General features: G+C 41.0%; 3 protein-coding genes and 1 long non-coding RNA gene across 11 annotated transcripts; 1 reads left to right on the forward strand and 3 right to left on the reverse strand.

Moving 5' to 3' along the window:
• Nucleotides 1–26,728: 26,728 nt before the first annotated feature.
• Nucleotides 26,729–47,876, reverse strand: LOC125454460 (uncharacterized). Its single transcript, XR_007247998.1, has 2 exons — nt 47,419–47,876; nt 26,729–27,398 (listed from the first exon to the last, which is right to left on the reverse strand). It is a non-coding gene; the product is annotated as an uncharacterized LOC125454460 (long non-coding RNA).
• On the forward strand, nt 47,551–81,468 carry nemp2 (nuclear envelope integral membrane protein 2). 4 transcript variants are annotated; one of them, XM_059647161.1, is made up of 9 exons: nt 47,551–47,758; nt 49,406–49,509; nt 54,647–54,884; nt 60,094–60,166; nt 60,708–60,798; nt 65,383–65,485; nt 66,437–66,662; nt 73,239–73,409; nt 79,296–81,468. In XM_059647161.1, the coding sequence occupies exons 1-9, from the start codon at nt 47,665–47,667 to the stop codon at nt 79,399–79,401; spliced, it is 1,206 nt and encodes a 401-aa protein (XP_059503144.1). In that variant the 5' UTR covers nt 47,551–47,664; the 3' UTR covers nt 79,402–81,468. The 4 variants fall into 4 exon arrangements, with proteins under 4 accessions (XP_059503144.1, XP_059503143.1, XP_059503146.1 ...); XM_059647160.1 differs by having other exon boundaries at nt 78,046–79,410; XM_059647163.1 differs by having other exon boundaries at nt 47,646–48,970; nt 78,046–79,410.
• A 13-nt stretch (nt 81,469–81,481) lies between these two features.
• Nucleotides 81,482–142,527, reverse strand: mfsd6b (major facilitator superfamily domain containing 6b). Of its 3 annotated transcripts, none has more exons than XM_048534747.2 (7): nt 142,260–142,527; nt 96,492–98,052; nt 91,893–91,990; nt 87,957–88,118; nt 86,249–86,347; nt 84,353–84,630; nt 81,482–83,718 (listed from the first exon to the last, which is right to left on the reverse strand). In XM_048534747.2, exons 2-7 carry the CDS (start codon nt 98,015–98,017, stop codon nt 83,431–83,433), a joined length of 2,451 nt encoding a protein of 816 aa, XP_048390704.1. In that variant the 5' UTR covers nt 98,018–98,052; nt 142,260–142,527; the 3' UTR covers nt 81,482–83,430. The 3 variants fall into 3 exon arrangements, with proteins under 3 accessions (XP_048390704.1, XP_048390703.1, XP_048390705.1); XM_048534746.2 differs by having other exon boundaries at nt 142,198–142,526; XM_048534748.2 differs by having other exon boundaries at nt 142,445–142,495.
• A 19,165-nt stretch (nt 142,528–161,692) lies between these two features.
• On the reverse strand, nt 161,693–233,445 carry LOC125454481 (inositol polyphosphate 1-phosphatase). Of its 3 annotated transcripts, none has more exons than XM_048535306.1 (6): nt 233,175–233,445; nt 212,046–212,278; nt 210,518–210,578; nt 193,223–193,423; nt 173,002–173,176; nt 161,693–166,800 (listed from the first exon to the last, which is right to left on the reverse strand). In XM_048535306.1, exons 2-6 carry the CDS (start codon nt 212,247–212,249, stop codon nt 166,245–166,247), a joined length of 1,197 nt encoding a protein of 398 aa, XP_048391263.1. In that variant the 5' UTR covers nt 212,250–212,278; nt 233,175–233,445; the 3' UTR covers nt 161,693–166,244. The 3 variants fall into 3 exon arrangements, with proteins under 3 accessions (XP_048391263.1, XP_059503148.1, XP_048391264.1); XM_059647165.1 differs by lacking the exon at nt 233,175–233,445 and adding an exon at nt 213,405–213,435; XM_048535307.1 differs by lacking the exon at nt 193,223–193,423.
• Nucleotides 233,446–241,012: the final 7,567 nt, after the last annotated feature.

Below are 241,012 nucleotides of genomic sequence, written 5' to 3' on the forward strand. Positions count from 1 at the left end.
ACACCACATGTTCTGCCTCAGGAGCCTGCAGCCTGATGGCATAAACATGGAATTCACCAGTTTTAAAATCTCTCCACCTCTCCCACTTATCTGCCCCTCCCATCCCACTAACCAATCCCCACCCCTCCCTACCTGCACTCACCAATCACCCTTCCACCTACCTTCCTGAGCCCCACCCTTCCTCTCTTTATTTATTTCCCAGCCCCCTTCCCCCTCCCCATTTCTGAAGAAGGGTTCCAACATGAAATGTCAACTTTCCTGCTCCTCTGATTGTGCCTGGCCTGCTGTGTTCCTCCAGCTTCATACTGTGCTGTCTCTGACTCCAGCATTTTGCAGTACTTGCTATCTCTCAGTGCCCTGTTCCTGCTTTCGCCCATACTCTTTAGCCCTAAAAACTGTACATATCCTTTTGTTAAAGAGATTTGATAGATTAATAAATAGACAAAACCGTGGAAACTGGTTTTTAGTGTAGGCAGATGAGAGGTAATATACTTTGGACCTAACAATGAGATAACAAAATACTTCATAACTTACAAAAATTAAAGGAAGTGAAGGTTCAAAAAGACATTGGGGATCCAGGTACGCAATCATTCAAATACCATGAATGAGTATAGAAAATGATCAAAAAGCTATTGGGATGGCAGCTTTTTCATCTACAGGACTGGAATGCTGATACGTGTTAAGTTTCAATTATTCAAAGACCCATGATTTGACCACAAATGGAATTCTCTGATCAGTTCTGGACACCACTCATTAGGAGGGGTATGTTGACTTTAGATGGAGTGCAGTGTAGATTTACCTGAATAATACTTGAACTCAAATGGTTAAATTACGAGGACAAATTACCTTGAATAGTATTGTATTCCTTGCGATTTAGCAGAGTAAGATCTGATTTGATCCAAGTTTTCAAGATATTAATGAGAGCAGATAAGAGAGATAGAAATTAACTATCTCTGTGAGTTGTGAGGTCTAGAATGAGGGAAGGTAGTCTAAAAGTCAGAAATATTTCTATGAGCAAAGTGTTAATGGAAGTTAGTCATTCCCTTCCACAAACAGCACATATTGCTTGCTCATTTTTTAATTGTAGTTTGAATGTTATCGCTTTTCTTGTACTGAAAGCAAGAAAAAATATAGGGCAAAGGCTCCAAATGTGAGTTGGATGACAATTTCATTGTACAGCGGGTGGTGCAGTTCTGAGGTTAGAATGACCTGCTCCGATGTAATCCTGTATTAACTTTGCTTCTCCTAATTGTAATTGTCCCAGAGGCATTCTGGAGGTTATTGGATTCAAAATAATGTACCTGACTGATTATCTGAGAAAACCTATATTTAATAGTGGTATATCACAGTTCACTCAGGGCATCCAAATTGTTGTGGGAGCATGCACTTTTTCACACAGGTTGTAGCCTGCAGCGTGGATAGTGAGAGTAGGGGCTTAAATGATCTTTTCATCACATGACTGAACAAGAATCTCTCATTCTTATGCCTGCAACTGGTATACGTTGGAAAGATTTGAAGAGCTACTCAATCTCCTTGGTCGTTTTTAAATATACTTTCCTATACTATTAAGCCTAGAGGTGGGACTCACAAAGACACTACCCACTGTGCCATAGGACCTCCCTAGTCATGTATAAGCATATCAATTAATTTCAACAGTGGTTGAAATTTTCCCTTTTTCAAAGAGTGCAGTCGAGAATGCTAGGTGTTGACTAACTTGTCGGCCCAGTGCCAAGAAAGGTTGCTGAACTGCAGGTTAATCAACTTAAAAGCTTACTGACGAGCTTCTGGGCTTACTGGGTGCCTCAATAATGGCATCTCAGCTCACCCATAGCTGCCAGTTGTGTGAATTCTAAAGACCATTTGTCAAGATGTACTCTCAACGGGATCAGATGGTGAAAAGGTAGCTTTCTGTCTTCTGCTTTGTGCAGGATGTGGTTGGCAGGGAGTTGGAATTGAGAGGGAAAGCAGACAAGAGCAGTGCAGTAGCTTTCAGACGTCAAGGTTGGGGTAAATGGAGGCTCCTCAACTATATAAGCAGGTTGCCCCGGTTGTTTGAAGCAATCACTTTTCACATCCTCCAGTAAGCCAAGTGATGACAGAGGCAGCACAATGATGCCCTTCAGTGGTTGTTATTTGAACACATATGGCCTTAATTGCTGGCAAATTGAGAAAATCCCCATTGGACATTCTCAACCCACTCTTAATTGGTGTGAGGGCAAGAATGAGGAAAGAATCTCATTCCAGGGTCAACTCATCCAATTATTTCGCCTTCTCATCATCTTTTTCACTAACTCCAGGGAGAAGAAAATTGTCCCCAGTACTATATAATTAATGCTCAAACCTTTGATAATAGCACAATAAATAGTTGAAGATGTTTTTGCACTTTTTTAAGAATTAGAAAAGAATTTTATGCTATATGAATGTATAATCATTTGCTTTTCAACACACAATCAGATATAAGATACAGGACACAATACCTTTCAGTTGGTTATTGGCATGAAACAGAAATAAGGAGTTTATAAAGGCCAGGCATTACGTAATCTCTGATTATCCATCAGTAAATTAAAATGGTTAGGAAACAGTATTATATGTTTTAAGATTCCACCAGATTCCATCTCAAATGGTCGTAATTTTTTAAAATACATTGGTTCCATTCTTTATGGCACCTGTTGAAAGTCCATTGCCTGCTTCATAGAATCACAGAATGTGGAAACAGGCCTTTGACCCAACAAGTCCACACCGACCCAAACCCATCCCCCTGTAACCCACCTAATCTAGGTTGCCGAACTGCAGGTTAATCAACTTAAAAGCTGACTGACGAGCTTCTGGGCTTACTGGATGCCTCTATAATGGCATCTCAGCTCACCCATCCCTGAATGCTGTGGGCAATTTAGCATGGCCAATCCACCTAGCCTGCACGTCTTTGGACTGTGGGAGGAAACCCACGCAGACACGGGGAGAATGTGCAAACTCCACACAGACAGTTGCCCGAGGGCGGAATTCACCCTGGGTCCCTGGTGCTGTGAGGCAGCAGTGCTCACCACTGTGCCACCGTGCTGCCTCTACATTCAGCTGAAAAGGTCCCAGCAGAGATTGTTAATAGGATTGCTGTTTTAAGTTATTTGCTGAAAAAGTCTTTCAGGTTCCAAAGAGTTTCAAGCAGTAAAATGGTAAAACCAAAATAAACATGCTTTAATTTCAATCCTTGCATAAGTTTATAGTTTGTACTCATGAATTTGGATGGCACGGTGGCTCAGTGGTTAGCACTGCAGCCTCACAGCGCCAGTGACCTGGGTTTGTTTCCGCCTGCAGGTGACTGTCTGTGTGGAGTTTGCACATTCTCCCTGCGTCTGCATGGGTTTCTTCCGGGTGCTCCGGTTTCCTCGCACATACAAAGATGAGCTGGCCGATCCATCTAGCCATGTTAAATTGCCCATAGTGTTCAGGGATGTGTGGGTTATAGGGAGAATGGTCTGGATGGGATGTTTTGGGGGTCAGTGTGGACTTGTTGGGCTGAAGGGCCTGCTTCCACACTGTAGGGATTCTCTGAAAAATATTAATCTATGAATTTTAAGTATTCACAAGAAATATTTAAAAACTCTATTCAGTTCAATGATGTGAGGTAAAACTAGGAAGGGCGGTTTTATTGTCAATCCCTAAAGACTATGAGGACAAAGAGGCCACAAAATTGAATAGAGCCTAAAATAGGCTCAGCAATAATGATTAAGCCAAACCTGTTCCTTCTGACGTAAGCACCACAGAAATTCATAATACTTGTCTATTCAAACAATTATAGCTTGCAGGCAATACTAAGCACCAGTCATGCGGCTGCAAGCTTGAATAAAGTTAAATTGTGAGAAGCCAGCACATGTATCAGTTAGTGTGCATATCTAGAGCTGGCCCACAATTCTTAAAGAGGAGGCACATGTTGTCTGATGCTGGAAACCATTGAAAAGTGAATTTGACGTGGAAAAGGCAAAAGATTTTCCGATTGTGCTTTGAATGCCTTGGAGCAGGTGGAGAGCAGGAGAGATGTTACCTATTACAGTGGGCCAGTCTTTTTCTCCTTTATTCATTCACAGGGTGAGGGTATTGCTGGGTAGGCCAGCAATTGTTGCCCATGCCTAACTGTCCAGTTAAGAGTCAACCACATTGCTGTAGATCTGAAGTCACGTGTAGGCCAGACCAGGTAAGAATAGCAGTTTCCTTCCCTAAAGGATATTAGTGAACCTGACAGTCAACAATGGATTCATGGTCATCACTAGATTCTTAATTCTAGATATTTATTGAATTCAAATACCACCATCAGCAGTGGTTATCTGTGTCTCTGGATGAACAGTCCAGCGAGTAAACCACTGGGCCATTGACTCCCCATAGTGGGCCCTCTGAGAAGCTTTCAAAGGTCAATGGGACCAGATTGCCAAGAAAGTCAGTGATAAAAGTCTAGCTCCAAAGATCTGGATCCAGAGCCTCAAAAAGATCAATGGCCTCATACACAGTCAATATCAGTGAATGCACCTTCAATACATAATCTGTCAAATGTACTATGAGACTCACACATTGTTCCAAGAATCACACTCCATTCATTCATCAGCCAACAATTTCTACAAAACACAACTCAAACATCTAGCATTCCGAACTTCAATTCAATGTCAAACAACAACACTTTTGAAGACTTCACAACTGCAGATCACAGCATACAAAAATTGTGAGCTATTCAGGGAGGTGTTGGCCTAGTGGTATTATCGCTGGACTGTTAATCCAGAGATCCAGATAATGTTCTTGAGACCTGGGTTCGAATCCCACCATGGCAGATGGTGGAATTTGAATTCTTAAAATATCTGGAATTAAGAATCTAATGATGACTACAAATCCATTGTTGATTGTTGGAAAAACCAATCTGGTCTGGCCTACATGTGACTCCAGGCCCAACAATGTGCTTGACTCTTAACCGTGCTTTAAGGAATTGGGCAATAAATGCTGCCTAGCTAGTGATGCCCTCATCCATGAATGATTGAAGAAGGAAAGAAAGTTCAACCATGTCATAGTATTATAGAATTCCTATAGTGTGAAAGCAGGCTATTTGGTCCATCAAGTCCACACCAACCCTCTGAAGAGTGCCCCACCCAGACCCACCCCTTACCCTATCACTGCATTTCCCACCCTCAACACTATGAGCAATTTAGCAATAGCCAATCCACTTAACCTGCACATGTGGGAGGTGACCCGAGTACCCGGAGGAAACCCACGCAGATATGGGCAGAATGTGCAAACTCCACATTGACAGTAATCCAAGGCTTGAATTGAACTCAGGTCCCTGCCACTATGAGGCAGCAGTGCTAAACACTGAGCCACCGTGCCATCCTGAACACATTATCCAAACACCTTGCACCAAACTCATTTACATGCTTCTCTCTCTGTGCAGGACCAGGTGGCACAGAATTAGAACCTTTTAAGCACAGGGGATAGACATGTGTTTAGCCTCTTCATGGTGTTCTTGCCATCATTGCTGCTGCTATGACTGAAGCTGTTGTCAACGGTCAGGCTGAAATAACAACGATGACTGAATGCTGATATCTAATCCTCCTTTTCACCTCCCACTTCTTCCTCACTCCACGATCTCTTCTAATTTAGAAGCTGCAGATGGTGTAAACATGCACATCTTGCTTTTCTTTACTCCTGCAACCGTAATCCAAGCCTTTCCCCTTTCAAATACCCAAGAACTGAAAGCTGGTCAGGCAATGAATGAAGATGAAGCCAATGATGATGAAGAAGCACTCTCACTGGCATTCAGACTTGGATACCGGCTCAGATTGTGACAATTTGTGTACTTTGCAGGCTAGTCTAAAGGTAGGATCAGAACGTGTGAAGCATTGCACATAGGCGGGTTGCAGCCAGAGGAGTGACAAAATTAGCGTAGATGCTAGCTTGCAAAAGTACAAGTTGCACTGAAATTCTACAGACGACAGGTTGACCAACAGAAGTATGAAAATATACGCTGAAATGCTCGGTGCATTGGTAGCACCACAAGTGAGACACCAAAGATACATATGGAGATGAGAAAAGTGACAGTACACAGCTGAATTTTGTGACCAAATGTTAACCATATGAAAGTTAGCATGACTTTGGATGGCAGTTCCCTTTTTCTTTCCCCTATATGTTATCTGGTGTCACAGTGTGCAGCAGCATTCTCACCAGATATTTTTTTTCGTGCTGCTCCTCTTCCCATTTTGTTCCTTGTTTTCTGACATTTCTGTTGGTCAAATCTACAGTTCCTCACAAACTGCGCAGGATTACAATTATCAGGAAATTAACATTATCACAAATTGTCAGATTTATTCAATCCAATTCTACAACTTGCTTTGGTGGGATTTAAACTCAATATCTCTATATTGCCAGTCAATGCCATAACCATTACGCAGCTGTACCCACATGTATCATGAAGGTACCCATCAACTGTCTTTATGGTGCAGAGGATTTCAGATCAGATACTCATTTCAGTGCACATGTAGAAACTGATGTTATGTTTTTGGATGATGTCACTGAAGTGCATTACATTGATAAGAAATAGGACATTACAAAGAATAAATGTTTCAGGGTGGAAAGGATAATAGCATGTTGCTTATTTTTTTAGGAAATATGAAACACTGAAACAGATCCTTGTTTTGATACCCAACAACTGTAATAGACTTTCAATAAAGTATTCAAAAGCTGGATTTAAATTTCAATCATTGGAGGTTAATGACAATGTTACTCTTAGAAGAAGCTAAATTCATATGGGTACCATGGAAGATAGATTTCAGTTATGTGAAACAATTAGTAATGTAGTCATGGGAACAGGAGACGATTAAGGGAGGATTGATTAACGGGGTGTCCATTATCATTAAAATATTTGATCGAGTGAAAATGGAGAAGTTGGTTTTGAATAGCCACAGCCAGTGTGTCAATTTAATTGGAAAGAGAACTACAAGTGAAACTGACGACTTAGGAATTAGAGTAGAATGTGAAGATGAAAGCTTGCACAGTGAGGTGCTGAGATCTTCCGAAAAGGGAAGTGGAAGCAGATTAAGAAATAAGTTTGAAAATACATGAAGTTGAAATTTTGCAATGCTTAAGGAAAATAGGACAGTGGCCTCAGTGGATAACATTTTGATGAGTTAGCAAAGGAAGATAGCTTGAATAGCCTCCCTCTATCTCATGAAAGCATCTATCCCTTGTGCTTCTGTTGACTTGACTCAATAGACTTATTGTTTTAGCTGTGGAATTACTGCTTAAAGTTCACTTTGATGAAGTAAACTTAGTGTGCTGATCTCATGACTATTCATGGAGCAGTGGAGTATGACCTCAGTTAATCAAATTAAAAATTCAGTATTTTAATACAAACCTAATCAGAAAGGCTGCATTTTATTCTTAATAATCTTTGCATGAGTGCTAAGCAAATTATTATATTTGTAAAACATTTTTGATTGAGTGAAACTCACATTGTTCTTTTTTGTAAAGTAATTCAGTAATAATTTATTTTGATTCAAACTTGAAACCTGTGCCATATGTAAAGCTACATTTCAGATTGTGTATGCAATGCAAAATAATTAACAGGTAGTAGTGTTTTAATTAGCGACTGCTTGGTCATGATGGAATGTGACTCACCCAATGCAACCAAAAATTTTAACCCCCTCCTACCTACCTGTTATTCTAATATACCCATATTAATATGATGTAATATTAAAGAAATGTTGCTAATTCTAAAGTGAAGTCAATGAAGTATAAATGAAGTTTTCTGATGAAGGGCCTTAGCCCGAAATGTCAGCTTTCCTGCTCCTGAGATGCTGCTTGACCTGCTGTGTTCATCCAGCTCCACACCATGTTGTCTCTATTTTCTGAAATGAACATGTGTTTATAATAATACATTCTTTTTTTTAGTTAGACAATTGAATGCAATTATCACTCCTAAAATGTTTTCAATCACACTTTGAGGTTTCATACTATTTGCATGATGTTTTATAGTTAGGTCCCACCAAGTATTAGACTTTGCCATTTGCCGATTCTCACAACAGGCCAACAGTAGATGCCATCTCCCTAGCCCTGCAATCATCCTTGGAACATCTGGATAACAAAGATACCTATATCAGGCTCCTACTTATTGATTAATCTCCACGTTCAAGACCATAATTCCAACCAAACTATCTCCAAACTCTGAGACCTAGATCTCTACTGCCCCCTCTGCAACTGGATCCTTGACTTTCTGACACACAGAGTGCAATCAGTGAGCACAGGTAACAACATCTCCTCTATAATAATCCTCAAAACTGACACCCTGCAAAGCTGTGCACTCAACCCCTTAGTATACATAATGACTGTGTGGCCAAATTTCATCCTAACTCATCTATAAGTTCACTGATGACACCACAATTGTAGGCCAGGCTTCAAATAATGATGAGACAGAATACAGGAAAGAGTTAGTGCGCTTGGTGGCATGGTGTAAAGATAATAATCTCTCCCTCAACATCAGCAAAATGCAACAGCTGGACATTGACTTCAGGAAACAAGGTGGTGGCATCCCATCATCTACATCAATGGTGTTGAGGTGGAGACGGTAAAGAATGTCAAGTTCCTAGTTATGATCACCAACAATTTGTCCTGGCCTACCCATGTTGACTCTGCAGTCAAGAAAGCACAGCAATGCCTTTACTTTCTCAGGAGGCTAAGGAAATTCAGCATTACCATAAAGACTCTTATCAATGTTTATAGACGTACCATAGAAAGCATTCTATTTAGATGCATCACAGTTTGTTTCTGCTCTGCCCAGGACCATAAGAAACTTCAAAGAGTTGTGAATACAGCCCAGTCCATCATGTAAGCCAACCTTCCATCGATTGACTCCATCTCTACTTCTTGCTTCCTTGGGGAAGCAGCCAACATAATCAAGGTCCCCTCTCATCCAGGTTATAATCTCTTCCAACCTCCTCTGTTGGGCAGAAGATACAAAAACGTAAACACATGTACCTACATATTCAAAAGCAGCTTGTTTCCTGCTGCTATTAGACTTCTGAATTGACGACTCAAATTTTAAATTCAGTGTTGATTTTGCTCTTTGTGCACCTTCTTTGCAGTCATAACAGTATATACTTCACTCTGTTCTATTACCCTAATGTAGTTTGTATGGTATGATCTGCCTGTACCGCACATAAAACAAAACTTTTCCCTGTACTTACATACATGTGACAATGATAAAATCAAATCAAATCAAATTAAACCTTAATATTTCTTATTGGTTTTAATTTCAGTTCAGCAGTTCTTTTCATTATTCTTACTGTGACTGACACAGGCCAATTTGCTGCTGAAGTGTTTCTTTTTCCCTCTGCCAATGCTAAATTGCAATTATAGTATAACTTAGATCCCGGTACAAATACTATGAAATTATGCAAACTTTCCAGTGTAAGAATAGTTGAGATGACATACATCACTATCTTCCAAGCTACATCTAGTTCACACAAAAACCTCCTTTCAAGTGTCATGTGAACTATGGTACAAATTGGAGTTCATAGACATGCGAAAGTACTACTGTCATGGTTGGCTCAGGACAGGCCATACAAGATTTAGTAATGAACGATGCGTCTCACGTAGTTAACCTAAGCGATTATTTAAATATGATTGAATTCAATGTCAGTTTTGAGCAGGAGTAATGTAAGACAGTTACTAACAGCTGAATTTTACCATGTAGCTTCAGGATCACAACTTCAGGGTCACATGTGAATGCCAAGCCCACACTTGGCAACATTGGGACCAGCTCAACAATATTCCTGGGCTTGGTGTTCAAATAATGATGAGCAGGTGGGATACAGATGCAGCTTGCTCAAAACAGAGATACTGTTGGAGGGGGACAATTTATTTTAATAATTTTGAAGATTGAGTGGGAAACTTCCTTGAGAAGGATAGGAACCCACATGGATACAGCATTTGAGCCATGCTGTACTCTATCTTCCTCAATGACCCTCCATTGGATATGTGGTCTCAGACTCTGACGGCCTCCAGTGCTGGTACCTTTGACTTCCCCGACTGGCAAGGATCCAATCTTACAGTGGCATCATTCCCTCATAGGAGAAGTCATTTAAATTGGCCACCAGTCTGTATATGGTAGACAAATGTTTGGCCCCCAGCCCATAATTGGGGAGTGGACTAAAATTCAGAGGAATTGACCAGTGGTGTTCTATAAAGATCACTGCTGGTTCTCAACCGCTTACTACATTTATTAACACCATAGATGGCCAAAAGGATGTTTGCCAATGACACAAGTGATGGCAAAATAAATAATGTAAATGGGAGCATTAAAAAAAGCAATAAATTAAGATTATGGAACAATTTCAATCATCAAAACAGAGGAGGACTACAAAGATTACATAAGGACATTTTAAAATTGTAGAAGGAACAAATAATTGGCAAACAAGGTTTAAAGCTGATAAATACGTTAGCAAGAACAAAGAGATCACCTATTACTTTAAATTTCCATAATTAGGTGGTATAGAGGAATAGATTACTGATATCAAGGCATCACTTGACTGGGTATGGTGTCAAGGAACCCCAGCAAAACTCATGTCAAACTCACGCCATGGAAAAACTCTCTGCTGGTTGGAACCATATCTAACACAAAGGAAGATGGTTGTTATTGTTGGTGGTCAATCATGTCCGTCTCAGGACATCAATGTTGGAGTTTCTTGGGATAGTATCTTCAGCCCAGCAACCTTAAGCTTCTCTCTCGTCACCAACCTTCCCTCCATGATAAAGTCAGAAGTGAGTATCTTTGATGATGAATTTCACAGTGTTCAACACAATTTGCCACTTCTCAAATATTGAAGCAATCCTGGTCCATAAGTAGCATGACCTGCACAACATTCAGGCTCACAAGTGGCAAGTAACATTTGTGTTACACAAATGCCAGATAATGACTACCTCAAACAAGAGACAAATTTATCATCTCCCCTTGACAGTCAATGGTATTACCTTTGTTGAATCACAAGTCAGAAGTATGTTTGAATTCTCTCCACTTTCTTGGATGGGTGTAGCTCCAAAATGCTCAAGAAGCCAATATCATCCATTGCAAAACAGTCTGCTTGATTGGCACCCTGCCCTTCACTTTTAACATTTACTCCCTTCACCATGACACACAGCGGCAGCAGTGCGTACCATTTATAAGATACACAGCAACAATTCATCCAGGTTCTTTCAACAGCACCTCCCAAACTCAGGTTCTGCGGAAGGATTGCCAGTTGGATCAAAATTAGAAAACAGGACGTCAAGAGTATCAAACATTGCACAATTATATGCAGATTGGCATAGAGATACACAGATCAGGGGCATTAACATATGCTAAAGGACTGGTGTGAGATAAATGAGTTCATTCTCATGGGCATCAAACATCAAACAGGAACGGGAAGAAAGTTAGAACAATAGCCTGAATTGGATCAATATCCAAAGGACAAATAGGATGTAGAAAAATCTTTGAATCTTAGAAATCTAAGATGGAGGGAGTCATCTAAATAGTTGAGTCTGGCTGTGTTTTAGAGTTAACATGTTTTGTTATTAATGGATGGGTCAGTCTCTGGATGTGCTAGATGTGTCAGTGGGTGCTGCATAGTGCTTAGCCTTTTTCAAAATTTATTCATAGAATGTGCATATTGTTGACTTGACAACCAATTGATCCCATCCCTAATTGCCCCGGCACATGTAATAACAAGCTTCCTTCTTGAAATTTTGCAGTCCATGTGGTGTAGGAATGTCCATTGTGCTTTAGGCAGCAAGTTCCTGGATTTGACCCATTGTCAGTCAAGGAATGGTGCTTCAAGTCAGAAAGCTTTGTGGATTGGAGTGGAACCTGAAAGTTGTGGTGGACCTATACATCTGCAGCCCTTGTCTTTCAAGGTGGTAGTGGCTGGGGATTTGATTGGTGCTACCTAAGAAGCCATCATAAATTGTTGCAGTGCATCTTGTAGATGGTACATTTAAATTGGCCACCAGTCTGTATATGGTGGCTGTTGCCACTGCGTGCTGCTGGTGAAGATAATAAATGTTAAAAATGTTCAATGGCGTGCCAACCAAGTGGGCTGCTTTGTCCAAGGAAGGGTTAAGCTTCTTGAGTGTTATTGCAGCTGCACTCATCCAGATATATGGAGAGTATTCATCACACTCTCTACTTTGTAGATTGTAGGCAGACATTGAGGAGTCAGGAGGTGAGTTACTCACCAGAGAATTCCCAGCCTCTAGCCTGCTTTTGTAGCCATTTTATTTATATGGATGCTCCAGTTGAGTTTCCGGTCAATGGTAACCCTCAAGACATTGATATTAGAGATTCAGCTCTGATAATGCCATTAGAGTTAATTGTCAGAGGCAATGAGTGATTCTCTCTCGTGGATATGGTCATTCCTTGTCAATGGTGTGTCGTGAATGTTACTTGCCACTTATGAGCCCACGTCTAAGTTCTGTCCTGGTCTTGCTGCATTTGGACATGCACTGCTTCAGTACCTGATCAACCACAAATGATGCTGAACATTATGCCATCGTCATTATGCCATCATTAACAATAAAACTAAAGGTTATTATACAAATGAAATGAAGATAAAATAGAATAAACCAAGCTATTGACATACAATATAATTTTAAAGATTTTAAAACATGTGGTAAAATACAACATTCTATGGATTCTAACAGTGCCCTTTATAGTACTGAAAAACGACAGACAACTTTCTTCTCTATCACATCTGTAGAGTTTGACTTAATAGTAGCTTTCCACTCGTGACCTTCAGAATTTAATAAACTCTTCCTTGAGTATTTACACAGTCAAATATCACATGGTAGCAGGTTATAGTCAAACATGCTTATTTTAAAACACAAGCTTTCAGAGCCTTACTCCTCCTTCAGGTATTACTGAGAGAGATAGTATCAGGCACTGAATTTATAAGTAAAAGATCAAAGGTTCACACCATTGATGAGGATATACTAACAAATCTAAGATACAGTTAAATCTTTAATTAATTAGCAGGTTTTAATTGATTAGTATGTTCATATAAATCCCTGAATTCCTTTCAAGTCTCTGCCCTATGATAACTAAAGGTTTTATCAGTGTAAAGAAAAGGTGACATTTTAGGTCAGACAATTGTATGTTAGGTGGGAGGCCTTGTTTAGAAATGGTTTGTGTTTGGTCATGGCAACTGCTGCAAGACAGGTGAGATCGCTGACATGGATACTACTATCATACACAGGAACAGCACCCACCACATATGTGACAGATACTCCTGTGATTTGGCCAACATTGTCTATCTCATACGCTGCAGGCAAGGATGCCCCAAGGCATGGTACATTAGCAAAACCATGCAGACACTACGACAATGGATGAATGGACAACACACAACAATCGCCAGGGAGGGATGTTCCTTCCCAGTGGGGATACACTTCAGCAGTCAAGGACATTTGGCCTCATATCTTCGGATAAACATCGTCCAAGGCGGCCTTCAAAATACACAACAACATAGAGTTGCCGGCAGAGGGTGATACCCAAATTCTATACACATGAGGATGGCCTCAACCAGGATCTTGGATTCATATCACACCACAGGTGACCCCACAACATACACACACACACACACACACACACACATGCACATGTGAATCTATGGTTGAATTTTTATTTGGAAATACATTCTATTTTGTTCAAAATGCACACAATGAATAGACAGTCAGTCAAGGTGACGTTTTATAAATCTTACTTAAGAAATAAAACCAGTCTGACTCCAAAGCAAAATACAAACAAATGCTAAACAAGACCTCACACCTAACATGCATTGTCTGACTTAAAATGTCATCTCTTCTTTATGCTGATAACACCTTTAGTTCTCAGAAGACAGTGACTTGAAAGGAATTCAGAAACTTACATATACATATTAATCAATTAAAACCTTCCAACTGATTAAAGATTTAACAGAATCTTAGGTTTGTTTAGTACATGGTCATCAGTTGTGTGATCCTTTGATCTTTTACTTATGAATTCTGTGCCTGATTCTATCTCTTTCACTGACACCTGAAGAAGGAGTAAGGCTCTGAAAGCTTGTGTTTTCAAATAAATCTATTGGAGTACAATCTAGTGTCTGGTGATTTCTGACCTTGTCCATCCCAGTCCAGTGCCAGCACCTCCAGATTGTCAGTATTTACACAACAGAGCTTATACTTTCTCAGCTTTATATAACCCTCTTCAGGGTTCTAACCAAACTGTTTTGGTAAGGAGCTTTCAAACCAAACTCTTTATATTGGGCCAATCTATTTCCAAACATTTCTAAACTACTGCCTTTCTTTGCAAGAATCTAATCTCAATCAAGATTTCTGTGAACTGAACCCAAAGGCTTTGTAAGCTATGAGTGTTTCCCCTAAGCAAACAAAAACAATTCCAAATCCTTCTAACTGAAACAGTCTGATGCACTTCACCATTTCCTCATAAAATGTTAATAAATGCCTGTTAGCATTCTAAAATCTACATCTCACATGCTGTCCTTTCAAAAAAATTCCAAAGCTCCAGAAAGCCTTACAAGTTAATCATTATACACAAGACTCAAACCCACATTCCACTAGTTCAAAATCTAAACACAAAAAAAATTATAAATCAAAAATCTTACATCACATTTGTCAAATTGAAATTAGCCTCCCTTCAGAATCGTGGACCTTTATGCAAGTATGCCTGAATTATCACAGTACATTAACTTCACTGAGACTGGAAGTGAAATGACCAATATTCATTTCCCTGCAGTAGCTCCAGTGGCATTTTACTCTCAGTTTAATTATTAACAACAACCTATAATGTACAAAAGCAAAGAGACGTGGACAATTCTAAAACCGCATAGTCGTTGAAGAGCAAAAATGTCATGTTTGACAAACATTTATATTCTGTGAATTATTTAATTACTGCATAACTGCAATGTGACTGAAATAAGTAAAGCAGTACCATACAACTAATTAACCATATTTCAAAACAAGTTGAACTGGTTTGCATTCAATTGCATTAATCCTATGGGTATAACTAGGCTCTGTTACATTACTACAGGGTTTTTCTCATTGGTAGCAACATTGATCTGTTAACTTGCTCCTACTTACTGAGGAGATTAGTTTGATTTGTTTCGGTAGCAATCTGATTTGTGCTTGTAAGTTATAGTTTACTTACTATTATATCAGAATGATACAGGGATCATTGTCAGCAAATGACAATTAAATTATTCATAAGTACTGTAGTCAGTACCTGAAAATTACTCCCCTACCCTCGGCTTCAATAGGAAATATCACCTCAACTCCACCCACTCCCACTAGCTGGTGACTTTGTTACTGAGTTCGTAGTTCAAAGGAGGGAATGTGACAACACCCTAGAAAATAGCTAACAGCTGTCGTTCAGTTTTTTATTAGTGATGTTTATTTGAAAGAAACATTGTGAATCATTCAATTTTCATTGAATACCCAAGATTAAATTGATCTATTGCAAAGTGGAAATCATTACATTGTGTCAAAAATGAAGACTGATACTTTCCAAACTATAATTGGAATCAAAATGATGCTTACGTACAACAAGCAGACTGATCAATGTGAGAAATTGTTTCATCTGCATCTTAGATTATTGTAATATAAAATAGTAATTAAAGTAAGTTAGCTGACAGAAAAAAAACCTGCTGTAAAACCTGCATCTGGTTAGATATTCATTGTCGCAATGACTAATAGTTTACACCATGGATTAATTTAGTACTGTAAGAGGCAACTTCTTCAAGGTCATTGTATGATTTTTAAATTCCTTGGCTGGTCCAAAATGTGAATCACCTCATTATCTGTCATTCTTTTTGTGCATGAATTAGGAGGGTGTTATTGAGTGACAACAATGGCGAAGAGAATTTTTGTTTGCTAACTATACAGAAATTGTCTACTGGCCCTTTAGAAATTGATTTAGGATTTAGCAACAAGAACCGCGAGAAAAATATTCTGAATGTATTTTAATGTCAATATGATTGTACTCATTTCAAAAAAATTCTCAAGATGTGGATAGCATTGATAAAATTAACAGATAATTACCTGAAAGATGATGGTTGGTCACCTATTAAACTGCTATTATGATTTGATAAATTTGAGTATTTTCTTTCAGATCGCAACAGAAGCTCAAACTGTGGAGTCTATTTCAATCAAATCAAAGACAGACAAAAGGCTTCTTCCTTTGATACTTGTGCATCGGCTGGGTTTTGTGACAACATCGTTTCAAAATCATTTTTACTGAAATCAACTTTCTTTCCAGGCATTTTTTAAACTTGAATGTAAATTCTCAAATATCATGGTGAGTTTGAATGTATTTATTTACTGGATTATTAGTCAATTTCTTTGGATTACTAGTTCTGAGACATTAGGACTACATTCTACCCTGCTGTTTGATTAGCTCGCCCATTTATTGTCTCAAAGAAAAGTACATTGGCTTTAGATTGCAGTGATAAATAAACCAGATTACATATAGAAAATGAAGTGGCAATACAAAACCACAACTATACATCTTACCCTGTGATGTACCACTAATACATGTCATTTTGTTTTAACACAGCTGGAAGTGCACAGTAAGTACAAGAACTTGCATTTGTACAAGGCCATTAATAGTACTTCACAAGAGTATTATCAAACTAAATTAGCCACCTAATGAAATACTGGTGCAGATGACTGAAAGCTTGGTCAAAGAGGTATGTTTTAAGGGATATCTTAAAGGAGGAACAAGAGGTAGATAGACAGAGACATTTATTGGACCTATGCAGATGTAGGTTTAACTGACAGTACAGCCAGTAATATCAGAATATGCAAGAACCCTTTGATTGGAAGAGATATTATTGATAAAAATAATCTATTCTGTGGAAAGATGTGAGATGGTAATATTCAGATCATCAGGTATGTTGAATATTTTCCCAGAGCAAGAAAAAATTGTTACTAAGATAATAAAATGTGAAGCTGGATGAACACAGCAGGCCGAGCAGCATCTCAGGAGCACAAAAGCTGATGTTTCGGGCCTAGACCCTTCATCAGAGAGGGGGATGGGGTGAGGGTTCTGGAATAAATAGGGAGAGAGGGGGAGGCGGACCGAAGATGGAGAGAAAAGAAGATAGGTGGAGAGGAGAGTATAGGTGGGGAGGTAGGGAGGGGATAGGTCAGCCCAGGGAAGATGGACAGGTCAAGGAGATGGGATAAGGTTAGTAGGTAGGAAATGGAGGTGTGGCTTGGGGTGGGAGGAAGGGATGGGTGAGAGGAAGAACAGGTTAGGGAGGCAGAGACAGGCTGGGCTGGTTTTGGGATTCAGTGGGGGGAGGGGATGAGCTGGGCTGGTTGTGTGACTAACCTCATCCCACCTCCTTGACCTGTCCGTCTTCCCTGGAATGACCTATCCCCTCCCTACCTCCCCACCTATGCTCTCCTCTCCACCTATCTTCTTTTCTCTCCATCTTCGGTCCGCCTCCCCCTCTCTCCCTATTTATTCCAGAACCCTCACTCCATCCCCCTCTCTGATGAAGGGTCTAGGCCCAAAACGTCAGCTTTTGTGCTCCTGAGATGCTGCTTGGCCTGCTGTGTTCATCCAGCTTTACACTTTATTATCTTGGATTCTCCTGCATCTGCAGCTCCCATTATCTCTGAAAATATTGTTACTGTTAGTTTCAGAAAGTTGAGGTAATGTAAATTACTAAATTATTCAAAATTGATCCTTCAGACATATAAATTCACATCAGCAAGACAAACGGTACTTTGGATATGGCTCTGAAATGGAAACATTGAATATAAATAGAAGAATTTGCCATAAAATTTGAGAAGACAACTAACCTATGAGCTTATTGGGCAATTTTCAGACCAAAAGGCTGAAGAATTGCTAGATTTTCTTAAAACTTGACTTGAACTTGAGTTAGGAGTATGACATTTTATATAAAGGTTATGTCTTAAATGGAAAAAGAAAGAACTGTAAATCAGAAATAAAAACATAAATTTCTAGAAAAGTTCAGCAGGACTGGCAGCATTGCTGGAGAGAGGTCAGAGTTAAAATTTAGGGTTGAGTGACCCTTCATCAGAGCTGTTGTTTGTTTGTGTGTATTATGTTTAAAACTGTCTGTTTTAATTGTGGGTAAAATCAGGTATCTGATCTCCCAACCATCAAAAGCAGAAATTGCTGGAGAAACTCAGCAGGCCTGGCAGCATCTGTGAGGACAAAATAGTTTTAAGTCCAGTGGGTCTTTTTCAAAATTGTGATATTCTACTAGTTCTGCCTGATGACAAGCCTTTGTGGCCCGATTCCTATGGGTACTGCACTCCATGTCAATTCCCATCGAAATCCAAGAGCCAGTTTTCATACATGAACATCACAAATGAAGAAGCAGCTGGCTTTGCTGTATAGAAACTTGCAAGCAGTCAGATTCAGGGATGCTGGAGAGACTGAGAGTCCTTGTAAGAGAGCGAACCTTGCCTTCTTGGAATCCACCACATCCACTGATTCTCCCTTATCTATAGTATTAACTACCTTCTCAAAAACTCTAGTACTTCAGTAAAGCATGAGTCCCTTTCATTAATTCATCTGACCGTTTAAAACCTGTGAATACTTTCCAAATGTTCTGGGTTGTCACATCTTTTCATGACAAATGCTAGCGTTTTCCCCATTACCAAGCTATAATTTTCGTTTATCCCTCTCTCCTTTTTAAATAGTGGGGTTATATTTCCATCATCCAGTATGCAGAAACTACTTTAGAGTCTAAAAGAATTTGGAAGATGACTACCAATGCATCCAATAATTCCAGGGTCTTTTCCTTTAGTATTCTAGATGCAGAAAAACCATGCTCTTGGAATTTGTAAGCCTTTAACTCTATTAATTTTCTGCACCCATTTTTTGTACTAACATAGATTTTCTTCAATTCCTGCCTTTCATTAGACCTCGGTTCGATAGCATTTCTGAGAAATTATTTGTGTCCTCACTTGTGAAGATAAATCCAAAATAAGTCTTCAATTGATCTGCCATTTCTTTGTTTTCCATTTATAATTTCCCTGTTACTGAAGTATTTATACTCCACAAGCAGTAGAGCAGCTGAGAAACCTGTGCATTCTAACCTTAGACTTTCAAACCATTAACTGCATATTTTAATAGTTCTTTGCCTAACAGTTGGATAGTACTTGAGTCATGGGGCAGCACAGTGGCTCAGTGGTTAGCACTGCTGCCTCACAGTGCCAAATACCTGGGTTTGAATCCACCCTCAGGCGACTGTCTGTGTAAGGTTTGTACATTCTCCCTGTGTCTGTGTGGGTTTCCTCCAAATGCTCCAGTTTTCTCCCACAATCCAAAGGTGTACTTATTAGGTGGATTGGCTGTGCTAAATTGCCCAGTATCCAGGGGTGTGTAAATTAGGTGGTTTAGACATGAGAAATGCAGGATTACAGGGAAAGGTTGGGAGATGGGTCTGGGTGGGATGCACTTTAGAGCAGTGGTATGGACTTGTTGGGCTGAGTGGCCTGTTTCCACACTGTAGGGATTCTATGATTCTGTGAAGAGACACAGAAACAGCAGATGTTGAAAACAGTAACAGAAAGGATGTTCTTTGTTAGCCATCAGGTGGGAGCTCATTCTATGGTTCAAGAGACAGGACTTTTGCACATTGAGGGACACTGGAAGGTTCACCCTGGCCAGGAGAGGAAATGATTGGAATGAATGATGGGAACTTGACTGTTAGCAGTTTGTAGATTATCAAATTAGAAGTGGAAATGAAAGTGCGTGTTATGGGAAGCCTGCTGGAAGCTGATTATTGTGATGACTAGAATTCAGTGGATAGCAAGAGATAAACTACAAACATGAAAGTAAGTAAGTGGGGGTAACTGTTCTGCAGTTAGTTGTCATGTATGATTGGCAAAGCTCATTGGAAATCAAGCACCTGCTATTCCTGCATAAATTCCCCAATTTTCCATTCTGCTTAGACTCAGGCAATCAGAAAGCACAAACCAGGTTTCTGTACTTAACAAGAGTTACTATTTATTATAAATAAATTCCAGCAATGGAAAAACAACTAACAAATGTTGTCAAGTAGCCACTACTAAAAACTCTAATCCCCTTATAAAATATTCTCTGCGTGCACTAACAGACATAGATAGATAAAAGGAAGTAGTGTTTGGGTGGAGTGGAAAACTCTGGGGAAGCAGTTCAATGGCCTGATCCACAAGGATCGCTGAGATGATTATTTTTCTTGCCAGCCCTTGCTGGCTTCAAACCTCTCTTCTAATTCATTTCACCTCCTCACAGAAGGCACAGGAGATTGTCTCACAAATGATAAAGTCTTTGACTTACTGGTTAAAACTAACAGCTTACAGCAACTGATGAAAAACTAATTGGCTTTCTTCAGGTTTCAGATATTTCCTACTATGGAGAGACACACTACCTCCCATTATAGAGATCTCTGAAGGCTTCTGCCAGTATCTTTTGCACCCACAAGCTGTTCAGCTACCCAGGAAATAATCATATAATGTTGGAAGGCTGATAGTTTGTCCAATAACCATTACAAAAATCAACCACTTATGTGTTGCTGACTGGATCTTACTTTGTACACATCCTTGGTACCAGCCAGTCTGCAGCAAGCTTCTCCACTGGTTGATTAAAGCAACAATGTAAACGTCACTTACAATCTGTTTTGACAATTTTGCTTTTAAGAAGTGTAGCAAACATTCCCATATCCTTGGTTTTAAAGTCATCCTTTTTCTATTTAATTCCATAGTCAAAAATATGGAAAAATAAAAATATCCTGTCCTTTCATGGTACAAGGTGTATAACATATGATATATCATGGGTGTATAGATATAATGTTGATTTAAAATGTATTGTTATAATAACAATCTTAAAACATGAAATCTTTTTGTGTGATCCTTTGAATTCAGTAACTGAGAATTCAAATTTATTTTTAAAAAGCTATTGATCTCTACTGGGATCATAACACTTGCTGTTCATCCATGATCTGAGGTGGTACAGCAGGCTCAATTAGCTGAATGGCCTATTCCAGTTCCTATTCCACTGTTTTACAAATATGTTTATGTCACACAGAAAAACGTTATTGCACATGGGCTTTGAAATGAGATAATTTCATACAGCTTTTCCCCAATATATTTTCAGTAGATAATTACGAAAATAAATGATTGACACCAAGATTTTGCAATTGTCACCATTGCTGACCTTTATTAATCTTATTGGGATTATTAGTAAATCTAATTAATGAACTGAAGCCGCAAACATACGCTTTAAATATGTGACAGCAACAAGCAGAATCCAATTTTCCCATTCTGCACCATAGGCCTGTGGCTTCTCAGAATTAAATTGAAGAGATTCCAAGAAGGATGTTTACAGTCAAAAGAGATTTTGTTCCTTCAGTCTGGGAATATTTGACTACAGGCTCAAGAGAGAAATTCCAAAGTCAAATCCAATACACCATCCAGTTCCTGTACCAGATTTATTTTTACTTCATACTGAAAGTTTGAAAACAATTATTTTAATAAGAAATGAAAAGTGAAACAAAATGAGTATCAATTTTTTCTAAGAATTATACTATGTTTCATTTTTAGTTGGTTATATCTATCAAAAGGGAGGTAGGGAAAGAAATTATTCAATAGTTGTATGGTCATGTCCTAAATGCATGGGAAAGGACTGTATTTATTTCATAAAATATCGTGAACAGAACAATTTGCAGCTGAGCTACTTTATATGGCCATGAGTAGGCCCATCAAGCCCGCTCTGCCAGTTAATATGACCATGGCTAATCAAACATTTCAATACTTTTACCCGAACTATCCCATTAGCCTGTTACATCATTCAAAATGTATCAACCTCTAACTGTATTCTAAGACTGAGCTCCTACAATTTCAAAGATTCAGTGTTCTCTTAATAAAAACAATTCTCATCATCTTGATCCTAAATGGCATCTTCCTTATTTTTAAATTGATCCCCCGGTTCTAAAATCCCCAACTAAGATAAATACTTTGCTTGCATCTACACAAATAAAAGCAAAATTTCGTGGATGCTGGAAATCAAGAACAAAATAGTTTGGGGTTTTTCCTCTCAAAACAGAGAAGGCAGAGTTGAAGCCTGATTGAGGTGTACAGAGTTATGAGCAGCTTATATAGGGTAGATAGAGAGAAACTTTTCCCCTTCATAAAGGGATAGTAAACTAGGGTTACAGTTTTAAGCTATGGAACAGGAGGTTTGGAGGGGATTTGAGGAAAATGTTCTCACCCAAAGGATTGTGAGTATTTGGAACTGTGACAATGCTATGGCTTTAAGAGGTGTATTTTGTCCTTTTCTTGTGATCAAGAAAGGTTGAGACAGAGACACGAAGCAAGATGCTTCAAGTCAATGAAGTAAACAGTTTATGAGGTGTTGGGTTTTTATTTTAAGTTGTAACAATAGAAGCAGTCTGAATGGGTGGGGTCAAACTCCCACAGGATATTAGTTTAGCTATCAGTAGCTGTTGGGGTATGGAAGCTGCTATCTCTCCCTGCTATAACAAAACACTTTGAGTTCTCTCTTTCTCTGAGCTTTTCTCTTGATATTTTTTCTTCCTAGACTGGAGAATTGCATGCGAGACAATCTAGTTTACTTAATTTGTGTCTGATGAGTGTGTGTTTATGGAATATTACTGTATTGGAACAGTTGTTGTTTGCTATTTACAGCATCTATCATTTTGTTAAGTTCTCCAATAGAATTGTTATTCCAATCCTTCTTTCTTTTGTTTGTATTCTAACTATAGTATATGTATCTAGAGTGTTTTGTTTCAAGCCTGGTAGTTTGACCAATCGAATTGCATCCAGAATGCCATGCCTGGCACTCACCTTTAAAATACAAAAAAGCTAGGGTCCAAACTATTTCCTTGACATGTTTTGAGGAGGTTCGGTCTACTCCACAACAGAACACATTGCCTAAATGGGAAGTTGAGGCAGGAACCACCAAGATATTTAAAAAGTATTTTAATAAAGGCTTAAAATACCATGGCATTCAAAGCTACAGGCCAATAGGGTTAGAGCAGATAGATGTTTAATGACCAACACAGACATGATGAGCTGAAAAGCCATTTTCCATGCTATTAAAAGCTCAGTGACTCTGTAAAGAGAAAATGTTTGAGGAACTCAGTGTTTTTCAACTTCTAAGATTTCTTTCACACCTTCACATATCCATTTTGAATCTTTATCTCTCCTTTATCATCATTATCTCTGTCTTCGTTCTGGGCACCCACACAGTTGGTTCTACTTGCTCCCCCTCCCACATTTCGCCAGCATAAAACCTACTATTTTTCAGTACTGATGAAGACTCATAGCAGGCTCAAACTGTTAACTCTGCTTCTCTCTCTCCTGATGCTGCCAGACCTGTTGAATTTCTTCAGCACTTTCTGTTTTAATTATCTGCAGGTAACCTGAATATCCATTTAAAGTATTTTGTAGGTTTCAATGAATTCACTTCTTATTCTTCTAAACATTAAAGAATACAGGCACCAGTTGCTTAATTTCTATTGGTAGGTCAGTCCTGCCATCCTAGGAACAAGTCAGGTGACCCTCATTACACTCCCTCAACAACAATAACATCTTTCTTAAGATAAGGAAACCAAAGCAGCGCCTACTACTCCAGGTGCAGTACATCATTCATTGACTCTCATTCTGAAAGAAAATGTTCATTTGTTTAGTGATGCTTTTTGTATGGTTTGGATCCACCTGGTCTACCCAAAAGACAAAGTATTTGCAGCTCAGAATGCACTTGGGTGCCATTCTCTCAGGATTCTGCAAATAGCCATTAGACAGCATGGAGGTTCCATTTTCCTTCATGGATCATTACTCAGTCCTTCGACACACAAGTTTTCTGACACCAGGGAGCGTGCAACATAGAAAGTCAGAACTGCAACAACTACATTGTGTCACAGTATGGTTCAAAGAAATTTCACTATATTCATGTGGTGTCTTCTACTGCAGGGTATGCTCAAATATGTAACTTAATTTGCCACTTGTATACTCCTGCTGCTATGGTGTCAAATGGGATTTAAAATCCAGAAAACAAGCAAATCCATTCCTTCTCATTCAGATTTGTTCAAATCTGGGAAATAAATAGCCAAGACTAAAGATGACATTAATATTTCAACTGTTTCTGAAAAATAACATTGGATTGCTGATGATGTGCAGTATATAGAATTATTTCTTGGGAAACTGCAAAGTGGTGGGTAACTTCAACTGGAACTGCTGAAAGGTTCAGATTAATCGTTGGGATAAGAACTATGTAAACAAGTTTGCCTTCCTTTCCCAATAAAGGATTCGGAATCCCAGAAGTTTGTGAAACAATCAGATGTCACTGCCTCACCTCTGTTTAAATGCGTCTTTAACAATCCAAATAATGATGGACTGGAGTCGAGAAGTCAACAAACACATTACATCGGCACAGAAGCTGTGTCCAATTGCCACATGTATTCCCTGTAAAAAGCACACATAGTGTCATTTAGCATGGAAACAGACCCTTTGGTCTAACTCATCCATGCCAACCAGATATCCTGAACTGATCTACTCCTATTTGCCAGCCTTTGGCCCATATCCATCTAAACCGTTCCTATTCATACACCCATCCAGATGCCTTTTAAACGTTGTAATTGTACCCACCTCCACCACCTCCTCTGGCAGCTCATTCCATACACTCATCACCCACTACTTAAAAATAATTGCCCCTGGGGTCCCTTTAAAATTTTTATCCTCTCACCTTAAACCTATGCCCTTTAGGACTCCCCTACCTTGGGGAGAGACCTTTGCTATTCACCCTATTCATGCCCCTCATGATTTTATAAATCTCTGTAAGGTCACCCCCCAGCCTCCAACGGTCCAGGGAAAGAAAGGTCCCAGCCTATTCAGTCTCTCTCTCCAGCTCAAACTCTCCATGTAGCATTGCATCCTTTAAATAGACAGCGGCAGTCACGTCCCTCTTTTGTCTCTGTTGCTGGATCACAGAAAACGTTGCTAAACACATGTGGTGCAATACTGCTTTAGTAATCTGTTCAAAACCAGTTTCCCCAGACAGGTGCAGGAAGCTGCGGGGGTGGGTGGGTGTGCAGAGAGGGCATTATCCGCCTCTGAGTTTCTTGCGTGCGTTTGATGAGGAAAGAGAGCCACCTCCACAATTTGATGGTTTCACAACTCCGCGCCCGAAATTTTCAAGGTTACAGGTGTTCCAATCAGTTTCTACAACAAAGGGATCAACCAAATAATAAAATACACTACAAAGGGATTTTAGGTCGAGGCCAACATTGTGTTTGGATCCCATGATAATATATTGTTAAGAATAAGTATTTAGTTAGTGGCAATCTTAGAGAGCGCGGAGCTAACGAAAATGTCTGTGTTGAAGAAATGCACACCACTTTTGTTTTAGGAATTTCTTTGCTACGCAGATTGGCATGTTGTAAATAGCTCAAATTACCGATCGAAGGAAATGGATCGTTCAGAGATTGGAAATTAAACTAGTGAGTCGAAGGGTTTCAGTGCTGAACTCTCCAAAAGATCGATGAATAATTGTTCAAAATAAACTAGGTGTGGAGGGTGCTTCACTTTATCTACAACACCCTCTGAATGGAATTACCCTAGAGCAGTTTTCAATCAATTAATTTGTTAAGGACTAACAACAGTCACTAGAATGTAAGACGTCTTGAGGTGCCTCGCAGAGGCATTTTAGAACATGGCATTGGGGCATAAAGGCAGATATCAGGACAAATGAACGAAAAAAAGCTTTGTCAAAAATTTCGATTTTAAGCAATGTGATAGGCGATAGAGTATGGAGTGGTGTAGCAGCAACCAAACCAGAGTTCAGGGTTCCCCTGTGTCATTATACTTGACTAATAAAGTATTGGCGTTCTACAGATTTAATTTCCACTCAGACAGAGGGGGAAAGGGCAACTCGAAACGAGCCACCAGGCGAGAGACTACTGTCTGCGCTATAATGATGTGCGGCATCTTCTGAAACCAACAAGTTGAGATCCTTGACATAACGATTATCCTTCCAGTCCGATGATGTGAGGTCTTGGAAACTCATGTTTAATCAGAATTCAGAACAAGACCTGGTCAATATTTGTTTGTGGTTAGACATCACAAAGATCTGTGGGTCAAAATCCTGGCACTCCGTCCAATACAGCACTGTAGGCGTACCCTTCGCCGCAGGGACCGTGGCGGTTTAAGAAGGTGGATCATCATCACCCTCTTAAGGGTAATTAGGGACGGGAATCAATGCTGGCTCAGCCAGCGACGCCCACGTCCCCTGAATGAGTCAAAAGACAATAACCCCATTTTTAAAGAATGTTTTCAGTTCTGATTAATTCACCGTCAGTTTGATGTTGTTTACCTACGTATGGTACAATAGTCATCATTTTTTCTGTTAGAATTTGCCGACGTGTAACTGTGAAAGTAATGAGAAATAGATGCATTATTTATTTTAACTTGGAACCTCCAGTAGATTTCATATTTATCTCAAACACGAAGGCGTAAGTGGGGATCTATTCTTTCAAAGGGATAGGTGGAAGATCAGCTGAAAGGCACCGCAGACTCGAGGGGCCGAATGACCTTCTGATCCTGTATAAGTTATTTCAATGAAATTACCTTGGCAATCTATGTTGGTAAGGGAGGTAGCCGCACCCATGCTTTATCATTATTAAATCATTACCCAACCTTGTTAGATCATGTTTATTTTGTGACTGACAAGTATTGTACATGACCATGTTCGGAAAGCCGGTTTAAAGTTCACAGCGGGTTACAGGATTGATTGGAAAATAGATATACAATATATTAACATAATTATTGATACAGATGATGTGAGTTTAGTAACAACACCTGGCTCTGTAAGACTGAAGCATTGAACATACGCTAGAAGGACAAAGCGGTCTCCCACTGGACTCTGGAGATGCAGTTGTATCAGCCCTTGGCAGTACACGACGTTTTAGTATTGTCCGATGCGAACATATTCACAATCATGATGACACTGAGATAATTGATAGCACATCTCAGATTATTATCATCTGTTAGTCTTGATGCATGCTATCTATCCAACGCTACAAAACATTACTAAATCAGATGAATCTGATAGATAATAGTCCTTCAAATGTTTTTTGATTTGTATTTGGAATGATGCTTCGCCATATCCGTCTTCGGAACTCTGACAGCAAAAAAAAAGTCAATTTCCGCAATGTTTCCCACCAGTTTCCCGTTTTGATTTGAGGCGCAATAATCTTAAACCTGACTTTCAGAAGAAAGCGGAGTGCTTCCGAGCTGGTCCGGCTTCCTTTGACGTTCCACGCCAGCCTCAGAATCCAAAACCAACCCCCTTCCCATTTCAGTAAGCTCTGGGGAACAAGCAGAGAGAAAGAGACAGGATTAGGCGCAGCCAGAAATATCACTGCCACTTCAGCCTTATTAAACCGACGCTGCAGTCAACCAGACTCCTCCGCACCACCACCCCATCCCCTCCCTTCTAACGTGGACTTTCGGTTAGCGAATTCAGGAAAGAAAGCTGGAATCGCGTTCCGGCTGACTAGCTTGACAAGTTTTCCCTCTGGCTTTGTCCAAGTTATCATGTGTTCACAGGGGGACTGGAATCTCAATCAAGAACGTGGAGGTGAGTGTGTATCATGGGGCATTTTCCCCACACAGGAAAAATAAAAGGCTGTTTGTTTTTCAAACAAGAAAATTGCAACAACAACAAAAAAAAGATCACTTCATGCTCATCCTGGCTTTTTTCTCTCTGTGCACTTCGCTTAGGCAATGGGTCACACTGGATATTTATCCATGAGACATGCAGATGGTGAAACACAAATGAACGTTATTTTTCACGTCCGTAAAGATTCTGAAATCCAGTTGTACGCTGAACCTATTCAATTGTGCAGCTAGCTGGGAACCCTTCGCGCATCCTCATTAAATAGGAATAATTTACATTCGCGTAAATACTTCAAGCCCATGGGGCTCCTGAAGAAAGTGGGAGGTTTTCATGTATGAATTTGTAAGCACATAGCCCGATAGCAAGATATTGGGAGAAGGTCAATCCTGTAAATGCCTCATTTAAAACTGAGACAGTTGTTTATTGTTTCTTATATATAAAAAAGAACAGCTGTTCTATATAAACAACATGTTACAGTTTTTGGAGATAATAGTCATACAGCATGGGAACAGACCCTTCAGTCCAAATAGTACACACCAACCATGTTCCCAAACTAAACTAGATCCCCCTGCCTACACTTGGCCCATATCCCTCCAAACTTTTCCTATTCATGAACTTAGACAAATTTCTTTTAAAACTTTGTAAATGTACCTGCATCGACCACTTTCTCTGGCAGTTCATTCCACACACAAATTCCTCTCTGTAAAAAGTTGCCGCTCATGTCCTTTTTGAATCTTTCTCCTCTCACCTCAAAAATATGCTCCCATGTTTTGAACTCCTCCACCCTATGAAAAAGACCCTTGCTATTCATGTAATCTATGGCCCTCATGATTTTAAACACCTCAATAAAGTCACACTTCAACCTCCTATGCTCCAGTGAAAAAAACTCTTTCCACACTATGCTTCTATTTCAAAACCTCCATTCCCAGCAAAATCCTGGTAAATCTTTTCTGAAACCTCCTGTTTAATATTCTTCCTTTAACAGGGCAACCAGAATTGCACACTACTCCAGAAGGAGCCTCACCAACATCCCATACAATCCCAACTTCTATACTCAAACATCTCAGCAATGACAGCAAGCATGCTAAATGCCATGTGGTGCAAATTTCAAAAGATTATATACCTGAACCTACAGTCTCTGTTCGACAACACTATCCAGGGCCCTACCATTAATTGTACAAGTCCTGGCCTTATTTGATTTGCCAAAATGCCATGGCTCACATTTTTCCAAATTAACTTCCATCTGCCACTCATCAGCTCATTGACCCAATTGATTAAGATCAATTCGCAATCTTAGGTAACCTTCTTCACTATCACTATGCCATCAATTTTGGTGTCATCTGCAAACCATGCCTCCAATACTCTCATCTAAATCATTTACATCAGTTAACCTAGTACCAATCCCTATGAAACACCACTGGTCTCAGGCCTCCAGGCTGAAAAGCAAGCCTCCACCACCACCCTCTGACTCCGACCATTCAGCCAATTTTGTATCCAATTGGCAAGCTCACTCTGAATCCCATGGTGATGTAATTTTACTAATTAGTCTACCATTTGGAACCTTATCAAAGACTTTTCTAAAGTCAATGTAGACAATGTCTACCCCTCTGCCCTCAATCTTTTTGGTTACTTCACTAAAAAGTTCAAGCAAGTTTGAGACACAATCTTCCTCACACAAAACCATGCTGACTAACTCTAACCAATCTTGCTTCTCCAAATACATGTAAAACCTTTCTTTCAAAATCACCTCACAGGTTTAGAGGTCCTAGACCTCCTTACAGCCTTTCTTAAATAAAAGGTATAACATTAACTAACCTCCAGTATTTCACCTGTGTTAATATCTGATACAAATATTTGTGCTAGGGGCTCTGAAATGTCCTCCCTAACTTCCCACAATGTCCGGAGATACACTAAGAATCATTGAATCCGTACAGTGTGGAAGCAAACTATTTGGCTCATCGAATCCACACCAACCCTCCAAACAGCATCTAACATAGACCCACCCACTGCACCCTATCCCTGTGACCCTGCACTTACCATGGTCAATCCACATAGCCTGCACATTTTTGGTCTATGGGAGGAAACTGGAACACCTGGAGGAAACCCAGAAACTCATGCAGACATGGGGAGGATATGCAAACTCCACACAGACAGTCACCAAGGGTGGAATCAAATCTGGGCCTTTTGTGCCGTGAGGAAGCAGTGCTAACCACTGAGCCACCATTATGCCATACTTGATCAGGTCCTGGAGATTTATCTGAAACCTCCAGCACTTCCTCTTCTGTAATGTGAACGGTTTTCAAAACATCAGTATTTAGTGTGTTGTCTAGCCTCTATTTCTTTCTCAACATTAAAAACTAACAATAAGTGTTACAGCCAAATCGGGAGGATGAATACATTCCTCTCTTTTCACTCCTGAGGCTGGTATAAGAGCTTAAATGATATGAATTGCTCATGTCTCCTTTAAAATAGTGAACCCTTTCAACTCCATATTTAAAGCTATGTGGAAATATACAAACCATGTGTAAGTCTACGAAAAACCAAACCAGAGAGTTCTTGAGTTAGCAAGTGAATAGTTTGTTTTGTTACCATTAAAAAAATCACTTAGTTAAAAGTAAAAATATTACTTAAAAAGATAAATTTCATAATAAACATGCACTTGAGTGCAAGCAAACAGAACAAAAAGGTACCTGGTGGGAGAGGTGGAATTTCAAAAAGGAAGTTAAAGACAATAAAAAAGAATTATGTTTTTTGATGTTGGTCTTGAAGTTCCAGTGGGATTGTAGTCAAGGGTCTCTTTCAAATTACAATCAGTCCTTTTCCAGCATGGGTGCTGTGGTACTTGAATATTTCTTTCATTTTTAATTTCTCTATCTCTGATGTACCCCACCTCATCCAAGCTTGAAAAAAAATGTGCTGAGAATGAGCTGCTGTACTATTATTCCATCCTGCAGGCTTTTTTGAAGGTACTGCATTTCTGTAACAAACAGCTGTTCATGTTAGTTCTTCAAAGTACAGTTTCAATTATGTGACAATGGACAACTGGTACATAATGTACAGGCAATCCATGTCAATGAAGAAGTTCTAACCTCCCACTACCAAAGCTATCGGGATGCAACTGAAATAGATAGAACATAGAACATAGGGCCTGTACTGTTCTTCGGCCCACGATGTTGTGCCGAACTTTTACCCAAAATCTAAGGTCTATCTAACCTCCACCCCTACTTTGTACTATCATCTATATGCCTATCTAATAGCTGCTTAAATGCTGCTATTGAGGCTGACTCCACTACCCTCTCTGGCAATGCATTCCATGCCCCCAACACTCTCTGAGTAAAGAACCTACCTCTGACGTCTCCCCTATAATCTACCTCCATTTAAAACTATGCCCCCTCATAATAGCTACCTCCACCCTAGGAAAAAGTCTCTGGCTGTCCACTCTATCTATACGTCTGATCATTCTGTACATCTCTACCAAGTCACCTCTCATCCTTCATCGTTCTAAAGAGAAAAGTCCTAGCTCTCTCACTCTTTCCTTGTAAGACCTTCCAACCGTTCCAGGCAACATCCTGGTAAATCTCCTCTGCACCTTTTCCAACACTTGCACATCTTTCCTGTAATGAGGTAACCAGAACTGGACACAATACTCCAGATGTGGCCAGACCAGGGTTTTGTATAGCTGGAGCATAACTTCACGGCTCTTGAACTCAATTCCTCTATTAATGAAAGCTAACGCACCAAATGCCTTTTTACCAACTCAATCCACCTCAGTGGCAGCTTTCAGGGAATTGTGGACATGAACCCCAAAATCTCTCTGTTCCTCCACACTGCCAAGAATCTTTCTGTTAACTATGTATTCTGCTTTCAAGTTTGTCCTTCCAAAATGAATCAACTCATACTTTTCAGGGTTAAACTCCATCTGCCACTTCTCAGCCCAACTGTGCAGATAGAGAGTTCCTTAGAGCCCTCTTTGCATAATTAGTTTGTTGCATGTCCTTTGTTTCTGGTCAATCCTGCAAATGAGAGGTCTGTTATTATTGTCAGTTTCAACTATCTTATTGCAAATTAATTCCTTGGCAATATTGTTTATGCATTCATTTTTGTAATTCCTGGTCAAATTTTGCTATTTTGAAGTCAGGTGACTTCTTCAGAACACCTTGAATCATTGAAGGTTGTTTTCTTTCAAACAGAGGTCCCAGATATGAATCAATGGGATTAAATCTTAATAGTCCATACCATTAACTTCATGACAAGAACCAACGTAGTATAGTTATTATAGTTGAGTAACAGTCATTATGTCATCAAAATAGTACAATCGTTGTATATAGTCAACATGGTATGACTGTTAAGCATAACCAACATGATACAGTTGCCATATATCCTGACATCTTTCACCATGCCCAATTAATTGGACATTTTTCTTTACTCTTCAAGTCATACTATTTTTGCGGCACATTGCTGGGAATGCAAGTCACTGTTGAGGTCAACCGAGTAGCTAGAATCACCTGAACTTTGGGTCTAATTGTTTATCTCATTCCACATTAAGCCATGTAAGCTGCTGCCATCTACAATTCCCCCCAACCCACGATTCTTTTCCCACATTTCCATTAGCTCTGCAACCTGCCCGATTACTTTCTACCTTACAGTGAATTCTGACCCCTGATGCCAGCCAGTGATGCCTCCTTCCAGATCCCCACAGATTCTCTTCATTTGATGTGCACTGATGATCTTTCTGATTACTATGGCCCGGTTATATGTATTATATATGTACATCGCCTTTAAGGATTCAATGTGCTCCTTGTATTGCAACTCTACCCAGCAGTAACTCTACTTCTCAGTGCTGAAGAAAAGTAATACTCGAAATGCTGACTTTTCATTTTCTCCAGATGTTGTCTGGCTTGCTGGGTTTTTCCAGCCTCCTGTTGGTGAACTGCAACATCTGCTTCATATGTGGTTCACTGTTTTAAGTAAACTAACTCACAGACTTAATCAATCCCTGTTGAGGCAACTGATTATTAGCCCCTGACTTATCTCCTTTTCCCACAGCCCCCATTAATGACTTCAGCAATTGACGTAACATTTTCTTCATCGATTCTCTTCTGTGATCTGCTCAGGGTAATCAGTGAGTTTCTGCAATTCACTGATTTATTGATGATGAGGCCCAATGCCCAATTTTGCAAGCGCCTCAGGCTCATCTATTCAGCTACAGGGATAGCTTTCCTTTGGGGCTCAGTCAAACTTCTAAGCACTGATGATTGAAAGTTTACAATTAACCAGCACTTTGGTTTCTTTAAATTGGTTACTGAACACTAGGACTAAACAGTATGGAAAGAAATTTTATAATATGCCACATTAGAAACTTATAACTATGAATATGGAGCATGGAGTTGAGGAGTATGGCTCTATGAATGGAGACATTTTTAGAAGGCTGTCACAAAATTTGCCACAATTTGTCATATATCCTACAATTCCAATATTATTTGCTCTCATCTGTAAATTTGTAAACTTAACTGGAAAAGCTGGAGACACGGAGCCAATGTAAAATCGCATTACTATATATTCTACCAACTTACTTTCCAAAAGGTGGCTAGCATGTGAGTTCTGCCAGTATTTCACTCTCCAAATTTGTCCTGTTCAGTCTTTAACTCGTTGAAGAAATATGTATCCCCTTTTCTTCACCTAATTATGAAATTTGGCATTTGTTGTTTTCTCCAACACTGTCCAGCACCAATTCCTACTGAATCATTCAGAATAATTTCTCTGAATCAACCTCACCACACTTTAAACCTGTTATGAAGTTCTCAGTTCTCTTTCATTCCTAAATATCCATAGGCTCTGTTTCACCTGAGCTTGCTGAACAAACTTTGAACCAATATCACCACTTTCTTTTCTCATGCTTGCAAAAGAATAGTCACTGTCTAAGTTGTATCATCAGCATTTCTTTTGTTCTGTGTTGACTCACCAGCTATCAAGCAGTCCTGTTGGTCCCACCTGCATAAATTCAAGTTAGCTGCTTTCAGCAAGTCTTCCCAGTATATTTCACAAACCACAGATAAAAAGGGCACTTCGAATATCAAAATGCTCATCGACTAAGTATTTTAATTCATTCCAGGGAAGGTATGTGGGACATCAAGTATTGGACAAAATGAAAAAGCATAAATAATATGATTAAACCAATGATGGTGAGTTTTTTTCAAATGTTTCAAATACAACATCCACATGACAATTGCTATGCACATACAACATAAATTGAACTTGTACGAATATTCGTACAAACACATAGGGGTTGGTTGTAGTTATCTTTCCAAAAACATACATTGCATTTTCTTCTTTCTCAATCTCAGTACTACTGTACAAAGTTAGGAGTGTTCTGAAGTCATGAAGAAAAACAGCACAGAAGAGGGCATTTGGCCAACTGAGTTCATGCCAGCTCTCCTTAGACTAATTCTGTCAGTCCCACATATCTACTCTATTCCTATAGCCCAGAAAGTTTATTCACTGAAGTGCTCTCCAATTTCCTTTAAAATAGTTGACCAAATTTGTGTCCGTAACTCTGTTAAGCAGAAAGTTTCAGGTAACTTCAGCTCCTTATGTAAACAATTTCTTCCTCATACCTCCCCTGTGCAAATATCATCTCACTTCATTTTTCTGTATTTTTGATTGTGGACTAAATTGGGAAAAGGATTGTTTTGAAACCCAAGGAGTGTGGATGGGATTACTACACTTTTAAAAAGCAGATTACTGATACTTGTTGTAAGTACTGTATACAATGCTGTATTTTTAGAATCCAGACAGTGTGGAAACAGGTCCTTTGGCCCAACAAGTCCACACGGAACCTCAGTGCATCCCACCCAGACCCATCCCCCTATAACCCACCTAAGCTACACATCGCTGAACACCATGGCCAATCCACCTAACCAACACATCTTTGGACTGTGGGAGGAAACCGGAGCACCCGGAGGAAACCCACGCAGACACAGGGAGAATGTGTAAACTCCACACAGACAGAGACTCGAGGCTAGAATCGAACCTGGGTCCCTGGTGCTGAGGCAGCAATGCTAACCATTGTGCCACCATGCCGCTTAATCAAGCAGTGGGAGGAAATTACTTCAGACAACTGAAACTAGAGAATGTGTAGAAAAAAATTAGATTCAAACAGCAACGATTAGCTGATTGACAATTTGTCATCACTGCATTGACCAATGACAAAGGCCTTTTGTCTACAACAATGATTTGATTGATTCCAGGTAGCTGATCAGCTTTTCGGTGTGAATGAGATGGCCAGAAACCTCCAGGCCTCCAGAAAGGAGGCTGCCAACTTTGTCCCTGGAATGAAAGAAGCTCCTAGAGCCTGAAGATAGTCAGTTTATTTTCCGTTTTCAGTTGCTGCTTTTAGCCATTAATTCAGAGACTTTATAAGTTGTGAGCCCATTGCTCTGTGCCTCCTGGAAGAACTGAAAGTACCTGGAAAGAGAGACAGGTCACTAAATAGCAAGCTCTGACAAACTGAAAAGATCATTTTAGTGAACCCTGAGAGCAGCAATTAACTGTTTCACAGTTCCTCACACCACCAAATTATTATTTTGTTCTGTGTTGGTCTGTACGTAGGGGAAGTTTTAAAAAGAGGGTTAGAGTTTTCACTAGTAGAGTTATACATTGACAATCCATATTTGTTTCCCTGAAGTTAGAATCAATTGTTTGTAATAATAATTCCTGTTAAGTGCAGAAACCTGGTCCATGCTTTTTGTCAACCTTGGCCAAGAAAAGTAAATTTGGGGATTTTGTGTACTTTTATGAAATTATTTACTTTTGTGATGTTGCTGCAATAGCAGGGCTAGAATACCAGTATGTTTCCCCAATGAGGTGTAATCCTGGTGTTTTTTGCCCATGATCTTATGTCTTTGTCCCCTGATCGTTGTACATCAGGTAATGCTAACAACCTCTCTTTTGTCTTTCTTATGTAAATCTGCTATAATCTTGTGCACCTCTAAATCACGCGTGACTTCTCATACTTCATGGAAAATAACCCTATTTTCTCCAGCCAAATACAGCAGCTAATATCAAACCTTTCAGGTAAATCTCCTTTGCACCCTCTCAAGGACATGTGTATTCTTTCAAAATCACAGGAAGTCGAATCAGTAGCAGCACTAGAGTTGTGTTTTTAACCAGAGCTTTGTTAAAAAAAAAGCTATTAGAAAGATCTTCTTTTAGCTGAAAATTGTAAATTAAAACCATTTTTAAGTCTCAATTTCATGTCAACATTGGATGTTTTTAAACAGGGTTCCCTTTCTCCTGGAGATAATAGGAACTGCAGATGCTGGAGAATCTGAGAATACAAGGTGTAGAGCTGGATGATCACAGCAGGCCAAGCAGCAACAGAGGAGCAGGAAAACTCATGTTTTGGGCCTATATCCTTCTTCAGAAATAGGGGAGGGGAAGGGGGTTCTGAAATAAATAAGGAGAGGGGGGAGGCGGATAGAAGATGGATAGAGGAGAACATAGGTGGAGAGGAGACAGACAGATCAAAGAGGCGGGGATGGAGCCAGTGAAGGTGAGTGTAGGTATGGAGTTAGCGAGGGGATAGGTCAGCCCAGGGAGGACAGACAGGTCAAGGGTGCGGGAAGAGGCTAGGAGGTAGGAGATGGGGATAGTTGGGAGGAAAGAGGTTAGGGAGGCAGGGACAAGCTGTGCTGGTTTTGGGATGCAGTGGTGGGGGGTTAGATTTTGAAGCTGGTGAAGTGCACATTGATACCATTGGGCTGCAGGGTTCCCAAGTGGAATATGAGGTGCTGTTCCTGCAACCTTCAGGTGGCATCGTTGTGGCACTGCAGAAGGCCGAGGCTGGAAATGTCGTCTGAGGAATGGGAAGGGAGTTGAAATGGTTTGCGACTGGGAGGTGCAGTTGTTTAGTGCGAACCGAGCATAGGCGTTCTGCAAAGCGGTCCCCAATCCTCCGCCTGGTTTCCCCGATGTAGAGGAGGCCACAATGGGGACAGCAGATGCAGTATACCACATTAGCAGATGTGGAAAATCTTCTTGGGGCCCAGGATGGGCGTGAGGGATAGAGGTGTAGGGGCAGATGTAGCACTTCCTGCAGTTGCAGGGAAAAGTGCCGGGTGTGGTGGAACTGGGGGGGGAGTGTGGAGTGGAAAGGGAGTCCCGGAGAGAGTGGTCCCTCCGGAAAGCAGATAAGGATGGGAAGGGAAAAATGTCTTTGGTGGTGGGGTCGGATTGCAGATGGCGGGTGTGTCAGGGGATGATGCATTGGATCCGGAGGTTGGTGGGGTGGTACGTGAGGACGAGGCAGATTGTGTTTTGCTTGTTATTGCGGGGAGGGGGTATGAGGGATGAGTTGCGGGAAATGTGGGAGACACGGTTGAGGGGGTTCTCAACCCCTGCCAGTGGCGGGGGGGGGGGGGGGGGGGGGGGGGGGGGGGGGGCGCAGTTGCGGTCCTTGAAACAGGAGTACATCTGAGATGTTCGGGAGTGGAATGCCTCATCCTGGGAGCAGATATGGTGGCGGTAAAGGAATTGGGAATAGGGGATGGCATTTTTGCAGGAAGGTGGGTGGGAGGAGGTATATTCTAGGTTGCTGTGGGAGTCGGTGGGCTTGAAATGGATATCAGTCTCCAGGTGGTTGCCAGAGATGGAAACAGAGAGGTATCAGAGATGGTCCAGGTGAACTTAAGGTTGGGGTGGAAGGTGTTGGTGAAGTGGACGAACTGAACCCTTTCTACTAGGCTACTTTAGTGACGTTGATTGCAAAGAACAATGCTTAAAGTACAGAACGACAGTATTTTGGCCAAGCTTTGCTGGACTGATTGAGAGAATTCCAAACAAGACACAGGATCTCACCATCAGATATGCTATCCTAGCAAACATGCTAAAGGAAGTGGAACTATTTTACAATTGATCTGTAATTGGTTGTCAACAGAGTCAGAAGGTGGTGATACAAGGAATGGGATTTTACCAATTAGCTCAGATGTTGCTTGTTTGTGTTCTTCTTCATGTAATGCCTCCATTAATAATCTGAAAATAGGAGTCTAGTACAGTGGCTACATTTTCAGGCAAGAAAAGAATACAAGAAATTTGAGCACAGAAAGGTCATTCAGAATTTTGTGTCTGCCTTGTCATTCAATAAAATCATGGTTGATCTTCTACCTCAGCTACATCTTACTGCACAAATGCCCGAATCCCTCGATTCCCTCAATATTCAAAATCTGTTGGCATCTGACTTGAATATATCCAGTCACTGAGCATTCACAGCTCTCGGTAGTAGAAAATTGCTAATGTTCATAAACCTCTGAATGAAGAGATTCTCACTGCAATTCTAAAATGGCCATTACTTGATACTGAGCCTATGACCTCTCGTTTAAGAATCCCCACTGAGGGGGAAACATTCTCCTGGTATTTACATAGTGCCAATCTCATTAAGAACATTATATGTTCCAATGAAATCAACTTTTATTCTTATAATTTTAGGAAATAAGAGTGAAATTTACTCGATCATCATGGGATAATTTCCCCATCCATTTTCTGTGTCAAATGACCCTGAATTCCTTCTAAAACATGTACATTGTTTCTTAGGAAAATAGACCAAAACTGTTCCCATTATTCCAGGTGGGGTCTCATGAAGGCCTTATGCAGTTATGATCAGAGTGCTTTAATCTTACACTCAAATTCTTTTATTGCAACAGCTGGCATACTATTTGTTTTCCTAATTGTTTGCAGTACCTGAATGTTAATTTTTCTGTGATTTGTATACAATGACATTCAGATCCTTCCGAATACTAATGTTTCTCAGTTGTGCACCATTTTAAAATATTCTGATTTTCTATTTTTTCCTATCAAAATGAATAATTCACATTATATTCCATGTGCAACATGTTTGCCCACTCTTAACCCATTAAAATCCTCAGGGCTATTTTTCTTTCTAACTATGTGATAAAGTTGGATGCAAAACGCTCTCTCCTCTCAGTTACATAACTAACATAAATTCTAAACTGTAAATAGCTGATGCTCAAGCATTAATCTTTATGGTACCCTACAAGTTACAGCCTGCCAACCTGAAAATTATCTGTTGATTCTTACTGTCTGTTCTATGTCCATTAATTAATCTTTAGCCCATACTAACAAACCTACTTACATCAGCTCTATGTTTGTGTAAATTGTACAAAACTAGTAGAAATGGTGGCTTGGAAAGCTGTACAGTATAAGCTACAGAGAATTTTAAACTATTCTTTAGAATTGTAAAATGCTTCACATATTGCAGACGAAAAGAAAACCAGTAAAGAACTATTAAGTGGTTAAAAGAAGAATATGAAAAATAAAACAAGTCTGGGATTCTGGAAATAAATTGATGCTATTATAAGAATGCTCTGTGGCAGCACGTAAAGCAAAACAGATTTTAGGAATTCATTTTAAAAATTCAATGTTGAGACAAGATGGAAAGATTGCCCTGTCACTTTGTAAATCACTGGTATGACCACATTTAGAACATTTTACATCATTCTCATTGCCTCATTATAAAAAGGATATTACAGCAATTAAATGATAAGAGAAGAAAGAAACAACAATGATTGAGGGGTTGAAAAGATTGGATATGTGGAACAATTCTGTAAACTGGACATGATTTCATTGGAAAAGAGGAGGTTGAGTAGTTGTCCGGTGGAAATTTTTAAGATTCTAAAGATTCCAGATGATCTTGACCACAAAATATTATTTTAAATTTGTATATGTGTGTGTTGAGGTGGTTAAGTTTAAAGCAAATCTATGGCATGCTTGGCCTTGATATTGACCCCTCAGGGATGGGTGAGAGTTAATTGAGAGAGGAATGTTGGTTAATGTGGCAGATTCAAAACTAAAAATTGGGAGATATACCACCAACTTACTGCACTTGCTCCTGTCACCAATGTTATGGCATTGGGTTGCATGCCATGCATATATGCCATTATAATGGGGCAAACCACTTTGTTCTAATGTATAAATTTGGTTCCCAGAGTGTGATAGATTAAGGCTTTCCAGCACTGGAGCTTTCTCTTGTCTCTTGTCTAACATTGTTGTAAACCAACTGAAACAACCTAACTGTTATAGTTGAATAACAATTTCATTATTTTTATATCATGTGATTATACGGACAAGAGAAAGCAAAACGTATTAGTCTTTCTTCACTTGGCTGTTCCTCCGTGTCAGACACACAGATCACAAAAAATCTTTAAGGTTTTTAAACCAGCAAGAAAAAACTGATCTTTTAGAACAATCATACAAGTTCAAAATAGGTTCATCTTGTACAGGGGGAGTACATGCAATAAAAACTACTCCCACTGGAATTGCTTTTTCCTTTAAGTTAAAACACCCACACCAACCCGCACAGCATGTCAATAATGAGGCCACACAATTTTAAATACCAGAGCAATGGTTGAGTCACGGATAAACTATACCAATTCTTCACATCAGAGGTAACATGTCCTACATTAGAAAGTTAAGTTGTTTGGCCTTAATTTAATCCTTAATACATACATCCACAATGATTTGGCTGTATTGGCCTTCTACATCAGAGTGCAAAATAATCAATAGCTTTTCATCATGACTCATCCTCCTTACATGTGGGTAAACTGGAATTGAATAAATAGTTGCTGGGGAAATGCAGGGTTATGTGGAAGAGCAGAGAGAAGAGACTAATTGGATAGCTCTGGCCTCCTTCTGTGCTGCATCATTCAATGCAGCATCCAAAATGTGAGTAGGCTACAGCAGTTTGGTCTATTGCCATTTCTCTCAATCCAAATTCTTTACCTCTTGGGGAAAAAAATGACAAATGTTTTGTTCTGTGCAACCTAAGACTGAGATAATAAACTAAAGAATTGCGGATACTGGAGATCTGAAACAACAAAAACAGAAATTGCAGGAAATTAGAAGAATTAAGAATCTTTACTGAAATCTGCAGGGCTGCATTTACTGGAAGCAACTGTAATCTCAGCCATTGGCTGGAGAGACAGCAAGAGCCCCATCTCAGGAATATATTAATTGTTTACTTAAGAACCTCAACTGGCAATGGGACAAGAAGACTGTCTATAAGCCTTGTCATCACAGACTTAATTGGAGTGGAGGTTGGGAGTCACCCGCCAACCTCCCACATAATTAAATATACTCCCTGCCACCGACTCACCACAAGGAATGGCATTATATTCCATTCAATGTCTAAATCAGGAAGTGTAAGTTAGACTATCTAAATTAGTGTTAAAATCCCACTCAGAAAGCCAAACAAAACATAGGAAAATGATGGAGTTAACAGAGGGAGAGTTAAAAGAGTCAGAAAGAATAAAAAATCTTTAACAATAACTAAAATACTCAAGAATGGGATTGCACATTTGTAAAAGTATTTTCTTTCAAAGGCAGAAAGACTGTTCATTAGTAACTAAAACCTGTTATGTTTGGAACTCCTCCTGTACTGGGCACTCTTGGCAAACGAAATAGATCATAACAATTCAAGAAAGTCCCTCACCACTATCTTCACAAGGCAATTGTGAATGAGCAACAAATACAGGTCTTGCCAACAATTTTCAAATTCCACGAATGCGTGAAAAAAATCCCCAAATTTCCTTAAAATTGTATGGTTGAAGGAAAAACATCTTAGGATCTTTATCAAATAAAAAAAAATTATATTCTTAGGACTTCCAGTAACCTCATGAGGTGTCTCACCTAAACTTGTACCTGATTGCCATCATCCAATAAACTACCCCTTGTTTAAACAAGAGGCACTTCTCATCAAGACTTGTTGATGGTTTTCTCCTACTGTCGTAAGCCAATACCCTTAGACTTAGTGAAGTGAAGGAGATGGTTGCAGCAGGCGACTGTTAAAACACTGCAAATTGCTGTCTTGCATCTTAATAACAGTGAACATTTGTTATTCCTAACGCTAAATCTGAGCTATTATATGTATGGACATGGGAACCAATAATGAGAAAAAGATGACACAAATAGTGTGGCAACACATATTGACTAGGAGTGGAGTGACATTGATGTGGTTTAGAAAGCTTTTTTTACATATAATTATATATTTATAAAAGTCCATTTAACTTACTTATTTATGTTTTTATCCACATACATTTCCATCAAAGGTTTTGAGTCGGAGTAGCTAAGGCTGGGAGACAACATTCTACAATTGTCTTGCTGTGTCAGTGCATTATACAGACACAGACATCTACATGATGTGTAGTTGAACATTAATTAGATGTGTAGATGAATGAGCTGATTGAAACATTGTGAAGCAGTTGCTGATCCATGCCTGTCAAACCTTGCACCACAGATCAAATCTATAATCCTATGAGATCCCCCCTTTTCAGTCCAAAGTCAGGGAAGGATTTACAAATGTTGGTGCTAAACTGAGTTTAGGATGATTAAGAAGTACTTTTTCCAACTTCTTTGATTAATTCAGGTTGATCTGCACAGCCAGTTTTGAAGCTTGAAGTCCATGTAGAAATCTGCTTTGACTGAAGCTCCCAGTATAGAGCTGACTGTTTTACACAGAATTCAAGTCTAATGAAATAGGAAGAACGATGCAATGATGTTTTTCAGTTATTACATGACAGGTGCTGCATGACCAGACATTGTGTGGTTAAATGTCATATGATTAAATCTTGCAGAATGCCTCCAATCAGAATTGACAACACTATTATCAACAAAATGAACAGCCGACCTTCTGCACAGTTTGAAGGCAACAACTTCAATTTGAACAGGCCAAAGCTTCCAACTGGGCAATCAAATTAAAAACAAAAAGATGTAAATAATGGAAATATGAACGCAAGAAACCCACAGAACAACCAGCATCTGTGGAAAGAACATATGGTGTGTGTTTGGGCTGTTCCCTTCTTCAGCATACCAGAAACGTTTCAGTGTGGAAATGCAGAAGGCTTCTCCAACAACTAGTAATGGCAAATAGCCATACAAACATAACAAATAGGTACAGTAGCAAACCAGTACATCCCTTGAGTCAGTGCTCCCATTCAATAAGATTGTGGAGGATCAGATTGTGCCTTAATTTTTCTGCCTGCCCAAATAAGCATTAATTTCCTTGAGAGTTGAACATTTGTCTAACTCAGTCTGAATATATTCAATGACCCAGCAGCCAATGCTAAATTAGTGACCTGACTTCTGAGCTAGGAGGTTTGGGCTCAATTCCAACCTGCTGCAGAGGTTGTGGAATCAAGGGTTATGGGGTTAAGGCAGGAACAGGATACTGATTGTGGATGATCAGCCATGATCATAATGAATGGTGGTGCTAGCTCGAAGGGCCGCATAGCCTACTCCAGCGTCTACTGTTGTCACAGCATATCCGAACAGATATCTGATTAAAAAATAAATAGTGTGGGGTGGGGAAGAAAATGATATAGACGAATGACTCCCCGAGATAAGAAATTCCTCCTTAAATATGTGTCTTAAATGTTTTTAAAATTGTGGTCCCTGGTTCTAGAATCCCTATAACTGAAAACATTGTCCTTGCCCCATGCGGGCACAGTTATTCAGTATCTTGTCTTGTACAAGAAGGTCACCTTACATTCCAAACTCCAACAAATCTGTTCCATCCTTTCTCTCAAGGCAATCTCCCTGCCCCAAAATCTACTTAGGTGAAAATTCTCTGAACTGCTTGCAAAGCAAATATGTTCCTCTTTAAGGCAAGTGACCAAAATTGCCCACATTACCTGGGTCTGATGCACCAGTGCCCAGGACAGTTCTAGCAAGAATACTTCGGCTCTAGAGGAGGTTACTGGACTTGAAATATGAACGGGGAGGTGACAGACTTGTGGTTATTGTCACTAGACTATTAATCAGAAACTCAGCTCATGTTCTAGGGATGCAGGTTTGAATCCCGTCATGGCAGACGGTGGAACTTGAATTCAATAAACAAAATAGGTCTGGAATTAGGAAAAAAAAATCTACAGATGACTGTGAAACAATTGACAAAAAAAACCCACCTGGCTTATTCAGAGAAGGAAACCAGCCATCGTCACCTTGTCTGGTCTACAGGTGACTCCACACCCACAGCAGTGTGGTTGATGCTCAACTGCCCTCCTCACTAACATCTGGGGGCTAGTGCCAAAATTGGGAGAGCTGTCTCACAGACTAGACAAGCAACAGCCTGACACAGTCATACCTCCAGAAGCATCCTTTACAAAAAAATGTCCCAGATAACACTATCACCATCCTCAGATATGTCCTGTCCCACAGATAGGTCAAGCCCAGCAGTGGTGGTGGAACAGTAGTATACAGATAGGAGGGAGTTGCCCTGGGAATCCTCAACATTGACTTTGGACCCCATGAAGTCTCACAGCTTCAGGCTAAGTATAGGCAAGGAAACTTCCTTGATTACCATGTACCATCCTTCCCCAGCTCATGAATCAGTGCTCGTTCATGTTGAACAACATCTGAAGGAAGAACTGATGGTGGCAAGAGCATAAAATGTACTAGTAATGGATTTCAAATGTCCACAACAAAGAGTGGCTTAGCAGCAGCACAACTGATCGAGCTGGCTGGCTCCTGTAGATTATAGCTGCCAAATTGGGCCTGCAGCACGTGGTGAGGGAACCAACAAAAGGGAAAAACATACTTAACGTCATCGTCACCAATTTGTCTGTTGCAGAGCTATCTGTCTATGACAGTCGATCATTAACAGTGACCACTGCACAGTTGTTTAGAGCTGAAGGCCTGCCTTTACATCAAGAATATCTCCATCCAGTGTGGCACTATCACTCTGTTAATTGGGATGTATTTCAAACAAATTTAGCAACTCATGACTGAGTACCATCTGGCAGTGTGGGCCATCAACAGCAGCAGAATTGTACACCAGAACAATCTGCAACCTCATGGATCAGCATATCCCCTCTTAACAATAACCATCAAGCTAAGGGATCACCCTGATTCAATAGAGAGTGTATAAGGGCATGCAAGGAGCAGCAGTTGGCATACTAAAGATGAACCTGGTGGAACTACCAAACAGGACCACTTGCATGCCAAACAGCATAAGCAGCAAGTGACAGACAGAGCTAAGTGATCTTACAAGCAACAGATCACGTCCAAGCTCTGCAGTCCTGCCACATCCAGTTGTGAATGGTAGTGGGCAACTAAACAACTCAGTGGAGGAAGATGCTCCACAAATATCCCCACCCTCAATAATGGAAGAGCCCAACACATCAATGCAAAAGATAAGGCTGAAGCTTTTTCAGCCATGTTCAGCCAGACATACCAAGTGGATGATTGATCCCGACCTCCTCCAGTGATCCCCAATAGCATAGAGATCAGACTACAGCCAATTTGATTCAAGCCACATGGTATCAAAAACAATTGGAGGCAGTGGATAATGCAAAGGCTACGGGCACTGATAACATTCTGGCAATAATACTGCAAGTTTGTGGTCCAGAACTTGCTGTTCTTCAAGCTAAGCTTTTCCAGTACAAGTACACCACTGGCACCTAACCAACAATTTGGAAAATTGTCCAGATATGTCCTGTATAAATAATTCAGGGAAAATCCAACCAAGCCAATTACTGCCTCATTAGTCAACTCTCAATCATTCATAAAGTGACGGAAGGTGTCATCAATCCTATCAAGCAGTACTCGCTCAGCAATAACCTGCTCAGTGACACCCAGTTTGGGTTCCTCAAGGGCCACTCAGCTCCAGACCTCATTACAGCCTTGATTCAAACATTGACAAAAGAGCTGAATTTCAGAGCAGAGGTGAGAGTGACAGCAATTGACATCAAGACTGCATTCAGCTGAATGTGGCATCGAGGAGCCCTAGTAAAACTAGAATCAATGGCAAACTCTTCTGCAGGTTAGTGTCATACCTGGCACAGGGAAAGATGGTTATGGTTGTTGGATGCCAGTTATTTCAGTTTCAGGACATCTCTGCAGAAATTACTGCAGTATAGTGTCCTCAGCCTAACCAGCTCTTTGAGCTGCTTCATTAGTGAACTTGCCTCTTTCACAAGGTCAGAAATGGAGATGTTTGCTGTTTGCACAATGTTTAGCACCATTCACAACTCTTCAGTTCTGCAGCAGTCCATGTTCAAATGCAACAAGATCTGGACAGTATCCAGGCTTCGACTGACACATGGCAAGTAACATTTGCTCCATGTAAATAGTAGGCAAAGACCATCTCCAATAAGAGACAATATAACTACCACCCCATGACATTTAAAGGTGCTATGATACCTGACCCCACCACTATCAACATCCTTGGGATTACCATTGACAAGAAACTGAACCAGATTCACCACATAAACAGTTGGTACAGGATCAGGTCAAAGCCTAGGAAATACTGTGAAGACCAACTCATCTCCTGACTCCTCAAAGTTGATCCACCACGTACAATGCACAAGTCAGGAGTGTGCGTGAATACTCCCTACTTTCCTGGATGGGTGTATCTCCAACAACATTCAAGAAGCTTGACACCATCCAGAACAAAGCAGCCCACTTGATTGGGACCACATCCACAAATATCCATTCTGTCTAAACCGATGCTCAGTAGCAGCAGTGTGTAAGATCTACACAATGTGTGCATGGTGATGGGGATAAGGTGGAGGGAAAGTGAGTCTGGGTGGGATGCTCTTTGGAGACTTGATGGTCCGAACAGCCTACTTCTGCACTGTAGGATTCTATGACTCTACGAAGACGCACTGCAGAAATTTTCCAAAATCTTTAAAGATGGCAACTTCCAAGCCTGTCTAACCACTTCCATCTAGAAGGACAAGGATAGCAGATACATCACCTGTGAGCTCCCCTCCAAGCCACTCATCACCTTGACTTGGAAATATAATCGCTATTTCTTCACTATTGCTGGGTCAAAATCCTGGAATGGACTTCTGCAGTTCAAGAAGGAAGCTCACCACCTACCCTCACAAGGGCAACTAGGCACATGCAATAAATGGTGACCGGCCAGCGACACTCAGATGTTGTGAACAAATTTTTTAAAATCTGTTTTCTCTCCACAGATGCCACCAGACCTGCTGAGTTATTCAGGCAACTTCGGTGTTTGTTCATAGCAAGTGTTCCCTAATACTATACTCCATTATCTATGCAATAAAGGCAAATATTCTGTTTGCCTTTGTAAGTGTTTGCTCTATCTACATGCTGAAATTTAATGAAAATGTACACACCGGGTCCCCCTGTACTGCAGAATTCTGTGGCTCCTCCCCATTCAAATGCATTTCTGCTTTATCTCTTATTCCAGACTGGAATAACCTCACTACATCCAACATTGTACACCACCTGCCTTTGAGTGTGCCCACTCACTCACACTCAACACGCCATTGATCCCTTCACCCATGTCATTAATCTAGCCATGAATCGTTGATTCCCCAACACTCATTCCTGTGACATTTCGCTAGTTTGCCAATCAAAATAATAAAATAATTACACCCATGAGTGATTGCCTTGCTTTTCAATGACCAATGGGTTGAAGTTCAACTGCATTCCCCCACACCCCCAAACCAACAACAATTTGCCCCTGCAATTTACCGACTGAAGTTTCGGGTTGCCAACTTTAGATTTTTTTTTATATTCCGGTATGTTGAATGATGTGAAAATACGGATTTCCGCTCACTCTGTGCGGGCAAAACTTGATTCCCACGCCCCCCCCCCAAAAAAAAATTGGGTCATTTTAATGATTAATAAAGCTGTAAAGGCGTTTAAAAATGAAATTTTGAATGATTTACCTGCTAGCTTGAACAAGCTGCCTCCTGACGACTAACCTTGAACTCCAAGAAACTCTTTTAAGATTTCCCTGCAATGAGGGGATTGTCCAACAAAACAGACGCAAAACCTCAGCCAGTCACCAGTGGAGCAGATTTGTCCAAAGACAAGGCGCATGCGGCTCCAGAGAGGCGCCGAGAAAACGAAAGTGTATGTGTGAGCGGGAAGAGAGGAGTTGCCGTGACTGGGAATAGCGACGGGGAGGCGTAATGTGGCTGTGGCAGCGGAGGCTCGGCAGCGTCCTGGGTGCCTGGCTCTGCGCGTCTGTCGCTCTGGTGAACGGAGCAGCGGCAGTGCCCCAAGGTATCGCAGCGCGGCTTAAACTTTCAGTCTAAAACTGGCGAATCCTGGCCGAGCTGCAGCACTCTCGCCAGGAGGAGCTGCAAACTTGGGCGGTAGGGGACGGTCCGCAGCCACCCTCGTTGCGGACTGGCGTATTCCCATGGTACACAGGTTTGAGAAGAGCAACGATTTGTCTCCTTCACCACCCTGTCCATATGCAACATTTATTTCATGGCCGTAGAAATTCATTTTGGCCATGACCGGATGTATTTTGTTATCTCAATATGACCGCGTCCCGGCTCTATCTTCAGATAATTGCTTAAAAAGCCAATTTGTAAACCAAAGAGATAACAAGGTGTAGAGCTGGATGAACACAGCAGGCCAAGCAGCATCGGAGGAGCGGGAAAGCTGACGTTTCGGGCCTAGACCCTTCTTCAGAAATCCGCCATGTACAAGGCAGAAGTCAGGAGCGTGCTCGAATACTCTCCATTTTCCTGGATGGGTGTATCTCCAACAACATTCAAGAAGCTTAATACCGTCCAGAACAAAGCAGCCCACTTGATTGGGACCATATCCACTGCCTCAACACCGATACTCAGTAGCAGCAGTGTATGTGAACTACGCAATGTACGCATGGTTACGGGGATAGGGTGGCCCATTCTGGCGGATTCCAATGACTTAAATACTATGCTTACTATCCACCCCATACCCCTTGCGTAACTTACAATCTAGATACTTTTCAGTGGCTTAGGAATGAAGTACACAGGAACGTTTCAATATATGTTAACTTGGGGATGTGGGACACTGAATGAAAATTAGAGTGAAAAGCCGAAAGTACCTTTCAGGAGTTTCAACACCATTTTCTTGCCAAAACCATGGGGCTGGCTATTCAGCAATTTGGAATGCATGATGCAGTACAATAGGCAAGTGTCAATAGCAAAGGTAAATTAGAGGCATCATTACTTAACAGAAAGATACAGGATATTTCTAGCATGTAGTTGAGGGTCAAAGAAATGGTTTCATTGAGTGGTGTAGAAGAGTATGTCAGGAACGGTACTAAGTATAACTGAAAAATGAAGTGCCACTCACGTGAAAATATAACTGGTTTCCACGCATGCCAGTGGAAGCAGAAAGCTACGTTGGAAATTCAACAGCCCTGATGAAAACAAAACTCACATCAAAGTTCAAAGCACTGCATCCCCCAGCAAGGGAGGCCCACAACTGCGAAATGATGTAAGTAGGCCTGCAAGGTATAAAATACAACACAAGAATGCAATAGAAATCGAAAGAACTGCGGGTGCTGTTCTGAAGAAGGGTCGCCAGATGGAAATATTAACTGACTTCTTCACAGATACAGCCAGACCTGCTGACCTTTTCCAGCAACTTTTGTTTTTGACAACAATGCAATAATAGTTAAGTGACAGTATTTAGAAATCTGTTGGAGCTTAGAATTTTTAAACTTTAATTATATATTTAATGCAGAGTAAATGATCTGACCTGCTTCAGATTTAATCAGGGAAAATATCTTCAGTCATATTATTATTTAATATTATAGGCATTTTATGTTATAAGAAATATTGTGTTGCAGCATTTCAACCGTAAAGTTTCAAAAAGGAATGATAAAATAATGTGAAATTGTTGCTGCACTGTGTATTTTTTTAATTGCAGAAATGATAAATGAAGATGAAGTATACTATGAAAGTGGAGAGAAGGATTTTTGTTATGCATTTTCCCAAAAGCCTAACTTCATGGATTCTTGGTCAACAGTCAAGGTAACATGCAGTATGTGGTGCTCATAAGCCTTGAATTTGAAAATAACTGAGTATTTGCCTCATCCTGAGGTAAGGAAAAAGGCATAGCCAATGTTAATATGAATTTAAAAATAATAACAATGTACAAGGGCACAACAGAAAAATAGACCAATTTTAGGAGACAGTGACTATTTCTAAAGTGAAATTCTGAAGTATTAATCGTAGAATCCCGACAGTGTGGAAACAGGCCCTTCGGCACAACAAGTCCACACTGACCCTCAGAGCATCCCATCTAGACCCATCCCCGATAACCCACTTAATCTACACATCCCTGAACACTATGGGCAATTTAGAATGGCCAATCCACTTAGCCCGCACATCTTTCGACTGTGGGAGGAAACCGGAGTACCCGAAGGAAACCCATGCAGACATGGGGAGAAGATGCAGACTCCACACAGACAGTCACCCAAGGGTGGAATCGAATCTGGGTCCTTGGCACTGTGAGGCAGCAGTGCTTACCACCTAGCCACCAGTACTAAGGATCTTTCCCACTTCTCTTCAAGGTAAGAGCAGCAGTTATTTCCCAACTCTAAATGTAGTTACAAAGGTAGTAGGTATCAACCTTTTTGAAACAAAATTGAGTTGTTGTTTTGGCCATTTCAAATGGTGGTTAATTGACCACATTGATGTGGATCTGGCATAACAAATAGGTCAGATCAAAGTAATAAAAGATTTTTTTAAAAAACCATTCCCAAAGGGCATTAAAATTCTTTCATGGGATGTGAGTGGTGATAGTATGGCCAGCATTAGTTGTACATTCCTAATTTGCCTTGTGAAAGTCGTGGTAAGCCGTCTTTTTGAAATGCTGCTGTCCGTCTACTCCAGATACATCCTTGATTCTAGTGTCAACATCTAGGTTGCTGAGAACCAGATAGGATTTTCTATCCATCCACCTGCTGACGCTTATGTCTATCTCAGATGTCTTTTATTCAGTGGTTATTGCTGAAATTCTCTGACCAGTGTGCTAAGATTTCAACTCGTATTTCTGAATATATAAATCCAGAATCCAGCCCTCTGGGTTATCCATTCAGTACCAAAACCATTAAGCCACCATACCCCACTGATAGATAATTATACTGCAGCTCATAATTGTTCTTTATAAGAACTTCTGTGTGCTGCAAAAAGTTTCATTTTTTTATGTTTTCAAATACTTGTTCAATGACATAATACATAACTTTTTTCTTATTAATGGCTGGTAAAATACTCCAAACTGCAATGGCCCATATAAAATCTCCAATCTCCTTCATTCTTTTAGTGATAATCCTTCACTTTTTTATTACCAGTTAATCAAATAGTAGAGTCCTTCGCAGTTTGCTTACTCCAAATCTTTCTTAATCTGTGAAAATTACAAATTAGTCAAGGGGTTTCCCATTCACTAAATGACCCTGAAGAGCCTGTGTTTTCTGAGCATGACAAGTTATAACAAGTTAAACAATATTTAGTACAAATATTTCATTTATACTATATTATTTCTGAAGGCAGTTGCAACACCCAACATATCATTCCTGAGTGTGATTGACTTACAGTAATCTCGTACAAGACCTGAATGCTTCAACACCCTTTAAGATGACCCGGCAACCAAAAGAACTTTGACTTGGCGTTTTTGTTTTGCAGTTTACTATGGGGAGGCAATGGCCTAGTAGCATTATCATTGGACTGCTAAGCTGGAGACGCAGGTAATGTTCTGGGGATCCCAGTTCAAATCCCACCGTAGAAGATGGTGGAATTTGAATTCACTAAACGTTTGGAATTAAGAACCTAAGGATGACTATGAATCCACTGCTGATTGACTAATATCCTTTAGGGAAGGAAACTACCATCCTTACCTGGTCTGGCCCACCAGGCCCACAGCAATGTGGTTGGCTCTAACTGCCCTCTTGGCAGATAAGAATGGGCAATAAATGCTGGCCGAGCCAGTGATGCTCTCATCCTGTGAATGAATAAAAAGAAAAAAAAACAAATGTTTCAGTATAGTATAGTTATAGATATGGAATCAAAAAGATCATTTATGGTTGAAAGATAACTGGTTTCTTCAGTCAAAAAGTTATGAACTTAGCACCTTTTTTATCTTTTCCAATGTGGTAACTTACGGCAGCAAATTATTTTAATAACAATGTACTCCAACGCTATGATATATGTATTTGTGTATAAAAGATTCTGTTTAGGCATCCCCTTGAATTTGAGAATAACTTGCTTCCACTCCAGTTCAATAGATTTATCAGTCATCTCAGAATCTAATGCCCAAACTGCAGACTCTGCCATGTGTAGGGTAGTTGGTGCTTGAAGGGTCACGTCTATTGGAGGTTTGTGTGACTCCTCCAGCAGCTTAACTTCACCTCTGCATGTTCCTGATGAACTCTTGATATGTTTGCTACATCCTCTATTTTAATTGGTCATGGGCCAGAGTCTTCCATTCGTTGTTAGATATTTTGGTCTCACAGGAATACTTAAAAGATCTGACATTTCTACAGAGGATTTTAAGTCAATGAGTGTTTATTATCTGAAATGCAATGCTAAGAGGTTGGTGGAGGCAGGTTCAATGAATGCATTCAAGGGGGGATTTAGTTATTATTTTTAAAGGATGAATTTGCAAGGTTGCAGGGAGAAAAAGGAAGCATGGCATGTGGTGAATTGTTTTAAGTCAGTGAGCCAGCACAGACATAACAGCTTGACTGCAACTCTAACGTTGTAATCATTCTGTGCAATGACACTTTTAATAATCTCCTGGAAAATTGGCTTAGCCTGACAATTTTTATAACTATGTTAAATAATCACATTGTTTGTAAACTCATGCTCATCAAATGTAGCAACATTTCTTTTTAGTCCTTTATTTGTTACCTAATTATTTCACGTACATTAACTACAAATATTGGTGAAATAGCACCAAATCTATAAAAATAGGTACACTTTAGAGTTGTTGATTGTGCCGTGTTATGAGCTGTATCACTTACACATTAGTAATAAATGTAGATAGTAGCAAAATGAAGGTTTGATGGGGTGACAAAACCCTTGAACCATTCAATTTGTTTCTAAATCAGAAGAGAAAAGTATCACAACAAGACTTATTTGTTGCCATGGTTGACCACAGTTGAACTCTTTAAAATTCTGACAATACATTATGTTGCAGTGGGCCGTTGAGTGCTTTTTATGAAAATTCCTAATTTAGGTATGCAAGTGTATTCCTGTGAATACAGCAGAATGATTAAACAATGCTGTTTTTGTGAGCTTAATTCTGTTAACAAATGTGAAACAAGTGAAGAGGGTCATCAGGAGAGTGCATGTATCCATCCCTCTGTCCTGCACTATCTTTAATGTGCATATGCTTATAGCCTGTCTTTAGAACTCTAAAACATCCCAATAGAATTTACAATCAGGTGTTCTTCAATACGCCAGATATTATTGTAAATTATGGCAGTGATTGAGTCTCTATGGACTATGGCCATCCTCCAACCAACAAACTACTCTGAAATAAAACAAAGAAATGTGGATCCTGGTGATCTGAAACAATGACAGAAACTGCAGGAGAATCTCAGCAGCTCTGGCAGCAGTTGAAAGAAACACAAATTAATGTTTTAAGTTCAGTGACCCTTTGTCAGAACTGCCAACTCCCCTGATTCCCATTCACTCCAGTTTTGTTAAGGCTATTTGATGCCACACTCGGTCAAATGCAGCCTTAATATCACGGAAAATTACTGTCTTCTCTGGAATTCAGCTTGTTTGTTGATATTTGATTCAAGGCTATAATGAGGTAAGGGCCTGACACGCCCTGGCAGATCGGTCAGCAGGTTATTGCTAAGCAAGTGCTGCTTGATAACACTGTTCCATCACTTTATTGATGATTGAAGTAGACTATGGGGTGGGTTTGTCCTTGTTTTTTCCAAATAGGACATGTCTGGGTAGTTTCTGCATTGCAAGTAGATGTTTTATGGTCATTGGTGTAGCTTCCTGGAACAGTTTGGCTAGGGACTTTGCAAGTTCTGGAACACAAGTCTTTAGTACTATTGCTGGAATGTTGTCAGGGCCCGCAGCATTTGCAGCCTGCAATGCCTCCAACCGTTTCTTGATATGATTTGAAGTGAATCAAATTGACTGAAGATTGACATCTGAGATGCTGGGAGCATTGGAGGAAACCAGCATTGGCATCAACTGGGCACATCCAGCTGAAGATTCTTGCGAATGCTTCAGCTTTATCTTTGTATAGTGTGCAAGTACAGTAAATAATTAGGAGAACTAATAGAATATAATCTATCTGAAGAGGAATTGATTTCAAAACTATGGAGGTTATGCATGTGTTATACAGGACACTAATGAGACCATATCTAGAGTACTGTGCACAAAACTGGTCACCTCATTTAAGGAAGGATGTAAATGTGTTCGAGGCAGTTCTCAGAAGGTTTACTAGACTCCTACCTGGAATAGATGGTTTATCAATCTTATGAGGTAAGTTCGACAGGCTAGACTTGTATCCACTGGAGTTTAGAAGAGTAAGAGATGACTTGGTTGAAACATGTAAATTCCTGAACAGTCCTGATAGTGTAGATGTGGACAGGATATTTCCTCTTGTGATATAACTTCGAAATAGCAATCATTGTTTAAAAATCAGTGTTTGTCTCTTTAAAACAGAAATAAGGCAAAAATGTTTTCTTAGAATGTCATGAGTCTTTGGAACTCCCTCCTTGAAAAGGCCATGGAAACAGAGTTCTTAAAAATATTTAAGGCAGCGGTAGATGGCTTCTTATTAAGCAAAAGGTTGAAAGATTATCAAGGTGGGAAGGTACGTGAATTTGAGATTACAACTAGAACAGGAATGGTCTTCTCAATTGACAGAACAGCTTTGATGGGCTGAATGGTCTACTGCAGTTCTTAGTTTGTATGTTTGTATGTAATCAATGAGAACTGAAATCAAGGCTGGAAGTAGCTAATTGCTGGGGTTTTTTGTTTGCGTATCTTGGAAAACACAACTTACCCTCTATTTGATTATTTTAATTCTGCATTGTGTTACAACAACTACTCTAGATTCGGAGAGTTTGTTCTGCCTATTGGTGAAGTTTCAACAAAAGCATGATCTAATCTTAAAACTAATATTTTTTCTTCATAGGTGAATGTAAAGAGTTCCGACTTAATGGAGCTTACCTATCCTTCAGAAGAAAGTTATTCTCATGAACCAGACACACTGAAAGACTACATTAAACATTATTACTATCAAGTTATATCATCTTCAAATTCACCAGCTACTGAATTCGTCATAAATATTGAATGCTGTGATTGTAAAACCTGTTTCAAAGTAAAGCCAAAGTTGCCTGTTACAATATACACCGTTACAGTAAAAAGGCAGCGTAAGTTTTAATATTGTTTGCTACTTTATCATTCTACTTTTGATATTGCTATGTATGACTGCCATAACAGAATTTTGATTGAAGCTATTTCCATGATTTAAGATTAGCTTATCATTTTTGCTGATTTGTTGAGTTTGATTTTGGCTACGATGATGAACATTTTTACTATTAACTCTACTTGTTGCTATTCCAGTGAGAGTTCCTTGTCTCCATGCTACTTGAATCAATTATAAAAATAAATGAATTGGGAAAGGTGATTCCCCATACAAGGCACAATTGTTCATACATTTTCCAATATTTTTAAATCACCCCCACCCTCCCCACAATACTGTGACGATCCTTATAATCAAATATACAAAAATAAAGTGAAAGAATGAGTGATATTACTTGACGTACCAGTGCCCATATTGTGCAAAATAGAGCAAAGACTGGTTATGTTTGTATTGTGCTTTTAAGGAAGTAAAGCATTCTAAGATGCTCTAAACGAGCGTTCTGTGACAAAATATGACATTCAGCCACATGAGACATTAGATCAGTTGATTACATCTTGGTCAGTCTTTCAATTCTGTTTGGAAATAGAAACAATGCCAGAGGGCTGATGGGGTGCTGATGTTCTGCCAATATTATAAATAGTGGAGACAGCAAAAGTCAGGGAACATAGCGCGAATCAGCCTGGTATCAATTGTGGGCAATTTTTTTTTGGAAGAATTATCTGGACAAAATTAACTTCTGTTTGGACAAGTGAGGCTTAATCAAGGTGACCCAGCATGGACTTATTAAAGGTAAATTATGCTTGATAAAATTGTTTGAATTATTTAAATTATTTGAGCTGACTGATCAAGATCATGTACTAGGTAGGTGGACTTTAGAAAGATTTTTGACAAAGTGCCACACAAGATGCTCATTAAGAGGAATAGACGCCTTTGGGATGAAGTTAAAGAATTCAAATAAATACAGAATTGGCTGAGTGACAAAAAAAAACAGTGGTGAGGGATGAATATTTTTGACGCTGAGAAATGTTTTGTAGTCATGTTCTCTAAGGGTCAGTTTTGGTTATATCACAATTTTCAACTTGTATGAACAGACGAGACCTGGATGCAGGTTGCAGCATTATAAAGTTTGCGGATGGTATAAAACTTGATAAAGTAGATGATTGTGAAGAGTTTAGTTATATGAAGATAGGCTAGCAGATGATGTTCAATAAGGAGTATTGTGAAATGATGCACCTGGGGAGGAATGAATATGGAAAAATAATGTACTAGAAATAGCAAAATAGTGAAAGTGTGGATGAGCAAAGACACCTGGCATTCGCAAATCTTTAAAGATAGAAAGGTGATTTGATAAGGTGTTTTTAATGTGTTAGTTACTTGAGCTTACAAACGGAAATATAAAATAAAACAAGGTCATGGTAAACTTTATGTATAAATTATTGTTTGGGCTTTGACTACAATGTAATGGACCATTTACCCTTCAAGAAATATGTAATCACCTCAGAAAGGCTTCGGATGTTTATCAGAATCATTTTAAGGATTAGTAACAATCAGTATAAGAAGAAATGGGAAGAATTGTCTAACAAGTGACCTAATGAAGTTGTCAAGATGATAAGATGTTTTCGTAAGAAATTTGGGGGATAAATGTTCCCTCATGAGTGGACATTAATTCGAAGTTATGGATTCAAAATGCCTGGGTAAAGATTTGGGGGAAATGAAGAAGATATTTTTTCACTGTTATCAGTATCTGGATCAGTCCATGTGAGCCGATTTCAAAAATAATTTTAGAAATGATTTAGACAAGTACTTGTGGAAAATGCAGGATTGCAGACCAAAAGAGGGGATATGGGGCTAAGCATATTTCCAACTTCTCATTCTGTTGTTTGATCTTCTCCTGGTACACCTCCGCCAAATATTTTCAAAAGTATTTGCATCTTTCCTGAGGTGCAAATTGCCTACAACATACTAAGCAATGATGGATAAAATCCTGGCTTGGCTTTGCTTTTACTTTATACTCCTTTATAAGCGCAAGTCACTAATATTCATTTCAAAGCCACCCTTAGCAGCTCAGCATTGATATGAGAGGCCAGATTGTCTCCTGTGCTCTCAGTTCATATGACTGTGTGCATAGTGTGGTTTACACAAAACTGCAAATTCACACTGAGAATATCTGTGAATTAATAAACACATCTGTGAGAATTTTAGGAACTGTGAGGAAATATATTTTTAAACAGGCAATATTACTGAGTAGCACCAATGTTGGATTTAAACCATGACTGCTTAGCAAACGGTATACCATGTGGAAGAAAAAGAGAATGCAAGCAACAGTCAGTAGGTTGGGCCAAATCTGTGAGGAATGAAACAACTGGTGAAAGGTCATTGATTTGCGGAAGCTGTCTGACCTGCTGTTCTTCCAGTGCTTTCCAGGGTTTTGTTTTCCAATTTTTAGCCCCTACAATTTTGTGTTTTGGCACTATCTCTGGACTGGCTCAAAAAAGATAAACTGGGCTAGGTTTAAGGGCTCCCGGCCAGTGTGTTGCAAGGCAGCTGCCTCTAAAATGCAGCGTTTGACCTTCCTACCAGTTTCCCATCTTCCTGAGCATGTCTCCCATTTCACAGAGGATGGAGTGATATCAGCAGTCATTAAGCCCAGTTGTTGGCCATTTGTGTTCCTCATTGTGCTATTTTGCCTACATCTGGCAAAGTATTCCCTAGGTCAGTAGCCAGCATCTTTTATAATATGGAATAAAGCCAGCCATGGCGGGGATTCATGTGGAGAGCAACCTTTTTGGGGTCCTCTGTGGCGATCAGAGACATCTCCACAGTCTTGTCACCCCATTCGTCTTTTTCCCTTTTAATGGTCCCACGTGGACCCTAGAATTTACCTTTAAGTCACGCTGAATAACATCTGCTTAATGAGTAGCCCAGTGTTCCACAAAAGCAGCCCCCACCACTCAAACCTGACACTGCTGGGGCAACAGAGCAGCCAGCCAATCAGATTGACCAGCAGGTCTCTAACACAGGACTTCCCTGAAGGATATGGAAATTCTTTTATTTCTCAATTTCAAAACTATATTCATAAAAAAAATCTTTGTATACATAGTCGCCAAAGCGGCTTGGTTCTGTGCAATGGCATATGAAGAAACAAACAAACGTTGGAGTATGACTGTATCCAAACAAACAAACCAAAGGCATTTCCTACTTGTTCTGGACTGTATTTACTTTTATTGAGGCATCGGGAGGATCAGATAACTGAATGGATTCCCATTGAATTTGGCAGGTAGACCTTAGTGGTTTTTCCTCACTTCACCTTGACCGGCTACTGCCCCAAGCTTTAGTGCGTCCTTTGGCATGTAGTCCCGGACCTTGGAATGTGCCCATCTGCAACACACCAAAGAGTGTCTTTCACCAAATTGATGATCTTCTAGGCGTAGTTGATGTTTGTCTGGGTGTGCGTCCCAGGAACAGCCTGTAGAGCACAGAGTCCTGCATCATCTCTGCAAGAGCTATTCCATCTCTTTGCAGACTTGCTTTGCAAAGGCACATTCCAGAAGAAAAGGTGTGACATTCTGTACACCCCAGCCCTGCCTTCACTGCAACCATTTCCAGGGCAATGTGCGGTGTTACAGAGAGCCCAGACATACATGAAGGGTCTCACTGGTAATGCTGTTCTCACCACCAGCTATATGATGTTTTGATGCTTGTCAGAAAGTTCTGGTGTTGAGGCATTCTGCCAAATGACTTTGACAGTCTGAACCCAACAGGATCCGTACTCTCCCTTTCCTGCAGGGTCTCGCAGATATTGCGTGCTGACTGCTTCTTGATGGACTTGTGGTCAAAGCTGTTTTTCTTTACAAGTTTCTCCGTGAAGAACAGGGTGATAAGGAATGGTCCAACTATTTGGAACATTCCATGGGGCAATGACGCTAGTCCCATCCTTCACAGTACGGGGGACAAGTAGAACCTTAGTACGTGGTGTCACTTAGTGTTTGCGTACAGAGGGTCTACTCGCAACGTGATGCAGCCACACACAAAGATGGCCATCGGGATAAGGGAGTTCTGAGGTAGAACCACTGGACCTGAAACGTTAACTCTGCTTTTATCTTCACAGATGCTGCCAGACCTACTGAGCTTTTCAGCAATTTCTGATATTGCAGGATAAGGGCAACATTAGGTACATACATCTTCTCCCCTCTCCTCTTCCCCCCTCCACCATCCCAACTTGTGTACATGGTGTTCCTGCACATCAGGTCCATCATACCCTCCAGATGAAGTGACAGATGACATGGGTGAGTGCAGTGGTGCAGATTCTGGGAATGGGTCAGACCTGCGCCACGTACAACAATAGGTAGAGTGCCTCCTGCCTGATAACCAGGTTTTTACCCACAATAGAGTGGGAGCAGTGCACCCAAAAGCCCAATTTCTGTCTCACCTTGGCTCCTCCCAGCCTCATTGATCCATATTCCCCACAGCTTCAGGTAATCTGTCCTGATGGTGAATGAGTTAGACGATTGGTTGGCCCAGTTCCCAAAGAACGTGGCCTCACTCTTGCATCGATTTACCTTGGCTCCCAACGCCTATTCAAGCTGTTTGCAGATAGTCAAGAATTTGAAAAACCAAGAAAAATGTGTTGACATCATCCATGTACTGGCAAGCATTGACCTGCAGGTCTCCACTGCCTGGAATAGTCACCACTCTCGGGCTTGCCTCTTTCCTTTTGGATCCAGCCAAATGTTCTATGCAAGACACAAACAAGGCAGGGGAGAGAGAAGTGGGTGGGCATCCTGACCCTTGCATAGTTATCGCTGGTCCCAGTGTAAAATGCCAGCTTTTCAGTGGGTAAGCTCATGGAGAGACTGGAATACAGCAACCTGTAAAATCTCGAGTTCATTGTTTACTTTCAATTCTTTCCATTTATATTTTGGTGTGCATTGTACAAATAACAGCACTGGGCTACTGCTTCAGTTGCAGAGTACGTACCTGTGTTTGTTCATTTGTCTGTCTCGTCAATCCCCACACAGCTATTTCAATTTTTTCTTCATACTCTTCTGTAAAGAACTCGGGCATTCCTCTTCAGGAACACCAGCACAATGCAGCTTTAAAGAAAAGAAAACTATATCCCCACAAAGAGGGTGTTGGAGGCAAATGCACTGATGTTTGGATAACCAACTGTGAAAACCGAAGCAATTTAAATCTGATGTAACCTGTCTCTCTTGCAGAATTCGAACCAAAGCTGATTTTTTGGTTTGTGGCTGGAATAATTCTGTTCGTTTATGCAACATCCATTAGCAGGTATTTGCATTTAATCTTCTTGTAATACAAAAGTGTCCACAGTTCAGTGGATTCATTACCTTTAGTTACCCTAACGCAAGTGCTATCCTTATTTTCAACCAGATAACACTAAACCAAAAATGATTGATTTCCAATGTCCATAGTCGTTCTGTAAATCATAAAAAAAATTGAAACAGTAATTGGGAAGAAAGATATATTTTGAAGAATTAAATTTGCCACATTGCACACTTCCTGTATAAATATAAAATGATGTGCATTTCCATGACTGAAAATATTTAGTTACCTTGCGTTCTGAAATATTGAAGTAAATACTTATGTGGTAAGGTGGGGCTAAAGAAAGGAGTTTCCTATGACACACATTTTTGATTAAGGTGCTCAGACATGTTATGACACACTTCTGAAGCAGCTGGGACCTCAGGCCTAGAGATAGGGTCACTGCCACTTTACCAGAAGAGCCCGAATTTGCTGTGACATGAGTTGTTTTACAAATTGTTGAAACTATATATCATTATTTTTAAGTGATCTCTCTTTCATCTTGCAGGAATGAATTATTTAATTATTGTGCAGGATTTACTCTGGGAATCTTTGCACCAGTAGTTCTCCTCCTCCTCATCTGTAAAAGAATAATTCAAGTAAGAAACTCTTAAACTCATAACATCTGCCTAATCTGTTGCCCTTTCACATACCCAGTTTTCTCAGCAGCACAGATGATCTTGTCCATACGAACATATGAAATAGAAGCAGGATTGGAACATTTGTACCCTCAAGCCTATGCAGCCATTCAGTAAGATCATGGCTAATCTGTTTGTTTGTGTTTTGAATTCCACCATCCAATCTACCTCCAACAGCCATTGGTTTACCTGCCTCACAAGCCTGCTGTGTTCATCCATCTCTACACCTTGTTATCTAAGAATTTAGCCATCTTTGTTTTAAAAAATATTCAAAGACCCCCGACTCACCACCTTCAGAGGCAGAGTTCTGAAGTTGCATACAACCTTTTGAGTGAAAAAAATCTTTTCATTTTTGCCTTAAAGAGCAACCTCTAATTTTAAAACAGTGCCCCCTAGTTTTGAACTGACTTACAGGAGGAAGCATCCTTTCCTTGTCCACCTTGCCAAGGCTGTTCAGGATCTCCTGTACTTCAGTTAAGTCGCCCTTCACTCTTCTAAACTCCACTGTAAATGGGTGCAGCCTGTCTGACCTCTCATCAGTAGTCAACCCATTCATTCCAGGTACCAACCTGGTAAGCCTCCTAGCTGCATCCAATGCATTTCCATTCCTTTTGTTAATAAAGAGACCAAAGCTCCAAACAGTATTCAACATGCAGTCTCACCAGTGCCCTATTTAACTGTAGGATAGCATCCTTGCTTCAGTGTTCAATTCCTCTTGTAACAAAGGTTAGCATCTCATTACACTTTTTGATTACTCGCTGTACCTGCATTGTAAGTTTTGTGATTTGCACTAGAACACCTCATTACCTCCACATCATGGGATTCTACAACTACTCTCCCTTTAAATAATACTCTGCTCAACCTAGCTATATCTGACTGCAACTTCCTTAGGTCTTCGCAGTGTACTTTCCTATCAATCTCCGATGTTGTCTGCAAATAGAGGGATCAACTTCAAGAGCCTTGAAGTTTTGCTCCAGCTATATAAAAGCCTGGTTCAGCCACATCTGGAGTATTGTGTCCAGTTCTGGTTACCTCATTCCAGGAAAGATATGGAGGTGTTGGGAAAGTTGTAGAGGAGATTTACCAGGAAGTTGTCTGGAATGGAGGGAAGGTCTTTGGAGGAAAGGTTGAGAGAGCTAGGGCTTTTCTCTTTAGAACGATGAAGGATGAGAGGTGACTTTTTAGAGGTGTACAGAATGATCAGAGGTTTAGATAGAGTGGACAGCCAGAGACTGTTTCCTAGGGTGGAGGTAGCTATTACAAGAGGACATAGTTTTAAAGTGAATAGAGGTAGATTATAGGGGAGATGTCAGAGGTAGGTTCTGTACTGAGTCTTCGGGGTGTGGAATGCATTACTGGAGAGGATAGTGGCGTCGGCCTCATTGGGGGCATTTAAGCGGCTCTTAGATTGGCATATGGATGATAGAATAAGGTAGGAGTGGAGATTAGATAGACCTTAGGTTTTGGGTAAAAGTTCTGCACAACATCATGGGCCAAAGGGCCTGTACTGTGCTGTACTGTTCTATGTTCTACATAAATTTTAGCTACCATGCCTTCACTCCACTCATCTAAATCCTTGATGTAAATCACAAGGCACCAGCTCAGACCCCTAACTTTCTGTTTGTTTTTCCAGCCAGCCAATCTTCCATCTGTGCTAATATGTGCTCCCATGCCATGGCCTTTTATTTTCTACAATAAGCTTTAATGCGGCACCTTATTAAAAGCCACTGGATTTTGTATATTATAAGTATAGTAGTGTATACTTGTATAGCACATCTACTTACTCCCTTTATCCACGGTGTGTACTTCTCCTTCAAAAAAAACTCCAATAAATTGGTTAAAAATGATTTTACTTGAATGAAACCATGCACAGTCTTTCTGATTACCTTGAGTTTTTCTAAGCGCTAGGCTATATTCTCTTTAATGATCAATTCTAACAATTTTTCCGTGATAGACATAAAGCTAACGAGCCCAAAGTTTCAGACTTTTTGCCTCCCTTCCATCTTGAATGGAGGGGTTATATTTGTTGCTTTCCAGTCTGATGGAACCTTTTTTTGAATTGATGGGAATTTAGAAAATTAGCACCAATTCATCTATTAGCTCATTAACCACCTCCTTTAAGATCCCAAGAGGAGGCCCCTCAACTTAGAGACATGTCAGTCAGAAGTTCAGTCCGTTTGCAAGTACCACATCCCTCATGATTGTAAGAGTCAACACAATGTGGAGCTGGAGGAACACAGCAGGTCAAGCAGCATCCGAGGAGCAGGAAAGTTGACGTGTCGGGTCAGGATCCTTCATCACAGCTGGTTATTCTGAGAGTTCTCAGGAAGGGTCCTGACCCAAAACGTCAACTTTCCTGCTCCTCTGATGCTGCCTGACCTGCTGTGTTCCTCCAGCTCCACACTGTATTGACTCTGACTCCAGCACCTGCAGTTCCTGCTATCTCCACATGATTGTAATTTCACTGAGTTCCTCTCTCCCCTGCACGTCCTAATTAACAGATATTACTGGAATGTTTTTGTATGTTTTTATGGTGAAGACTGAACAAAGTATTTGTTCATCTGACATCTCATAGACCACACTGCATGTTGTGGCCCTGCCATCCTTTCGTTGACTGAAGGACATGGTGACTCATCAGAAACATGGACCATTCAGTCTCGTGAGCCTTTTTGGTATTCAGTTAGATCACAGCTCTTTTTACCTGCCTTTGCTTTGGAAACCGGAACACGCTTGACTCCCAAAAATCTATTTGTTTTTGTTTTTGATTTGCAATTGACCTACCATTAACAGCCTTTTAATGGAAAAGAGCGTCAAATTTTTACTAGTCTGTTATGTAGAGAGCTTAAAAAAGATGTGATAGGTCTCCTTTTGTTCCATAACGTTCTATAATTCTATGAAGATGTTTGCTAATTTCACCCTCACATTGACCATCTTTGATTTTAAGGTTATGCCTCTAGTGAATACATATGCTGCTTATTTTAAATTTAATATAAGGAAGTATGATTGTTTGCCAGAACCGTATAAGTGAAGTATATGTTGTGTAGCCATGAATTATGATGCATGTCCTCACATGTGAGGAACTAAAACACATGCTATATAACTGCTACCAAAATATATGCATCTTAGTGATAAAGAGCACGAGGGAGGTAGAAACAAAAGATATTTCTTATCCAGTTTTGTGACGTTGTAGCATTTTCAGTGGATTAGAATGCTCTCTAAATGGCCCAATTCTGTTGTTTCTGTACTTAGGTGATGACCTAATGTTCCAGTTAGGCGGAACTAGTGTTTTTCAGTTCAAGTTTTAAGTTAACTTTTATCTAAATTGTTCCTGATAGTACTTTGCATTTCCTCTGTCTCTAACAGAGGGTTTGAGCTATTTGGATAGTCTGAATAGGCTGGGGCTTGTCTCCCTGTATCATTGGAGGGTGAGGGGTGACCTCTATAAAGGTTTGTAAAATATGAGAGGCACAGGTAAGGTGAATAGCTAAGGTCTTTCTCCCTTGGGAGGGTACTCCAAAACTAGGGGGTTTAAGGTGTGAGGGGAATGATTTAGAAGGGACCTGAGGGGTAACTTTTTTACATAAAGGATGGGGCATGTATGCCAGAGGACGTCATGGAGATGGGTACAACTACAATATTTAATTACAGTATGTGTACATGAATAAAAAAAATTTAGAGGGATATGGGCTAAATGCTGGCAGTTGGGACTAGATCAGTTTAGGATATCTGGTCAGCACAGATGAGTTGGACCAAAAGGTCTGTTTCCATGCCATATAACTTAAACTCTTTCATAGTGGTGACTCTACCTGAAACCAGGAAAAACAAATTCAAATGAATTTAGACCAACTTAAGTAAAAAGGAAACACATTGCGCACTGTACCAATTAGTTTTGTCACTCAACTGGAAAGCATCTTCATCTTGGGGTTTTGACTTTTAATGTTTTGTATGCAAATATTTTCCTGTCAATCATAGTAACATTGGTGTTATTTTCTTGTAATGTTTTCTGCTTGATCAATCTGCAATTAAAATGTTATCAAGCAATGGGGAGGAAAGAAGTACTCAGCTGGTTGAAGGAGATCAGCCACAGATTTCACCTATACTTACTTATTTTTACAAATAGGAGCTGATAATCCTGCACTACTTCGCCACTTTTTGGTAAAAAATATTGGTGTATTTAAGCAGAATTTACTTAATAAACATAAGATTTTAAACACACACTCATATCTGTAGTTCAGATTTGGATAGCAGTTCCTCATTTTATGTAGTTTTAATATGTATATATTACTAGTTTCTCCCATAGTATTCTTTTTGCGCAATATGTTTAGAATTTTAAAATATTTACCATTTTGTTTTTTTTTGAAGGAAACTCGTTAAGTTTTGTGAGAATCTGATTGGTGTTAAGCTTAAAGTGCATAGTTTAATGTTTCGAGAAATTGATTTAGTCTCTGCTGTGTATTATGATGGAAAAATGTGTAAATAAGCCTAAAGTTGTTAAATCAGTTATTGTTTTCCATTTAATATTATTTATGCAATTTCATTTTATAGAGAAGAATTTCCTTGTTGCTGCTGATTGCAAGTTTTTCAACCTCTGCATTTCTGATTTATTTGTGTCTTAAAAATCAATCTCAATACAGGAAGTATTTATATGGTAAGCAGAATTGTAATATAATTGTTTAATTAATTGTACAGAATTTGAGTATTACGGAAAAGTAATTTTGTCAAACTTTTTGTCTTGCATTTGTCAGGACAGTTCTCAAGAATACCAATAAAGGAGAAAGCCAACAATTATGCTCTGAGAATGCTGATTGATTGGCAAGGTGGACCATTTTAGAGATGTTACCATGAGAATGCAGCAGTGAATGTTGATTGACTGTTAACTGCCAGGCTTTATTTAGATTTCAAACCTGGCATGTTGACTTTAGTCAGGGCATTGCCCTAAAATTTGAACCAGAATGTGGCTACTGCCGATGTTTTTATGTAAAAACAAGTGCAGCATGTGCGTACATTCTTTCTGTTTGCAAGAAACAAAGCCCTATGCATTAATAAATGTAGCTTCCAGTGCTGACAGCAGCATCCTGTTATTGGTGAACCCCACTCATGTTGCTACTGCATATTAGCAGTGTGAAACAGGGAGCTTTCACCTGTAAATTTTGTATTTACACAAAAGATAGTTGGTAATCAAACATTTTGTATTACTTATTTGTTTGGTACTATAGAAATTGAAAACAAAACACCACAGGGACCTATGTTTTGCAAAAGAAAGGGCCGTATTCTGTTATTGTATTTTCACTGAAGTAAATAAAGAGACCAGTATATCTTTGGTGCATTCTTCATGACAACATCTTAACTAACCAGGATCCTTTTCTAATGCAATGTAAATTGCTGCTAACTTTCAAATTTGATATTTTCTCTCTGCTGATGAGAATGCCAGATGAAAATCATCAGTAGCAAGTTTTTTTTTCAGCAAAATTTTTCTCTTAATTCCTTTGTTCTGCTAACTTTTTAATGGGTCTGTATCAATTAATCAGTCTAAAAATGTTTAGCTGGTCATCCAGTTCTAATTTTTTTTTTTCTGTTTCTTCTAACCTGCCCTTTACAGCTTACTTTTTTGTGGTTAGTTGCCTTAGTTATGTTATTTGTAAAAGGCACAGGCCATTATCAGATGAACACAGTATAAAACTGCTCACCTGGACCCTACAGTTTGTAGCATCAGTGTTGATATACTGTGGTGTTGCATTCAGTCAGTGTGCCTATACTGTCATCATAATTCTGTTCTGTGGAAGCAACCTTCACCACCCAATTAATTTGATCCGCTACATTTACAGGTTAGTATTTACTTTAATGTCTTGCATTCAGTTGTTTGATATTACTGCGTGTGTGAAAATGTGCAAATAATTCAATGGGTAAAAATATCAACTGATTTCTACTGAGTATTGTATTTTGACATAGATGCTCACATAATTTTGTGTTAATTCAATTATCGCTTGCATTCAAGAGATGCTTTCATATTATTCGCTTAAAGTAAAATAATGATTTCCCTTCTATGACTTTGTTCTCTCTCTATTCCCTGGAAGTGACACACTCAGAATTAAATGATTGCACAGATGTAGGTTCTATTCAGAATGTTGTGCAAGTGTGAACCTTACACTGAGTGACTTGCAGTTTGATCAGGCCTAATGCTATCCATTTTTAAGATTTTTATCAGTTACTTTTGCTGCAATCCTCTATGTTAATATATCCTTATAAACTTCAGATGCATCTGGCAATAACATGAATTTCAGACAATTTCTACTGCATGGACAAAGCTTCGTGCAGTCACAGTTGAGTAGGTATAAATAAAGTTTTCCTGTAGATGGTGCTGCGATGCAATTAAAGCTGAAGTGAACAAAGTATTACCAGTAAAACACAGTATTTAATGTGTATAATATTTCATAACAAAAAAACCTGCTCTGGGCCATCCAAAGAATGAATCGTGAAGTACAATCTGCATATTGAGATTTGAATCGATATTAGTGTCAAGGATTGGCTTATTGAAGAAAGGGAGTGTACTTATGACTCATGCAGTAGAAACTGGTATAGTAGGCACTGCAGGCAGGAACATTATATGCTTTCTGCGATGAATCAGATAATCTTTATTTGCTTTTATTATTTGAAGGTGTCGCTGTTTTGAACCCACCCACTTTGTCGACATCTCCACCCATTGCCCATTAAGAAAGTTTATTAATTGACACGTTCTCTAGCTGAATGGATTAAATGTGCGCTCTTTAAATGGTCAGTTTGGTGTATCCATTGATGCTTTTGACTCACTTCAGCTGAATTTGAATAGGTGACTTTTTCAGCTCATTTTGTTCCAAGGGATATTTTCCACTCACCCATTTGAAAAAGTAAAAGGGTGTTCATTCCTAATTTCTGTCGAAGATGCATGCTGCTTGACCATGCAGCAATTAAGTACCATGCGCTAAAATAAACAGGTTACTGTCAACTCCATGAAAGGTCAACCCCCCTCCCCTCACCCCACCCCGCCGTGGTACAAAGATAATTTACAGGGAATGTTGGTTAGCAACTTTCAATGTTTTGTTGGGAAGCTTTAAGAACAAAGCTCAGAACAAAAAATAAATTTGCTTCTTGTATATAGATTGGGTATTTGTTGACATCCAGCTGTAACTATGCTGGTGATTTTATCTCTTCTCCCTCCTCACCAAAAAAACCCAGCCTTTTTTTCCCTGCTTAATACCAATTACATATTATGACCACAATTATAACAATGATTACTCTTACCACCACAGGGTGATTCTGTGATCTGAAGCCAAACTTGGAGGGTGGAAATATTGATAGTGTCGTGTTTCCCTGCCTCAATGTGCAAAACAACACTGTTGAAAAGTGTTTCACACAGAAGTCAGGCTGGGAGTAACATCCTTGATATCAGGCTTTAGTGCCTAGTTGAGAAACTGACAGTGTTGCCAGTGTGCTGATCTGTTTGTATTTCTGCTGTGCTTCCTATCATTATACTTTTCAACATGATACATGAACGAAAAAATGCTGGAAATATTCAGCAGGTCAGGCATCATCTGTGGAGGGGGAACAGTTAGATCTTAAGGTTGCTTAAAATTCTAATAACATGTCTGCGATCATCTTGGAAGAGGGCTGAGGATACGGCAAAGCATTTTGAGGAAGGTGGAGTGTTAATCAGGGAGATTGAAAATGACTAAGAAGAGGTCACGGATCTTTGAGGGAGGTCATGTCTGAGCTTTGGCAAGACCAAGTGGAAGTGGACAAACAGAAGTGGGTTTTGCAGTCCTAGAGCTTAATGACTCTTAAGAGCTGATTTGCCCATGGGCGCAAGGTTTTTCTTTTAATTGAAGATCAGATCATTGTTGGAGGACACATCTTTGCCAGGTTATGCCCTCTGTTGAAGTTTAGGAAGCAAAATGAGTGTGCTGCGCTATTGTTCCTGAAGTCTTGGGTGGAGGAGCAATGATACAGAGGACAGATCGGGCTAGTTACACTTAAACAGTGGGACCAGCTTCTGATTGTGGTCAGGAGAGAGCAAGTGAGGGACCAGTGTGGCACAGATTGATGGCACTCCCCAGAGTCTGTTCTTGATTTAAATGCCTGAAGATGTTGGAAGGGCAGAATCAGTGATGACTGAGCATGTCGAGAGAGGCAGCTACTGGCCTGTATGTTATTTTTTAGTCTTACATAGGATGTGGAAGTCTCTAAGAAGGCCAGCATTTGTTGCTGATCCCCAATTGCCCTTGATCCTAGTTGCTTCCAGGCCACAACAATTCAGTATCAACTATGTGCCTGTATGTCTGGTCTTGTATGTAGGCCAGACCAAGTGAAGATGGCAGATTTCCTCCCCAAAAGAACAACAGTAAACCTGATGGGTTTTAGTGGCAGTCAACAATGATTTCATGTTTGCCATGACTGATGTAGCTTTCATTTCAGATTTACTAGGTTAATTTTAAAATCTTCCAGTTGCGGTGGTCGAATTTGAACTTGAGTCCCCGCAAGAGTAGCCTGGCTTTTGGGATTAGCCCAATGGCATTACCAATATGCTACTACCTCCCCCAGAAAGATTTGCAATCCCTTGGAATAGGTGTGGGTTGCAGGAGAGTGTGCAGTATCAATGGCTTTAAAAAAATCACTGCAACCTTAAATTTCTCCACCAGTGGCTTCTTCCAGGGCTCCAGTGTGGAATCTCATAGAGAGTCACACATCACTGCAGCAAAGATGTGAGAAATTACCTCCTAAGAAGGCTAGAGAGTTTGTGAAATTCAGAATGGATATGGAGAACCAGGCCAAAAGATATGTACTGGAGAAGTAGTATTAGACAGACTAATGGTGCTAAAGGCAGAGAAGTTCCCAAGCCCTGGTGCTTTGCATCCTAGGATCCTAAAAGAGGTAGCGACAGAGATAGTGGATGTATTGGTTGTAATTTTCCAAAAATCATTGGATTCTGGAGAAGTACCCAAGAGAAGGCTGGAAAACTGCTAATATGACACTCTGATTCAAAAAGCAAAGGAGGCAAAAAGTGAATAACAGTAGACTGATTTATCGAACATCTATTCTTGAAAAAGTTTTAAAATCAGCTATTCAGGAAATAATAGCAGAATATTTGGAAAACGGGTGTAATCAAGCAGAGTCAACATGGCATTTCGAAAGGGCCTGAAGTGTCTGCCTAATTTATTAAAGATTTTTGAGTAAGTCTCAACCAGAGTGGATCGAGGGGAACTAGTAGATGAGTTGTATTTGGACTTCCAGAAGGTGCTTGAGAAGGTATTTAAAAAAAAGGTTAAGTCATAATTACAGGAGCCCATGACATTAGAGGCAGTGTATTGGTATGGATATAGAATTGGCTTAACAATACGAAAATGGAAGTGAATACAAAGAAACCTCTATTTCAGGATCCTGACCTGTGACCACTGAGATGCCACGGGGATCAGTGCTGTGTCTATAACTGTTTAAAATATGTATTAATGACTTGGAGGAAGAAAGTGAATGTATTGCACCCAATTTATAGGTGACACAAAAGTAGGTAGATTGTGAGAGGAATACAGATTGTTTACAGAGAGATATTGATAGGTTAAGTAAGTAGGCAAAAATTTGGCAAATGGAATATAATCTGTGAAAGTGTGAAGTCCTTCATTCAGGAAGGGAGAGCAGAAAAACAGTATTACTTAAATTGAGAAAAACTGCAGAAAGCTGCAGCATAAAGGGACTTAGGGGTGATTGTAGATAAAACAGCTAGCACACAGGTACAGCACGTAATCAGTAAGGCTAATGGGACATTAACACTCATTTCAAGAAAGTCAGATATAAGAGAGAGAAGTCTCACTGCAACTGTACAAGGAGCTGGTGAGACAATCTGGAGGACTATGAGCAGTTTTAGTCTCCTTATTTAAGGGAAGATATCATTTCATTGGAGGCAGTTCAGAGAAGATTCACTAGGATGATCCCTGGTATGGAAGGGTTATCTTATGAGCAAAGGTTAAACAGAATGGAGCTCTGCTCAAACTCTGCTCACACAGGAGTTTAGAAGAAAAAGAGCTGATCTCATTGAAACAAGATAATAAAGTGTGAGGCTGGATGAACACAGCAGGTCCAGCAGCATCTCAGGAGCACAAAAGCTGACGTTTCGGGCCTAGACCCTTCATCAGAGAGGGGGATGGGGTGAGGGTTCTGGAATAAATAGGGAGCGAGGGGGAGGCGGACCGAAGATGGAGAGAAAAGAAGATAGGTGGAGAGGAGAGTATAGGTGAGGAGGTAGGGAGGGGATAGGTCAGTCCAGGGAAGACGGACAGGTCAAGGAGGTGGGATGAGGTTAGTAGGTAGGAGATGGAGGTGCGGCTTGGGGTGGGAGGAAGGGATGGGTGAGAGGAAGAACAGGTTAGGGAGGCAGAGACAGGTTGGACTGGTTTTGGGATGCAGTGGGTGGAGGGGAAGAGCTGGGCTGGTTGTGTGGTGCAGTGGGGGGAGGGGACGAACTGGGCTGGTTTTGGGATGCGGTGGGGGAAGGGGAGATTTTTCCATCCCCACCCCTGTCTGCTTTCCGGAGAGACCACTCTCTCCGTGACTCCCTTGTTCGCTCCACACTGCCCTGCAACCCCACCACACCCGGCATCTTCCCCTGCAACCGCAGGAAATGCTACACCTGCCCCCACACCTCCTCCCTCACCCCTATCCCAGGCCCCAAGATGACTTTCCACATCAAGCAGAGGTTCACCTGCACATCTCCCAATGTGGTATACTGCATCCACTGTACTTCCTCTACATTGGGGAAACCAAGCGGAGGCTTGGGGGCCGCTTTGCAGAACACCTCCGCTCGGTTCGCAATAAACAACTGCACCTCCCAGTCACAAACCATTTCCACTCCCCCTCCCATTCTTTAGATGACATGTCCATCATGGGCCTCCTGCAGTGCCACAATGATGCCACCTGAAGGTTGCAGGAACAGCAACTCATATTCCGCTTGGGAACCCTGCAGCCCAATGGTATCAATGTGGACTTCATCAGCTTCAAAATCTCTCCTTCCCCCACCGCATCCCAAAACCAGCCCAGTTCATCCCCTCCTCCCACTGCACCACACAACCAGCCCAGCTCTTCCCCTCCACCCACTGCATCCCAAAACCAGTCCAACCTGTCTCTGCCTCCCTAACCTGTTCTTCCCCTCATCCATCCCTTCCTCCCACCCCAAGCCGCACCTCCATCTCCTACCTACTAACCTCATCCCACCTCCTTGATCTGTCCATCTTCCCTGGACTGACCTATCCCCTCCCTACCTCCCCACCTGTACTCTCCTCTCCACCTATCATCTTTTCTCTCCATCTTCGGTCTGCCTCCCCCTCGCTCCCTATTTATTCCAGAACCCTCACCCCATCCCCCTCTCTGATGAAGGGTCTAGGCCCGAAACGTCAGCTTTTGTGCTCCTGAGATGCTGCTGGGCCTGCTGTGTTCATCCAGCCTCACATTTTATTATCTTGGATTCTCCAGCATCTGCAGTTCCCATTATCACTCATTGAACCGTATGGGATTATCAGGGGCTTGACAGGGTAAATGCTGAGAGCATGTTTCCCTTCATGGGAGAGTAGGACCAGAGGGCATAGTCTCAATAAGGGATTGCTAGTTCACACTGAGATGAGGAGGAAATTCTTTGCTGAGCATTGAGAGTATTTAGCCCTCGTTGCCACCGAGAGCTGTGGGAAATTCTCCTTGTGTGTATTTAAGGCTGAGATAGACAGATTCTTGGTCAGTAGGGGAGTCAAAGGTTATGGACAAAAGCCAAGAAAGTGGACATGAGGAATGTCAAATTTGCCATGATCCTAGTAAATGGCAGAGTAGGCTTGAGGGCTGAATGGCTTACTCCTGTTCCTTTCTCTTATGGTCTTTTGGGCTTTGTGGACAATATGAGCTTCCTGTATGTATGGTGATCAAAGCTCGCTGGGTGAAGATGTAACCTTTATCCAATGTAAAAGTCTGTACTCTATCGATGTGCATTTTTTGTATGACCACAGGAGACATAACCTCCAGATGTGCATTTCTCTCTAATGGAAATGTACATTGAGCATACATTATTCAGCATCCCCAGGAGCCTGTGCCCTCTCTGTCTCAGGCCACATCAATGACTTCTGGGTGATACAGGCCACCTTTCATGAGTAAATTGATGACATTGGTTAGGACCCTTTGAATTCTATCTGAGGCATGCTGTAATGAATCCCAGAGTTTCACAGGGGCTACTTTAGAGCAGGCCATCATTGTTAGAAATGAAGTTGGGCTTTCTAAATTGCCTCCAAGGAGCTCTCTAATGTCTGTGTCAAATGTTTTCCCGATCATACTTGCATGTTTTGTGTTGCACAGTTTAGTTGAAGCAGAAAGAGAGCTTCTCGCTTTTATAATTGCAGAAAAATTAAACGATTATTCAAGAAGCAACAAGCTCGCTTCCTCACTGAAGAAGAGTACAAGGAACAAAGTGAAGTGGCAACTATAAAGGCACTTGAGGAACTCCGTAGATACTGCAAGAGTCAGGATTTTCCTACATGGGAAATTGTTTCTAAAGTCAGTTCACCAAAAAGGTAGGTAGTGTCGTACCATTGTCCCTGTACCAAGAGATTTCTTGCTTTAGTTATGCATTTTTACGTACGGCCAGTTGGGCATTCACTTGCGTACAAGAATGTAAGAAGTATGAGCCGGAGTTGAACATTTATCCCTTTAAGCCTGCCCTCCCATCTATGTGTACAATCAGCAAATTTGCATGGATGACACTCTGACCTCATTCTAATTCATTAATATAGATAATAAAAAAATGAAGCACTGTACTCGTTATATCTTTCCAGCCTGAAAAAATCCAGTTAATCCTGACACTGTCTTCTGTGAGTTAACCAATCCTCAATCCATGTGGCAACCTTGCGCTGAATCCCAAGAGCTCATATCTTGTGCAATCACCCTTTCCAAAACACCTTTTTAAATGCCTTCTAGAAATTCAATTAGACTACACCTTCTGGTTTCCTTTCATCAATTCTGCCTGTCATTTCCTCAAAGGACTCTAGACAACTGCCTGTCAGTCACAATATACCTGTTGACTTTTGCTTCGTGCCACTGAATTCAATTTTGATTTAATCTGCAATTTTGTCTGTATCCCATCAGTTTGTAATGTTGGGCCTTCTCAAAAGCTTTGATTAAAGCCTGTGTACATTGTATCAAGGAGCAGTTTTCCCTCCACTTTGCTAAGTCGAATCTCAGCTCAGTAAATAAAAACCAAAAGAACTGCGGATGCTGTAAATCAGAGACAAAAAACGAAGTTGCTGGTAAAGCTCAACAGCTCTGGCAGCATCTGTGAAGAGACATTGGAGTTAATGTTTTGGGTCTGGTTCTTAGGAAGGGTCACCAGACCTGAAATGTTACCTCTGATTTCTCTTTGCAGATGCTGTCAGACTTGCTGAACTCTTACAGCAATTTTGGTTTTTGTCTTGGCTCAGTAAAGTTTGTCATTTTGCAATTTAGAACTATTACTCTTGGTCAAAATTTTATTTCTTCCCATAACTACACTAAACCTAATATCACCACTGGTGAAATCCTTCCCCACTGATACTGCTTCCACCTGCCTCCATCATTCCCTAAAACTAAGTGCAAAACTGACCTTTTTCTTGTCTACTGCGTCCAGTTCTGGGCGCCCTATTATAGGAAAGATGTGGATGCTTTGGAGAGGGTTCAGAGGAGGTTTACCAGGATGCTGCCTGGACTGGAGGGCTTATCTTATGAAGAGAGGTTGACTGAGCTCGGTCTCTTTTCATTGGAGAAAAGGAGGAGGAGAGGGGACCTAATTGAGGTATACAAGATAATGAGAGGCATAGATAGAGTCGATAGCCAGAGACTATTTCCCAGGGCAGAAATGGCTAGCACGAGGGGTCATAGTTTTAAGCTGGTTGGTGGAAAGTATAGAGGGGATGTCAGAGGCAGGTTCTTTACGCAGAGAGTTGTGAGAGCATGGAATGCGTTGCCAGCAGCAGTTGTGGAAGCAAGGTCATTGGGGTCATTTAAGAGACTGCTGGACATGCATATGGTCACAGAAATTTGAGGGTGCATCCATGAGGATCAATGGTCGGCACAACATTGTGGGCTGAAGGGCCTGTTCTGTGCTGTACTGTTCTATGTTCTATGTTCTATGTTCTATGAGATAACACGGTGTAGAGCTGCATGAACGCAGCAGGCCAAGCAGCATCAGAGGAGCAGGAAAGCTGACGTTTCGGGTCGAGACTCTTCTTCAGAAGATTCAGAACACTCTGAGGAAGGGTCGCCAGACCCAAAACGTTAACTCTGTTTCTTCCTTCACAGATGCTGCCAGACTTGCTGAACTTTTCCAGCAACTTTGTTTTTGTTGTAATTGGGAATGTTTAGCTGCCGTTCCTTAAGCCACATTTTACTTTTTTATTATTCATTAATGGGATGAGGAAATCACTGGCTAGGCAGCATTTATTGCCCAAAGGGCTGTTCATAGTCAGCCACATTGCTGTGGGTCTGGAGTCACATGTAGGCCAGACCGGGTAAGGGTGGCAGTTTCCTTCCTTAAAGGACATCAGTGAACCAGATGGGTTTTTCCTGAAAATCAATTCATGATCATCATTAAATTCTTCAGATTTTTTTTATTGAATTGACATTCCACCAGCTGTCATGGTAGGATTCGAATCCAGTCCAGTGATTATCATCACCTCTCCCTAAATTGGCCTGAATACCCTGCACCATCTCTCTAGCTATGCATTCAGCTGTTCTCGATAGAGTGTGAAATTGGAAATTATGCAGAGATTATGTTGTCTGTAGTATCTATTGAGGACAGGATAGAGCGTAATTGTAATACCCCATGCCTATCAATAAGCTGTCAACTTTAATTGAGACTGACGTGCCTGGAACATGGCTGCTACCCAGAAGGGTGCGTGGTGCAGTTGTAACGGTTGGCAGTGCTATCTCACAGTACCAGGAACCTGGGTTTGATTTTACCCTGAGGTGACTGTGTGGAGTTTGCACATTCTCCCCGTGTCTATGTGGGTTTCCTCCAAGTACTCCAGTTTCCTCCCACAATCCAAAAATGTGCGGGTTAGGTGGATTAGCCATACTAAATTTGCTGTAGTGTCCAGGGATGTGTAGGCTAGGTGGATTGGCCATGGGATATGCAGGATTAGAGGGCTAGGGCCGGGAGCTAGGTCTGGGTGGGATGCTCTTCAGAAGGGTCGGTGTAGACGCGATGGGCCGAATGGCCTGCTTACACACTGTAGGGATTCCATGGGAAAAGATGCAGCATAGATGCATTCAGCAAAAGTGAGGACAAAATAAGTGAGATCAAAAGTAATGTGATATGAATGGTGAGCAAGTGCTGTGTTGTATTCTTTTTCTTTTGCATGTTTATTAAGTTGAAATCCTGCCTGCTCCAACAAATGTTAAAAATCCCATATAAAAACAGAAATTGCTGGAGAAACTCAGCAGGTCTGGCAGCATCTGTGTAGAGAGAGAGAGAGAGACAAAGTTAATATTTAAAGGCCTGTGATCCTTGTGCTGAATTCCTCCAACGCTTTCTGTTTTTGCTTCAGATTTCCAGCATCTGCAGTTCTCTTATTTTGATTTTTAAAATTCCGTAGCATTTTATTAAAGGGAAACATTGCATTATCCCATTCAGCATTTATCCCTCGATCAAGTACAAAAATTGGCCAGTCCTGTAATTGCGAATTAGACTGCTACATTTATCTAGAAATCAATGTCTACATTTCAAAACCAACTGTTTATCTGTGAAGTATTGTGGGTTGACATTGACAAAAGGGCAATTTATCATACTAATTCAGATTATTTATTTTAATATTGCTCCTGGAACAAAGATTAGAAACCTAGAAATGTAACTTTCTGCAACTAGTACTTTTAGACCAGTAAACCTTTCTCTTCAGATTACTTATTGTGAGTGCTGATGTATTAATAGTAATATTTGCCAGGTCAGAACAAGCTGATATTTGCTGAGGTATGTGTGTTTACTCTGCCTTACTCCAATCACTGACATCACTGCATGTCATAAATTTGAATGCAAATCACTGTTCATTCTAATACATATCAATTTATTGGGAGCCTTTGAAGACAATTATCTGACATGCCATGTTATTTTTGTGTGAACGGAACACATTTCCTATGTGAAACCATTTGAAAATGGAGAACTGTTTCGTGGATGATACCAAAATTAGTACTAAATGCTAAATGTTGATGTATAATGTGCATAATACTGCATGCTATTCTTGTTCATGTAATTTCAAACTGCCTTTCTCATGCATCTCACTTGCAAAATCAATCAGTTTGGAGATTCCAATTCCACCACAAAACTCGCCACAGCAATCACTGGTAATGATTGCAGTCATCTTCTTTGCTACTTATCCCTAAATAATGCTGAATTTACTGTTTCACTATAAAATGAAAGCTGAGTTCTTATTCAGTCATCTGATTCAAAAATGTAGCAATTTGTTGTTACATCTGAGCAATGAAGTTTGCGTCACATGTAGGCAGCGTGGTTTAGAAGACATTTAGCATGCTTTCCTTCATTGCTCAAACCTTTGGTTATAGAAGTTGGGACATCATATTGAGGTTGTACGTAATGTTGTTGAAGCCTCTTCTGAAGTACTGTGTGCAGTTCTGGTCATGTGCTCTAAGAAGGATGTTATTAAATTGGACAGGGTTTGGAAAAGATTTGCCAGGATGTTACTGGGAATGGAGGTTTTGAGTTAGAAGGAGAGGCTGGATAGGCTTGGATTTCTTCCAATGGAACGTAGGAGGTCGAGGAGTTTATATATATAGGTTTATAACATCACCAAGGTTATTGATATGGTGAATGGTGGGGATGTTTTCCCTTGGGTGGGGGATTTCAAGAGTAGGGGCCTTATTTTTAAAGTGAGAGGAGAAGATTTTAAAAAGTCATGAGGGGCAAGTTTTTTTCCAGAGAAGTGGTTCATGTGTGGAGTGAACTTCCAGAGGAAGTGGCCGATATAGGTACAATAACAACATTTAAAAGGCATTTAGGTAAGTATACGAAGAGGAAACGTTCGGAGCGATATGGGCCGGGCACAGTTGGGCAGAACAAGTTTGGTTTGGGATTATGGTCAGCATGGACTATTTGGACTGAAGGGTCTGTTTCCCTGCTGAATGACTGTATGGACATTCTTGTTCAGCTTTCCATTTAATTTGCAGACTTGCAGACTTCATCCTAGGAGCTTATCATATTACATCAGAGGAAATGCAGAACCATGAGCAACACTACGGAATTGGAGGTTCATTTTTGGAAGCCCAACTCTTTGTCGGGGAAGAAAATAATCTTTCAGCCTCTGAGAACGGGGAACTGGCCACTGCAGATGGACGTGAAGTTGCTGTGATAATGAATTGATCTTGCTTCACTGACATCTAATTAATATTTTCGACTGTTATTATGAATAGAAACTGGATAATATCACAAAATTGAAAGCTTGCAATGTCTGAGTACTATCATTACTGACTCTGATAACGCTGACAATCGAATGCACAGAGACCAAGGAACCTGTGATTGTGCTACTTAAATGATTACAGAGAGCACATTGAGTTTGTATTTTTTAAGGAAAAGTTTACACTGAATAGGTATAGTTCAGCTTGAGTAGTCTTTGACTACACCAATGGACCATATCATTATTGAAAGACTTTTGGTTGAAGTTGAGGCAATGAGGCCCATCTATACCTCAAGCACCAAAATGACAACATCTGAACTGGATGGCTTCAGAGGAAGAGATTGTGGTCTTTCGACAGTGACTGCTAGATTCCTTCCCCGAGTGAGAATTTCTGTCTTTGAAAATGGAAGATAAAGAAACAAGGAAAGCCAGGCATCTAATGTTCTTATTATTAACATTCAGGCAGTTAATTGTAGGGCTGCATAGATGGCTTGGTTATAATCAGCAGTTCAGACCATCTTGCCCTCAATTTAGGTAACAAGCAGCTCCACATGATAAATATAGAAAACAAGTTCTGTGGAACCGGTGCAAACTGGAGGTTAGGTTAATTGTGATATGTGTTGTATTCTGCTTAAATCATTGTATTACAAATGTAGTTTCCTTGTCCAGGATAAACATTTTTTTTAAATTGTGGAAGCAAAGGTGATTAGATGAATATGTGAGATAATTATTGTGTTTAAACATGCAATATTAATCATGCAACTGACTTCAGTATGCAAATTTTAACAAAACGGATTTCAGTTGAGCTGTATTGTGTAATTTCGTTTGATACTACATCCAACTCAGGTTTAAAAAAGGGCTGCTTTTATCTGAAGATTTACATGAAAGTTAATTTGAAATGGGATTTATTCTAAGTCACAATGATCATTTTATTCCGTGCCAAGTAACAAATGGTATTGAATGACCTGTGAAAAATTGAATTAGCATTATTTTATGTAAATGTACTTGCTTCTATGTCGACAGGCAGAATTTGCTTTCAAGTTTTATTCATTGCCGGGGACAAGCACTTTGCCTGATGATGACTGGAAGCCTGCAGTGGAGTATCGTGGATACAAAAGCCATTTTGTGATTGTGCAGATTCAAGCATGTTTAATTTTTTTGGTGTGAGGCACAGAAACAAACAAAAAATTAAGATTTTTTTCCAGTATGGAATTCTTCATTCAGAAGAATGCATGTAGAAAAAAGACTGGAATCTCACAGGGGTTCTTGAGCAAATAATGCTCAACATATCTTTTTAACTCTGTTATGAGGCTGTCTTTCAAATTACAGTCAGTTTGATGTAGGTGTTCTGCTGATAATTTGCTCAAAATGTCCTGTTTGGGAAGCTCACCTGTTTTCACCTCCGAATTTTTGTTATGCAAAATAGTAACACAAGATCCCATTCCTGACCATTTTATGTAAATATTAATATCTTTTACATGACATTATTCTTTTCGTGAGAGTTCATTATTCTTGGGGAGAAAAAGAAACTATTTACTTGTTGAGCTTATTCAAGCATATTTTAACTTTATAAAAGCTGAAGGGCCTGTTTCCACACTGTAGGGAATCTAATCTAATCTAACCAAAAGAACTGCGGATGCTGTAAATCAGGAACAAAAACAAAGTTGCTGGAAAAGCCCAGCAGGTCTGGCAGCATCTGTGGAGGAGAAAACAGAGTTAACGTTTCGGGTCTGGTGACCCTTCCTCAGAACTTCATATTTTGTTCCATATTTTAACTTTAGATTTTCATCTATAGAATCTGTATTTCCTGTAGATTTTGTTAAAAGTGATGTCTAAGTTGGAATTTAACTCCCAAGTGATATTTTATTATTTACAAGTAAATAGGACTACATTTCATCCGGCCTGTTGCTGAATATAAAGCACTACTAACATCTCTTGTGAAAAGAATTTATCATTAATTGTGCAACACACTTCATTAGTGTCTGACTTTCGAGAATGTAGAGGAATGATTATATGGGTTATATGTATGTGAAGGTGTTGAGAATGACATTTAAAGGGGAAAAAATAATTAATGATAAATCTTGCTCTCAAGGTTAATATCATCTGGATTCCATTCATAAGTTTATTATTGCTATTAATTAAAGTATGACCTACTGGTGAATATTGTTCTGAGACTAGCCCATGGTTTGTGTTTGTCCAAACTTGCTAAACCAAAGTTGCAGCACCAGCGGTTAAGTTCAGGGCAGAGCATAAGGAACTGGTATTCTTCTAAAGAAGTGAGGTAAGAGCTCCCTCATCTGGAGGCGCTCAAAATGGACTCCTGTACTATTGTTAGAGCATTTCCCATTTATGTCAATGGACTGGACAACTCAAGGGTTTTATAGAACAGTACGGCACAGTACAGGCCCTTCAGCCCACGATGTTGTGCCGACCTATTATCCTACTAAGATCAATCTTCTCTTTCACATCCTACATTTTACTATCCTCCGTGTGCCTATCCAAGAGTTGCTTAAAAATCTCTAAAGTATCTGACTCCACTACTACTGCCAGCAACACATTCCACACGCCCACCACTCTGTGTGAGTGGGCCTCTGACATCTCCCTTATATCTTCCTCCAATCACCTTAAAATTATGCACCCTCGTAATTGTCACTTCTGTCCTTGGAAAAAGTCTCTGACTATTCACTCTCTCTAGGCCTCTCAACGTCTTGTAAACCTCCATCAAGTCACCTCTCATGCTTCTTTGTGCCAACGAAAAAATCCCTAGCTCCCTCAATCTTTCCTCATTAGGCTAGCCCTCCAGTCCAGGCAGCATCCTGGTAAATCTCCACTGCACCCTCTCTAAAGCTTCCACCTCTTTCCTACAATGAGGTGACCCAAACTGAACACAAAATTCCAAGTGTGGTCTAACCAGAATTTTATAGAGCTGCAGCATAACCTCACGACTCTTATTAATGCAATGTTAATGCTTTTATTTTGAGTTAATACCCCATCATCATCTTGTTTGTCTTGGTGTAATTGTCTATACCAGGATGTATCCAATCTAAGATAAGTACATGATTGGGACTGGGTTTTTAACTTTTCATCAAGACTGGTGCTTTAATATTGAAAGATATTTTACAGTAGTTTGTCTTCTAACTCTATATCTATTATTTTCTTTAAAATTGCAATTAATTTAAATTGCTTGGTAAAATGTGATCACAAAGCTGTTTTTATGTAGCATTTTATTAATAAATTCAAATTTAATATAAGCAGTTCTTTCAGCACTAAGATAATGTACAATTCAGTAACATAATTTACATCTCCACATTGTTTAGAAACAATCTAAAAGTTTCACCAGCCAAGAGCCCACACAAAATCAATATATTTTATACATAGTGCTATTTGTAATACATTGAAGGCACTAACAATTGTACAGACAACACAACAAAGCACCCTACATTTGAGCAAAAATAGGTCCATCCTCAGTTTTGAAAATTGATAATGACAATTCGCTATGCTTTTAGGCCTTTAATACCTAGGAGGCAATTCAGACGAACCTGGATAAAATAGTAAAGCTTAAAAATAAACCTTATTTCTTTTGAAATGCCTGTGGGTTTCCCACAACTGCCACCAATGGCATGATGAGAGGTTTCATGGGGTGTCTTCTTGCCAAGTGTCAGGAAATGAATAAGAGATGCCAAACTTTCCTTGTAGTCCAATTCCTTTTTTTTTTCAATTTTGACCCCAATTCCGCATGCCTACCCCTGCCAATACCATACTGTTTGGCCTTGTTGATCAATTTAATAGTATGTCTCTAATTTTTCATCTTTAAAACAAGGATTAGTTGTATAATTCAAAGTAGAAATTTTCAGGAGAGGTCCTGCATTTCAAATTCTGTATTTAATTTACTCAGGCTGACTCAGTAGTGTAACACTGTAAACAGCTGACTGTGTTTAGCTGATTCAAAAGCTTGGTATGCATAGATATATCCCAGTTGGGTTTTTACAGAATACACAAAATAGCCTGACCTTCAGTTGAGTTTTACTGTAAAGGTGTGCATCAAGACAATTTGGTGACAGATTTAAAGTTTACATTTAAGCAAAGATGATGTGAAGATTTGGAAGCATGGTATCTGAGTTTGTGTGAGAACAGATAACCTGTAGACATTTTACAACTGGATAACTTTTTCCTTTTGCCCTTGTCCAAACATAAGTGAATGAGAAGTGCTAAATAACTTGTTAATTACTCTACTTTGAGTTTTGGGTTAATAGTTTAGTTTCAGCCAGTTTGCTTCAATAATTTAAATTAAACTAAAAATATTCTACCTTTATTGACAATCTTCAGAAGTAGAAATATCTCCATTAAAATACACTACAAGCTTTAACTGCCTGCACAACATTTACAGAGGAACTTGGAGATGAAATTTAAATGTATTAAATTACAAATTTTAAATGAAAGTTGGGCTGGTTCTCGAATCCTGGTATAAATAGTGGCTACATGTTGAATTTAAGAAAACTATTAACATACAGGTGAGCTTTGCTATTCAGTTCTTTCCTCCCTCAGACCACGTATCCGACTACAACAACATCTTGTCGAAAGAAGATGGCTTCTACAATGAACTCTCTGGTGATCTCTTACTCAAAAGATGCCTCAAGCTAATTTTAACACAGACTAACTGACAGACATCAGTGGCTATTCTGCTTGATAATCCCAATTCAACATAACAATACAGATTCTGAACTGACTACACCATGATAAAACCACTTGCACTCAGACGTTCAACGTTTCCTTAATTGCTTTTTAGTGTACTGCAATTGCACCTCCGTTTGACAGTATAATCCCAATAGTTCAGCAATTCAGCTACTTTTTAAACCGTTTCAATGCATGGTTTTAAGAATTCATGTGAATGTTTTGAGCGGACAATGTAATGACCTTCATGTACAAACAGGCACTTAAATTCTGCTATTGATGCTCTAAATACACTGAAATGTGCTGTAGAACCTTATAATTTCTGAAATTTACAAGATTAGCCATCAGGGTCTTAATGATGATCTGGAAATATTGCAGACCTATTCTTCAGAAACTTTCCTGTGCTTTCTTTTTTAAAACATTCATCACGGAAAATTATGAATCCATTTTTTCAATGCAAGTGCTTTGCAATCTTTAAATTTGACCATCATGAGGCACCTTTTTGACATTTTGGAACAGTGCTTGTTTGCTGAGGCAATTCTGGTTCAAGGTTCTGCTTCCCATTTCCTGGCAGTGGCATTAAATTCCAAGGCAAATCTGACTGGTTCAGTCCATTCTCAGTGCCTTGTGTGGAGCTGATGCTGATCTTATCAGGTTCAGAGATAGTTACTGGGACTTCTACCTTTTCCTGCTTCTTGGAAGTGGGTGATGGTTTAGGATTTGAAGGGCGCCCAACCGGCCAGGTGTCTGCAGCTAGTGGACAATCATTTTCTTCCTAAAGTGAACATAAAAATGAATTCAAACTCTGGCTGATCATTGCTAGATCCAGACAAATGATGAGGGTTTATCTGGAAAGATTATTTCCAAAATTAATGTTACTAGTTATTATTACTTTAAAAATACTGGAGCGAGAATAAGTTGAGTGGAGAGAGAACAGTTTTCAGAGTCCAACACTCATAAATGTCGAGGGGGAAGCCACAGTATGCAAGTTGTGAGAACAGTAGAAGTCATCCACAGGTTAAAGTGAAGGGTGGGAGTAAAGACAGCCAGCCTGAGATCAGTGCAGGAACCCCATGTTAAAACATGACATGAATGAAATCAACAGGAATCAGAGTTTGTGAGTGAGGCCAAGAATAGTGCCAAAGATTCACAGTTAAAAGCTGCTGGGTAAAAGTCAGAGGAGGTACATAGGATGCAGTTTAAGATAGCTTTGGCATTATATTTTGAAGACCGGCATAATTAAGCTATTACTACTAACTAAATTTCAATGTTTTCTGACTAAAATTTTTATCTTTGCAGAGTATTTATTAATAGTTAATACAACTCAGCATTGCACAAGTGTAAACTAGAAAATTGTAAGATTATAGTATGGCCAGAGTGAGATTTGTTAAATGAAATTGTCAATTAACCTGTAGCACTTGATGCTCAATAGTTGCATTTGTCTTCGCTAACTTTACCATCTCCATAACCTGATAAAAGGCAAACGCGATTGTGACCCATGGCGATGAACTGATGGCCCAGGCAGGTTTTGTAACATCTCCCTGCTCCTCTTGGTATTTTGTCTTTTTTAGAGGACGTTTGGTTTCAAGGTGGGGCATCATACTATCCGAGTGGTGTTGTACAAGATCAATGGTTGCTATGGGAACAGGACTTGATGGAACTGGAATCCGTTCTGCAAGCATCTTCTCTAAACAGTCAAAAGGAGACAAAATAAAAATGTTACATTTGAACTTTTCATTCAATAAATTGAGGATTGGGAAGAAATTTAAACTTTCCACTTATAAGCAACATTGTACTGAAGCAAGTACATCAACTGTGAAGCAAGATACATTAATTAAGATAAAGAATTCAGAATGAATTTTGTTAACAGCTAGAATGGTTAAAGCAGATCCAAATTATGCGATGATTTGTTGTGTTGTGAAATAGAGAAATACATGGGCACAGAGCTAAGAGCTAATTCAAGTGGGAGGAAACATAAAAGAAAAAAAAACATAAACATTGAAGTTGGTTAAACATAAATACTGGCACATATTGATTGTACCAAAGAGCCTGTGTTGTGCTGTAAACTCTGTAATTTGCAGTAGTTGAACTCTGTTCAAAAATCTTTACTCCTTGTCATACATTCAGGTTAACCACTCTGATGAAGTGGATGACAAAGTACAAACGTATTGGCTGACGTGCAGAAAAACACTCCCTTGGTCATTTGCAGCCTAGCACATTCTGCAGTTAGATTAACCACAGTTACACTTTTGAAAACATCACTGACCAACTCGTTACCTTAATGAAAACAGAAAGTGCTAGAAATAGAAAAAACAGCCGTGAAGAGAGAAATAGCTAATGTTTCAGGTTGATGAATTAACTCTGCTTCTCTCTTCCACAGATGTTGCCCAATCTGCTGCTGAGCACTTCTGTTCTTATTTCAATGTTGCAGTATTTTGCTTTTACCCCAATTAGTTCACTGTAATGCTTCCCTTCCAATCTTAGACTTTTAAGTATTGTAAATGTACTTCTGAACATGAAATAGACCTTAATAGTAATGGACAGCATTTTTCAGGTTATTTAGTATTCTGTATGGCTTATGTCTTAAAACTCTAGTTCAGCAACAAAATGCAACTTGACATTTTTGGAAGTGGGCTGCAGTGGTGACAACTATGGGTCATTCCCAACTCTGTAGAAATTACACTCATTGGGACAAGACATGAAAATTTTGTTCAGGAGCTGTAATTGATCTCATTCTGTTCTTTTTCAGGACACGTGTCAGAATTTCCTGAAAAATTTCTTCCATTACACACTGCAAAACCTCAATGAAATTCTTTAAAGTGCTAGTATGAGTTCCTTTAAGGCCAATTTCTGGACTCAAACCCTTGTTAAAGTGATAAATAGCAGAGAAGTTGCTTAGTTTATTCTAAAAAACATTTAGCACATTTGGACATCTGCCTTACAAGGATGGCTTGGCTGAGGCAGATACCATTGATATACCTGTCCAGGTACTGGCACTCAAAGCATTCTTCCCTTGAAGGGACTATTGGCTTGGTATGAGATTGGGTTTCACTCTACTGCACGCATGCTAGATGTTTGGGGCTTAGGAATTTGCAGGTCATTACTTTTACCTGAATTCCTCGAGAAAGTAGTGGATTGAGAAGGAAGTAAACTATTTCCTGTAGCAACTGTTAGCTATCACCTGGAGCTGTTGCCAGAAGGGAATTAAAGACTGTATGTGTTTTGAATGTATTATCTAATAGTATTTCAATTTAATGCTAATCAGGATTGTCAGAATTCTTGTGACGCACAATGTTGATAAATACCTTCATCTTCATCAGGCACTGCTAGCCATTGGATCAAGGCAAACAGTAGGAGAATCACGAGAGAGGCCATACCAATTCCACGGAATGTTTGTGCAGCACCTGAAATCCATATCAGATGATATTGCTGTAGTCACATACAATTCATTTATGCATCTATTCCATTTATATCAGCAACTTATGAGATGATGTAAGGCTGTCACAGCTAAAGACAATATCATTCTCCCGTGACATCTGTGTATGTGCATGCTCCTGTGGGGCTTGTCTCATGACCTGGAATACTCTGTCGGAAAGGTTAGTGGGAGCAGAGTTAATGTAACTCAAAAAAAGGAATTGGATGTATACTTAATAACAAAAAAGAACACAGGGCTATAAGGGAAGAAGCACAAAAGTGGATCTAAATGATCGGAACATAAAAATAGGAACAGGCCAATTAGCTCCCCCCACCCCCCCCCCCCGGACTGTTCTGCATTTCAGTGGAATTATGGCAAATAGAACCTTCTGTTTAATAACTTTGGTATGGGTAAGTGGCTTTCTGTACCATTGTCTAACTTATTAATAAGTAGTAAGTGGTTGAAGCCCCAGTTCGATTCTTTGCATAATGACATGGTTGCATCCTGTCAGTGAGGATATCTATCTGTTACCACATGTCCCCCCCGCCACCACCCTGAACACACCATGTCTCCTGCCAGCCAGCCAAGTTCCCAACAAGGTTTGATTCCATGGGCAGCAATTTTAGACAGGCTGACCTTTATAAAGGACTTTATCACATAACTTCTCAAAGACCAAGTGAATTCATATCTCCCTATGCAATACTTTAGTCATGTTCAAAAAAATGCAATCAGGTTCAAAATAAGTGGCAAACCCTTTGAAAATCTACCAGTGACTAACCACAATGTGATGGGTCAAAAGGTTCTGTGAAACCAATGTCTCCAGCTCTGTGGGCACTACGCATCACACCTTAAAACTAACTGGGCTGGTAGTTTCCAACTGAGCACCAACTGGGTACGTACAATGTCTGGGGCTTTGTTTGTGCACCTATTCATTGATCAGTTAGTTTATCTAGTGATCCTGTTCATTTTTACTTCCCTTTTTTTAAAAATAGATTCTGGTCAGGCAGTGTGGGATATTCACAGTTTAGCAGCCCCAGGTTGCCTGTTAATCTTTTTCTGCTCAGCTGAACAACTGCTAATGTGGTCCGCCAATATGTTCACGAAGAGGAAGTGAAAAGATGCATTCCTTTAACAATTGAAACATTAATAATCAAGCCAGATTGTTCTGCTAACAATTTTATCCTACAACATCAACATGTAAATTCTCTGAAAGGCAAGCCAATTTCATTAAGAAAACAGGAGAATTCTTAAAGATCAGAAAAGACAATTTAGCAGCACTTGATGTTCAGTGAAGCATAAAATAAATGAAAAAAAAACTTGTTTTATTCAAGGTGACTTGACAATACATTGAATATTATATTTACTGACTGTTCAATTTGTGAATGTAGCTTTAAAATTTCTATTAAAAATAACTGACATGCCTACCTCTAAGTTATCTGAAGCACATCAAATGCTTTTATCTTCAACATAACTTGAAGCAAGATAATGAGGACAAAAAGTTGCTACTGTTACTATGTAAATAATGAGCTACCCACTCCCAATGATCAATAATGCCAAGACAGGAAAAATAGAAAAAAGTCCATCATGTCAATACTTACCAAAGGCATTTACCATTACTCCCCCTACCATGGCACCACAGCCTCGGCCCAAACCCAAATGCAGTCCTTGTAAAATTCCCTGGGTAGAAGTCCTTAATGCGGGAGGTACAGCTGCACTGAGATAGGAGATGCATGCAGCCCATACAGATGCATGGGTAACACCTGCATATAAGAAAATTCTTTTCAAGATTTGATTTATTTACATATTGGAATATATAGTTTTAATGTTCAGACATGCATTGCTTTACATATTTGAACGAAAAGGCCTACTTTTCTAAGGCAGCAAGAAAACCAAAACAATCAGATTTATGGTTTCAATTCAATGAACGGCATCTCTTTTTTTCTAATGCTTGCAATTTGTCGAAGGTATTTTCTTGACAAGATACAGCAGAGAAGGAACACTGCCTGTTGTGCCTGTGCCAGATCTTTGAAAGATCTAGTTAAATAGCCTAAAGCTCCACAGCCACATACTATTTTCACCTTCAAGCATAATAGTTTCCCCTTTGGACATTATTACTTAAACTGTGGTGTGGAGGAGCTGGTGTTAGTCTGGGGTAGACAATGTCAAAAATCACATGACACCAGGTGCAGCAAACAGGTTTGTTTGACATCACAAGTGTTTTGGAGGGCAGCCTCTTCGTCAGGTGCAGTGAGAGGAGAGCACGCAGACACAGAGTTTATAGGCAGAGAGAGATGAAGGGCAGAGAGATGAAAGGATCATACAACTTGTGTGAGTGGAGTGAACAAACCTAAAATGGCTGACTGGCTTCCTCCTGTTGAATCTTTAATCATTTATACATACCTGCATTCTAGAAATTGCAGAAGCAGGATATGGAGAACTCTGTTATAAAAGGAGATGCGCGTTTCGATTGATTAAGATGCAAATTCCAGAATCTGTTTCATGTCACTGCCCCGAGATTATTAATCAGTGTCTGCCTAACTTTCCAAACTTCAAACAGGCAGAGCGAATATACAAACGGTAACATCTCCATTCAGACAGTGAACTGTAGTTGTGAGGCCTTGTTCAGAATCTGTCTCAGAGTTTTGATCTGGAATCAGGCTGGTTTTATTCTGAAAGTGTTATCCTTGGCTGCAGTGTATGCAATAGACAACACTGGCCACGTCACATGAGTACCTGCTGTGTATGTGGCAGGTGGTGTTCCCACATGTGACGGTAGCATTCATGTCATGATCCAACATGCCTTGCAGAGATTGCCATGGTAGGGTTGTGTGGTGTTGTGGCCAAAATTGTCCTGCAGCTGCTGGTGTAGAGTGCTGAAACATCCGTTGTAACGAGGAATGTTCCTGGTTCAACTGGTCTGTGGGTGCTGAGTTTCTGTGCCAAATCTGTGGTGTTGCGATAGAAGCAGAAGGCAGCAGAGGTTCCCCATGCAAGAACTTCTGAAGATACACAAAGCCAACACACTTGGACATCCCACTGTATCAGGCAACGGGACCCTGTGTGAGAAGCTCTCTGGCTATGTCAAGGGCATCTTGAAACCCATCGTACAAGGAGCACACAGCTTCAGTTGCAACACAACATCCCCCGCAACGATAGCACTGCTGCAACAGCCTCAGTACTCAACACCAACAACTGCCAATTTCCGGACACCAGCCTACATCTGCTGCATCCTCGACCATGACATCTTCACCTTCAACAACCAGCTCTTCATCCAGAAGAACCATGGGAATGATACTTGCACCCAAATACGCCAACGTTTTCATACATAAGCTTCAGCAAGACTTTGTGGCGCAGGACCTCCAGCCAACACTATACACCAAATACGGAGACGATATTTTCTCCCTTTGGAGTCATGGTGAGGAATCACAGAAACACCTACATAGTGATATCAACAAGTTTTATCCCACGTTCAGACTTACCATGGACTACTCTTCAGAATCAGTCTCATTCTAGGACACGCTTACCTCCATCAAGGACAGACATATCATTTCCTCACTCTACCACAAAACCCACAGATAAACTCACCATGCTGCACTTCTCTAGCTTCCACCCACTATATATTAAAAAGAGCAGCCCCGACAGCTAAGCCCTGTGCTCAGATAAGGAGGAATGTGACAGATGCCCTCATAGGCATAGGATACAATGCTCATCAATTGCCAGTTCTGACGTGCCACAGTGAAAAACGCAACGACCTCCTCAGATACAAGATACGACCGATAGAGTACCCTTCGTTGTCCAGTAATTCCCTGGAGCATAGAAATTATGCCATTTTCTTTGCAGCCTTCAACATGTCATCAATGACATTGAGCATCTTGCCAAGATCTTCCCCAAGCCTCCACTTCTCACCTTCAAACAACCACCAAACCTTAAATGGACAATCGTTCGCAGCAAACTACCCAGCCTCCAGGACAACACGACTCTGCCATGGCAAACCATGCAAGGCATGTCAGATAATCAACATGGACACTACCATCACACGTGCGAACACAATTCACCACATTCACGGCACGTACTTGTGTGATTTGGCCAGTGTTGTCTATGTCATATGCTGCAGGCAAGGATGCATGGTATATTGGTGAGACCATGCATACGCTATGACAACAGATGAATGGACACCGCGCAACACCCACCAGACAGGAGTGTTCCCTCTCAGTGCGGGAGCACTTCAGCAGCCAAGGGCATTCGGCTTCCAATCTGCGTGATCCACGGCAGACTTTGAGATACACAACAATGCAGAATCACCGAGCAGAGACTGATAGCCAAATTCTACACCCATGAGGCTGGTCTCAACTGGGATCTTGGATTCATGTTGCGCTACAGGTTGACCCACCACACTTCTGTATCCGTAAAATCTTCCTCACTGTCCTGTTTTGACAGCTTCACTTGGATAAATTGTTATAATCTCTCTACCTTAATTAGTTTGTACAGCTTTAGATTACTTATCACTGTCTCTCACTCACACACACATTCTTTCTCTCTCTCTCGCACACACAGACACACACAAACAAACATGCTCTCTCTCACACACACACACACACACACACACACACACGCCTATGGGATGAACCATTTCATCTGAGATATTTGTTTATTTGCGGATAAGTACTATTTTGTTCAAGGAACACACAATTTGTGGTCACAGACAGTAAGTGTGGCACTTTATAAATTCCTGCTTTACGAATAAAACCAATTGGATTCCAGATCAAAACTCTGAGACAGATTCTGAACAAGGCCTCACAACTACAATTCAGTGTCCGAATGGAGGTGTTACTGTTTGTATATTCCTATCGCCCTGCCTGTTTGAAAGTTAGGCAGACACTGATTAATAATCTCGGGGCAGTGACATGAAACAGATTCTGGAATTTGCATCTTAATCAATCGAAACGCGCATCTCCTTTTATAACAGAGTTCTCCATATCCTGCTTCTGCAATTTCTAGAATGCAGGAATGTATAAATGATTAAAGATTCAACAGGAGGAAGCCAGTCAGCCATTTTAGGTTTGTTCACCCCACTCACACAAGTTGTATGATCCTTTCATCTCTCTGCCCTTCATCTCTCTCTGCCTATAAACTCTGTGTCTGCGTGCTCTCCTCTCACTGCACCTGACGAAGAGGCTGCCCTCCAAAACACTTGTGATTTCAGGCAATCCTGTTTGACGGGAACCTGGTGTTGTGTGATTTTTGGCATTACTTAGTCTACTTCTGCCACCCTTTCTGGCAGTGAACTCAAGGTCATAGCAACATGCTCTGTAAACATGAGATAGTCAGTCAGTAGCAGGAAAGAAAGGAGGATTTCTTGGCCTGCAGAAGTGAAAATGTTGGTCCTACTTACCTACTTCTGCTCCTCTAATGGTAGCAAGCGGAGGAACCATTTTACTCAACAGCTTTTGGGTTGATATTTCAGGGAAGAACATTATAATTATTTCCTTTTGCCATGTGTGAAGGTTTCGAAATTTTCTTGACATTGTTCTTACCTTGTAACACCTCCATGGGGAGCACATACCATGCATTTTCCAAATAAGATATATACAAGAAACGAGCCGTGTTACAGGCCAGGCCAACGTACAATACCCTGGAACAGAAGTAGAAGCAGTTAACAACAAAGCATTGGCTTCGCTGGAAATAATCCAAGTATGTTAACCCCAATTTCTGAAATCTGAAACACTGCTGAGAGAGGTGAAATGTGTACATGAGAAATCTTTTTTGGTGCATCTGTCCTCTGAGTGCCGGAGGTGACAAAGTAAGCAACAGCTACCAGCAGATAGATTTTATCCACCAAACTGAATCTGATCACAGGTGGATGGATCTATTAGCTGACCCATCCAGGTACCAATGGCATAATAGATAATCAATGCAAGAACAAGTTACCTCTTATAATAATAGTCTACACAAAGGGATCACATGGAGCAGTGGTGTAAACATTGCCTTTAGATTTATTTCAAGCTCAGTTTCTTGTGGTTACAAGCCTCCAGTATAAATTACATTGACCAGGCCCATTTCAGTTGCTTGTCAAAAATAGGCCCAAAACACAAAACCATCTGTAAAAATGGCACAAACTGGAAATGCCAATCACAGAGAATACAAGGTAGTAGGTGTGGGAAAGGAACTGCTACACTTATGCAGGAGAGGTACAATACCGATGTTGAAGCATAATGGAGGAAACTTTATTCATTATCCTGTACTTGGTGCTGACACTGAACGGCTGAAATGTAGCATTCCACTCCCCAATGTTAACATTCCTTGTTGAGTAAGAATATGGAGCAGAATGGGACAATGGTGTAAAATGGGCAGGATCAAATCAGCTGTCCATTAAATGCAGCACCCTATACTGAATTCCACTGACTCGAATGTGTATCTGTGAAAGTGGTATTGAGTCAGATGCATCAGAGGAATTACATAGATTTGACGTTAAAAATAGGCAGTTCTGTACCACTGGGAGAGTTAAGGTCTAAGAAACAGATAGCCCACCCCAGACGTGTCTCCAACCTATTCATTTGTCTGTCGTTACCTGAGACTGGTACGTGAATGGGTTCCCAATCCACTCTGTTTAAAGTATGATAATGAAGCTGCTAACCTTATTGTCATTTATATAGTTGGCTGTAACTGCACTTAGCTGGGTTTTCCAACCATTGGGCTATCTTCGGCAAGAGTTAGATGGTGGAGTCAGGAGATAAATGCCTTTGCACTTTCCTCCTGGATCCAAACAACTACCTGAGACATATCTAAAAGCACACACTACACCAACATTCTCTGCAGCCTTCACCTACTGGTCCTAGGCCTGGCACATAACATTTGACCTCTCTTCACCACAGGTCTCGAATATACACCACGCCCATGCACCTCCCACACAGACGTCTAATCTTCTCCAAAGCAATTAATGCTCTGCACGACTCCTCCAAGATATCTGATCTCTGACAGGCGAGTGCAATCCTTCAAACACAAAGTCTCTGGCTTTACCACCCTCAGCGCTTCCAGGATCAAGAGCCCACACACTCACTCTGTCCACCACCTGGGTCCAACTCCTGCCTTGACCGAATCCCCAAATAAAATCCTCCCTATCTAACTGTGCGCCTCTCCCTCCAATGGAATTTCCTTCCTTGGCCCTCGCTCTAAATAGTAACTCATTTGGTCTGTGGAAAGCACTCCTGCTTTTCCTGGACAAGACAATAAATGCCTTTGACTAATTCTCGCAGGGTAGGGAGCCTCTAGAGGGACCTTTAAAGCGTCCTATCCTCTTCCATCAGCTGGAATTCCTGACACCAGGGAAATCAAGCTGATTGTGGTTTGAATTAGACTTATTCTTAAAATGAGACCAGACAATTTCGTATGTTTATTTAAATGACCCAATCACGACCTGACTAGAGATTGTTCACCAAATCCTTTACCTGACTTCATGAAAACAGGAAGTGAGCAATTCAAGTGTTTTGCTTTTTAGTGACTCTGCACCCCCCAACCCACCAACCCCCACCACCACAATCCCACACAAACCAAACCCTTCCATTTTTGACTGTTAAAATTACATTTTTCAACAGATATTAAAGAATCTCTCCAATGAATCAGAGAAGTGCATTTTAGAGTGGGCTACTGCAAGCTGAACAAAAATTTACAGACCAACCGTTCTGTGGTGTAAATTCTGTGAGATTTGTTCATTCTGTCACAATGGTAAATCAGATGTTAAAAAACATTCAAATGTTTTCAGGGTAGATAAACAAACACTGGCCTAGATTTTCATGAGGTTGTGAAGACTTTGCAGTTTATCCAAAATGGTGCTGGGAACCCAGATCCAAAAATCCTACTGCTATTACTGACTGCAACTGCTCCTTTCAAACTGCAATCTGTATCACTTAAAAGGTGAAGGGTCTTAGATGAGTGGGAACCCAACATCTACAAACCACACAACACCTTGACTTCAGAACATATTGCCGGTTCAAGGCAGCAACTCACCATCCCCTTCTCCAAGGCAATTAGGATGGACAGTAAACTCCAGTTTAGCCAGCAATTCCCATATTCCAAAAACAATATGTTTTTAAATCCCGTTTTCACCATTAGGGGAATAAAAAGCAGGACATGGCTGATACATAAGGGAAACCCAAATCCCAAAAGGCCATTGCTGAGTTCAAGCAGAACCCAATGTTGCTGAACTGAAGGTCTTACCAAACAGTAAATGAGTTACAGTTTTTTGGGGTAGAATATAAATGTTTGAAAAGGGTGGAGAAGATTTGTGGAGCTGTCAAGCTAAGAAGTTATTTAAATCCATGTCCTTTTATTTTCGAAGGGAAGAAAACAGTCTGTCTCTGTTTGTAAGTTGAAATAAATCTGTCCTTGACATTTCAAAAGCTATTTGGAACTGCACCTTAAGTATAATCCTAATAGCATTGTTTTTGCTTGACTCCTTTTCACAATCTAGCATTGACACAGTGGTTAGAAGATTAGGTCACAGTTAGAATAATAGATCCAAGAATTCATTAAAGGATTAGTTGGCTTTGATGTTGATACATGTGGATGATACAGATAATTTTTGTTTTTGGAAAGGATTAAGTATTTGAGAAGTTTTAAATGTATTTGGCTTTTATGAATGAGAGTGATTTGAAATAGCGGAGTCATACAATCATAAAGTGAGAAACAGGCCCTTCGGTCCAACCTGTCCATGCCAAACATAATCTCAAACTAATCTAGTCCCACCTCCCTGCACCTGGCCTACGTCCCTCCAAACCTGTTCTATTCATGTATTTAACCAAATATCTTTTAAACATTGTACCTGTGCCCGCATCCACCACTTCCTCAGGAAGTTCATTCCACACATGAACCACCCTACTGAGTAAACAAAAAGCCCCTCATGTTTTTTAAATCTCTCTCCTCTCACCTTAAAAATATCCCCCCTTGTCTTGAAATCCCTGATCCTAGGGAAAAGACACTGACCATTAATCCTCCCTATTCCCCTTATGATTTTATAAACTTCTATAAGGTCACCTCGCAACCTCCTACACTCCAGTGAAAAAGTCCCGGCCCAGCCAGCCTTTCTTTATAGCTCAAACATTTCATACCCAGCAACATCCTGGTAAATCTCTTCTGAACCCTCTCTAGCCTAATGATGTCCTTATAGCAGAGTGACCAGAACTGGACACAGTACTCCAGAAGATGCCTCACCAATGTCCTATACAATCTCATTATGACATCCCAACTCCTACACTCAAGGGAGTGAGCAACAAAGCCAAGTATGCTAAATGCTTTTTTAACTACCCTGTATGTGACACAAAGTTTAAAGAATTATGTACCTGAACGCCTCGTCCCTCGGTTCTAAAATGCTTACCCCAGGCCCTGCCATTAAACGTGTAGGTCCTGCCCGGCTGTAATAGATATTCAGAATTTCATTTTGTTTCATCTTTGCATGGCTCCTGACATCTGCCCAGAGTGGATATTGAGTGAAATGACATGAAAAATATCACAGCAAAGGACAGTGAATAAGGCCTGGTTTGGTATGAGTTGGCATTAACTTGGCATAGGCTGTACAAAGAACCATTGGGATGACTGGAGTGCATGGTTAAGTACGTTGGCATGGATTAAGTATGAATGAGTGTGAGAGGTGAAGGCTAAAATCAAACAAACACAACTGGATCCAAATTCTAGCAAACTGACACAGACATTTTAACCACCCTGCCTTGGCTCTTAGCAGTCCCTGTGGGTGCCTCCAGTCTAGATCCAGGTGCAGTGAGTCCAACTGTATCTGACATCTATCCCCACTCTAGAACGATGATGCTACCCCTCATGAAACCTTTTTAAGACAGGCGCAGCAAGCCTGAAAATTTCCCACCACTGCACATTACCTTGGAGTGAAAATTCAGGACATGTTAATACTTTGTTTATGAATTTGTTTATAATTAGTATTTTGATTGAAAAACCACACTGCTTTTGGGTTTCAGTTTAGCCCCAGACAAATGAAGCCCTCGAGCATAAATTTCCTTCAGTACAAAACTACTGTCTTTAAACAGACTGAGTCTTGTCACCTCGTTTATAAGTCTTGTTTATAACTGTGTACTGTATCAGGCAAGGGGAAACTGAATATAGCAGCTTACCTAATGTGACCGACCAGTTCAATGAACTTGTGACTGAAGAAGTAAGCAGTCAGTTCTGATACATGACTGAGGACTGAGCAGATTCCAAAAAGTGTAGTTGTCCCATTCAAGTCTTCCAGATGCCAGTAGAGGAATGTAAACACAAAGCCATAACCAAAGCCCATGAACGAGGCCACAAATAGTACAGAACCATATTGCACACTGCAAATTATTCTCAGGAGCTGCCTAAATTCAAATGTTTTCGTTCCTGTACTCTTGGATTCTTCAGCATTATTTGTGACTCCAGAATCTTCCACTGAAGGATTATGAGCCACTCGTTGAATTTCAATAAATTCTTTACTTTTATTTTCGTCAGGTTTTAAGTGACTGTAGTCAAATCTGAATTGGGTTGACACAATTAGTGTTATGGACATTAAAACTCCAAAAACAATAAAGGTTATCCTGTAATTCTTGTAATCAGGTATCTGACAGCCCTGACCCTGAACAGAAACCTCAATGTGCGTGTGGTCAATTGAGATGCCAACTGCCAGCATGGTAATGCCCCATCCTAAGGAACCCCACATTCGCTGCAATCCATAGCGATCTCTGTGTTTACCAAGGTACTGCAGGGTAACAGTGTCTACGATAGTGACTGCTGGTGCACTGAAAAATTCTCCAACGATAACCACCAACAATATTAGTAAGAAAATATTTTCAACTTCTGCCGAGTCATAAGTGATCAATTTGGTGGGCTGGAGAGTTTTGGCGGATGTACTGCTGGCCGTGGTGAAATATGACATCCTGTTGGCATTTATGGTTGCTGTTGAATTCTCAGCACTTGGAACAGCTCTTTTCTGTAAAACATGACCTTCTTCTGAACTGACCGAGGTAAATGAAGCGCTAAGATTACCCATGTATCCAAAAGGTTGGCTTGTGAAAGTCTCCCTCTGCACCCGACTTTTATTCGACTCGGTTGAGTCAAAGTGGTTTGTAGATGCAGTCGTGGGTAATGCTGAAAGAGTAGAGAAATTTGAAGCTGATGTGGTAGGCACTGGATTCTTTGACTCACACTTCATGGAGGCAGGTTTCACAAAACCAATTCCCAGGTTGAAGGCAATCCAACACATGACTGAAAAGAGAAGGACAATTTTGCCTTTTCTAAATCGATCTGCTATGACTCCCCAGAACGGTGCACTGCAGAATTCAATAAAATACATTATTCCCATGAGAAGTCCACCTTGGCTGGCCAAGATACCAAGCTGTTTATAATATACAGGTAACAATGGGTACAATGATCCATACCCAGAGTAACAGAAGAAGTAAAACACTTTGGAAATAAGAAGGTCATTACTTATTTTTATACAGCGTCTCTCTAACCAATCCTGTTCCTCTGTTTCTGTTGCTTCTGTTTCCAAATGGGTAGGATTAGTTGGTGGGTCATTCCTTGCTTCTGTTGACACAGTGTTGAAAGGTTCAGAAAGAATATACTTTCTTTTCTGGTCCTCTTCATCATCAGAAAGGATAGCAACTTTGTCATCACTCGCCATAGTTAACTGAAGTGTGTTCAGATTCCTTCACTAGTCTACAAATGAAAAGGAGACATTTAGAAAATTCTTTACATGAATTTAAAACTAAAGCCTTAAATTCAACATAGTATTGCTAATAGATTTCAGGAAAAACTGCCTTATTTTTAATTGTCAGTGTCAAGTTGGATGGTTAAAAAAGACAAAGTTCAACAAATTATACACCTACTCCATTTATTGAACGGAAGTCATTTATCTGTGTCTTTAATTTCTAAACCAAAAACATGTTTTTGAAATGTCCCCTGACAAAGCTGAGGACGTGGAATCTGTCTGGAATGCATACCCGAACTTCCAACAATTACCGGCAGTTAGGAATCTGATTATAATCAATTATACCAGTACAGCAAGCATAAACAAGATCACAAATTTTTCTATTGGTTTTAGAGCTCAAACACAGTGCTTGCAAACAATGTGCTCTTTTGTGTTCATGTGCCACCCATTCATCTCAGTACACAGAATCGTTAACAATGTCATGTGATCAACTGAAGGGGCTGATTTGTCATTGGCCTGTGCAGAAAGCTTTGGGTTGCTGCGCAGCTTCAACAGAAGATTTCTTGTAACCATCCATCAGAAATAGAAATATTAAATATTTCATCTTGAGATGGAGCGCTAGATGAAAATCCAATTTTCAAAATAAATATGACATTATCTGCTTCTTAATAATTAATGATAGTCTAATGAAATTGCAGAATACAATCATGCAGCATGTGTTTTGAAAAAAAAATTGGTTTGTCCTTATGTCATTAATTACTGAGAAACCAGGCATTCTCTTTTATTATCTTTTAAGTTGCAATTTCAATCCTGGTTGAGAAACTGAAAAATAACAAGTGAGTTTCACGTGGGTTTAGCTTGCAAATGAAACGATCAGCTAGGTCATACAAATCAGTGAGGTCTTAAGCCCGACCACCAGTCTGTCCTGAGTGAACTGAACTTGTCAGTGAAGCTACAACTGGCCTAATCACTTTGGATAAGGCCTGGGAATTAAGCTTTGCTTTCTTGTAACATATTCACCCATTCACATACACAGAATGTGAGGTCAGAATCAGGGTGGGACCTGTTGTTTCCCATGGTAAAACAGCCTGCTCAAATACACCAATTGAGTTACAGATGATGAATAACCACTGCGTTAAGCAACAAGTGTGCAATGCCCATTTAGTTTTACACTGGGACAGGGTGACGTAAGATGAAGAGGATCGAAGATGTTGGAGAAAGATGTCTACAAAATAAACAATTCTAAGTGAAAAGCGATAATCTGCTTTAATCCAGCAACAAGCAGCATTTAGTGTTGGTTCGATTTGACTTTGCTCGTTTTCTCAGAATGATCTTGTGTGCTGCAAATTTGAGGTGATAATGTAATTGCCAGGAAAGAGAACATCTGAACCCAATGAGCAACACAAATAACTGGGTAGCCCATATTCAGTCAGACCGAATGATTGGAAAATTAACAGTGCAAGTATACATTAGAGTGGGTGAATATTATACTGCATCAGGCAGAGAAAAAGAAAGCGGGGTGGGGGGTCCCAAAACTGACTTAAGGAAGAGAGAAAATGAGATTCAAAAGACAAAAAATTAAAATTTGAACACTTTTGAAGTCTGTAACAGAAATTTAAATCTGAAGAAAGGATACTACGTATTAGCGATTTTAAGTTCAAAGATATTTTTTCATAACTGAAGGAATGAGGGCATCACTGTTTAGGCCAGCATTTACTGCCCATCTCAAATTGCCCAGAGGGCAGTTTAAGAGTCAACCACATTGCTGTAGGTCTGGAGAGTCACATGTAGGCCAGACCAGGCAGTTTCCTTCCCGAAGGCCATTATTGGACCAAATGGGGTTTTCTGACAATCGACAATGGATCATGGTCATCATTAGACTTTTAATTACAGATTTTGTTTTGTTAAATTAATCACATGAAGTGTAATAAACAAAGTTGATAAGCTGCAGATGCAGATAGCCATGTGGAAAGATGATGTTTTGGCAATATAGGAGACTCGGCTCAAGAAAGGTTGGACAGGGAAACACAATATTCTGGACACAGAAGAGAACAGGAAGTAAAGAAAGGAAGAGGCACATTAGAGTATTGAGGAAGATAAAACAAGGCTGGAGAAATAGAATGTTCTGGAGAAGTCAAGGACTGAATCTGTTGGTTTACAGTTAATAAACCACAGAAGTAAATTGCTCTAAAGACCAACAAACTGTGGAACTAAATACAAAGCAGTAAATTCACAAGGAAATTAAAGAGATGCAACAGCTATACAGTAGTGTTAATGGGGTACTTAAGGGATCCAAATTGTTTGACATAATAGAACTGAAAGGGACAGAGAAAAAGAGTTTCGAGGAAAGGTTCAGGATAATTCTCAGGAGACAAATAAGAGTATGAGAAATATCTGGTAGTCAATATAAAAGTCTTTAAAGGTATATAATTAATAAAAATGTATCAAGGGGAGGACTACGTCTATTAAAGGCCAAAAATATGGATATATGAATGGAGGCACAGGGCATACCTGGGGGATTAAATGAGTATTGTCTTTACCAAGAAAAATCTTGCCATGCTGGAAGAGGAGGTAGTGAGTACTGATGGCTAAAAATTGACGAAGAGAAGTTATGAGAAAGGTTGCCTGTACTTGAAGTCGATGAGTCACCAGGACCTGATTCAGTGAAGTGTAAGGGAAAAACTTAGGAGACTAAGCGTTAACAGTAGAAATATATTAACCGTAACCTTTCAATGCTCCTTAGATAGGGGATGCAGCAGAGGACCACAGAAATGAAAAATGTTACACCCTTTATTCAAAATAGCTGTAAGGATAAACACAGAAATTGACTTTGGTGCTAGAAACATTTAGAAACAATAATCCAGAAGAAAATTAACAGTCACTCAGATAGGAATTCACATTTAAATAATTGATTTGAGCATTTTTTTAAAGGATACTGATAATGTTAACAAAGGAAATGTAGCTGATATGGTGTACATAGGCTGCCAAAATACACTTGAGAAAGTGCCACATAATAGACTTGGCAGTAGAAGGTCGACTGAATGACAGGAAACAGGATAGTTTCTATTCAGTCTAGAGCAATGTATACAGAGGTGTACTCTGAATGTTACTGCTAGGCCCACTACTTTTCCGGAAATATACTGTAATTAACTGTAAGATTTCTAAAGGACCGACACTGATAGACTAGTGGACACATTGCAAGTGACAGATTAATGCAGCAAACTGTTAAGAAATGCATTTTGGTAGCAGTGGGGAGGGGCAATAAAATGTGAAAGTACAATTCTCTATGGGAAGCTGTAATGGAGAAACCCAGAATATTTGTGCAGAATTCAATGAAAGCAGAAGGATAGGTTGTGAAGGTGCTTAAAGAAGGGTGTGGGATCCTGGGATTTATAAATAGAGGCATAGAGTACAAAAGTAAGGAAGTTTTTAACCGGGTGTTTGTGTATTTTTGCAACTACCTTCCCTAGAGGGTTGTAGATGCTAAATCCTAGAGTATATTGAAGACTATGATTGACAGATTGACAGACTGTAGGAATGCAATTAGCAGGGAAGGACATCTGGGATAAAAGGTCAGTCACGACTACAATGAATAGCAGAGTAGGCTCGAGGGCTAAACAGTTCTCTGATGAAGGGTTTAGGCCCGAAATGCCAGCTTTTGTGCTCCTGAGATGCTGCTTGGCCTGCTGTGTTCATCCAGCTCCACACTTTGTTATCTTGGATTCTCCAGCATCTGCAGTTCCCATTATGTCTTTGCTGCAGCTCCCATGGCTTTTGTTTTTACTTTCAAGGAATGTTGAATCTTTATAAAATACTGGTTTGACCTCAACTAGATTACTGTGTTCAACTCTGGACACCACATTTAAGATGGATGTGAAGGTTTTAGTGAAGGTGCAAAAAAAAATTTCCACAATAGCTCCAGGAATTAAACATTTTAGATACCTGGATACATTGCAAAAGCTGGGGGTGCTGCTCTTAGATGTGAAGATGGAGGGGACTTCTGCGAGAAACGTTCAATATGATGAGGACTCTAAACAGATTAAATAGGAAGAAATTGTTCTCATTGGGTCAAGAACCCCAATGGCACCGTTTTAAGGAATTGTAAAAAAAAAGGTGGCAAAATGAGGAAGGACCTTTAACACAGTGAATACTTAGGATCTGGTGTGAAAGGTTGTGGGGAAGAAAGGTGCAATGGAACTTTCAAAAGGGACTGGGAAAACCCCTGAACAGAAAAGATTTGGTGTCATGTTCAGTACAACACGATGGGTCCAAGGGCCCATTCCTGTCCTGTACTGTACCCTATGTTCCATTTCCAGCTTTCTGATGTAAAAATGCAGCAACAAACATGACTACATGGCTTTGGATTTCACAGTTGGACAGAGCTGAGAAAAGTAAAATCAGCCAGAGATCATGATTTCTGCTGCAAAGTGAAGATGTGTGGGGAAAGAATCAACTTTGGCTTTGATGGCTGCATGTTTACCAATACACTGATGCTCACTGTCTCGTCTCACCCATCAATTCTGCCAGCTGGATGAATTAGCTGCAAACACATGTGGTCTCATCCCCTCCCCCCACTGCATCCCAAAACCAGCCCAGCCTGTCTCTGCCTCCCTAACCTGTTCTTCCTCTCACCTATCCCTTCCTCCCACCCCAAGCCGCACCTCCATTTCCTACCTACCACCTCATCCCGCCTCTTGACCTGTCCGTCTTCCCTGGACTGACCTATCCCCTCCCTACCTCCCCACCTATACTCTCCTCTCTACCTATCTTGTTTTCTCTCCATCTTCGGTCCGCCTCCCCCTCTCTCCCTATTTATTCCAGAACCCTCTCCCCATCCCCCTCTCTGATGAAGGGCCTAGGCCCGAAACGTCAGCTTTTGCGCTCCTGAGATGCTGCTTGGCCTGTTGTGTTCATCCAGCTCCACACTTTGTTATCTTGGATTCTCCAGCATCTGCAGTTCCCATTATCACTGGTCCAATATCAACTGTCTACGTAAAAAGAGGTGAGAAAACTAGGGAAAATTCTCAACTATCAGATTAAAAAATTCTCAAACTGAACCAAAGCTTCTCTTTTGAAATCATCATTCTGTACTGCCTAATCACCAAAACATCTTCACTGCTTCCCTCATTCAGGCTCTGTACTCAATGTCTCACTCTCAGTGACTGCAATATCCATCTCAGCTCATGTTTCCTCTCTTCAGTTCACCTCCATGTTAATGCCACAGCCGTTATTTGCAGCCACCCCCATGACCTTGACATTTCATGTGGTCTTACAATTCATCATGTATCAGTTACAAATAAGGCCATCCTTGATCACTTCCTTTTATCACTTTCCAACCACACCTTGCTTCTAAGCCCCAAACCAATCTCCTTCCATATCCATTCCTAGGAAAAAAAACTAATTCAATTTCAAAAGCCTCTCCCTGCACCACAACATTTCTGTAGCTACTGGTTTCTTCAGCTGCTCTTTCACCTTCCCTTTTGATGTATTAGTTTCTGATAATAACTTTACTGTCTCACGGTAGTCATTACCCATGGTACAGCTGTCAACTCCACTCTCGGATCCATTTGACACACATTTGAAAGGTCATGGTGAACAACTGATTGAGCTGTTCAAAAGTAGATCTGTCTGAAACCATTGAAAACACTACTGGATCCTGTTCTCACCTGGTAAACCTACTCACTATTCTGGAAACACTGTGGAGTGCAAAGATAGCCTCATCCCCTTGCTTTTTCCCGAATGCAAACTAACTTCTTAAACCTTCCTCCTATCCACTGTTGCTTTCAAAAAGAAGCAAGGTGATCACAGACTTCTTTGTCATAAACATTGAGATAACCTAATCAACTGCCTCTGCCACATCCCTCCTTTCCACAAACCCGCATGACTGTAAGACCAATAGAACATAAGACATTATAAGACATTGAGCAGAAATTAGCCATTCAGCCATTCCACCTTCTCTGCCTTTCAATCACGGCTGATATGTTCCTCCACACCATTCTCCTTTCTTTTCCCCATTATCAAGAACCTATCTATCTCTGCCTTAAATAATCTCAATGACTTGGCCTCCACACCCCTCCGTGGCAATGAGTTCCACAGATTCAGCTCCCTCTGGCTGAAGAAATTCGTCCTCATCTCAGTTCTAACGTTTCCTTCACTCTGAGGCCTTCCCCTCAAGTCTGTCCTACTGGTGGAAACATCTTCTCCATGCCCACTCTATTCATGCCTCTCCTTATTGTTTAAGTTTCAATCAAATCCCACCCCCATCCTTCTAAGCTCTCTCGAGAATAGCCCCGAGTCCTCAAGCATTCTTGTAATCCTCTTCTGGTCCGCCTCCAACACCAGCACATCTTTCCTTAGATATGGGGTCTAAAGCTGCTCACAATATTCTAAATGCAGTCTGACCAGAGTCTTATACAGCCATAGCAGTACATTTCTGTTTTTGTATTCTAACCTTCTTTACACGAATGCTGATGTTGTATTTGCCTTCATAACTGCCAAATGAACTGGCATGTTAACCTTAAGAGAATCATGAACTAGGACTCCCAAGTCCTACGAAAGTGCACAACCTCACATTTTCCCAAATTGTATTCTATCTGCCATTTCTTTGCCCACTCTTCTAGCCTATCCAAGTCCTACTGCAGCCTCCCTACTTGCTCAACACTACTTGTCTCTCCACCTGTCTTTGTGTCGTCTGCAAACTTGGCAACAATGCTCTCAGTTCCTTTGTCCAGAGCATCAGTGCATAATGTGAATAGTTGTGGTCCCAAAACTGACCCCCCCAGTGGAACTCCACTACTCACCAGTTAGTGAAAAAGATCCCTTTATCTCTACTCTCTGCCTTCTGCCAGTCAGCCAATCCTCTATCCATGCCGGTACCTTGGCCCTAAAACCATGGGCTCTTGTCTTATTTAGCAGCCTCCTGCGCAGCATCTTGTCAAAGGTCTTCTGAAAATCCACACAGATCATGTTCCCCGGCTCTCCTTTGTCTAAATTGCTTATTACCTCCTCAAATGACTAAACATTCTTAAATGCTCCCCACTATCCTAGCCCTTGACTCTCCTCATTTTCCAGTTTTTCTCCTATCTTCACTCATGCTATCTGAGTTCATGATATCATGGACACACCTCTGGTTCACTCAATTCTATTAAACTATAATCATTAGGTATAGGAGCACATATTCTCACCAAGTTAAATAAAAACTGAAAAAACTGCAGATGCTGCACATTGGGAAGAAAACAGAAGTTGCTGGAAAAGCTCAGCAGGTCTGTGAAGAAAAAATGAAATTCTGAGGAAGGGTCACCGGACATGAAACATTAACTCTGATTTTTTCCTTCACAGATGCTGCCACACGTACTGAGCTATTCCAACAACCTCCTTTTTTATTCTCACTAAGTTGTTGATTACCCCACTTCCCTTCATGACCTCCATGTTAGCCAGTATTATAAATAGTTCTCTCTTCAGATATTCTCCCTTTCCCCTTTAAAACTGCTTTCGTCATTCCTCTCTTCAAAAAACACCCTTGACTCCCATCATCCTTACAATGCATCCTCCCATATCCAACCTCTCTTCTCCCTTTGAAATCTTTGAATGCCTTTTTGCCTCTCAAATCCCATTTTCCTGCAACCTCATGCATAAATCACTCGATCCTGGTTTCTGCCCATGCCACAGTAATAAATCAGCTCCTTTCAAGGTCACAAATGAGAGTGTGAAAAAGATAAACTTATCCTCCATAACCTTCTTGACCTTTCTGCACACGTTAGCATCGTTGGCCATGTCATTTTCCTCCAAAAACCATTCATTGTCATCTAAGTAGGATTGATCTCAAATTAGTTCCATTGTTATCTAACACAGCTGGACAATAACTTGCAATTACCACTCTACCTTCTCCCAGAGCTTAACCCATGTGTTCCCCATGGTTCATTCCATGGTCACTTCCAATTTCTCACTAACATGCTGTCACTCAGAGATATCATCCAAAGGCACAGCATTAGTTTTCACTGAAATGCTGACGACATCCAGCTCCATCTCACCACCACATCATTTGAATTCTCTGCTGTAGCAGAACTGTCAGGTTGGTCATCCAATTTCCAGTCCTCAATGAGCAGAAATTTCATTCAATTCATTACTGGAAAGACTGAAACCATTGTTTTCAGAACCCACTCCAAACTTTGCTCCATGGCTACCAATGTCAAATCTCTCCCTGTCAACAGTCTGAGATTTAACTAGTCTTTTCCCAACTTTGATGCCATATTTGATCCTAAAATTAGTTTCTGTCGTTATATTTGTGCCATCACTATAATGTCTATTTCCACCTCCCCAATATGGCTTGTCTTTGCCTCTGGCCTCAACTCATCTGCTGCCAAGGCCGTCATACATGCTTTTGTTATCTCTAAACTCAACTACTCCAATGCTATCTTGCTAACACCCACATTTTACTCTCCATAAATTTGAGGTCATCCACTACACTGCAGACCATGCCATAGCTTGCAGTAAGTCACACTGGTGCCCAGAACAGCTCAACTGGGACAGCCTTAGACTGAAGGTGAGAATGTCCCTGGGTTTTAGCACAATGAGCAGGCCCTTTGAAGTTCAGTGTTTATGGTGAGGTGATGGCCCAGTGGTATTACTGCTTTGCTGTTAATCCAGTGACCCAGGCAATGTTCTGATGACCTGGATTCAAATCCCACAATGGTAGATGGTGTGATTTGAATTCTGTACATAAAATTCTAATAATGACTATGAAACCACTGTCGATTGTTGGGAAAAACCCATCTCATTCACTAATGCCTTTTTGAGAAGGAAACTGCATTTCTCTGCCTTGTCTGGCCTACACATGACTCCAGATCCACAAACAATGTGGTTAATTCTTAACTGCCCTCTGAGTAATTAAGTATGGGCAATAAATGCTGGCCTTGCCAGTGATGTCTAAGGGGATCACTTATGGCCTTGCCCCTCCAGATCTCTATAATCTCCACAAGCTCAACAAACAGCTGAGTGAGAGTCAGTGACATCAAACACATTTTTAAAAATTAGCACAAGAGCACTACAGATATTGGTCTCACAAGTTAAAATTAAGGCATGTTGTTGGAGTACAGTAGAAAGATAGCTAAACTTCTGAATCATGATATCATTAGTCTGGTTCAGTTTCAAGTCAACACTAGCTATACCAATGAGCTTGGATATTTCACTCTCAACACAAGCAAAATCCATTCTAATAAACACAAAAAGAATCAACAATAAACAACTTTGTAAAATCCATTCAGGGAACGTGGGCTTCACTGGAGGACCAAGCATTTATTGCCCACCATTATTTGGCCTTGAGAAATTGGAGGTGAGCTGTCTTCTTGAATCACTGCAGTTGTGTGGTTTAGGCACAGCCATAGTACGGTTAGGGAGTAAGTGCCAGGATTTTGACCTAGGAAACAGAAAGAACAGCGATATATTTCCAAGTCAGGATGTTGAATGGCTTGGAATGGAACTTGGATATGGTGCTGTTCCCACGTATCTGCTGCCCTCGTTCTTCTACGTGGAAGTGGTAATGTATTTGGAAGGTGCTGTCAAAAAAAGTTGGGGGTAATTTCTGCAGTGAATTTTTAGATGGTACAACTGCTGCTCTTGAGTGCCAGTGACGGAGAGAGTGAACTGAAAATAAAATTTGCTAGAAATCACAGTGGGTCAGGCAGCATCCATGGAGAGACAGCAAGCTAACATTTTGAGACTAGCTCATTCTTCAGAAAGTGAATGTTCCTGGACGTGATGCCAATCAAGTGGGCTGCTTTGTCCTGATGGGTAAAGCTTTTCAGTGCTGTTGGAGCTGCACACATCTAGACAGGTGGGGAGTATTCCATCATATTCCTGATTTGTGCTTTATAACTGGCGGACAGGCTTTGGGGAGACAGGAGCTGAGTTACTCACTGTAGGATTCCTAGCTTCTGACTTGCTCTTGTAGCCACAATACTTAAGGCAAGTCCACTTCAATTTCTGGTTAATGGTAACCCCCAAGCTGTTGGCAGTGCATAATTCAGCAATAGTAATGCAGTCAAAATGTCAAAGGGTGATGGTTAGATTCTCTCAGTTTTGTCTGGCACTTCTGATGGCACCAATACTAACTGCCACTTGTCAGCCTGAGCCTAAATATGGTCCATGCCTTGCTCCATTCAGATATGGATTTCTTCAGTTTCTCAGGAGTTGCAGATAATGCTGAACATTATATCAGCATCAATGAAGATCCCCATTGATGGCCAGTTGAAGGAAGGAAGATCACAGTGATAACCAGCTGAAGGTGACTGGGCTAAGGCATTTCACAGAGGAACTCCTGCTGAGATGTCCATGATCTGAGATCACTGATGTCCAACCATCTTCCTTTGTGTGCCTACAGTCAGTGTAGATTTGTCTCTATGACTCCCATTGATTATAGACTTGCTAAAGCTTCCCTGTCACGTTCAGTCAAATACAACCTTGACATCAAGGACAGTTGCTGTCATCTCACCTCTGAGATTCATCCCTTTTGTTCATGTTTAAGACTGTAATAAGGTCAGGAGCTAAGTAACCTGCTGGAACCCAAATCGAGGGTCAGTGAGCAGATTATTGCTGAGCAAGTGCTGCTTGATAGCATTGACGATAAACCATCGCTTTATAGATGATCATGAGTAGATTGATGGGGTAGTATCTGAAGCAGTGGGGTAGCCCTGTTTTTATTGTGTACTGGACCAACCTTGACAATTTTCCACATTGTCAGGTAGATACCAATGCTGTAGCTGTACAGGAAGAGTTTGGCTAGCAGCAAGGCAAGTTTTGGAGCACAAGTATTAATATTTCCAAATGTTCCACAAATGTTAACATTTCCAAAATTACAGCATTAAAATAGCAATATTTTATGCCCTATTAATGTCATTGCTTGAGCATTATCTTGAGTAATTAATTGCACATTCCCAACAGTCTGACCTCATTTCCAAAAGAGATTATGGTACGGTAGCTGTTTAAAATAGATAAAATAAAATGTCCTGAATAGAGGGATCACAATCAAATTAATTCTGCCCCAGAGGCAAATCTATGTAAATCCCATACCTTTTGAAAATCAATGTATTGGGATTCATATTTTGACACAGAAAGAGACAGCTTTTTTTTAGACAGAAAAAGAGAGACAATACAGTGCAGGAGGAGCAGCAAAGTTGTGAAAGGCATAGTGAACCTTTACTGTGTTAGCAACTAGGCAAAATGCTTATAAAAGTTTGTTTTATGTTTGAAAGGAGGGAACTGGACTGACAGGAATTTTCAAACTTTCAGAACATGAATTTGCCAAGATGCAGCTTCCTGGTAGAATTCTATTCCAGAATGCTCAGTCTCAGTGAAATCATTTTTAATAACACTTTTAAAAAAAGATGTGGCCTGTTGTGGTGGAGAGAGGTGAGCCTGCTTAAAAGCTGGGATCATTTTGAGACTTCTCCTTGCTTTGTTACATATCTGCCATAAATGTGGCCGAAGTAAATATGTGTGAGTGATAATGGGAACTGCAGATGCTGGAGAATACAAGATAATAAAATGTGAGGCTGGATGAACACAGCAGGCCCAGCAGCATCTCAGGAGCACAAAAGCTGACGTTTTGGGCCTACACCCTTCATCAGAGAGGGGGATGGGGTGAGGGTTCTGAAATAAATAGGGAGAGAGGGGCAGGCGGACCGAAGATGGAGAGAAAAGAAGATAGGTGGAGAGGAGAGTATAGGTGGGGAGATAGGGAGGGGATAGGTCAGTCCAGGGAAGATGGACAGGTCAAGGAGGTGGGATGAGGTTAGTAGGTAGGAGATGGAGGTGCGGCTTGGGGTGGGAGGAAGGGATGGGTGAGAGGAAGAACAGGTTAGGGAGGCAGAGACAGGTTGGACTGGTTTTGGGATGCAGTGGGTCGGGGGGAAGAGCTGGGCTGGTTGTGTGGTGCAGTGGGGGGAGGGGATGAACTGGGCTGGTTTTGGGATGCGGTGGAGGAAGGGGAGATTTTGAAGCTGGTGAAGTCCACATTGATACCATTGGGCTGCAGGGTTCCCAAGCGGAATATGAGTTGCTGTTCCTGCAACCTTCGGGTGGCATCATTGTGGCACTGCAGGAGGCCAATGACGGACATGTCATCGAAAGAATGGGAGGGGGAGTGGAAATGGTTTGCAACTGGGAGGTGCAGTTGTTTATTGCGAACCGAGCGGAGGTGTTCTGCAAAGCGGTCCCCAAGCCTCCGCTTGGTTTCCCCAATGTACAGGAAGCCACACCGGGTACAGTGGATGCAGTATACCACATTGGCAGATGTGCAGGTGAACCTCTGCTTAATGTGGAAAGTCATCTTGGGGCCTGGAATAGGGGTGAGGGAGGAGGTGTGGGGGCAACTGTAGCATTTCCTGCGGTTGCAGGGGAAGGTGCCGGGTGTGGTGGGGTTGGAGGGCTGTGTGGAGCGAACAAGGGAGTCACGGAGAGAGTGGTCTCTCCGGAAAGCAGACAGGGGTGGGGATGGAAAAATGTCTTGGGTGGCGGGGTCGGACTGTAGATGGTGGAAGTGTCGGAGGATGATGCGTTGTATCCGGAGGTTGGTGGGGTGGTGTGTGAGAACGAGGGGGATCCTCTTTGGGCGGTTGTGGCGGGGGCGGGGTGTGAGGGATGTGTTGCGGGAAATGCGGGAGACGCGGTCAAGGGCATCATGTGCTGCAAATTTTGGTTGCATTAGTTACTTAATGCAAAAGTGTCTTTTCTTTTCTGTGGAGTGGTGTTTTTTTTTCCATTGGGTAAAGTTTAACCAATGTTGATTTTAGTTTGTTATGGTAGAAGGGTTAAAAATAAAACCTTGTCTTGCAAATCCTTTTGTCAGTTGCTAGGAATTCCATCTTCATTTAAAACTTATCAATCTGTAGACGGATTGTACTACTCTGGATGTTAACCTTCCATAGCTCTTTTCAAAGCAGAAGCGTGGGAAACTCTACCATTGTCGTGGCCAAAATTCGTCCCTTTTTCAATGGTCATTCATTTTATGGCTGTTTGTACAATGGTTGAGCGATTTACTGATGTAAAAATAGTTACTGTATTTTAAAAGTAATTGATTACATAAATACTTTGAGGCATTTCAACATGATATGATACAATTTGAAGGCAAGCATTTTTTGTAATTCTACCTAAGGTAATGGAGTACAGCCATTTTTTTAAGTAAACAAATGAGGATATGTACTTCTGCTGTCTACCAAACCTTTAAAATGAGGACACAATGCTCCTCAAACAACACCAATGCTACTTAGAAGTACAGTTGTTGATAAGTTCAGGCATTTGCAGAAGGTAATATCAAAGCTTATGCTAACCAAGGTGATCTAATAATGTTTGAATGCTTGTTATTATCAAGGAATGTCTTCCATTCATTTAACTATCTTTGCATCTCCATCGAACATTATTATTTACACATGCTTTTATCGGTTGTGATGTCATTTCTAAGCAATGAGGAACATCCATTAATGCCAAAAATAACAATCTCAAATTGCTATCATCTCCACTCAAATTCAAACTGGATGTAGAATAGCTTTGCGTTGCAATGAAACCTAGCATAGATTTGCAGCATTTGTAAATCATTTAAACCCAAGAATAAATCTGATTTGTAGCTGAGGCACAATTAAGCATACTTGAAAATGTAACTACAGCATAAATCATACTCACATTTCAGTTTACTGGCTTACTGAAAATCAGCACAAAACAACTTAAAGCTATAACTGGACATGCCACTATGGACTTTCTAACAACAAATATGCACTTTCACTAGAGATAATTTTTAATCAACATTTTCAGGGATGTTAATATACACCATCAGAGCTGGTGGGACTTGAACCCAGGCTTCCTAGCTCACAGATAGGAACATTACCACTGCATCACTATGGACTTTCTAAGATGACATGACCAGTTCTTCATAAACAGCCTTTAACAATAGATCAATAGTCTAATAATTGCGAAGGATCCAAACAGCTGGATTTACTTTGATGAACATACTAATGAATAATAATAGTAATTTTCCTTCAAATATTTCAAATAATTACTAGTTTTCAAATTGATCAGGCTTTGGCCATGTCATGCTGCTTCAAATTTCATTAGTGAATAAAGAATAAAGGGAAAGAAGCTGCAAAGGAACTGTCAAACATTGCAAGCTATTAAGCGGATAAACAACACTCATTATAAAATAAATAAAATTGAAAAAAATGTCTTCTACCAAGTAGTTACTTATCTTCCAAAGTGAAAGCTCTGATGTTCAGTACTTATGAACAGTTTAATATGTTTTGATAAGCTATGAAACAGGAGTGGATACATTTACATAAATCATGACCTCACTGTGGCTGTCACTGTCAGTTCACATCAAACTTGTTTGTTCATTATCACTGCCTGCATCACCGGTCATGGCAACTAATGCCAGTTGCTATCCAGTTGCTCACTTGCAAAAAAAAATGACATCTGCTGCATCAGTACACTTAGTAAACAGTGGATAGACATCAAAGTTGATTTTGTGTCATGCAAATCAGGTCCTTCTGTTACTGTGGCTGTCCAGTGACAAAGTGCTTATACCCCACAAATACAAAGAACATCTGTTACAAAGGTGATTTTTCCATATGTTTACACGAAATTATAGAGAAACTCAGGTAACTGTTTTCAAAAGTCTTCTGATTAACAGTGTCGTGAGATTGGGATTTAAGTGTTTCACAGTTGATTAGAATCACTTAAAATGTAAACTCATTAAAGGATAGTGCTAACTCAATTGGCTCATCATCCTAAATGTAATGAATGAAAAGATCAATACTTACTGGCATTTCTAAACAAACTATATAAGGAAGCTAAAATTCCGGAACAAAATCATCAATTTCTATGACCATTGTTATGTGCTTTAAAGGTTGTGAAGCTGGTTGCTTCGAGACATCCTCGAAAAAGATATTTGTTTTGAGAATGCTCCAGCGCCTTCACTGACATCATGGGGTTCAACTCCAGTGACATCATGAATAGGCAGCGTAGCCCATAATTCTACTTCTAAAAGGACTGATAACAGTATTTATACTTAAAGGATAAGTCATAAAAGAAGGCCCCACCCACAAGTAAAATGTGCACATTAATTGCAAAGTAACCCTGCAGAACAGTTTCATTTAAATTCTTGGATCAGAATCGCAAAAATAAAGATTAACTCTTCTTTTTCTCAGATTGCAGAAACAGTACTTGTCATAAGTGAGAAGTCCTGCGGTAGATGAGCAAAATATAGTTACTTCCACTGGGATGATGATAATAACCCATAAATATCTCAGGCCAACCTGATGTGGAATTTTCCCAAAAACTACCAGCCCCTACATAACGGCACTGATGTGGAATCTTGGAATGTCCCAGAATACATTCAAGACATGGGCAGGCTAAGAGGTTCAGAAGTTTATTTTTAATATTTCATTACCATCCAATACAAAATAAAAAATCTCCAACTTAAAATGACGCAGAACATAAAGTCTTTACTTTTATGGCATGTTTCTCAAAAGCATTTGAATAAATCCCTCCCTCTGGCTACACAGGTTTATCTAATAAGTAAATCATATGAACCAGGAATGTCTTAGACTTTATCAATGCACCACTTCTGCTATCCCATCTTGGATGAGATGGCAGTGAGGGTGTCAGAACTGGTCCATGTGCCTCCTAAATATAGCTGTAAAATCAGGTTTCTGCTCCTGATTGACAGCCAGAAGCTACTGCTGTAGATGTATACATTTAGATGTCTGATTAAATATGGTCACGCTCACCCATGATGTAGCCACACTGGAATAGTATGCCAATATTCACTGTCGATGGCTTATCAAGGGAGAAAATGAGTGAACAAAAATAGGCAATTTTCTTTGCCAAAAACAGTCTACTCTTGATGGTTCAAATTTATTCTTTATGCAATAGAGTTTGAGTTGAGCAACCTAAATAACACAGCAGCGGAAATTAGTTCTACTATCATTTAGACAAGTTTACCAAAATGATTCTGAAGTAAGGAAAGCTGCATTTGTTCCCCTAATAGATTAGTTTATTCAGACAATGAATAGTCTGAACAACTATACAGGCAACATGAATCCCAGGTTAGATCCCTGCTGTTAAGAAATCACAACCAAAAGTTATATAATTGACCACTGTCCTCCAAATTGAGAAAAATTGAAGCAGCCAAAACTATTACCACCAATCTCCTACTCAAAAGGTCCTTACATGGGCATCAGGTGAGAACCAAATTTGTGACTGTGACACTAGGAAGTTAGAATAGCCTGCTGAATGCAAATACCTACACTGACAGATAAAGACTGGTTAACTGAACAAGATATTAGGTGGAGGCTGAGGCCCATGAAGCAATAGCCCAGTAAGTAGTGACTGCTTTCAGAATGGAATAAGTGGATACTGATGGACAACGGGAGAAAATTGAAGCCAATGATTTTTGAAATCCTTGGAAGTGACTTATCGGTATGCAATCATAGACTGTATTTGGGTATGTTAACCAATCTGTTTAGGCATGTTATGATACATCTCTGAAGCAGGTTGGACTTGAACTTGGACCTATAGGCACAGAGTTAGAGACATTAACACTGCACCACAAGAACCCTTATCTTCCTTTGCATGCTGAGCAATGCTTCTTTTGTTTGTACGTCGGCTCTGTGTAGTTTGAGATATGGGGATTTTATCTTGTGACTGAAAATAGCTTTGTCCTTCACTATCCTTAAATAAACCCAATATGTCTATTTCACACTGCAGAAAAATGACAAAATGAAACTAAGAGTCCTTGAAAATTTCTTCAGCTAATGGGAGAGGAACAAGGTTAAAACTGAACACAGCAAGTATACTGTCCAAACTAGAGCATATGCTGACTCCAATCACATTTTAACAGCTCTTCACATCAACTAAAGTGAAAAATAAGTGGAACATATTCATATTGTAATTAGATGTTTATACACTGTAGAAACAAGAACTGTCTTTTTCAAAGAGATTTCCATAGTTTTATAGTGATTGGGGCTTCCTGACAGACCATTCACTGATTTGTGCCAGTGCATATTTTACAAATCATTTGGAAAAGCATGTTTATTGGATAAGCTTCTTGACAGTATGACTTTATATGTATTTATAGTCACATAATTGAACAGAAACTTCAGAATCATTCCCAGCGACCTGTAACGACTAGTACAAGACCGAGAATGACTGTGGTTTTTCCTAATGTTTCCATAACAACAACGACACAGCCAATGAATGTGAGACACAATAAGGATAATACATCACTCATAACCATCTCACTGGTTTTCTGTTGCATTCTACGGAGTCCTCTCCTGACATATATCGCACCAAAAGCAAGCAATGTCTTCAGCAGGAAAACTGCATTATTAATGTGCCAGGCAAGTACTCAATAGCTCAATTTTTGTAAGGAAGCTAAAATTCTGGAACAAAATCATCAATCTCTATGACCACTGTGGTGTTGCTTATGTTTACAAAATGAACATTGGCAAGGTTTCTTTTCATCAAATTCACGAAAGATTGACGCCCCCTCAATTTCATGCATTTTTTTTCCCCTGATAGATTGACCCTCAATAGTTAGTTTCTGTTTTTTTGTTTCATTCTAATCAACCTGTTTAGAGATGTTATTACACACCTCTGAAGCAGGTAGTACTTGAACCCAGGTCTCCTGGTTCAGGGACAGGGACACTACAGCTGTTCGCTGCGACTACTGTAAAATACTTAATTCCAACTGCGCTAAATTACTTGCCTGGTTTTAAATTGCTCAACCACTGTGGTAGGATTGTAAACTCAAATCTCCCAATCATTAGCCCATTGAGAGGCAATGGCCTAGCGGTATTAATCTATGATTAGATTATTAATGCAGAAAGTCAGATAATGTTATGGGGACCCAAGTCTTAATCCCACCATGGCAGATGGTGGAATTTGAATTCAATTTTTGAAAAAAGGCATTAAGAATCTACTGATCACCAAGAAATCATTGTCAGTGATCAGAAAAACACACCTATTTGGCTCACTAATGTCCTTCAGGGAAGGAAATCTGCCATTCTCACCTGGTCCGGTCTACACATGATTCAAGACCCGCAGCGATGTGGTTCACTCCCAACTGCCCTCTGAAATGGCCTAGCAAGCCATTCAGTTGAACCAATCATTACAAAGTCTCAAAGAAATGAGACTGGACAGATCACCTAGCATTGACCTAGGCACTGGAAAAGACAATGGCAGAAACAGCTCTGTCAAACCTGCAAAGTCCTCCTAACTATCATCTAGGGAGTAGTGTCAACATTGGGAGAGCTATCTCACAGGATAGTCAAGCAACAGCCTGACACAGTCAAATTCACAGAATCATACCTTACCTTACAGACAATATCCCATACACCAACATCAGAATCCTTGGCTATGTTCTGTCTCATCAGCAGGACAGACTCAGCAAAGATGGCAGCATAGTGGTATACAGTCGGGATGGAGTTGCTCTGGGAGTCCTCACATTGACTCTGGACCCCATAAAGTCTTGTGGTTTCAGGCTAAAGGAAACCTCCTGCTGATTACCACTTACTATCCTCCTTCAGCTGATGAATCTGTATTCCTCCAAGTTGAACAACAGTTAGAGGAAGCACTGAGGATGGCAAGGGCACAAACGTACTCTGGGTGGGAGATTTCAGTGTCCACCACCAACGGTAGCTCAGCAGGAGTAATACTGATCGAGCTGTTAAGGTCCTAAAGGATATAACTGCTAGACAGGGACTGCAGCAGGAGGTGAGGGAGCCAAGAGTGAAAAATGAATCTGACCCCATCCCCACCAATCTGCCAACTGCAGATGCATCTATCCATGAAACTATTGGAAGGGCAACCATTGCACAGTCTGTGAAGAGGCAAAGTCCTGCCTTCACACTGAGAATAAAGTCTAACATGTTTTGTGGCACCATCACCGAATACTTCAGTTTCCTCCCTCAGTCCAAAATTGTGTGGGTTGTTGGATTGGCCATGCTACATTGCCCAGAGTGTCCAGGAATATATAGGTTAGGTGGATTAGCCATGGAAAATGCAGGGTTACAGGGATCGAGTCTGGGTAGGATGGTCTCTGAAGAGTCAGTGTGGGCTGTTGGGCTGAATGGCCTGTTTCCACACTACGGGGATTCAATGATTCTAAATGGGACAGACTTTAAACAGATCTGGCAACTCAAGACTGGACATCCATGAGGCACAATGGGTCATCAACAGCAGCAGAATTGTATTCCAGCGCAATCTATCTCCTCATGGCCTGGCATATACCCCACTCAACCATTACCATCATGCTAGGGGGATCAATCGTGGTTCAATGGACAGTGCAGGAGCGCATGCCAGGAGCAGCACTAGGGATACGTGAAGATGAGGAGTCAACTTGGTGAAGCCACCAAATAAGACTACTTGCATATCAAGCAGCATAATTAACAAGTGATAGAAAGAGCTAAGCGATCCCGCAACGTGTCAGATTTAAGCTCTGTAGTGCTGCCACATCCAGTCATGAATAGTAGTGGACAGCTAGACAACTCACTGGAGGAAGAGGCTATACAAATATCCTTGTTCTCAGCGATGGAAGAGTCCAGCATATCAGTGCAAAAGATAAGGCTAAAGCTTTCACAATGATCTTCTGCTAGAAGTGCCAAGTGGTTTATCCATCTCAGCATCTTCCAGTGGTTCCCAGCATTACAGATACCAGTCTTCAGCCAATTCGATTCACTCCACGTGATATCAAGAAACAGTTGGAGATGCTGGATACTGCAAAGGCCATGGGCCCTGACAACATTCCGGTAATAGAACTGAAGACTTCTGTTCCAGAACCTGCCACTCCGCGAGCCAAGCTGTTCCAGTATAGTTACAACATTAGCGTCTACTTGACAACGTGGAAAATTGCCCAGGTATGACCTGTGCGTAAAAAGCAGGATAAATCCAACTCTCCTAATTACACCCCATCAGTCTACTCTCTCACAGTAAAGTGATGGAAGGTGTCATCAACAGTACTGTCAAGCAGCACCTGCTCAGCAATAACCCATTCAGTGACGCCCAGTTTGGGTTCTGCCAGGGCCACTCAGCTCCTGACCTCAGTATAGCCGTGGTTCAAACATGAACAAAAGAGCTGAATTCCAGAGGTGAGGTGAGATAGACAGCTCCTGACATCGGGGGTCCATTGGACCAAGTATGACATCAAGGAGCGCTAACAAAACTGGAATCAATGGGAATCTGGGGCAAACTCTCCAGTGATTGGAGTCATACCTGTCACATTGGAAAATGGTCAGTCATCTCAGGTCCAGGAAATCTCTGCAGGAGTTCCTCAGCATACTGCCCTAAGCCCAAACATCTTCAGCTACTTCATCAATGGCCTTTCCTCCATCATCAGAAGTGGGGATGTTTGCCAATAGTTGCACAATGTTCAGCACCAATTGCAACTCCTTAGATACTGAAGCAGTCTATGTTCTAAGGTAAAAACATTTGGAAAATATCGAGGCTTGGGCTGACAAGTGGCAAGTAATATTTGTGCTATGCAAATGTCGGGCAATGACCATCACCAATAAGAGACAATCTAAGTACCGCAATCAGTGTGTTACCATCACTGAATCCCCCACTATCAACATCCTGTGGTTTATCATTGACCAGAAACTGAACTGGGCTCACCGCATAAACACAGCGGCTACAACAGCAGGTCAGAGGCTAGGAATACTGCAGCAAGTAACTCACTTCCAGAGTCCTCAAAGCCTGTCCACCATCTACATTTCAGGAATGTGATGGAATATTCCCCACTTGCCTGGATGATTGCAGCCCCAACAACAGTGAAGAAACCAGACACCATCCAGGACAAAGCAGCCTGCTTGACTGGCACTGCATCTACAAGCATTCACTCCCTCCACCACTGACATTCAGAAGCAGCAGTGTGTACTATATACAAGATGCACTGCAAAAATTCACCAAAGATCCTCAGACAGCACCTTCCAAACCCATTACCACTTCCATTCAGAAGGACAAGGGTAGCAGATATATGGGAATACCACCACTTTCAAGTTCACCTCCAAGCTACTCACCATCTTGACTTGGAAATGTATCACCGTTCCTTCGCTGTCAGTGGGTCAAAATCTTGGATTTTACCCCCTAACAGCATTGTGGGTCAACCCTCAGCACGAGGACTGCAGCGGTTCAAAAAAGGCAGTTCACTACCACTTTCTCAAGGGCAGCTAGGGACAGGCAATAAATACAGGCCAGCCAGCGAATGCCCACAGATCAGAAATGAATGAGAAAAGTCCCAATTGCTCGTCCAGTTACTGATCACTTTGTTGCCACACCCTTACAATTATTAAATTACTTCTTGAAGAGTGATCTACCAATAAACAAACCAGCACTGAAATTCAAAGGGATTAATTCTTCAATGATTTTGACAAAAGGAAATTAACAAATTATGTTTCCATATTAAAAAGCCTTTCATTAGTTTCTGCGTGGGGACTGCAGCTTGTTTGTGTCAAATATTTATCACACTGGATCTCAGATATAACCAGACATTCAAGTGCAGTTGACATATTACACTGAAACAGGATATCCAAGTACTGTTTATTTGTACCCCAAAGCTTAAAATAAGAGTCTGCAATTTAAAAGGGAAATCATGTGATTTCCTCACTTGCGAGTTTACCCAAATATCTCCAATTTAAAAAGATATACAGTCTATTTACACAGAAACATGTTCTCAAAAGTCCAAATTAAAGGACACATAATATTCTTTATCAAAACCTACTTGTTTGCTTTTTATAATTATCCTGTTGACTATAGGTGCCTCTTCGGATTAGATATATAATGTTTCTCTCATATTAAAGCAATTTTTCAAAGAAAAACACTTACTACAGGAAACAGGTACATAGGCTGATGAAGTGGCAAGTTAAATTTGAATAAATTATGCAAAACCTCATTAATTTTTAGAAAACAAAATCAGGCTGTAATATTTTACAGAAGAAACATAAGAGTAGTTCACATTTTTTGGGGGGAATTAAAGTTGTCTTTTGAATCTTTTGATATCAGGACAAGAGTCTGGAATTTCTGTTGCAATTCTATTTTTAGTAATAGTAATAGCTGGTGATGTCAGATCACTCATTTTATTACCGGAAGCAGGACTTGTAGCTGACAAGAGCTTTATGAAAATTAAGAAAGAAAAGAGAACTCAAATGAATGAAGAGAGATATATAGCACTAAAACAAATAGAAAACTTTGAGAAATTAACACCTATCTGTAGATATTTGGACTGAAATAGACGAGATTTAGTATCTACACAAGGTTCACAGAAGCACAGAAGAGCTACAGGACTGAAGGAGGCCATTCAGCCCACCGTGTCTGCAGCCTGTCTCCAAAGAACATCATGACTTAGTATAATATTTTTCTCTTTTTCCCATACCCTTGTATATTCTTTCCACTCAAATAATCATCCAATGCCCTCTTCAATGTCTCAGTTGACTGTGTCTCCACCATACATCCAGGAAGTGCATTCCAGACCTGAAACCCCTCTGTGTGAAAATGCATTTTCTCACATCACATTGTTATGAACCTGATCAGATCGCCTCAAAATACTTTAAAAACATAGCCCAGACCCTAACTTTTTCTTATTTTAAAGGCAAATGTAATATGTTGCGTTCTTGATTCAACAGAATTGGTCAAACGACATGACAGTAAGCAAAACACAACTTATTTAAACATTACAGTTAAAACACAAGAAAAGAAAGAAGAACTTAAAATAACTTAACCCTATCAGAAAATTGAATGGAATAACAGATGTAATAACTATTAATAACTGTTCCAATATAGTAATATCCCATAAACACACCCCTTGGCAAAAAGGCAAATTCAGAGAATAATTTATCTCACAGGTAACCCAACAGCAAAAAGAGAAACCCCAGCTTCTAGTTTTAACCGAGAGAGGGGAAGGATAGCATCTACTTTTTCAAAACTCCAGCAGTTTCTGCTCTGTTGACACTAAAAAAAAATACAGGAAACCCTGGTTTGTGAGACCTGGCCACACCAATCCAGGATACTTCTATTGTTCCAACTTAAAAGAAAAACCCAAAGCCTCACAAGTTGCTTACTTTACTGGCTTTCCAAGTAGACAACTTGGCACCTCTGTCTTAAAACATTCCTTTTAAAAAAAGGACAAAATAACCACTAAAAGCCACAACATCGTCATAATGTTTGCTATGTCTACAAATCAATATATATCTGTGTGCTCTCGCTTTCGAACATTCTCCCTTCCTACTCCATCCAGGCACCTCTTGATTTTGAAAACTGCTCTCAGATCTTCTCTTAGCCTTCTTCTCTCTAAGAGAGCAATCCTAATCTACCCAATCTATTCTCATAACTGAAGTTTCTCACCCTAGAACCACTTCTGTAAATTGCTTCTGCACTCTCTCCAATGTTTCACATCCTTCTTGTCGTGTGGCACCCAAAACAAGCATCTTGCAGAAGATAAAAAAACAAACCTTCCTCCCACTGTTCAGTCACTATCCCTCTATTCCCTCCCTATTCATGTAACTATCCCGGTGCCTCTTAAATGTCGCTAATGTGCCTGCTTCTACCAGCTCTTCTGGCAGTGCTTTCCAGGCTCCTACCGTTGTCTGTCTGAAAAAATTCTCTCGCACAACTCTCTTAAACTTATCTCCTCTCGCCTTGAACCTGTGCCCCCTTGTAATTGAAACTTCAACCCTAGGAAAAAGCCTCTGACAACCCACTTTCTCATAACTTTGTAGGCCTCCATCAGGTCTCCTCTCAGCTGCCACCTTTCCAGTGAAAACAATCCTAGTCTTTTTAACCTTTCCTCATAGGCAATGCCCTCAAGAGCAGGCAACATCCTGGTGAACCTTCTCTTGTACTCTTTCCAAAGCTTCCACATCCTTCTGGTAGTGTGGCAACCAAAACTGCACATAATACTCCAAAATGTGACCTAACAAGGGTTTCGTATAACTGTAAGATAACAAAGTGTGGGGCTGGATGAACAGAGCAGGCCAAGCAGCATCTTTGCTGCTTTGCCTGCTCTGTTCATCCAGCCCCACACTTTGTTATCTTGGATTCTCCAGCATCTGCAGTTCCCATTATCTCTGATCACAATTTTATATAACTGCAACCTGGTTTGTCAACTCTTGTACTCCATGTCCTGGCCAATGAAGGCCAGCATTCCACATGCCTTCTTAATCACCTTGGTCACCTGTGTTGCCAATTTTAGGGAATTGGAGACCTGCATGCCCAGATCTGTCTGAATGTTAATATTCCCAAGGTTTCTGCCACTTACAGTATAATTCACACCTAAATTTGATCCTCCAAAATACATCACCTCCTAAGATGCTACTCGGCTTGCTGTGTTCATCCAGCTCCACAATTTATTATCTCACCTCCTGTTTGTCTGGATTGAACTCCACCTGCCATTTCAGTGCCGAAGTCGCCAATAAATGATTTTTACACATACAGACCCAGGCCCTTCTAGTCCTGTACACCACAACGAATTATAAAATCTCCCGCACCACCATTTTACACAGTCTGTCCATGATCTTCCTATCAAAATGCATCTACTCACAATTTTCAATATTAAACTTCATCTCTCACCTTTCTGCCCTCTTTTCCAATTTGGCTATGTCCTTTTGAAGTTTTACAATGTCCTCTTCGTAGTTTGCTAATTGAATAATCTTTTCATCTTTTCTGAATTGATCTCATCTTATGTCTGTTTGTAAGCATGTACAGTTTTCAAATTATTGGGCCCAACCGCCCTCCACCCGATATCTAACACTGTTTAACTTTATAACAGTGTTGATTCAGCCTTTATGGGATCAGAGACCACAGAGAGAGAGAGAGAGAGTGGGAAATAAGGAGAGATATTCATTTTCAAACCCGCAGTCAGTCCATTACAATGATGGTGATTGCAGGGATGCGGTGAAATTATATTTTCTCCCAATGATAAAGAAGGTTATTCTCTGTTTCAATGGCATAACTGTTGCTTGTAACTTATCAGACAAGCCTCCAGGTCTTGTTGCATACGGATCCGGGACTGCTGCAGTATCTGAAGTTTTGAATATCCTCACTTTGCTGTCTAACGCCTTCAGAAAACGGAAAGAAATTCATGCAAGATAATGAAATGTGAGGCTGGATGAACACAGCAGGCCCAGAAGCATCTTAGGAGCACAAAAGCTGACGTTTCGGGCCTACACCCTTCATCAGTGAGGGGGATGGGGTGAGGGTTCTGGAATAAATAGGGAGAGAGGGGGAGGCGGACCGAAGATGGAGAGAAAAGAAGATAGGTGGAGAGGAGAGTATAGGTGGGGAGGTAGGGAGGGGATAGGTCAGTCCAGGGAAGATGGACAGGTCAAGGAGGTGGGATGAGGTTAGTAGGTAGGAGATGGAGGTGCGGCTTGGGGCGGGAGGAAGGGATGTGTGAGAGGAAGAATAGGTTACGGAGGCAGAGACAGGTTGGACTGGTTTTGGGATGCAGTGGGTGGAGGGGAAGAGCTGTCTGGTTGTGTGGTGCAGTGGGGGGAGGGGACGAACTGGGCTGGTTTTGGGATGCGGTGGGGGAAGGGGAGATTTTGAAGCTGGTGAAGTCCACATTGATACCATTGGGCTGCAGGGTTCCCAAGCGGAATAAGAGTTGCTGTTCCTGCAACCTTCGAGTGGCATCATTGTGGCACTGCAGGAGGCCCATGATGGACATGTCATCTAAAGAATGGGAGGGGGAGTGGAAATGGTTTGCGACTGGGAGGTGCAGTTGTTTATTGCGAACCGAGCGGAGGTGTTCTGCAAAGCGGTCCCCAAGTCTCCGCTTGGTTTCCCCAATGTAGAGGAAGCCACACCAGGTACAGTGGATGCAGTATACCACATTGGCAGATGTGCAGGTGAACCTCTGCTTAATATGGAAAGTCATCTTGGGGCCTGGGATAGGGGTGAGGGAAGAGGTGTGGGGGCAAGTGTAGCATTTCCTGCGGTTGCAGGGGAAGGTGCCGGGTGTGGTGGGGTTGGAGGGCAGTGTGGAGCGAACAAGGGAGTCACGGAGAGAGTGGTCTCTCCGGAAAGCAGACAGGGGTGGGGATGGAAAAATGTCTTGGGTGGTGGGGTCGGATTGTAGATGGCGGAAGTGTCGGAGGATGCTGCGTTGTATCCGGAGGTTGGTGGGGTGGTGTGTGAGAACGAGGGGGCTCCTCTTTGGGCGGTTGTGGCAGGGGCGGGGTGTGAGGGATGTGTTGCAGGAAATGCGGGAGACACGGTCAAGAGCGTTCTCGACCACTGTCGGGGGAATGTTGCGGTCCTTGAAGAACTTGGACATCTGGGATGTGCGGGAGTGGAATGCCTCATCGTGGGAGCAGATGCAGCGGAGGTGAAGGAATTGGGAATAGGGGATGGAATTTTTGCAGGAGGGTGGGTGGGAGGAGGTGTATTCTAGGTAGCTGTGGGAGTCGGTGGGCTTGAAATGGACATCAGTTACAAGCTGGTTGGGCTTGAAATGCATTTATTTTCATTCAATGCCTAGTCATTTTTATTAATTTATTTGAGTTTAGTGTTCTTCAGTTTTAATTCCTTCACTTTGCTTGGATGGTGTAATGATTTTCTTCACCAAGTCCAATAATCACAGGTTGCACTGTATGGTGCAGTTCTAGGGAATGTAGATTTGTCAGTGAGTGTCATTGTTTGGAACTTGAACTGTGCTTTTTATAAAACTTCAAGAGCCTCACTTTATGTTGAGTAACTGTGAGTGAAAGGTAATGTTGTAATAAAGAATGTTGCCTGAAGCATTGAGCTAATAACTCATTGCTGCTGTGTGTTATATAATGATTTTGAAAAGGTGAATGCTTGAAAGTGAAGACTGTATCAAGCTCCGCCCAACTAAATGACTTAACGAGGACTTTTTTGGGGAGGAGACAAAACAGCTTTGGATCTTCAGGGAGACAACCTACTATCTGGGCCTTCTCTGTGTCTTTGTAACAATATCCATCAAACCAGAGATAATTGGAACTGCAGATGCTGGAGAATCCAAGATAACAAAGTGTGAAGTTGGGTGAACACAGCAGGCCAAGCAGCATCTCAGGAGCACAAAAGCTGATGTATTGGGCCTCGACCCTTCATCAGAGAGGGGGATGGGGAGCAGAATCTGAAATAAGTAGGGAGAGAGGGGGATTTGAACCCTAACCCCTCTCTCCCTATTTATTCCAGTTCCCTCTCCCCATCCCCCTCTCTGATGAATGGTCTAGGCCTGAAACATCAGCTTTTGTGCTCCTGGGATGCTGCTTGGCCTGCTGTGTTCTTCCAGCTCCACACTTTGTTATCCATCAAACCAGTATAGCTTACGTCTGATGACTATTGTATAATAAACCACGTGTTGTTTAAGACAAGTTTTTTCGAGGTTTTTCTTTACAACACGAGACAAAGTGAACATTGTAGATCCCAAATTAAAAGGGGATAGCGGCAATGACTCTAGCTAATACAAAAACATGGTGCCAGTGGTGATCATCTGAATATTTTGTTTTGCCTTACCATTTCAACTTTTTCCTTTCAGCATTTTATTTCAGATTTTGGGCATTCACCCTTTGTTTCCTTTTATTCCTAAAGTTAACCTAGCTGTCTGGAATCCATTTGGACTTTGTATTCGAGACAGAAGTAAGCTGGGAATTTAAGTGCCTCTTGTGTGCAGTTTGTTCTCAGTTTTGTGGCCCGAAGAACCATTTTATGAAGAAAGCGAGTAGAATTTCTAACAGTTAGGGTCGGTTAAATGGCTAGCCAGCACTCCAGGAGCTGTAAGCATTTTCCTTTCTATAAAATACCTTTGAAGGTCATCAGGGATCACCGCTAAAATGTAATTTCTGCCTTACTGTTTTGACAAGTGAAGGTTGATTACTTGCAAACAGATCAAATAAAGCTTCAAAATCTTCCCTCTCCCCACCGCATCCCAAAACCAGTCCAACTCGTCCCCGCCTCCCTAACCTGTTCTTCCTCTCACCCATCCCCTCTACCAACCTCAAGCCGCACCCCCGTCTGCTACCTACTAACCTCATCCGCCCCCTTGACCTGTCAGTCCTCCCTGGACTGACCTATCTCCTCCCTTCCTCCCTACCTCCCCACCTACAGTCACCATTACTGGCTCCATCCCCGCCTCTTTGCCCTGTCTGTCTCCTCTCCACCTATCCTTTCCTCTATCCATCTTCAATCCGCCTCCCCATCTTTCCCTATTTATTTCAGAACCCTCTTCCCCTCCCCCATTTCTGAAGAAGGGTCTAGGCCCGAAACATCAGCCTTTCTGCTCCTGTGATGCTGCTTGGCCTGCTGTGTTCATCCATTTCCACACCTTGTTATCTTGGATTCTCCAGCATCTGCAGTTTCTATTATCTCAAATAAAGGCTGTTGCCTGCTTTTCACTAGCTGGAGACTTTTCCTTGATATCAGAGATTCTGATGAAGGGTCTAGGCCTGAAACATCATCTTTTCTGCTCCTAAGATGCTGCTTGGCCTGTTGTGTTCATCCAGCTCCACACTTTGTTATCTCGACTTTTCCTTTATAGCCCAGTATCAGAGATTTTGAAATCATCAGCAGGTGTTGCATGAATCAGCATGACCCCTTAACTGACTTCTCTGACAAAAGTGGATGGTTAAAAGGTAGTTGCGTTCAGCATTGTGGGAGTTACGTCAATAAATGTCCTTCTGAGGAATGGGGGTTCATTTACCATTGAGACTGACACTTGCATTGCAGATAAACAACTGTTTACACACAACGCCAGAGTTTTCTGCAGAAATTCACTAATATCAGACAAGGATAAGTTTCAATTCTTTTATATTGGGGTTTTTGTGTGACAAATGCTCTCTGTGGCAGTTTATAACACAATAATTGGCATTCCTGTCCCATCAGGAAGTTCATGAGTCACTGATTGTCCAACTCACTTTGACTTCTTCAAAACTTGTGGAAGAACATGGCTATGTTCAGTCATGTGATATTTGAATTATTCCTGAAAACAAGATAAATGACCTTGTGGGCATTACATTGGAGATGATCAGCACAGTTGATGTTGATAATTGAGCAATCAATGTTATGATCCTTCATTTCACAGATTGGTTAAAAATCTTCAATTCAGATACTTTTCCAATGTGATTGAATTCCAGCATTCAGGGTGTAATAATTCAGGAAGCATGACTGGAAAGGAACATCATTTAGAACACAGAACATAGAACAGTACAGCACAGTACAGGCCCTTCGGCCCACGATATTGTGCCGAACTTTTACCCAAAACCTAAAGTCTATCTAACCTCCACCGCTACCTTATACTCTCATCCATTTGCCTATCTAATAGCTGCTTAAATGCCCCTAATGAGGCCGACTCCACTACCCTCTCCAGCAATGCATTCCACGCCCCTACCACTCTGAGTAAAGAACCTACCTCTGACATCTCCCCTATATCTACCTCCACTCACTTTAAAACTACGGCTCATTGTAATAGCTACCTCCACTCGAGGAAAAAGTCTCTGGCTTTCTACTCTATCTATACCTCTGATCATTTTGTATACCCTGACAAGTCACCTCTTATCCTTCATCGTTCTAAAGAGAAAAGCCCTAGCTCTCTCAACCTTTCCTCATAAGACCTTCATCCATTCCAGGCAACATCCTGGTAAATCTCCTCCGCACCTTTTCCAATGCTTCCACATCTTTCCTGTAATGAGGTGAACAGAACCGGACAATACACCAGATGTGGCCAAACCAGGCTTTTGTACAGCTGGAGCACAACTTCACAGGTCTTGAACTCGATCCCTCTATTAATGAAAGCTAACACACCATACACCTTCTTAACAACTCTATCCACCAGGATGGCAGCTCTCAGGGAGCTGCGAACATGAACCCCAAGATCCCTCTGCTCCTCCACACTGCCAAGAATCTTTCCATTAACCCTGTATTCTGCTTTCAAGTTTGTCCTTCCAAAATGAATCACCTCACACTTTTCAGGGTTAAACTCCATCTGCCACTTCTCAGCCCAGCTCTGCATCCTGTCAAAGTCCCTTTGTAGCCTAGAACAGCCCTCTGCACTGTCCACAACGTGACCCACCTTCATATCATCTGCGAACTTGCTCATCCACCCTTCCACCTCCTCATCCAAATCATTTACAATAATCACAAATAGAAGAGGACCCAAACAGATCCTTGTGTTTTCATATCACTCATAACTGAGCACCATGTTGGATATTTTCTGTCCACTACCACTCTTTGTCTTCTAAGGGCCAGCCAATTCTGAACCCAATCTGCCACATTTCCCCCTGTCCCATGCCTCCTTACCTTTCGCATGAGCCTACTATGGGGAACGTTATCAAACATCTTACTTAAATCGGTTCTGAGGAATGGTCACCGGACCCAAAACATTAACTCTGTTTTCTCCTCCACAGATGCTGCCAGACCTGCTGAGCTTTTCCAGCAACTTTGTTTTTGTTCCAGATTTACAGCATCCACAGTTCTTTTGGTTTTTACTTAAATCCATGTATACCACATCCACTTCTCTATCTTCATCCATGTTTGGTCGCCTCTTCAAAGAAATTAATAAGGTTTGTGAGACATGATCTACCCCTCACAAATCCATGCCGGCTATCACGAATCAAACTGTGCTTTTCCAAGTGAACATAAATCCTATCTCTCAGAGCCCTTTCCAATAATTTGCCCATCACTGACGGAAGACTAACTGGTCTGTAATTTCCGGGTTTATCCCTGTTCCCTTTTTTGAACAGGGGAATGACGATTCCCTTGTCCATTCTTCTGGCACTATAGCCATGGACAGTGAGGTGGAAAAGATCATCGCCAAAGGCCCTGCAATGTCGTCCCTCGCTTCCCATAGAATCCTCGGGTAAATCCCATCAGGTCCGGGGGACTTATCTATCTTCAACTTGTTGAACACCAAAACAGAGCGACTACTCGTGGCGTACACAGGCTTGACACAGCCCGGAGCCGAAAATTATTAGATAGACGTACGGTTCCGGTAAGGAACATCAGTGATAGCTCTCTAGAGATCCCAGGCGTTATCCAAAAAAAAGGGGCCTGTACTGAGAAGGGTCAAAACAAGGGAGAAAACTTCAAAAAGGAAAAGTGGCAGGAATCTTCCAAAGAGGTGGCTGTTTGAACAGACATGCCATCATGAACAAAGCCTCTGCAATGGCTCTTTGATAGTCTTCACAGAAGAGATGTTTACTAATCCCTGGATAATAAAATGTGAGGCTGGATGAACACAGCAGGCCAAGCAGCACCCCAGGAGCACAAAAGCTGACGCTTCGGGCCTAGACCCTTCTTTTACTAATCCCTGGGTCTGTTATGTGGATATTTTGTAATCAATCTGCACAGAGATGTTATTACACACCTGTGTAGCAGGTGGGACCTGAACTTGCGCCTCCTGGTTCAGAATTAGGAATACTACCACTGCACCACACAAGCTCTCTCTGGGTCTGTTTTATTCATATTTTTAATCCACCTCAGGGATATTTTATACATCTCTGGAGCATGTGTGACTTGAACCTGGCTTTCTTGGCACAAAGGTAGGAACAATACCACTGTGCCACAAGAGCCCTCTGGGTCTGTTTTATAGATTCTCTTAAATCAATCTATTTAGAGATGTAATTACACACCTCTGGCCTAGGTGTGACTTGAGCTCAGGCCTTCTGACTCAGATCAGCACTCTGCGAGTGATCCAGCTTGCAGCTTGTTGCTAAGGGAACTCAAACTCAGCAAGCTCCACAAGGAGTTTAATTAGTGATTCCCCATGAACCTTGTCAGGGCTATCACACAGGGGTGAGAGAGAGTCTGTTTGTTATCTAAGATAACAAGGTGTACAGCTGGATGAGCACAGCAGGCCAAGCAGCATCAGGGGAGCGGGAAAGCTGATGTTTTGGGTCCACACCCTTCTTCAGAAATGGGGGAGGGAAGGGATTTCTGAAATAAACAGGGAGAGAGGGAGAGGCAGATCAAAGATAGATACAGGAGGGGATAGGTGGAGAGGAGACAGACAGGGCAAAGAGGCGGGGATGGAGCCAGTAAAGGTGTGTGTAGGTGCGGAGGCAGGGAGGAGATAGGTCAGTCCAGGGAGGACGGGCAGGTCAAAGGTGGGGTGGATAAGGCTGGTAGGTCAGAGATGGGGGTGGGGCTTGAGGTGGGAGGAGGGGATAGGCGGGAGGAAGGACAGGTTAGGGAGGCGGGGACAAGCTGGGATAATGGGAACTGCAGACGCTGGAGAATCCAAGATAACAAAGTGTGGAGCTGGATGAACACAGCAGGCCAAGCAGCATCTCAGGAGCACAAAAGCTGATGTTTCAGGCCTAGACCCTTCATCAGAGAAAGTCGGGGACAAGCTGGGCTGATTTTGGGACGCAGTTGGGGGAGGGGAGATTTTGTTATCTAACGTTCTTTTGTTTGACTGCTAGCTAGCTGACTTTTAAATCTGAGAGTGAGTGGGTCTTTACTTGCAAGACAAGGTGATAATGTGCAATTAACATAATAGTTGAAGAACTAATGTTTGAAACCCTGGACAAAAGAATATTCGGTCCCCGGCACACTCTAGTAGAGTTGAAACCATCATTTTAAGCTCTATCCTTGTGTGTTCCTTAAAAAGAAATATTCAAATTGTAAGATAACAAAGTGTAGAGCTGGACGAACACAGCAGGCCACGCAGCATTAGAGGAGCAGGAAAGCTGATGTTTCGGGCCTAGACCCTTTGTTATCGCAGATTCTCCAGCATCTACAGTTCCTACTATCTCTAATACAAATTGTGTGTGCAGTTGGAGATGTAATCAACAGCTTGTTGTTGAGCAGCAAGTTGTCAGCCTCTGGTTATTGCTGTAGTCACAAGAGATCAGAGTTCAGTCTGTTTTGACTCAATACTTAGATAACAAGGTGTGGAGCTGGATGAACACAGCAGGCCAAGCAGCATCTTAGGAGCAGGAAAGCTGACGTTTCGGGCCGAGACCCTTCATCAGAAATGGGGGAGGGGAAGAAGGTCCTGAAATAAATAGGGAGAGACGGGGAGGCAGTTCGAAGATGGATAGAGGAGAAGATAGGTGGAGAGGAGACAGACATGTTCAGTGGGACAGAGATCCCCTGAAGTTTGTCCGGAGGGTGGAGGGTAACTTTTTCAGGTTATACATCCATAGAAGAGACTTCACAGTGGGGTTAAAATTGTATCAGAGGTAATAGGAACTGCAGTTATCTCTGATACAATTTTAACCCCACTGCGAAGTCTCTTCTATGGATGTATAACCTGAAAAAGTTACCCTCCACCCTCCGGGCAAACCTCAGGGGGTCTCTGTCCCACTGAACATGTCTGTCTCCTCTCCACCTATCTTCTCCTCTACCCATCTTCGATCCGCCTCCCCGTCTCTCCCTATTTACTTCAGAACCCTCTTCCTCTCCCCCATTTCTGATGACGGGTCTAGGCTGAAACATCAGCCTTCCTGCTCCTAAGATGCTGCTTGGCCTGGTGTGTTCATCCAGCTCCACACTTTGTTATATTGGATTCTCCAGCATCTGCAGTTCCCATTATCTTTGACTCACTTCTTTTCTCCCTTTGGATGTCTGTTATTTGAAGTCCCCTTTGCATCCATAAGTGTGACATTCCATGTGTGTGTCTCTCTCTCTCCTGATTTTTTGGCTGTATCAATCTTCTATAAAGATCACATTTTCGGAATTACAAGTTTAAAAGGCCCATAGTACTTTGGGGTTAAGGCCCTGGTCATGGCAATGCTTATCTGTTGTACAAAAGTATTTAACGATATTTTAAGAACACTTTCAAAAAGCCCAACAAAGACTCTCTCTTACTCTGAGTGCCAGAAGTCAGCTAGCCACCAGCCACACGAAAGGAATTAAGATAACAACAGGACTCTCTCTCATACTGGAATTCAATCACTGTTGAAAGGAATCAAAATAACAGAAGCCAAACCAATCTGTGAAACTAAGGATCATGAAATCAACTGTTCAACTACCAATTTCAATGCTCCCAGTAACCTCCAATGTAACAATCGCAAGGTCAACCAGCTGCTTTTCACAAGAAATTCAAAGGACAGATCCATGTATCTTTTTCAGACTTTTACAAATTTGGACTATCCTTTTATTTCTATTCTGTGTGCATGTGTCTTGGGTTACAAACTGTTCTCACATTTAGAAACAAATAAACTCACTCTTTGTTAATTCAAGGAAACCTTATTAAATTGGCTCCTTCCAATGCAACAGTTTGTTTAGGTCTTTGGAAAAGATATTCACAAGGAAAGAGATCAGTTTTTAAGTTAGCTTAGTTATAACCAGAGGAGTGAGTGGAAAAAGAAGAGAAGCCAGTTCATCCCTCTTCACCCAAAAGCTTTTAATGATTTATGATATCCGATCTGGTATCATGACAAATTGGGGAACCTCACCCAGGGTCTCAGAACAACAATACTAACATTGGCTTTTAATCCACCTGTGATACTTTCAACATCTTGGGAATTATCACAGACCAGAAACTGAACTGGACCAGCCATGTAAATACTGTGATGACAAGAAATGTGGACTGGTGCATGAATAGGAAAGCTTTAGAGGGAAATGGGCCAAACACAGACAAATAGGACTAGTTTAGTTTGGGAAATCTAGTCAGCATGGACAAGTTGGACTGGAGGATCTGACTCTATGACTCCATTACAACAGTTCAAAGGCTGGCATTTCTGAGGCAAGTAACTCACTTCCTTGCTCCCCAAAACCATTCCACTATATCCAAGGCAGAAGTTAGCAATGTGATAAAATGTTCTGCTTGCCTGGATAAAAGGTGGCACCAATAACACTTAAGAAGCCAAAGTCAAAGAAACTTGATCAACTCTCCACCTTGAACATTCACAGGGCAGCACAACGGTTCACTGGTTAGTACTGCTGCCTCATAGCACCAAGGACCTAGGTTCGATTTCACCCTTGGTTGACTGTGTGGGGTTTGCACATTCTCCTTGTGTCTCCCTATGGAGGTTTCCTCAGGTGCTCCAGTTTCCTCCCGTGGTCTAAAGATGTGCAGGTTCAGTGGAATAACCATTGAAAATGCAGGGTTAGAGGGTAGGGAGATGCTCTTTAGAGGGTCAGTGTGGACTCAATGGACCGAATGGCCTGTTTTCACACTGCAGGGATTCTACGAAAACTTCCTCCACCACCAAGACACAGTGGCAGCACTGCCACTCATCAAAGATCCTTCACCAACACCTTCCAAACTCTGCCATCAGAAGGAACTAGGGCAGTAAATGTGCGCACCACCACCTCTAAGTCCCACATCATCTTTTCTGAAGAAGGGTCTAGGCCTGAAAAGTCAGCTTTCCTGCTCCTCTGATGCTCCTTGGCCTGCTGTGTTCATCCAGCTCTACACGTTGTTATCTCAGATTCTCCAGCATCTGCAGTTCCTACTATCTCTGAACTACATCATTGTTCATTTGGCATTGTTGAATCAAAATTCTGGAACTTCCTTCATCACAGCATAGTAGTTGCACCTACGCCAGATTGGCTACAGTAGGTCAAGCAAGCAGCTTACCACCACCTCTGTAAAGGCCAGTTCAGGATGGGCAATAAACACCCTGTCTTCACCAACAATGCCCATATCTCATGATAGAAATAAAACACTGGCTGCCGCTCATGAGCTAAGGTGCGAAAAATAAGCAGGGATTCCTGGAATTGTTATCCACCATTTCTGCTGCAAAGTCAATATGCATTATATTTTTAATGTTATGTTTCCTCACAATTTTTCAAAATAAAAATCTAACTTCCTGAATATTGTTCAGCTGAGTTCACCTCACAGAGTAACTCTAGCATATGATGAGACTTAGCGATTCAGCCATTTTAATGTGCCATTAGATGAAGCACTCTACAATGCTGCTGTATTCTGATAGCTAAAGGAATGTTGTTACATAAGTGGAAGGGTTTTGGACTATTCAAATAGTTGCTAAGCAATTTAATATTTGTGGGTGTAAAAACGGTGAAGTGTAGACAAATGTCACCAAGGTGATGACTCATTTGGATGAGATTTACAATTTATCTTTTCTTCTAACACCTTTTGTTCACTTTAGAGTTGATAACAGTTTACAAGATTTTAAGAATTAAATTTTGTATTGCAGTTCCCTTCTGTGAATGAGTTAGCACAGTCAAACACAAGAAAATCTATATTGTGCAAAATTGTTTGCTAATAAGTATGCTGCATGTCTTTACCTTGTTCTGTCACACTAAAAACCAGAAAAATGCACAGTGCCAAACTGCTACACACAAGCTAAATCCAGCATCTATAGTTACAGATAATAGCAAAAGTACAAAGATCATTAACATTCTACTTGACATAATTATCAAATTTGAAATTAAAGCAAGTTTAATTTACAATATTAAAACGAGACAGTGAACTACTTCCATGTTTTAACTAACTTAATTTTGATTTTGCATTTTCACAAAAGTATTTTGAACGATTCTTTTTCTGTTGAATTAAGAATGCTGTGTAGTGAATGATGCTCAATAAATTGTTACATACCACTCTTCAGTTTTAGCACTAGATCATAATGCTCCTCTAACTTTAGAAACCATCTAAATAAACCTGATCCTGTTACCAAATGGCAGGTAATGATGATAAAATTGGCAGCATTTGTTATCATTACACCTTTGAAACTGACAACAACATCTGGAGTTCACATATGTACAGTTAAATGCTGACATCCATATGCTGTCAGTGGTTCTACGATTCTTCATTTGGTACACAGTTGAAATGCCCACAAACTAATGTATTAGAAGTTACTGAATTGATAAGAGCTTGCCCTTTTATGCTACTAGTCTTGTGCTAAAACTCTTGAAAATGCTGCACCAGGTTTAGTATGCAACAGCTGCATTTTTTGTGGTGGGTTTGATGTATAATTATTACAACTACCTCAAAGGCCTAAAAACAAATTTTATATTAGTGGAATGTCAATATTTTCCATTGTGATAAAACAAGTTCACTCATTTTTAAATAATAAATGCTTCTTCCGTGTTTGTTCTTAATATTTCCATTTCTAACTTAATTGCATGCAGATGTGTTAATTTTTCATTTTGCTCTCTGTAGAAGGATTCAGAAGTGAAGGATAATCAGTGCATGTTGCTTCACGGTTTGTGGTCTATGAGAATAATTCAATATGATTGGCTTTACCCAGTGGATGACATCACTATTTTCAGACGCCTGGAGATCCACTTTCCTTGGTTATTTAAACTGATGGTGGGAAAGGAGAACTCCATTCTACAGAAATTGCTGAACCTTCATGGAAAATTTTCTACAAGGTTAGAATCAAAAGCTGCCACTTCATTGCTGACTGCTAAATTTGGCCCATATTTCCATCTAAGAATCTCAAAACAAATATTTCTGCTTATGACAAAATTCTCGTCACTCTCAGCCTTAACTCATTCTGCAAGTAAAGCTGCAAAAGATAGCATGGAACCCAGAACTGTCGTTTTATTAAAAATCCCAATTACATTCAACTTGTAATCACATAACACAATGTTGACTTCACCAGTTTCAAAATCTCCCCTTCCCCCACCGCATCCCTAAACCAACCCAGTTCATCCCCTCCCCCCACTGCATCACACAACCAGCCCAGCTCTTCCCCCCCACCCACTGCATCCCAAAACCAGTCCAACCTGTCTCTGCCTCCCTAACCTGTTCTTCCTCTCACCCATCCCTTCCTCCCACCCCAAGCCGCACCCCCATCTACCTACTAACCTCAATCCACCTCCTTGACCTGTCCGTCTTCCCTGGACTAACCTATCCCCTCCCTACCTCCCGACCTATACTCTCTCCACCTATCTTCTTTTCTCTCCATCTTCGGTCCGCCTCCCCCTCTCTCCCTATTTATTCCAGAACCCTCACCCCATCCCCCTCTCTGATGAAGGGTCTAGGCCCGAAACATCAGCTTTTGTGCTCCTGAGATGCTGCTTGGCCTGCTGTGTTCATCCAGCCTCACATTTTATTATCTTATACATGATATTCCTTGGTTGATATCATCACAAACCTAGAATTATTTCTTCTCCATCACAATTTGAACTGTTGTTTTAAATTTCTGAATGCATGTACACAACACTTGTGTGCAAAGCATTTCACAGGGTACAATGGAGTGAACAACAGGTGCCACAGATAGCTTGTCCATAGGTCAATGAATCATCATGACACTTAAAACTGGTCTAACAAGCTCTGCAATTTTGCCAGCTGTTTTCTTATTTCATTCACTGTACTGTGAAAGCATCATGCGAAATGACTATGACATGGACTCAGCATTACATTTGTTATGTATGACAGAAAACATTAGCACTGAATCAAACAAAATTTTATAATCTTTTCATCTTTAGAAATCTGAAAATATAAGCAGAAACTATGAGCCAAGTCAAAACCAAAGCATTTTGTGTTGTCATTTAAAACTTAGGAAACAATCTTCTGCATACTTCCACATCACTGGTAGCAGGAAAATGTTTAAGTGTGATATTCAGATAGAATAGACTGTGTACACAATACCGGGATACCAATCAGCCATTACTTGGGATCAGAAAACTTTCAACTTCTAAATCCTCATATCAGCACCACGGCTGCTTGGGTCTTCGACATCACCAAGGATTATAGCAACACTGTTTTAAATGCTTTTGTAACTTGGCACGAGTGGAAATATAGCCCCACCATTCCAACACTTCACAGAAGTCATCATGGGTAATATGGTAGTTCAGTGAGTTTTGAGAAGATTTGTAGCTCAGGTTGAGGTTCTCGATGTGAGTTTGCTCGCTTAGCTGGAAGGTTAGTTTTCAGACGTTTCGTCACCATTCTAGGTAACATCATCAGCGAGCCTCCGACGAAGCGCTGGTGTTATGTCCCGCTTTCTATTTATCTGGTTAGGTTTCCTTGGGTTGGTGATGTCATTTCCTGTGTTGGTGATGTCATTTCCTGTTCTTTTTCTCAGGGGAGGGTAGATTGGCTCCAAATCAATGTGTTTGTTGATGGAGTTCCAGTTGGAATGCCATGCTTTTAGGAATTCTCGTGCGTGTCTCTGTTTGGCTTGTCCTAGGATGGATGTGTTGTCCCAATCAAAGTGGTGTCCTTCCTCATCTGTATGTAAGGATACGAGTGATAGTGGGTCATGTCGTTTTGTGGCTAGTTGATGTTCATGTATCCTGGTGGCTAGCTTTCTGCCTGTTTGTCCAATGTAGTGTTTGTCACAGTTCCTGCAAGGTATTTTGTAGATGATGTTCGAACGTCATCTACAAAATACTTTGCAAGAACTGTGACAAACACTACATTGGACAAACTGGCAGAAAGCTAGCCACCAGGATACATGAACATCAACTAGCCACAAAACGACATGACCCACTATCACTCGTATCCTTACATACAGATAAGGAAGGACACCACTTTGATTGGGACAACACATCCATCCTAGGACAAGCCAAACAGAGACACGCACGAGAATTCCCAGAAGCATGGCATTCCAACCGGAACTCCATCAACAAACACATTGATTTGGAGCCAATCTACCCTCCCCTGAGAAAAAGAACAGGAAATGACATCACCAACGCAGGAAATGACATCACCAACCCAAGGAAACCTAACCAGATAAATAGAAAGCGGGACATAACACCAGCGCTTCGTCGGAGGCTCACTGATGATGTTACCTAGAATGGTGACGGAACGTCTGAAAACTAACCTTCCAGCTCAGCGAGCAAACTCACATCCATTGTGGTTCAGTTTCTGCAACTTGTAGCATTACATTCATTTCAGATTTTATTTATCACACCACAATAGATAACAAATGAGTCTCAGGCTATCTTACTGTGAAATATACACCTCTGGTTACCAGCTGTCAAATGGAGACTGCATGTTATCTCTTCATCCTTCAAGGGTATTTTTATATGTTTGAGTTCTTAGCAATTGACTTTGGGCGGTATACATCTAAGTGCTTGATTATTTAATGAAGTTCAGAAATGTTCCACAATATCTACTACATAACTCTATTCAAATGACAAATGTTGCACATATAAAGCACTTTTCATGATCACTTATGTGCCAGGGCAGAGTCAATTAAATGTTTTAAGCTACAGCTGCTCTTGTAAGCAAATTAAGCAGTCAATTTGGCACCATGGCGAGATTAATTTAATTAGAATTGGTTGAATACTAAATATTGTGCAGGACATCTGATCTGCTCTTCCTCAAATAATGCTTATGCATCTTTTTATTCATTCCTACGATGAGGACATCACTAGCTAGGCCACCACTATTGTGGTGTGATAAATAAAATCTGAAATGAATGTAATGCTACAAGTTGCAGAAACTGAACCACAATGGATGTGAGTTTGCTCGCTGAGCTGGAAGGTTAGTTTTCAGACGTTCCGTCACCATTCTAGGTAACATCATCAGTGAGCCTCCGACGAAGCGCTGGTGTTATGTCCCGCTTTCTATTTATCTGGTTAGGTTTCCTTGGGTTGGTGATGTCATTTCCTGCGTTGGTGATGTCATTTCCTGTTCTTTTTCTCAGGGGAGGGTAGATTGGCTCCAAATCAATGTGTTTGTTGATGGAGTTCCGGTTGGAATGCCAATTGATTATCCTGAACTGCTGAGTGGGTTGTTAGGAGTCAACCACATTGCTGTGAGTCTCGAGTCACGCATAGACCAGTCCAGGTAAAGATGGCAGTTTCCTTCTCTAAAGGCCGTTAATGAACCAGATGGGTTTTACTGATAATCAACAACAGATTCAGAATATCATAATTCAAACTGATTCAAACCCAAGATCCCAGAGCATTGCCTGGGTCTTTGGATTGACAGTCTATCGATACTAACACTCTGCTATCACCTCCTCTTGTGTTCACCAAAGAGAAATGAGATCCTTTTGTGACATTTCATTCAACTTCAAAAGTGTTTCATTGGCTCTTAAAGTCCTGTGCAATGTCTTGAGTTTATGAATGAGATATACAAATGTTAGCTTCTCTTTTTCTGTGCCTGTCGGTTTCACCCTGAATGTTCTGAAGTTTAAATAGCTGTCTATTTGTGTACCACTGTGTCAGTTTAAGAATAATCTTACAATTCAGTATCTGCAACTTGTAAGGCACATGCAACATTGAAATGCTAGCTGACTTGTGCATCATATATATTTATTTTAATCAATTAGTTGAGCAATGTGTAATTGGTGCAATATGAAATGGTGATATTTTTGTAATAGTTTCCAGAATTATTGTATATTTCCACAATTGCAAACAATTTATTTTAACAATAAAAATGGGGGAGGTTGGGAAAACATGTGACTGTTGCAAAGAAATATTAAGACAGAAAGTTGAATCTTTGGTCACTGCTTGTCATCTTATGAAACTTGAATCCCCTGTTTGATGACCGAAAGAGATAGTGCTCATGAAATGATAGAGAATAGTGATTCTGTTTTATAATGACCAATGATTGTCTTCCACAGTAACACAGGAAAAGGCGTAGGCCATTTAGTCCTCTGAGCCTTCCAACATTGAATTAGATCTTAACTGATCTGTGACACAATTCATATATCCCCCTTTGTCCTCTATTTCTTAATAACAAAGATCAATCCAAGGTTTAAAATTTACAACTTATCTATGTTCGCCTTATAAAATTATTCGCAAATGTCTAAAACCAGCAGAGATTGAGCTGGAAGTCATAAAGAAATAATAAATTGTTACTATCCACATCATGATTGTATTAGCCAAGCAGGAAGTCTCAAAGGAATAATAAATGGTTGCAATTCTCATCATGATCATGCTAGCCACAGGCATCCTTGTAGCAAATGGTGCTGTTCGTTAACTGGATCCACAAGACTATAAGGCATAGGAGCAGAAGTGGGCCATTCAGCCCATCGAGTCTGTTCTGCCATTCAATGAGATCATGGCTCATCTAATAATCCTCAACTCCACTTTCCTGCCTTTTCTTATTAACCCTTGATTCCCTTACTGATTATAAATATGATTACCCAAAACTTGAATATAATTAATGATACAGCCTCAACAGACCTCTGCAGTAAAGAATGCCACATATTCACTTTCCTCAGAGAACAAATTCATCCTTGTCTCTGTCTTAAATGTGTGATGTTATTCTTACATCATGCCCTCCAGTCCTACACTTTCCCACAAGGAGACAGAACCTTATCTCATCTATCTTTTCAAATCCCCTAACAATCTTGTATGTTTCTATCAGGATGTGTTTCATTCCTGCTAACTCATACATCCTGAAAGGCAGAATTCTTCTGACATATCATGTTTTCCACTCTGTTGATAAATGTCTGTGTAAAGGTAATTGTCAGTGAACACAGCCTGCCTTCTGTTGCAATCTAAGCGGTTTGTTACCTTGTCCAGTTGAGCTCTGCTTTTTCCTCCAAAATATAAAGGGTATTTTCAGGAGCCAACCTATTGCACCTACTCTAAAACAATCAGAAAGCCAAAATGCTTAATCATTTGCAACTGGGTGCTTAGAAGAACTAAAAATGAGGGAAAATGCACTAAATTTGGAAAATGTAGCCATAAATCATACCTTAGGTCACGTTAAATTCTCTGCCGAATATAGCTTTTATGTCCATTTTATTTGGTTGTGTTTATGACTCAGCGTTATGGAGGCATGACCTTTACAAAACTGCGTGATGTCCAAATTACATCACCCAGCCTGCATTTAAATGTTGCAAATGGCAAGCTGATGTATACTTCCAGCTCTCTTGGAAGATCTGCATGTAAGTTATGCAGGCATTAAATGGAGAAGAGATAATAGGAACTGCACATGCTGGAGAATCCGAGATATCAAGGTGTGGAGCTGGATGAATACAGCAGGCTTTCCTGCTCCTAAGATGCTGCTAGGCCTGTTGTGTTCATCCAGCTCCACACCTTGTTATTAAATGGAGAAGATTTGAAGTGCTCATATTCCTAATCTACTACACTCAGTTCAGAGCCCTAAATCTTGCAATATTAATCAAACCATACAATCAAAAATCTAAGGCATGGGAGACCAGCGCAAGCCAATACAAATGAGTAGTTCAGATGAAGATGGTTTGAATTATTTTCATCCTAAATTCAATTATTTGGGGAATGGCACTTTTTAAAAAGAGTTTTAATATTTAATAGGGTTTATCAATTTCGATGGCGACTGGGATGGGCAATAACTGTTAGCCTCGAATTCGAAACCCATTTCCTGAGGATAACTATAAAAATATTCCAATTACATGAATCTTAAGTCCTGTAATTTTACTACAAAATCATGAAATAACTGTATAAAACCTGCTGAGATGCCCACAAGCAGAACGGTTGTTTAAAATTCTAAACAGTTGCTAAATAATCTAGAACCGGTGTACTTCACATTGAGCGTTCAACCTGCAAGAAGAGCAAGTGAGATCATCGGCAGTCTCTAAACGCTCCCCTTCCTTAAACATTGCAAACTGTTTATCTTTCTTTCATCTTAATGCTCTTACGTTTGCGGAAGTCCGGATTGAGGTTTACATTTTAGGCGTATTGCTTAATCATAAACTCAACAATAGTCAAGAGGGAAAAATGTCGTCTTTTTTTTGAAACACATCCAAATTTGAGGGTGTATTTCAAAACGAGTCCATTTCGAGGCAAATCCGCTGCGTTACATTTTGTTCAAGGTCAAAAGAGGTTATGTTTCCTCTCGAGTCTCCCCATTTCAAACCTGCTCCTGGTCTGCCTGCATCCGTTGTGGGATATGAAAACCTGGTCCTATGTTTGGACCATTACAAACATCCAAAGGATTTCGCGATCCGATTATCACTTTTAACAACGCACTGGAATAAAGCAGATCTTACGAGGAAACAAAAGCAAGGTTTCCAATTAGAGAAAAGAAATTAAGAATTTAAGTTCTTTGTCGCGGAAGTCTCAAAGTATATTTTAATTGAATAAATATTAAAGCTCTTTTTTAGAAGTGCCGTTCCCAAAACTAAAACAAGTTATGGCTTCTAATTTCTGCGCAGGTTTGTTATCGAACTACATTTAATTAGCTTGCGGCTTTCATATTCTTAACAACGTCTGAACACACTGCAGTTAAAACAATTCCAACCAACATTCACCGCCTCCCCCGGCCCCCAAACATCCTAATCTTCAGCCAACTGGTCCAAGTCCCCGGACTTCCCCCTCCGACACAAACGGAAAGGTCTGAGACATCTCACCTTCAGGGAAAGGTAAAGGAAGCTGAGCCGTCCCCCTGTAATATTCGAATAAATGCGCCTACCCGTCACTTTCAGGCTACTCGTTCACGATCTGACAGCAACACGCAAACCTTAACGCATCCATAGCAGCGAATCGGCCGCTTCAACCAGGAATCGCCCTTTCTCCTTGTTACTATCAATGTGTCGGTGATGGATAACTTGGGCGCGTCCGGAGTACCGAGACGTCAGAACTGACATAAGGGCCCACCTGTAACCCGGAGATTTCAGTGAGCTGTAGCGGCAGGAAAGGAGCACTGCGTTCTGCGCAGTGTGCTGCTGATAAAGCAGACTGCAGTTCAAAACAATGCACCGCAAATCTCAACACCGTGCAACAGAACAGAATGCAACCCTTGCTCTGTTGCACAGGACAGTTACACACTACCTGCAACTCAACATAGTTGAATGCAAAGGAGAAATTTATAAATTTCAAATCACAATGTCAAATTGCAGAGAGGAGGAAAAACCCGCAAAGCAGTGTTTCTCATGCGCAAAGCCAAACATAAAACATTGCACTACATGTACATCCTTACTAAACACCTCAAATCATGCACTGACCTCCATTACATATCCGAAAATATGTCTGGCCTAACAAAAATACATGAATCCAATCCATAAACCCGACATAAGGTTTCCCCAATGGATGGGAATATCAAATCTTGCGTATGCAGAATTTGGTACAAATGCCCAAATTTGTTATTGAACTTATTTGCCTAATACTACTTAGAACATTTGACATGAACAATCTCATGTTTGGCACCAACAGGCAAAATATGTCAGCTGTTATCTTCTTCAATGGTGCCTTATTTTCAGAACTGCTTGCAGAGAATGATCATCATCCTATTCTATTTTTATTTAATACAGGATGTTCCCATTGGGAAGGTTATTAGACTTACATTTATGCTGTAATATGTGACATTTCACAACCCACACATCTCTGAAAGAGCCTTGGCTAAGGAATTTTTATTTTAAAAATGTGTGATAAAGCTTTTCAGCAGCAAGTAATTAGGCAATGCAATCATTGTCAAAAAGACATAAAGCCTCAGAGTCATACACTACAGAAGTGACTCTTCAACCCTTCAAGTCTGCACTGACAGAACAAGTAACCATCAACAATCTACACTAATCCCACGTTCCAGAACTTAGTCCACAACCCTGAATGTTGTAGCATTTCAAATGCTAATCCACAAACATTTTAAAGTTTGTCAGGTTTCTGGAGTCTACTATGGTCCCAGGCAATGCATTTCAGATTCCTGCCACTGTCTGCACAGAAAGAAGATCCCCAAATCTCATCTAAGCCCCCTCCTTTCACTGTAAAATTATTGATCCTTCATCTAAGGGGAAAAGCTGCTTCCTATACACCTTGCTCGTGCTCCTCAATGTTATACATCTCAATCAGGTTCCACCCTCAACTTCTTCTGTACTAAAAATAATCCAAGCCTATCCAGCCTCTCTTCATAGCTAAAATTAGGCAACATCCTGGTGAATCTCCTCCTCTCTCTCCCCTGCTGTGCAAACACATTCGTCCTGTAGTGCAGTGACCAGAACTGCACACAGTACTTCAGCTGTGGCCTAACTGAAGTTTTGCACAGCTCCAACATAACCTCCCTGGTTTTATAATCTATGCCATGACTGATAAAGGCAATTGACCCATATGACTGCTTATCGACCCTATTAACCTGTCCTGCTGCTTTCAGGGATCTGCAGACAAGCACCCCAAGATCCCTTCATTCCTCTGAGCTTTGTAGTGTTCTACCATTCATTGTGTGCTCCTTTGGCTTGTTATTTCTTCCAAAGTGTATAACCTAATATTTTTCAGGTTAAATTCCATCTGCTTGGAGACAATAAGGACTGCAGATGCTGGAAGCCAGAGTCTGTAGATGTGAGGCTGGAAAAGCAGGTCAGACAGCATCCAAAGAGCTGGTAAATCAAAACCCTTCATCAGCACTGGGGAAGAGGAGGGGAGCCCAGAAATAAACACAGGGGGAATGGGGCTGTGGAAAGGCTAGGAGAGGTGGTGATACTTGGATGCAGGTCGGGGGTTACTGTGATTGGCCCGCGGTATGGGTGGAATGGATAGGTGAGTAGGAAGATGGACGGGTTAGGTGAAGTCAGAAGGGGAAGGGCTAGACATGGGATAATGCTGGGTTTGGTGGGATTTTGAAGCTGGCGAAGTCAATGTTAAGGCCATTAGGCTGTAAGCTTCCAAGATGAAATATCAGGTATTGTTCCTCCCGTTTATGTGCGGCCTCACTCTGACCATAGAGGAGGCCAAAGATGGACATGTCATCAGGGGAGTAGGAGGGGTAATTAAAATGGATGGCAACCAGAAGGTCAGGTTGGTTGTTGTGTGCAAAGTGCAGATGCTCTGCGAACCAATTCTTCCGGGAGAGATTCACCTGCGCTTTATCCAACTTCATCTATTGCATCCTATGCCCCTGACATGGTCTGCTCTATATAGGAGAGACCAAATGCACACTTGGGGACTGGTTCACAGAGCATCTCCACACAACAACCAACCCAACCTTCTGGTTGTCATCCACTTTAAATTCCTTCTCCCACTCCCCTGACGACATGTCCATGCTTGACCTCCTCCACTGTCAGAGTGAGGCCAAATGTAGGAGGAACAACACCTGATTTTTCACCTTGAAAGCTTATAGCCCAATGGTCTTAACATTGTCTTCACCAGCTTCAAAATCCCTACCCCACCTTAAACCATGTCCAGCCCTCCCAGCCTGACCTGAACTAACCTACCCATCTTCCTACTCACCTATCTGCTCCACCCTTCCCACAGAGCAATTATAATAAGCTGTTAATTTCATACACTTATCGCTATCTTTCCTACCCTTTCCCTGAGCCCCACCCGTCTCCCTCTATTTATTTCTGGGCTCCCCTCCCCTCCCCAGTCCTGATGAAGGCTTTTTGCCCAAAACGTTGACTTACCTGCTCCTTGGATGCTGTCTGACCTACTGCACTTTTCCAACCTCACACCTATGGACTCTAAATTCCATCTGCTACCGAACTGTTAATCGGATCAACCCATCTACATCTTCTTGTGATTTAAGACCTTCCTTCTCACTATTAACCACACAACCAATGTTTGTGCCAAGCTCAAAGTTACTTATTATTCCATATTCTTATCTGTATTTTCTCATCTCATCTGAGAGTGTAGTAGGGGCAGGTTCAATTGATGCATTCCAAAGAGAGTTAGAGAATTATTTGAAAGGGAACTATGTGTGGGGAGAAGGCTGGAAAAAGCACTAAATGAAATGCTCATTTGTGGAACCAGTGCAGACATGATGGATTGTGTGCTTTTTCTATACTGTAGTCATTCTGCGATTGTGTAATAAAGGGCTGTCTGAATGCTGAGTGAGGGAGACAGGGAGACTGAAAAATTTCACATGCACCAAAACTGGTCGCCCTTTTAACCCATTCAGAGATAGTAGGAACTGCTGATGCTGGAGTGAGAGATAACACAGTGTGGAGCTGGAGGAACACAACAGGCCAGGCAGCATTCTCCATTTCTGAAGAAGGGATCGACCCAAAATGTCAGCTTTCCTGCTCCTTTGTCGCTGTCTGGCCTGCTGTGTTCCTCCAGCTCTACACTGTGTTAGCCCTTTTAACCCATTACTGGCCTCTGCATTTCTGGGCCCTCGCCTAACTTTTTCCAGAATCCTAATGGATATACAGTTTCATGTATGGGGTTACCTTGTAAAAAAACACATATATTCCTTTGAGGAATGATAGCAGAATTAGTATGCTGTTATTCAGCACAATATTAGATTGATAATTGCTCATGAGGATATATGAAGACTGACACTGAAAGTATTATAACCGATTGCAAAGTCCCATCGTGCATCATAATATCCAACCGTTCTTTGGTGGGAGGGTTTTACTGCAATCTCCTTTAAGCACAGTATTTTGAAATTAACTGTGGGCCAAAAAGACCAAAATCAGAAAGCAGCGAAGTTGGCAGTTGGAAATTAGGAATCAAATGAAGAGTCTAAATCATAGTACTTCAGTCAATGAAAATCACACCTTCTAAGGTGGGGATTTTCCATGCATGTCAGTGTAGCAGAAAGTATCTGCTGACAATAAGCTTATGGCAGTCTAATACCCTACCTCCACCTTCTTAAGCCAACTTGAACACGTCCCACCTCACACCATCTCACCCTTCAGGTACATGCATATAGTTCTCTCTGTTTATGCATGTTTTCATCTCCCCAACCACCACTGATACTCACCATCATTCTTACACAATGCCTGACCTCACCACTGTACTCTCCCTCAATCAATACATTCCGTTCATTGGTTATGACATTTTATTACACTTACACTCACACTTGTGTCAGATAAGGGCCCATAGTTGAGGAAGATACGGGCCCATGGCATTAGAGGCAATATACTAGCATGGATAGAAGATTGGCCATCTGGCAAAAAGCAGAGAGTGGAGTTTAAGGGGTCTTTCTCAGGATGACAGCTGGTGACAAGTAGTGTTTTGCAAGGGTCGGTGTTGGGACCAGAATTTTTCTCTTTATACCTTAATGATCTAGATGAAGGATCTAACGGCATCCTGGCTAAATTTGCAGATGATACAAAGATAGGTAGAGGGACAGGTAGCATTGAGGAGGCAGTGCGGTTGCAGAAGGATTTGCACAGGTTAGGAGAGTGGGCAAAGAAGTGGCAGATGGAGTACAACGTAGGAAAGTGTGAGGTCATGCACTTTGGTAAGAAGAATAAAAGCATGGACTATTTTCTAAATGGGGAGAAAATTCAGAAGTCTGAAGTGCAGAGAGACTTGGGAGTTCTAGTCCAGGATTCTCTCAAGGTAAACTTGTAGGTTGAGTCAGTAGTTAGGAAGGCAAGTGCAACTTTGGTATTTATTTTGAGAGGACTTGAATATAAAAGCAGGAATGTACTTCTGAGGCTCCATAAGGCTCTGGTCATACCACATTTGGAGTATTGTGTGCAGTTTTGGGCACCATGTCTCAGGAAAGATAAATAACCCTAGAGCGGATTCAGAGGAGATTCACAAGAGTGGTCCCGGGAATGAAAAGCTCAACATAAGAGAAATGTTTGAGGACTCTGGGTCTATACTTGATGGAGTTTAGAAGAATGAGGGGGTATCTAATTGAAGCTTACAGAATACTGAATGGCCTGAATGAAGTGGATGCTGGGAAGATGTTTCCAAGGGCACAGCCTTAGACCGAAGGGAAGACCTTTTAGAATGGAGATAAGGAGGAATTTCTTTAGCCAGACAGTGGTGAATCTATGGAATTCACTGCCACAGAAGGCTGTGGAAGCCAGGTCATTGTGTTCATTTAAGACAGAGATAAATAGGTTCTTGATTATCAAGGGGATCAAGGGTTATGGGGAGAAAGTGGGAAATGGGGTTGAGGAACTTATCAGCCATGATTGAATGGTGGAGCAGACTTAATAGGCTGAATGGCCTAATTTCTTCTCCTAAGTCTTATAGTTATACTGTTCTTCCTCTAAATGCTGTAGAAGAGTACACAGGACATGAGTAAAGGCAAAAAACTGGAGGTAGATCTCCAAACATTAGATAATTTACAGAGGACAACACACTTGAGATCAATAAAATTTCAGGATGATTGATCATCTGAGATGCTGTGATACCTCCAAGCTTCCTAGTGACAGATTTAAATGTCAAAGCATTGAATACTAATTCAGCTTGACTTGATGTTAGTGGTAAAACGTTATTATCCACATATTGTTAGCTTAAAAGTGTCTTGTCTTCATAAAATCCTTCCTGGCTTTTACACAGGACCTTCATTTATCTGCGAGGAGGTGGTTCAGAAAGACAATGGCAACTGCTCGGAGGTGGTATCTTCCTTTCTGAGGGCAAATCATCACAGGATTCATGTACTAGCTCAAATGCTTACACCAGCAAAACCAGTAAAGCATGGCTTTTCAATGGCTGATTTATGCATCAAGCGCAAGCACAACATAAAAGCAAAAGAAATAAAAGTTGCAGGCGGTCCATCGAATAGCATTCAACATAATCATATCTTGTCTTCTGTTACAATTGCAATTTCCATTTATTCTCATATCCCTTTGTTCACTGAGATAACGTAAATCTGTAATAAAAACGGAAAGTTCTGGAAAAATTCAGCAGGTTCGGCTGCATCTGTAGAGAGAGAAATGGGGTTAATGTTCCAAATCCAATGACTTCTTCAGAACTCGTGTAATTCTGAGGAAGAGTCATATCAGACATGAAATGTTAACTCTGTTACAATCTCCTCAAATGCTGCCAGACATTGTACTACAACTGCTAGACCCTCGCCCACTCACTTATCCTATTTATATCTCTCTACAGACTTTCAGTCTCCTCTGCACACTTTGCTCTATCACTCATTTTAGTGTCATCTGTGAACTTTGACACACTATACATGGTCCCTTACTCTAAATCAACCACGTAAATTATAAACAATTGCAGTCCCAACACTGATCCCTGAGGCACACCACTAACCACTGATCGCCAACCAGAAAAACACTCATTTATCCCCACTCTTTGCTTTCTGTTAGTTAAATAATCCTTTATCCATGCTATTACATTACCTGTAATGCCATGCACATTTATTTATGCAGCAGCATTTTGTGCAGCACTTTGTCAAATGCCTTCTGGAAATCCAGATACACCACATCCACTGGTTCCCCTTTGTCCACTGCACCAGTAATGCCCTCAAATAATTCCAGTAAATTAGTTAATGTGCATTCCGTGAACCCATATAATAATAGAGCATTCATAACCTTCTAGAGTAGAGAATTCCAAAGATTCATGACCCATTGTGTGAATAGGCTTTCCTCATCTCAGTGATTGAGCCTTTAATCTGATACTGTGCTTTCATGTTCTAGATTGCTCAGCCAGGAGAAACATTCTGTCAGCAGTTAAAGGATTGGGGGCAGCAGTAAGTAGCAGATTCTGTAACCATGCAACAGGATCAAAAAATGAGTCCCTATGGTGTTTTTGGAATTGAGGCCATTTGAGCAAAGGAAAAATGAGGCAGAGATATCGACTCAAGTAACCTCTTTAACCAGAAAGACGCAATGCACAGCTTCCTTACCAGAAAATAGTAAAATTATAAATAAATTGTTTTCAGAACTGAATGTAAGTCTTGCATGTCAAAGATGGACTTGAGATCCTAATTCAATCCATGGTCAGAGTTTACAAAAATGAAGACTTGTTAGATGCCTATAAGGTGTGGTCAACAGCGGATACATTTAAGAAGATGAACAAACAGTCCAAGGGAGAATATGTCTGGAATCTGTGCTGACGTTTAACCTGTTAGACTGTATAAAAATCTCATAAATAGAGAGACTTTTGATTCCAAAGGGTGTTCAATTCCATGGTAATGACACTGTTTTTGAACAAATGGCTGCTGCCTTACAAAGAACTTTGGGAAGACAATCTTTTCCAGCTACTTTAACAGTCAGGAATTCTGTAATGATACAGAGATGGAACACTATGATCACTGACTCTCACAGTCAAAGGGACCTTCATTGCTGGTGGTTTTAATAGTTTTTAGAATCAAGAGAAAATGAAGTATTAGCTGGCAGCTCACAACAAACGAATCTCAGGAAACAATGGAAAATAGTTAATAGAAGTTTCCACTGTGACTGTAAACATCACTGTGCCAGGAGTTGCCCAAGTATAAGGTTCTGAGAACCTGAAACAACGTATGAAACATATATTTCTGAGGGTAGTTATGATAAGGAGGAACAGCAATGAAACATCATTTTAGTGGGCCAGAGAGTCATCATCTGAGTATCTTAGTTGCTGATGCATACAGTTCTGCTGGCCTACATAGTGGATCTACCTCAAATATGCAAGGCATCGATTGGCTGAACTGCTATTTGAATTCCTAGACAAAACTACCTACTTTGTTTCAAAGATAATAATTCATTACCAGCTTTAAAAGGAGTGGCTCTCCTCAGTGAAATTTCACGGTTACATCATTTTACAAGTACCAATGTCACCCAGAGATTCACACCATTATTGCTAAGTCTTTGGTGAAAAACGAAAATGTGTTTGGACATGGATCAACAATTTGTATTCAGCCAAAAGGTAAATGGGCATTATCAAATTCCATTGATGAAATCTGAAGTTTCACAACAAGAGATCCAAAAGTATTATTGATTGCTGCACATAGGAGTTTCACAAATAAGTAAAGGATTTTATGGAAATTGCATTAACAATTTGATCATCACTTCTCACAAAAATTAAAGTTGCAATTAAAGGAAGCAGGAGTTGTGGATGATGAATATGCCTCCCTAATAGAACCAAGCACATTGCAATGTGGTTTATGTGTCACGTAACACACTACTCCACCCAGTTGTAAGTGTTCCTTTACCCCTGGAATGTGATGAAGCAATAGCCACCACATGTCATCTGAGACAAGATCAGAATGACTGTTTGTTCCATTTTGTACATATGGTGGCTGGCTTTAGCATATTCCTGGCAATAAACAATAAGGACAGAGTGCCCATTATGAACAAATGGGTCAGCAGAAGCCTTATGTCATCAATGAACATTCTTACCGGATAACGGAGATGAATTTATGAATGACATATTTTAGAATGTGTGCGTGTTTAAATGCACACTGCTGCAGAAAGTCCATTCAGCAATGACTTATGCATAAAAAGCGATGCGATAAATTATGTGATGTTGCACAAAATACTGGCACATCACCTGTAAGTTACAAATGACACTGGCATGACAGTACATGCAAACAATTCTTTACAGATTATTAAGAGATATATCTGTGCAAATTAAGTACAGCTGGAAGGTAAAATTGTCTCCAACGCTGCATGACAATATTTGAAAGTGAATGTAAATGTATCAGCATTGTATTTTGCATTGATACACCTGGCTTGCTCATTGCAGATGGCAATATTTATGGACCATCCACCTCCTGTCAATTGTTTAATTGGCAACCATCATTTACAAGTGGATGTGGCAGGAATTCAGAATTTAGATCTGATTTGTCGATTGTGGGATTACTTAACTCTGCCTTTTGAATGCTGGTTCTGCTTTTTAGCTTGCAAGTAGTCCTGTGTTTTAACTTCACCAGGTTGACACCTCATTTTCAAGTATGCCTGGTGTTGCTCCTTCCTGTACTCTTCATTGAATCGGTGTTGTTCACCTGAATGGCCGACATTGGTAGAGGAGGGGATATTGTCTGCAAGGTATGATTCAGTGAACATGACTATTTAAGGTTGTATCAGAGATAATGGGAACTGCAGATGCTGGAGAATCTGAGATAACTAGGTGTAGAGCTGGATGAACACAGCAGGCCAAGCAACATCATTGAAGGTTGTTGCTTGACTAGTCTGTGGGACAGATGTCCGAATTTTGGCACAGGTCCCCTGAAGTTGATAAGAAGGGCTTTGTAGGGCAGTTGTATTTGCCATTCATGTTTCCTGTGTCTCCCCAGTGTAACATGAACAGTCAAGTTTCATTCCCTTCTTTTGACTTTGTACCAGTTTGATTCAAGTGAATAGATACTTGGATAAGTCCAAGATGGTGGTGGAGCAGGGCTCCTCACCAGAGCTCATCCACTCTGAATGCTTTGCTTTCTTTTTCTCCATCTTTCTTCTTTTCTTGCTTTTTCTTTCTTTTGGTTCTTTGGAACTCGGTCATGGAGAGGTTAATGGTGGTGGCTGGGGTCTTTGATAGTCAGCCATGAAGTGGCTGGTCACAGTCAGTGGCATTGCTTCTTCATTGAGTGGCACCAGAGTGGGACACTGCAGCCAGTTGGCTGACGTGGCAATGCAGCGTGGCAGCTGGGGGACAGCCTAGGCCCAGATAGAATTGGTGGTGCAGTTAGCAGTGAGAGATGGCAATAGCAGTGGTCAGCAGTGAGGTGGCAGTCCTGGCTGAGACCTTGTGAATGGCGCGAGGCCTAGCATGCCTGATTGAGGTTGGCAGCAGAGGTTGGTGGTGAGCATGGCCTGCAAATACAGGCAGTCCATGGCCCAGTACGGGAAAGCATGCCCAGTTTAGGGAAGAGTGAGCCCAGTTGAGGAAGTCCCAGCTTGGAGTGTCTGCAAGCCCATGACTTAAGAAAGCACCATAATGTCTGACTTTTTAAATGCATTGATTTATTTATTTTTCTACTTTTATACTAAGAAAACTGCTATGTTGAACTTTTTAACTTATTTCTTTATTTTTCTACTTCTGTAACTAAGATTTTATACCTAGGTACTTTGTATCTAAGATGGCCATGTGTTTGGCGACATTGTCCACTTTTCACTCTTTTCTTGTACCCTGTACTTGAGTACAAATGACTATAAAACGTAAATCTAAATCAAAGACAGCAGTTACATGTCAAGCATATTGCAATAGGTCTGAAGTCGTTTGTCGGCCAGGCCAAGTGAGAATAGCAGATTTCCTTCCCTAAAGAATATTATTGACCAATTGGATTTTACTTCAATCACTGGTGGTTGCATGGTTATTACTAGGCTAGTTTTTATCTTCAGATATTTTGTTGAATTCAAATGTTGCTATTTGCCGTGTTGGGATTTGAATCCATGTCTCCAGAACATTATCCTGGGATTATGGAAAACTAGTGCATGTGTGATTTCTCGCTAAACCATTTCAGTGGCAGTTGAGCTATAGCATTGAGGATCTGGAGTCACCATACAATAGATAGAACACTGGGGAAATTTGTATTATTTTTGTTTGTACTGGTGGAGTAGGTGGTGGTAATATCCATCAATCACCTTAACAATAAAACAAAACAAAATTCAACATTGCTGGAAAATATACCAGGAAACAGTTCTGGTAATTCTGACAGCATTCAGTACCACTGCGGTGTGTTAGTACATTACTTTCTGCCTCTCTTTCTGCTGTGTACTAAAAGATGACCACAGATCTACCCCAGTACAGGAGTGAACCTTACATATGAACATGTGAATTAGGAGCAGGAGTAAGCCATTCAGCCCTTCAAGCCTGCTACACCATTCAATAAAATCAAGGCTGATCGAAATGTAAATTTAAGTACACATCACACCAGATACAACACTGCAAGAGATAGAGAAAGAGCAGGCATCAGATAAAACAATATGACAGAGTGGGCAACAGATAAAACATTGTCTGAGAGAGGGAGAGAGAGAGAGTGGGGAGGGGGACAGCAGATAAAACACTATGCAAGACAGCACATGAACACCAGGGAAAATAGTCTGGAGAGAGAGAATGGAAATAGGATTAAATATCACGATAGAGACAACAGCATATACTAGATGATACATCACGAGAGTGAGGACAAGGCTATGGACACAAGAGAAAACACTATGTGAGAGAGAGTGGGCAGATGAAACACCATGGGGGGGGGGAGAGAGAGAGAGAGAGAGAGAGAGAGAGAGAGAGAGAGAGGACAATAGATAGAACACTGTTGGACAGAAGAAAGAGAACAAACATCAAATAAAACACCATGCAAGAGAAAGCAAACACAAGATAAAACACTGATAGGGACAGGAAGAGCATGGACACCAGGTAAAATACACTGGGAGATGAACAGAAGGAGCACGGACAAGATCAATTGCCATGACAGAGACAGAACAGACACCACATAACACACTGCAAGAGAGAGAGAGAGCGGACACGACATAAAACACCGTGAGAAAGAGACAACATGGGCCAAAACAAAATCCGATGAGAGCGAGAAAGTGGGCACGAATAGTTATAAATCATGAATTGAGAGGGAGGTTCTCAAGAAAATTACAATTACCAGGGAACTAGAGCTAAGCAAATTGTTGGAACTGTGATTTGACAAGTACCTAAGACCATAAGACATAGGAGTGGAAGTAAGGCCATTTGGCCCATTGAGTCCACTCCGCCATTTAATCATGGCTGATGGGCATTTCAACTCCACATCCCTGCACTCTCCCTGTAGCCCTTGATTCCTTGTGAGATCAAGAATTTATCAATCTCTGCCTTGAAGACATTTAACATCCCGGCCTCCACTGCACTCCATGACAATGAATTCCACAGGCCCACCACTCTCTGGCTGAAGAATTGTCTCCTCATTTCCATTTTAAATTTATCCCCTCTAATTCTAAGGCTGTGCCCACGGGTCTTAGTCTCCTCGCTTAATGGAAACAACTTCCCAGCATCCACCCTTTCTAAGCCATACATTATCTTGTAAGTTTCTATTAGATCTCCCCTCAACCTTCTAAACTCTCATGAATACAACCCCAGGATCCTCAGCCGTTCACCGTATGTTATACCTACCATTCCAGGGATCATCCGTGTGAATCGCCACTGGACACGCTTCAGCGCCCGTATGTCCTTCCTGAGGTGTGGGGCCCAAACTCGGACACAGTATTCTCATTGGGGCCTAACTAGAGCTTTATAGAGTCTCAGAAGCACATCACTGCTTTTATATTCCAACCCTCTTGAGATAAACGACAATGTTCCATTCGCTTTCTTAATCACGGACTCTACCTGCAAGTTAACCTTTAGAGAATCCTGGACCAACACTCCCAGATCCCTTTGGACTTATGTTTTACGAATTTTTTTACCGTTTAGAAAATAGTCCATGCCTGTATTATTTTTTCCAAAGTGCAAAACCTCGCATTTGCTCACGTTGAATTTCATCAGCCATTTCCTGAACCACTGTCCTAAACTGTCTAAATCTTTCTGCAGCCTCCTCACCTCCTCAGTACTACCTGCCCGTCCACCTAACTTTGTATCATCGGCAAACTTTGCCAGAATGCCCCCAGTCCCTTCATCCAGATCATTAATATAGAAAGTGAACAGCTGTGGCCCCAACACTGAACCCTGCGGGACACCACTTGTTACTGGTTGCCATTCCGAAAAAGAGCCATTTATCTCAACTCTCTGCCTTCTGTCAGACAGCCAATCTTCAATCCAAGCCAGTAGCTCACCTTGAACACCATGGGCCCCCACCTTACTCAGCAGGCTGCTGTGAGACACCTTATCAAAGGCCTTTTGGACGTCTAGATAGATAACATCCACTGGGTTTCCCTGGTCTAACCTACTTGTTATCTCTTCAAAGAATTCTAACTGGTTTGTCAGGCACGACCTCCCCTTACTAAATCCATGCTGACTTGTTGTAATCCAACCCTGCGCTTCCAAGAATTTGGAAATCTCATCCTTAACAATGGATTCTAGAATTTTACCAACAACAGAGGTGAGGCTAATGGGCCTATAATTTTCCATCTTTTGTCTTGATCTTTTCTTAAACAAGGGGGTTCCTACAGCAATTTTCCACTCATCTGGGACTTTCCCAGACTCCAGTGACTTTTGAAAGATCACAATCAAAGCCTCTGCTATTTCCTCAGCCACCTCCCTCAGAACTCTAGGATGTAGCCCATCGGGGCCAGGAGATTTATCAATTTTTAGACCTTTTAGCTTTTCTAGCACTTTCTCTTTTGTAATGCCTACCACACTCAACTCTGCCCCCTGGCTCTCCTTAATTGTTGGCATACTACTCATGTCTTCCACTGTGAAGACTGATACAAAGTACTTATTAAGTTCTTCAGCTATTTCCTTATCTCCCGTCACTAGCCTTCCAGCATCAATTTGGAGTGACCCAATGTCTACTTTTGCCTCTCGTTTGTTTCTTATGTATTGAAAGAAGCTTTTACTATCATTTCTAATATTACTAGCTAGCCTACCTTCATATTTGATCCTCTCCTTCCTTATTTCTCTCTTTGTTATCCTCTGTTTATTTTTGTAGCCTTCCCAATCTTCTGATTTCCCAGTGCTCTTGGCCACTTTATAGGCTGTCTCTTTGTCTTTGATACATTTCCTGACTTCCTTTGTCAGCCATGGCGGTCTAATCCCACCCCGGATAATCTTTCTGTTCATTGGAATGAACCTCTGTACTGTGTCCTCAATTACACCCAGAAACTCCTGCCATTGTTGCTGTACTGTCTTCCCCGCTAAGGTCTGTTTCCAGGTGATTTTCATCAATTCCTTTCTCATGCCCCTGTAATTATTCTTATTTAACTGTAACACCATTACATCCGATTTCGCCTTCTCTCTTTCAAACTGCAGACTGAACTCTACGATATTATGATTGCTGCCTCCTAATTGTTCCCTTACTTTAAGATCTTTTATAAAGTCAGGCTCATTGCATAGCACTAAGTCCTGATGGATTTCATCCTAGAGTCCGAAAAGTAATAGCTAGAGAGATTGTTGATGCATTGATTTTAATTCACCAGAGCTCATTAGAGTTGGGTAAAGCTCCTTGAGTTTGGCAAATAGCTAATGTAACTCCTTTATTCAGAAAGCGAGGGAGACAGAGAGCAGGAAACTATAGGGCGCTTAGGTTAACATCCACCATAAGGAATACATTAGAAGCTATTACTAAAGATAAAATAAATGTAGCAAAATGGCTAAGAGCTAAAATTGCAACTAAATGTGGACAATGGTGAAATACTAAATCAGGTTTGGACACGTTTGTGTGTGGTTAGCCCTGGCCTTAGAACTGCAGTGTCAGTCTGCTATTTAAATGATCAATACCAGGAGAGGGATCATTATTTTGCCAGGCACTGTTGGTATCAGGAGGAATCATTGAGAAGTAGGGACATTGTTTCATTGAGACTTGATTAATCGGAACAAACATTCCAAAAGGGTGTCTGGGAAAGTGTCCCATTGCTCTGGAAAGTTTAACCACAAAGCCATAAGAAATAGGAACAGGAATAGACCATTCCAGTGAGAACTATGGAGCCATTGTGGTTGCAGTTTAATGGTTCAGCCTGATAAAACAGCATGAAACTACTCAAAGACATGTAAGGAGACCAAAGAACAGGTAGTGGCCCTACGAATGACTAGGGGCACATTGTGTCATGTGGTCATGGAATATCCTGGAAAACTGGAGAAAAATCATGTAAAAAGTAGGTCTCTTAGAGCTCACTTCAGTGATAATTCCAGAGATCAACTGTCACAAGAAATAAATGTAAGATTGGGTCAGGAACCTGAGTGTAGACAGAAACCTCCTTCTGGCAGAGTGGATGAGGCATTCCACTCCTGTACATTCCAGATGTCCTTGTTTTTCAAGGACCGTAACTTCCTACCTGCAGTGGTTGAGAACGCCCTTGAACGTGTCTCCCGCATTTCCCGTAACTCATCCCTCACACCCCATTGCTGCAATAACCACCATAAGAGAATCTCCCACGTCCTCACATACCACCCCACCAACCTCCGGAAACAACGCATCGTCCTCTGACACTTCCGCCATCTACAATCCGACCCCACCACCAAAGACATTTTTCCATCCCTACCCTTATCTGCCTTCCGGAAAGACCACTCTCTCTGTGACTTCCTTGTCCGCTCCACACTACCATCCAACCCCACCAGACCCGGCACTTTCACTTGCAACCGCAGGAAGTGCTACACTTGCCCCCACACCTTCTCCCTCACCCACATTCCAGACTCCAAGATGACTTTCCACATTAAGCAGATGTTCACCTGAACATCAGCCCATGTGGTATATTGCATCCGTTGTGGCTTCCTCACCATTGAGGAAACCAAGCGGAGCATTGGGGACTGCTTTGCAGAACACGTACGCTTGGTTCGCAACAAACAACTGCACCTCCCAGTCGCTAACCATTTCAACTCCCCCTCCCATTCTGCAGACAACATGTCCATCATGGGCCTTCTGCAGTGCCACAACGATGCCATCCGAAGGTTGCAGGAACAGCAACTCATATTCCGCTTAGAAACCCTGCAGCCCAATGGTATCAATGTGGACTTCACCAGCTTCAAAATCTCCCCTCTCCCCACTGTATCCCAAAACCAGCCCAGCTCGTCCCCACGTCCCTAACCTGTTCTTCCTCTCACCTATCCCCTCCTCCCACCTCAAGCCACACCTCCATTTCCTACCTCCTAACCTCATCCCGCCCCCTTGACCTGTCCGTCCTCCCCGCACTGACATATCCCCTCCCTACCTTCCCACCTATACTCACCTCTACTGGCTCCATCCCCGCCCTTTAACTTGTCTGTCTCCTCTTCATCTATCTTCTCCTCGATCCATTGTCTACCCGCCTCCCCCTCTCCCCATCCCCCTCTCTGATGAAGGGTCTAGGCCCGAAACGTCAGCTTTTGTGCTCCTAAGATGCTGCTTGGCCTGCTGTGTTCATCCACCTCCACACTTTGTTATCTCGGATTCTCCAGCATCTGCAGTTGCCATTATCTTCTGACAGAGCCTGGCCAGTTTAGTTGCAAGCAGCTAATATCTAACTGTCTACCCTTCGGTTAAAGTGTTGTACCTAAATGTGTTCTGTAAAGTTTTGCAAGTACTTCTGTAAAGAGCTCTACTTAAATGCTCCAATAAAGTGTTTCTGTAAACGTATTGCATGAAAAGCACTGGTTAAAATGCTCTACTTAAGTACTTCAATAAAGGTACTGAGTGTGTTAACACAGGGCACTTGGATACGTTCAAGATTGTTAGGTAGAGCCCACAAGGGCAAAAGGGAAAGAGTAAGAAAGTGACGGTGAATAATGTTGGATTAGTCATGATCTAGTTGAATGGGAAAGCTGATCTGAGCGGCCAAATGGCTTATTCCTGTTCCTATTTCTTCTGATCTTAAGTCATATTTAACTCATCTGTTGAAGTTCATTGAAGGAGTAATTTAATCTGGATAAAGGGCAACCAGTGGATGTATTCTGTTCAGATTTCCAGAAGACATTTTAATACGGTGCCACATTAAAGTTTATTGTGAAAGTAAAAGCTCATGGTATTGGGTGTAACATATTTCCGTGGATCGAAGATTGGCTTGATAGCAGGCATTAGAGAGCTGAAATGAATTCGTCCTTTTCAGGCTGACAGGAGGGAATGAGTTTTCTGGGCTGGAGTTTCAACTCTTTAAAATTTACAAAAGTGATTGAGATGAAGGGACTGAAGGTATGGTAACTATATTTGCAGATGACACAAAGATGTGTAGGAAAGTGAGTTATGAAAAAGATACAAACAGCCTGCAAAGGGAAATAGGGAATAACAAGGTGTAGAGCTGATGAACACAGCAAGCTAAGCAGCATCAGAGGCGCAGGAAAGCTGACATTTCGGGTCTGGACCCTTCTAATGCTGCTTGGCTTGCTGCGTTCATTCAGCCCTATACATTGTCATCACAGATTCTCCAGCAGGGGTAGTTCCTACTGTCTATGCAAAGGGGTATAGATGAGTTAAGTAATTGAAAGAAATCTGTCAATGTGGAAAAGTGTGAGATTGTCCAATTTGGCAGAAAGAGTGAAAAACAACAAATTTTCCATATGGTGAAGGTTGGCAGAGCTCTAAGATGAAGAGAGATTTGAATATTCTCGTGCATGAATTGCAGAAGGTTAGTATGTAGGTCCAACGAGTAATCAGGAAAGCTAATAGACTGATGTTTTATTGCAAGGGCAATTGAATGTTAGAGTAAGAAGGTTATGCTTCAGTTATACAAGACATCGGTGAGACCGCATCTGGACTACTTTCTATAGGTCACTCTACTCACGGAAGGATGTTAAAGTGAAAGCAGTTCAGAGAACACTGTAGACAAATACTTGAATGAGGGGATTGCATTGAGACTAAGCTAAACAGGCTAGGCCTACATCCTCTAAAGTCAATGATGACTTAATTGAAACCTAAAAGATCCAGAGGGTACTTGACTGAGTGAATGGTGAAAAGATATTTCCTCTTGTGGGAGAATCTAGGACTATGAATTATAGTTTAAAAATAACAGTTGCCTATTTAAGACAACGATGAGGGAAAACGAAATACTGTTAGACGGTTCTAGTCTTTGGAGTTCCTTTCCTCAAAAAGGCAGTGGATGTAGAATCTTTAAATATTTTTAAGACAGATAGGCAGATTTTTGATTACCAAGGAGGTGAAAGATTATTGGGGATATAAGAATGTAGAGTGAAGTGCAGTAGGCTGTGACTGATGTTGTTGCTGATGTTGATCATCCTGGTCCCATCTGAGGTTCAAAGTTACACAGCATAAGAGACACCCACTAATCTGATAAATCAGAACTCCAAAGTATAGAATGAAATGTTGAAACCTCCAAAGTGTAGACGATACCTTTTGAATTGTATGGGCAACCTCCAGGATTGTAAAGCCAATCAGCACAATCACTGTGGACCAGCCTTTTCCCACAAACAAGTAAGTGTGTAGTTGTGAATTTTCAGCAGTTATTGACATATTTCCCTGTCATGCCTTTTGCATCCACAATTGCTGCTGTATTCCTGCCTTGTTTTCACAGGCAAATTCCAGAAAGGCTGGAAATCCATTGATCAGTTTTGCGCAGTTAAATTGCAAAAGCTATGATAGTATCACTGTAATTGAGTGAATAACATATTGTTTTTAGGGAGGCAACAGCATAGTGGTAATGTCACTGCACTAGTCACCTAGAACCCCATGTTAAAGTTCTGGGGAGATTGACTGATGGTGAAAATTTGAATTCAAATAAAAACTGGTTTAATTTAACTATTGTTGGCAAGACCCAATGGTTTACTAATGGGCGTCAGGGAAGGAAATCTGCTGTCTGGCTTAGTTTTGATTTCAGGCCCCCTGTAATAAACAGGCAGTCCCCAGGTTCTGTTCTGGAGTTCATTCATAAGTCAATCTGTACACAAGTTGGAAACAATACAGGTCAATGAAAAGCAGCTGGTTATAAGAACAGAAAATGCTTGTGTGTCAGGTCTTTAAAATTACAATCATGCATAGGAACACATTTGTAAGTACAAGTGTTTATAAATCAGACATTCGTAAATCAGGGATCCCCTGTAGTTGATTTTAATTATCATTTGGGCAGTTAGGGATCGGCAATGAATGCCTGCACGCAGCCGAACATACTGAAGTTAAATGCAGCAGTTGGCAGATTTCAGTCAGCTTCCCAATATGCTTGTGTTGTCATTTCTCCAAGAATTAACCCCATTTCACAACCAACCCAATCCCGCACCTAAACCTATGTGCTCACCAGCAATAAAACCTCCCTCTTATAAGTCTGTACAGGTCTTCACAATGGGAGTATAACTAGCTGTCCGATCTCAAACTACATATTACAAAAACAAACTTTCCCAATGGTTGATCCAGTCTCAAAATACGAAAAATGCATTAAAAGTCTTATCACAGAAAGGTCTCAAGATCAGCCTCTGATCTAAATGATTTGAATGAATATTATTTGAGGTGACAGATGATCCTAATAGCAAATTGTAAACACTGTAAATCCTTTAGTTTCTATTTACGATATGGGAAATTTTCAAAAAAAGTGCATGCTTGTATGTCAGGTGAAGCTGGATCAAACTCAGATCTACAAAGGGAGGATTCTGCTTGGGAGGGTCTGCCTATAGAACAATAAACCAGCATAAGAAACTACCCCAAATAAGAAAAGCAGGATTTGGAAAAATAAATTGTGGGAGAAGGATAGGTAAAATTAATGAATGAGCATTGAACAGAATAGGTTCAATGTAAAATACATAAAGGTTTAATTATGAGGAAGTTTCTAAATAATCACACGTCTATAACATCTAGGAATAAGCACACAGGAAATGGTGTAGATAATGTTCTGCCCTTTGCATCCTTAATTTATGTTTGTAAGCTATACTTCACCTTTTCTCATAGACACTTATTAAAAATTTATTTACATACTTCAGTGGTGTCTTATACATATATTGCACATTAATATTAGTTACAACACTACTTAATATATCTTTACACATGAATGTATGTTCTGAGCAAAAAGCTCAAATAAAGGTACTGCAAACAATTTACAAGTTTTCTTTTACCCCTTGGCTCATAATAGTCAGTAAAAAAGCATTTGCTTTCAGTAATGATTGCAGTTTATCTATACATCATAAATATGAACTTACTTTACAACATAAAAGCATAAGAACCGTCAATTGAATAATATATCAGAGATATTAGATCCTTAACTATTTACTTCTGAATATTAAAGTCCTTTTGGAGATATGGTAGACAGTCAGGTTAATAAATTGACAGTATAGAGGAAAATATGGTCCCTTCAATTACTAGCACCAATTTAATAATTATTGATTTAATTGAATTGATTCATTCTTTTCAGATTCCTGCCTCTGAGTGTGAGATTTTTAGGCAGTTTTGACATGTGGAGATCCAAACTCTGGTTTGATATCCACTGGGAATATTTGTGCCTGGAGCACATTGGTGGACCTCAACTATCATATTAGTTATGAGAGGTTATAGAACCTTCTTGCCACACAGGGTCAATCTAATAACTGGTACATAGATAATTACACTGTGGCTGGTCTGTTGACCAGCTTGAAAATCCTTCTACAGGTTCACGTTATTTCCTAAAAGAAAAAGGTGAAGTCATGAGAACAGTAACTACTACATCATTGTTTGGAAGTCTATGGTGCGATCAAAGTTTCAATCTGCAGGTTGTCCCAACATTACTGCATAATCTCATCAAGGCATTCCTTCAATTTCTTTCCGTATAAGTGTTAATAATAATTAAAATTAATCCCTTAATCGTGCAGCACTGAGGTACATAGAGCAGGTTCAACACAGATTAAATCTTGGATCTCAGTCAGCTTACTTCTGTCAAGCCAGTTACAGGAATCCTGTAATCGGGCAGAATCTCGTGACTAAACAGGAACAAAAAAGAAGTCAGCCAAACCTCTGATACCCAACTGCTGATCACCTATAGGAAACACAATTCAATTTTCCCAGTTTGAGCACTGCCCCAAGATGGTCCCTGTCTACAAAGCAGTGACTGCATTTCAAAAGGTAATTCTTCAGGTCAACTGCTCTGAACTATTTTGAAATGGTCAGATTTCATATAAATCCAAGATTCATTATGTTATATTTGAGATCTAGTTGCACAACGGTACTGTCCTTACCTCTGGGCTGGAAAGTACCGCTGTACTGAGGGGGTGCTACAATTCTGAAACAGGTTTATTATAAGTAACTTAAATATTTTAAGCTTATATTAAAGTGAACTTGAAAGGATAAATTGATAAAAGCTTCATATATTTCCAATCTGAAGCACAACATATTTATAGCACAACATGAAGACTTAGACCCATGTTAATCCATGTATCAAGATATTCCAGACTAGAAATGAGGAAGGATCTGTTTCAGACACCTTTTAATTTGATGGATGTTTGCAAACTTTGATTTAATCTTCTTATTTGGCACTTCCTAAATTTGCAATTAACTGGTGTAGTTTTTGCATGAATGTACTTATAATGAGCTCACCAACCCGAGTATGACTTTGAAACCAAAATATTGGCAGTTTTAAGAACAAAAACAAAGTTGCTGGAAAAGCTCAGCCGGTCTGGCAGCATCTGTGAAGAAAAAAATCATGATTACCGTTTCGGGTCCAATGACCCATCCTCAGAACTTATAAATTTGATGTTAAATAGTGAAATGGTACATTGTTCTACACTTAAATATTTTAAGCATATATTAAAGTGAACTTGAAAGGATAAGTTGATAAAGGCTTAATACGTTTCCAGTCTGAAGCACAACACATTTATAGCACAACATAAAGATTTAGAGAGAATATGTTAATCCATCAAGATATTCCAGACTGGAAATGAGGAAGGATCTGATTCAGACACCTTTTAATTTGGATGGATGTTTGCAAACTTTGATTTAATCTACTTAATTGGCATTTCTGAAGAAGGGACTAGACCTGAAACATCAGCTTTCCTGCTCCTCTGATGTTGCTTGGCCTGTTGTGTTCATCCAGCTCTAGACCTTGTTATCTCTATTCTACCACACTGCTAAGTTTCTACTCTACATCCAGTAGGGGAATTTCATGGAGTTTGCAAGAACAGGAAATGTGATAGGTAAGGTGACTGAATTGCGTAGAAGCTGAAATTTCAATTTCCTGGTGTTGGGTTGAAGTGTAGAGATTAAGTCAGAGACCAGCACTGTGGTTGTGACATGCCAAACCTCATACCAGGCTGTGATAGGCTCCTGTTTGTAATAAAACTGTGCTCCATTAATACTCAAGAGCATAAAACTACTTTCAATTATTACCTTCAAGTTAAAGTCAACATTGCATGAGAATCTCATAGCATTGGTCCACATTCATTTATAAACAAGAGCTCAGCCTTATGCAGTTGTGTCTGAGGTCAGCGATTTTACTTGGTGAGAGACAAGAAGAAACCGCAGATGCTGGAATCCAAGATAGACAAACAGCAGCCTGGAAGAACACAGCAAGACAAGCAGCATCTGGAGGAAATCAGCAGTTAGCTGTCAATATTACCCTTCTTCAGGACTGGAGGTGGGGGTGAGGGGAGTGCAGATAAAGGGGAAGAGAAGCAGAATGGTGATGACAGGTGGATACTGGGCTTCACCTATCACCACCATTTCGCTAACCACCCCCCACAACTCTTTATCTGCAACTCCTCCTACCTCCACATCCAGTCCTGAAGGAGGGCAAGACCAAAACATTGACATCTCCTTTCGTCCAGATGCTGCATGGCTTGCTGTGCTCTTCCAGCTTCCTGTTTATCTACCAGTGATTTTACTTATTGAACTCTGCATAATAAGGGAAAGGAGTAGGAAAGTGGGAGATTGCATGGAAACTGGCAAGAATGACTTAGTAGTAAGGAGAGTGGTAAGGAGTGTCTGGAGGCATGGGGAAATGGACAAGGGAAGAACCTGGCATTTTGGTTGTGGTGGGGTTGGTGGAATAGACAGTGCAAGTGAGAAAATGAGGGACTTAAAAGATGGTGTCAACAATGTCCACATGGGGTGCATCTCTGGATGTTGGCTGGCAAAGTTCTTATAGGGCTTCGAATTCACCCAGAACATGTCAAGTAACCCTGCTGAAAGTGATCTGAGGTAATAGTCTTTACAATGCTTTGAAGGGACAGCCAGTTGAAACTGCAAATTCAGCCACGTCACACAGACTGCAGAGTACAAAACAGGACATGTGAACAAGTCAACTCATCACTGCCTCTTGCACAAGAATGAGATGTTCTTAATTCCACTGTAACTAATGTGTGCCAACCATGAGATGTGCGAGTACATGTAGTTCTCTGACTAAACTGGTCTCCACAAATAACAATGATGCCAACATGAATAAAGTGAATTACTGTTGGGCAGGAAAGTTGTGACTGTGATGAACTGTATCCCTGCTTGTCCAGGAGGTTCTTTTACAACCCATGTGTAGCTCCAGTGGGTTGAACTTCCCCTGCTGTACGATGTACCTTGCAGTTCTATCGATTATAATTGTAACAGTGCAGGGACAAGGAAAAATCAAGAAAGAGATTCTGCCACTGGAAATGTCATGCCACTGTTAAATTTATGCCCTGTGTCTGAATTCAACCAAATTCATTTTGTCATGAAATCGGGTCTTGCAGACTGTGAGTGGTGACTCCCCAGTGCAGTTGCGACACAAGATTGCGAGGTCCCAAGCAATGCCTGCAATGGGACTTGGACTTTGTGGCCCCCTTGAAGCTTTGCTTTTTTTTTGTTACTGGTGGACATGGGTTAATGGACTACTCTGCCACAGCCTGGATTGTTGAACAGAACAGGCTTGTGAAACAGTAGGTATTGCATTTCTTGTGAAACGCTTGGCTTTGCGTCAACTTTGCCCACACTCATTTCACTTCTCCCACGGCTGATCAACAGCTGAAATCTCCCCCGCAACAAGTCTCAAAGCCCTTAAATTTTCACTCTGGGATAACACAATGCCAGAAGCATTAAAATGTGGTCACACTAGGAAGACATTTGAGAAATGCTGTGATAGAACATATATCCATATATATATTTATAGTGTTAGTGGCTGCATGGTAAATAAATATACCACCTTGCAATCTTGGAGATTTGTCTCCATGCTAGTAGTCTCAGTTCTTACTTAAATGAGCACTGTACATTCTCTCTTTAAAGTTTGCTCTGTGAATCTGACCATAAAATGCAAGACTTCCTTTGGTTTTGTTGTATTGCTAACTAAAGTATGTGAAGTCCAAAACTGTATCATATTTGTAATACATTTTATCATATTATTAGCTGCCCTTTTAAGTGGAAAGGCAATTTAAAACATAATTATTCTCCAAGGTTGACTTTAGAAATGATGTTCATAATGGTGTCCAAATGTTTGGGACACCTGTAAGCTACTAAGCCCCCTTTATTGGCCCATCTGTCTACACCAGTGGCACCATTCACTGGTGTATTATAGATTAACTCAGGAAGTTCATCCAAATTGCCATCTTTTATTCTTTTCAAGCATTCTCTAAAGTCTACCATACCTCCTCCCAACGACCTCAGTATAGCATGAGGTGCACAGCAGTCCCATTTGAAAGTGGTGTCCTCAGACAAAAGATAGACACTGACAAAGCCTTGTACAGCACATAGGCTCTTATAGCCAGCACCAGCTGCATAGTACAACCGTAACATGGACAATGCCGTCTTGATAGCTTCGTTTTCACTTGTACTAATGACAGCTGATAAATTATCATCTCTGGGCTGCAGGTCTTCATTCCACCTTGGATCTTCATGCTGATCATCAGTTGACTGAGATATAGCATTTGCATCCTGATTCTGCAGTGAACAGATGTTGATGTCTTTATACGAAAGCCCCCAGAAATATTGACCTCTCCATCTGAGAAGAAAAACAATAATATTAAATGAACAGACAACACAGTGTGGAGCTGGAGGAAACAGCAGGCCAGGCAGCATCAGAGGAGCGAGAAAATTGACGTTTTGGGTCAGGTCCCTTCTGCAGTTCTTGCTACCTCTGAATATTAAATGAAGATTGGTTACTTTGACCCAATTATGTAGAAAAAGTATATAAGAATAGGATGAGAACATCATTTTTGAGCTTGGTCACCCTTTCAATTTGATCATGACTGATGTGTATTTTAATTCAATTTACACTTCTTAGTTCTGCATTCCTGTCACTCTTGCCAAACAAAACTGGAAGTCCAAAATTATTAGATAAAGTTTTGATTTTGTTTTACAATTGTGTTTGCAACTACATAGACTATTATTTTAATTTTGTCGGAGTATTTCAGTGCAAATGAAGCAAGGGTGATGTGAGAAGACTTTTCACGCAGTGAGTTGTTACTGCATGGAATGCACTGCCTAGAAATGTGATGCAGGCAGGCTTAGTTGTGGTATTCAAGAGAGAATTGGATGGTGCGCAGGGCCACAGGGAAAAGACAGGAGATGGGCACTAGATAACAGAGCTGGTGCAGATAGTATAGGCCATATGGCTTCCTTTTGGGGCAAAATAATTCTGTGATTCTTTATGACGTCAATTTTTTTGTGGAGAAAGAGATCAGACGTGCAATATTTCCACTCTGACAAATGCACTATTGATTTCATAACGTGTTTTAATGAAATAATTTCACAAAAATTGCATCATCATTTAATACTTGCCAAACAAACACTGATCGTTAGCAAATTCCTGTCAGTACAGTGTCTTTGCTTACAAAATTAACATTTAAGTAACACTTTTAAGCTGGGCCAACACTCCAAGTTACTTCACAGAAACATCACGTAAGAAATTATACACTGCATCAAAGAAGTCAGAATGTGCATAAACAAAGAAGCATGGGTCTTAAGGAAGGTGTTAAAGGTGGAGAGAAATAAAAACAAAACTGTTTCTCTCTTTAAATAAGATCTGACCCTCTGATCAATTCGAGTATTTTCTGTTTACATTTCAGATTTCCAACATCTATAATGTCTTGAGTTTATTGGTGTTTGAACTGAACATACGGAAAAAACATCCACAGGTCTCTGGTCTTGAGAATTGCAGAGATTCACAATGTTCCCAAATGAAGATGTCTCTCTTCATTTTACGTTGAAATGGAAGACCTCTTATTCCAGAACTGTGACCTGGTGTTTTTGATTTACACACCTCTGAAACATTTTTTTAAGTGTCTACTCTGTCAAGCCTTAAGTTAAATTCTAGTTCTGATTAGGTCACAGGCCTGAAATATTTGCATTTGTTTCTTTCCACACAGATGATGCCAGACCAGCTGAGCTATTTCCTGCTTTTCATTTCAGAAGTTCAGAGATGTTTGGGTACTAAGAAAAATAAGCAATATGGGGCTAATGCTGGAAGGTGGAGTTTAAGTGGAATATCTGCCATTATCTTGTTTGATCGTGGACAGGCCTGAGGGGCTAAATGGTTTACTACTGCTGCAGTTTTCAATGTTCTAGTAAGTTTAAAAGTGTCTGCTTGGACCACATCATGTGCTATCAAATCTCACTCTGCTTTAACAAGAACTATCTGTTAATTCTGTGTCATTCTGAAAAGGAAACGTAACTCCCTGTCTCAATCATCTGCTGCCGTTAATAAATATTTTATTAATTCCCTGGATTTAGAATGAGAAGTGAAGGAGAGAGAGTCAGAATTTAAACATTCTATGAATTTCATGTACTAAAATGGTATTATCATTTGCACCGTGACATTGACAAGAATCCAGACAGCAGTTCTCCACAATTCATCTCAAGTGGGTAGATTCTTTGGAGGGAGGGGGAGTGAATCAAGAAAATTTTAAATATGTTCTACTTCCTACTCAGAAAAAAGCACCATGCTAACTGTTAGTATTGGTTTTATCATTGGGTTCAAAGCCACACTTGTGTCTGTTATGAGTAATATAAGGTGCATGCAGGACAAAAAGAGGGTGTATACGTAGGCGTGCAGACTAAGTGTGTGCAGTGATTACATCAAATTGCATTTCTTGTATAGCTTGACATTTAGGAATAGCAATGGAGTCAGATGTCTGGTTTGCTAAAAATAACAGGAAGAAAAATACAAACTGCAGTACTTAACAATGGATCACAGAGGAGCCAGTGTTATTATGACTGCTCAATTCATGTATAATGAAGGATTGTACACCAGACAAAACCGACTTATTTTACAAGAGCACCATCTACAGTCCTTAGTTCCACAAAACAGATTAGCATGATGTGTTGAATTTTGGCTTTATTCCTGTCACATGCATTTCTTGAGTAGCAAACATTTTATATGGTGCTTGATACTCCTTGTGAGATTTTAATTTCATTCTCTCTGCCCCACAGCTTCTGAATATTAGAAAATGTCTCAATTTGCCTATTTTTAAACTTTTTTTTGTCTATTTCAAGTGAAGCTAACATAAGGAAGTCTTTAAAGACAGAGTAGGAAATAGAAGAAAGAATTTAGGAAGGACATTGCAAAGCAAAGGGCTAAGAGACGTGCTCTAATGAATGGTGGAAAAAAGGGAAGACTACACCCTTACGAACTAGAATCAGGGTACTGGAAGTGCAAAAGAAGATATAAGGCCGATGAAGAGGCAGCAGAATACAGCGACGTGGGAATAATCTGTGGATAAGGATAAGGGTCTTACATTTAATAGATCAATGGTGGTGAGGCAGGAAGTAATGGAAGAGTGTAACGTACTGTGAATAGATAAGATGGGATTGTGGACAATTTGGGAGTTAGGGAAAAAAGATTCTAGTGGGAGAGTGGAATTGAAAGAAATCCGTATTAGTAAGAAAATGGTAGTGGGGAAATTAATGAGAGTTAAAAGCTGACAAAGAACCAGGGCCTGATTATCCAAATCCCAGCATACTATAGGAGGAAATATTTGGATGCATTGATGATCATCTTCCAAAATTCAATAGACTCCAGAGCAGTTTGTACAGATTCGAAGGTGGCAACTATTTAAAAAGTGAGAGAAGAAGCAGAGAATTACAGTCCAGTTAGCCTAATGTCAGTAGTGGGGTAAATGCTACTGTAAAAGATATGAAAATAGAACATTTGGAAAACATTGACAGGTTTGGAAAAGCCAGTATTGGTTTATAAAAGGCAAAATCATGCTTAACAAATCTGCTGGAGGTTTTACGAGGATGCAGCTAGTCCAATACTTAAGGGAGAACCAATGGATATAGTGTATTTGGATTTTCAGAAGGTTTTTGATAAGGTCCCTCATAAGAGGTTAATGGCTCTGCACGTGGGATTGTGGAAAATATAGTGGCATGAACCGAGAATTGGTAGACAGACAGGAAACAGAAAGTGGGAATAAATAGGTCTTTTTCCAAGTGGCAGACAGTGACTAGTGGGACACAGTACAATCAGTGGTTGGGCTCAGCTTTCACAGGAGACGTAAGTAATGCGGATGACGAAACCAAATGGAGTACTTCCAGGCTTGCTGACAACATAAGGCTGGGTGGGATGGTCAGAGATGAGGAGGATGCAAGGAGGCTTCAAGGTGATTTAAACAACTTGAGTTATTGGTCAAATAACATGGCAGATACAGTACCATTTGGTTAAACGAGACGTTACACACTTTAGTATGAGAAACAGAAAAGAGGAGTTTAATTTAAACGGTCACATTACTGGAAGGTGTGAGTGTACAAAGAGATGTGGGTGTTCTTGCACACCAGTTAATGAAAGTAGACAGACAGATGCAAGTAGTCAGGAAGGCAAATGGAATATCGACCTTCATTGCGAGATGATTTGTATTCAAAAGGAGGGGTGTTTGGCTTACATGAAGACCACACTGGAAGTATTGTGTGCGGTTTTCCTCTTCCTACCTAAAGAAGGATTTACCTACCACAGGGAGAATGCAGCAGATCATACCTGAAGTATTGTGTGTAGTTTTACTCTTCTTGCCTAAGGAAGAATATACTTGCCATCAAGGGAGTACAACGGTGAAACTAAAGATGCAGGATTGACCTAATAGGAGAGTTTGATTTGACTGAGTCTGTGTTCACTAGAGGTTCAAAGGATGAGAGGGGAATCTGATCAAAACATATAAAATTCTAACCGAGTTGGACAGATTAGATGCAGGGAAGATGATTTTGCTGGTTGGGATGTCTGGAACCCGAGTCTCAGGATATGAGATAGGCCATTTAGGACTGAAATGAGGAAAGCCTTCTTCACTCAAAGCACTGTGAATCTGTGGAATTCTGTATCACAGAAGGCTGTGGAGGTCGAGTCACTGAATAGATTTAAGACAGGGATAGATACATTCTTATATTTTAAAGACATCAAGGGGTATGAGGAAAAGCAAGATTATGGAATTAAGATATAGCATTAGCCATGATCATCTTGAATGTCGGAGCAGGCTCGAACAGCCAAGTGGCTTACTCCCGCTCCTACGTTCCCTCAAGTTCATGGAGCATGGAGGTAGGGCAATTGGTGAAAAAAAATCCAAGAAATTCATTGGTTTTCCACATCTTAAATTTGAGGAAATTCCATGAATTTGTGCCATTCAGGCTACCCAGAGTGGTCATAAAATAGGAAAAATTATTGAGAGTGTAATCTGGGTTCTGTCACCTTGCACAGCAAGTCTGGCAATCAGAGGTCAACATGTAAATATGGAGAAGTAGGATTGAACATTGTGGAACATTGGATGTCACTCTGCATGGGTACAGGAAGTCTGGCAATCAGAGGTCAACATGTAAATATGGAGAAGGAGGATTGAACATTGTGGAACATTGGATGTCACTCTGCATGGGTACAGGAAGTCTGGCAATCAGAGGTCAACATGTAAATATGAAAAAGGGTGAAGGAACATTGTGGAACATTGGATGTCACTCTGCATGGGTACGTAGTAGAACATTGGAGTAAGAAAGCAGAACTTTTGAGATGTTGGTCCATAATAGTGACTTTGAGAAAGAGAACAGGACAGAAGGGCATAATTTAGCATCCAGCTCATTGCAAGGTCAAAAGTTGGTTATGGAATGAATTATTGGAGCAGGATTTGAATTTCATCCATGAGAAGGACTTAGACAAGTAAAGATGGCAGAAAAGTATTAGTGCGGTAGAAGAAGAAACTTAGTATGAGTGAGGAGTTGGAGGACAAAGCAGATGCTGATTATGGCTGAGAACTGAAGATCTCAACCTTTAATAAAAAATATAACTGCTCATGCTTGGTTCATTTTGGAAGGGAGAGCAAAGCAGGTGAAACAAGGGGGCTAGAGGAGCTCTTAATGAACAATGGAGCTTTCCTTTCACAGTCATATAATTATTAACGCACAGAGGAGGCCATTGGCCCCATTTTACCTGCACCAGCTCTTCAAAAGAGTGTCATTACCTCGTGCAAATACCCTGCCTTTTTCCCCTCCTTGCACACTATTTCTTTCCAAATAATCATCCAGTGTTTTCTTGAATGCCTCAACCGGCCTTTGCCACATTTCCAGGCAGAGTATTCCAAACCCGAACTACTGTACTTGCTGTGTGAAAACATTTTTCACCTCACCCTTGCTTCTTTTACACATCCCTTTCAATCTATGCCCTTCCGTTCTTGTTCCTTTTATGACCATGAACGGCTTCTCATTATCTGCGCTGTCTGGACCACTCATCATTTTGGCCACTATAAAATTTCCCACAAAACTCTCCCTCCAACATGATCCCAAACTTAACTGCAGCAAGGAAAACAGAGTAATGATTGAGATGATCAAGATCGCTTTAGTGAAGCACAAGGTTAAATATCTAGTGCTGAAAGTTGTGTGTCTGAAGGGACCTTAGTGGGCAGCAGACCTGATCAGACAACCCCCTCTCCTAATGTGACGTTAATGCAAACTGAAAAAAGGCAATCTGATCATGTCAATATTCTACCGAGATTAGTTTAAAATTACTTTTGAGTCTCTGATTAATTAGAAACCTAGAAGAAACCTGTTTGTTCATGTTTTCTGTCATCATTTTGTAGCAGGATTTTAAAAGCTCTATCCTATACTAAACTTTACATTAGTTTGGGCATCTCATGATGAAAAGCTTCACTGTTGAATATTTGACTTTGAGGCTAGAATCGTGTTACCACACTGTTACACATAATTGTACATTCCATATGTTGTATTTTGTTTTTACCTGAGACTATCTGGATCACGGGTTACAAAGGGCTGGTTGATGACCCCCATTATGGGGAGCCCAGAACTTCGGTTATATACACCAATCAGAATGGTTACACACTGGAGGCCTTTGGAGTAAATTCCATCTTTCGGCTTTTCATCAGCATATCCTTTTATGTACTGAAATGTTGAGTCTAGAGAAAAAGAACGTTTGTGTAAAAGGAACAAGAAATTTTTTCTGTTGTTACAAAGATTGGAAAATAAAACTGACAATGAAAGTCTGTCTGCTGCATAAAAAAAATGAGATACAGTTTTAACAACTAGTGTATGTTTCTTAAAATTGACCCTTTATTAGCAGTGTTCACACCAAACTTTCATTTGGTATGATAACGGAAGTTGATTATACTTGGACTTAATAGGCTTTTCTCATTTCTTGCTTCCCTTGAACTTGAATGCCCCTTTATTCTTGGTCATGTGTCTCAGGTTCATAATCATGATTTTCAAATTGGAAAATTCCTTTTAGGCAGGAGAGAAAAGTAACAGGAGATGATAGACCTACCCTCTTTTTCAGAGAAAAAGTGTAAGGTTGGAGATTGAAAGAGCTGCTGGTGTTGGAGTCAGAGATAATACAGTGTGGAGCTGGAGGAACACCAGCAGGCCTGGCAGCATCAAAGAAGTAGGAAAGCTGACGTTTTGGGTCGGGAGCCTTCTTGGGAAGGGCCCCGACCCAAAATGTCAGCTTTCCTCCTCCTCTGATGCTGCCTGGCTTGCTGTGTTCCTCCAGCTCTACACTGTGTTATTTAGTTCTAAGGTAGGTTAACTTCCATCTCTTAATTGCAGCCCTGTATCACTTAGAGAATAATGCATTTCACAACAACGCTGAAGAAAGATAGAAACACATATATTAATGTTTGAAAATCAAGTTCTAAAAGTGCATGCATTGTGTTTAACTTGTGGTTTTTGCTTTTTGTTTCCATGGATTGAATTTTCTGGATGTTCATCTCTAAAGTGGGAACAGAATGCAAGGGGATGTGGGCAGAAAATACCTGGGTCAGCCAATCCAGATGCAAGCAATAGTCAGCAATACAGTTAGTGGATGGGACAGGAAGCAAATGCCTCCTCCTAACTGAGGCCAATGAAAGCAGTTGTAATGGTCATAAATTGCTTGTTGGACAGGGCCACTGTTTAAAGCGTGATACAGGTTTCAAAAGCTGGCAGTTTCTGATCAACTGTCAGGAGGTGGGTACATAGTGGGTGTGTCTCAAGGCTGCCTCAAGACAATAGTCCTTTCCCCTGGGAGGGTCAATGCGACAAAGAGGATTCAGCACTTTGAGACTACGTGCATTTGGGGCTGTGCAGGTAGCACAGACAATGGACATAGTGCTTATGCATCAAATGGAGTTATCACCCAACAGATGTCATGGGGGCAATGGAGCAGGAGGCAACGCAATCAATTGCAATAGAATAGCCAGCTGTCTAAAAGGCAGCTAGCAGTGGGGCATAGCTGTTAACTTCTGGAGCAAGTAGTGATGGGGGGGCAACATCCTCAGCAGGATAGGTGGAAGCCTGGAAATCAACAGGGCATGAGAAAGGAAACAGGATTAAATACAAGGCATGCCAACACTAAGACATCAATCAAGCAAGTCGTTGGGCGACTGAAGATATTATTGTATCAGTGATAATGGGAACTGCAGATGCTGGAGATGCCTGAATTGGATATGTCCTCCAATATCATCCAGCAAGGATTGCTGCCATTGTAATGTTATTGTGTGCTCTCCATTTCATGAGTCTCCAGACAGGTGTAGAAGTTGAGGACAATGAGAAACTGCAAGGAGACTGCTCATCATGTAAGAGGCAAGAGAGAAGGAGGAAAAGCAAGGAAAGGTAGATGACATTGAACAGTGAACTGCTGTCTGCATGAAAAGGTATCTCCTCCTGATGCTGTCAGGACAAGAACCACTTTCTTGCTTTCGCGGTCTCCAGCATTAGATTCAGATTGGTATCAGTGAGGAAGGTGGCAGTGTGGTGGTAATGACACTGGCTAGTAACCCAGAGACCCGTGCTCTAGTGTGCTTGGAGAATTGGTTTGAATCCCACTATGGCAGTTGGTGAAATCTGAATGCAAAAAATTCTGGAATTTCCATCTAGTCTAATGAAGACCAGGTATTAGTATCAGTAGACATGACAACCATACAATCACATTGAGGATGTTCACTATCTTGTTGTGTGGAACTACTATGTTAATTAGGACAGATGTTGAATGTCTAGAAACTCAAAATCAGGCATTAATGAGTGGCTGTAGGCCATCAGCAGCGGAAGAATTGCATTCACCTATTGGAATAGGATTAGGTCATTTGGTCCATTCAACCTGCCCTACTTTCCAATATGGCTGATCAAACACTTCAGTGCCTTTAACTGAACCCACCTTAGCTGCATCTACCCTGATGGCCTTTAAGTATTTTGTAGGTTTCTATGAGATCACTGTTCATTCTTTGAAATACTAGACAGTTCAGGACCAATTTGCCCAATCTCTCTTCATTGGGCAGTCCAGCCAAGCCAGGAATGTATAGTGAACCTTTGTTGCACTCCCTCTATGACAATGCCTTTCCTGAGGTACAGAGACCAAAACTGCATTCAGTGTTCCCGGTGTGGTCTAACCAATCTCTTACACAATTGAGTACAATTCACTCCTCCTGTACTTAAATTCTCTTGCAATGAAGGCTAACATTCCATTACCTTTCAAATAGTTTGCTGCACTTACATATTAACCTTCTGAAACTCATCGACAAGGACACCCAAGCCCCTTTGTACATCCACCTCTCACCTTTTAAGAAATGCTTTGCACACCTGTTTATTCTACCTTAGTAGGTATGTTGATATTTTTCCACATTATATTCAATCTGGCATATTCTTGCATACTTAACAAACCAGTCTAAATACTCCGGCATAACAAGGTGTACAGCTGGATGAACACAGCGGGCCAAGCAGCATCTTAGGAGCAGGAAAGCTGACATTTCAGTTTTCCTCCTCCTAAGATGCTGCATGGCCTGCTGTGTTCATCCAGCTCTACACCTTGTTATCTCGGATTCTCCAGTATTTGCAGTTCCTGTTGTCTTCTGCACCTGCTTCTCATCTTATTCACAACATAGACTGACTCTTAGTTTTGAATCACCCGCAATTAAGGGAAGGAAATGGCCTAGTGGTATCATTGCTGGACTGTTAATCCAGAGACCCAGGCAATGTTCTGGGGAGCTGGGTTTGAATCCTGCCATAGCAGATGGTAGAATTTGAATTCAATAAATATCTGGAATTAAGAGTTTAATGTTGACAACAAATTGATTGTTGGAAAAACCCATTTGCTTCATTAACATCCTTTAGGGGAGGCAACAGTCATCCTTACCTTGTTTGAGTCCAGATCCACAACAATGTAGTTGACTGTTAACTGCCCTCTGGGCAATTAGGGACACCCTCATTCAATGAATGAACAGAAAATAAAAATGGAAACATTACATTTGGTCCCCTCTTACAAATCATTGATAGCATATATATTAGTGAACATCTGGGGCTCAAGTACTGATTCTTGCAGTGTCCCACTAACCACAGCCTGCCAATAGAAGAATGACCCCCATTTTTTCCTATTCTGTGTTTTCTCTTTGTTAGCTAATCATTAATCCATGGCAAGCCGTCACATCTTTCTAACCAGTCTCCTGTTGGGGATTTTGGCGAAGGCTTTCCAAAAATCTATGTACACTGTGCCCATCATCTCTCTTTTAATGATTTTGTTAGTAACATCTTCAATTAAACTCCCAGTTTGTCAAACACTATTTCCCATTTGCAAATCCATCCTATGCCCAGTCAAATCATTTCATGCAAGTGTGCATTAATCATATAGTTTAACTTAGATTCTGGCACCTCTGATACAACTGATGGACAGCTCACAGGCAGTTCTTTGTTTTCTATCTCAGTCTCTTCTCTTCTCAAACAGTGGGATGACGTTTTTACTTTCCAATCCATAGAATCGTTCCAGAATCTATAGAATTTGGTAAGATAATCATAAATGCATTGACTATGTCTATAGACACTACATTCTTCAACACGTTAACTGCAATCTGCAACCTTACAGCCTGGAATATCCTCAACTACACCATTATCATCAAACCAGGAGATCTACTCTGGTGCAACACAGTGTGGAAGACGCCATGTCAGCAGCAGCACCAGGCATATCAGGTGTTAATCTGGTGAAGCTACAACACAGGACTACTTACTAGCAAAACAGAAGATGCAGCATGCAAAATAAACAGGGCTAAGTGATGCCATGGCCAATAGATCATATCTAAGCTCTGTGGTCCTGCTATATCCAGTTGTGAATAGTAGTGGACAATTAAACAATTAACAAGAGGAGAAGGTTCCACAAATACCCCTATCCTCATCAAGGCGATAGTCGAGCATCTGTGTAAAAGTCAAGGTTGAAGCATTTGTACCCATCTTCACCCAGAAGTGCTGACTGAATGATCAACCTGAATCTCCTCCTGAAATTCCTAAAATCACGGAAGTGAATCTTCAGCCGAATGGATTTACTCCATGTGATGAAAAGAAATGGCTCAAATCACTACATTCTGCAAAGGTTAGGGAGCCTGAGAACAGAATGCTGCAGTATTAGCAGTGCCTATAGCCAAGCTTTTCCAGTATCGCTACTGGCATCTACCAAACAATGTGGAAAATTGCCCAGGCACATTCTGTTCGCAAGAAGCAGGACAAATCTAACCTGGCCAATTAGTTCCCAATTCAGCTACTCTTGATCATCAACAAAGTGTCAGGAGGGGTGATCAACAGTGCTGTCAAGCAGTACTTGCAAAAGAATAACTTCTCAACTCAGTTTCAAATTTATCAGGCCATTCAGCTTCTTGACTTCATTGCAGCCTTGGACAAAAGGGGTTAATTCCAGAGGTGAAATGAGAGGCACTGCTCTCGACATCAAGGCCACATTTGCCCAAGTGTAGCATCAAGGTGCCTGAGCAAAACTGGAGCCAGTTGAAAGTGGCGGAATGGTCTCTGGTGGTTGGAGCCACAATTAGCACAAACGAGGATGGTTATTGGTCATCTCGGTCCAAGAACATTGTTACTCAAGCTCCTCGAGTTAGTGTCTGAATCCAACCATCTTCAATTCCAAAGAAGAGTCAAATTGGACTCAAAATGTTAATTCTGTTTCTCTAACTACAGATGCTACCTGCTGAGTATCTCCAGCATTTCCTGTTTTTATACAGTTAAAAAAAAGTGATGGGCTGCCTTGCTATCTTCAAGGTTAGTGGCTTCTTTATGGCATCTCATTCCTTTCTGCTACTGTGAAATTGTTCACACAAACTGTTGATCTTCCCCTCAGTACAATTAGAAGAATAATTGGTGGCTGCCACGGGGAGTCTAAATTAGTTTGACACTTTATCTGACCCAGTGCTCTCTCTGCTGTCATTGGATCTAAGCGGACAAGAAACACATCTCCACACCAATTAGGTGCTGACCTCTTGGAAATCTGCATTTTAATCAATTTCCTAGTGGAGGCAGATTTTGGGCCCAAACACAGAACCAGCTCCTGTCTCCAGTCTTTGTGGCATGAACACAGACACCTATTCTGCTATTTTCCGGTTTGAATTCATCTCCTTTGGATAAAATCAATGTGACTATTAAGCTATAGCCCTTTCCATGATCAATATAATCTAAACATCACATAATCTGAGCATAGCATGTTTCCTGTACTGAATTTTGCTCTCAACAGGTAGGAATGCTCTCTGGCTGTTGTCCACTTGATTTGACAGCTTGTCTAAATATAAAAAAAGTTACTCCTTAAGGATTCCAAAGATCAAATGTTAACTGAGGCCAGAATTCGAACAGCCTCACAGATGACATTTAGCTCTTTACCACTTATACTCATTCGCTATCCAATTTCTGATATAGGTATGGTGGTTAGGAAGCTTAAGGTCACTGACAATCAATATAATCTGCATTTCAATGAAGCATTCACTGGTGGAAATCTATACTTAAGTTTGAATAATGTGCACCACAGAATGGATACACTGTTTCAGGTTGCATTGATTAGCTTACAGTCAAATCTTTTAACAGCCATGAGACATAAACAAAATACAAAGAAGCTGACATGTCAGGAATTGTAGGAAAGTCATCTTATTATCAATGATTTAAAAATATTTGAAGTAATTACAGTAAGTTGAATATTTAAATAGAACATTGAGGATTACTGACAGCATTTACATCTGTGCTTTCAGATGAGTTATGCTAGCAGCATGTTTCTGCATAGTTTTATGGTTTCCTTCATTTGCAAACCAAAATTCCCTTTATTAGCCTTTGCTGTATCACACAACCTTCATGTGAACTTTGAGCCATATTCAAACACCCAGCTGTCAAATCTCTTGTCCTTTGTTTCCTCCCAAACTTGCAGCTGTCAAACTGCTCAACCACTCATTCAGCTCCATTTCTTTTGTCCAGTAAAACCCTAATTCTCTCACACCCTGGTTGTTCACTTTGCCACAGATGCTATTTCCATTCCCTCATTTAAGGCATTCAGATTTGAAAGCATTCCTTGGCACAACTGGCTCAGCCATCATAATCAAGCCCAACAAGACTATATTAAATACTACTGGACCCTTGCAATACTCATTTAATATGTTGTCTTCCATCGTCCACCACAGTAAGACAACCAGCACTTGATTCCATTTTTACCTATTTGACAGCATCCAGAATAACTTCAGGAATGACTGCAACTCCCAAAACCTTATCCTTGGCCCTTTCTCCTCTCTCATCCATCAGCTGGTAATATAATTTGAAGACACAGAATATGGTTTCCATTTATGTGCGGGCAAAACTCTACTCCAACTCTCTGTCATGCCTAACAACTCTACCAATAGCTATGGTCAGGCTTTTTGTCTTAGTCCCAAGTGTAGAAGACCACAATTCCATTCAGTCAAACACTTGGAAGAAGAAAGTCATCATCTTTGTGCGTGCCCCCAGACCCTCCCAAAAAAAGCAAATTTAATGGACTCAATTCTGATTCCATCACCTTCTTTGACCACTGAGTCAGATTGTATGCAAGTGTTCAAATTATGCTCATTGAGCCAAATTTGAGTCAGATCCCTTAACAGCACTTTCTAAACATGAAACCCAATCATGTAGAAGGGCAAGGTAGACAAATCCTTGGGATTGCCAGCACCTACAAGTTCTCCTCAAACAACAAACCAACCTGACTTGGAAGTATAAAGTTGGTCTTTCACTGCTGCTGGGTTAAAATCCTGAAACTGCTTTCCTTACAGCACTGTAGGAATACATGCATCAGACAGACCACAGCGGTTTGCGAAGGCAGCTCAGCACCACCTTCACAAGGGATTTAACAGTATCTTAGGTTTGTTGAAAACATCCTCATCACTGCAATGACCCTTTGATCTTTTACTTAAAAATTCTGTATCTGATACTACCTCTCTCACTAATACCTGGAGTGAGGCTTTGTGTTTTCAAATAAACCTGTTGAAATATAACCTGGTGTCATGTGATTTCTGACCTTGATTACAAGGGATGGGCAGCAAGTGTTAGTCTAGTCATCTATGCTTATAAACAATGAAAAATGTAAGATAATCTATCAGTAACAAAGCATGCCTACCACCTCTGTAACATCTCTCACCACTGCGTATGCTTCCACTGAGCTGTTGCTCAAATCGTGACAGTCCTTTATAGAACTTGCTTGAATCATAGGTTGTTGGTAAGAGTTTTTTTTAATTCTCCTGTGGGACATGGGTGTCGCAGGCTGGCCAGCATTCATTGCCCATCCCTAGTTACCCTTGAGAAGGTGGCAGTAAGCTGCCATCATGAGCCACTGCAGTCCATCTGCTGTACATAAACCCACAATGCCCTTAGGGAAGGAGTTCCTGGATTTTAACTCAGTGACACTGAAAGAATGGCAATATATTTCCAAGTTAGGATGGTCGATGGCTTTGACAGGAAATTGCAGATGGTGATGTCCCCATGTATTACTTCCCTCATACTTCTAGATAGAAGTGCTCTGAGGTTTTGAAGGTGTCATCTAAGGATCACTGGTAAACTTCTGCAGTGCATCTGGTAGAAAGTACACCCTACTGCTGCTGAGCATTGGTCGTGAAGGGAGTGGATGCTGTAGGGGTGGTGCTAATCAGTGGGGCTGCTTTGCCCTGAATAGTATCAAGTTTTTTGAGTGTTGTGGAGCTACAATCATCCAAACAAGTGGTGAGTTTTCCATCACATTCCTGACTTGTGCTTTATGGATAAGCTTTGAGGAGTCAGGTAGTTGTCAGGTACTCGCCATATATTCCTAAGCTTTGACCTGCTCTTTTAGCCGTTGTATTTATATTGGAGAGTCCAGTTGACTTCCTGCTCCATTGTAACCCTCAGGATGTTGATAATGGGGTTCAGTGATGGCAACATCATTGAATGTCAAAAGGTGGTAGTTAAATTATTTCTCGTTGGAGATGATCATTGTCTGCCATTTTTGTGGTATGAATGATGGAAGTGTTTCAAGGAGTTGGCTTATAATTATAAATTTTAACATAATAACATTCCCTAAAAAAGTATAGCTGAAACTGCAATGTCAATTCTCATCGTCTGAATTGAAGATTAAGGGATAATTCATTGCTGGAAACTGAATACTATAATTTCTCAATAAGAGTGGCAACAATAATAAGAACCATCTGTGTCACTGTGGCTCCAAGTAAAGTTAAGAAAAGCTGTACATAGCTTGAATATATCAATAAACTAGATGCTAGGCAGCAAAATGCCAACTGAAATTCACTCCAGCAAAATGTACGGTATTGCATTTGGGGAAGAGAATACACAATGATCAGCATATTATTAATAAATATAAAGAAATGGAGGGGCCTTGGAGTCAGAAAATTTTGGAAACACAAAATAAGTATTTTTTTAGTCCTCCTCCTCCTCAAGGCTACTTTTTGATTTTAAAAGCCCATATATTGGTTTTTCAGGACTTACATTTCTGGACAGAAATTTTCATGGCCTTCAATGGGCAGGAGATGCCAAAGCAGACAACACCCTCTCTTCCAACAATAGACCAAGGAACAGGACCCAGTCAGCTACAAACATCACTCCATCATCTGCAGGAAGAATTGTGCCTGGATCGGCAAGTGTCATAATGTGGCCATTAATTGGAATGATAAGTTGGTCCCAAAATGGATGGGCTGCCTAAGATGACCCACTATCCTAATATTTTAAAGGAACTGAACCTTATTTTGACTGCTTGTGCCACATCTCTTAAAGGGTGCCTATTCTCAATAATTTGAGGAAAGCCTGTTGGACACTGTGCCTGGGAATCTCAGTTGAGCGATTTGACCAGCACTGCAAGTTTGACAGACAGCCAGATGATAATGTTATAACTCCACGAGATAAATTGTAAGTCTTGGTTACTTTGATCCACTCAACCCTATCTGCTCTAATGGCCAACCAAAATCCACATAATCCCTCACCTGTTCTCGTGGTCATCGACAATCCTTCCACTTCTCCACTCTCTAGTCCCCCAGTGAAGTGTCATTTTTTTTATTTTATAGAAGTTAGTCACCTCTAATGTCTCCCCCAATGTGCATAAAATTATGTTTGGGGGCTGAGCAAGTTGGGGGCTGGGAGGAGGTTGGCATTAAAAAGCACCCAAAGTATCATGTCTGATTTTACACCTGAACTCTGCCTTATGTTGCCAAGAAACAACCAGGTAAATGGTTCTGTAAAACATTAAAATACAAATAACAGACACTCTGAAGTTAAACCAGTTTCCAGATTGTGATAACAAAGTGTGAAGCTGGATGAACACAGCAGGCGAAGCAGCATCTCAGGAGCACAAAAGCTGACATTTCGGGCCTAGACCCTTCATCGGAGAGCTCTCTGATGAAGGGTCTAGGCCCAAAACGTCAGCTTTTGTGCTCCTGAGATGCTGCTTGGCCTGCTGTGTTCATCCAGCTTCACACTTTGTTATCTTGGATTCTCCAGCATCTGCAGTTCCCATTATCACTATTCCAGATTGTGATGATGGTTTAAAATGTTTTGAATTTTGGTGGCAGGAATTATGATGTCAGGTCACAAGAGTAAAAACATTTCAACGGTATTCATCATTTCCTATATACAGGTATTATTGCATTTTAAATTTGGAATTGTATTTATCTAAGGGATCCAGTAGACCCTATTTTCAATACCATGCTCCACGACAATGGAACAGCTGCACCACATGATAATCATTGCCAAACCAGTTTATATCATCTACATCAAAGCTATCCTAGTTTAAATCGAATGAGCAGGAAGTGAGAATAACTTTGAACTGCTGCAATGGTCTGCCAAAGCCATCATAATATTTATCACTCAAGGCATTTTAAGTATGAATGTGCCAGAAAGTACCGACTAAACTATAGCGATAATGGAGAGGGGTCGCATTGACAATGTATGTTCTTTAAGAAAATCAAATAAGTACAAAATTAATGTTCGCTTCTGAACATATGTAGAAAAGAATTAAAATCATTGCCCTTAACTCCAGCATAATTTCTCCAAGCATTATTACAATTAAATTTAGATAAAACCATGCAATACTGGCATCATAACATGTCATTCTTGTTTGTTCTTGTATTTAAATACTCAATTTACAAAATGAAGAAGCAAGAATTCTCTTAATTATTTTTGCAATCAGTTTCCAAGGCAAATCAGTTTTACTGAAAGACTCGAGAAGTTGGTCGGGAGCCAGCTGCTTGAAATACTGCAGTCCTCGGTTACAATTGAGCAGTTTGCTACTGCACTTCAAAGACAAATTAAAAGACAATCACACTGCCATGGGTCTACAGTCACATTTAGGCCAAACTAACAAATTTCCTCCTTGATTGGCATTTATGAATCAGATAGAGATTTTAAACAAACTTTGCAGTTTTATGGTCACCATCATGACCACTGACACAATCTTTTTAATTCTGACTTATTTATTAACCAAATTTAAATCACCCAGCTGTCTTACTGGGATTTGAATGCACGCTGCCAGATCATTAGTTCTCCATGGATGCCACTACTGATGAAGATATCCAGAATGCAATTTCTGCCTATAGCTGACTCCACGATTGCGTCTGGAAGCAGCATGGTATTAACCTGAGGTCTAAAGTTAAACTCTGCCAGGCCATTGTCTAGACTACATCGTTCAATGGAATAGATCCTGGCTCTGGCCACTACATCAAAGCTCAGGGCACGACTTTTGCACTTAATGGTAAGGTCCTGGGAGTGTTGTCAAACAAAGAGACCTTGGAGTGTAGGTTCAAAGTTCCTTGAAAGTGTAGTCGCAGGTAGACACAGTTGCGAAGACTGTGTTTGGTATGCTTGCTTTTATTGATCACTGCATTGAGTATAGGATTTGTAGCTCATGTTGTGGCTGTACAGGATATCGGTTAGGTCACTTTTGGAATACTATGTGCAATTCTGGTCTCCCTGCTATAGGACGGATGTTGAGAAACTTGAAAGGGTTCAGAAAAGATTTACAAGAATGTTTCTAGGATTGGAGGGTTTGAGCTCTACAGAGAGGCTGAATACACTGGGATTATTTTACCTGGAGTGTCAGGTGATCTTACAGAAAGGAAAGATTTAAAAGAGACCTAAGGAGCAACTTTTTCATGCAGAGAGTGGTGCGTGTATGGAATGACAGCACTTAAAAGGCATTTTGATGGGTATATGAATAGCAAGGGTTTAGAGGGATGTAGGCCAAATGCTGGCAAATGGGACTAGATTTATCTAGGATAGCTGGTTGGCATGGACAAGTTAGACAGAAGGATCTGTTTCCATGCTGTACCTTCTCTATGACTCTAAATCAATGGCAGTGAGACAAAATCACAAACAACTATACCATGTTAAGCTCAACAGTTGGGAGACTATGCTTCAGAAAACTCAGCTTGGATGGGTAGGTGAAATCTCCTTCATTGGTGAAAACAGAATTCTGATGCAGATCTCCTAATCAGAAACATCTCAGGACCGGTAATATCAAGATTTTCGTTCTAAATGAAATGGCTCACCGTAAAAAAAGAGCTTGCAAACTTCAGCTTTGAAAACTTCCTCTCTTGGGAAATACTGCAGACAGCTAGCTCACATGGAGTTAAGCAACAAAATCTGATTCAACATGTATCAAGGACCATTTAGCCAAACTCACATCATTTGACATGCCGAGGGGAAGGTTGGAGTTACTGTAGCTACAGTTCCCCAAACACCAACACTGACAAACTGAGCTGTCAGTTCTGTGGAAATCAGTACCGATTAGGGCACAGTGGCTCACTGGTTAGCGCTGCTGCCTCACAGCGGACCAGGGCTCAAATCCAGCCTTGGGTGACTGTCTGTGTGGAATTTGCACATTCCCTTTGTGTCTGTGTGGATTTTGGCCGGATGTTCTAGTTTCCTCCCACAGTCCAAAGATGTGTAGATGGTTGATTAGCCATGTTAAATTGCCCCATCATGTCCAGGAATGTGCAGGCTAGCTGGGTCAGTCATGGTAAATGCAGGGTTATGGGGAAAGGATGGGATGCTCTTTGGAGGGTCAGTGTGGACTCAATGGATTGAACCGCCTCTATCCGCACTGTAGGGATCCTATGATCTCATATCAAAATTCTGAGTCATGGGAAGACCCACCGGAAATGTGAGATCTGGGGATGAATAGTCCAACATATTATAATCTGAAACACTAAAACTGGGCAGAGTTCTAATTCACAGAATGCTCTTCAAGGCTTTTCAAGCCTTTGTTTAAAGTTGCGTCTTTCCCTAGACAAATAAGTTATGTAAATATTTGTCTGATGAGATCAGTATCAAAGCAATCATTACCTCTAAGATATATTTCATTTTCTGTTCAATGTTATTTCTTAGGCATCTGGAAAAAAATTGCTTGTGAATTATCAAACTGAAAAACTTGTGAAAAACTAGAAAGCAATTTATCTTATTTATTATATTCTAGTCATTTATTATTTTAAATATTTTGTTTGCCTTGAATAAATAATCCTCTGAATAAATGCAGAAGTCTTATTTTATAGGGCTGGATTTCATGCTATTTACACTGATTCTGAAGGCAAAGGGCTCATAAAGTCTACCACTGCCCACGTGCACGTCCTCAACGTTTAAGATATTTTTACTGACACAGTGGAGCACTGGTCAACTAATAACCACAATGGCCTCATCTATAAGGTGGGAGGGAGGCGTGGGAATCTTCCATCAGGGCCAATTGACTCTTAAATAACAGCAAGACAGCCATCCTTCCACTGGGTGACCTTCGTATTGACCTTTTAGAGAGAAAAGGGCAGGACCCACGAGGCACCATAAAATCGAATCCCAGGTTAAAATCTGTTAATCATACCACAGGATAACACAACTTTGAAATATGGATAAAGAAATTTGACTGAGTGGAGATTTTTTTTTCAAGCATGAAATGGCCTCCTGCGCTTTCAAGATGGTGGTGGGAAATGCAAGGCTATTATTAGTCAATAGTGTGCAACCTGCTTTATTGGAAAAGGCATAAAAATTGGTCGCACAAGTCTTATACAGATGTGCAAATTGAAGAATAACCACTTGCAACAGGCCAAACTACAAGATTGGTCTGCCATGAGGCAAACATGTTGGCTGCACTCAGGAGAACAAAGGTCTCAGGGGCCTGACTGCACATTAAAAGAACTGGGGCTGCTAACACTCCAGGTGCTGATTTCCTCCCAGCAGCCCTTTCTCCACCTCTGCCCAATGATTGCACTCACTGTTCTGCACGACAACCCTGGCTCGTAACACCATCCCAACCCTAAATCCTAACACTTTACTGCAAGTTGCCGCTCATTTTGCTATTGCAGCAACTTCAAGCACATTTCACCAGATGACCTGCAACCAAGCAAAACCTTCACTCAAAATGAAAATTGCGAAAGCTATATAGTAGTAGGTCGGACAACTACTGTCTGTTTTACTATCATTCACAGCTTTCTGCTGTTCCAAAGACTAAAACAATGCTCATGATGTCTATTAGAAGTAAATCCGCCTCTTCATGCATAGTAAAAATAATTTTAAAAACCCAATACACTGCATCGCCAATATGTTTCAGGGTTAGGGGATTGTGTGGGTGCTGTTGGCAGAACAATCTGCATCAATATACGTTCTTTAATGTTGAACAACGTCCAAGGTGCTTCACAGAGACATTATCAGATAAGAACAAATGCTGAGTGAAAGAAAATATTAATAAAGGTAGGTGGAATAAGTGGAGTATATAAAAGAAATGTGCTATTTTTTCCAAATTTTAGCTGAGTTTCAAGTTGCAAAAGATAAACTGCACAGCAAAATAAAAAAAAATCAACCACAATGTTAAGAGTATGAGCGATACCATACTGCTCATGTTTGACATTTACTTGTATGCACAGGTTCCTGTTGTGGTTACAGAGGCGTACAGGGTGTTATCAAGATTCTTTTGTAAATACGAAAATGAAAACCAAACCAACCAGTGAAAGGGGTGGAACTGTATTAATTACTGTGCACTGAAAGGAAATAATTTGCAGTTAATTACTGAAAACATTCTCTGGCCAGTATGCCATGGACTTTAAGAAGTTATTACACATTCCTTTAAGAATCATAGAATCAGAGAATTTTACAGTACAGGAGGGCATTCAGCCCATTGTATCTGTACTGGCCCCCAAAACAGCTACCCAGCTTGTCCCATTCTCCAGGCCCAGCTCATCACTTTCAAATAGATATCCAGCTCTCTTTTGAAACCTCCTAAGAAATCTGCCTCTACCACCCTCTCAGGCAGCACATTCCAAATCCTAACTACTCTCTGAGTAAAGAATTTTCTCCTCATCTCACTTTGAGCCGAATTGCTGACAATCTTGAAATTGTGACCTATTGTTACTGACATAACAACTAGTGGAAACAGAATATCCTTCGTTACCCTTTCAATATTGTTCATAATTTTGAACACCTCTGTAAAGTCACCTCTTAATATTCTCTGCTCCAAGGATAACAAGTCCAACTTCTCCAATCTTTCCTTGTATCTAAAATCCCACATTCCTGATATCACTCTAGTCAATATCCTTTGCATTCTGTCCACTATTTTGTGTCAGATAATGCTTCAGCACACTATATTTCAAATGTTTACCTTTGCAGATATTTTCTATTTCCAAGCTTTTAACTTGGAATTCAGCTAAATATTGGAAAAACATTAAACTAAAAATCCAGAACTGCTAATGCTGGAAATCTGAAACAAAAACAGAAATTGCTGGAGAAACTCAGCAGGTCTCGCAGCATCTGTAGAGAGAAGGCAGAGTCAACATTTCAGGTCCAGTGACCCTTCTTCAGAAGTGCTTTCTCTGCACAGATGCTGCCGGACCTGCTGAGTTTCTCCAGCAAATTCCATTATTGTGTTGGAAGAACACGTATCCTCTCCACTTATTTGACTTAATATTATAAATGTGATGACAGTTCTTTCGCACAACATTGGCTATAAAGCATTTTCAGATGTCTTGACATCAAAAGCACTCTATAAATGCAAGATCTTTCTTTGTAAACAATGTCAACCGCTGTCATGGTTCCAACTTAAAATGCTGAGCAGATGGTTGAAGCGGAGTTCATTTTATAATGAGATTTTGTGGTGATTGGATGTGTTAATAGTGGAGACTGTGGATGGAATCTTATAGGGGCCTAAATGATGTGACTATGGTGAGAAATGTGGCAAAATCACACAAGAAGATCAATGAGTCTTATTTCGATTTCAGGAAGAACTCTGCACCTTTCAGCTAAGTTCTGGGCATCAGGGCGAGGTTCTCACTAGGCAGTGATGGATAAGTGGGATCATTGCTTGTTGCTGAGATAGCAAGTCCTGCAGATGCTGGAGTCACAGATAACAAAGTATGGAGCTGGAGGAACACAACAGGCCAGGCAGCATCAGAGGAGCAGGAAAGCTGACATTTGGGGTCGCGACATTCTTCAGAAAAGTATAGAATTTCTGAAGAAGGGTCCTGACCCAAAACACCAGTTTTCCTGTTCCTCTGATGCTGCCTGGCCTGCTGTGTTCCCCCAGCTTCATACTTTGTTATCTCTTATTGCTTGTTAATAGCCTTGCTAAACTACAGATTTTACCTAATTGATTTGTGACTCTCTATCTTACCGTCCATTGTGAGCAAACTGGACACTGAGAAAACCCAACCTGAAAATCTGAATAACAACTTGAGCTCGCTGCTTGCTCCAATGGGCCTCTATTTGGAAAACAAGGAACCAAAACCTCAGGGTCCAGTCCACATATCCAACAGCCATGGACATTGGCATCTGACTTATGCCAGCCTCTGAGAAACATAATGGCACATCTCCAAATCACTTACAATATGCTTCTATACTTACCTGCTGCACTTCAAAATGCAATGGCAACTATTATTGTAACGCTGCAGCAAGGACACTGGTGCTCAGCGACACAAACTCAGCTCATGAATAAGATCAGGCTAAATTTCTGGGTGGTCCATGTTCTCTCTTTGTGTTCACTCACTTTGAGATTAATGAATGCTCGGAGCATCCCTGCCTTGCCTTGACTTTTGGTACCTTGCTCTCCTCAGTCAGAGATACCAGGCTCACAGAAATTTCTTTTCTTTATTCATTCACAGGATGAGGGTGTCACTAGCTAGGCTGCATTTATTGCCCATCCCTAATTGCCCTGAGGGCAGTTATAAGCCAACCACATTGCTGTGGGTTTGGAGTCACGTGTAGGCCAGACCAGGTAAGGATGGCAGTTTCCTTCTCTAAAGGACATTAGTGAACCAGATGGGTTTATCCAACAATCAATAATGGATTCATGGTCATCATTAGATTCTTAAGTCCAAATATGTATTGAATTCAAATTCCACCATCTGCCATATGAGGATTTGAACACAGGTCCCTAGAACATTATCTGGGTCTCTGGGTTAACAGTGTGGCCATAATACCATTAGGCCATCACCTCCCCTGTACTGCCTTGCCATTTAGTACAAACACACAGCCCAGAAGCTTTTTGTGGATGTCAACAGTCTTCAGTCAAGTCAGAGACCCCTTTGCTCAGAGGATCCTGGCACAGTAAGTCAAGTGCAGGCTCCAATACCATGCCAGGGGCTTGAAATGCTCAGTTATTTGGCACAGTCAGAATCAGGATCCTCTCCTCATAAATGGTGTAGAAATGAATGCTGGACAGCCTTTCACCCTTCTTGACTTTTCTTGCCTTATCGGGTACAGCTTTCCTCCTGGAATGAGACACAGTCTGGGATCACAGGAGAAGAAAGCGAGTGGCACAACTATTATTTTTGCTGCAGGCAGAAGGTGCCCCAATCAAGTAAGTAGGCAGCGCAGAGGGGATGCCATGTTAGTGGTGTCATGAGTTGGGATGGGTGACAGCAGTTGAGGGAAAATGTTGCAAGTAATAGTGACAGTGGTACAACGTGAACTATGGAGGGAAGTGGAAATAGCGGCAGAAATAGAGTGACTGTGAGGAGCAGAATGAAGATAGTGGCACAAACACTGGTGGCGTGGACAATGTCATTAACTTCCTGACTCCTCATGCTGAGACGGTATTAACCCAAGTGGCAAGCACAGATCAACCTGGCACGGTCTGGTGGTGTGAGCTCCTCTTACTCTTAGGGAACACCTTGCTCATCAGGATCAACAGGTTCCTGTCTGCAAAGTAAGGTTGTGAATTGTCTCTCCTCTGCCATGTCCAAGGCAAATGTCAGGAAACATGCAGAGCAGATCTGGACTAACAGAGTTTTAAAAAGTGACAATGGTGCCAAGGATGCTGGTCAGTTCTGGCATATCCGGTCAATGATGAGCTATTCCAGTATGACAAGTGGTAGAATAGGACTTCAATTGGGTGACGTCGCTGCTTTAGGGACCCTTGTGGGAGATCTTGCTCAGTCTCAGACAGAAAACCTCCGTGAAACTCCATGAAACTGACATTTAGCCAAAACAATGTAAGATTCAGACCTGTGAAAATCCCAGAGAGGTGTTGAGAATGTTGAGTTGTAAACGGCTGTGATTTAAACTGTTTCGAGGTGTACGAGAGTTGGGCTCTCAAGGATAGGTTAATTAACATTTCCATTTAGATACAAGGCCCATATGATACAATTTGCCATAGAGATGACCATGAGACCATTGGTGGAATTAGGTTATTCAGCCCATCAAATCTACTCCTCCACTCGATCACAGCTGATATGTTGCTCAACCCCATCCTTCTGTCTTCTCCCTGTAATCTTTGATTCTCTTAGCAATCAAGACCCTATCTATCTCTGCCTTAAATCCACTCAATGGCTTGGCCTCCACAGCAATGAGTTCCTTGGAGTCAGCAGCCTCTGGCTGAAAAAAATTCCTCCTCATTTCAGTTCTAAAACGTCGTCCTTTTGCTCTGAGGCTGTGTCCTCAAGCCCTGGTCTCTGCTGCTAGTATAACCATCATCTCCATGTCCACTCTATTCACGACTCTTAGTATTCTGCAAGTTTCAATCAGATCCCACCCCAGACTTTCTTAACTGCACCTAGTATGCACCCACAGTCCTCAACTGCTCATCATATGACAAGCTTTTCATCCACGGGATCATTGTTGTAAATCTGCTCTGGACTTCCTCGAATGCAAGGACATTCTTGGTCAGATATGGGCCCTAAAACTGCTCCTAAATTTCCAAATGTGTTCTGACCAGAGACTTATACAGCCTCAGTAATACATCTCTGCTCTTACATTATAGCCTTTTTGAAATGAATGCTAACATTGCATTTGACCTCCTAGCCACCAATTGAAACTGCACATTGTGAACTAGGACTCCCAAGTCCCTTTGTGCTTCAGATTTCCAAAGGCCTTTCCCATTCAGAATATAGTCTATGCTTCTATTCTTCCCACAAAATGTGTAAGCTCACCCTTTCCACATTGTTTTCTGTTTGCCACTTCTTTGCCCACTCTCCCAATCTGTCCAAGTACTTCTGCAGCCACTGCACTTCCTCAACACTACCTTTCTCTCTACCTATCTTTGTGTCATCTGCAAACTTAGCAACAGTCCACTCAGTTCCTTTGTCCAGATTGTTGATGAATAATTGTGATCCTGATACTAACCACCGCAGATTGCCACTTGTCTCTGGCTGCCATCCTGAAGAAGACTCCTTTACTTCCACTCTCTGCCTTTTGCCAGTCAGCCAATCCTCTACGCTTTCCCCTAACACCATGGCACTTATGGTATTTAGCAGTCTCCTCTGTGACACCATGTCAAAGACCTTCTAGAAGCTACTTCAAAGATCAGACAACATGGAAATCAAGGAATGTCGCAGAGATTTTTCTTTTTGGTCTGCCTGGGGTCTTGCTGAATGGGAGCATTTAGGAAGCAAAACGTGTCTATGGTTTGTTGTGGAAAAATGCAAATGCAAGGTCATGCTTGAATTATGAAGAACACACTTGTGGAGAGTTAAAATGAGACTTGAAGTGTAACCTATTTTGAGTCACACTGAATGCTTCTTGAGAAAAAAAACCTCACTGTGAAAGACAGTCCTAAGATTGCCTGTCACCAGGCAAGAAAGCAATGTAAAGACATAAATAAACCCTCAGGAACTCATAATCACTTTAGATTGATTCTGGGAAAATCATATGTTTTCATAAGCGGCAGTAAAATATACCTTTTCTCAGCTGGGCTAAAAACAGGGGTTTTTAAATATAAGTTTAAATTTCAGGTGCCTTTGTCAGTCTATTGTTAGTGCACACAGTTTAAGATGCAAATTCAGGACTTGTCATTCATTTAATGATTAGCTAGAAGATCATATGTCTTTGTTAAAAATGATTGGTTTCTATGAGAACTGTAATGATTGAAACATCATCTATGCTTTGCAGAAAAAAATGTTATTCTTCTGCCTGTACACATGATGCCATTCCCAGTCAAAAGGATAGAGAAGAAAAAAACAGCTGGCTGCGATGTCTCATTGTATCTTTTATCCACGTGACTTGCATGTAGATTTGAAAGCTTCTCAATGATTTTGTTAGCAGGTGCTTTACCATAACCTTCAGTCAGTTTGAATACTGATTTATTATTGCATAGATTCTGGTAAAACAAAAGCACATTGCTTAATATTAAAAGAAAATAAATCTAATTCTAAAACTGCATTTAAGTAAATTAAATGTTTTATTTACGGCTCCTACATTTTTTTAATCCCTTTATCTTAATTTTGTTTTGTTTGATTTAGCAAACGTACCTATAGGATCTACCCACACTGCCATGGTATCCTGGGGAATATCAACTTTCACCTTCTCCAATGCAGGATCTTTCATGGAGACATCATGATGAACAATCCGAGCTAATAGTTTGGCTGCTGTAATATTACCATCCAACACTTTGCTCAACAGCTCTGCAGTTTCTGTCTCTGTTGCACAGACTTCAACATTGATCTTCTCTCCTTTAATAGAAATAAAGCTACAGTTAATGCTTAGCATAACCTGAAGTTTTCAGCTCGTTATTCTTCTATATTTTGAAGCTCTATTTGGTTGAAACATACTAAAAATAGAAGCCACGCATTGCAGCAAAAGAAACAACAGTAAAGCAGAAGTCCTTGCATCACTCAAATAAAACTTAACCTTGATAACCTGAAGGACAAATTAAACACACACTTGAAGGACCCTTAATTGAGAAAGAAGTGCTCAGTGATGGACAGTCTAATTACCAAACAGAACAGCACATCAAAGCTGATGAATTCATAAGACGAAAAGCAACGGCAGTCTCACATCATAGAAGAAATATTAGCAACAAATCAAGTGTGATAATACATCAACAGATAGTGTATGAACAATGTCGATTTACACCAACTAGTGTAAATCACAAGATATTCTCTAGTTCAGTGGTATACTATGTATTCGCTTGGTTTGTGATAACACTCGCTCCAAGTCAGACGATATGGGTCCAACTACCATTTCAGGACTGGGCACACGCTTCAGTGTAAAGATGAGGGAGTGCTGCGTTAGATTAGATTAGATTAGATTCCCTACAGTGTGGAAATAGGCCCTTTGGCCCAACATCTTTTGGAGGAGGTGGTCCCATTTGCAGATCCATGCAGCCATAAAACATCCCATGTTAAAGTACACATGGAACAAATGTAAGCTGGTTAAAAAGAATTACAGTGGATTGTAAAAGCTTCCAGTTATGTAAAAAGCAGCTCAAATAAATGTGGGTCCATTACAGAGGAGAATCTATAATGGAGAATTCAGGAAAGGCAGAGAAGCTAATTGATTACATTGTATTAGTTTTCAGAAGACATCTTCAAATAGGGATCCAAGGGATTATAGAGAGTGAGGCATTGAAAGAAAATACTATGTGTAAAATTGGAATAAATTATTTGGAATGTAGATTGAAAAGTCTCAAGGACCTGATATTCTACTTTGTGGAGTGTTGAAAGAGGTAGCTGTGGAAATAATGAATGCATTGGCGATCATCTATCAACATGCTACAGATTCTGGAATAGTACCAATACACTGGAAAGAAACCAATGTCTACTTAAGAAGGGAGAGAAAGAGAAAATAAAGAACTACAGACCTGCTGGCTTTGAATCAGTAGAAGGGAAAATGCTAGAATATATTATCAAAGATAGAATAAATGGACAAACACAGAGCATGCTAGAAAAACTCAGCAGGTCTGGTTGCATCTGTCGAGAGAAAAAAAAAGTTGATGTTTTGAGTTTGGTATGACTTCTTCAGAGCTGAAAGGTTTTGGAAAATAGGCTTTTGTAATATATTTTTACAGAGGGACAGAAGAAGCAGACAGCAGTTGGTATAGAGACCGAGTGCAAAAGACAAAGAGGAGAAAAATGATACCAGATTAAAAAGGGGAGTGCAAGGGAAAGAATTGGGCCTTGTTACTAAGAGCAAAGCAAACAAGACACAATCATGACATGGTTGTGGCGGGGGTGGGGGAGCAGGTTGAGAGAATGTACGAAAAATGGAAAAAAAAGACAAAGTGGTCAGTTTCTGAGGTTATTGAATTCAATGTTGAGACCTTGAGGCTGTAAAGCATTTCAGCTGAAAATTTTGTTTCTTGAGCTGGTGTTGTGCTTCAGTGGAACATTGCAGCAAGCCAAGGATGGAAATGTTAGCATTATAGTGAAGTGGCTTATTAAAATGGAAAGCAACTGAGAGGCTGGGGACATTCTTGCGCACAGAATGGGGACGTGATCTGCAAATCAGTCACCCAGTCTTTACTTGGTCTTATCCATGCACAGGCAACTGCAACGTGAATAGCAAATGTAGGCTAGATTGAAATAACTGGACTGAAATGACTAATAAAATGCTGCTTCATCTGGAAGGTAAGTTTCAGGCCTTGGACAGTGAGGAGGGAAAAGATGAAAGGGCAAGTGTTACATCTTTCGTGATTTCGTGGGAAGATGCCATGAAAAGGTGAGGAGACATTAGGAGTCATGAAGGAATAGACAAGGTGTCACAAAGGGGATAGTCTCTGTTAAATACTTAGAGTGGAGTGGATAGGAGATGTGTTTGGTGGCGGCATCCTGCTGGTGGCAGAAGATGATACTTTGAATGTGAGACCAGTAGGCTGGAAAGGAACAACATGAGTAACCTTTGTTTCTTCTTGGAAGGAGGGGAAGGGGTGAGGGTAGAAGTTTATGTCATGTCGACCACAGTGGAGGGGGCAATCCTCAATTGAGGAAACAGGAAATCATATGGGAGGCAGCCTGGTGGAAGGTGGCTTCATCAAAGCTCACACAACGGAGACAGAGAAACTAGGAGATTGGAAGGGAATCCTTGCAGGAAGTAGGAGGTATAGTTGACGTAACTATGAGGTTCAGTGGGCTTGTTGGAGATATAGGTGGACAGCCTATCGTCAGAAAGAACGAAGCCAAGGAAAGAAAGTGAAGAGACAGAGATAGACCAAGTGAAAATGGAAGCATAACTGATTAGTTTTTCCAATTCTGAACAAGAGCAATAAGGAGCACCAAACCCATCATTGGCATATCAGAGAAAGATTTGTGGGAGGGGGCCTGAGAAGGCCTAGGACAAGAAATGTTCCATATACCCACAAAGAGACAGTAATAGCTGGGACCCATAGGTGTTCCCATAGCAACACCTTTGATTTGGAGAAAGAGAGAGGAGTTAAAGGAGAAGTGAGAATATATTCAAAGTGAGAACAAGCTTTGCTGGAAGTTGGTGATGGATGGAAACTGTGTATGCCTCTTTTCAGAGAAGAAGTGGTCAGCAATCAGACCACCCAAATGGGGCATGGATATGTAGAGGAATTGTACATCTACAGTGATAAAGAGATGGCTAGCACCAGAAAACTGGACTATAAAGCCTGAGAAGAACCATGAATATAAGTGGGAAGAGACCGAACATGAGGGTAAGAAGTAGAATCGAGATGGGAAGAAATAAGTTCAGTGGTGCAGGACCAGACTGAAATGATGGGTCTGCCAGGAGAGTCCTGTGTATGAATTTTGGGAAGGAGGTAGAAACAGATCATGTGGGATTGGTGGCAATGAGGTGAAAAGCTATGAAATGGAGATCCCCAGAGAAGATGAGTTCCATGACAGTCCTGGCAACTATAGCTTGAGGTTCAGTACAGGGGAGCATGATCCAGGTGGAGATAGAAGATCGCAAATGCCAGTCTTTAACCAATTCAATTCACTCCACATCATATTAAGAAACGGCTGGAGGCACTGAATACTGCAAAGGCTATAGGCCCTGACAACATTCTGGCAATAGTACTGGAGACTTCTATTCCAGAATTCACCACTCCCGTAGCCAAGCTATTCCAGTGCAATTACAACGCTGGAATCTACATCACAGTGTGGAAAATTGCACAGGTATGTCCTGTACATAAAATGCAGGACCAATCCAACCCATGCAAATATGCCCCATCAGTCTATCTCGATCATCAGTAAAATGATGGAAGGTGTCATCAACAATGCTATCAAGCAGCATCTGCTCAGCAATAACATGCTCAGTGACGCCCAATTTGGGTTCTGCCAGGGCCACTCAGCTCCTGACCTCAGTACTGCCTTGGTTCAAACATAGACAAAAGAGCTGAATTCTAAAGGTGGCCTGATAGTGACAGCCCTTGACATTTAGCCTGCCTTTGACCGATTGTGGCATTAAGGAGCTCAAGCAAAACTGGAATCAATAGGTATCAGGAGCTAACTCTTCACTGGCTGGAGCCATACCTAACACACAGGAAGATGGTCATGGTGTTGGAGGTCAGTCATCTTAGCCTCAGGGCATTTCTGCAGGAGTTCTTCAGGGTAGAGTCATAGGCCCGTCAATGCTTCATTAATGACCTTCCTTCTATCATCAGGGCAGAAGTGGGGATTTTTGCTGATGATTGCAGAATGTTCAGCACAATTCAGAACTCCTAGAGACTGACGCAACTCGTGTTCAAAAGCAACAAGATATGAACACAGCCAGGCTTAGGCTGAGAAGTGGTAAATAATTCCCATGCCACACAAATGACAGGTAATGCCATCTCAAATAAGAGACAATCTCATCACCAACTCTTGATATTTGATGGTGTTGCTTTCATTGAATCTCCACTATCAAATGCTTCAGATTACCACTGATCAGAAAATCAACTGGACTTGCCATGTAAATGCAGTGGTTACAAGAGCAAGTTAGAGGCTAGGAATACTGCGGCGAGAAACTCATCTCACTCCCCAAAGCCAGTCTGCCACCTGTGTGGCATTAATCAGGAATGTGATGGAATACTCCTACTTGCCCGGATGAGTGCAGCTTTAATAACACTCAAGAAGCTTGACACCATCCGGGACAAAGCAGCCCGCTTGATTTGCACTGTATCCACAAGCATTCACCTCCTCCACCTAGATGCACAGCAGAAATTCATCAAACATCCATAGACAGCACTTTCCAAACACATGAGCACTTCCTCCTAGGACAAGAGCAGCAGATACATGGGAACATCGCAGCCTGCAAGTTCGCCTCCAAGCCACTCATCATCCTGACGTGCCATTCCTTCGGTGTTGCTGGGTCAAAAACCTCCAATTCCCTCTCTAAAGGAATTGTGAGTCAACAGCATGTGAACTGCAATGGTTTAAGAAGACAGCTCACCACCATTTCATGGGCATTTAGTGATGGATAAGAAAAGCTGGCTAGCCAGCAATGATTACGTACCACAAATAAATTAAAGAAAATGTGTAAAAATTTCAGATTATCCAGTCTGGTAGAAAGAACAGATGTGCACAGTATTCCTTAAGTGGTAAGGTGATTACAGAATGTAACTATCAGTCTTTGACATTCATTCATTACTATGGCTTAAACCTTCACTAACAACATCCTAGGGGTACCATTGAGAACAAACTGAACAGGTATAGCCCAATAATGCTGTGATTACATAGCAAGTCAGAGGCTAGGAATTTTGCAGCGAATTCTTCACCCCCGACTCCTTAAAGCCTGTCTGCCGTCTGCAAGACACAAGTCATGAGTGCAATTTAATACTCCCATTTACTTATGTGCATGTAACTCTGAAAACACTTAAGGAACTTGACACTGGCCAGGACAAAGTAACCACATCCACAAAATATTCAGTTCTTCAACTACCAACGCACAGGAGCAGCAGTGTACCATTTACGAAATGCTCCACAGAATTTCATTAGGACTCCTGAGACAGCACCTATCAAACTCATGACTACCATCATTTAAAAGAACAAGGGCAGCAGATACATGGGAACACAATCATTTGCAATTTCTCCTCCAAGTACTCACCACACCAACTTGGAAACGTCTTGTCGTCATTTCAGTGCCACCAGGCCAAAATCCTGGGAATCCCTCCCCAATGGCATTGTGGATATCGCCAAATGAACTTCAGCAGTTCAAGACGGCATCTAGTTACCACCTTCCTGAGGGCAACTACAAGGGGGGAATAAATGCTGACCCAGCCAGCAACCTGACATCCCATGAATGACTTTTTAAAAAAAAATGTAGCAAGGGATCTGGCTGAGTTCATCAATAAATCACTAAAGGTTAATGTGCTACTGGCAGCTGATACTTAGGAAGCCGTTTATTTCAAAAGGGTTCGGATATAGGAGTATCAAAGTTTTGCTATGAGCATACAGAACATCAGTTAGCTTGCATGTGGACTGTACGGTTTTGGTTCCCTTACCTTACGATGGGTACTCTCAACAGAGAGGGAATGCCACAAAGATTCCCCAGAGTTATTCCTGTAAATGGCAGGACTGTCCTATAAACTGCTTTTGGGTAAACTGGACCTGTGTGAACCAGAGCTTTGAAGAATGAGTGATGTCCGCATTGAAGTCACCAAAGGAATAGCAGGGTAGGTGGAAGTAAGATGCTTCTTGTGACTGGGGATTTTAGAACTGGGGGATACAATTTCAAAATAAGACGAACCACCTAGGACTGGAGATGAGAAGAATTATTTCTGTTCAGTTTGTGAATCTTTGGAATTTTCTACCCTGGCTGGTGATGAGTGCTTACTTTAGTCAGCATGTTTTAAGCAGAGAAATTAGTTAGGTGACAAATTTCCACTAAATCTCCCGCTTTTCACCTTAAAACTTCTACCTCCTTGTTATAGGTGTTTCAACTAAAGAGAATAGCTTCTTTCTATTCACCCTTTCCATGTTCCTCAAACTTATATGCCTCAATCAGGTCTCCTCAAAACCTTCTCTGCTTTGAAATAACACAGCGTAGAGGAACACAGCAGGCCAGGCAGCATCAGAGGGGCAGGACAGTTGATGTTCCAGGTCGAGGTCCTTCTTCAGAAATGTGAAGGGGGAAGGGAGCTCAGAAATAAATAGACAGGAAGGGTGGGGCTGGGGAAGGTAGGTGGGATGGTGATAGGTGGGTGCAGGAAGGGAGTGGTGGGGATTACTCAGTGAGGTGGGAGGAGCGAATAGGTGGGAGAGAAAATGGACAAGTTGTGTCAGGTCAAGGAGATGGGGATGAGAGGGAGGGTTGGTCATGGGATGAGGCTGGGGATGAGGAGTTTTTAAAACTGGTGAATTCCATGTTAGGCTATTGGGCTGTAGGCTCCAGTGGCGGAATATGAGGTGCCCCTCCTCCAGATGGACATGTAACCCCATCCTAGGCCTCTTCCAGTGTCACAATGACACCATTCCAAACTGGAGGAGCAAAACCTCATATTCCGCCTTGGGACCCTGCAGCCCGATGGCCTTAATGTGGATTTTATCACGTTCAAAATCCCCCCAACCCTGGCCTCATACCATGACCACCCTCCCTCTCATCCCTGCCTCCTTGGCCTGACACAACTTGTCTGTCTTCTCTCCCACCGACCCGCCTCTTCCACCTCACTGACCAATCCCCACCACTCCCTACTTGCACTCACTTACCACCATCCCAACTACTTTCCCAGGCCCACCCCTTCTCTCTACTCATTTCTGGAGTCTCTTCCACTTGCCCCTTTCTGAAGAAGGGTCCCAACTCGAAACATCACCTTTCCTGTTCCTCTAATGCTGCTTGGCCTGCTATGCTCCTCCAGCTCCACACTGTGTTATGGCTGACTACAACATCTGAAATTCCTACTATCTCTACTTTCTCTGCTCTGAAGCAGCCTTTCTACATCACTAAACTGCTCCATCCAAGGCAACATCATTTGCACCCTATTCGGTGCAATTACATCCTTCCTACAGAGACAGAGCTGCATACAGTACCCCAGCTATGGCCTAACCAAAGTTTTGCACAGCTCCAACATATCCTCTATAGGTCTGGAAGCATCTGTGGGATCCATTCCTTTGTCTGTTCTCAACTACTGTTCGCTCACTTTGGGCTCCATCTCCACCAAACATTTACTTATCTCCCTTCCTCCCACCACATCATTAGCATATATTCCAATCTTGCCTTGACAACAATCAGTTCTGAAGAAGGGTCACTGGGCCCAATACATTAACTCTGCTTTCTCTCCACAAATACTGCCAGATCCGTTGTGTCTCTACAGCAATTTTGGTTTTTGTCTCTGATTTCCAGCATCCGTAGTTCTTTGGGTTTTCTTTTCCCAATATATTCCCCCTGCTCTTTTAATCTGACTGGCAATGACAATGGCTTCTTTAAATTTGCTATTCCCCTGTACTGCCACCGTTAGAGATCTGTGGACAAGCGCCCCAAGATTCATCTGTTCCTCTGAGATTCCTAGTGTCTTGCTATTCATTGAGTACTCCCTCGTCTTGTTACTTCTTCCAAAGTGCATCAACTCACAGTAATGAGGATTAAATCCATCTGCCACTGACCTGCCTATCTGACCGATCCATCTAAGCCCTCCAGTAACCTCACTTCCTTACTGTCAGCAACAAATCAATCGTCATGTCAGCTGCAACATTACTTATTATCCCCTCCACTTCCTTCAATATTGTTTACTTATATTATGAATGATAAGGGACCTAGCTCTGATTCCTGTGGTATGCCGCTGAATACTGGCCTCCAGTCACACAAACAGCCTTTAATCACCATCCCCTGTCTTCTATCACCAAGTCAATTCGTTTGCAACTTGGCAAGTTACACTAGATCCCATGTCCTTTTATCTTCTTTGTCATTCTCCCATGTGGGACTTTGTTAAAGGCTTTGCGAAAATCCACATAAACTACGTCAATACATCTGGTCACCTCCTTGAAAAATCCAAACAAAAATTTTTGACATCATCTCCCTCTTGCCTCCCCTGTGGTCTGAGAGGAATTAAAAACTTGAGTCAGAGCCCCTGTAATTTCCTCCCTCATCTCCTACAGCAGGATAGAATGTAACTCATCTGGACTGGAATTTGTCACTTCTAAGTCTGTCAAAACATCCAGTTCCTCCTTACTCCCTGTGTCAAACTGCTAAAGAATCTCACAGTTCTTCTTCCAGAATTCTGTACCTATGTTTTCCTTCTTCAAAGTGAAGACAGATGTTGTAGTAGAAGTACATAGAACATAGAACATTACAGCACAGTACAGGTCCTTCGGCCCTCGATGTTGTGCCAACCTGTCATACCGATCTCAAGCCCATCTAAACTACACTATTCCATGTACGTCCATATGCTTATCCAATGACGACTTAAGTGTACCTAAAGTTGGCGAATCTACTACCGTTGCAGGCGAAGCGTTCCATTCCCTTACTACTCTCTGAGTAAAGAAACTACCTCTGACATCTGTCCTATATCTTTCACCCCTCAATTTAAAGCTATGCCCCCTCGTGCTCACCATCACCATCCTAGGAAAAAGGCTCTCCCTATCCACCCTATCTAACCCTCTGATTATTTTATATGTTTTATATGTAGTTGTTTAACACCCTACCAATTTCCTCCAGCTCCATGTGCAGCTTGCCCTCTTGATCCCCAATGGATTCTACCCTTTCCCTAGTCATCTTCTTCCTTGCCATAGTTCTGGATATACATACTTATGGATGTCTTGGGATTCTCCCTATTGTTACGCATCAGTGTTTTCTCATGCCCTCTCTTTACTCTCCTAATTTTTTTTTTAAGTTTCCTCTTACCCCATTTTACATTCCACAAGGGCCTATGTTGATTTCCTCCCTTTGTACCTGTTAAAAGCCTTTCTTTTCCATCTTAAACATTCCTAAATATTTCTAGACATCTAGAATTCTCGGGACTTGTTAGTCTTATATTTCACCCCAAGTGAACATGTTGGGCCTGTGCTCTTGCCAATTCCATTTTGTGTGATTGCCACTGTTCTGCTGTAGATTTAATCAGAAATAACTGTTCTGGATGTGAGTCTGCTCGCTGAGCTGGAAGGTTAGTTATCAGACGTTTCGTCACCATTCTAGGTAACATCATCAGTGAGCCTCCGACGAAGCGCTGGTGTTACGTCCCGCTTTCTATTTATGTCCCGCTTTCTATTACCAGCGCTTCGTCGGAGGCTCACTGATGATGTTACCTAGAATGGTGACGAAACGTCTGAAAACTAACCTTCCAGCTCAGCGAGCAAACTCACATCCAGAACCTCAACCTGAGCTACAAATCTTCTCAAAATTCGCCAGAAGTAACTGTTCTTAGACCACTTTGACCAGATCTTACCTGATTTTTAACAAGGGTAAGGCATATACAATTAATGGCAGGGTGTTGGATAGTATTGTAGAACAGACTGACGTGTGGTACAGATGTATAATTCTTTAAGGGTTGACATGATGGTTAAAAAGGCATTTGGCATGCTTGCCTTCATTGCTCAGTCCCTTGATTTTAGGAGTTGGAACGTTATAATGAGATTGTATAGGACATTGATGAGGCCTCTTCTGGAGTACTGTGCCCAGTTCTGGCCACCCAATTACAGGGCGGATATTATCAAGTTGGAGAGTGTTCAGAAGAGATTTACCAGAATGTTGCCAGATATGGAAAGTTTGAGTTATAAAGAAAGGCTGGATAGGCTGAGATTTTTTTTTGACTGGAACATAAGAGGTTGAGAGGTGACCTGAAAAAAGTTTATTAAATGATGAGAGGTATCAATAGAGTTGATGGTAGTTTCCTTTTCCCCAGATGGGGAAGTTCAAGACTAGGGGGTATATTTTTAAGGTGAGGGGGCTCCTGGCCCGTATCTGTCTAAACCTTTCTTATTCATGTATTCATCCAAATGTCTTTTAAACATTGTAATAGTACCCGCATCCACCACTTCCTCAGGAAATCCATTCCACAAGTGATCCACCCTTTGCGTAGAAAAATTGCCTCTTATAGGTAGGTGGAACTAGTCCAGTTTGGATTATGAGATAGTAGGAACTGCAGACGCTGGAGAATCTGAGATAACAAGGCATAGAGCTGGATGAACACAGCAGGTCAAGCAGCATCAGAGGACCAGGAAAGCTGATGTTTCAGGCCTAGACCCTTCTTCAGAAAATCTTGGATTTGGATTATTTGGATAATTTGGATGATGTTTGGCATGGACTGGCTGGGCCAAAGGGTCTGTTTCCGTGCTGTATGACTCTCTGACTCTATCTTTCCCCCACCCACATCCCCCCAACAATCCATCTCCTTTTTTGCAGACCATCCATTTCCTTTTCTGTAACAAACTTAAAAAGTATGGTGCTGTGGTTTTTAATCACTGAGTGCTCTCCCACTGCCACCGCGAACACCTGTTGGCTTCATTCTCCAGAATTAGGACCCTTGTCGCACCTTCTACACATTGATATAAAAAGCTGTCCTGAATATATTTCCAGAAATCTACCCCCTCTAAACCCTGTACATTATGACTATCCCAATTAAAGTTGGAGAAGTTGAAATCCCTAATATAATTGCTCTATGGTTATCTTTACATATGTTAGTGAATTGTCTACACATTTGCTCTTCTATTGACTGTTGACTATTTCTGGTTTGCAATACACTCCCAGCAATGTGGCTACACCCTTTTTATCTCCAAGCTCTACCCAAGGAGCCTTATTTGACAACTCCTCCAAATATCATCTTTTCCTGAATTAACTAATTCCTTAATTAATAATGCAATAGCACCTCCTCTTTTATATCTTCCTCTGTCCTGCCTGAAGATCCACATCCCAAAACATTGAGTTGCAAGTCCTCCCGTTCCCTCATCCATGTCTCTGGGATTGCAACAACATCACAATTTCACATGTCAATCCACACACTTTACTCATCTGTCTCACCTATCATCCAGCTTTAGAGTGGAGGTCATCCAACCTCACCGTACTCCCTTGAAGCTCAACATGACTTTACTCCATCTGCCTTGGCTCCTTTATCAAGGAACGCTATCTCCATATTCTACTAATTGTCTGTGCCTTCTCCCCCTGCCTAGTTTACATTCGTCCCAAATGCACTAGGAAATCCAGTTGCAAGGATTTTGTGCCCACTCTGTTTCACATGCAGATTGCCCTGCTTATAGAGATTGCAATTTTGCCAGAAAATGTCCCAGGAATCCAGAGATCTAAAACCATCCCTCCTGCACCAACGCTTGAGTGACAAATTCATCTTCCCTGTTTTCCTAATTCTACACTTGCCAGCATATGGCACAGGGAGTGATTAGGATTTATAACGTTGTAGTTCCTGCTGTTTAGTCTACTACATAGTTCCCTAAATTCCTGATGAAATACCTCATCTTTCATTCTACCTATCGTTGGAACTAACATGCATCATGACCATCTCTTGGTGATAATGTGCTGGAAGTAGCATTAATTGAATCAGACTGAAACTTCCGCTTCATGTGGAAGAAAGTTCTAGCCTAGAGAGCATCCAGCCAATCTGATGGGCCAGCAACATGATCCATCAGTGGGATTAAATTCAATATCCAAGGAAGAGGTGATATTGAGGCCAGTTCAGTAAGTCTGGGATTTTAGTTGGACCCGCCTGGCAGAACGCAGCCAAGGGGTTGGTGGTGACAGGGGTGAAGTGCATTCAATGGAGACACCCCACCTTCCTGCCCAACAGCCCAAGGAGTGAACGCTTTAACTCTGCCTGCCTTGCCTCCACTCTCCCCTGCTCCAAAAATGGTTGTGTTACCTGATGCCTTTTCCTTCCATTGTGGCAGGGGAGACAGGTTGAGGTAGCAGGAAATTGATGGGAAGGTTACAAATCCTACCTCCTCACCTTCAAAAACACCAGGAGGAGATAATAAAATCAAACCCCTAGAGTATAAAGCTAGGAAGTTATGATGAACCTTTTGAAAACCTCGGTTTGGGCTCAACAAGAACATTATAATTATTTCTTGGCACTGTACTTTGGGAAGGATATGAAGTCTTTATATAGGGTGCAATGAAGATTTCTGAGAATGGTTTGCTAACATAGATAAGCTGAGAAACCTGAGTTGATTTCCTTCAAGAAAGGGTTGAGAGGAGATATGATGGTGATGTTAAAATTCCTGAGAAGTCTAAACATAATTGATGAGGGGAAACAGTTGTCTTTGGAGGAAAAAGTTGAGAACCAGAGGGAACAGACTTAAAATGATTGACAAAAGAGCTTAAGATGACACAAGGAAGAGCTTTTCTACGATTTGTTTTTTCTGGAATACGCCAATTGAGAGAGAAGTCAATGTAGACTAAATTATGAGGTAGGAAAGGAAATTGGATAATTTACAATAAAGAGAAAAGAACTGAAGAGCCACAGAGTATGGAGTGAGCTAACTTGATGGTTGACAAAAAAATGATGGGCTGAATGGCCTCCTTCAGTGCTATAACTATTCTAAGATTTGGTGAATGGATCTTTTAGTAGAAAATGTTGATGTCTGTCTTCCATGTTCTTGGAAAGCCAATGAGACCAGTGACTTTCTCAACACACTTTCACATTCACTAGAAATTGTAATCAAAATTTCCCATGCCTTGTGTCTTGCAAATGTCAAATTCTTGAAGATTCTGCAATGGCCACACCTTGTCCTAATCTTAGACTTTTCCTATTCAACAACTTTAGTTTAAATTCAAGAATGCATCTGTTAAACAACATTTATGATTTGCCAATTTCCTCGAAAGTCTACAAATGTAATATTTGAGATAAAGTGTCACATTATTCAATTTAACTTTGAGTTGTTAACGAATGGAGCTGAAGTCACTTCCTGCTGATTGCAACCACAGTATTCCAGGAAAAAAACAAGAAATAAAACCAGACCCTTTGTGCCATTATCTGAATTTTTTTCATTTCGTGTTCTTCCTTCCTCCCCTCTTCTCATTGGGTCAGAGTGCACTGGCTCCAGTCACTCTTTGCTAACTGAACTGAATGACTGTTAACCAAGCTTAAGCATTGAATGTCAGCATTAAGATGTTATTCAACTGCAGGGAGCTTTCAGTCCAATCTCAGACAAGCCATTGCCCTACAGTCACTATAATGTGGAGGTGCTGGTGTCGGATTGCGGTTGGCAAGGTCAAAAATCACCCAACACCAGGTTAACCCGAAGAAGGAGCGAGCGTCCGAAAACTTGCGTCTTCAGATAAATCTGTTGGACTACAACCTGATTACAAGTCACCTAATTGCAGGTAAGCATTCAGGAGTGGCAATCTTGGGTTTTAAGGCCAATTCTGGTGGCCTTATGCTCTTTTGGCCATGAATCAATTAACATCAATATAGTTACATGGTCAAATGGAAAAATCAAAGAACTGCAGATGCTGGAAATCAGAAACAAAAATAGAAATTTCTGGAAAATCTCTGTTAGCATCTGTGGAGAGAAAGCAGACTTGGTTGTGATCTTTCAAAAGTCACTGGAGTCTGGGAAAGTCCCAGATGATTGGAAAATTGCTGTTGTAACCCCCTTGTTTAAGAAAAGATCAAGACAAAAGATGGAAAATTATAGGCCGATTAGCCTAACCTCGGTTGTTGGTAAAATTCTAGAATCCATTGTCAAGGATGAGATTTCTAAACTCTTGGAAGTGCAGGGTCTGGTTAGAACAAGTCAGCATGGATTTGGTAAGGGGAGGTTGTGCCTGACAAACCAGTTAGAATTCTTTGAAGAGATAACAAGTAGGTTAGACCAGGGAAACCCAGTGGATGTTATCTATCTAGACGTCCAAAAGGCCTTTGATAAGGTGCCTCACGGCAGCCTGCTGAGTAAGTTGAGGGCCCATGGTGTTCAAGGTGAGCTACTGGCTTAGATTGAGGATTGGCTGTCTGACAGAAGGCAGAGAGTTGGGAATAAATGGCTCTTTTTCGGAATGGCAACCAGTAACAAGTGGTGTCCCGCAGGGTCCAGTGTTGGGGCCGCAGCTGTTCACTTTATATATTAATGATCTGGATGAGGGGACCGAGGGCATTCTGGCAAAGTTTGCCGATGATACAAAGTTAGGTTGCCAGGCAGGTAGTACTAAGGAGGTGGGGAAGCTGCAGAAAGATTTAGACAGTTTAGGACAGTGGTTCAAGAAATGGCTGATGAAATTCAATGTGAGTAAATGTGAGGTTTTGCACTTTAGAAAAAATAATACAGGCATGGACTATTTTCTAAATGGTGAGAAAATTCTTAAAGCAGAAATACTAAGGGATCTGGGGGTGTTGGTCCAGGATTCTCTAAAGGTTAACTTGCAGGTAGAGTCCGTAATTAAGAAAGTGAATGTAGTGTTGTCGTTTATCTCAAGAGGGTTGGAATATAAAAGCAGTGATGTGCTTCTGAGACTCTATAAAGCTCTAGTTAGGCCCCAATGAGAATACTCTGTCCAATTTTGGGCCCCACACCTCAGGAAGGACATACGGGCGCTGAAGCGTGTCCAGCAGAGATTCACACAGATGATCCCTGGAATGGTAGGTATAACATACGGTGAACGGCTGAGGATCCTGGGGTTGTATTCATTAGAGTTTAGAAGGTTGAGGGGAGATCTAATAGAAACTTACAAGATAATGTATGGCTTAGAAAGGGTGGATGCTGGGAAGTTGTTTCCATTAAGCGAGGAGACTAAGACGCGTGGGCACAGCCTTAGAATTAGAGGGGATAAATTTAAAATGGAAATGAGGAGACAATTCTTCAGCCAGAGAGTGGTGGGCCTGCAGAATTCATTGTCATGGAGTGCAGTGGAGGCCGGGATGTTAAATGTCTTCAAGGCAGAGATCGATAAATTCTTGATCTCACAAGGAATCAAGGGCTACAGGGAGAGTGCAGGGGTGTAGAGTTGAAATGCCCATCAGCCATGATTAAATGGCGGAGTGGACTCAATGGGCCGAATGGTCTTACTTCCACTCCTATGTCTTATGGTCTAATATTTTAGGTGCAGAACTGATTGTAGCTAGGAAATGTTTGGCATGTGCTAAATATGGGGTGAGGAGTGGGTATGGGGAGTAAATGGTAGGGGAGATAGAGCCCAGAGAGAGAGAGAGAATTGTGACTGGACAGACAAAGGGATGGGTAAAGGTCAGCCTGGGAGAATGAAAGAACAGGGGACCATTAGTGACTGACAACAGATTGTTTGTGGTAGCAGCCAATGTGATGACAAGGCCTTATGCGTGGGGATTGTGGTAAGAACAAGGGAGAAAGTGCTCAAGCTTTATAATTATTGAACTCGAAATTGAGTCCAGAAGGCTGCAAAATTCCCAAGCAGAAAATGAGATACTATTCTTCCAGCTTGTATTGAGCTTCATTGGAGCACTAGAGCAAGCCCAAGTCAGTGACGTCGGCCAGGGAACACAATGATGTGTCAAAATGGCAGGCAATCGGAAGCTTCGGGTCATTTTTGCTGACAGACCATAGGTGTTCTGCAAAGCGGTTGCCCACCCTACGCTTTGTCTTCCCAATGTAGAGTTTCTAATGTTCCCAAAGTTCTTGCGAGTAAATTTTAGTCCTGGATTTATAGACTGCATGAGTTGCAACAAGTTGCATTATAAATTGTTTTTCAATTGAACCTGTGAAAATATTTTAAGCGTGTAAGCTTTAATTGGATGTATAATTAACTAGAAAACAAAGATGTTTAAGTTTGTCTGTTTTCACAATTTAAAACAATGTGAAATGCCTCGGCCCAAACTTTGCAGAACGTGGCATTTCACGGCATGTCTTATTATTAGGTTTGTTGTTTCACTGTTCACCACAAAAAATTTTGCCCAAAATTATGTCTGGAAAAGCAAGCTGATAATCAGTGAAAACAACATGGTATTTCAGATCTTACTGAACAACAGAACAGTGTTTCCTCTTAAACAATGATTTGTAAAATTTTAGCAATAACAGAGGAAGGTCTGGATGGAAGGAAAATTCAATTTCAAAATGGTTGGAAAGAGAAATAAGAGGAAGAAAACAACATTGGGCCAAAACAGGGAGAAAAGAAGGGAAAAAAAGAGCTGAAATTCCGGCATTAAGATAATTAACAGCAATTTACTATTTAAATGAAAGCAAGTCCATGCTTTGAAGCATTTCTTATTTTCTTGTATACATTATTGCACAGACTTGATAATCTTTTATACTCTTAATAATCAAAAATCTACCTACTTCTGCTTTAAAAGTATTTATATATTCTGCCTTTTGAGGAAGAGAATTCCAAAGACTGTCAACCTCTGAGAGAAAAAAAATGTGTTAAGTGAGTGACTCCTTATGTTTAAGCTACAACCCTTAGTTCTAGATTCTCTCACAACAGGAAAAATCCTTTTGGCATTCAACTGATCAAATCCCTGAAGGATCATATAGGTTTAATCTACGTCACCTATGAATCTCCTAAACTCCAGAAGATTTACCCTGGCAGAAAAGGTTGATCTTGATTAACAATGATGACCTTGACATAGAGTCCTTAAGCTATTATTTATTGGACTTACCTTTTCATGCCAAAATTAGCAGACAAACAATATGCAAGCACAGCAACCTTAAGGGTATCTTTGTGAAGCCAACAACAGATAGGTCAAGGTTGGCAAGCAACTTATGGCAATCTGCAAATAATGAAATAATTCACCACAGTTTGCTGGCTGAGTTACACATGAGCATTCACTTGATGTTATTCTTGCAGCAATGTCTTTCCTACTGAATTTTGCAATTTTAAATTACAGGTGGTGTAAAACTGTTGACGAACGTACATAAGGATGCTTATTAACCACATTGAGTATTGCCAAATTCAACAACTTGGTGGAGCTTTTCACATAGTTTGATAATACCAAGAAAGTTTCTGATTATGTTTCATGTTCAAACTTTTCTTTTACTTACCCAGACTATTAGTGAATTGATTTGATTCCTCACCAAAGATGTAATCTTCCAGCCCTGGAAACTGAAAACCAGATTGTTATTGGTAAAATAAGGAATTGTAGATGCTGAAGAACTGAGTCAAAAACAGAAATTGCTGGAAAAATTCAGCAGGTCCAGCAGGATCTGTGGAAAGAAGCAGAGTTTTTTTTTGTATCTGGTGACCATTCCACGGAGCTGTTCTTCAGAGAAGCATTGGGAGTGGGAGTCAAATGTTCCTCTTATTGAAATTCCTATGACCTTGAAAACTAGAAAGACCTAGCTAGCGTATGGTCAATATAGATACATTTGGCAAAGCTGGAAGGTCCAGTGGTAGTTTTCAAGCCAAATTGTAAACTTTCAGACAGGAATGAGGCCTGGATTGCTGAACAGAATGTAAATGTAATCTTCCCCTCTTTAAAAGAGCTGTCAATTGCAAAAATCAGGAAATTTTAGAAGGAGCAGAGAGGCCCTTTACTCTCAACACAAGCAAGAACACTGCAATGTAGAGACTTGACTAATGATGAATGCTCAAGATGTCAGGATCTAGTTAAACTGGGACTCACCCCCCACCCCCCAACCACAACTTTATCCTCTGATACTCTTTCCAGTAGTGGTGTTCATTTTTATCTACAACTGTGGTATAACTACTTGGGCTAGTGGGCTACAGTTTCTCGTGACTGTGTTTATGGATGTGGGCCTTACTCAAACCATTCAACTTCATTTTGAAAAAGTACATAAATAATGATGGAAAATTGATATGTCAGGTCTATTAATACTATAATATTTGCCTATGTCTGTATGTATAGATGATTGTTGAGGTAGTGAGTTGTGATATTTTCTCCAGCATAATCTTTAGGTCTGTTCTGGAATTTAATGATCATGCCTTCAGTTCAGTTGTTCAGTTTACTGTACACAGAATTTGGCTGCTGGCAAAGGCTCACAACACACTGAACTACTAATGCTCCATGTTATTGAACTGTAGGATGTAGTTCATATCACACGTATCCACAACTAACTTTTAAGTCATGCCGCTATGGAGAGGTCATCTCCATAATATAAGGAAAAAAAATCAAATCACTCCATCTTAGTTTAAAATCCTTTTGCCTGCTTATTCCTTTAAATAGTATTTCTGCTACTGGTAAGAGTTAATAGGAATGGACAGATTTAAAAATTAGCACCATCCAAAGAGCAAAATCTCGAAGGTAGTCCGTTGTTCAGTGGACCACCAGTGCTAATCACCATGGCTGCAAGAGATCTGCTGCACTTATTCTAATGCTATATATTTTTGTTATCCTGGTGCATTTAATCATTATAAAAGGTTTCCTGTGCAAATTTTCACTGATTCTATTTTCAAAAGAAAGGTAAAACTATTCAGTGTACTAACTGAGCACAAGAGTAATAAGTACATCATTACTGTTCAAGCCCAGACCAACTATTTCCAGATAGGACAGACAGACAAACATTGTCAACAAATATCTTTTGATTAGCTTTCTAAATTCATGGTACTCACTTTCTTTCCAATATCATGCTTGATTACTTCTTGGACTAATACATCTGCCAGTGTTTTGAAATCACTAACAAATTTCTTATTTTTCTCACTCCCTTTTTTCTCTTGCACCAGCAGCTGAAAGAGTGTCTCCTCTTGCTTGCAGGCTCGAGCAATGTTTGCAGATTTTTCTGAGGCACAGACCAGTGCGGTCAAAAATTCAGTCATTGTGAAAATCGATGTCTATATGAGACCGCCTAGAATGCAAAGAACAGCAGTCTGTTAACTCATGCAAAATAAAATTATTTACAGACAGTTAATACAGCCTGTGAACCTTTGAATCCAGGGCAACATCAATATAACATACGTTTCAAAAAGTATATTATCCAATAGATGATTATGGGAACAATTACACTCACCTCTACAGGCTCCATCCCTACCCCTTTAACTTGTCTGTCTTCTCTCCATCTATCTTCTCGTCTATCCATCTTCGATCCACCTCCCCCTCTCTCCCTATTTATTTCAGAACCCTCTCCCCATTCCCCTTTTCTGATGAAGGGTCTCGGCCCGAAACATCAGTTTTTGTGCTCCTGAGATGCATTTGGCCAGCTGTGTACTTCCAGCTCCACACTTAGTTATCTCTTTAACCTAAAGCACTTGTACTTTCTTGTTCCATGGATTCTAATACTATGTCCATGGATGATGAAGCAGAAATGGGAATTGTCCTTAAATCAACACCACAGTTAGGAAATACATGTTTAAATCTCAAAATGAGTTTTGTTCAAAAAATTAAAATGATAATCATGGAATTGTTTCAGCACAGAGAAGACCATTTGGCCTTTTGCATCTGCCTTTTCCTCGTAACCATGAGCAATCTTGCTTTCCAATAATAATCCAATTCCCTCTTGAATGACTTGATTGAGCCTGTGTCCACCATGCAACCTACTAGTGCATTCCAGATTTCAACTATTCACTGCTTCTCCTCATGTTTCCACTACTTCTCTTGCTAATTACCATAAATTTGCGCCCTCCTGTTCTTGTTTCCTTCCTCTAAAATGAATTGTTTTCCTGTTTACTCTGTCCAGACCCCTCACAAATTTGAAAACCTCTCTAAAATATCCTCTCAAACTTTTCTTCTGCAAGCAAAAGAGTCTCAACATCTCAGTTCTACCTACGTAACTGAAGTTCCTCATCCCTGGAACTCTTCTCATGATTCGTCTATACTTGCTTATGCCTTAGCATCTTTACAAAGATACGATGTGCAGAGGTGAACACAATACTCCAGTCGAGCAGAAGCCACTCAGTGTTTTATACAGGTTTAACATTTATTGTGATAGCAATAAATCGATCAACTGTAAATATTTAGAACAGCAAGGATTCTACCATAAATCCCTGGGAATCTCCGCTGCAAACCATCTTTTTCTCTTTTCTTCCTTCCATTACAGGCATCCACCAACCATTACTCTTTGTTTCTTGTCACGCAGCCAATTTTGAATCCATGTTGCTGCAGTCTGTTTCACTCAACATATGAAACAAGAACAAAAGTAGGCCACTCAGCCGTTGGATCCAGCAAAGTCATTAAATAAGATCATGGCTAAAGTGATTTTAAGCTCAACTCTACATTATTGCGTATACTTGATAATCTTGTGTACGCTTGATAATCAAAAATCTATCTACTTCTGCTTTACAAATATTTATATATTCTGTCTTTTGAGGAAGGGAATTCCAAAGATTCACAACCTCAGACAGAGAAAAAAAATTCTCATCTCTGTATTAAATGAGTGACTCCTTATTTTTAAGCTACGACCCCTAGTTCTAGATTCTCCTAGAACAGGGAAAATCCTTTTGACATTCACCTGGTCAAATCCCCGCAGGATCATATAGGCTTAATCTAAGTCACCTCTGAATCTTCTAAACTCCAGAGGATACAGCCTGGGCTGCCTAGCCTTTCTTCATTAGGCAATTTGCTCATTCTAGGCATTAGTCTGGTAACCTTCTCTGAATTGTTTCCAAAGCATTAGCATCCTTTCATAAGTATGGTGACCATAATACTCCAGATATGTTCATATCAATCCCCCTTATAACCGATGCATAATCTACTCTTGAAATCATTTCCCCTTACCATACAGAGGCTTCTGACTACAGAGAGTTGTGAACAGCCCAGTCCATCATGCAAGCCAACGTTCCATTCACTGACTCCATCTACACTTCTCCATGTCTCAGAAAGACAGCTAACATAATCAAAGACCCCTCCCACTCCAGTTATAATCCCTTCCAACATCTTCCATCATGCAGAAGGCATAAAAGCTGACAAACAAGTACTAACAGGTTCAAAAACAGCTTCTTGGTAGGTTTCTGAGCGGGCCTTTCAAATTTCAAATCTAGTATGATCTTGCTTTTTGTGTACCTTCTTTGCAGCCGCAACTTTGTATTCCTTGATCTGTTCTATAACCTTATGATCTCTGTATGTTATGATCTGCCGTACTGCATGCAAAACTAAACTTTTCACTGTGCATAGGAACATGTGACAATAATAAGTCAAGATCAAATAAAACATTACATTCTGTTAACTTTCCTGATTACTTACTTTATGAATTATGGAAGGGTAGAATGCAGGGCACCCAGATTTTTCCACATCGCAGAGTTCTCCATCCTCCCACCATTTGGATAATATGCTACCTTGTTATTCTTTCTGCCAAAACAGGCAATTTCCCACTTTACCACTTTATAAACCATATGTCAGATCTTTGCCTGCTCATTTAATCTGTCTACACCTCTTTGAAAGTTCAATATGTCCTTTTCTCAAATCACTTTCTTACCGACTTTTGGGTCATCAGCAAATTTAGCTACGATACCTTTGGTACCTTCATCTAAATCATTATATGCACTGTGAAGAGTTCAGGTCTCAGCACTGATATCAGTGACACACCACTCATGACGTCCTGCCAGCCTAGAAAAGACCCATTTATTCCTACTGTCTGTTGCCTATTAGCCAGTCAATCTTCCATCCATGCCATTATGTTATTCTCTATGGTGTGGACTTATATTTTCTGCAGTAACGTTTGATGTGGCACCTTCTCAATATTTTCTGGAAATCTAAGTACAATATATCGATCAGTTACCTTTGTCTACAGCACAAGTTACTTCATCAAATAACTCCCATAAATTAGATAAACATGATTTCACTTTGACAAAGATAACAAAGTGTGGAGCTGGATGAACACAGCAAGCCAAGCAGCATCTCAGGAGCACAAAAGCTGACGTTTCGGGTCGAGACCCTTCATCAGAGCGGGGGATGGAGAGAGGGAACTGGAATAAATAGGGAGAGAGGGGGGAGCGGACCGAAGGTGGAGAGAAAACAAGATAGGTAGAGAGGAGAGTATAGGTGAGGAGGTAGGGCGGGGATTGGTCAGTCCAGGGAAGATGGACAGGTCAAGGAGGCGGGATGAGGTGGTAGGTAGGAAATGGAGGTGTGGCTTGAGGTGGGAGGAAGGAATGGGTGAGAGGAAGAACAGGTTAGGGAAGCAGAGACAGGCTGGGCTGGTTTGTGATGCAGTGGGGGGAGGGGACGAGCTGGGCTGGTTTTGTGATGCAGTGGGTGGAGGGGAAGAACTGGGCTGGTTTTGGGAGCAGTGGGGGAAGGGGAGATTTTGAAGCTTGTGAAGTCCACATTGATACCATTGAGCTGCAGGGTTCCCAAACGGAATATGAGTTGCTGTTCCTGCAACCTTCGGGTGGCATCATTGTGGCACTGCAGGAGGCCCATGATGGACATGTCGTCTGAGGAATGGGAGGGGGAGTTGAAATGGTTTGCGACTGGGACGTGTAGTTGTTTGTTGCGAACCGAGCGGAGGTGCTCTGCAAAGCAGTCCCCAAGCCTCCGCTTGGTTTCCCCAATGTAGAGGAAGCCAACACCGGGTGCAATGGATACAATATACCACATTGGCAGATGTGCAGGTGAACATTTGCTTGATATGGCAGGTCGTCTTGGGGCCTGGGATAGTGGTGAGGGAGGAGGTGTGGAGGCAAGTGTAGCACTTCCTGCGGTGGCAGGGGAAGGTGCCGAGTGCGGTGGGGTTTGACGGGAGTGTGGGGCGGAATAGGGAGTCGCGGAGAGAGTGGTCTCTCCGGAAGGCAGATAAGGGTGGGGATAGAAAAATAGCTTGGGTGGTGGGGTTGGATTGTAGATGGCAGAAGTGTCAGAGGATGATACGTTGTATCCGGAGGTTGGTGGGGTGGTAATGTGAGAACGAGGGGGATCCTCTGGGGGTGGTTGTGGTGGGGGCGGGGTGTGAGGGAAGTGCCCCCGCCACAACCGCCCCCAGAGGACACATCGCTCACACCCCGCCCCCGCCACAACCGCCCCCAGAGGATCCCCCTCGTTCTCATATACCACCCCACCAACCTCCGGATACAACGACACTTCCGCCATCTACAATCCGACCCCACCACCCAACACATTATTCCATCCCCACCCTTATCTGCCTTCTGGAGAGACCACTCTCTCCGTGACTCCCTTGTCCGCTCCACACTCCCCTCCAACCCCACCACACCCAGCACCTTCCCCTGCAACCGCAGGAAGTGCTACACTTGCCCCCACACTTCCTCCCTCACCCCTATCCCAGGCCCCAAGACGACGTGCCATATCAAGCAAATGTTCACCTGCACATCTGCCAATGTGGTATTTTGTATCCATTGCACCCGGTGTGGCTTCCTCTACATTGGGGAAACCAAGCGGAGGCTTGGGGACCGCTTTGTAGAACACCTCTGCTCGGTTTGCAACAAACAACTGCACGTCCCAGTCGCGAACCATTTCAACTCCCCCTCCCATTCCTCAGACGACATGTCCATCATGGGCCTCCTGCAGTGCCACAATGATGCCACCTGAAGGTTGCAAGAACAGCAACTCATATTCCACTTGGGAACCCTGCAGCCCAATGGTATCAATGTGGACTTCACAAGCTTCAAAATCTCCCCTCCCCCCACTGCATCACAAAACCAGCCCAGCTCGTCCCCTCCCCCCACTGCATCACAAAACCAGCCCAGCCTCTCTCTGCTTCCCTAACCTGTTCTTCCTCTCACCCATCCCTTCCTCCCACCTCAAGCCGCGCCTCCATTTCCTACCTACCACCTCATCCCACCTCCTTGGCCTGTCCATCTTCCCTGGACTGACCAATCTCCTCTCTACCTATCTTGTTTTCTCTCCACCTTTGGTCCACCTCCCCCTCTCTCCCTATTTATTCCAGTTCCCTCTCCCCATTCCCCTCTCTGATGAAGGGTGTAGACCCGAAATGTCAGCTTGTGTGGTCCTGAGATGCTGCTTGGCCTGCTGTGTTCATCCAGCTCCACACTTTGTTATCTTGGATTCTCCAGCATCTGCAGTTCCCATTATCACTTCACTTTGACAAAACCATTCTTCTAACCATGCTGGCTCTGCCTGAATACCTTGAACTTATCCAAGTGAACTGATAGAAGGTCTTTAATAACAGCTTTTGCCATTTTCTCTATGACAGAAGTTAAGCTAAATGGTCTATAATTTGCAGTTTGAGTTATAAATTTTCTCACAAGGTACAGGTGTTATCAAATGCCTTTTATAAGTCTATGTAAACCACAGCGACAGTATTAACCTCATAACTTTCTCTGCTTTAGCTTTAAAAAAAATCCAGCAGGTTAGCTAAACACAATTTGTCCCGAGCAAACCTACGCTGGCTTTCTGTAATTAGCTCATATTTGTCCAAGTGACATCTCCCTGACGATAGAAAATTGCTCAGCTATGTTATGTACACAAAAGGCAGGACAAACCCAACCTGACCAATTATGGTCCCCATCAGTCTGCTCTTAATCATCTCTAAAATGATGATAGGTGTTATCAGCAGTGCTATCAAGTAGCATCTGTTCAGTAGCAATTTGCTCAGCGTTGCCCAGTTTGGGTTATGCCAGAGCCACTCAGTTCCTGATCTTATTACGGCCTTAGTTAAAACATGGACAAAACAGCTGAGTTCCAGAGCTGAGATGGAAGTGACTGCCCTATACATGAAGGCTGCATTAGACCAAGTGCGGCATCACGAGCCCTAGCAAAACTGGAATCGGGGAATAATCTCCACTGTTAGGGGTAATAACTAGCACAAAGGATGGAATAATTACTGGCACAAAGATGATGGTTGTGGTTGTTAGAAATCAGTCATCATACATCCAGAATGTTTCTGCGGGAGTTTGTCAAGGTTGTATCATTTGGCCAATTATCTTCAGATCCTTCATCAATGAACATCCTTCTATCATAAGATGAGAAATGGGGATGTTCACTGATGTCTGTATAATCTTCAGCACCATTTGTGGTTGCTCAGAATACTAATGCAGTCCATGCCAAAATGCAGTAAACCTGAACAATATCCAAGTTTGGGCTGACGAATGGCAGTAACATACATGCCACTTAATTGCCAGGTAGTTACCATCTCACAAAAAACTGCTGGCCTTACATTTAATGACGTCACCATCACTGAATCCCTCACTATCAACATCCCAGTTGGTACCACTGACCAGAAACTGAAGTTGCCTAGCCAAATAAGTACTGTGGCAACAAGAGCAGATCTGAGGCAAAAATTCCCAACTTCTCAAAGCTGTCTGGCGTTTACATGGCACAATTCAGGAATGGGATGGGACGGATAACTGCAGCTCCAACCACACTCAAGAAGCTTGATACCATCCATGGCAAAGCAACCCTTTTGATTGGCACCACATCCACAAACATCCACTCCCTCCTCTACAGATGCTCAGTAGCAGCAGTATGTAACATGATGCACTGCAGAAATTCATCAGAGCTCCTCTGATGGAGCCTTCCAAACCCACAACCACAAGGATAAAAGCCACAGGTATATGGAACAACACCATCACCTGCAACAAAAGCGACGTTGCTGGAAAAGCTCAGCAGGTCTGGCAGCATCTGTGGAGGAGAAAATAGAGTTAATGTTTTGGGTCCGGTGACCCTTCCTCAGAACACCATCACCGGCAAGTTCCCCTCAAAGTCCCTCATCATCCAAACTTGGAAATGTATTGTGTTCTTTCAGCATCACTGGGTCAAAACCTTAGAACTTTGTTTCTAATATCACTCTAGATATACGTTCAGAAAACAGATAGCAGCAGGTCAAGAAGGCAGCACACCAACAAGTGAAAAATGTGGGGATGGGCAATAAATGCTGATCCAGCGAGTCATGTCCAAATACCATGAATAAATTTTTGAAAATCTGTGGCTGAAGTCAGGCGAAAAGGGGACTTGAAATGGACATTAAATTACTTCATTTTAGATATGAGATGTCGAATTCCTGTTTCAAGAACATACCTCAGAAACCTAAGCAGGGAGGCTTTTACAAAAAGGTGCATGCAGGTCCTTTGGTTTGTCATGCTGCATTTTCCATGTTACTCCTGTAGCAGATATGTCAAGCCAAGACAACATCAGAACTATTCTTTTAATTCTCACCTTTCATTTCTCTTTAAGAAAAAGAATTACTTCGAGTAAATAATCTTAATCCCAAGTGAATTCAGGGGAAACAACTGGACTATACAAAAGAGTTTCACAAAATAATACATAGAACATAGAACATAGAACAGTACAGCACAGAACAGGCCCTTCAGCCCACGATGTTGTGCCGACCATTGATCCTCATGTATGCACCCTCAAATTTGTGACCATATGCATGTCTAGTAGTCTCTTAAATGACCCCAATGACCTTGCTTCCACAACTGCTGCTGGCAACGCATTCCATGCTCTCATAACTCTCTGTGTAAAGAACCCACCTCTGACATCCGCTCTATACTTTCCTCCAACCAGCTTAAAACTATGACCCCTCGTGTTAGCCTTTTCTGCCCTGGGAAATAGTCTCTGGCTATCAACTCTATCTATGCCTCTCATTATCTTGTGTACCTCAATTAGGTCCCCACTCCTCCTCCTTTTCTCCAATGGAAAAAGTCCAAGCTCAGTCAACCTCTCTTCATAAGAAAAGCCCTCCAGTCCAGGCAGCATCGTGGTAAACCTCCTCTGAACCCTCTCCAAAGCATCCATATCTTTCCGATAATAGGGTGACCAGAACTGGACGCAGTATTCGAAGTGCGGTCTAACCAAAGTTTTATGGAGCTGCAACATGTTCAGAGAATTAATAAGCAAACATTATAATGAAGACAATTAAAAGGGAAGACTTTTTAACCTTGTATTTATGGTTGTTGGGAATTCTGCTTTATATCCGTGTTGTATTCACAATGTTCATAAAGCTTGCTCCTCTTTATTTTGACCTTCTTCTTCTAAAGTCTTACACACTACAGTCCTGATTGAATTATTTGGAACAACATCTTGGCATGTCCTAGAAGATAATATTACTGAATTTTCTTTGCTTCCCAATGTCTGAGGAAAAGTCACACCTATTCCAAGCTTAGATTGGCATTTACGATAAAGCAACATGCTGTTAGCAAGTTCAAACAGCTGCAGTGTAGTACTGTAAATAAAATAAAACCCATGAACTGGGTCACAAGATGAATGTCCTTCAACAGTCATTTCTACAACTTTAGGCATTTGATTTCAAAAAGGTGCAGCAAACAAAAGGCTTATCCTGTCTTTACAACCCAATCAACTTTCACAACTCCAAAACCTTCAAAGTCCATAAAAGATCTTTCCTTTCTCCTCCAATTATTCACGAACATTGTTGAAGACATTTGTGACATACAAGTTGACATGAAATTGTCACGGAAAGTTTTTGAAGGGGAGCTAGCTAGAGTTTTCAAATTCTGGACAGTTGAAGGCTGTGATGAGGTGCCATGAAAAAGGGATTAAGGCCTGGGGCAGATCAACCTTGATCATTTTAATGGCAAGGCAGGTTTGAGGGGCTTTATAACTATTTCTTACATTCTTAAAGGCGAAATCCATTTTATTCATATCAGCAAAAGCCTCAAATTTATTGAGAAAGTGGTTGATTCCTTTTAAGTTGCACAAAATCATAGCAATATCAACACATTAATCTTTATTTAATTAAACAAGCACTGCTATCATGACAAGCATTTTTGACGACTTTTGATATTTAAGAAAAAAAGCAGGAGCTGCATCATTTGTATCATGTTATCAAATGGCATATTTTGGTATCATGTAAATCTAATACTTGTGAGAAATGAAATATGGCTTTATGATAACTTATTTACATAAAGCCAATTGGCCTTTAGCACAGTGAGAGTTATGCAAAAAAATGATGGCATAATACTGTCAATTAATCTTTAACTAACCTCGGTAATATAAGACTGATGATACAATGGCTTTTGACAGTGCTTTGCCTTGATAGCCATCAATCTATCTCACCGAAGTCTGATTTGCACTACAACAGGTGACTGTTAAATCAACACAAGCGCTGAAGAACAGTATTTATTTAACAAAAGGGTGTTTTCTCAATGCACTGTGCATAACAGGTTCTCAAATAAATACAGATGCTTAATTTGCCAATAAATGTCGAATGCTTTGCTTGCATTCAGTCAATTATTCTCACATGTGCCAACTAAAAACGAGTCCAAATGCCCTTAAAGGGCACAATTTTCCATTATTCCAATTTCAGTGATTTGCATTTGATCTTAACTGTTTACTTTAAATCAGCCAACTCCATTTAAAGTTGCTGCCAGTTTTTAAATATTCAACATACAACTGCTCCAAATGAAAACAACCATTTCATCCTATCCTCTGTTATAGTGAAAATGTCAAATGAATTGCTAAGATCACCAGCAAGAACTGTGCCTCATATTATTGTCTTAGATTGCTTGTGATGGGAAAATTGGAGAAAATACTGCTTTGACCTTTTGACCAGAACGTCACACTGTAGTTAAATCAACAGAAGGGATATTCATAACCTACAGGCAGACATTGTTGCATGATTTTCTTCGAAGGAAACACATAGAAATTTGCTGTGGAATTGCTGAAGCTGTCATATATCAACAAGTGGCCATCACTTACAATAAACACTGTTTTCAGCTGCTTTATTGAAGTATCTTCATCTTAACATTACCACAACCTTTGCAAGGGTGTTGCCAGCAGATTGGGTTTTTTTTTAAAGCGTTCTCAATTCCAGACCAGCCAGAACAAAACATTTTGCACAAATCAGCAAACCACTTTCCTCAGCGGTTTACCTAAGAAATTCTGATTACTTTGATATCAGAAGTGCCTCAACTCATACAGCGTGTTAAACTATGCAATAACTATCTGGTGGTTAATTCAATCCCGTATCTGTTTTGCCTCAAATGCTCCTGTAACTTCTACTGCATGAAATACACAGGAAAAATATGAATTACAATCCAACACATCAGTCAGTTCATAGCAGTAAAATCAAATTGCGTTGTACAAAAAAAGTTCGATTCTGAAAAAAATGTAGATGCAGAATTTGTAGAACAAATAAAGCAAAGTAGCAATAACACATGGTGTTTTTTCATTCACAGGCAAATTTTATGAAGGAGATAGAGGGGAAAAAAGGCAGAAAATACTTGAGAATTATCACGCTTTAGTCTCAATCAGGTGATGGAAAAAGAAGGAAGCCAGATCCTGTTATAACATTTTACAGCTTACAAGCATGCTCTTATGGAATTCTTGGCAATATTCAAAATTTCCAGGCCTATGGAAAGTTTGTATTTTACCTTGACAGACGGACGTTGATCTCTTTTAGCAAATGCCAATACGTTTTATTTATTCTCAGGAGGTGTGTGCTAGTAGCAAGACCTGCATTTATTGTCCACCTGTAGCCTGTCCTTTAGGGAATGAGGCAATAAGACGTCTTGAACCTCTGCAGGCCTAGGTCTGTCCAACTGAGAATCAGAATGACGTTTCTAGCTTATCAGTGCTGCCAGCTTCAAAACAACTTTACATTGCAATGGAATAAGTACCAGTTAAGCCACATAGATAAATTACAGTTTAAGCAAACTGGGTGATTTTTTTTGTTTAGTAAGGAAGTTGATTTTGATTGAGCACTGAACGATGCATTCTCTTCCAAAGTGGATATGGTAGAGGTATTACATGTTACAGACACCTATATAAATAATTTTAATTTAAAATATTCCATGGGATCTTGTTTAAAAGAACTATTGATGCATCATGTACTCCATGTATCTGTACATGTGTAGACTTTTAAATACGGTCACCTGGAGCTATCCTTAGGTTGTCCTAATTTCTTCAGTAGAATTCCTTGCAATATCTGCCAAACCAGTGTGGGAGATCACTGAATTTAAATCCCAATTTACATCCAGCACAAATCAAGTTGCCTCAATCTCTTATTTAGTTTAAAACAATTGCGCTTGGAGCCTGCCCCACCACAAATCTTGTCCCCACCCCTCCCCACAAAGAGCAGATTTATGCTAATTTCAAAACTGATCACAAGCCTTTGAGACCATTCTTAAAATTAAACCTTTCCTTCTGGAGCAAGGACGCCACCTGATGTGTTTTACAAGTTGATGGATTCTCTGATAAAAAGAATTTGTTTCAATTATTAGAAATTAGTATTAGTTATTTGCTCAGAAAATTTAACTGTATTGAAGGTCGCTGGGTCCCCTGGCCTACATGAGCCTCATTCCAGTATTAAAGGGGTAGCTATGGAGATAGTAGATGCATTGTTGGTTATTAAAATTCTATAGATTCTGCAAAGGTTCCTACAAACTGCAGTCTTAATAGAAATACTACTTGAGAAGGAGAACAGACAGGAAATCAAAGTCAGGTTCACGCCTATTACCTCCAACTCAGAAAAACATAAGTCTGCTTCTAAATGTTCTCGTCTCTGTTAATTTGTTTTCTTTTTTGTGCTAATTTACATTGGCATTGGAGTTTAAAACTTAATTTACCATCAGTTCAAACTTGCTGCAATACCTTGGGAATGATCTCACTGTGGACAACAATACAAGAAATTTGAATGTGAATACATTGACATAATACACAGGTAAAAAATACCACAAAGACATGGAATATAATTAAATTGTCATCAGTTTCGATTCTTTGTGATTCATCCTAATGAGGGCTCTTGACTATTCCAGGAGAATTTCTACATCCGGTTTATATCAACAATCAAAAATAGCACAATCACCTCAAATGACCAATGTTCCAAATCATTTTGTTTAACATTAGGCAAACATGACAGGCATATCTCTTTTATAAGCTGGCAAACTGCTCAGCAGCATTGTGTCAATATTTATTTTTAAGCAAAGTTTGGGACGTGGAGATCTCTGGTACAGCCAACATAAATTGCTTGTCCTTTTCTTGGCCTTGACTTGGCAGCAGTGGATCTCCTTCTTGAGCCATGGCTGAATGAGAAGGAAAGATGCACAAACAATGTGGGAGTTCTAAGACATTGATGAAACAATGATGTAAAATATTGATAAGGAGCAAGATTTTGTGTTGGGCTCAGAAAATGTGTGTCAGAATGTTTCTCATGTTCAGACACCCAAACCTGTTTTTCTGCTCATGTCTACCATTTTTATATCTCTTGGAGACCTGAGGGAGGAAGTTTTCCAAATCCTTGGATAATGCTGGAGAAGAGCCCGTGCATAGACAAGCTGAGTCTAGGCCTGAAACATCAGCTTTTGTGCTCCTAAGATGCTGTTTGGCCTGCTGCGTTCATCCAGCTCCGCACTTTGTTATCTCGGATTCTCCAGCATCTGCAGTTCCAATTATCTCTGATACAATTTAGAAGACCCTGTTTGATTTGCTGAAATATTGCAATTCTCCAACATAGTTCTTATCCTCCAACCCTAAATCCTTATTCACACTCAAGCCCCCTATCATTCCCATGCACCCTTCATTTTCACTCCTCATTCTACGCCAAACCCTCTTACCAAAAAAAACCTCATACTCCCCATGCCCTTCAATACTCCTCTTACTCCCATCACTTTCTCTATTCCACCCCAAGTCCCCATGTACCATCTTCATCCTCCCTCACATTCCACAAGTCCATACATAATCCCATGACCCCCACACTCCCTTAGTCCTATTTTTCTTCAAAAGCCAATCACACTGGTCCAAATGGGAAGACCTCAGGATAACAATCTAATGGAGCGATCATACAAAAGGACATGTTTGATCCGAGCTATCATTGGACAAATCAGATTGCAGACTGAAATCTGGATTGATACATCATATTTTATTTTGGCTTTAACCAGAAGGTTTCTCAATGAAAAACAACTTCACAATGTTGCAGATTTTGCTTGAACAACATTAATGAAAAAAATGGAAGATAAAATAGAATAATGTACACCATTTACTTACAGCCCAAATTTAAAGAGTTTTAAACACATTGTAGAAGTACAATCCCTCTAATCCTAAAACAATCTTCTGCAAATCCTGAAAAAAAGCCTTGTATAGCTTTGTATAGTTTTATAGTACTGACATCAGAGAGAAATCTTTTCCAAATACCTCATGTGCGGAAGGTAAGTGTGATAGGAAACACTGAAAGCTTTTTCCTGGAGCTATCATACACCTGAGCTTAAACATGCAGGTCTTCACATTATCTGCCCTGGATTTTAGCCCAACACTTTTGTTTTGGGACTGTAATTAACTTCTTACTTTAAGGCAGTCTATTTTGAGTGTATCCTCCCCTCTCGGCAGCATGGTTCTATACAATCATCTTCATTCAAGGGCTTCTCAGAACTACTCAAAAACATGTAAAACTGAAAGAAGAGAGATAACAAAGTGTGGGGCTAGATGAACACAGCAGGCCAAGCAGCATCTTAGGAGCACAAAAGCTGACGTTTCAGGCCTTGACCCTTCATCAAAAAAGTGGGAAGGGGAGGGGGTTCTGAAATAAATAGGGAGAGAGGGGGAGGTGGATAGAAGATGGAGAGAAAAGAAGATAGGTGGAGAGGAGACAGGCAAGTTAAAGGGGCGGGGATGGAGCCTATGGAGGTGAGTGTAGGTGGAGAGGTAGGGAGGGGATAGGTCCGTCTGGGGAGGTTAGGTATGTCAAGGGGGCAGGATGAGGTTACAAGGTAGGAAATGGAGGTGCGGCTTGAGGTGGGAGGAGGGCATAGGTGAGAGGAAGAACATGTTAAGGGGGCGGGGACGAGCTGGGCTGGTTTTGGGATGCAGTAGGGCGATGGGAGATTTTGAAGTTTGTGAAATGCACATTGGTACCATTGGGTTGCAGGGTTCCCAAGCAGAATATGAGTTGTTGTTCCTGCAACCTTCGGGTGGCATCATTGTGGCACTGCAGGAGGCCCAGGATTGACATGTCATCCAAGGAATGGGAGGGGGAGTTGAAACGGTTTGCGACTGGGAGGTGCAGTTGTTTATTGCGAACCAAGCGTAGGTGTTCTGCAAAGCAGTCCCCGAGCCTGATTTCCCTGATGTAGAGGAAGCCACAATGGGTATAGCAGATGCAGTATACCACATTGGCAGATGTGCACGTGAACATCTGCTTGATGTGGAAAGTCTTCTTGGGGCCTGGAATGGGGGTGAGGGAGGAGGTGTGGGGGCAAGTGTAGCACTTCCTGCAGTTGCAGGGAAAAGTACCGGGTGTGGTGGGGTTGGAGGGGAGTGTGGAGCGAACAAGGGAGTCACAGAGAGAATGGTCCCTCCAGAAAGCAGACAATTGGTGGGGTTGGATTGTAGATCGTGGAAGTGTTGGAGGATGATGCATTGGATCCGGAGGTTGGTGAGGTGGTGAGTGAGGACGAGGGGGATTCTCTTTTGGTGGTTATTGAAAGAAAGTCTCCTTCTCTCTAAGCTACGGGTGTTTCCCCTAAGCTAAAAAAAATCCCCATACCTGGAAATTTTGAACAAATAAAGCACAATAGATCACCTCGCCAAATTATAAAATGTGTTAAGGCTAACAAAATCCCATTAGTGCCACCAAAGTGCCTCTTAGGAACTGTTTAAAAATCAGTCGCCATGGCTACAGAAATACATACAAGTTAATTATTAATTTCAGACTCAAAGAAGACCAACATATCATTAACCCAAAATGCAAAAATACAAACTTTAAATGGCGTTAAAAAATAAATAAAGTATAAATAAATCTGGCAGTTCGTATTATAGACACTTTATACTTTAAAAACCTTCACTGATAGTGCCCATTCAAACACTAAAGCTCCTTAACTGGGCATCCCGCTGTCAAAAATAAATGTTTATCCATTTATAACATCAAAAGAAAATTAACGCTTTAAAAGGTTCTTAGAACTGCAATAAAAATGTGAAGCCAGGCTAACTTATGTATTCACAAGAACATAAGAACGAGGAGTAGGAGTAGGCAATTCAGCTGAAAAAAGCTGAAGAACTGCAGATGGTTGAAATCAGAAATAAAATCAGAAATTGCTGAAAAAGCTCTGCATGTGTGGGCTGCATGTGTGGAGAAAAAGCAGAGTTACCATTTTGGGTCCTTTGGTCCTTCTTCAGAACTATTCAGAACTGTTCTGAAGAAGGATCACTGGACTTGAAATATTAATTCTGGTTTTTCTCAATAGATGCTTCTCCACAGATTGCTGAGGCAACTCAGCCCATCTAACCCACTTCACCATTTAATATGATCATGGCTGATCTCATCTTGGCCTCATCTCCACTTTCCTGCAGCTCTTCATAACTTTTCAATTAAATACTAATTGAAATCTGTCTATCTCCTCCTTAAATTTATTCCATATCCCAGCATTCACCGCATTCTGGGGTATTGAATTCTACAGATTCATAACCCAGTTGAGAGAAGTAATTTCAGCTCATATCTGTTTAAAATCTGCTACCCCTTATTATAAAACTGTGACCTCATGATATAGATTGCCCCACATAAGGCAGATTCTATAATCCTGGTCATTTTGAAATACAATCAGGTATTCATAATAGCCACAGCTACAACAGCAAATTCTGAGAATGTCAACAATGGAAGATTTGAAACTAAGCCATCATATGTCCCTATTAAGCTCTAGATAGTGTTTCATTATCATTTCAAGGTAGACTACATGTCAATCAATGGAGTATAGTTCATGCTTAGATTTTTTTAATCTTCAAAAGCAGACTTTTGTTCGAAACTGAAGATCACTGGACTTTTACATCTTAGACCAAAATATGGTATGGTTCCTAGTACATCTTTCTACAATTTTGAAAGCTGAATGATTTTTTTTCTGGGAACATTACAGTAATGTGTATCAACATTTACATAAAGGTGGTCAACTTCATAGTCAACCAAAGTTAATCACTACATTAAATAACACCTACATTACTTCGCAAAGTCTAATAAATAGATCTGATCTAACCCTCATCCGTTTAACTGACCTCATTGTTACCATTAACAACTTTTCCCTTAAGTCCTCCCACTTCCTACAAACTAAGGGGGTGGCCATGCGCCCCCACATGGGCCCAAACTATGCCTGCCTCTCCGCAGGATACATGGAGCAGTCCGTCTTTCGCTGCTGCACTGGCACTCTCCCCCACTCTTACCCCGCTATATTGATAACTGCATCAGTGCTGCCTCATGCTTTCGTGAGGAGCTTGAATAGTTTACCAACTTTATGAACACCTTTCACCCCAAACTCAAATTCACCTGGACCATCTCCAATACCTCCCTCTCCTTCCTGGACCTCTGTCTCCATCTCTGGTGATCACCTTGAATCTAACATCTACTTCAAGCCTGTCGTCCCTCAGCTAACTGGGCTATATCTCCTCTCACACACCCCTCTGCAATAATGTAATCCACTACTCCCAATTCCTCCGCCTGCGCTGCATCTGATCCCAAGATAGGGGCATTCCAGTCCCACGCATCCCAGATGTCCTCCTATTTCAAGGATGGTAACACACCCCTTCCGGTAACTGAAATGCCCTCAACCACATCTGTTGCGTTTCTTGCACTTCTACCCTCACATCCCCTCCTCCCAACAAAAACAAAGACAGAATCCCACTCGCCCTCACATTTCACCCCACCAACCTCCGCATCCATTGTATCATTTTCCGCCACTTCTGCCACCTACAACTCGACCCCCTCAACCACCCTATCTTCTTTTCATAGGAACTGCTATCTTCACGATTCCCTTATCTGCTCCACACTCCCCACTGGCCCACCACCCCCAGCACCTTTCATTGCAACCACAGGAGGTGCTACACCTGACCCGACATCTACCTCCTCACCTCCATTCAAGGCACAAAACAAACATTCCACATTAGACATGGGTTCACCCGTACATCTGTCAACTTGGTCTACTGCATCTGTTGCTCCTGATGTGGCCTCCGCTACATCAGTGAGACCACGCGGAGGCATGGAGACCATTTTGAACAGCATCTGCGCTCTGTTTGCGGCAAACGACATTTTCCGGTCACAAGCCATTTTAATTCCCCCCAGTCCCTGGGTGACATGTCTATCCTGGGACTCCTCCACTGACACAATGATGCCACATGCAAAGTGGAGGAGCACCTCATATGCCGCCTCGGGAGCCTACAGGTCAACGGCCTAAACGTGGATTTCACCAGTTTTAAAATCTCTCCAGCCCTGCCCGCATCCAATGTCCAGTGCTCCCTCTCATCCTGCCTCCTTGACCTGACACAGCCTGTCCATCTTCTGCATGTTTATTCTATGGCAGCTCATTTTCAATCTCATTAGAGTTGATGATGCAAACATGTACTTACTGTCCTCAAACAATCAAGGGTAAGATTTATTGAGAGCCCTAATGATGTCATCCTGTGTCCTAACACAAAGTGTCTCTATTAGCTAATGCATAAATCATAATGAACATTTCCCTTGTCTTGCTATATGTGAACCAAAACCTATGCAAGGACGCCCAGCTTTGATTCAATCTCATTGGACAACATCACTTGATAGATAAGGGATCTTGGCCACCATTCTTTCCATCACATGTCTGACCAGGAATCTCTCACCATCTGCCTTTGGCGTATGTTGGGAAAATTTACAGGTTGACGCTCAACCTGTTTGGCCAAATTATTAATGCACTTCTCTTGGCCATCATATTCTAGAGTGAGACTCAAACCAGAATTTTTGGCTGAGAGGCTTGAATTGTGCTTCCAGACTTACACAGATCAAAAGAGTCAAAAATATTGGACAATCATCAAGAAATCCAATAGTGAATTCATAGAAATTACACTACTGAGAACATAGTTAGAATCTTTTACTGCAAGCAATATTTAAGATGAGCGCTATAGTTAGATTGATGGGGCAGATATTACCACTGAACTTGGATGTTTGCATGATGAATCCAAATCCCTTTCTTCTGTGGGTTTCTGCAGTCTTTCTTCATTTAAATAACATTTAGCTCCTCTATTCATCCTGCCAATATGTGTAACACATTGTATTCCATCTGCCAAGGTTTTGCCCACTTGCTTAATCTGTTTATATCACTCTGCAGACTCTTTGTGTCTTCCTCATCACTCACCTTTCCACTGATTTATGTAACATCCACAAACTTGACAATAATACATTCACTGTTCACATCGCTAATATATTCTGTAATTAAATCATTAATATATACTGTAAATAATTGCGGCCCTGCACTGATCTCTACGGCAAACCACCAGTTACAGGCTGCCATCCTGAAAATGCAACCTTTCCAACTGTCTTATATTATTTGGTCAATCTGCTATCTATGCTAATACAATATCTGCAACACAATGAGTTCTTGTCTTAGCAAGTAGCTTAACATGTACTTAATAAAATTCATTCTGAAAATCCAAATATGTAACATAATCTGCTTCCCCTTATTGATCCTGCTTGCGACCTACTCAACAAATTCTATTAAAGTTATCAGAACGATATCCCCTTCATGAAAGCATGCTGACTCTGCTTGATCATGTTAAGTATTTCTAAATGCTCTGCTATTACATCCTTTAGAATAGACACAACATTTTCCCAATACTTAACATTAAATTAACTGGCCTACAGTTACCTGTGTTTGGTCTCCTTTCCTTTTTATATAAAGGTGTTGACAATTTTCCAATTCTCTGGGACCATTTCAGAATCTAAGGCTCTTGGGAGATTACTACCAGTGCATCCACTACCTCTGCAACTACTGCCTTTCTCTTCTCAGGTGCATCCAATCAGGTCCAGTTGGCTTACTGGTCTTTAGCTCCATTAGTTTGTCAAGCACTTTCTCTCAAGTGATAGTTATTATATTTATTTCCTCTCCTCCTTTTGCCTTTTTATTGTTTAGTAATCTTAGAATGCTATTAATGTCTGTTACTATGAAGACTGATGCAAAGTATTAATTCAATTCTTCTGCCATTTCCTGGTTCCATGTTGTTATTTCCTCAGTCTCATTCATTAGGGGCCTATGTTCACTTTGGCTTCTATTTCTTTTTAAGTGTTCACAGAAGTTCTTGCTGCCTGTATTAACATTACTTACAAGGTTACTTGCAAAGTTTAATTTTTTCCTCATTTGTTTTGGTTTGCATTTTGTTGGTTTTTAAAATGTTCCTAATTCCCTGGTTCACCACTAATCTTTGCCACATTGCTTTTTATTTCAATTTCATGCGATCCTTAACTTCACTGGTTAACCCACAGTTGGCCTATCCCTTCCTGGAATCCTTCTTCCTCACTGGAACATGTCTTTGCTGAGGAGCCATGAACTATTTTCTCAACTGTCTTGAATGTTAAACTCCTTTCTCAGTCCGCTCCAGCCAGCTCCACCCTCATTATTTTGTAATTAAACTTATCAGCTCAGTACAGTGAGTTCTGACCCAAGTTCCATCCTCTCAAACCAAATTCTAACTTCTACCGTGTTATGGTTACTGTTTCCTCGGGGATTCTTCTTTAAATTCTGACATGATTTGTTCAACCTCTCTCCTTACACATCACTAAATCCAAAATAGCCTGATTCCTAGTTGAATCCGCAACATGTTGTTTTGGCAAATTAATCTAAATACACTCCAATAATTGTTCCTGGTGGATTCCTCTGCCTATCTGACTATCCCAATTTACATGACGATTAAAGTCACCCATGATTAATGTACTGTCTTCCTTACATGTTTTCACTGTCCCACTGTACACCTACTGTTAGAGGCCTATAAAATACTTTTAGCCATGTCTTCTTTTCATTTTTATTTCCTACCTTCAACCGATATGGATTCTGTATCTTTCTTGCTATCATACTTATTCCATCCCATACCAAGAATGCTTTCCCATCAACCTTTCCTTCTAGCCTGTCCATTCAAAAAGTCACATACTCCTGAATATTTAGCTCTATGCTTCGATTTTTGTTTTAACTACAGCTCTGTAATCACTGTAAGATCATACCCACTGACCTGTACTTGTGCCATTTGTTTTGTTCATGCTGCTTTAATCTGCGCAGGGGATGTACTTGCCAAGTGGCAGGAGTGGGCCTACTTGTAGTTGCCGTTCAAGTTGAATGTCATCCTAGCACTGACTGTTAAGGCCACACACAAGTAATTGGCAGTTCGGTAAAGGTAATTATTGTGCCACGTTCCCAACCCTCACCTCCACCCCAAACCCCCAAAAAATCCCGCAGCGTCAGCATCTACTGGAGAGAAGGGCCGCACAGAAAATTAGGATATTATGTTAATTGTTGTTCTTGCTAACATGAAAGATGTCATTTCTAGCAATTCTCCTATATCAACGAAGGAAATTACGTCTGACATATGTACCAAATAAAATTATAATTGGAGGGTACAGGAAGCACATTCTAACCACACAATGTGCGAATGGCAGGACACAGCGGCGTCTGTTGTTTAGAGGGTCACTAAGCTTCCATGCACTGCCGCAGAAGAGGAGGGGGGCGTAGAATCTGTGCAGGGCTGCACTCAGCAGAAAGCAACCCGTGAGATAGCGGCTAAACTGACTGGGAACATGTTCCCTGTGACAGGGGCCAAGAAACTCCGATGAAATGGAAACAGCCCTGGTGAGAATCTGCGCCCTCCAGGTCATTGGCCCTCTGATGCGACCTTTGATGTTTCAAGCCCGTTTATCGGACCCCACCCTCAGCAATGTGCCGCGCGAAAAAGAATCCAAAATGCACCCTTGAGGTAACAGATAAGAGCAAAAGACCCGCCTTTCGCACTGGTACTTTTCTGCATGCTATGCAGGTCTAGATCTCCAAGATGTCCATTCTAACATGTTAGGCCAAGCACTTTCACCTCTAACTTTCTGCCCACATTTTCGGGTCTCCCAGTGAACAATAACAGCAAGTCGCCACATACAAGCTGCTGGATCAGATTACCTGGAATGGTCGCTGCTGGTCCGGCACTCAGATGCCCGTGGAGGTCATTCTCTGCACAGGGGGGTGCGGTATGTGCACAGTCAGCAGCAGCAGTGTGCAGTACACCAGCGGTTGAAATGACCCGATCTGCGGAAAGGGAGAACAGATGAGGCGATAGGTCTCTCTGACAAACACAGTCACACTCACGTCTGTGGCTCGTTGTGATGGATGAGCGATGTCGCTTTGCGAAACCACCGGCTGTTCTCATGCAAGCCTCCAGTATTCAATGCAACGAAACTGCCACCCAGAGGGCGGTGTGTGAACATCACCCTCACGCTGTAAATTGCGCTAAAAAAATCCACCAATAATCCCTAACAAAACTTGCACCTTTCAATTTTTTAAAACTGTTTTGCTCATTACTTTTAAAGTGTAGTACTAAAGCTTTTGGAAAGACATCATGTGATCAAGCAAAGTTAGCATGGCTTGATGAAAGTGAAATCATGCCTGACAAATTTACTGGAAGCCTTTGAATCGGTACAAGCTGGATAGATAAACGGGAAGAAGAGAATGTAAAAAAATAGATTGAGATTTCCAGAAGGCATTTGATAAAGTACCATACATTAGGCTACTAATTGAGTGCCCATAGTGTTGTGGTAGCATATTAGCATGGATAGAGGATTGGTTAACTAATAGAAAAGAAAGGCAAATGGGCAGGTGATCATCAGAGGCCATTTCTGCACCTCCAGTGAGATGCCACCACCAGATATTCCCCTCCCCTCCCTTGTCCGTCGTCTGCAAGAACCATTCCTTTTGGGATGCCCTGGTTCATACATCCTTCACCCCCAACACCTCCCCAAAGTCTTACGGCAACTTCCCATGTAACCAGCGAAGGTGCAATGCCTGCCCATTTACCTCCTCCCTCCCCAGTATCCAAGGGCCTAAACATACCTTCCTGCTTACAAAGTGGTCTTCTCAACATTGGGGAAATGAAGCTTGGACTTGGCGACTGCTTTGCAGAACATCTACGTTCTGCTCGCAAGAAAGACCCTAACCTACCTGTTGCCTGCTTATTTAACACACCACCCTGCTCCCTGGCCAAGATCTATGTCTCTGGCTTGCTGTGGTGTTCCAGGGAAGCCTAATGCAGGCTGGAGGAACAACACCTCATTTTCCACTTGGAGACCCTCTAGCCCTTCAGACTCAATATTGAGTTCAATAATTTTAGTGCCTAAATTCTGCCATGTCCTAGCCTCCTACCCCACACACCAGGCCTTGTTACCAATAGCCTGCCACTACACACCCCCTTGTTGTTACTCACTAACAGTGCCCATTATCGCCCTCCCAGCCTGATCATTAACAACTCCTTTGTCTGCCCAACTGTCTTTCTCTCTCTTTGGGTTCTATCCTATCATTTACTCCCTACCCTACCCACCTCCCTTTCTTCTGCATAAAAACTGATGTTTTCCCACCTACCATCAGTTCTGAGGAAAGGTCAACGGACCTGAACCATTAACTCTGTTTTTTCCTTCACAGATGCTGCCAGATCTGCTGAGCTTTTCCAGCAACTTTGTTTTTGTTCAGTATTTAGACCATAGCTGGAATACTATGAACTGCTATTGTGGTTCTCTTATCCAAGGAAAGATATACTTGAATTGGAGGCAGTCCAGAGAAGACGCATTAGGGTTGATCCTGGATATGGAAGGATTGTCTAAGTTGAGTATTTTGACTTTAAGACCATAAAACAGGAACAATAGTAGGCTATTCAACCACTTGAGCATGCTCTCCGATTCAATCAAATAATTGCAGATCCAACATTCTTCACATCCCCTTAAACTGTCTTTTCCCCATATCCTTTGAACCCACTACTAAACAATAATCTATCTATCTCTAAATATTCACAAGCCTTTGAGAGAGGAATTCTTCCACATCTCAGTCTTAAATTGATACCCTTTACTTTTGAGACAATAGCCTCTGATCCTAGACTGTCTTATGACCGTAAACATCCTCTCAGCGTTTAAGTCAAGTCCCTTAGGCAAAATCCTGTACAGTGTAGCAGATCTCTTTATTCTTGCACTCCAAACCCCTTGCAATAAAGTCCAACACGCCACTTACCTTCCAAATTGTTTGTTGGACTTGCATGCTAACATTCTGCGTTCCTAGAATAACTAAGCATGTTTAAGCATGCAATGTCCTTATGAAAGAAAGGGATGCCAGATTCTAGCAATTTTATTGTACAAACCAAAGCCTCTGTTCTAGATATCCATACTTGCAATTCAGTATCTGTAGTGCAGCTGAGCTTCCATTATTAAAGGGGACAATTATTGTTCTTTATGGCAGGCATGAAAAGTGCTGTTTTACTGGTTCAAGATCAATTTTCATCACACAGCATTTAACAGATCATTTTTGGGTTTTTTGTTCATTTAGTTCTCAAGAAGAGGTGTCACCTTTTTAGTTGGATACAGAAAGCAACATCTAAAGATTTAAGATTTACTCATAGACATCTACCTGATATTCTGATTTTTTTGGGACAGTTATCAATGGATATAGCCGTTGCTTTGTGAGTGGTGCACATGTAGATTCCTAACATATATGTGTGATATAAAGTGATAATACAGTTTCTTCACACATATGAGAAGAAAGAAATTCTCAAATTTTATTTTCTTGTTTTGCTCCTTTCATAAACCATGAAACAGCATTTCTCAATGCTAGCCATGAAGAATCTTAATAACATTTCACAAACCTCAGGTAATTCAACAAATGCAGATAGTATGGGCAGAGTTTTCCACTCTTTTGAGTGGATGGGTGATAATAAGGAAATTATTATTGGGAAAATTTGCCAAGACGTTAAAAAGTAGCATGTTGGTGTTAAGAAAAAATTTTCAATTTTCTACTTAAGTTTAAATGGTGACATCAGAGTCTCACTATTAAATGATACCTACCTTATATCTATGCACCAGTATCTCGTTATTAGCCAAAACCATCTCATCAAATGCCAATTCTAGTTCTCTCTTTCCCCAATAAAGGTAATACCAATTCCTGACACAAAAGTCATAGCCGTAAACTGGTGGCAGCATCTTGTTGCTTGTTTCTCTGGGCCTTCAGCCAACTCTGTCTTCACCACAAACCTCTGCCTTCTCCACAGATACCATCCTCCTCTAAGCTAGTGGGCACAAGTAAACCACCTGCCTCATCTACACCTCTTCTGAAGAACCAACTCTCACATTACTTTAGCACTTCAGGACATCACTTTAAAGTTCATAGGTAGCCACAACTTGTAGGCTTCTGTAAGATTGCTTTGCACACAGAGTCACACAAACATCTCATGCATCTACACAGTGTGTATTGTGTGGCTGTTCATTTCTTAGTGTTCATTCACTTTGCACTGGCTTCGAGGCTAGCAGCCTCTGTGGCTTGCATTGCATTTTAGCTCAGAGAAGAGGTAGGCAGCTTGTCATAGTTCAGAGCATTGAACGTTCATGGTGGTGGACATGCTACAGTGTGCTACGTCAGTGTCATATCTACAGGATGTGTCAGCAGCTTAAATGGCAAACACACTACGTTTGCTTCAACCAATGGCCTGTTGAAAAGTCAAAGGGGACCAGGTATCAATAAGTCAAAGCAGAATACAGTCGTCAGGGTGAACTTCTACAATGAGTCAAGGAGCTGGACTGATTCCAACATAGGAGTTAGACAGTGGTGACTCAGGTGTTTACCAGAGTACAGTGACAGTGTCTTTTCAGTCTGAGGTTTAGGCCACCTTGAATCCTGCAGATAAAATGCAACCAGTCTGGGATTTACAGTTAGATCAGTCAGGGAACTGTGGCATGAATGGTGAACATTTCACTTCTCCAGCTGTGCAATTCCATGAGGTAGAGGCTGCCGAACCAGGATGTACAATTAATGATTTTGAAGAGTGGAAGATTACACAGGGAAAATCACATGAGCCATGATGGATCTGACTCAATGCATTCCACTTGAGAAATCATGTTGCTCTATTTGTATGTCAATGATTGTTTGGTAATACAGCATTTCGGATCTATTTGACCAATATAAGCTATTCTTCATCAACAGCACAGTGGTCAATTTAGAATTCAATTCTAAAAGTTGCTTTTTTATATGTGTTACCCTATTTTAATACCAGGCAAAAATGGTATTGAAATAGAAGCTGTCTTTCCCATATTTAACACATCACAATAAATGAGGAGCACCACCAATCGACTTACTTTGCATTCTCAACTTCAAAAAGCAAAAGAAAATTAAAGTCATTGTATATTACAATATTTTAGTGAAACATTAAGTCATATAGAAAGTAGTACGTGTGATATTAATTGAATACGTATTTGCGAAGAAATCTCCTTTTGACATGACATATTGCATAGATTTTCATGCTATTAAAACATGGCATATTTTGTTAAAAAAGTGACACATTAAACTATATTAATAGCTTAAGTAATTACAAATGAAAGACCATTAATATAAATTCCATTTGACAATTGAACTTTACAAATTAACAAATTATTGTGACTTTTGAAGTCTCAAGTGACATTATTGCTGTTCGTCACTCTTGTCTTTTACGCTCTTATAAGAGATGTAAGGGCAGCACTTATTGCCCATCCATACTTACCCTTGAGAAGATGATGATGGAGAGCTGCCTCTTTGAAGTGCTGAGGACTACTTGATTGTTGGCACAATGAGTAGAGACATCTTCATTAAAAAGATTAAAATTGTATTTAGTCACAATAAATTTACTGGCATGAAGTGTGCATCTGATTGCCAGTGGATTTAAAACAATCGTATTAAATCTCATTTAACTATTACCTCTATGCTTGCTGGCCTCCATTGATTCTAACCAAGGAAAATTTTGATTTTAAATTTCTCACGTTCACTTTCAAATACTTTCATTGCCTCACCCCTTCCTATCCTTGCAATCTATTCAGCCGCTCATGCCTCTGAGGCAATGCACTCCTTTGATTCTGGCCTGTGGTAAATTATTGATTTTAATTACTCCTCTACTGGTGGCCCCGGGTTGATTATCTCAGTTGGCTGGACAGCTGGTTTGCAACACAGAAATACCAACAGCGTGTTTTCAATTCCTACACCAGTTGAGCTAACCATGAAGGATTGTCCTTGGCAACATCTCCTCTCACCCTGAGGTTTGGTGACCCTCGGGTTAAACCAACCCCACCATCTCCAGTCATCTCTCTCGAATGAAAGGGCAGCCTATTATCTCGTAAGACTATGGATGACTGTAATTGGGCGGCTGGTACTTCAGCTGTCCAGGCCCCAAGATGCGGAATACAAGTTTGGCCACTCTCTGCTTCTTTACTTCAGATCCTTCTTAAGGTATGCTTATGACCAAATTTATCCCTCTGTAGCTCAGTCATGTTTAGTTTTATAAGGCCTCAACAACTTCTCTTATGATTGCTCCCACCTCCTGCAGACAAAGGGGGTGGCCATGGGTACCTGCATGGGCCCAAGCTATGCCTGCCTCTTTGTAGGTTATGTGGAACAATCCCCCTTCCATACCTACACTGGCCCTAAATCTGACCTCTTCCTCTGTTACATTGATGACTGTATCAGCGCCGCCTCGTGCTCCCACAAGGAGCTCGAACAGTTCATGCACTTCACCAATTCCTTCCACCCCAATCTTAAGTTCACCTGGACCATCTCCAACACATCTCTCACCTTCCTGGACCTCTCTGTCTCCATCTCAGGCCATCACCTAGAAACTGACATCCATTTTAAGCCCACCGACTCCCACAGCTACCTAGAATAGACCTCCTCCTACCCAACTTCCTGCAAAAATTGCATCCCCTATTCCCAATTCCCTCGCCTCTGCCCCATCTGCTCCCAGGATGAGGCATTCAATACCCATACATCTCAGATGTCCTCATTTTTCAAGGGCTGCAACTTCCCCCCCCATAGTGTTTGAGAACGCCTCGACCCTGTCTCTCGCATTTTCCGCAACTCATCCCTCACACCCTGTCCCCACAATAATCACCCCAAGAGAATCCCCCTCGTCCTCACGTACCACCCCAACCTCCAGATCCAACACATCATCCTCCAACACTTCCACCACCTGCAATCCAACCCCACCACCAAAGATATTTTCCCTCCCCATCCTTGTCTGCTTTCTGGAGGGACCACTCTCTCTGTGACTCCCTTGTCCACTCCACACTCTCCTCCAACCCCACGACACCCGGCACTTTCCCCTGCAACCGCAGGAACTGCTACACTTGCCCCCATACCTCCTCCCTCACTCCCATCCCAGGCCCCAAGAAGACCTTCCACATCAAGATGTTCACCTGCACATCTGCCAATGTGGTATACTGTATCCGCTGTACCCGTTGTGGCTTCCTCTACATCAGGAAAACCAAGCAGAGGCTTGGGGACCGCTTTGCAGAACACCTACGCTCGGTTCGCAATAAACAACTGCACCTCCCAGCCACAAACGTTTCAACTCCCCCTCCCATTCCTTAGATGATGTGTCCATCATGGGCCTCCTGCAGTGCCGCAACGATGCCACCTGAAGGTTGCAGGAACAGCAACTCATATTCCTCTTGGAAATCCTGCAGCCCAATGGTACCAATGTGGATTTCACAAGCTTCAAAATCTCCCATTGCCCTACTGCATCCCAAAACCAGCCCAGCTCGTCCCAGCCCCCTTAACCTGTTTTTCCTCTCACCTATCCCCTCCTTCCACCTCGAGCCGCACCCCCATTTCCTCCTACTAACCTCAACCCGCCCCCTTGACTTGTACATCCTTACCAGACTGACCTATCTCCTCCCTATCTCCCCACCTACACTCACCTTTACTGGCTCCATCCCCGCATCTTTAACTTGTCTGTCTCCTCTCTACCTATCTTCTCCACTATCCATCTTCGATCCACCTCCCCCTCTCTCCCTATTTATTTCAGAACCCTCTTTCCCTCCCACTTTTCTGATGAATGGTCTAGGCCTGAAATGTCACCCAGCTTTTGTGCTCCGAAGATGCTGCTTGGCCTGCTGTGTTTATCCACCTCCACACTTTGTTATCTTAGTTTTATAAGGCTGTTAAGTGCCTGGGCATATTTAATAACATTAAAGCTGCTATATAAATAGAACCTTGTTTTGTCAAAATAATGTGTTGACAGTATTTTTATTTATAATAATCACACGCAGATTATACGTGGCTTTAATCCCTAAAAGTGAAATTTGTGGTGCTTGAACTGCATTTAGTGCACAGGATGCTGGTGTTTTCCCCGTGACAGCTGCAATTGCTTAAAAAAATTGAGGACGAAACAAACCAACACCATATACCTTGCAAGGTATGTACATGCATGAGCGTTGTAGTTCAATTAGTTAAGCACTGGCATTATATTTATAGTCCTATAATTAAACCTTTGTTGGGCTGCCCGTGCATGTTTTGGTGTATTTTTCTAAGTATATCACTTCTTTAGGCAAAATACAAGGTTTAGTATAATGTATTTTCTAACATTTGTAATCGATATGAAGGCTGTAAGAAATGTACAAGGATGAGATTGATTCATTTCTCCCAAAAACCAAAAAGATTATGTGGGATAGACAGGCGTATGTGCAAAGACTAATCGCGAAAATCGTTGCCCTGTTCGTTAAAAAGAGTTCGAATTTAGAAATTTAATTGCTTTCATTCCAAAGACATGAGGATAAAGTTTGCAAGATTTCACATCTGAGGTGCCAATTACTATCGAGTGTGTGTGTCTGTGTTGGAGAAACAAACTATTTCGCCTGTTTTTTTAAAATAAAATCTATAGCTTGTAAATTGCGGCTTCAATCTGAGAGATTCCAGTGAGTTTGCCTGTAGGTCAAGGGGTTGTATTGTGACAGACATCTGAGGGCGAC

This window comes from Stegostoma tigrinum, chromosome 7 (genome assembly GCF_030684315.1).
Source record: "Stegostoma tigrinum isolate sSteTig4 chromosome 7, sSteTig4.hap1, whole genome shotgun sequence".
NCBI lineage: Eukaryota > Metazoa > Chordata > Chondrichthyes > Orectolobiformes > Stegostomatidae > Stegostoma > Stegostoma tigrinum.

Coding starts and splice junctions, on each gene's coding strand:
- mfsd6b (XM_048534747.2), bottom strand. CDS start 98,017: ATGGCGAGTGATGACAAAGTTGCTATCCTTTCTGATGATGAAGAGGAC. Junction 91,991..96,491: donor GAACTGGTCGGTCACATTAG/GTAAGCTGCTAT, acceptor CTTCTGTTCCAG/GGTATTGTACGTTGGCCTGG. Junction 83,719..84,352: donor TTGAGCATCAAGTGCTACAG/GTTAATTGACAA, acceptor TGTTCACTTTAG/GAAGAAAATGATTGTCCACT.
- nemp2 (XM_059647160.1), top strand. CDS start 47,665: ATGTGGCTGTGGCAGCGGAGGCTCGGCAGCGTCCTGGGTGCCTGGCTC. Junction 54,885..60,093: donor CGTTACAGTAAAAAGGCAGC/GTAAGTTTTAAT, acceptor TCTCTCTTGCAG/AATTCGAACCAAAGCTGATT. Junction 60,167..60,707: donor TATGCAACATCCATTAGCAG/GTATTTGCATTT, acceptor TTCATCTTGCAG/GAATGAATTATTTAATTATT.
- LOC125454481 (XM_048535306.1), bottom strand. CDS start 212,249: ATGACTGAATTTTTGACCGCACTGGTCTGTGCCTCAGAAAAATCTGCA. Junction 193,424..210,517: donor TCAATTCACTAATAGTCTGG/GTAAGTAAAAGA, acceptor TTTCTATTAAAG/GAGAGAAGATCAATGTTGAA. Junction 166,801..173,001: donor CGTGATCCAGATAGTCTCAG/GTAAAAACAAAA, acceptor TTTTCTTCTCAG/ATGGAGAGGTCAATATTTCT.